Genomic DNA, 271,174 nt, shown 5'->3' with positions numbered 1-271,174 from the left:
GATAGAGATCACAATTTCCTGCCCTTAACTCCTCTCAGATACACCCTACCTGAGTTTGTCATCGAACTTCACATCTTTTTTTTCTCTGTCTCTTAACAAAACAAACAAAGCAGATTTTTTAAAAGAAAGAATAGAAGGGGATAGAAGGAAGGAAGGAAGGAAGGAAGGAAGGAAGGAAGGAAGGAAGGAAGAAAGGGAGGAAGAAAGAGAGGGAGTGAGTGAGTGAGGGAGGAAGGAAGGAAGGAAGGAAGGAAGGAAGGAAGGAAGGAAAGAAGGAAGGAAGGAAGGAAGGAAGGAAGGAAGGAAGGGAGGAAGAAAGGGAGGGAGTGAGTGAGGGAGGAAGGAAGGAAGGAAGAAAGGAAAGAAGGAAGGAAGGAAGGAAGGAAGGAAGGAAGGAAGGAAGGAAGGAAGGAAGGAAGAAAGGGAGGAAGAAAGGGAGGGAGGGAGGGAGGAAGGAAAGAAGGAAGGAAGGGAGGAAGGAAGGAAGGAAGGAAGGAAGGAAGGAAGGAAGGGAGAAGGAAGGAAGGAAGAAGGAAGAAGGAAGAAGGAAGAAGGAAGAGAAAACACATACAAAACCCATGAAAATAAAAAACTAGAAACCATAATATACAATCAAAAGACCAGTAAAACTAAAAAAAAAAAATGTTCAAACAAGCAATATTAAACAAGTCTATAAAATTACCATTGGGTTTGTTTTGTGTTGGTCATCTACTGCTGGCTGTGGGCCTATGCTTAAGTAAGATTAGCATACCAGAGAGACTCCATCAGAAAACTAAATTTCCTTTACAACCAGATGCCAACTTGATATTTCTTCTTAATTAGATATGAAGCTCACGTCCACTTCCCACTCTAAGCACTGAGACCCCATCTGGCTTAATCCCTGAAGCCCTGTGCCACTATTGTACCAGTTATATCTTTCAGGGATAGTGAAGATTACAGAGTTTGTACCTGGGTTACCTTTCTATTCTGGTAGTGTACAGAGTATCTTCCAGTACCATGAACACTAGTCAGTAGGTGAATGTTCTAGTTAGTCACCAACTTAACTCCTCATATTTAATGCAATATGTTACATTTTCCTTAGGAATAGGGCCTTACTGTAAGTTTGTGAGCAGCAAACAATAACCTTGGCAATAGTCTGAGATATCTGGGGCTTTTGTTGGGCCCCCTTTGGCCAATGACTCAACTAGATGCTACACATTCCTGGCACTAGAAGTTTCATTTGCAGCAAAGGATATCTAGTTGAGGTATTGTCTTTTCCATTATTTCATGAGTTCATTTAGATCTCATTGTTACATGTATATATTTTAAGATGCTTTTACAGTAGTGGGTTTACAAATGACCCCTCAAGTGGCCCTTTCCATATTCCCTCTAATATCTCTTTTCCATCTGTGCAGACTAGGCACATTCTTTCCCACTCAGGCCAAACAAAGCAGCCCAGTTACAGGAACAAGATCCATAGGCAGGCAACAGATTTAGGAAAAGGCCCTTGTTCCAGCTGTTGGGGTACCCACATGAAGACAGAGCTGCACATCTGCTAAATATGTTCAGGGTTCCCTAGGTCCCATATATATTATTTTATTGGTGATTCAGTCTCTGAGAGCCCACAAGATTCTAGGTTAGTTGATTCTGTTTGTTTTCCTGTGAAGTTCCTTTCCTCTCTGGATCCCCCATTTACATCTCTGTTTATAAAAATATTGATCTGTAATTTTCTTTCTTGGTTGGGGCTTTGTATGATTTAGGATCAAAGTAATTATGACCTCAAAAAAAGAATTAGGTAATGAAACATTCCCTCTGTTTCTATTTTTTAGAATAACTTGAGAAGTATTCTGATTAATTTTTCTTAGTTTTTCTGATAGGATTCTACACTGAGTCCATCTGGCCCTGACTTTTTTGTTTGTTTGCTTTTTGTTTGTTTGTTTGTTTGGTTGGTTGGTTGGTTTTTTTGAGTCAGGGTTTCTCAGTAGCCCTGGCTGTCTGTGAACTCAATTTGTAGACCAGGCTGGCCTCAAACTCAGAAATCTGCCTGCCTCTGCCTCCCAAGTGCTGGGACTAAAGACGAGCGCCCCCATGCTCGGCTTGTTTGTTTTGTTTTTGACTGGGAGTTTTCTACTTAAATCTTCTACTTAAATGCTTATTTGACCATGATGATTTAACTTTGGCTTGTCATATATATCAATAAATTAATTCATTTTTTAAAATTTTTTTTGTTTGGTGGAGTTCAGATTTTTTTTTTAAGGTATGCCCTTAAGGTTCTCTGACTTTCCTCAGTGTCTGTTGTGATGCCCCTATTTTCACCTATATATTTTTTCTCTCCATCTTTTAGTTAATTTAGCTGAGACTTTATCAATCTTATTGATTTTCTCAAAAGACTGACTTCTCTTTAAATTGAATCTTTGTAATTCTTTTATTTTTTTATTGATATTAGCCCTACATTTGATTATTTCTTCACCTCTACTTTGAGCATTATTTCTTCTTTCTGTTCTATAGCTTTCAGGTGCACCACCAAGTTGTTACTATGAAATCTCTCTCTCTCTCTCTCGTGTGTGTGTGTGTGTGTGTGTGTGTGTGTGTGTGTGTACATGTAGGTAGGTAGGTAGGTAGGTAGGTAGATAGATAGGAGTATGGCCTTGTGATGATTTTTTTTTGTTGATGTTGTTGTTGTTAGATTTAACATTTTCTTTGACGGAGATATCCATTTCTTCTACCTTTTCTTCAAAGCCTGAGATTCTTTCTTCCAGGTATTGTACTCTGTTGGTGAGACTTAACTCTGAGATTTTTGTTTGATTCATCAATTTCTTATTTCCAGTTTTATTTCAGAGAAAGTTGTCTTGAGCAGAGAGCTATCTGGAAAACTGTCACAAGCAGAATATTGAAAATATTCTCTGTGCCTTTGCCTTGAGTTTCTTCTTCTTCCTCTATTCCTAATATCTGTAGATTTGGTATTTTTATAATGCGGCTTTTCAAGAACAAGTCTCAGCTTGGAGAGTGGCTCCTGAGAGAAGGGCTGTCTAGGGATGGCAAAACAGAGGACTTGAAGCTAAATCGTGGGTTACAAGCTGATGGCCTATTTTCAACAAAATCATAGAAGAATTTTTTTGCAAAAATAAAGCAAGAGGTACCTATCAAAGTACAAGAAACATTTAGAATATCAATCCTGAACAATTAGGTACCAAACTCAAGGACAACCCAGTTCCTAACGGAAACACTACTTTAGCTAAAACTTCATATCATATTGTGACAAGGGCTGCAAGTTAACAGTGGTGACTCCATTTTGGTACCTTAAATGATCTTTGTCTTGCTGAGTAAAGTATCATACAGAGGTGTGGTTTTCTGCAAATAGATTGCAGTTGAATGAAGAATATGTTTTGAGAGAGAGATGAAAGGGTTAGGAGAGACCTAGTTTTATATCAGGAGTTGGAGTCTCTAATAAATGGAATTGAGGTAAGAGAAGGGGTACCTGCAAACAGGTTACAACAGGACTAAGGATGAGAATGGGGAGTTCATCATGACAAACAGGAAGGATAATGTGAATTATCTACCTGAGTCCTAGAACAATGTCACAACTGGGGTCCCAGGTAGAGAATGTTGTTAGATATTAGCTGTAACTGTACCCAATTAATCTACTCATTTGATCAGACAGCGGAGGTGCATTCCTTACTACCCACCCCAATGTTCTGGGTTCCCAAACAAAAGACACATACACTCAGGTTTTATAATTTGATATCCCTAAACCAGCTCAATGGCCATTTCAGAACCTTCACATGGCTAATCCACCCCCTCCAAAATTCCTATTTATTGTCTTTGCTGTCCTAGATCCAGACATACATCTCTCTTGGATCAAGATCCCCGGCTCTTGTATGGCAGCTATGCTCTCTGTCCTGTACCTCTCAGGTGTGGTGTCTCTCCTCTCCTTCTGGCATAGTGGATCTCTCTCTTTCTACTCGTTCTTCCTTGGTCTCTTGCCTGGGAAGCTTTATTTACTAATCAAAACCAACTGGGGGCAGGTTTCCCTCAGTATTTTGGGAACCCAGATTAACATAATACAAGCATCATTAGACCAAACCCACAACAATTAGCAGCTGACACAAGTGATAGAAACGAGCTAACAAGCAGGTCTTAGAGTATCCAAATGAATGGGCAAAGCTAGGTCCACACCAAGTTTCCAGACAAATCCATTTAATCGGTTTTTAGATCTTAAAAGTATGTTACTAAGAAATTGTTACCATTTTCAGGTGACTTACCTAAGGCTCCACTCCTGACATCTTCTATTTAGTCAAGGCAGGATTCAAATCCAACCTTAATATGTGCTATCCACCTATGACAGTGTAGACCTCTTCCCTCCACTCAATGAGCTTCACAGCAGTTAGGAAACCTCCTGAATTTTGTTGATAAACAACCATAGTAGGTGTTTCTTTCTTCTATAATACTCTCAAGGTCAACAATGTAAATTGAGAAAATAAATTATTTCCTATGATAACATTCCCTCTTCAGTGTCTCCCTGTTTCAAAGAGCTCAAGCAAAACTTGGGGAATCTGAGTAAGCTCATCCTACTGTATTAATGTCAGTGTCCTAGGGTGACATTGTCATAGGTCTTGTAAATTGTCAGCATTTGGGGGGAACCTGGGTAAATAGTTTGTGGAATGCCTCTGGATTATTCATTACATCAGCAAGTGAATTACAAGTATCTCAACGACAAAAGGAGAAGGGAGCAACATAACTTTATTTTTTTTTTCCATTTTTTATTAGGTATTTAGCTCATTTACATTTCCAATGCTATACCAAAAGTCCCCCTTACCCACCCACCCCCACTCCCCTACCCACCCACTCCCCCCCTTTGGCCCTGGCTTTCCCCTGTACCGGGACACACAAAGTCTGCGTGTCCAATGGGCCTCTCTTTCCAGTGATGGCCGACTAGGCCATCTTTTGATACATATGCAGCTAGAGTCAAGAGCTCAGGGGTACTGGTTAGTTCATAATGTTGTTCCACCTATAGGGTTGAAGATCCCTTTAGCTCCTTGGGTACTTTCTCTAGCTCCTCCATTGGGAGCCCTGTGATCCATCCATTAGCTGACTGTGAGCATCCACTTCTGTGTTTGCTAGGCCCCGGCATAGTCTCACAAGAGACAGCTACATCTGGGTCCTTTCAGTAAAATCTTGCTAGTGTATGCAATGGTGTCAGCATTTGGAAGCTGATTATGGGGTGGATCCCTGGATATGGCAGTCTCTACATGGTCCATCCTTTCATCTCAGCTCCATACTTTGTTTCTGTAACTCCTTCCATGGGTGTTTTGTTCCCACTTCTAAGGAGGGGCATAGTGTCCACACTTCAGTCTTCATTTTTCTTGAGTTTCATGTGTTTAGGAAATTGTATCTTATATCGTGGGTATCCTAGGTTTTGGGCTAGTATCCACTTATCAGTGAGTACATATTGTGTGAGTTCCTTTGTGATTGTGTTACCTCACTCAGGATGATGCTCTCCAGGTCCATCCATTTGGCTAGGAATTTCATAAATTCATTCTTTTTAATAGCTGAGTAGTACTCCATTGTGTAGATGTACCACATTTTCTGTATCCATTCCTCTGTTGAGGGGCATCTGGGTTCTTTCCAGTTTCTGGCTATTATAAATAAGGCTGCTATGAACATAGTGGAGCATGTGTCCTTCTTACCAGTTGGGGCTTCTTCTGGATATATGCCCAGGAGAGGTATTGCTGGATCCTCCGGTAGTACTATGTCCAATTTTCTGAGGAACCGCCAGACTGATTTCCAGAGTGGTTGTACAAGCCTGCAATCCCACCAACAATGGAGGAGTGTTCCTCTTTCTCCACATCCTCGCCAGCATCTGCTGTCACCTGAATTTTTGATCTTAGCCATTCTCACTGGTGTGAGGTGGAATCTCAGGGTTGTTTTGATTTGCATTTCCCTGATGATTAAGGATGTTGAACATTTTTTCAGGTGCTTCTCTGCCATTCGGTATTCCTCAGGTGAGAATTCTTTGTTCAGTTCTGAGCCCCATTTTTTAAGGGGGTTATTTGATTTTCTGAGGTCCACCTTCTTGAGTTCTTTATATATGTTGGATATCAGTCCCCTATCTGATTTAGGATAGGTAAAGATCCTTTCCCAGTCTGTTGGTGGTCTTTTTGTCTTATAGACAGTGTCTTTTGCCTTGCAGAAACTTTGGAGTTTCATTAGGTCCCATTTGTCAATTCTCGATCTTACAGCACAAGCCATTGCTGTTCTGTTCAGGAATTTTTCCCCTGTGCCCATATCTTCAAGGCTTTTCCCCACTTTCTCCTCTATAAGTTTCAGTGTCTCTGGTTTTATGTGAAGTTCCTTGATCCACTTAGATTTGACCTTAGTACAAGGAGATAAGTATGGATCGATTCGCTTTAATGGTCCTTTGGTACCATCCCCGTGCCTCTGCCAGATGGCTCCTGCCAAGAGCTGGGGTGAAGGTTGAGTCACCTTTTCAGCAAAACCAGAAGGACATTAACTTGGGCTCAGAAGCCTAGCAATCACTTTGCTTTCTCCTGACAAAAATTGATTCTTTTGCAGACTTATATAAAACAGCATGGGCATCACTAAACCTTGCAGTGCCCTCTACAACCTTTTGGGAAAGCAGAATTGTTCAAACTCCTTCTAGAAAATTAGGTAATACTTGGTTATAGGAAGAAAATGAAAATGATATATAAACTTTTAACACATAAAGGTTGACTTTCTCATCTTCTTACCAGAGGCTTAGTTTACTTGGACCTGGTTTAGTCTCTTCCTACAGATACATACATGGCTACAAAGCTGTACATGTTACATGCTAAATAACTGCTTCTTCTATCTAAACACAAGAAGTATAAAGCTAATGTGACTACATTCTAATCTTTGGATCGTTGAATAATATAATTCGGATTATATTCTCTCTCTATCTTTCTTCCTCTCTCTCTATGTCTCTCTGTAAAATTATATTATTCTCTGTTGACCCCAACACAGAGGGTTCTCTGTATCTTTCTGCTAAATTTCTATTCTAGTAATTCCTGATTCTACTTTATCAACATTACTTCATGTGGTTTTCCTACTTTCAACTGGATATCTTTTAATTACATCGTTCCTAGTGCTAGAGATGTTTTGATAACAAAATTTACTGTGCAGAACCAAACACATAAAAGGACTCTAATATTTTTAACACTTAACCTAAGTTTAAAGTATTGCATTTCAAGAAGGCTATTTAGCAATTTGGTCATCCCATTTTTATGATAAAATATGTCACTAAATAATATAAACCCATGGTTTATAACACAAAATATTAATTTATATGTAAAATGGAAGAGATGAGTAAAACATTTAGTGAATGAAATCATTAAATGATAGCACATTAATTATTATCTATAATGAGCACATATTATTGGATTAAAAACAATTTTAAAGAATATAGGAGCTGAAGAGATGACCCAATGGTTAAGAGTACTTGTTCTTGTAGATAACTTAAATTTAGATCCCAGTGCCCAAATTGGGTGGTGCCTAGCCATCTGTAACTCCAGATCCCGGGTTTCTGACATGCTCTTCTGGACCCCTATGGAACCTATATTTACAGGCACAAGCTCATGCACAGATATGGAGACAACATATGCATATAAAATAATAAGCCATCTTTAAATGAAATTGGCATTTGTACTAGAGGCATTGTCACTGGAATTACTTTAAAAAACAACAACAACAAAAACAACAACAACATGATATGGCTTAAGTTAGCATCAAACTCATTGTATAGTGAAGGAAGACCTTAAACTTCTGATTCTCCTGCCTCTAATACCGGATTAATGTGATTAAAGTTATGTATCATCATGCCTAGTTTATGAAATATTGATGATCCAATCCAAAACATTCTGTGTGCTAGGCAAGTATTCTACCAAATGAGTCACAATGCAATCACCAAGGGTTATGAAGAGGTTAAAATAAGTGACACTATGATATAGGTGATGATTGCATCTGTATTGGTACAATAAAGGCAGTTCTTTATTTACAAATGTATGATCATTTAAAATTATGTAAACATACACAATTTTTCAATACAATAAGAGATTTTTAAATGCGATAGTGAGTTTAAATGAGATAAATGAGTTTTGACCTGTATAATTGACCTAAACAGCACACACCATGAAAATGGAAACTGTTTAGTAAGTGATGGCTGGCTGAAAAGGCCCAAGGGCAACAAGGGCTGAGTTTTAGAAAGAGAAGGTCATTGTTGAAGTCAGCTTTAGCAGAAGAGTAAATATAATTCAGACATTCATTTGATTTCATGTAATGCAGAGCATGGCACTTTGGTCTTGTGTTTAGTGTATGGCATTCACTGTCTGTTATTTGTCCAAAATGGGTCTTTGTGAACAGAAGTTGGAAAGAACTGTCTATGTGTCTAGGATTCTGACCCAACATCTACCATAGGAATATATTCTCTAAACAAAGTCTCTAACCTGGTCTCATGACCAGTTTCAAACAACATAAAAACACTTTGTTGGTGACATTGTTTATAACAGCAAAATATAAGAAATAACCCCCATCTATGAAAGAATAAGTCATTGTGAACATAGATTTCAGAGAGCACTAATAATGGGGCATGGATTGCTGCACAGTCATATGACTTAAAGTAAGAAAGTAAAACAGCATGAGAAAAGCATACTACCTTTTTTTTGTGGAAATGGAGATGTGGGTTGTGAATTGGCTCTGCAGGTAAAGACTATGGAGCCTGACAATTTGTAATAGTCTTTAGTTCAATTCCCAGGACCTACATAATTGAAGAATACTGACACCTTAAATTGTAATCTGATATCTATAGGTGCACCGTGGCATGTGCATACACATATACAAAATAATAAATAAATGTAATTTCCTAAAATTAAAAATAGAATATATGTACATATATGCACAGCATATTAGTTTATTTTAGAGAAAAGGAATGCAAAAGGATGAAGTATAAGCTAATAGCATGTATGTTTGCAGGTCAGTGGAAAACACAGGGTATATTTAAGAATAATGTATCACAGAACACATCTTTTTATATATAAACTAGAAGTAAAGATGAAAAAACTCAGACTAAATTTACAACAAACAAATTAATAAATCAACTATACATTAAATACATATACCGGAAAAATACAAGCACCTTTGAGCAGAGATCTCTGTCCTCTCAATTCTGGGTCTATAGATCAAAATCATTACAAAAGAAAATTCCATGAACTTCATTAAAGAGCCCCAGCTTGTTGGTAATACCCCTTGTGTACTGATTCAGAAATCATTTTTGTTTTCAGGGAGAGGAAATGAGATATCTTTACTTGAGTGTGATGGGGAAGCAGAAATCTTGCCATGGAGAACAAAGACGCAAACATAGAATGAGGAACAGAGATGAAGAACTCTGCTACTTAGTGAAAACTGGAAATTACTTGTCCATTTGTAAATTTCAAAACTGTTTCTCAGTTTTGCCCACTGTAAGGAAGGATGTGCTCTGCCAGCTCAGCCGCCTGCTCTCAAACCACCCTTGATTGTTTCTGGATACTTCTCGAAAAGCAAGGCTCCTTGCAGAAAATGCTCGTTGCAGTGTTGGGTGGAGAAACTAAAGAGCCAGAAATAGATGCAAGGTCCTGCAGATACCCTTGCCACTCTATGACACCCTCTCTCTGGGTTCCTCTGGGCCACGCCTGTGCTTGTCCTGCTGAAGCTCTAGTCTTTCCCCATCCTGCTGAATCCCTGAACCCTAGTTCCCTTGTCTTGTACACTACCATTTTCTAAAGCTGATGAAATACTAAACATCAGACTTAAAAACTTCATTTTCTGTGTCACCTCATCCCTTAGGCATGGTCTCACTTTCTACAGCAGGCATCAAAACAACCAGCAGTGTTGGCAGACAAACTATATTCACACCTTTTACCCTGAAAAGGAAGTAAAGCATGCAATATACAAATGTCTCAAAACACATTCTAGACCCTCTCGGTATATATCCATAACTCTCACATTAGAAACTCCACAGCTCCCAACCCTGGGTTATTTATTCTCAGAAACAATCATTCTACAATCTCTTAACTATTCTTCTTTTTCTGTGTTTTTGAATTAATATGCTCATTCTGATATTCTCTTACACGCATTCACGACCGGCCAGGAAAGACGCAACAAACCGGAATCTTCTGCGGCAAAGCTTTATTGCTTACATCTTCAGGAGCCAGAGCGCAAGAGCGCAAGAGTGCAAGAGAGCAAGAGCAAGAGAGAGCAAGAAAGCAAGAAAAAGAACAAGAACAAGAAAGCAAGAGAAAAAACAAGAAAGCAAGAGAGAGAAAAAGAATGGCAAAACCCCGTCCCTTTTAAGGAGAATTATCCTCCGCCTAGGACGTATTACTCCCTGATTGGCTGCAGCCCATCGGCCCAGTTGTCATCACGAGAAAGGCAGAACACATGGCGGGAAAACTGCCCCTGCACGTGTGCAGATTATGTTTACCACTTAGAACACAGCTGTCAGCGCCATCTTGTAATGGCAAATGTGAGGGCGGCTTCCCACAATATTCTTTGATTTACCTACTCTTTTTCTATCACTAGCAAGGCATAATAGTATAGGACTGTAATTTCAGCATTTTAGAGACTAAAATAGAAACACTTGGAGATCTAGGCTAGTCTTGGCTACATGGTTAGAGCCTTTTCTAAAACAAAACAAAACAAAAAAATAACAACAACAATGTAAGTGAAACATTATTAGGGTTGACATCATTATGACTCTACAAATGCTGACAATTTCTTTCTTGAACAATTTCATTAGCCATGTGCCAACCTACCTCTTACCAAAAACGAAAATGAGTTATTTGCTACAATCCACTATAATCTTTATTTTTTTAAGCTTTAGTAGTTGAGTACTATCTCTAGAATGATTGGTCCTCCTGCTGGAGACAATGATTGTGGAATTCCCTAAAATTTGTCCAGGATGCCATAGTATCTGTACAAAGTGCTCTAAGGCACTGAGGCTTGAGTGTAGCTGGCATGTTTGTCCTAACTTCCAGTTGTTAGGTGGATCATAGGAGAAAGAGCCCTGGACTTTCACAATCATCCCTCTCTCTTGAAAGAAAAGAGTTTACCACATATTATACAGTAACATTAACACTATTGATTTTCCTTTTGGGGAGCCCTAATGGTATAGTAAATATCATTGAAACTCCCTTAAGTTTAGTGACCTATAGGACAAAAGTGGGCCAATAATTGGGATCTCTTGAAGAAGTGAGGGTGGAAAAAGATTGTTGAGTGTCCAGAAGTTTGATATAACCAGACATGCTCAGTTGTGTTATAGTTTTCACAAGATCAGTGAATCTCAGAATGTAAGATTATAGTCTATTAAGATTTGAACAGAGGTTGGGATTGTAGCTCAATTGTAGAGTGCTTACTGAGGGTGCACGAGGTCCTTAATTTTACCCCCAGCACTGAAACAAATGCAGAAATATTTTAGGAGAGGAGACACACCTGACTTATAACAATATATTTAATCTTATTTTCAATTCAACCATGTGTCCCCTTGTTACTACTTGACTCCCATAACTCCTTATAAAATACCATGAATGGAAAAATTGAAAACATTCTCCAGATTTCATGGAGAGACTGTGTGAGCTCTTACATATTATGCAGTTACTGGTTGCCAGAATCGGAGACTGGAAATGTTAGCTGGAGCAAACAATAGCTCAGGGGTAAAGAGGAAATTGTAGTGCTGATGCTATTCTGAGAGGGATTGCCAGAACACAGAGGAAACCTGGATTACTCTAGAGATGGGGCTAGTCAGACATAAGGGATCTAAGAAGTCAAACCCAGGGGAGGCAGACGGATAGTGGGGAAGATGAAGCAGTTAGAAACAAGAGAAATTGTTTGCAAGCAGATCATGGCCTTCCCCCAGAGGTAATGAGTGAAGTCAAAGAGGGGATGTGACGTCTTGGGGGAAGTACACAGAGGAACAAGAGCTGAAGAACAGTGGCAGCAGTAGTCTAGGGTAACATGAATCAAACCTTCAGCCCAAAACTTCTAAAGACTTCATGATGGTTCAGAAGTCAATTCCAGTTCTCAGAATTGAGAATTAACTCATTGTAGCTTGGAAGGAAAAGTGGAACATTAGATTTTGTTAGAATTGGTGTTGGTTCAGTAACAACCAGTAAGTATTAGTATTGCCTTTAATATAGAGCACAACCAAGATATACCGTAGAAGATCTAGAGGATGAATAATAAAAGTTTGTTTATTCTAAAATGATATAAAATTATGATTATCAATACATACATGTATATATCACAACATACCTCACATGAGCACACACACATATATGAAGGGTCTTATAAAATAAAATAAAGTAAGCTAAGACAAGGTAATTGGTGACCGTTTTGTCAGCATACTTGGAACTATAATTCCCCTGGTATGAAGTGAAAGTTAACTTGATCTATCTTCTTATCCTCTCAGGGTACACAGGAAACAAAACTTCACTTTCATCGGATTGTAGAGCAATGACTCACTATTTAAATTTTCAGGAAGAAGGTGGGTGGTTAAATGTTTGGCACTGAATGTTAAAGTAGCTTGAGGATGAATTTTAGTCAGAAATACCCTGTTTTACAGGGCATTCACACCAGGGATGTATGGTACAAGGTTTGATGCCAGGGAACGAGGCCTAAATAAAGGAATCCTGAGATGAGATGAGAAAAGCCTTACTGTAAGGCAGGTGGGGCTGGCTTCTGCAGAGGAACATATGGTAGCACCTAGGGTGCTAGAGTCCAAACAATGAGGGGGATTGAATGTGGCATGTGGTATTAAACAATTAATTTGAAATTTGAGTGACTTTTGCTTAATCTTGTTCTGTCACTTCACATCTCTTTTCTAAGCTCTGATAAATGTTTGTGGTGGTGGTGGTGGAGGTGGTGGTGGTAGTGGTGGTGTGAGTGTGTGTGTGTGTGTGTGTGTGTGTGTGTGTGTGTGTGTGTGTGTTTCTCAATATGTTTTGTTCAATGGAAAGGTACACTTTCTCTTGACATAAACACTGAGCACAAAACTCACAAATTCCTAAACCCATCCATGTAAAACCTCTTTCTTGTCTTTTCTTCTCCTCTTTGAAATTTGAGGATCCCTTTGGGATTTACATGCTTTCAAACCTTCCGTGTCATGTGTCTGAATTTAATAAGAATTAGCCTATTTTTAATTTGAACTTAATCTGATTTATGCTCCTTTTCTAATTTCAGATGGAACTACAGTGTAACCATGGACCAAGCTAGATTTAGCATGACCCTAGATATCAGTACTGTTTTCAAGCAGGGTTCTTAGCTCTTGAAATTCTAGTGAAGTAGACTTAATTGTCTTATGCATTGAACTATCAAAACACATTGCTACTAGCTTAGTATGCCATCTGGCAAATAAGTATGTTTGTAAATGGTTTTTCCCATATGACTTAATCACTTTTATGTAGGTCTTTTAGATTTACATTACAATGTGAATTTTAGAATCATACAAATATTCCACCCAATATCTCCTGAAATTCATGCTATTTTACAAAATAAAATCTATCTATTTCATTCTAATAGCTGTAGATCTCTTATTATAGCACCAACTTAAAAGACTAAAGTCAATAGTCTTATCATATATGGGTAAAACTCAAGGGATGCTCCACTCCCATCCCAATTCTTCCCAAGTTATGAAGCTATAAAACAAAAATTCTATGTTTCTAAAATACAGTGGTGAGATAGGTATAGCATAGCCATTGTCCTTAGAAAAGGGAAAAATAAGAGGAAACAAAGTGTTCTAACTATTCCCTAAGTAAAACCAAACCTCACATTAAATCTTAAGGCTTAAGGGAAATATTTGATTATGAGATCTATTTTCTAGATTAACTTAGGTAGAAATTTGGTCTCACCCTAATGGTTTCTCTGTTCAATACCATCCCTCATGCCTTATAGTCTCATGCACACAGGTCATTCATGCTGGAACTACAGTGACTACAGTCCTACCTCCATCTCTACGATGAAAGGTCTGTCATGCTCACAGATTAGCAGGAACAATCTTATGAAAACAATTTCATTAACAAAGCATTCTAATTTTCTATCATTGGAAGATCCTCTCCTGACCCCACGTCCCTCTGTGGTTATTCTATTGGAAGAGGAAATAAAATGTAATGTTCTTAGGAGAGTCAGATGAGGAAGGAGTTTGGGAAGACAGGGTAAAGAAGGGAATATAGGAAGGGAAAGTTAACAGTAAAGGCCTTTCAAAAAGCCATATGGAAACCTATTAATGTAGAAGCCCCTAAAATATATACATATATAAAAGGAATTTAAATGGAGTCACCATATAATAGGGAAAACAATACCCAAAGTAATTACAACAGTGTTGGGAATGGGCTACATTTTACTGAGTCAGTGAGCAAAAGGTCTCCATAAACATCACATAATATTTCCAAGGATATTCATCACTTTACCTGGTGGCAAGGCCCGATTGCTGAAGACATTTATTTGCTCATGTCATTGAACATAAGAGACTGAACTTGTGCCAAAGCCTTACACACACTGACTAGAGCTCCTGGTGTCAGAAATTGCTTTGCATACTACCAGAGAAGAAAGTAATCATAAATATTACTCAGCTACAAGTCCTGTGACCTAAAAGAGACTCTAAGATATACTAGTATAATAGTGGAATAAATGTTATGAAATTAATCAACCACTTTAAAAAAATAGATTTAAGGTCCAGTCCATACGATGGAACCCATAACTGATAGTACTATAGTGGTCAAGAACCTGTATAGGTCATGGATCCTAGAGTAAAACCTACTACTATTATTCTGCTAAGGAATATAACAAAATAATTCCAAATGATACTCTTTCTATACCCACACAAATTTTATACCATCAGTGCATTTCTCAGCCCTCATAAGAGATGTGACTTTTCATAGTAGATAGTGATTGACAGAGACTGACTACTGGACAATTTACAGAGTGAGGGACTTTAGAGCATTGTCTTAGTCAGTGTTTCTATTCCTGGACAAAACATCATGACCAAGAAGCAAGTTGGGGAGGAAAGGGTTTATTCAGCTTACACTTCCACATTGCTATCCATCACCAAAAGAAGTCAGGAATGGAACTCAAGCAGGTCAGGAAGCAGGAGCTGATGAGGAGGCCATGGAGGGGTGTTCCTTACTGGCTTGCTTTTCCCTGGCTTGCTCAGCCTGCTCACTTATAGAACCAAGACTACCAGCCCAGAGATGGCACCACCCACAAGGGGACCACCCCCTTGATCACTAATTGAGAAAACGCCTTGCAGCTGAATCTCATGGAGGCATTTTCCTAACTGAAGCTCCTTTCTCTGTGATAACTCCAGCCTGTGTCAAGTTGACACAAAACTAGCCAGTACAGAGCACTAAGCTTGAAATGAAGTGTCTTTATCAAACCTCTCTTCTCAAGACTTGAGGGTTTATGCAAATGAGAAAGTGGGAAATGATCCAGAGGTGGTGAACAACTCCAAGGAAACAGAGTCTTCCACATACAATAGGATTGACATATATTAACTGCCAGAGACTAAGACAACATGGATAGGACCTATACACATTTAAACCAGATAAAATCCCAGCACAGAGTAGTGTAACTAGAAAGCCATATCCTTAATTAGAAGATATTTCTAATTGATACTTTCTGGGAGAGAGGAAATCAGAATTCGCCAATGGAGTATCACTGGATATATCAGCCAAATCATAGGGAGATCCCAAACTCAGGAATAGTTGACTAAAACAAAGATGAATTCCATGGCTTGTGTGATTTTTTTTGTTTTGTTTTGGTGATTTTTTTTTGACTTATTGGATTTTCATTTCTGTCTTTTGATTATTGTTTTTGTTTTTTATTTAAGAAAGAGAGAACGAACATGAAGTTGGGAGGGTAGACAGGTGAGAAGGATCTGGGAAGAGTTAAGGGAGGGGGAAATGTGATTGAAATATATTAGATAAAATTTTTTAAAAAGTGGCTTACAGAACCACACATTACTCATTAAATTTCCAATATGTTTCATGAAACTAGTAAAGTAATTCTAAAATTCATATGGGTGAAATAGTCAATTCAATCTTAGGCAGAGAAGGTATGATACCACATCTCAAATTCTGATACAAAGCTACAAAGCATGATTCTGGCATACAAAACACAATCAATCAATCAAACAAACAAACAGACAGACAGACAAAAAATCCAGATATATATAACAATGTAATAGAATAGAGGTCCTAGGAATAAATCTATACTTCCATATCAACCTAAACCTAATGTTTTAACAAAGGTATTAAGAATATAAATAGTTTAGAAATGAAGGCATAAATTCTGTCATAATTTTTCAAACTTTTTTTTTTTTTTTTTTGGTTTTTTGAGACAGGGTTTCTCTGTGTAGCCCTGACTGTCCTGGCACTCACTTTGTAGACCAGACTGGCCTCGAACTCAGAAATCCGCCTGCCTCTGCATTCTCAAGTGCTGGGATTAAAGGCATACACCACCATGCCTGGCTTTAAACTTCTTTTAACAGACATTTGACCCACTAATTTGGAGGCCTTTATTTTTATGCAGATTTAAAGACAAAAATTTCCTGCAACATAAATGTGAGAATTCTCACCTCTGCTCTATCCCACAGGTATTATGGGTATACTTTCTTATCAGCATTCAGTAATTTCCATTGTGGTTTCTGCTTTAACTTTGGGGTAATTTAGAAATGTATTCACTTTCAAATATATTAACATACTTCATCTTTTTTTATTACTTATAACTGAATTACAAAATGCAAAGAATTCTTGTAATACACAAACTTGCTAGAGACCAAGCAGACATGGGCCATAGAGAAGTCTGTTTTCCCTAAATTTTGATAGCAAACCTTCACCAAATTTTGTAGCTCAAGGTTATCAGTTGTGATATTCAGGTTTTACACATTCCTTTTTATGTATTTCCACCTTGATGTGTAAGTTGTAAATACTTCATTCTTTCCTCAAACTTGGGAGGGTGAGATAGGAGGGCACCAGTTCAAGGCCATATTAAGCTATAGTGCGAGACTTACCTAAAAAAATAAAGTAGTGATAAAATGACTCCAAACAATACTCTGCTATACTCATGGACCATTGCCTTATTCAGCCATCATTAAAGAAGCTTCCTCCTGCAGCCGATGGGAACAAAATCAGAGACCCATTGCCAGACATACTGTAGGGGAAAAGACTTTGGAACACACTGCTCTAGATGAAATGTCTCCATAAAATCCCTTTGCCCCTGAGCTCAGAGAACCCTGTAGAAAGGCAACAGAAGGAATGTATAAGCCAGGGCTGGAGAGGTGGCTCAGTGGTTAAGAGCACTAACTGCTCTTTTAGAGGTCCTGAGTTCAATTCCTAGCAACCACATAGTGGCTCACAACCATCTGTAATGGGGTCTAAGAACATCTTCTGGTGTGTCTAAAACAGTGTACTCAGATACATAAAATAAATAAATAATTTTTTAAAAAGAATGTACAAGCCAGAGAGAATGGAGGACACTAGGAGAATAAGTCTATCTGAATCAAATGAGCAAATTTGTTATGAGCTAACAGAGACTGAAGCAGCAAGCACGAGTTTGCACCAGGTCCTCTCAAATAAGTAGCTCCCATTTTAGTATTTTTATGGGACTCCTGAGTGTTTGAATGAGTGGGTCTGATTCTTCTGACCTCTCTTGTACTCTTTTTCTTCTGTATGTTTGTGTTGTCCAACTTCAGTGTGATGTTTTTGTTTTGTTTTATTTTGTTGTACTGATTTTTTATGCCTTGGAAGCTTATTCTGTTCTTATGAGACACAGAAAGGGAGTGGATCTGGGTGGGAGGGGAAGAGAATGGACTGAAAACAGAAGAGGGAGCAGAATATATAATCAGGATGTACTGTATGAGAAAAAAAAATCTATTTTCAATAATAGGGTAAAAATCAATCAAACAACAAACAAACAAACACCAGAATTCAAGAATAAATCTACTGCAGTGATGGTCGACTTAGCAATTTATTCTAGAAACTCCAGAACAAATTTAGCTTTGTCTACTTCAAAGTTATAAAATGTCTAAACTTTTGAAATCATCACATCTTCTTGGTAAATTTCAAAAGATTCATCTTTTGTAATTGCAGTAGTCTTTTTCATTTCTATGTAATTTTTAACCCTAAAGGCAATTTTCCCTACATGAATATCAGTTCACAATGAAAATTTCTATTTGGGTTTTCATCTTCTTTCTTGTTACTCTTCATAACTTACATATTTTATTTTTCTTTATTTATTTTATATTTTATTAATTTTAGAGATTTGTATATGTGTATCTTCATAATGTTCACCTTTTATTCTTCCTCTCAATTTCTCACAAATATACACCCTTTTCCCCCAGTTCAAGTCCTTTTTGATTTCACAGCAGCAGATTGATGCTCTGCTCTTAAAATCTTTCTGACCCACCATTAATGATACCTGTTATGCTGGCAGGCAGAAGCCTAGAATAACTGTCCACTGAGAGGCTCTACCTAGCAGTCAATGGAAAGAGATGCAGAGATTCACACTCAAATATTAAATAGAGCTCAGGTAGTCTTACAGAAGAGTTGAGAGAAGAATTGAAGGACCTGAAGCGGACAGGGTCTCCACAGGAAGCCCAACATAGTCAACTAACCTGGACCATTGTGGGTTCTCAGAGACTGAATCACCCACCAAAGAGTGAAGACCTAATACTGCAGTGACTTCTATGTGGGAGTGGGAGATAGTTAACATGGGTGGGTGACACCCAGAGGGGCCTTCCCCTTCTCTTTTGAGATGGGGATGGTATAATGGGGGGAGAACTTGCATGAGGAGGTACTGAGAGGAGGAGTCTGATATTGGGATATAAAGTGAATAAATAAATAAATTTTTAAAATGCAATTATGAAATTCTTAGAGAGAGATAGGAGAAAACCAAATACTACTGTTTTGCTAAAGGAATGCAGGAATGAACTGACTCCTAAAGACATTCTGCTTGCTATACTTGTAGAATAGTGTCTTGTTCAGCCATCACCAGAGAAGCTGCCTCCCGCAGCAAATGGATACAAATACAGAGTCCCACAGCAGTACAATGTACAAAGAGCAAGAGACCTTGGGATGCTCAGTCCTAAATGTGTTGTGTGTATCATATCTGTCCTCTTGGAGGTCTCAGGAAACCCTGTGGAAGAAGAGGTAGAAATAGCCAGATGGAATGGAGAACACCAAGGAAGCAGTCTTCTAAACACAGTAGGACCAATGCATATATGAACTCACAGAAACTGAGGCAGCTTATGTAAGGCCTGAACAGGTCTGGCCTAGATGTGGTCCCAGTGCTGAATGGGAATATAGACACAAACTGCCATTTCTCACCCAAAAGTGTTCTCCATATGATAATAGCTTGTGCATTTTTTTCAAAGTTTCTTCCAACTAGGTCTCACTAGGATACAAACCACTCTTAAGGCTAGACCTCATGCTCAGCAGTAGATAGAGAATACAAAATAAATTTTTAAACATTGAAAAACTTCCAGTCCTTTCTTCCATGTTGTGACTTAAGGCTCAAGAGCAGAGGTTATATGGCAAACATTTTAACTGGGGACATGTACTAACTACACAGACCACTGATCTCTGTGGTTGGATCATTTGAGGTTTTCTCTAATTTTCACTTTTCTGTCTACTGAGAAAAAAGAAGCTTCTCTGATGAGGGATGATAACATGTCTGTGAGTAGAAAGATAAATTTCAGAATGCAGATCACACTGGTTTAGGAAACAGACAGTGCTAGATTCTCTTCCAGTTTCCATGCCTTCGCCTACCACAGAAAGTTGGCTAAGTTTACAGTGACGGGCATGAATTGTCTCCCATTAAGAGGGTCTAAAGTCCAATTCAAAGGTTCTTGTGGATAAGTTGCACCTTTGCACTTATCAGACTATCTTGCCATCCTTTTCATAGTTGTGATTTGTTAACATCACAGCTCGATAAGTCTCTTTATTCCTTTTCTATGATGATAGAGAGAGGCCGTATGGGTTTTTTTCCCCCAAAACTATGAGGAATAGCCCTCAGTGAGGAGGTCTCCATGCCACATCCATATATATTCCTCCAATTCCTGCATCTGAAATGTATCGTGTGCTCAGCAAGAGAGTTGTCTTAGGGTTATACTCCTGTGAACAGATACCATGATCAAGAACAACATTTAATTGGGTCTGGCTTACAGGTTCAGAGGTTCAGTCTTTTATTATCAAGGTGGGAGCATGGCAGCATTCAGGCAGACATGGAGCTACAGGAGTTGAGAGTTCCTGCTCTTTTTCTGAAGGCAGCTAGCTGAAGACTGGCTTCCAGGCAGCTAAGACAGGGAATTAAAGTTCACACCCACAGTGACACACCTACTCCAACAAGGCTATATCTTCTAAAAGTGCCACTACCTAGGCCAAGCATAAACAAAACATCACAAAAGTCTTACCTTGTTTGCTGAAAGGCACTAAGGGCAATGGCAATAGACTATATTTTTTGGAAGATCTCTTGTACTCCCCTGACCAACAACATCAGAGGAAGTTTCCCATGCTTGTGATTAGGACTTTTATCTGTTTATTTAAACCCTGGAGACCATGCATATTTTTATACATTTAGTTCAGTCTTTTGAACTTCATCATTGTTAATGAGTTTAAGCCATTTGCTTTTAATTAAATGTTCAATTTGTTTCTGTCATTGTTCTACTGATTTTTGTTTTGTTTTGTTTTGTTTTGTTTTGTTTTTTAATTTGTACCCGTTCCTTCTAAAGCCAAAATCTACATTCCGAACCTTAAAAACAACATAACATTTTCACACAGCTTTTGTGTTTTCCTCATTAATGTCTATGTTTCTATTATATAGTTAATTCTTTAGTTCCTTGTTGAACTATAATGATATGAATAGTATTTATGCATATATCTGTTATATTACCTCTATTGAGACATACAATATAGATCAAATTTTTAAAAAGCACATGCTATTTTGTGTCCTTTTCAGTAAACAGCCACTTACAGGTTATAGCGATTATGATCTCTATCACCAAAGACCAATAATGACAATCATCATTATTTTAAAAGTGCAATAATTGGTATGAACTCTTTTTGTCTTGGGCTTCTTTTATTTTTTTTTTATTATATTCACCTTAACTTTTCTGCCAGACCTCTCCTAGATTTAACTGATCTACTTCCCTACCTTAAGTCCTATAACTCAATGATTCCAACTGTGTATGAAGGCACCTACCAGATAGAGCATGGTTGACTTACCTGAGGCCATACCCTAAAATAAAACTGACACTCTATCCGCTAGAAGCTATCAACTGTCAACAGCTTCTCAGTTAAGGATGGGGTCTCCTGAATTTCTTCCTCTCCAAACTAGAAAGTTGACAAGCTTAATCTTGTATAGACAAACACAACTGCTCTTATTTCATAGATGCATCTGTTCTGTCCAGAGGAACCTATTTCAGTCCACTCTTCCCTGTCTTCTGGCTCTTCCCACATCCTCTTGCTTGACTGTTACCGAGTCTTGGAGAAGATGTGTAATACACATGTCCCATTTATGGCTAAGCACTGCCCTGATCTATGATCTCCCTACCATGGGTTCTTGGGCAGATTTATAAAAAAGAAGTATATTATTTCTCTGGATGGATATTAAGTCAACAAGAACTCAACTGGTTACTCCCATAACATTCATTCAACTATTGTACACATGAGCATATCTCACTACACCAGTTATTGCATTTCATAAGGTTTACTGGTAGGTAAGACTTTTAATGATTTTCTTCCAGTAGCCTAAATAGCATCTTTCTATATTATGAAAGATAGCCAGAAGGAAGAAAACTTCTTGGTCAGAATCAACTTGATTTCTCTATGTCCAGTGACCAATAAATTAAGTTTCCCTATTCTTCTATTGTAAGAAAGTGTCTTATTCAATTGCAGTAACTTAACTTCTACTTTAAAAAAATAATTTTATACATCAGCACAAAAAATAATGGATTTTATTACAGTAATTTTCATACATGTATTATTATAGTTTGGTCTGGGCTCAGTCAGAGATTCAACAGTCTGACCATGAATAAATTTTAGTAAAGAAGAAGCTTTATTTGGATGCTTCTGCTGGATACTCATGGTACCAGGACTATGCCACAGAGAACTCTCAAGATGTATCCCTGAAATATATTAGTCTGGGGATTATAAAGCCAAAACTCAGAAGTATTTCCTTCCTTCATACAATTAGGGGAGAACACACATCCTGATGCACTTCCTGCCTATTTTGTGATCAGTCACACATCCCACCTATATGCAGTCAAACACACATGCTGCTTACATGCAGTCGGGGGCAAGCAAGCTTGTTTAGAGTAGCAAAACCACATGGTTTGTTACTGTTGTAAACAATAGTCTTGTTGAAATTGTACAGGACCAAGCAGTGACAAAAATAACCCCAGCACTCCGGGAAGCTATCGGTCATTGGATAAGTGGGACTTACATGTTAGAGGCATTTTTGTTTTGTAATTCTCTTAAGCACAGTAATTTCAAACTTAAACATAATGTTCACCATCACACACTAAATCACCAACCTCCCCATTGACCTCTTCCCTTCCCTTGCCAGTTCACTTCTCTCCTTCAGACAGTATACACTTCTGTTTTCATAATACATGTAGTCCATTATCCTCTCTTCCCCTTCTTTGACCTCTTCTTCCCCTCTCAAAATCCTCTTTCAGTTTTGTTCACACACACACACACACACACACACACACACACACAGAGAGAGAGAGAGAGAGAGAGAGAGAGAGAGAGAGAGAGAGAGAGAGAGAGCGCCTACATGGAAGTCTAAAGACTCTGTAGAAATAAAAGGATATTTTAAAACTGCAAGAAGGAAGGGAAGAAGAAAGAGAGAGAGAGAAAGAGAGAGAGAGAGAAAGAGAGAGAGAGGGAGGGAGGAAGGAAGGAAGGAAGGAAGGAAGAAAGAAAGAAAGGAAGGAAGGAAGGAAGGAAGGAAGGAAGGAAGGAAGGAAGGAAGGAAGGAAGAGAAAGATATTGTTCCATAAAATAGGAAAGCAACCCTATCAGACTCAATATATAAAGCTAGCATTACTCTAATGCCAATATGACATAAAAAACTTAAAAAAAACAACAATAGGCCAATTTATGTAATAAGTATCCACACAAAAATTCTCAAACAAATTCTGTATACCAAATTCAACATGCAAATGATGTACATCATAGCTACATTTAGACTTCATTCCAGGGATGCAAGGTTTGAGTAACATATGCAAATAACTAAGGTAAACACATAAATAGTTTTAAGGACAGAAAATATATGATAGTCTCAAATGATGCAGAAAAAATGTACATTCTTGCAAACAATTAATCCTCATGTTCACTAGTGAGTTTTGCTTTTCCAAGTATAATCAAATACAGTGATTCAAATCCTGGTAAGTGCAAAGCCAAAGCAAGGAGAGCGAAGAAATGATTCAGTGGACTAAAGCTTGTTACCTGAGGAAGGTAAGGAGAGCACAGAAATTACTTCCAAAGAAATACCTCCTCCTTGAGTTAAGGAAAAGGAGAAATTTTATCTGGAGAATCTGTATCTATTCATAAAGAAAAGAATATTAAAAAAAGGCCTATTTAGGAGCATACACAATCAAGAAGTATATTAATGAACATGCTTAGTTTTAAAATACAGTTGAAGTGTTGAGGATGCAGCTTAGGGATAGGGGACTTGCCTAGCATGCTCAAGGTTCAATCTGAAAAAAATAACAGTTACAAAAGGAAATATGTCTGACAAATATTTTCTATTCTTAGCTCAAGGCTATGGACTGCATTCTCAAAAGGTTCAAAGTGACAGAAAAGAAGAATTTTAGGAATGTCCAGCTTATATCATAAAGAAGGAGAAAGAGATGCCTCTGGCCATGTTCATGTTATGACAAGAAGATGGGTGACAGAATGCCTCTGGGCATGCTCAGGTTGTATTGTACAGATGCCAATAGAAACACTTGGGGCATGTTCAGCTTGTGTCACAGTATGGCTGACAGGATCCCCTCTGGGCATGTTCATCTTGACTCATAAAGTTCTAGCTTTAAAATTATATATACATAACTATATATATATATATATATATATATATATAGAGAGAGAGAGAGAGAGAGAGAGAGAGAGAGAGTCTGAAGTGGCATCAACATGGGAGTTTGGGGGTGTTTTCCTTGATAAGAAGCTAATAAAATTGGTTTGGAATCTGTAGTCATCAAATATACATGCTTGAATTTGTGTTTCCCTGGGGGCAAGCCTGATCTACCCAAAGAAACACTGTGGTTCTTAATCTGTGCCTCAGTTTCTCATAAGGATTAATACGTCTTTTGAATGAAACTTTAAAGGAGGTATCAAGAGTCCCAGTAGTTTAGAATCTTATTCCTCACCAGCCCCAGAAATTTCAAATCATTAAAGAATACACAGCCAATGTCATTTTTGCTGCACCTGCCAGTTTCGAGTTAGACAGTCGAGTTAGAGTTTTCCCTCTGGGTTCAACCTCAAATTGAGTATAAAAGTCTCAGTATCTTCCTTCTTCCAGCTGGAGCTGTGCGTTATCAGTTCCTGCCAAGGAATAAGCCTGAGAGTTTTAAAGTAATGCAATTATAGACAGTATTCCCCACTGTGGGGTTTTAGAAACAATGTGCATTGGTGTTTATTAAATTGAGCTAATAAATATTCCTTCAGCCTTTAACACTTTTTTTCTAGTTCTATGACATGCATCTTGTTCAAGTGCAGGCTCTGAGAGTTTTGCTGTCATGTGTGAACACTATGAAGTGAGAGGCTGGAAAGACACTGATCGGATTCAGTCTAAGTGACACACTGGGTGACGCACTGCAGCAGTTGCAGCTTATGCAACTTTCAGAATTTGCTGCTTTATTTTCCAAAAGCTGACACCGATAGTGACTCCTAAACAGGGTATCCCTACTATGATTCTTAGTAATACAAGGGATCCTGGAAGGATGGAGGCCACTTTCTTGTCGATACTGCTTTTATTTTCGCACTGTAACCAGCAGGTCGACTTCGTTGTTTTCTTTACAGAATTAAAAATTCTAAAAATTGATTTCAACTATCACAGATTTTTCTGTATCATGATTAGCTTTACTATGTTTTTCATACTCATTGAGGGAGACACACTCCTTGTATCTGCTTTGTCATGGTGTCACAAGAAGCACCTGCTCCCAAGTTTATCAAGGTGAGTGGGAGCAGTGACTATATACAAATCAGCACGACACATTGTCAAAAAAACCTAAATGATCTCAAAATTAAACAAATACTCGCAGTAGTGGTGTAAACTCAGTGGAGAACTTTCTCTCAGCTGGGATGCTGAGACAGCTTCCTGGGAAAGGTGACATTTCACTTGGGCTTTTATACTATGTGGAAATAGAAGGTGTAGGTAGGTGGGAGAACACTGTCGGGGGGAAAGTTGAATTAAACTGCAAAGGTCAGAGCATCTGAAAAGAGCACTGAGGTAAAAAGTTTGGTCCCATTAACAGGGGGCCAGCAAGCAGTATCCCATTTTAAAATAAAACCCTTAAAATTTGAAGAAGCCTGGGAATGTGATAGGGATTATGTTTCTAACTGTCACAGAGAAGGAGCTTGCTAAGCCTGCAGAGAGTTTCTTCCAGTAAAACACATAGCCAAGAAAGACAACATGTGAGTACAGTTTGCGAGTGGGACTCTTAAGCTACCCCTCCAGTAGAAGCCTTCTTCTGGCTCTCACTACAAGAAAACTTTATGTCTTTCTGAGTCATTTGCAATACTTAAACACTTGTTATTGCAGTTTTAGAATTAGGTAAAATATTAATGACAAACACAGAAACCAAATAACTTTGTATAAGAACTATGTTAATGCTTTACAATGAGTTGCTAACAAGAAATAACATATACTGGACGTGAAAGAAATGGAAGAATACCTAGAAACAAATGGTAAAACAAAAACGAGACATAACAAAACAGTCAATATGGGTGCCGGAGAGATGATGGCTCAGCAGTTATGAGCACTTGCTGCTCTTCCAGAGAAGCAGAGTTGAGCTCCTAGAACCCGTACCAGCGTCACAACTGCCTGCAACTCTAACTCCAGTGCTTATTTTTGGCATCTGTGCAGGGATGCAGATACACACACAAAGCAACATAAACATATCCAGAAACAACAAAAATCTAAAAGTGGTTAGTTTTGCTCGTTTAACAAGTACATTGGTAGTTTTCCATTCTCAAAACCTAAAACTGGATGTTCTCCAGATAGATTAAGCATGCCTTTGACAAAAACTGGAGAATAGGTAAACATTTACACGATACAAATAAAATATTGGAGGTGGCTATTATTAAATTTCTTAAACCATTTCAATTTAATTGGTTATCTAATTTTAAATTGCTGTCTTTTGGAACATCAGGAGTATGTTCAGCCTGACTGCTCTGTCTTCCTGGCCTCACTTCTCCACAATAGGCAGGAAGATACTGATAGCTTCCATTCACTTAGACTCCATCCAGGGTACTGAAGAGAAGCAGTCTTCACACTGAAATTCAACTTGCTTTCTTATCTCATACTAATATCTTTATTTTGTGCATGCAATTAGAACTAATCCTAAAGTCTTGATGCACATAAAACAGTTCAGTAAAGTGGCTAACCTTTTTTACCTCTTTGGAGAGAATAATGCTTCTACCCATAATAATGTCACATTTTTCTCTTAGAAGAAGTTAGAACATTTCTATATGGGGAAGAGACTGGTGGTGGCCTAAGCAAACTTTCATTTCTTGAATAACAAAGATGTATTTTCCTAGACAAGGCCCTGAACTTGGACTACAGTTCTTAGCCTCCCTTGCAAGAGTGGGTGCATGCTATGTTTAGTTCAAGAAGTGAATGCAAATGTGCAAGTTGTTCAACTCAGGAAATTGTGTCTGAAAAGATACCGGACAACTGGAGATGATTTTTTCTGGCCTTTGTTTTTTCCTGATGCTCATGAATCAACTTACTGGAGGTAGCATGCACTAATGAGACAGCAGAAAGATGGATACCGTGCATGAGTACAGCCAGCTGTGGCCTCATTGCCTATTTGGATCTAGAACGTAGAAAATAGTAAGCTCCCTTTGCCCTGGACATGAAAGAAAGAGGGAGAAGGGAGGGGAAAAGGAGGAAAGAAAAGGTAGGAGACCAAACCTTCCTCTTTCACTGTAAAGCTTAAAGCCATTATTATTTGGATCTTTTATTATTGTTTTGTTTTTCTTAGCAGGTATAGAAAGTGACTTAAAACAGGCATTATATCCAACACAGATTCTGGAAAGTCAACCTTTAACATTTTTAACTGTGTGTAATGTGCACATGAGTGCAGGTGCTTACATTGGTCAGATAACCTGAAGCTGAAGTTACAGATGGCTGTGAGCTGCTTAGTATTGGCTCCTGAGGACTGAACTTGGGTCCTCTGGAAGAACAGCCAGTGTTCTTAACCACTGAACCATCTCTTCAGCACCACAATCAATCTTTATGAACATTTAAACAATTAAAATAATAAATTTCCATCTTATTACTTGATGCATTCCATGTTAAGCCAAAGGAAGAATGTTCTAATAAAGAACTGAGAGAAAAAAAATTCAGAATTCACAGTGAGCTGCCATGAGTCTGCCCCAGGATGCTTACATCAGTCTGACCCAGGATGCTTGCCCATTGTTGAGCAGATCAATCTATACAACACTGACCAAAAACAGGTAAAGGTGGTACTGAAAAAAAAGGGAATCTATAAAAACACATGTTTTTATGCAAAATTAAAGAGACATTTATTAGATATGACCATACGGTGTTCTGTGAAACATTAAACAAGATTTTATTTTCTGAAACAGATTTCAATGCAGACGGAGAAAATGAGATGCAAAGATATGTGTTGAGCACACTGAAAACAGGATCACACTGAGCTCCTTCTGTGTACTGCAGCCAGGGCTCAGGATTCCTGGGGACTTGGCAGTCTTCTACAGTGTGAACTTCATGCCCTGCAGATTGTTACGCAGCCCCCACGAGACCTACTGCTTACGTTGTGTAAGGAAGTTTCAAAGTATGAACCTACAAAGAATAAGTCTCAGTTCATCATTTCCTTAATTCGCAGACACAATGCATTAGTGCCATTCATTTCCCTAACTCATTGGATTACAGCAAGTCACATTCTTGGAGCTCAGATTTTTTGACTTGTAAGGTAATGCTTTGTGTTTTTCAATTTTCCACTTTACAAGGTAATTTTTTTTTAATGTAGAGTTTCACCACATGATGTGTAGAGAGTTAAATGTACCAAATTGCCAGAATCTGCCTGGCTTTAGGGGAATGAGCTGAGGTGGGATACAGTGTCAGATGAAGGTGAAAAGACAGATGATCTCCATCCTTGTAACTTTCTCTAACTACTGGAGAATACTATCAGTTGATGGTTTCTGGAGAGTTAACACGCTCTTTTACTTATTCTGTGGGTGAAATTTTCCAGCTTCTTTTCTCTCTATCTCTCTGTGTTTTACTTTCACCTTATAAATCTCTGTGCTTTATTAAATGCTGTATCTTTATATACTCTACTATTGTTATATGCTTCATTAAAGTGCTGAAAACTTAACTCTTTTTTTTTTTTTTTGCTGAGTAATTATTTCTTTTTTTTTTCCATTTTTTATTAGGTATTTAACTCATTTACATTTCCAATGCTATACCAAAAGTCCCCCATATCCACCCACCCCCACTCCCCTGCCCACCCACTCCCCCTTTTTGGCCCTGGTGTTCCCCTGTACTGGGGCATATAAAGTTTGCAAGTCCAATGGGCCTCTATTTCCAGTGATGGCCGACTAGGCCATCTTTTGATATATATGCAGCTAGAGTCAAGAGCTCCGGGGTACTGGTTAGTTCATAATGTTGTTCCACCTATAGGGTTGCAGATCCCTTTAGCTCCTTGGCTACTTTCTCTAGCTCCTCCATTGGGAGCCCTATGATCCATCCATTAGCTGACTGTGAGCATCCACTTCTGTGTTTGCTAGGCTCCGGCATAGTCTCACAAGAGACAGCTACATCTGGGTCCTTTCAATAAAATCTTGCTAGTGTATGCAATGGTGTCAGCGTTTGGATGCTGATTATGGGGTGGATCCCTGGATATGGCAGTCTCTACATGGTCCATCCTTTCATCTCAGCTCCAAACTTTGGCTCTGTAACTCCTTCCATGGGTGTTTTGTTCCCAAATCTAAGGAGGGGCATAGTGTCCACACTTCAGTCTTCATTCTTCTTGAGTTTCATGTGTTTAACAAATTTTATCTTATATCTTGGGTATCCTAGGTTTGGGGCTAATATCCACTTATCAGTGAATACATATTGTGTGAGTTTCTTTGTGAATGTGTTACCTCACTCAGGATGATGCCCTCCAGGTCCATCCATTTGGCTAGGAACTTCATAAATTCATTCTTTTTAATAGCTGAGTAGTACTCCATTGTGTAGATGTACCACATTTTCTGTATCCATTCCTCTGTTGAGGGGCATCTAGGTTCTTTCCAGCTTCTGGCTATTATAAATAAGGCTGCTATGAACATAGTGGAGCATGTGTCCTTACCTGTTGGGGCATCTTCTGGATATATGCCCAGGAGTGGTATTGCTGGATCCTCCGGTAGTACTATGTCCAGTTTTCTGAGGAACCGCCAGACTGATTTCCAGAGTGGTTGTACAAGCCTGCACTCCCACCAACAATGGAGGAGTGTTCCTCTTTCTCCACATCCACGCCAGCATCTGCTGTCACCTGAATTTTTGATCTTAGCCATTCTGACTGGTGTGAGGTGGAATCTCAGGGTTGTTTTGATTTGCATTTCCCTGATGATTAAGGATGTTGAACATTTTTTCAAGTGCTTCTCTGCCATTCGGTATTCCTCAGGTGAGAATTCTTTGTTCATATCTGAGCCCCATTTTTTAATGGGGTTATTTGATTTTCTGAAGTCCACCTTCTTGAGTTCTTTATATATGTTGGATATTAGTCCCCTATCTGATTTAGGATAGGTAAAGATCCTTTCCCAATCTGTTGGTGGTCTTTTTGTCTTATTGACGGTGTCTTTTGCCTTGCAGAAACTTTGGAGTTTCATTAGGTCCCATTTGTCAATTCTCGATCTTAAAGCACAAGCCATTGCTGTTCTGTTCAGGAATTTTTCCCCTGTGCCCATATCTTCAAGGCTTTTCCCCACTTTCTCCTCTATAAGTTTCAGTGTCTCTGGTTTTATGTGAAGTTCCTTGATCCACTTAGATTTGACCTTAGTACAAGGAGATAAGTATGGATCGATTCGCATTCTTCTACACGATAACAACCAGTTGTGCCAGCACCAATTGTTGAAAATGCTGTCTTTCTTCCACTGGATGGTTTTAGCTCCCTTGTCGAAGATCAAGTAACCATAGGTGTGTGGGTTCATTTCTGGGTCTTCAATTCTATTCCATTGGTCTACTTGTCTGTCTCTATACCAGTACCATGCAGTTTTTATCACAATTGCTCTGTAGTAAAGCTTTAGGTCTGGCATGGTGATTCCGCCAGAAGTTCTTTTATCCTTGAGAAGACTTTTTGCTATCCTAGGTTTTTTGTTATTCCAGACAAATTTGCAAATTGCTCCTTCCAATTCGTTGAAGAATTGAGTTGGAATTTTGATGGGGATTGCATTGAATCTGTAGATTGCTTTTGGCAAGATAGCCATTTTTACAATGTTGATCCTGCCAATCCATGAGCATGGGAGATCTTTCCATCTTCTGAGATCTTCCTTAATTTCTTTCTTCAGAGATTTGAAGTTTTTATCATACAGATCTTTCACTTCCTTAGTTAGAGTCACGCCAAGATATTTTATATTATTTGTGACTATTGAGAAGGGTGTTGTTTCCCTAATTTCTTTCTCAGCCTGTTTATTCTTTGTATAGAGAAAGGCCATTGACTTGTTTGTGTTTATTTTATATCCAGCTACTTCACCGAAGCTGTTTATCAGGTTTAGGAGTTCTCTGGTAGAATTTTTAGGGTCACTTATATATACTATCATATCATCTGCAAAAAGTGATATTTTGACTTCCTCTTTTCCAATTTGTATCCCCTTGATCTCCTTTTGTTGTCGAATTGCTCTGGCTAATACTTCAAGTACTATGTTGAAAAGGTAGGGAGAAAGTGGGCAGCCTTGTCTAGTCCCTGATTTTAGTGGGATTGCTTCCAGCTTCTCTCCATTTACTTTGATGTTGGCTACTGGTTTGCTGTAGATTGCTTTTATCATGTTTAGGTATGGGCCTTGAATTCCTGATCTTTCCAAAACTTTTATCATGAATGGGTGTTGGATCTTGTCAAATGCTTTTTCTGCATCTAACGAGATGATCATGTGGTTTTTGTCTTTGAGTTTGTTTATATAATGGATTACATTGATGGATTTTCGTATATTAAACCATCCCTGCATCCCTGGAATAAAACCTACTTGGTCAGGATGGATGATTGCTTTAATGTGTTCTTGGATTCGGTTAGCGAGAATTTTATTGAGGATTTTTGCATCGATATTCATAAGAGAAATTGGTCTGAAGTTCTCTATCTTTGTTGGATCTTTCTGTGGTTTAGGTATCAGAGTAATAGTGGCTTCATAAAATGAGTTGGGTAGAGTACCTTCTACTTCTATTTTGTGAAATAGTTTGTGCAGAATTGGAATTAGATCTTCTTTGAAGGTCTGATAGAACTCTGCACTAAACCCATCTGGTCCTGGGCTTTTTTTGGTTGGGAGACTATTAATAACTGCTTCTATTTCTTTAGGTGATATGGGACTGTTTAGATGGTCAACTTGATCCTGATTCAACTTTGGTACCTGGTATCTGTCCAGAAATTTGTCCATTTCGTCCAGGTTTTCCAGTTTTGTTGAGTATAGCCTTTTGTAGAAGGATCTGATGGTGTTTTGGATTTCTTCAGGATCTGTTGTTATGTCTCCCTTTTCATTTCTGATTTTGTTAATTAGGATTTTGTCCCTGTGCCCTTTAGTGAGTCTAGCTAAGGGTTTATCTATCTTGTTGATTTTCTCAAAGAACCAACTCCTCCTTTGGTTAATTCTTTGAATATTTCTTCTTGTTTCCACTTGGTTGATTTCACCCCTGAGTTTGATTATTTCCTCCCGTCTACTCCTCTTGGGTGAATTTGCTTCCTTTTTTTCTAGGGCTTTTAGATGTGTTGTCAAGCTGCTAGTATGTGCTGTCTCCTGTTTCTTCTTGGAGGCACTCAGAGCTATGAGTTTCCCTCTTAGAAATGCTTTCATTGTGTCCCATAGGTTTGGGTACGTTGTGGCTTCATTTTCATTAAACTCTAAAAAGTCTTTAATTTCTTTCTTTATTCCTTCCTTGACCAAGGTATCATTGAGAAGAGTGTTATTCAGTTTCCACGTGAATGTTGGCTTTCCATTATTTATGTTGTTATTGAAGATCAGTCTTAGGCCATGGTGGTCTGATAGGATACATGGGACAATTTCAATATTTTTGTATCTATTGAGGCCTGTTTTGTGACCAATTATATGGTCAATTTTGGAGAAGGTCCCGTGAGGTGCTGAGAAGAAGGTATATCCTTTTGTTTTAGGATAAAATGTTCTGTAGATATCTGTCAGGTCCATTTGTTTCATAACTTCTGTTAGTTTCACTGTGTCCCTGTTTAGTTTCTGTTTCCATGATCTGTCCTTTGAAGAAAGTGGTGTGTTGAAGTCTCCCACTATTATTGTGTGAGGTGCAATGTATGCTTTGAGCTTTACTAAAGTGTCTCTAATGAATGTGGCTGCCCTTGCATTTGGTGCGTAGATATTCAGAATTGAGAGTTCCTCTTGGAGGATTTTACCTTTGATGAGTATGAAGTGTCCCTCCTTGTCTTTTTTGATAACTTTGGGTTGGAAGTCGATTTTATCCGATATTAAAATGGCTACTCCAGCTTGTTTCTTCAGTCCATTTGCTTGAAAAATTGTTTTCCAGCCTTTCACTCTGAGGTAGTGTCTGTCTTTTTCTCTGAGATGGGTTTCCTGTAAGCAGCAGAATGTTGGGTCCTGTTTGTGTAGCCAGTCTGTTAGTCTATGTCTTTTTATTGGGGAATTGAGTCCATTGATATTAAGAGATATTAAGGAAAAGTAATTGTTGCTTCCTTTTATTTTTGTTGTTAGAGTTGGCATTCTGTTCTTGTGGCTGTCTTCTTTTTGGTTTGTTGAATGATTACTTTCTTAGTTGTTCTAGGGCGTGATTTCTGTCCTTGTATTGCTTCTTTTCTGTTATTATCCTTTGAAGGGCTGGATTCGTGGAAAGATATTGTGTGAATTTGGTTTTGTCGTGGAATACTTTGGTTTCTCCATCTATGGTAATTGAGAGTTTGGCCGGGTATAGTAGGCTGGGCTGGCATTTGTGTTCTCTTAGTGTCTGTATAACATCTGTCCAGGCTCTTCTGGCTTTCATAGTCTCTGGTGAAAAGTCTGGTGTAATTCTGATAGGCCTTCCTTTATATGTTACTTGACCTTTCTCCCTTACTGCTTTTAATATTCTATCTTTATTTAGTGCATTTGTTGTTCTGATTATTATGTGTCGGGAGGAATTTCTTTTCTGGTCCAGTCTATTTGGAGTTCTGTAGGCTTCTTGTATGATCATGGGCATCTCTTTTTTTATGTTTGGGAAGTTTTCTTCTATTATTTTGTTGAAGATATTAGCTGGCCCTTTAAGTTGAAAATCTTCATTCTCATCAATTCCTATTATCCGTAGGTTTGGTCTTCTCATTGTGTCCTGGATTACCTGGATGTTTTGAGTTAGGATCCTTTTGCATTTTGTATTTTCTTTGACTGTTGTGTCGATGTTCTCTATGGAATCTTCTGCACCTGAGATTCTCTCTTCCATTTCTTGTATTCTGTTGCTGATGCTCGCATCTATGGTTCCAGATCTCTTTCCTAGGGTTTCTATCTCCAGCGTTGCCTCGCTTTGGGTTTTCTTTATTGTGTCTACTTCCCCTTTTAGTTCTAGTATGGTTTTGTTCATTTCCATCACCTGTTTGGATGTGTTTTCCTGTTTTTCTTTAATGATTTCTACTTGTTTGGCTGTGTTTTCCTGCTTTTCTTTAAGGGCCTGTAACTCTTTAGCAGTGCTCTCCTGTAATTCTTTAAGTGACTTATGAAAGTCCTTCTTGATGTCCTCCATCATCATCATGAGAAATGTTTTTAAATCTGGGTCTAGATTTTCGGTTGTGTTGGGGTGCCCAGGACTAGGTGGGGTGGGAGTGCTGCGTTCTGATGATGGTGAGTGGTCTTGATTTCTGTTAGTAGGATTCTTACGTTTGCCTTTCGCCATCTGGTAATCTCTGAAGCTAGCTGTTTTAGTTGTCACTGTTAAGAGCTTGTTCTTCAGGTGACTCTGTTAGCCTCTATGAGCAGACCTGGAGGGTAGCACTCTCCTTAGTTTCAGTGGGCAGAGTATTCTCTGCAGGCAAGCTCTCTTCTTGCAAGGCAGGTACCCAGATATCTGGTGTTCGAACCAGACTCCTGGCAGAAGTTGTGTTCCACTCACCAGAGGTCTCAGGGTCCCGTGGGGAGTCCCGTGTGGGCCCTTGCGGGTGTTGGGCAAGACTCTGCTGGCAAGGTAGCCCGGGGCTCGAGTCTTGAGTCGAGCGGAAGGGACTTGTGCCCCAGATCAGGCCCGGGTAGCCTGCTTCCCTATGTACTGCAGTCTCAAGTTCCGCGCAATTGGATTGGGGCAGGCGCTGTGTTCCACTCACCAGAGGTCTCAGGGTCCCGTGGGGAGTCCCGTGTGGGCCCTTGCGGGTGTTGGGCAAGACTCTGCTGGCAAGGAAGCCCGGGGCTCGAGTCGAGCGGAAGGGACTTGTGCCCCAGATCAGGCCCGGGTAGCCTGCTTCCCTATGTACCGCAGTCTCAAGTTCCGCGCGATTGGATTGGGGCAGGCGCTGTGTTCCACTCACCAGAGGTCTTAGGGTCCCGTGGGGAGTCCTGTGTGGGCCCTTGCGGGTGTTGGGCAAGACTCTGCTGGCAAGGTAGCCCGGGGCTCGAGTCTCGAGTCGAGCGGAAGGGACTTGTGCCCCAGATCAGGCCCGGGTAGCCTGCTTCCCTATGTACCGCAGTCTCAAGTTCCGCGCGATTGGATTGGGGCAGGCGCTGTGTTCCACTCACCAGAGGTCTTAGGGTCCCGTGGGGAGTCCTGTGTGGGCCCTTGCGGGTGTTGGGCAAGACTCTGCTGGCAAGGTAGCCCGGGGCTCGAGTCTCGAGTCGAGCGGAAGGGACTTGTGCCCCAGATCAGGCCCGGGTAGCCTGCTTCCCTATGTACCGCAGTCTCAAGTTTCGCGCGATTGGATTGGAGCAGGCGCTGTGTTCCACTCACCAGAGGTCTTATGATCCCGTGGGGAGTCCCGTGTGGGCCCTTGCGGGTGTTGGGCAAGACTCTGCTGGCAAGGTAGCCCGGGGCTCGAGTCTCGAGTCGAGCGGAAGGGACTTGTGCCCCAGATCAGGCCCGGGTAGCCTGCTTCCCTATGTACTGCAGTCTCAAGTTCCGCGCGATTGGATTGGGGCAGACGCTGTGTTCCACTCACCAGAGGTCTCAGGGTCCCGTGGGGAGTCCCGTGTGGGCCCTTGCGGGTGTTGGGCAAGACTCTGCTGGCAAGGTAGCCCGGGGCTCGAGTCTTGAGTCGAGCGGAAGGGCAAACTTAACTCTTTATCATTGTTCTGTGCTTCATTAAGTGCTGAAACTTAACAGTTCTGTGCTAAAAACTTAACTCTTTCTTATTTGTATTTAAATAAGTGCTAATATCTGGTGATTAATACATGCTGTTGAACAGCAGGTGTACTGGCTGGTTTTGTGTGTCAACTTGACACAAACTGGAGTTATCACAGAAAAAGGAGCTTCAGTTGAGAAAATGCCTCCATGAGATCCAGCTGTAAGGCATTTTCTCAATTAGTGATCAAAGGAGGAGGATCCCTTGGGGGTCATACCATCCCTGGGCTAATAGTTCTGGGTTCTATAAGAAAGTAAGCTGAGCAAGCCAGGGGAAGCAAGCCAGTAAGTAACATCCCTCCATTGCCTCTGCATCAGTTCCTGCTTCCTGACCTGCTTGAGTTCCAGTCCTGACTTCCTTTGGTGATGAACAGCAATGTGGAAGTGTAAGCTGAATAAACCCTTTCCTCCATAACTTGCTTCTTGGTCATGATGTTTGTGCAGAAACCTTAACTAAGACAGCAGGGAATTAAGTAAAAGGATTTATTGTTAGTAGTCTCTCTTCTCTGGCCAGCCAGAAGCACTTCAGTGGCCAGGCTGGTTAACTCTTTTTGAACGAGAGAAAAAGGAAAAGATCTCTCTCTCTCTCTCTCTCCCTCTCTCTCTCTCTCTCTCTCTCTCTCTCTCACACACACACACACACACACACACACACACACATTGGGTGAAGTGGAAAATGGCTGCATCACTACATTTGGATAGATGGATGGATGGGTGGATGGATGGATGGGTGGATATGGATGAGTGGTACAGGGACCCCCCAAGCCAAACCATCATCTTTATTTCTTTTCTCTCAGCATTTTATAGACAAGAGTTCTTAGAAAATTACCTAATAGATAAATTGTTACACAAAATAGGAGTTATAAAAGGATGTTGGTCCTAAGTTCAAAGCAGTGTTTCATTCTATATGCTCATTATACGTTCAAAGCAACAGGTTTTATATGGCCTTGCCTTATCATAGTGCACACCTGTGGCTCCATCCTTGGACCTGAATGCTTTTCCTTGGAACACAAAGCCTTTTTGTGTTTTGTGTTTGTTCCAAGCCCATACCTCTTAGTGTAATATGAAGATTCATTGTATGCTCTTATTATGCAGCCTTTACTTACTATTATGAGTGGACATACTATATTCTTGATTTTAACCTGTTTACATCTTTCCAGCAAAACAACTATTACCATCTATTAAAGCTTTGTTCCTAAGATTATTTGAATCAAATCAGGAACTCTATAAAATCAGTAATTCATCTAAACGGTATTAATTCATGAAAGTTCATCTTTATGTTGGTCTGCAGGAAATCTGCAGAGTGGGATAATGCCCAGGACTCCTCAGGCTATGTAAGAGTCACAGGAAAGGCAAATAAGCTGCAAGAAGCCAATGTGAGATGAAGTCACTCAGGAACTTCCCTCCCAGAACTCACTCATCTTAGGCCATGAAAAAAAGGTGGGCTACCTCAAGGAAGGCTACCTGCTAGCCTTAGCCTTTCCTAAAGGGCTCCTGACACCATTATGTATATTCATTGTCTATGTACAGTGTCAGGCAAGATAGGTTCTCATTATTTGCTTAATATTCAATGTCTATCCTAGGACTGTGGACATGAGCTTTCTCCAGTAACTGCCCATCACAGCCTAACTAGTGGAACTCCTTGGGAAGAAAGTCACAATTCTTCCTCGTTCCAAAGAGACACAGCACACTAAAGTGTGTGGAAAGTCAATCAATGAATCAAAAAGAAAATGATAATTTTCTTGAAGAGAGCTTTTTGTTCTACAGAAAAGTAGTAGTTATTCACAAGATCCAAGTACAAATCCTTTTCAATTGCAGAAGAGGTAGGTAAAGCAGTAGTGCAGCTTGGGGGTTAGGAAACAAAACAGAACTTAATGGTGCTGGTAGGTATCTTGGCTCCATTCTTCCCCATTAACCAACAGTGGGCAAATTATTACTCTTGAGCCTCCGTTTATTCACCACTCTGGTCATTTGAATGAGAATGAGCTCATATATTTAAATGATTGGTACCACGTTTGTAGGAGGATTAGAAGGCTTTGTTGGAGGTATGTCCCTAGGTGTGGGCTTTGAGGTTTCAAAACCCCAGTCAAGGTCCAGTCTCAGAGTCAGTCCTCCCTCCCCCTGCCTCTTACTTGCAGATGAGATGGCTCTCAGGCACTGCTACAATGCCTGCATCCCTACTGCCTGTGCTACCTACCATAAAGGCAGAGAACTCAGCTTCTGAAATTATAAGCAAGTCTGCAATTAAATGCTTTCTTTTCCAAGTTGTCTTGGTCATGGTGTCTTTTCACAGCTGATAGAAAAGTAGTGAAGACAGCCCTTAACATAAAGATAACAAGGTTTTGTTTTGTTTTGTTATAGGAAGATTGATCAAATAGTAAAAGTTCAGTGCTTGGGGACATATGAATAACTTCCTTAAGTGGAAGTTATAACAAAATCCATCTCATACACCACGAAGAATTTAAAAGAAATAAAATGATAGGAAATATATGTCAGGGTAAAAGAGAAAAATTCCCAAGATTCCTGCTTTTAAAATTGTTTGTGTGATGTGATTTAGAATTACCATGAGAATAAAACACTGGGTGTTATCCATGAGGGAGTCCAGACTGCGCTATTTGAGGAGGGAAGACCTATCACTCTAGAAAATAATTCTATAGGCTGGGGGTCATGAATGGAATAAAATCTAAGCGAAAATCTGAGCAGCAGCATCCATCTTGTTCTGTCTGGTGACAGTGGTTATGATAAAGCCAGCGGCCACAGGCTCCTACCACCATGTCTTCTCTACCATGGGCCTTTGACATGTGAACCAACATAAACCCTTCATTAAGTAACCTTTGTCCAGGTATTTGGCATAGCAAAGGAAAAGTTACTAGTACAGTAGCATTCTTCTAATTTCAAATTAACCTATTAAGAAATTTCCGAGTTTCCTAGACTTTTCAGACCTCTACACAATAATTCTAACACAGTACAAATTTATTATTTAAGTATTTAACAGTAATTTGTGGTTGTCCTTCTGGTTTAAATGTTTCACACATATGATACCAGCAACTCAGGAGGCAGGAAAACTGCAAGTGTGATACAAGGAATTTAGCAAGACTTTGTCTTAACAGATGACTAAGTAATGAGCACATAAAATACATAATGATCATCCATGGATTACTGATTGGAGTGATATACTGAGATCACTTAACAAGTGATTTTCTTACTAAGCAAAAGATAATTAGAAAATTTCTTGAAATACTTTGGAAAATAAGAGTATATAACTATATATAGGTAGCTATATGGGTGTGCAGTTGTTAGTTCTGTTAGAAACAATTTTGTCTCCTAATTTTAAGCAGTGTTAAGCTCCCAAACAAGTGCTGAGCGCATGCTGAGGATCTGTTATCCTAAAAGATGTTTTTGGTGGTGGTGTTTTCCTCCTTTCTAATAATAACATAGACTTTCCAGGCTGAACATCCCTAATTTGAAAACAGAAAGCTTTTGAAAGACTGCTCAAAAAGATTAAGTAAGGTTTTAGAGCATGTGAAATTCTGTTGAATATCTCTAATAATTCTCACATATCACAAATTTGTTTTGATATTTGACTTATTTTGTAACTATCCTTCTGGCTCAATTATTCAAATAACTTCAGATTTCAGAGAATTTTGGGTTGCAAGATTTCTAACTTACAGAAAAATTACTGCTTTAAATTGTCCTTTGACATTCACATGAGTGTTGTGGTATACATGCATATGTACACAAAGTAAAAGAAAAAAATGTAAAAGTAAATATTTAAAATCCACTAAACTTCATCTTACTTAGGAGTTGTATCAGTTAGGTTTGGTGATACAATCTAAAACACAGCATTCAGGAACCTGAGGCAAGAGAACTATGAGTTAAGGTCAGTCCAGACCCTTAATTAAATGAGTAAAACTAATTAATTAAAAAGGTTATAGTGTTCTACTGAACTAGTCTAGGATCTATATAGTCACTAGTATATGCTTAAACTCATTATTATACATTCAGCCTTTCTAGACTTGGAAAAATGAAAACTATAAATGATCTTTAAATCACATAGAAAGAAGTTAACGACACTAAAAATTTTACAAGGATATTTACACAAAATTTACACTAAAACCAAGGATATTTACACAACTGTACTTCAGCCTCATATATCCTTTGGATAATACACAAGTATAAAAGTCAGGATTTGTATGGACAGGAGCAGATTCCATGGGTGGGTTTGGGGGAGGGTGGAAAAAAGTAACCAAGACAAAATTCCTTCTTTTTGTGTCCAACTGATGAAGAGTCTGCAAGCATATTCAATACTGGTTAGCTTTCTGGACACTAGAAGGTGCTATGCAGGCTCCTGTAGTAGAAAAGTAACCAGAAATCTGACCTACTCAGCTTTAGTGATGTTTAAGGCTTGCTTATTTATAATAAAAGTTCTGTCTTTTATCCAAAAAAAATGAATGATCAAAGGCAGGGTAGAAACCCCATATTGGGATTAAAATTATACAAACAATCAAAGAAACCACATGGTGGAACTTGTGGCTCTAGCTATATATCTAGCAGAGGATGGCCTAGTCAGTCATCAATGGGAAGAGAGGCCCTAGGTCCAGTGAAGGCTCTTTGCCCCAGTATAGAGGAATGCCAGGACCAGGAATGGGAGTGGGTAGGTTGGGGAACAGGGGGAGGAGGGAGAGAATAGGAGATTTTTGGAGGGGAAACTAGGAAAGGGGATAGAAATGTTAATAGAGAAAATATCTTTAAAAAAAAAAAAGAGCCATAGGTTAGGAAAGACTGGGACAAAACAGTGTCATCTAGACATGCCTGGAACATTGTACTCATGGCAGCTGTGCTCATCTGTACAAGATCAATCCAGTCAACAGTCTAGAATGGATGGGGCATGGGGACACAGTCTTCCATGACTAGCTGAGGAACTGGTCTATTAAAAAGTGATGGCTCCTAGGGCCGTTAGAATCATCTTTATTTAGAGGTATGGCCTTTTGTAGATTGGCCATACTCCTAACTTCATAGTGATGTGTTTATGAGTAACACTAATTAGACTTAATTGGTTATTTTTTAAAAAAGGTGTATGAAATTAGTTAGGATGGGGATAGGGTATGGAGAGAGTCTAGACAGAATTGCAGGAGTGGGGGACAAAAATAGATCAAGCTACATTGCATACATGCATGAAATTCTCAAAGGATAAAATACACTTTTAAAAATATAGTTTCTAAAAATATTATTTATTAAATAACTATGAAATAGATATTTTTACAAAATACATTGCATAGAAAAGTATAAAAATGTTTATATTGTCAGAATTCTGTCTTTGCAGCATCTTGGGTCAGCGAGTCTTCACTTCTGGAAGACTGCCAGGAACAAACAGCCTGAGAAGTCACCAGTTCTACTCCTTTCAGTTTGGCGGCTGCTGTCTCACAGGGAAGGCAGGCACTGATACTGCAGAGTTAGCATTATTCAGGGAGCAGCTGCTATACAAAGCTGATCCAGATCTCCTGTGGACGGCGGTCAGGTTTGGAGTAGAGTATTTCATGGGTCAGGAATAGTTAAGCAGTTGTACTAGATTTTCAAGGCATTTCAAATAGTAGGAATTCAGAGGGTTTTCTTCTGAGTTTGAGAGAGCTGATACAGGAAATAAGAGTTATAAATATCACTTTATGAAACAATGCAATACATATGAGCAGATATTCCTACATGAAGTTACGGAAAAAATTTATTATCAAGCTATTTATGCTCTTGATATACTGGAATTATAAAAATTATAAAAAATATTTTACATTTATAAAATTAAAATGTTACAAATTTCCATTCATTTCTTTTCAATGGTTTATCTAAAGCACATTTAAAAACACATCTCTATAATTCACATAAATTAGCTAAAATCCATAATGAATACCATGTTTCTTACATACCATCCCTCTAAAATCATAAATTTTAACATAATCCAATCCTCCATATCCCCCTGAAATGCAAGATAACATCTGGAAACACATGGAAGATTTTTCCTCTTCAGAAACAAACACTAACAAAGCACAGATCTACCACAGTGCAAGAAAGACATGCTTTGCTATCTAGAGATAAAAGTGTTTGGAGCATAATGTTCATTGAAAACTGGCTCCCTTAAAACAACTGACATGCTCTGAAAAAGAAACCCCCAAATCATGAATGCAGATTACAAGAAACCTGACTTCAGGGCAATCAAATCTGGGCCTGGAAGACTGTAGCTTCCTAATGTTAAATCAATCTTTTCTCTTCAAGGTCAATTCTAATTGGGCCCAATTCTTATCACCTAAGAACTATAAGAACTAAGAATACTAAACAGAGTAGCAGATGCTAGCAAAAACAAGAACAAAACAAACAAACAAACAAACAAACAAAAAACCCCAACAACAACAACTTACTTCTCTTTGCTATGGAATATGCTTCATCTACTTTTCTTTTTATTGATGGATTTTTCAAAGTTGCTTTTGCCTGGAAAAGGTAAGACAATCTGTTAGATTTATTCCCAAAAATTAAGGATGAAGATAATGCAGTACTGACTGCCCATTATTAGCTATAGAGTTAAACAGAATAATAGTAAAAATACCATAATACAAACAGTTACACTGCAGTTCAGCCTATCGTGTCAAGCACACTGCACCTTCTGAAGCTTCCCCTCTGTTCACTCTTATTCTTTCTCCCCTAACCCATGTGAGAAGGATGGCAGCTCCTTGGCCCAGGGTGAGGAGGAGCCAAACAGGCATGGGTGGCTACCTCACATATGTTATTTCAGGAAGTCTGTGAGGCCTAGTACTGTCTGTCATTTGGCTACTGGGTTACCACCAGATACTCCTGCACATTTCACTTAGCAATGAAATGTTTGCAATAAAAGAAGACCACAGGCCAGAGAAAGAGTGGCCACAGTATCTTCTTGCTCATATTTGCTCTGTGCAGCCTTTATGCTTCAATCTTAAAAAGACTGAGCAAATTGTAAAATTAAGTGGTGATATATACACGTGAAAGGCAAGTCAGATGCACAGATGAAACTACTAATCATGCTTCCATCAAGATGCATAACTCCTGGACACATCTGTACAAACAAATAATTTTACTAAAATTAAAATGAACTGGCAAATTTAATAGAAAATAATAGGGAAATTCACTTCAACAGAGGTAACTCTGGGTCCAATCCTGGTTAAATAATTAAATGAAAAGACTATTAACTTAAATATTGATCATATGAATTAACAAAGAGAACTTGGGTCTATGACTTCATCTGTATCTTTGATTCCTCTGATAATTTGGATGCATTCTAAAAACCTTAATTATTTAACTGCTCGAACACCCCTCCCTCCATTTCACCAATGATTTTAAAAACCAACCTTTTGGTAATTGTAAGTTAGAGCCCAAAGTGAAGCTGCTCCAATCCTCTGGGCAGTTTGATTCTCACTTTCTAAACAGGCAGCCAGAAGAGTAACAACTTTTTCTACAATCAAGCACACCATAAAAGAAAAGATCAGTTCCACATACTTCACTGCATTTTTATCGTGGACTGGTCCCATGATGATAAACAAAATAACTGCTCTCTTAGAATAAAAACACAAGTTGCTACCCTCAAACAATCTCCTCTATGACTTGAGGCATGTGAACGGGTATCTCAGAACAAATTGTTTTCACACCAGGTATAGATGATTGGGATGTCAATTCTCTTTAAATTTTCTGGTCTAAGTTCAACACAGGCTTATTCACTGAGAGACAATAATACAAAAGTAAGCATATTGTGAATTATATTAAGTTATTCTCTTATAGCTCCAATTTGCACATGTACAAAACAGAGTGTTACAGAATCATAATCACCACCATACAAACATACTATAGCATGAGAATCTTGTATTTTTATATCAAAAGAAAATTTGACTTGATGGCATTTTAATATATAAAAATGTCCCTTTTTGCAATGCCTCCAGAAGAGAGAAATAAAGAATTACCAATTATTTATATCAGTCTGATCATTTTAAGTGAAGATTCAGAGGCGTCTACTTCAAAGGCAATTGTTAGGATGCATCAAACAATATTAAAACTTACCTTTATTATTTTCACATATCATTAAATTTCACATGTAACATTTGTATAATTTTTAAAACGTTGTGTTTTTAAAGGTAAAAACACCCGCTTCAACAAATTAGTTATATGTTAACCACTCAGGGGATCTAGCTGAACTAGTACTGCTCAAGGAAAGATTCGATCCCTAAGAATCAGACCCTCAGCTGGCCTTGACAGTAAAAAGAATGAATCTGACCACCTGCATGTTCTTAAATATCCAGTGGGAAAGTATAATAAGTTAAATAATTGACAATGGTATAAAACAAACAATGGGTCAGACATTACATACGGGGCAATGACATGCTGGGTGGTTAATAATCACAGCAACTCCAGGTGTAATTAAACTAAAGAACTCACATGCTTTTCCTAACGGGGAACATCCTATCAACTTATATATTTTTGATAATCCTGCTATTTCTCTTTCACACAAGTTCCATAAGAATACACTAAGGCCACATTGAAACCACCATCCCATTGGCCAACAGTTCTAAAACTGAATCTCTGGACCTTCACCATAAAAATAAATGGGTTAAATATATAACAACCTTGGTAATGATGCTATTAATGTCCTGAGCTTGAGTGTATGAAACTGCTGTCGTAATTTTATCTACTCCCAGTCAGAGCTGATTCACACTCAGAGGGTTCTGAAATAGTCTAACTTAATCTACCTAGATCCCATAAATACCCTCAAATGCCTGAAGGTCAGCAAGAGTGAAAATTCTAAACCCATCTATGGCCCAATGGCAACTAGAAGCAGTTAGACTGACTTGATGTTCATCTCTTAGATGATTAGTGTAATATCATAAGAAGAGAGCTAGAATATAGCAGCAGGCTAAGAGACCACAGAGAGAGGACTCTGCCATCACAACATTCCCTTCATATTTTCTGATACCAAAAACTGCTTCAAGATCTCTTGGAATGAAGATGCTGACATTGCCCAGCAGGGCAATGTACAAGTACAAGAACTGTTGCACTCTCTTCTCTACCTGCCTATAGAAAGTCAGTATTTGCCATGACCACGCCATTTGAAAAGCCCTTCCACTTTGGTTATTAATTTACTGAAACCACATTAATTAGTGGTTCCAGTAATTATTATTCCAGAACTAAAGCCTAGATTCCTGCCAGACACACGACTACAGAACCTGGATAATTATCCTTTGACTTCATTTAACTCCCTCAGCTTGTGACTGCCCAGCACGTTTTTCCCCAAATAAATGCCTGCGCTTAAAGTGCTAAAGGGGGTATGTGTCTCATTAATGGTATGTATTCAAATCAAAGTGCCAGTACATTATTGGGACTCGATAAATACTACCTGGATGAAAGTTCAACAACTTAACATTTTGTATAAATCATATTTTAGTTTGAATAAAAAATGTCCCCCACAGACTCAAGTATTTTCACACTTTGTCCCCAGTTGGCAGTACAGTTAGAGAAGGTTGTGGAGCCTTTAAGAGGTAGAGCCTTGCGGTCTAGAGAAAGTATGCTAAGGAAAGCAAGCTTTGAGGTTTTATAGCCTAGCCCTACTTCCTGCCTCCCCTATGTGGGGATAGAACATGACCACTATATTTTCTGACTATCAGGTGAGTTTCACACTTCTGTTGTCATACTTTCTCTAAGCATGATAGAGTCTATCCCTGAGATTGTATGTCAAAAGAAGCCCTTTCTTCTCTAACTTGGCTTCCGTCAGGATATTCTATTACAGCAACAGAAAAGTAACTAATTTAAGTGATTGGATTGGAAGGAATTTTGCCAGTAAAAGGAAAGAAAAAGTCCCATCGAGTGAATTCAGATGTGTGTGTTGGTATGACAAAGAGGTGTGTAGGTAAGGGGCAATCATGTTCTGCTCACACTGCCCCCTCTAGCCTGAACCCAGTTCCCCTTGGTTTTCCTATAAAATAGACTATCCAAAATTAGTCTATAATAGAAATCAAATGTAATTTGGCATATGGATTTTGGGTGGCTATATAGAATGAGGGTAATTTCATTTGTTCCAACAGAGGATCATCAAGTAATTTTATATCCCAAACATTTGGATAACAACCCTTATGATTTCTGTACGTTTATATCTTAAAACTTCTTTAATAAGTAATTATCACTTATTATTTTAATAAACCACATTTATAGGCTAAATAATGTGTTGTCTCTCTGCAAATCAAGTGAGTAAAATATTTTAAGACATCATTTTATCATGAAATAAAACGTGCATACCAAAAAAAGCACACAAGGCATTTTACATTCAAGTAGTATGAATTCTAATTAAAGAACAGGGACAGATAATAGGAAACTATAAATGATTATAAATCTAGGAGTTTTAAATACCTTAAGTGGCTTAAAAGTAAATCAACAACAGTGAAATATAAACACCAAGAATTCAAAACATGCTTTAACCAAGGTTTGTTTTTCAAGAAAGCTTGGGGATTAATTCAGTTAAATGAACATATCCTGCATGGGGTGTGAAACAACTTAAGTATAGTACTATCAGGTTAAAACCTACAGGATAGAAATTAGGATGCAGTTTCATTCATCAACTCATGACTGAATGACAATTACAAATTAACTGTGGATATTAAAGCTCGAGAAAAGAAACCAATGTAAGTATTTTGTGAGAATCAATTAGTCACAGATTGGTTAAATCATTAGTGCCTCATGCAACCCCTATCAGACAAGCTTCTTGATGTGGCTGTGGCCTTGCTCTATATTGCTTTCTTGTGTTGAGATATGTTGCTTGAAAGAACCTGTGGCTAGAAAGGTCCTAGGTCCTACAGGAGAATCTACTATGAATATTCGCTAAATAGATGTAGTATTAAATTAACTTCTAGGAAGTTTTCATTGAATCCATATATTAATGCATCTCTTAAACCTTATCTGAGAAGTTTCCATTTATAGTAGATGGTGATTAACAGACAACCACAAAGGATCAAGACACAGAAAAGAAGACTGTGGAATATTAAGCCCTAAATGAAACATCCTTACTATATCACTTTTCCTAAGGCTTAAGAATCACTGAGGAAGAAGGGGCAAAAAGTTTGTTAGAGTCAGAGGTAGTGGATAACTACAGGAAACTGTTTTCCAGACACAACAGGGCAAGTGGACCACTTTTGTTGTCACAGCATGCACAAGGTCTGAACACACAAACCAGACTATCATGTACTGAAGAGGTGGGCTTGGAATCTACCTACCCCTCAAGACGCTACTGGCATTAATAGCTGATATGAGAGAGAGTCAGTTTTCTTTAAGAGTGTAGTCCCTGGTGAGTGGGGTGTAGTCACCATCCTATGTGGAGCAAAGCTCTTAACACTGCCACTTCAATCAGGAACAAAACAAGGATTTCTATTCTCACCCATCATGTACAGCATACTATTAAAAGTCTTAGGTATAACACTAAGACAAGTAAAGGAGATAAAGGGGATACAAATAGGAAAGGAACCACACTCTAATGATGATTACACACTGAAGAGTATGCAGGTAGCACTGATTGGATTCAGGGATTGAAGGTGGAGTGGGGAGGGGGAGAACTTGGGTGGGTAGGGCATGAGAGGTGATGGGGTGTGGATGATCAAAACACATTGTATGAAATTCTCTAAGATGAAATAGAAAAAGAAGAAAGAAAGAAAACAGAAAGGCAGAGAGTTGAACTACAGAAACAAAAGATGAAATTCTTCAGTTTGTAGTCTCTTTGTTAAGACAGCCCATGATGACTGCTATTGGTTGTCAACTTGAGACACTGGGAAGAAGGAACCTCAATTGAGGAAATGCCTCTATCAGATTGGCCTATGCTCTTTTGTTGGGAGGATGAGGCAGGGCATTTTCTTGATTATTAAAAATGGAGTTTGGCCCATCCCACTGTGGATAGAGCAATCCCCTAGGCAGTTGGTCCTGAACTGTATGAGGAAGCTAGGTGACCAAGAGTAGGCAGCAAGCAGGTGAGTAGAATTCTTCTGATTTTTTTGCTTCAAGAGTCTTGGCATTTCTTCTTGACTGTAAGATTGAAACAAACCTTTCCTTGCTCACAAAAGAAACAGCCATAACCCCTTAGCCATTTCCTCCTCATCATCTAGGAGTTTATAAAACCATTAGCTTGTCTCGGGGTACTTGTTATATCACGTAACACTCATGTTTCCAATCCTTTCTGATCTTTCTACCTCTCTATTGCATTCTGAATAATATTTTGCTAATCTATTTTCTAGTTCCTAAATTATCTCTTTTGCTACACCTTCATTGTATATTGTTAATGACAGACATCCATATTAATTTAAATATAGGCTATTAAGGTTCTAAAATAATAATGTCCAATAGAAAATTCTGAAATGACAGAAATATTATATATATGTATATTACATATATATATATATTACACACATATGTATACATATATGTATATATACACACATATATATAAAATCTAGAAATTATAATTATTTGCAGTCTGGGTAGAGAAGTTGATATCTGTTCCTCTGCTTATTCTTACTCAGATCATTACATTTTTCCAGTGTACTTGAATAACTGTTCTAGTTAGTGTTCTGAAAAGATATTTGTGGAGTTCCCTATGGTCCAGCACAAACTTGTCCTTCATCCAGAAGAGAAATTTTGCTTCTGGTAAGATTTTTGATCGCCATTAACCAACCAAGGATCACATCAAGAACATGTATCCAAGCATGAAAAGTCTGGGAGGGGCAGCCCATGGTACCCATCTGTATCTCCACTTATCTTTTTCTGTTCTTTATTCATCCAAATGAAGGCTGGGGAAGTACTTTTACTCTGATCTACTTTTCTCCTTCAAGAATGGGTTATTGAAGCCTCAGCTTCATGCACAAAGGACAGACAGTAAGAGTCTCACCTGAAGGTCATTAATTATTCTTTTTTTCTTTGATGTTCTAGACAAAAGCTAAGCAATAATATTGGCAAATTTCCTTCAAGCAAGGAGCTGTCCACCTAGATACAAGCTTTCAATCAAAATTGGCCTGTAAGTTTCCCACTACCTTTCCTTTAACACTTTGATGTGAATTTTTATGTCATTTATTCAGTATGTTTTTACAAAAGACATTCACCCTGAACATTACCTAAAACAGGGAAGGCAGTGGATGTTTTTAGCACCCAGGTCAGACTCAATGCACAATCCACCCTAACCGTATATACCACATGCCCGATGCTACTGATTAGAGGCATGCAGCCTGCCTTAGTAAGTTCTGTCACTTAGCTGACTCTTCCAAAGTCTGTTTAGCTCACCATGTGGAAAGCCTGTGACAGGTCTTCACAGCTTTACATAGAGCTTGTACAGCTGCTGGCTCTTACCTGACCTCTGCCTAGAAAGCCCACTGAGGTCAAGAGTGAGAGAGCTGGAGAAATGACTTCTCTCCAACTGTGTCCATCTGCTTAGTACTGATGAGGGAGAGAAAACATTGCTGATTATAGGGAAATCCATAACAAAAATCCAGAGATCTAGAAGTGGAAAGTGTAGACTTCCTCAGTTCTCCAAAAGTTTTTGCTTTTCCTGACTCAACAGTTATAAGCAGGGGATTTAAAAAAATCACTTACTATGAGAATGGGGAATAAACAATAACAGATGCTATTGAGCTGCTTCCACAAACCAGGACTGTCAGCAGATGATCTGTATGCATCTTATCAGCTCAACTGGGGCTTATTATTATCCTCATTTTACAGATGTGAGGAACAAACCAGATGCAATAGAAGAGGAATGAACGATAAGCACTGATATACATCTCCCAGTGGTAGGAAGCATTGTCAACAGAGGAATGGTGGAAGACTGGGTACAAATCCAGTCAGTTCAGGTGAGTTTGAAGATGGTTCAACTTGAACAATTTCTGCATAACCTTTTCAGCAATTCTATACCTACTATCAGAAAAATAGAAGCACTACTTTATGCATACAAAACATGTGCACAGTGTCATTTCTATTCACTTGGAAAGCTTGGGATGGTAAAGTCTCTGAGAAAAATTAAGTGTAAAATATAAAAGGAGTGTAGGATTAATGTCTTAAAACTATCTACCATATACTAGCAATGTGGCTAGGTACTTCCTGTCTTCATAAACTCATTTTTATCAAAACAAAGTATATTGTGCTAGAGAATTCAGTTTCAGAGAAACTTTGTAAAGTGAGGGCATTCATTTCAAGACCAGATAGATGAGTCCACCTCCTTTTTTTTTTTCCTTTTCTCCCTTTTCCTATATCAAAATAGGGTGTGTCTTATACAATTCTACATGAATGTACACCTATCTTAATGGTAGCTGTGGTTTCAGAAACAGATCCCTCCGATTCGTTTCATTCCTTGCCCCACTTTGACTCCTTTTGAATTCTTGTCTCCAGTTATACATTTCTGAGAATGAAGCCTGTACAGCTTATTTCCCTATCTGGTTGCGGCCTCCATCTCTGCCTGTCAGGATTTCTCACAATTACTAAATGTTTATAGAGTGCTTACTAGTGACTGACACAGCTCTAGATGCTACACACACACACACACACACACACACACACACACACAGGTTTCTTGACTCTAAATAGCTTATGTCCCAATATATAGGACATAGAAATAAAAGTCATACACATAAAAAATCATTGTATATCAAATAATGATCATGCTAAGGAGAAAGGCAGATTGGGGAAGGGGACTAGTATAGGATGGAAGAGATGAAGCACAGGGTGAGGGTAGGGATTACAACTGGGGCATCTGTTCTAGAAAGTTTCATTTACTCAAAGACAGAGAAGAAATGATGGGAAGCTAGAGTAACAATAGATCAAGAAGAGACACAGAGAAGTAGAGGGTGAGATTGAGAGCACCACTGCCTACTGCAGCTCTTTCCCAGGTACCTCCTGCACCCAGTATGTCCACTGAGTGACAGTTGCTGATCAACCTTAGAGGCTAGGTTCATGCTTGAATACCTACACTCCAACCCCCACAGAGTCCTTGCCTCCCACAGACAAAGGAGGTGGGAAATTATAGAGCTACTTTGTGTTTCAATCTGATTAGAACTGTGTACACATCACAACGTGTATGAAATGAGTCCACAAGGTGACAACTTACCATTAGCCAGGATTTTAGGCTTATTAGCAGGACTGAAGCAAATGTTATGAAAGATCAGCAGAGGCATGTGAGGGCTGCTCTTGTGCTTGTACTTGCTCATCTCTATGAGTAAGTCTAAGCAGCCATCTAGCCTCAGGATCATTTGCTGTCCATCTTCTCCAAATGACATATTCAGGAGCAACTTCAACCACAGAATGGCCACAGTGCTGAGATGTTGGTTTCCTCCTTTAGGCAATGTCAGGGACAAGAAGTGCTGTAGAAAGTTGCTCTGTGGGTAAACACAGAATAGTATTTTTCTTTTCAGGGGCTTTTCATTATTTGCCTAGTCCCTTGGTGACCAATTAAGAAGCATTTGATATCCTTCTCCCAGATTTTAATTTCTCTTTCTTCCAAATACTTTGTCTACACAACTTCCAAGTATTAATAAATACAAAGGTAAGAACAAAATAGTGCTTAAATTTTAATTCCTGTTATTTTTTTCTGATGATGGATAAAATAAACTACAGTCAACTCAATTATTTAGGGTTGATAATTCAGAGTTGGCCTCCTGAGTTCCCTTTCTCATCTGCCTTCTAGCAATTTTGCTACTCATTAAAGATATCCTGTGGGAGGAAAGAAACAAAACTCAAATCCACTCTGTACAGGAGTTAACAACTCTGGTAGGAGTGAAGGTGTTTCCTATCATTATAGCTACAGGTGTTTTCTTCATAAATTTATGAACATACTTTTACATTCATTTTACTCTATATTTTATCATTACAGAAAAAAATTCATGGCTATATGGCATTCTATTAAACTTAGAGACGAGGAAACTCTATTATTTGAACTGCAGAAGTCATTTTAACCTTCAAATAAAGCCAATTCCTCAAACTAGCATCAATAATGTAACTCTATGATAGTATCTATATACTGAGCACATGCAAACAAAATATAACCCAATAATCTCAAACAAAGGCTTAGGGTGACCTATAGAAGCTTTGGTCATTGGTATATTTAAGGAGCAGAATGCATCACTTGCATGATAGCCCTGTACAGAATGACTCCTATTCGGTATTGATAATCTACACTAGGTTATCTGTTGAGTTCTCCTGGGCAGAAACAAGGATGCTGGATTTAATTCATATAATTAATTTTAATATGTCTATATAGAGAACTGTGAGGATAATAATAGAATGAGCTACTGCTAGCATATTTCCCAAACAGCAAAACTACTCTAAACCAAGTGTTGCATGCCTCTCAAAACTTCCCTGTGTCTCATCTTAGCACAAAGGATGCTTTTTTAAACAGTTCCTCACCTTTCCCATTTAGACACATCATATTAAAAGCTCAGAGCTGACAAGTGTTCCAAAACATGTACCTGGCGTTTGAAAATGTATCATGCTATGGGCTTTTCTTCACTGTGGGTTCTAAAGATGGTTTGAAACAATTTTATACTGTGGTTAGAGTGTGTTGAGAAAGATACGAGACATTTTAAAGTTATACAATAGTGCTACTGCATTTTTTCATGGCCATTGGTAAGTGAAGAGAGGCACAACTGGAAGGCTTTAGGCTGATTATTACTTAACACAGCAATGGAAGTCTCTAGAATTTCCTAATTAAAACAGACTTGATTTATGTTCCCTAAAAATGGATTATATTCATATTATATCACAATGTTCTTTTTTCCCCTCCAACATAATATTTTTATTGATTATTTGGGAATTTCACATCATGCACCCTGATTACATTCACTTCACAGACCTCCCAGGTCTGCACCTCAACCCTTGTGACCCTTTTCCCCCCAAAAAAGAGGGAAAAAGTTCAATTTGTGTTGCCTATATACTCACTGGAACATGGTCAAACCCCAGTGGCCAGCCCCTTATAAAAAACTGAGTCCTTCTCTGCCAGAAGTCATTAATTGTGGAAAGCTATACTTTAGCATTCTTATCATAATTTAAAAAAAAAAGATTTATTTATCATTATACACTGTAGCTGACTTCAGATGCACCAGAAGAGGGCACCAGATCTCATTAGGGGTGGTTGTGAGCCACCATGTGGTTGCTGGGATTTGAACTCAAGACCTTTGGAAGAGCAGTCAGTGATCTTACCTGCTGAGCCATCTCTCCATCCCCTTATCATAATTTTTAAGAGTTCTCTTTGATGGCTTTCTATCTAAGCTGTTTCTATTTTGAGGAAGATCAGGTGGGGTGAGGTGAGGATAGGGGTTGTCACATAGATGTCCATGTACCTCTTTCTCAACTGTCACTTTGCAATCACTGATACCTCTACAAAAGTATCTCCCTTGCTCTATACTGTCAGTGGGAGGGTAGATCAAGGACTTCCACATGGTTTCTGGCGACAGCACAGACCACAGACATCTACATGGTCTCCAGCATCAGCATATGCCATGGATCTCGGCATGGTTTCCAGTGGCAATACAGACCATGGACATCAACATGACCCTCTGCAGCAGCATGGGCCACAGATACTATCATAGCTTTCAGTGGCAGCACAGGCTAAGGCCATCAACATTGCCTCTGGGGCAACCTGAGCCATGATCACGAATATGGTCTCCAGTAGTAACATGGCTTCAGGTGGCAGCACAGACCATGAACATCTACATGGCCTTTGGTGGTAACAGGGGACATAGACATGAATATGGCCTCAGGTGAGACACTATAGGCCATTCACATCAGTATGGCCTCTGACAGCAATGGACACTAATATGGCCTCCTGCAGTATCACAGACTATAGATGTCCATCTGGCTTCCAGTGGTAGCACAGATCTTGGCCATTCACATACCCTCTAATGGCAGCCCAGACCATAGGCATCCATATTGACCTCAGGCTCCAACACAAATATCAACAGGGAAGCACAGACCATAGAGGTTTTTTGAGGAGGTTCAATTCTGAAAATGGACAGTTCTTCAACACAGATATCCACGTTGCTCAGAACCATGGTGAATATGCAATAGGACAGTATTTTCAGGGACTGAGTCTGCGCAAGCTCCAGGTTGTTGCTCAATACCCCCTCCCCTCTGTTGGCCCTACTCAGCAATGACATGTTCCCTATCCACTGCAGCCCTATAGTCAACATCATTCACTTACTGCTCTGAGACTGCAATGTGTCACACAGTACACTTTTTGCCCAAATAGCTTTACATACAAATATTCATAGCAACAAATTATTGTTCTGGTTCAAGGACTCTGGTTTCTGAAACACCATAAATACTGAACCATCACTGAGACTTGTCTCAATGGATATCCTGCTGTTGCAGATTCTGGGTGGTGTTTCGGGTAGGCGGGGCAGCTCCATGCTGGGGGCCAGCCAGTGGGGACAAGCTTAGTACATGACATGTTTCTTTGGGAGTTCCAGCCAGCTGCTCACTGTTCTTTTAGCCAGTTGTTTTGCTTTTATGCTGCAGTGCTTCTGGTCGCCCAGCAGGTCAAGCAGCACAGTCTGCAGCTACTGCAGCTCAATGCTGGAGGCTGGACAGATCTAGGGCCAACCCTATTCAATGGGAGCTCCAAGTCACCTCACATCATTCCATGGCTCCTCAGGCATGATCTTTGTGCTTGCAGCCTGATGGCTAATATGTGAAGGGTATAGATTCATCATTCTCTGCTATACAGCTCTGTTTGACCCTCTTTCTTTCCAATCTCCTAAATCCACTTTTTAAAAGCATTGTCCCACAGGCTTGCCTTTTTTTATTCTCTCTCTCTCTCTCTCTCTCTCTCTCTCTCTCTCTCTCTCTCTCTCTCTCTCCCTCTCTCTCTCTCTCTCTCTCTCTCTGTTGGTCTGGAGATACTACAGGCTTTGCAGGCCCCTTTTCCAACCCTACAGCACCCTTCAGGTCTCTCAGACCAGAATTTAAACAGAGTTTTTGCTGTGTTAGAAGTATTTTTGTTTAATAATAATAATAATAAAAAGTAATACTGAAATTTAAGGAAAATAAGTCTCCATCTCAAAGTCACATGCCAAACATGAGATTGGCACTTATAACTCTGGATGTTCCAACTCTACACCCCATCAACATGTTCTACAAGGGAGTGGTGGTAGAAAGTAGAATATTGGCCAGTACTATGGTCTCACATGTATATACCTCTAATTTTGAAGAAGGCAATCCCATGTATTTAGCTCAAGATGAGATCTTTTGGAAGTGATGTGTGTGTGTGTGTGTGTGTGTGTGTGTTAGGGTTAGGGTTAATATTCACATGAACACATATGTATGACTTATAGAAATATCAGCATGTACATGAAAAAACTATCTTGCTGTATGCTAGTAAATAAACAATTGAACTGGCTGTATGAGGGAGAGGCAGATCTCTGATTGTGGTGTTTGTCAAGTTTCATGGTATGAATGTTCCCTCCATGGCTGATTTCAAGATAACATCAACTGGCTTGAGAAATTTCTAAAAAATATAATGAGGACATTCATGAGTCAGAGTGAGCAGGGTGCAATTTCTTATAGAAAATATTTCCCTAATAAGACCAATCATCCAACTTCCTTAGAATAAGAGACATTAGCATTTTTTGGTGATTATATTCCAACTATCTTTTGAGGTTCAGAAACATGAAAGACAGAGGGGGACACTGAATTCCTATGAATCCTGTCTGACCTCCAAGCAGAAGAAACAGAAGCATTGAAATCAGTGTCACAAGAAAGTAACAGATGGGGCTGGAGTGATGGCTCAGTGGCTAAGAGCACTGATTGTTCTTCCGAAGGTCCTGAGTTCAAATCCCAACAACCACATGGTGGCTTATAACCATCCGTAATGAGATCTGATGCCCTCTTCTGGTGCATCTGAAGATAGCTACAGTGTACTTAAATATAATTATAACTAAATCTTTTGTTTAAAAAGTAACAGATAATCTGATGATATTTAAATATTAAAAGATATTCCCAAGTAGGGATTCTGTTCATATATAACCATAAAGATGCTCTACTCCTACATATTTGTACCAGAATTTGTCTCACTCACACCCCTTCTTTATACACTCAGTTAAAATTAGTGATAAAAAGTGAAGTTTTAGAACTGCACATCCAGAGACCTCATAAGTGGCATACTATGCCATTAAGATGTAAAAATATAACTGGGGCAAAGGAACTTTTGTTTCATACAACTTTCTGTCACAATAATAAATGGAAATTGGTTTGACTAGTCTACTTACAGATCAAATATATTATTTGTATAACACCAATGTTTTTCTAAAATCACCACTTTTTAGTTAAAACTGCTACAGAGATAATTAAAAGGACACGGACTAATAAAAAACTCCTTCTGCTTCAATTTTAGTGCCTCCCAAACTGGATTTAAGCAATTAGCCTCTTAAATCTTTTACAAACCTTTAAAATAAAATGTCTTGGAATCACAAGAAAGCAGTCCTAGAACCAAAAGGATTTCTAAAATTTGACTGACAGGATTATTTTGCAAATAACTCTTTTATGGCACATAGGAGAGGCTAAGTACTTACCTTTTGAATTACTCCCTTGCAGTCATGAGATAAGGCCAAGTTTGAAAGAAACATAAAAACCAACTGCTGAATGGTGGTGTTCTCTGCAGGCATCTGAGAAGCCAGTTTCAGGATACACAGTATCAGGGAGCTACTGGGGGTGCCTCTGTGTGCAGTTTGAATACACTGTCCATAATTTGACCAACAAAGGGAACTGCAGCCTTCAAAAGAAACAGCCTGTCACCGAGTCGCCTCTGTTCTGCTGCTTAGTTTTTAAAACACAAAGTAGTAAGCGTATCTGTCAGTCACCTATGAACTACAAGTGAGCACTGAGACCTAATGCTGATGTGTACACTCAACCCAACAGACTGACTGAGCTCACTCAGGGGCCAATTATCTCAGTGGAGCATTAAAATGCCAACTTATTTTTGTTGTTGTTGTTTTGTTTTTTAAAGAAAGAATTAGATGAGCATAATGGGTTTTTAAAAATAGTTTATAAAGAAGGTTTGGAAATAAAAGCCTGTGTGGAAGTATAGAATTTTAGCAATGAAAGGTAACTGGGACAGCTCAAACACCATTTTCCATAGTACCCAGGTAAAGATAAAGAGCTCAGAAAGCCTGATCATGGGATTTCAAGGTCACAGAGCTCATAGGCAGCAGGAGCTAGCAGTGGTATCTATGGCTTTCCAGAGTTCAATGTATTCTGAATAAATCAGATAACCATATGAGATTTATTAGGGGATTAAAACAAAACAAAACAAACATGAAAGAGTTAGAAATGTATTTTGGTGACCACATTGTAATCTAAATCCAAAGCAGAATTACTTTGTGAAAGTTCATGCAAACAGAACAGCTTGTATAGTCATATCAGAACTGAACAGTCTGTGAAATAAACTCATTTGTGATAAGTACAAGAGAAAATATGGTAACCTTCCCTGTATTCTTAACTTTATAACTATATTCGAACATCAATGTGTTCATTAAATGATATATTTTTGCTTAGAAACACATCAAATAGAAAAACAGTATGTCTGCCTTAGGTTGGTGATACCCTAACCACTTCTACTATTCTCATACGTTTTAAGGATGCATATAGTACAAATTAGTTAAAATTTTGTTTTATATGAAAGTATGTACTGTTGCTTCACATTAAGCAACTCAAGTTTTGTCCCTCCAACTTTTCTAGGTGCACAGGATGAAAGCTACTATAAGGGAGGACCACACTCGACTCTACATTTCAGAGACAGGCTATGCTGGGTTAGCCACCCTGCAGGGAGGGTTGAGATAGAAGGCACATTGAGAAGAGACTGTCCAAGAAAGGGACAGAGAAAGCAGTAACAGAAGGAAGAGAGGACAATTCTGATTCACAACTAGACACAGAATGGCATTTCATAAGCTTCACTCTGTTACATGCAGGGGACTTTCTAAGTAGGCTAGTGAAGCAGACAGCCTAAGGTACCAAACTATTCAAAGAAGCCATCACAGAACAAAGCTGTGACGAGAAGAGCTCATACTTGACTTCATCTCCCATCCCTTCCCTATGCACCCTTTGGTATGTGGACATTTCTGTTGCTATGCCAAAGGAAGTCACGCATACTTGCTGACTGGTCAAAATTATACATCTGACCATGTAGTTACTAAACAGCTAACACACTTATTATTTCACCCCTTGATGTTTGCATTTCACCTTCTAAATCAGTGACTTTACACCTCTTCTCTTCTTATACTCATCTACCCTTATGCTTTCCTCATAGTCTTATCAGTTTCATTACGACTCACAATGCATGGCCCTTAATAGGTTGTCAAAACAACTTCCATGTGAATGAATACAATTATATCAACTTTCACAAAACCAATAGTATCTTGAACTGACTTTCATCATACCTGTCTCCTGTTCTAGAATCTATTAAAAACCTAATCTTCACTTGCTTTTTCATCAATTTTCACCTTTTGGATGGTCCCTCTGAATGCAGTTTCCCACAACCATATAAAATCAAGCCAATCTATTTCCTGAACTATCTAATAACTTTCCCAGGTCAACAAATATATTCTTAAATGGTCTGTAGCTTTAAGACCCATAAGAAACTTCGCCTTTGACTAACACATACATAATAAGGAAAAATACATCAACATACATATTTTCTAGTTCAGTATAGTATCACATAAAACTATTATTTTAATTTATCATCAAAAACAACACTGGACTCTAGTTACCAGCTGGAAAATTTGCAGTATAGACACAAAGCAACTGCAAGGCAATTTGCATCAATGAATCTTCCATCAAAAGCCAAGGCCAGAGAGAGTGCAATACAGGCACAAGACGTGCTTCAAGAGCTGCCACCTGTTTTGCAAAAGAAATAAGACCAGCCATTAGTTTGGACATGTGGAAATGTAATCTTAGGTTTAAATAACCCCCAAAGTTGTCATCCACATAAGGTAATAGTTTAATTCATCTTTGCTAAGTGTAAGGAAGAACTTCTCAGTTCACTGGTGCTTCATGTTGGGCAGCCTGGATCAGGAGACTGCCCAGTCTCTTGAAGGGTGGCTAGGATATATTAGAGAAAAGCCATAGAGAAGTTTCTATAACATGCAGAAAAGTGATTATCTCTTAGCCATAAATGAACTCTAAAATGCCTCAAACAAGGTCCAGAGACAGAGATTTGTATTCAAGAAAATACTCGTATCAATTCTGCCTTTTTCTTTTTTTAATCTAAAAATTGATTTCAATTATCACAGATTTCTCTGCATCATGATTAGTTTTACTATGTTTTTCATACTCATTGAGGGAGATACACTCCTTGTATCTGCTTTTTCACGGTGTCACAAGAAGCACCTGTTCCCAAGTTTATCACAGGTCAGTGGGAGCAGTGACTATATACAAATCAGCATGACACATTGGCACTCCTCTTCTCAGAAATGAATACATCTATCTGCACCTCTAAAACGTGGCTCTCCCTTCTCCTCAGGATTTTGATCTTTCCATTAGTTCTTTTTTCCCCTCTATCTTTATTAACTAGTCCTTAGCATGTTCATTTCTCTGAGTACAGTAAGTTTCCACAGTAGGAGAGCCAAATGTACTCATGTCATGCAATGATCAAGCTATAGACAGAATGCTCACTGCTGTCATTAACACTTCTTACATTTCACAGCCAGCTCCCTTCAGTTTGTTTTCTGTTCTGATGATTTAGACCACTCCAACCTTCGTGACTCCTAAACTCTCCAGCACTGGGGCATTTACTGCAGGTTTCTCTGTCTTCACTTCCTTCCTTCTGTCTTATGTCTATTCTTCTCTAGACTCCTCTGTTTTGCAGCCTTCTCTTATATGTGTTCTAAATATATGATCAAACCTATTATGACATACTGTCTTAGAAAATTTCAAGTAGAATCCTGAGTACAAATACTAATAATACACTCCTACTATTCCCAGCACGCATAACTCCTCAAGCTCATACACACTTGGCTACACGCAGTTCTCCACCTGGATGGATCAAAGACTTACACAGCACACACATGGGAAGCCTGAGCATCAAGTCCTTCATCACTGCATATGCTCTATCGTAATTCCTATATTAGTAAGCAGCTTGAGTCTGGAAGTCATTCTACACTTTTCTTCTGGCCTAACTCTTCAGATTTACTTCTTATATACCATCTTTACATTTCTCCTTGCCCAGGATAAGGCTTCATCATGTTTTGCCTGGAATATCTTAAATTGGGGACTTGCTTACAGTTTCAGAGGATTAGTCCATGATTATCATGGTAGGAAGCAATCAAGCATGTACTGGAGCAGTAGCTGAGAGCTTTACATCTTCATCTGCAGACAGCAGGCACGGAGACTGGGCCTGCTGTCAGTTTTGAAAACCTCAAACCTCTTCCCAGTGACACACTTTCTCTAACAAGGTCACAACTACTCCAACGAGGCCATACACACTAATTCTTCCAATCCTTCTCAAACAATTCCACTCTGGGGTGACTAAGCATTCAAACATACTCATCCATAAATATAGAGAGAAGTTACAGGGGTCTTACTCATTCTAATCACCACATATGTATAAACAAATACTTAAAAAAAATAATTGTTACATGCATTTCACTTAATGTAGCTTATGTAATTCATGTTTATCAAATTTTTCCAAATTAATGACAAATAAGAGCACAAAGTAAAAAAGTTTAAAAACAAAAGACATTTCTACAATTTATCTTTGTCTCATCAATTTTTTATAATAAAGCTAATTCCTCAAAAGTGAGGTCATTCCACTTTGAGCAACTTCATGAGTTCAGAAGATTCTTTGTCACACAATAGTACCATCGTGATGGCTTAAATGGACAGAACCAATACTTACAAAGAAAGCAAGATAACTCAGTGACTTTCAAAGAGTACTGTGCAAAGGCTATAGATGACAGCAGATATGAAAGGTAGGGCTTCCTTTAGGTGGCATGATCATGCTGAGCAAAACAGTATCTATTCTGAAGCAGGATGCATGCTTATCTTCTTTCTTTATAATTATAAATACTGTCACTTTCTCCCTGAGAATAATCAGTTTTGACAAACATCTTTGAAAACCTCCACTTCCTAAGACATACACAGCCATCTAGTAAAACAAACAAACAAACAAACAAACAAACAAACAAAAACCATCTAAATACCTAACAATATAGAATGAAGGGGTAGTTCAAGAAGTTACATTTCAATCATGAAGTGCAAGTTTTGATATACATAGGAATGTCATTAGTGTTGAAGGACAGCATGATTAAAGTCATCCAGCTCTGAGAATTAACTCTTGGCTGAAGAAACAATCAACTATACATCTTTAACAACTGAATTCAGAAGGTCCATTTCCTTCCTGGACTACTTCATATAAATCTTAGCCACTCACTACTTGAACTGCTATCAGCAGTCTGAGGCTCTCTACTTACTTTACATTCTTCATTTTGATAAAGGCAGTTTCTTAGGAGCTGCATGGTGATGCTTAATTCTTTAATGAAGCCATCCTCCTGTATAGACACAGAGAAGTTGAAAAGCATGAATGCAGTTCCCTGAGAAACAGTAATTCCCTCCTTTGGGGTCACTGTACACTGCAGCTGTGCTGTTATCATGTCCAACTATCATCACTTTGAGAATTCTGACAAGGTATGGTGACCATATATCAAGAAACACATGCACCACAAAAAAAAAGCTATTGCTGTCCCATCAGGCATGGAGGAATTCTGATATATAACAGCCTCCATGTTATGTCTCAATCAAGGCAGGCAGGTACTGACTGGTTTCCCATCATATCAGGCCCTTGCTGACTTTCACAGTGATGACTATGGCTTTTGGCTAGGCAGAAAAATAAGAAGCAGAAAAAGAAGCTGCCAAACATGGATTCTGTTATCATTTAAGAGTTAACCTAATAAATAAGGCTTTGTCTTTTTTTTTCTTTTTAAAGATTTAAATTTACTTTTAATTTACATGCATATATTTATATAACATCTTGTCTCATACATATATATATATGCATGCATTTACATATATATACATATGTACATACATATATACATACATTATGTGGGTATGTTCATGTGAACGAATGCAGTCCCTACAATGACCAGAAGAGAACATTGTATCCTTTGAAAGTTAACTTATGGTCCTCTGAAAAAGTACTATGTGCTTTTAAAATGAGCCAGTGTGTGTGTGTGTATTTAATAAGTGGAATATTTATTTGTATATTTAAATATTCACATGTACTCATGAAATGAGGTGTAAATGTTACTGGTCACAATTATGGCAAGGCCACAGGTAATATATATTTATTATGTTATATTGTGTTTACAAAAAGGTAAGATTTATATACACAATCAAGCAATTAACTGCTAGAACAAACATCTGGGAATCATGAAAGAAAATATACAGAATGTGAGGGGGAAAATCTTGCCTCATCAATTGTAGGATTTTGTCACTATGTTGTTATAAGTGTTTATTCATGAGATAATAAATTTAAAATGTATGAACTGTCCAAACACAAATAAATTACAGTTGTTACAGATTTCATCCCTTGAAAACTTAACACTTTTATTCATATATTTCATTGTATAAAATATTTCAGCAATATATTATGTGAATGTACATATTTCTAACTGTGCATAAGAGGAATGAATAACATGTAAATCTCACTTAAGGATTTTCAAATGAGAATTGACCTCAATAATATACCTGCCTCTATTTGTCATGTAAGTCAAACACTGATTTCAACCTTGTGCTCATTGTAGACATGAGAGCAATGGAGACCTGGTCTCTCTATCCCTCTTCCCTTACAGGAGAATTCAGACCTTGAAGTCACCTTTTTTTTCAGTACTGCTTTCCCAGGTCTCAGCAAATCTAAGTTCAGTTGTGCATTGATGTGCTTCATCTGCTCCATACAGTTTTCTATGAGATCAGCTGAAAGAAAAAGGCTGCAACTGTCAAGGGGCCATTCTGTTCCTGAAGACATTAAGGCTGCAAATACTCAACACACTGAAAACCCATTCAACTATACAATGAAAGAGGGATGGTTAAAGGGGCAAAAGAACACAGGATCAGAGGCCCCTTCCTTGTTTTCCTTTCTTAGTGAGACTTTCCAAGTCTACTGTATTTCACAGTTTACATGCTTTATTTTAGCAGCAAATAATTAGTTGAGTAGATTTTTTTTTAATTACTTTCTTTCACCTCTCAGACTTGTATTCACTGATGTACAGAAGGGAAATCATGACCCTATAGTATGAAATTTTACATAAAAATACTACTTATTTGATATTGTAGTCTTCACTATACTATAAAAACTATGCTTGTGTGTTAGGTGTGTAAAATATGCTTGTATATACTAGTTAATTATGAAGCTAAATAATAGGTTACAGCTTGAAATTTCTTTATACATGCATATATGTGTGTGTATATGTGTGTGTACACACACACACACACACACACACACACACATATTCTCTGGTGTAATAATCATTACATGCAAATAGAAACACAATCTACAAGTATCATCTTTGTATTGTTGACTGACTGATGTTTTAGAGTTGGGGATCCAACCCAGAGTCCTGTGCTTCCTAGGCACTATATTCCCAGCTTATTCTTTTTTTTTTTTTTTTTTTTTTGCAATGAATGTGGGGCTAGACAGACTGCTAACCACATAACTAATATAAAACTCTTGCAGAGAATATGAGCTCAGTTCCTAATACCCATGTTAAGCACCTCACAACAGCCTGTAACTCCAGGTTAAGGATCTAGTGACCTTTTCTATCCTCCACAAGCAAGGCTACCCACATGTCCATACAAACACATAGACATACACACATACACATAATTAAAAATAAAATAAATCTTAAAAATAAAATTTAAAAGTAATGACTTCAGTACTATTACATTGGAAAAAAACTGTTTAAATGTCATTGAAATTTTGCTATAATTTCTTTACATTTTAGTAAAAATAAACAAGCAGTAGAAAATATAATTAGCAAAATGTCAATAAACAATTGATGGTGATGCTCACATCTCAAAGCATGCCTCTGCGCTCTTCTGCTAACAGCCAGAAGTGACAACAGGGCATTTGCAGCAACTCTTTTCAGGACATCTTTGGGGGATATTCCTTCATAGCACTATAGAAAAGTCAGACAAAACTGCTTAGAAGAAAAATTCAATCTGTAGTAAAACTGCTATGAACCAAGACATGTTTTGATAAGAGGCACATTAAGTATTGTGTGAAACAACAACAAAAACTAAAAACAAAAATCCCTATAATTTAATAAATTATTACAATCTATGAACATTCTGCAGAGAAAAGCCTAAATAGGATATTATCCATATGGAAGAAAATTAAATTATTCTCAAAGTCCCTCTAGTGGGGTGGGGTATAAATTAATGCACAGCAAGAAAGTAGAGAGAAACCAAGGGGTAGGGGGACAGTGAATTCTAGAGTAGGAACTATTAGGACACAAGTTCAATGAAGAAGAAAATGGATAAAACAGGAATAAGAGGCAATGCAGAGGGAGAAGGAGGAGGGATGAATAACACTAAAGATATTTGAAAATGACATAGAATCATATTAGTTTATGCTTACCTAAAATTATATATAGTAAATATGCATATGTATATATATAAACATAGAGTTTAAATGGAGTTATGACACAGAATAACGATGGTATCATAGACTCACTAAAGAAAACCCCCAGTACCAATCAAAAGAAATTGTGCTTGAGTTGTAAGTCAGTGGATTCTGCAAGACCCGTAACATAATATGGGCTATGCTGTGGTCCTTCATTGCCCCCCAGAATTTGAAGGTAAGACCTTATTGCACTTCAGTCACAGTACTTGCAGGAAATAGGATGGACCTGACCTGGAAGTCTCCTCCCTAAGAACTTTCTCTCATTTGTGCACCAATGTGCTGTGCAAATTGCTAAGAGAGAAAACAGTTCTACTGTAGCCAGACTTTTTCGACTTTGTGGGTTCTTCTTTCTTCCACCTTCTCCACCCCTTTATTCTACCCTTTCAACCCCCTAATACTAGATGGAAGAGAAAAAAAGGATAGAGGGGAAAGAGGGTGATGTTATTGTTAGACTACTTCCTGCTGATTAGGGATGTCAAGTTCCTAGGAGCAAGATTGATTTTCACCCTCAGTATATCTAATTTTTTTCTTACTGATTCTTCTTTGCACATGACTACTTAACAAACTACAACCAACAGCAAACAACCAATAACCCACCCCACCTCTCAGGCCCTAGCATTTATATACATTCTGAAAAGTCCCCAGAATTCCAAGTATCACACAACAGCAGAAACTATCTGCATCTGGCAAAACCATGCCCCTGCTAGAGCATGAGGCAAATCATAGCTCCTGTGAACAATCATATCCCATATGCCACACCTGGGATTAAAATGAAAACATATTCCTATAGTATTTCTGTGTTTGTTAAGGAAACCAAAATTCTCAGCACACCTATAACTAGCTGTGACTCCAAGAAACACAACATTGGCTAGGCTAGAAAGATACCTACAGTGCTTTTATCTTGGAGGGAATAATTGTGCTTTTATCTTGGCGGTAGCCAACATTGTCTAATTGGACTTGAGGCACTCAAAAGAAGGGAAATGCATGCCTGATATTATAAACCCGGCCAGTTACTTGTTGTTGGAGAGATCATAGATTCAAGATGATAACCTCCTATTCTCATTTTTCTAAACCAATATAAATTCTAACTGTACTGCAAATGCATATCCTCATACCCACAAATAAGTGTAGCTTTCACCTCTTATTAAAGGAGAATAAGGTGTAGAATATTACAGAAATCTACTAATGGTCACTAGGGAGTGGGGAACTGAGAAGGGGGCAGTGAGCAGGATGTAAAGTGAAAATAATAATAATAATGACAATTTACTTTTAAAATAAAAGTATACATATGTACACACACATATGTAAATATACATCTATACACGTACACACATATATGTGGAATTAGCCTATAGTAGGGGCAACAATGATGCTACTAGACACTACAAACTAGCAAATAAAGTCTAATGCCAGGAATGTATTTTCTCATTTGGAGCTGTTGGTCAGTAAAATGAAGACAACACATACTCATGTCATCTGGAAGCTTCATCACTACTGACTTGTTTTCACAGTGCTTAAGTGTGGGATGATCATCAGTCTTGCTGAGCTGTGAATCTTGTGATCTACAATGACCTACAACACAGTAGATATACCCACTGATCCAATAGTGCTATGAATATCGTAGGAAAAACTAAACCACTTTGTTTTTTGGATTTGGCATCAGTGCAGCATTGAGTTTTTAAGATTTATCTATTTTATGTGCATGTGTGTACAATGTACAAATGTAAACCACATGCATCTAAGAACCTGTGGAGGCCAATCAGAAAAGGGCATTGGATCCCCTGGAATAGGAGTTACAGGTAGTTATGAGCCACAATGTGGGTGCTGGGAGCCAAACCCAGGTTCTTTGTAAGAGCAAAAAAGTGCTCTTTACCCGCGAAGCCATTTCTCCATCCTAGCATTTATTTCTTCACTGGGAAAACCTGAGAGGATGGATGTAAGGAAGTATCTATAAGAAAGCTCTGGTTTTGAGAGGAGACCAAGCTTTGACAGATGCAGACAGACACCTGCAGACAGATGACAAAACATAGGAGACTCTCTGCCAGGGTTCTTAGTGATACTGAGAAAACAACCAGATTTCGTAAGACAGAGGGGAAAAAAATTACCCCAAGGAGCTCTATAAATTTTCCATGCATCCTTTAGCTGGAGCAGAGAGTGTCTCCTGTCTTCTTGCTGTTGCCTTTAATTAAATTTCTGGTAGTATACAATGGGATGGGGTTGATCGTAACATTTCCACACATATTATTACACCCTATTACTCTTCCCTCTCTTCTTGCTGGCCCTCTTCTATGTAGAAGCAGCCCTTTGACTTTATGACATAAAATTCTATCTCCTCATTTCCCTCTCAGTTTTGTCTGTCTACCAGACTTCTCTGCATTGCAACACAGTCAAGACCGATGCTAAAAATATATAAGTAGTCATGCCATAAATACCTTCTTAAGGACAATATTCACAAACCAAGGCAAGAGAGAAATCTCCAAGTTGAAAGCAACAAAGGGACAGACCACAAGTAAGACAGCACAACCATGTGCATCACATCTAACTGATTTGCAAATCTCTCATCAGAATTCTATCAATTTTCCATGTTTCAGACAGAAGATAAAAGTCACAAAATGGTATTAAAGGCACCCCTAACCATCTCTGGGTCTCCTATGTCTTAGGCTTGCTTGAACTCCCAATTCTCTTGCCTCTATGTCCTGAGTGCTGGAATTTCGGTATGTATCACCTTAACCAGTGTATGTGGTTTTGTACATAGAACCTAGAAACTCACACATGTTTATGCAAGCACTCTACCAACCAAGCTATATAATACAGAAAGCTCATGCCCCATTCTGTAATGTCACATGCTCAAATTTCTGAGAGAGGAAGATTATAATTTTAAGGTTAGCTTACATTACAGGGTGAGTTCAAGGCAGGCCTGAGCAACTTAAAATTTATGTCAAAATCAAAGGTAAAACAAGGATCTGAGGATACAGCTTAGGAATAGAGTGTCTGTCTAGCATGAAAGAAGTCCCAGATTCAATCTCCAATCACACACACATACACACATACATACATACATACATACATACATACATACACACACACACACACACACACACACATACACACACACACACACACACACACACACACACACACACACAGACAAGGACACATAGACACACACATACAGACAAACATACAAAAACACATACACACTCAGACATACACACTCATACAAACACACACTGACACAGGCACACACAGATACACATACATATACACAGAAGCAGATACAGAATGCTAGTAATACTACTAATTGTAAAAGAAATATTTGTTATATACTATATAGTTTTGTACTGTATGCTTACTTAATCAAAATGAACATTGATTCCTTAGTAAAATGGTTGAAAAACATTTAAATTGATGAATACTGAAAGGGAATTCATTTAAAGATACATAAAGTCTAAAAAAAAAAAAAAGTCAAGAAATCACACACCTGAAGAATTGTTTCATTAAGTCGCTCTGAAGAGCTAAGGCTTCCCTGAGTTCCATCAAGAAGTAAGGCCACTGTTGGGGCCTGGCCCTCATTTGTTTTGTCCTTGTCCTGGACACGCCTCTTTTCTTCCTCAGCCAAGAGAACAGACAGGAACTGGAGGCTGGCAATAGTCAGGGCAGGGCACTTGAATGAGAGGCCCACACATCTACACAGTGTATCTACAAGGAGAATGATTTCAAACATAAATGTTTGACAACTTCTTCAAAATTAAAGAGGAAATTAATCAGATTGGTTTTAATAGTTAAATTTATAGCATTCTTATTTTTATTTTATTTTAATTAATTATTATTATTATTTTTTTGGTGTTTTCGAGACAGGGTTTCTCTGTGTAGCCCTGGCTGTCCTGGAACTCACTCTGTAGACCAGGCTGGCCTCGAACTCAGAGATCCACCTGCCTCTGCCTCCCAAGTGCTGGGATTAAAGGTGTGCACCACCACCACCCAGCTTATTTTTATTTTTAATGATGCAAAGCTATCAATATATACATGAATAAGAAAAACGTTTTAAAGTCAGTATTAAGGCAACATAGTAAGTTAAGAAATCTACTTAAGCTTTCATTATATGAGTTTTTCAGTATGTATACATGGGGACAGTATGTGGATAACTACTTTGAGCTAACATTTAAAGTTTTAAGAATTTTTAACCTCTGAAATTTTACTTTGGTACTATGAAAATATTAGCTTGACTTTGGAGGTATGGTTGAGGTATGGCTCAGCACTTGTCTAGCATGTATACAGCCCATATAGAAACCTATTTTATATGCTTCCTAAAAATATATTTTAAAAATAATTAAATAAAATTAAAATTAAAAAGACTAATAAATACTATATATACATATATGTAAAGTCCTGCTATGTTAAAAGTTTATGAGAAGACTATAAAAAATCAAAACGTACTTATTTAAAATAGTCCGTTGCTTATTTTAATGAGAAATAGAAAATATAAAAATAACCACATTTACACATTGGAGTACTACTCCTCAGCTATTAAAAAGAATGAATTTATGAAATTCCTAGGCAAATGGATGGACCTGGAGGGCATCATCTTGAGTGAGGTAACCCAATCACAAAGGAACTCACACAATATGTACTCACCAATAAGTGGATATTAGCCCAGAAACTTAGGATACCCAAGATATAAGATACAGTTTGCTAAACGCATGAAACTCAAGAAGAACAAAGACCAACGTGTGGACACTTTGCCCCTTCTTAGAATTGGGAACAAAACACCCATGGAAGGAGTTACAGAGACAAAGTTTGGAGCTGTGACAAAAGGATGGACCATCTAGAGACTGCCATATCTGGGGATCCATCCCATAATTAGCTTCCAAACACTGACACCATTGCACACACTAGCAAGATTTTGCTGAAAGGACCCAGATATAGCTCTCTCTTGTGAGACTATACCGGGGCCTAGCAAACACATAAGTGGATGCTCATAGTCAGCTAGTGGATGGATCACAGGGCCCCCAATGGAGGAGCTAGAGAAAGTTCCCAAGGAGCTAAAGGGATATGCAACCCTATAGGTGGAACAACATTATGAACTAACCAGTACCCCGGAGCTCTTGACTCTAGCTGCATATGTATCAAAAGATGGCCTAGTCAGCCATCATTGGAAAGAGAGGCCCGTTGGACTTGCAAACTTTATATGCCCCAGTACAAGGGAATGCCAGGGCCAAAAAGTGGGAGTGGGTGGGTAGGGGAGTTGGGGGAGGGTATGGGGGACTTTTGGGATAGCATTGGAAATGTAAATGAGGAAAATACCTAATAAAAATATATAAAAAAATAATCACATTATTGGTATTTCTGGGCTATAAAAAATGTCTTGAGAAATGATAATATTTAAAAATTTCCCATCTTGTTATTTCTTGCATTTGAGATTCCATGTATCCACATCTAACACAGAATGCAGATGTAGCAAAAAAAAAGTGACTGACTTTTTTGGGAACAAATATAAATCTAATTGTTTTATAATCTTTATATTTTTTCATGAAAAAAAAACAGACTTTTCTTACTTGGCTTTTGGCATACTGAAATTTATTGCAGCTTTTCAAACCTGCATATTTGGGGAAAGGAGGCTGATCAGGAGTACTGCAAACTCTCAAGTCAAGTACCCTGCAGCTATTTCCTACGCCATGCCTTAACAACCTGGAGAATTGACACATTTAGCTGACAATAAAGATTGTCTTACTTTTATTAGGTGAGACACCCCAATCCTTTGAAAGTATTCTTACCAGTCACTGCCTCCCAATGCTTGGCAAGAGCTGAGGTAAGAGGAACAAGGGAGACAGCACCAGCTTTCCTCAGTAGTGTGGCCAGAAGGTCAAATAAATGCGTCCATGTGCGGTAAAAAGCCAACACTAACTGTACATCTATAAATTAATCAAAATGCTACAAGTTATTAACAAGAAGAGAACCTTCAAACATTCAGAACTTACCATTACACTTTATTGCGTCCACACAGTAAGAGGTATATACACATGCCAAAAAGAAAAGCAATAAAAAAGGATCTAATTCAGCAAAGAGTGCCACATGACAATCCATCACCGAGGAAATCCAGGACAGGAACACAGACAGGGCAGGAACCAAGAGGCAGGGGCTGATGCAGAGGCCATGGAAGAGTGCTGCTTATGGTTTAATCCTTACAGCTCATTCAGACTGCTTCCCTGTAGCATCCAGGACTCCCTGCACATGAACAGCACAGCCCACAATGGACTGGCCCTCCACTGGCCAATCTGATAGGGGTGTTCTCTGACTGAGGTTTCTCTTCCCAAAGACTCCACCCTGCATCAAGCTGACATAAAAACTAGCCTGCACAACTATCCAAGTCACTACAATTAACTTCTTTTATCTACTGATTCTTAAAAGTATGTCCCTCCACTCTTCTACAAAGTCTGAAAGCAATGATTTCATTAAAATATATTCAACAATCAGAAAGTATAATACAATAAATAAAAGCTACAATTTCAGAACTGCACAGTAGGTATATTATAAAACATGACAGTGGCTACTTCTGTTAAACAAACTTTCCCCTTATTTTCATTATTCCCTCTAGCAGTTTGTGCAGAGATGAAAAGGAAAGCACAATGTGCTAAGGTCAAGGCAGAAGAGAAATAAAACTTTCTTTGAAGAGCCAAACAGAGAATTACCCCACAAAGAAAACTACACTACAAAGCAGACTGAGCAATGCTGCCTGTGTGGACCCCTTGCTAGAGAATTTAACCTCCCACAGTGAGGGTGTTCTGTAGATGGAAGTTGGATAATGCTGGCTATCTTGGGGAGTCTCTCTGGCCATACCACTGCAGTTTTGTGACCTTTCATCAAACTTCATGAACATAAACAAGGGACACTGTCCAGGTATTCCTCAGCACCAATGAGGTGCTTGGAGAGAGCACCTTCCAGGGATTCAGGTCACAACCTGTCCCAGTACTTCTCAGCTGTCTTGTTCCTAAACCCACTGAGAAGCATTTTAGATGTTTTCTCATTGCCAGTGCCAAAGATATGCTGTGTACTCATATACTACATGCATATTTGCATTACCATTTTAAAATACTACCGATAATCTACTCTTTTTATTCAATATGATATTTTATCTTTCTTAAGTCAGTATAATGAGATGGGGCCACCCACCTATCTCAAAAATATTATTCCAGAATTGCTCCTGTCTAAAGGAAATACAGAGACAAAGAGTGAGGCAGAGTCTAAAGGAAAGGCCATCCAGAGACTGTCCTACCTGGAGATCCATCCCATATGCAGCCAACAAACCCAGACACTGTTGCTGATGCCAAGAAGTGCTTGCTGACAGGAGCCTGGTATAGCTGTCTCCTGAGAGGCTATGCCAGAGCCTAGCAAATACAGAAGCGAATGCTCACAGCCAACCATTGGACTGAGCACTGGATCCCCAGTGGAGGAGTTAGAGAAAAGGGCTGAAGGAATTTGCAGCCCCATAAAAAGAACAACAATATCTACCAACCAGACCCCACAGAGCTCCGAGGGACTAAACCACCAATCAAAGAGTACACATTGAGGGACCCATGGCTCCAGCCACATATGTAGCAGAGATGGCCTTGTTGGGCATCAATGGGAGGGGAGGCTGTTGGTCCTGTGAAGGCTTGATGCCCCAGCGTGGGAAAATGCGAGGGGAGTGAGGTGGAAGTAGATGGGTGGGTGGGGGAGCACCATCATTGAAGCAGAGGGGAAGAAGGGATGGGATAGGGGGTTTGCAGAGGGGAAACTGGGAAAGGGGATAACATTTGAAATGTAAATAAATAAAATATCCAATTAAAAATAGATAGTATTAAATCTGAATACTAACAGCTTTTAAATTTATCTTCCGAGTTAAATATTTTAGCATTCCTATTTTTAAAATTCTTTATTGGTTATTTTATTTATTTATATTTCAAGTGTTATCCCCTCTTCCCAGTTTCCCCTCCGTAAACCCCCATCCTATCCCTCTTTACCCTGCTTCTATGAGGGTGCTCCACCACCAACCTACCCACTCACACCTCACTGCCCTAGCATTCCCCTACACTGGGGCATCAATCCTTCACAGGACCAACAACCTCCCCTCCCACTGATGCCAGATAAGGCCCCTTCAGCTCCTTCACTCCTTCCCCTAACTCCTCCATTGAGGTCCATGTGCTCAGTTCTATGATTGGCTGCAAACATCAACATCTATATTGGTCAGGATCTGACAGAGCCTCTCAGGAGACAGCTGTATCATGCTTCTGTCAGCAAGCACTTCTTGGCATCAGCAACAATGTCTGGGTTTGGTGGCTGTATGTGGGATGATCCCCATGTGGGATAGCCTTTCCTTAAGACTCTGCTCCACTCTTTGTTCCTGTATTTCCTTTAGACAGGAGCAATACTGGGTTAAAATTCTGGAGATGGGTGGGTAGCTCCATCCCTCAACCAGGGGGCCATATCCAGGGATCCATCCCATAATCAGCTTCCAAACGCTGACACCACTGCATACACTAGCAAAACTTAGTTTTTAATAAAACAATTTAAGAATACTTTCCTTAATGAACATTTGTACTTTTGCAAGATTAAAAAAAATACCTAGCTGTTAAATATACCTTCAGATACGATAATTTTGTCTTAGAGTACTGTCTGTAAGTAATCACAAGATTTAAAAAATTCTTATATAATAAAATGTAGAGGAGGAATAATAAAAAAAATCTACAAGGCCACAAGAACAGTCACACCTCCTGTTGTCAAGTCACTACTAGATTAAGTGACTCACCATCTACATCATAGTTCTGTAAAACTAATGTTGTAGTGCCTTGTACATCCATGAACTCAGTGTCAGTGTTGGTCAAGTAATATCTACAAACCCAACATAAGAAATTACTAAAATAAAAAGAATTTATGGGATAGAATTGAGCTCTGTTAGACCACACATCACAGTAATATCTACCTCATGCCCTTCTCACAAGATTAATCTTTATTATTGTTGCGATGATCTAACCTACTAAGCTTCATTAAATTACTGCTAACCTGAAGAGAATTCCTAAGCAGAAAAATCTTGCAACTCAAACACAAAAGTAATTTTTACATGGACATAAGCAATGCTGTGGACTGGCATTGTTTAGGACCACAGCATCTTTCACTTTCACACCTCAAAGGCAACACAAATCCACACAATTCAAAAGATCTTAAGAAATGTTCATATTATATGCTGAACTGGCTCATACCTTTAGCTGCCATTTGGCCTTAGTCACACACATAAAAATAGTACTCCAAGCTCACTGCAGACTGTAACATGTATTTCAGCTGAAAGATGGAGGAGATTTCTGGCTCATTTTTTTGTATGATTCATCTGCCCTAAGTTTCTCCTGGAGCCATTTCAGATCATTCCAAGTATAAAACACATGATCAAAACCTCCCCAAATACTGAGAACAGAGGGGATAAAACAAAATATAAACTTTGGACACAGGACCTAGACACTCTGTGTTGGAACTGACCTGAAAGTCTTCTCTCTGAGGACTATAGTTCATGGTAGTAGATGGCATCGTTCTGGCTTCCAAAGGAGGGAAGCAACTAAGAGTCCTAATTAGATAACATAACATGTTTATGATCTATAACAATGACTAGCATGGCACAATAACCCTAAGGTTGCAGGAGTGGCACCTATACCCTGGTGGTAACCAACTGCTCTCTAATGTATTTCCTCCACAAGAAAAAAATGATGCCTAGTACTCTAAGCCTAGCCAACTATACAGGGATAGCAAAGTCATGGATCTCATAGAAAACCTACAAATGCTAGTGTACTAATACAGAACAATTCCTAACCACACCCTAATATTTGATATTATACTCACAGATAAGTATAGGTCTCAACCCTCCTCAAAAAAGTCTCTTTGCAAGAGATGATAATCAGTATAGAAAACCACAACCATCAAAATTAATAGATCAAAAGATTGTGTGGAGCCCAGTCCTAACTGGTACATTGACCATACAACACCTACCCCTAAGGCTCAGGGATCACTGCAGAAGAACAAGACTGAAAGATTGTAAGCAGGAAGTTTACTATAAGATTTGATCTCTCAGAAATGTCAGAGAAGCGGGGTGTGGTGGCGCACGCCTTTAATCCCAGCACTCAGGAGGCAGAGGCAAGCGGATTTCTGAGTTTGAGGCCAGCCTGGTCTACAAAGTGAGTTCCAGGACAGCCAGGGCTATACTGGGAAACCCTGTCTCGAAAAACAAAAAAAACAGAAAACAAACAAAAAAAAAGAAATGTCAGAGAAGCGGCAACCATGAAGCCTCACAACTGCCTAAATAAGAGCTGAACAGGATGATACTAATAGACATGCTACCACTGAAGGGGAAAATTTCATGAGGCCTCAAAGGATTAAAAGCAAATAAGGAATTTTGATAGTGGAAGAAACCTTAAACTGGTAATCCAATACCAAATGGTCTACCTAAAATCATATAAAGATAAGTGACATTATATAGACTGAGGTGTGTGTGTGTGTGTGTGTGTGTGTGTGTGTGTGTGTGTTAAATAATTCAAGAAATAGAAGCCATGAATTTAAGAGAGTAGGGGATGGACACAAGGGAAGAGTTGGAGGGGAAACGGGAAGTAAAGAAATGATGTGATTACATTTAACTTTTTCCCTTTTTTATTTATTCTTCTTCTGCCATGTTTTACATCTTGACCACAGTTTTTCCTTCCCTCCTATCTTCCCATTCTCTCTGCACCACCTCCCATTTCCTCTAGATCTGCTTCTCTTCTGGTTCCCATGGGAAAAGAGCAGGCTTCCCAGGGACATCACCCAAACATGGCATAATAAGCTACAATAAGACTAGGCACATACCCTTATATCAAGGCAACCTAGTAGGAGAAAAAGGGTCCCCAAATCAGGTAAAGAGTCTCAGAAAGCCCCTGCTGCCACTATTAAGAGTCCCACAAGAAAACCAAGCAACACACTCATAACATGTATGCAGAGGACCTAGGTCAGACCTATATAGGCTTCTTGATTAGATTCAGTCTCTGAGTCCTTATGAACCCTGGTTAGTTGGTTCTGTGGGCCATGTTCTTGGGGCGTCCTTGACCCCTCTGGGCCCTACAATCCTTCCTCTCCATCTTCAGCAGGATTTCCCAAACTCTACCTAATGTTTTGCTGTGGGTCTCTTCATCTGCTCCTATCAGTTGCTAGATTAAGCCTCTCTGACGAGGATTATGCTAGGCTCTGTCTACTAGTAGAGCTGAATGATTATGAATTATTTCATTGTTTTTTTTTTCTTAAGTGAATCTTAGGTCTCTGGGCTATCCAGCCTCTGGTTCCTGGCTTTCCATACATGATGAGCTCCCTTCATGGCATGGAGCTCAAGTTGGACCAGACATTGTTTGGCAACTCCTACAAGTTCTGTGCCACATTTACCCCAGCTCATCTTGCCAGCAGGAAAATTGTAGATTGAAGGTTTTGTTGCTGGTTTGGTGTCCCAATCACTCTACTGGAAGGTTTGCCTAGATATAGAAGATGGCTGGTTCAAGCTCCATATCCCCATTAGTAGAAGCTTTTATCACTCTTGTAAATTTCAGGGAGTTTCCAATACACTAGCTGTTTCCCTGGCCCCCAAATTGCTGCCCATTGTAGTATCTCACCCAGTACTCTTTCCCTCAATCCCTGAGCATGGCTCAGTGGTTAAGAACTGACTGTTCTTCCTAAGGTTCTGGGTTCAGCTCCAAGTACCTACACGGCAGCTAACAGCCATCTGCTACTTCTGTTTTAGAGGATCCGTTAACCTCCTTGGGCAACAGGCATTCATGTAGTGTAGATATACATGCAGAAAAAAACACTCACACAGATAATTACATTTTAATTTAAACAAACAAACAAATAAACTTACCTAATACATCTTTGGGACACACAATGAGAACTCGGATGACATTAGTGATAAGAGGTTTCAAGAGCTCATCTTGTGTCACAAGTTTAGGCTCTACCAACAGACAGGACTTCAAGAGCTGGGACAAAGAGGATAGGTATTCCAAGAAAAAGGAAGCCTATATGTAAAAAGAGATAAAATATGGTAACTAAGTAGATCTCATAAAAAAAAAACCTATCTCAGTGGCATCATAGTGTTTTACTTTTCCATGTGATATATGAAATAATTTCTTTATAAAATATATTCAGTAAGGTACTAAAAAAACACTCATCATAAAATATGTGCTACAAACTTAATATGCAACAGGCAAAACATAGTTTCCAATATTATAAGCATAACAGTAATGGTCACACTAGCACTATCAAGTATACCAGAAGAAGCAACACAATATTTTCAAAGCTGATTTCTATTTAAAGAAAATCTTTATATTTTTAAAGAGGGTAAGTTGTGAAACCAATATCCCAGAAGCAGCACATAGGGTATTTAAAGCCAAAATAACCCAGTTTGCAAAGAAGGATCTGATTATGAAAATATCCTCAAAATGCAAAAGTATGGGGAAATTACATCAAGCCTAATAGTCTAGGTATTGTTACCAATAAAATGTATTTTTGCTTTTAGTTATCCTTCAGTACAAAAATAATATTCTATAGCTCTAGTAGAATTCTGCACTAAAGCCATCTGGTTCAGGGCTTTTTTTTTTTTTTTTTTTTTTTTTTTTTGGTTGGGATGTTTTTAATGACTTCTACTTCCTCAGGGAATATGGGCCTGTTCAGATAATTTACCAGCTCTTGATTTAATTTGGTGTGTGGTTATCTGTCTAGATTTTCCAGTTTATTGAGTATTAGCTTTTGTAGTAGGATCTGATTTTGTTTTGAATTTCCTCAGTTTCTGTCCTGTCTCCCATCTCATTTCTGATTTGGTTAATTTGGATACTGTCTCTGAACCCTTGTTGATTTTCCCAAAGAACCAGCTTTTGGTTTTCTTGATTCTTTTTGTATCATTCTCTGTTTTCTATTTGCTGATTTAGGCTCTGAGTTTGACTATTTCCTGCAGTCTATTCCTCTTGGGTATATTTGCTTCCTTTTGTTCTAGAGGCCTCAGGTGTGCTGTTAAGTTGCTAGTGTAGGATCTCTCCAATTTCTTTACCGGGGCACTGAGTGTTATAAATTTTCCTCTTAGTACTACTTTCATTGTGTCCTATATGTTTGAGTATGCTGTGTCACCATTTTCATAGAATTCCAGGAAGTCTTTAATTTCTTTATTTCTTCCCTGACCAAGTTATCATTGAGTAGAGAGTTGTTCAGTTTCCATGAGTATGTGGATTTTTCTGTTGTTTTTGTTGTTATTGAAGTCTAGCCTTAGTCTGTGGTAATCTCATAGGATGCATGGGATTATTTCAATTTTCTTATATCAGTTGAGGCCTGTTTTGTGGTCAATTTTGGAGGTGGTACTATGAGATCCTGAGGAGAAGGTATATTCTTTTGTAAAATCTTTGTACTCTCTTCATCCTCTGCTCTATTAAAGCTATATAAAGTTTAATCTCTGGATATTAGAAATATCATTATAAATAATCCAGTGAGAAACAGGAGAGAAAAGCTATTTTTTGTAAATTAACCATTTAAGGTTAAATATTGATATTCTATGTATAACAATCTTTTTACAAAAAACAACAACAACAAAAAACAAAACCTTCTAATCACACCCTCCAACATACTTTGCCTGTAGCTGACTAACCTGACTGCCAAGCTCTATACCATGCTCTGCCTCAGACATCACTATCTGTTTTCCTTTCCAGCTCATGTCTCTGCCCTATTCTGACCTTCTGACCACTCTATAGCACCTGCTCGCCCCCTCCCAACATACCCTTTTATCCAATGTCACTCATTTTTTTCCATACCATCTGTCACTATCTAGTAACATATTTCACATTTTATCAATGCTTCAATATGCCTCTTACATCTAATCCATTGATTCCTTATAGTTACAGATGTTTGCTTTGTATCAACAGAAACAAGAACAGAATCTGGTAAATACTAGAGAATATTCTGGATTCTTTTACAAGCAATTAATCTATGTAAGGTAGGGAGCACAGTGGATGAGAGTGTACTCTGGAACCAACTTACATAATCAACTCTCCTTGCCCTGTTCTGTACTGTGTGAGATCCCTCAGCCTCTGTTTCCTTTGTGAATGATGGACCTAATGGTACCCCATGTTACTTTATGCATACATTTATTCAGAGAAGGACCCATACATGTTTTTACTGCTAACATGGCACTACACTGTACATTCAAGGCATGACTGCAGGCAAGGTTCTGCCCCCACTACTAATTTTCTTTCAAGCATTTTTCCCCATACAATTCTGGATTCCTTGCTGTTTCCTGGATAGACTAACTACACTGTAATCCTAGAGGCCTTGACAAGTCTACAGGACCATCTTTCACACTTCAGATCAAATATCATGATTGGAAAAGTTTTCCCTGGTCACTCTAAGTACAACAGACCTCTGCCTCAATTTCTGATTCTGTCTGTTGCTGTATCTTTTGTTTTGAAATTACACACACACACACACACACACACACTCCTTAGACATATATGTATTTGTTATCTAATTTCCAAATATAAATGTTTCAATGACTTAGGAGAGATTCTAAAACAGAGGTTATTCAGTAAAGATTTGTCAATTGTATCAACAAAAAGTAAAGAGAAGGTATATCTTGTGAATAACTAAATTCAAATAAAAAATACTGCATAGAAAGAAAATATGCTTCGACAATGGCATGCAGAGTACTTCCAAGATGTTCTAGAGGCCATCTAGAGGCAACACAGGACACTTCTCATTCCACTCATCACCCCTCAACCACCCAAAGCACATGGCCTGTTAAAATTTGGTCTTTAAGTAGAATTGCTAGTAGCAACAACTATACTGGAATTTGCTGAGCATATTTTACATATGGAACCTAAACATAGGAAAAAAACCCTAAATGTAGTGAATAAATATTAAGTTTTGGTTATATACATATATTAAAGACAGGCAGTTGTGGCACACGCCTTTAATCCCAGTACTCTAGGGGTAGGGGCAGGGGCAGGGGCAGGGACAGGGGCAGAGGCAGAGGAAGGGGCAGAGGAAGGGGCAGGTGGATCTCTTTGAGTTCAAGGCCAGCCTGGTCTACACAGAGAAACCTGTCAAAAAAGAAAGAAAGAAAGAAAGAAAGAAAGAAAGAAAGAAAGGAAGGAAGGAAGGAAGGAAGGAAGGAAGGAAGGAAGGAAGAAAGAAAGGAAGAAAGAAAGAAAGAAAGAAAGAAAGAAAGAAAGAAAGAAAGAAAGAAAGAAAGAAAGAAAGAAAGACAAACATACATGCTAGTCTAACAAGTTTAACCTAGGTAAAAATAAAGACATATCAGACACATCCTAAAATCATAGTAGTAAGTGGGTTATACCAGTATCCCTTTATAAAATAATACTCCAAGAAATTAAACATTTAGTAGTGATTAATGATGGAATTAGGGAAAATATCCACTATTCTCCAATCCCAGTCTCTCTTACTAATTTTAAGTAACCTAGTTTAAAAGGTACATAACACCACACATATACTGAGAGATTTCCATCTTTTTCTTGTGGGTAGATCTCCTTAGCAGAATTTGCTGTTTGGCCCTTAAGGCAGAGGCCCCCTGACACATGTGAGAGGCAGATCCAAGATGCTTACCTGAGCCTGAATATGTTCAACAGCAGATGGTAAAGGCAGTGGGGTCTTGAGTTCTTGGATGCACATTTCTATGAGGGAAGCATCCACCGTGCTGTCAAGGATAAAGGGCACCCCATAGACAGTTACTGTGTTTCTTATTAAAGACAAAACACCACAATATTAAGTTTCCATATAACCCTGAATATAAATAGAGAGAAAGAGCTTTTCCAGGTAAAGAATATTTAAGGTTTCTCAGAGTATTTCAGAAAACAGGAATATACTGTTAGATAAGTGTGACAAACAAAGAATCCTAAAAAGTTAAGTTGTCACAGTTAGCATCAGTTGTTAATTTGATACACCTGAACAGAAGAAGTCACAATTCAGGAATTGCCTCCTCCTCATTGTCCTGAGGGTATGTCTGTGGAGCATACTCATTTATTTATTTATTTACTTACTTACTTACTTTGATATTTTCTTTATTTATATTTCAAATGTTATCCCCTTTCCTGCTTTCCCCTCTGAAAGCCCTCTACCCCCTCCCCTTGCTCACCAATGACCCTTCTGCTAATTGATGTGAGTGGGCCTAGCCCCATGTGGGAGGGACTAACCCTGGACAAATGGATCTAGGTGGAATAAGGGAACTGAACAAGCTAGAGGGGCACACCAGTAAGCAGCACTCCTCCATGGTCACTGCTTCAGTCCTGGCCCCAGGTTCCCACCTCAGCTTAGATCAGCTTCTCTTGACGATGATGATGATGATGGAAACCTGTAAACCAAATAAGCCCTTTCCTCCTCTAAGTTGCTTTTGGTTAGTGTTTTATCCAAGCAACAGAAAACCTAGGACAGAAATGAAGGGTTTTGGTTTTTTTCCAGTAGAAAGAAAAGGCAGTATGATTTAGCAAGGAGAAAAAAGATATTTCAGACAGCACTGTTCAAAAGTAAGAAGAGAGAATGGCAGAGAAATAAACATATGCATATATTTAAAAGAAGGTGGGCATGCTAGGAGAAAGTAGCTAGGAAGAACGAGATGTCACATTCAGCACAACATGGAGTATCTGCACCCTAGCCTTCCACACGCTCACCCCTTTAAGCTGCGGTCAGCAATACCCTGTACAGGACAAAACAACACCAGGCAAGGAATAAGCTGTAATCTTAGATGGGCCTGAACACGACAGCTAAGGCTTTGCTGCTATTCAAAAACCATCATCAGAAGCTCGTTAATATTAGGAAAATGAAAAACTAAGGGTAGAAGAACGAATGAAAATATACTGTTAGGCACATACACCTTATGTTTATGCCCTTATCTCTTACCTACAGAGGAGTTCTATGAGATGAGCTTGTTGAAAAGCATTTGCAGCATCTCTTGGAGTAACTGCCAAGAGGTTGTCTAAAAGGCTACAGACTGCTGACAGCAGAGACGGAGTAACAAACACATACTGCCTGTTCAGGGAAGTAGACAGCAATGAGTCACGAGGTCGCACTGGTCTCATTTCACGTTGACCTGTTATGTACAAAGAACATAAAAAATTATTCCATCTATCAGGTCGTTATGAACAAAATTTACAAGTTCTTATAACACAAAAAACCTAAAGATGATGAGGTAGGGGTTGGTTAACTCTCCTAACTGCATTGCTTACCTCATCCTTGAGGCTAGGGAGATTTACTGATCTTACACCGAACCCCCATCCCTCACTCCTGTGCGTGTACATGTGCACATACAGAAGTACCCAGCATGCAATTCCACCTATATACACGCATGCAGCATGCATATGTCTTGAGAATGGGTAATAAGAGCCAACATTAGAACACAATTTTTTTTTACTTAAATTCTAGGTAGCAGAATGTTTCCAACTTCCAAATACTGTTGAGTTTTAGAAAAGCAGTAAAGAATAGTGAACTGTACATTCTTCAACACCTCCAATGGGAGCTCATGTAATATCAGAACTATGTTGGTAGTGCAGCATGCACACAATCATAACAGAGTGAGTTGAGCAGTAAACAGGACTTGGAGCAATGCTGGTCACTAGGTGAGGGCCAGTAGATACCCGTTGACTTCTGAGAGAACTTGATTGACAAGAACTGTGGACTATAAAGGACTGTGCACCTTTCCAAGTTGAAGCAAATGTGCCTCAACACTTTTTATTACTATCAGTTCTTGTTCTTTTGCAAAAACATTTTGAATTAATTCCCACTTAAGAAAAAGAATGAGTACAAAGAATTCTGAGCTAAATATTTTACATAGCTATCTGCCTGCCATGGAACCTTTCACTTTATGAATTGTTTGTATCTGCTTCCTTAATAATATCTGAAAATGGAGTCATAGTCTTTAATGACTACAAAACTATTAGAAAAGTCAGGGAATTAACACAGATGGAAGGATAGTATCTAACTACAGACCATTTCTAAATTGTCAATTATCCTACAAATATCCTAGAGCACAAAGAAAAGTGAATCTATTTGGAACATTATTTTACATTTATTTAACGTTTCTGTTCTTTAAATTGGAAGAACTTTGGTCTTGCTCTGCCTTTCCTGATCATGACAATATTATGGAGAACCTTTCTGAGGTTTCTTAACTATCAGATTCTTAGTGCATCTTATCAGTGGGATATCACTTCTACCTCCCCCGATGGAAATATTAGCTTTAACTATTTAACTAAGGCGGTACTGTACTATGGTTAGAATATGAATAGCTTACACAGGCTAATGTTATAAAGCACCAAGGCCAACAGATGGCGCTAATTTCAGAGGTTCTGGAAACTTTATGAGGTAGGACCTACTTAAGGGAAGCAGGTCACTGACAAGGGATAAGGGAGGTTCCTGGAGATATCCTGTCTATGGCTTCTCCCTATTTCCCTTTCTCTTCACTGTCTGTCATGCTGTGACCTGCTTCTGCCACTCAGTTCACTTTGATGTGCTGATGGAGTCCTATGACTGTGAGGTCTAATGGAGTCCTATGACTGAGCTGATCTCAACTTTCCTCTGTTTACATTGCTCTTTCAGAGAACTGGCCTGCAGTGGCACAAATGTTACTGAGACAGGTGATGCCTACTAGGTTCCTCATCTGTAAAACTATATTTTTCTTTTATGCTAAAATGGCTACCAAATGGTAATTCTCCAACACTATCATTTTTTTTATTTTAGTTGACTTTCTAGCAGATGAAAGAACATTTCCTTCTGACCATTTATTTTCCTATAATCCAAACATTCTTAACTTGTGTACCACATTTTTTTTAATTATCCCAGGAATATTCTTTTCTATAGTAATCCTATAGTTTTCCTATGTGTTCAATTATCCTCTGTTGGTCCAAGCTCAAGTTATTCTTTCATATCTCATGCCCTGAAAACAAGCATTTGTCTACAGTTCTGATTCTGTGGAAAGGAGAATGAGTTTCAGAAACAAAGAACTGAGTGTAAGTGTGTGTGTGTGTGTGTTGTTGTTGTTGTTGTTGTTGTTTTGAAACTAGAAATGTCTGTGTATCTATGAATCAACTAAAAAGTTCATAGTGACAGCTCCAATTCTAATCTAATTTTACAAGGTCCATTAATTACCTTTAGTCCTTTTATATTTCACTGACAAACAAAAATAACCCTTGCACAGTCATTGTCTACTTGCTCATTTGCTCAGTAGTATGTATATTTGAAGACATTTTAGGATTGCTAGTTGCAAAAGATAAACTAGCATTATGACTTGAATGTTTGCCTGTAGTTTTCTTTGCTTGCCATTAATTCTGAGGGTGAAAGTTCATGAATTACTTACTAGATGAACTTGTTTGTATTCCAAATTACTTTCACATTTTGTCAGTTTAATTTTTCTTTTTTTCTTTTTCTTTGTAGCACATCATCTTAGTCAGGGTTTCTATTCCTGCACAAACATCATGACCAAGAAGCAAGTTGGGGAGGAAAGGGTTTATTCAGCTTACATTTTCACATTGCTGTTCATCACTGAAGGAAGTCAGGACTGGAACTCAAGCAGATCAGGAAGCAGGAGCTGATGCAGAGGCCATGGAGGGATGTTACTTACTGGCTTGCTTCCCCTGGCTTGCTCAGCCTGCTCTCTTATAGAACCAAGACTTCCAGCCCAGAGATGGCACCACCCACAAGGGGCCTTTCCCCCTTGATCACTAATTGAGAAAATGCCTTGCAGCTGGATCTTGTGGAGGCATTTCCCCAACTAAAGGTCCTTTCTCTGTGATAACCCCAGCCTGTGTCAAGTTGACACAAAACTAGCCAGTACACACATGAAACATAAACTACGGTTATAAAGTCTAACTAAGCCAAGAAGCATATGCAAAATGACAGTCACTACATCAACTATGGAGCCGCTGTACCTCATTCTTGTCCTCCTGTATTTCCTCTCTGAAACCTACTCACTCAAGAATCTATGCTTCCTGTTTTCTTTTATAACAATGAAGACATATATGCATTTTTAACTTCCCTCCTTTATTATTTTATTGCTTTCATGTTTGTTTTCTGACTGTATGTCTGTGTACCATACACACACCTGGTGCCTGCAGGTGACAGAGGAGGGCGCCAGAACCCAAGGAACTAGAATTACAGAGGTTGTAAGCTGCTACTTGGGTACTGGAAATCAAATCCAGGTCCCTCTAATACTCTTAACCATTGGGTCATCTCTCAAAAAGTAGAAATCTACAAGTACTATATACTGTGAAGTATATACTTTTAGTGTATTGTGTGACGTATTGTGGGGCAGTGGACCATGCCACCTGACAGAAAATCCAGAGGATTCAGTAACCCCAGCAATTCTCATAATTAAGAAAACTAGATGTTAAAATCTACTCCTGACCAGGTTTCTGTTCTGGAAAATGTGACAACATCCTATTGAAAGGTCTGTGACAATCAGTCACATAGAGACCAACACCTGAAGTCCTTGTACATTCAGATGAGACGTTAATCTCAGAGCAACCCAATAGAAAGTATTGGCTTCTAGATCCCAACCAAGCCCCAAATGTTTATAAGGTCCTAGGCACAAGGGGAAAAGTGCATAAGGTATTTCAGCAAAGACAGTTTGAGAGCGCCTGTCTTAGTGAGCTGCAGCACTCCAGGGAAGAGTTTTCTCCAGCTGTGTATGTAGCAGAGGATGGATGGCCTTATCTGGCATCCATGGGAGGGGAGGCCCTTGGTCCTATAAAGGCTTGACACCCCTGTGTAGGGGAATGCTAGGGTGATGAGGCAGGGAGTGTGTAGGTAGGTGGGAGAGCACCTTCATAGAAGCAGGGGAGGGGGAGGGAATGGGGGGCTGGAGGGGATTGGGAAAGGGGATAACATTTGAAATGTAAATATATAAAATATCTAATTAAATATGGGGGAAAAAAAAAGCTTTCAGTGCTGGACCTCCAACCAGCCAAGTACAAGAGCTTCACCACAGCCACTTCCTGTTCAGTGGCCCTTACCTTGATCTCTAGCTGCCCACTGTGTCTCATCACCTGCCACAACCTTGCTCTGGCTTCCCCTTGGAGAGCTGTAACAACCTGATCTTTCTGGCCATGTCTGAGCCCAGAGAGACCTTTTGCTAGTGCATGCCAGGCAAAGGATTCCCTGCTGGCTGTGCCCTGGTAAAACCAGCAAAGTATGTGTGGGAATTATATACACATGTGGAGGCCATAGTATAAATTGAGTGTTCCCCTTTTTATCGTTTTCCATCTTATGTTCTGAAACAGAATCAGTTAGTCTCAGTCTTTCTCCCTCTCCCTCCCCCTCCCCCTCTCCTTCTCCCTCCCCCTCTCCTTCTCCCTCCCCCTCTCTCTCCCCCTCTCCCTCTCCCTCTCTCTCTCTGAACACAAACCTCACCAAGGCATGTGTCATAACAACCAACTTTCCACAGGGATGCTAGAGGACTACAAAGCAAACACTTCGCCCACTGAACTGTCTTCCTAACCCAGCTGGATGTTTTCTTTACTTATTGATATTTTGGGGGAATTTTTATGTACCAATTTGAAGATACTTGATTTTTCAATAGCTGAATAGTTCATTATGTAGATATTAATTTGAAAGCACCCTCCTGCTTATGGGAATCTGGGTATTTGATATATTTCCTAATTGCAAATAATATTTCACTAAATAATCATGTGCATATGTACTTTCATGCTTTTAGAGATGAGTTATGTGAAAATTGCTATCTGTAAGATAAATGCATTTATAGATTCATTAGATACTGCCAAGTTCCCTTCCAAAAATGTTACACTAATTGCATTCCCTCTTACAATTTATAAAAGTGTTGTTTTCCATAGCCTCACCAAGAGGATGCACTGCCAGTGCTTTTTAATAGCTGGCAATTTAATTTAATAGCTTAGAAAGAAGGCCACGTGTAGCACTAATTTGTATGCATCTGATAACATGGGCTCATCATGTCTTTGTGAATGTTTGCCTTGTGTCTCTTCACTTTTACACATTGTCAGTCCTTTTCCTTCTTAAGGATTAAGCGTGTTATATGCTGATACAGCATTTCCTGTAAGCTATGCTGCAAATAGTTATGTTACTTTGTCAAGCAATCTCTTCACTTTATGGTCTTTTCTGCTGCATACGTCGTTTTATTGTTATTGTTGTAAATGTAAAATGTGTCCTTTTTATTGAATTTTGACTTCGACATGAGATTAGAAAGTCTCCTATGTAGTTTTATAAGCATCCATTCATGTGTTCTTCTAGTATTCATATAATTTCACTTTAGAACCCAGATGATTCTCTGTAAGATGAGCTCTTGTGTCTAATGGCTAGCCAGTTTTCACCACTATCTATCAAAAGACCCATGGCTTATCCAGAGATCTGAGGTGACACTTTAATCATTATGGATACATTCTCAATTCTATTTATCTTTCATTGCTGGTAATAAAACAGATTCAATATCATTTCTCAGTATGTTATTACATCCAAGTAGGACTTGTATCCTTTTATAGTATTTCCCTGGCTACTTCTGTACATTCATTTTTTTATTTTGTTTTGTTTTGTTTTAATTGTGAATACAATTTTTTTCACAACAAAGAAATTTGATGCTATTTTGACTGGACACTGTTTAATTTGCAGATTAACTTACAGAGATTAACATTTTACATATTTTCAATACCTAGGTATTCTATCTAAAAATAATGGACTTTTAAATATTTGCTCACATCTATTTTGTAGGTTTGGAGAATATTAAAGTTAAATTATGAAAAATAATTGAGGTTTTCTTCTATAAATATTGCAGAAGCTGGTGAGATGGCTCAGCAGGTATAGGTTGTTGCCAAACCTAACTTTGATCCCTGTGACTTTTTTACTATTTATAATTGTCTAAAGATTTGTAAGCACACAACATAGTGGCTTGATTAAGTATATTCTTATAATTAAACTTTTTTATTAACTAACATAAATTACTAGAAATGAAGGTGGAGCCCTGTTTGTGAAATTATTAGGACAAATATGTAACGAAATTCAATGAAGCAAACTTTTTTTCTAGGAATATCTTCTATACATCAGTATTAACATTTAACTTCTTTTAGGAAAATATTGCTTCTTTTGAGTCAGACATTTAGGGTTACCAAATAAGGTTGACATATTCTCTAGAATTAAAAGATGAGTTGTAAACTTCAATATAACTACAACTTAAAGTAGAGTTGGTTGTGATCTAAATACAAAAAGTAAAACACACTGGATTTATAAAACTTCATTGGAGGGAGTAAAGGATTGTAATGAAAATTCCTCTGTGTGTGTCTAGCATGAACATGGCCCTAGGTTTAGTCCTACCTGCAGGAATATAAATAAAAATATATTGCAGGTTGCTCATATGAATTTCTAGTAACAAAACACCCATAGATTTTGTTTCAAATGACTGCACAGCCTTACAGAATCCATGTCAACTACAATCTCTTCACATCCAAGCTACCTACTATTACGCTTTCCCAAAAGAGGGTTAAAAAGTGTAGTGATATGCAATACTTGTTTACTGATATACTAAGTATTGTTCAACTAATAAGGAGCCATGTGATGATCAGACATTATTATTATTATTATATTTATATTTATTTACAATAAGCCATTGCTCCCCCCTCACAGTTCCTCATTCCATTCCATCTCCCCTGTTTCTGAAAGGATGCTCCCTCCACAAAAGAAATCCCCTGTCCCTGGGGCCTCAATTCTCTGGAGGATTAGGCACATCTTCTCCCACTGAGGCCAGACCAGCCAATCCTCCACTATATATAGCAGGGGCCTCTGACCAGTTCCTATATGCTTCCTGGTTGGTGGTTCAGTGTCTGGGAGCTCCCAGGAGTCCAGGTAAACATATTTTTTTTCTAAACAACTTCCCTAAAGAATCAACTGTTTATTTAAATTATTTATTTTTTATAGTATGTAAATGTGGGAGTGCAGTTGCCCTGTGAGGTCCCCTGAAGCTGGAATTGCAGCTAGTAATGAGCAGCTCAGCATGGGAGTTGAGAAACTAACTTGGTCCCTCTGCAAGAGCAGCAGCACTCTTATCTGCTGAGCCATCTTTCTCTCTAGCCTCTCACACTTTCAGATAGTCAAATTCCATTTATTACCTCACAGCATTTGTTTTGTCAGTTTCTGATTATTCTAGATTATTCTACCATGTCTATGCTTTGTTTGATTAGAAATTTGCTCTCCAGATTTTAACTTTATAAGTTGTCTGAACTGCCTCTCTTTTTCTTCCCCCCTCCCATATTCAGCTCTCTTTCCATCTTTTATTAAAGCAGAATATCTTTCTAAAAGAAAATAACTTAAGTGGGCTCAGGAGGTGGAGCAATGGGTAACTTACTTGATATGCAAGCATGGAGACTAGAATTCTGATGCTCATCACCCATGTAAAAGCTGGGTATGGCAACAAACATTTGCAGTCATAGTCCTGGGAGGTCAGAGACAGGTAGATCACTGGCCAACCAGTGAGCTCCAGATTCAGTAAGCAACCTTGTCTCAAAAAACAGGATGGAGAGGGGAGCTGGGCACATAACCTCATCCCAGACTTGGAGCAAATGGCAGCTGTTAGCTGCTGAAAGAGAGACAGTTTTCGCTAAGATTGTAGCTGCTGATGAGATAAGCATGTTATGTAAAGAAAAAAATACAAAAAATGTTTGGCTTGCACATTTTATCTTTTAAAGTACCATAGGGGTAAATGCTTTTAATCCTAGCACTTGAGAAGCCGAGGTAAGCAGATAGACCACTATGAGTTCAAGAGCAGCCTAGTTTACAAAGGAAGTTCAAGATAGCCAGGGCTGCACAGTGAGACCCTGCCTCAACAATATAAGGGAAGACAAAGTTTTGGGGATAGGAAAGAGGGGGTAGATCTGGAAAGAGTTGAGAGAATGAGGTGAGTATGCTCAAAACAAATACAAAACTCAAAATCCTCAAAGAACTAATAAAGTATAAGCAAGGCCTTTGGCACTGTGGGGAATTCAGAGAAACACTCTGTACAGATTATTCCCTGATGGTAGGATGCAGTGTTTGGCTATCTCCAAAGAAAGAAAGGAAATTGTGCTCAATGCTCCTAAAAGAGAAAAATGAAAGATGCTCAGAAACCTTAACCCATGGAACCCAAGCAGACACGATTAAGAGTAGCATGTAGCTCATATAGGACACACAAAGAACAACACCTGTCCATCCATGCTAAGGGTATTTAGAAGTTTTCTATGAAACATTCATGAGGAAGTAAATTCCAGTCACACTGGTTTTATCTAAAAGTAATGATGGAATCAAGTTCCAAAGGCCTTTGGAAATCATAGTTTTACAATTTTCTGTGCTGCTAAAAAGTTAAAGGGAAGATAATAGGAAAAGACTCATAATGTCAACCTCTGGGCTATACATACACATTTACACAGAAAAGAAGGAAGGGAGGGAGGGAAGGAGGAAAGGACGAAGGGAAGAAAGAGAAAGAGAGAGACAGGGAAAGGGAAAACTATAAAAATAAATAAAAACCTTCACACACACATAAAAATACCTTGCGTCACAAACTGGTCAAGGGCAGTTTCAGGAAGAAGTGTTGACGGCAGCAGGGGCTGAATCTCAGAACTGACCACCGAGGCAGCCACCTGTGAACCAGGTAGGTTCTCATTAATGTTGTACCATGGAAAAGGAAACAAACAGCAGGTATGCAGAATATTCTTAAGGAAGCAGGTTTTAAATAAATTTTGCCAGCTAACATAACTACAAATACTTTAAATCTTGAGTTTAGTTAGTTTTCCAATACTGACATTTTCTCTGACATCTTACAGGAACCGTTACAATGTCCATAAATCACTAAGTCAAAAGAGCCAAGTTTTGATTTGAAGCCCAGTTAGGATTTAAGTTTCTAATATAAGCTGAAGGGACTCTGGCCAGCTGAGGATGGCGAATATGGTTCTGGTAGGTCTTGTTCTTCTCTTCCATTCCCTCGCCTTGCTACAAACTACTAGATTACATTCCTAAAGCTAGCCACCAAATCTATTCTCTTGTTTGGCCACATCATCTTCCTGAGGCTGACTACCAAGGTCCAGCTACAAAGTATTGAAATCCAGCAATCAAATGCCCCCTTTGGATCACCTAAATAATACGCCCAATTAAAATTAAGCACCGAATCTTAACATGGCAGTCCTTTGTCAACAAGAACAAATATTCCTGCCCCTCTCCCTTGTTTCCTTCTCTTTCTACACCCTCTATTTCTTGTCTTTGTCTCTTATTCCCTGACCTGTCCCTCTGGGGAAAATATATCTACATTGTGCTCAGAACTTGGTCTGGGGCACCGGAAGCCAATACTTTTCCTTTCATAAGCAACTTAGGGCTCTCATTGCCCAAATCATGAAATGTTTACAATACATACTTATTTGTGTAAAATGTATTGGTTTTGAGATTTTTACATTTACTTTAGATGTATATGTTAGGTATATGAGTGTTTTGCCACCACGTATGTATGTTTACCATCTCTGTGCCTAGTGTACATGGAGGAGAGAAGGTGGCCCCTAGAACCACTGTAAGTGTTGGAGAGATAGATAACTCAGAATTTAAAAGCTCTTGCTGTTGTTCCAGAGGACGCACGTCCAATTTCCAGCACCCAAGTGTGGCTGCTCACAACCTCTGCATCACAACCATTCCCAGGAGACCTGATGCCCTATTATAAATAAAAACTGCAGATACCAGACATACGTGTGACCAGGCTTACACACAAGCAAAAAACAAAAAGAACAAACAAACATAAAACCCCACACATAAAATAAATTGGGAAAAAAGCTTGCGGATCTAGAATTTAAATTAAAAATCAGTATATTAAGAGATTTTTCTCTATTTTACCTCATATCAGAAGAAAAAACACTTTATGTAAAAAATAAGCCTTCCAAAATGCTGACACTGTGTTTCAGAATACAACATTTTTAAAAACATCAAACCTAACAGAATTGCTGTAGAAAGCAAACATAAACGTACCCAGAGGTTTGTAGATGAGGCTATGACCCTCTAAAATTGAATGCACGTAGGCTATTGTGTTTGGTACTTCTTATGTGGAAAATACCCTCTCTGGGAAGGTAAGATATTTCTTTCTCTGTGAAAAGGCACAAAGAATCCACATGGGGTGAGGCCCTGTGTCAGTGTGTGCACATGATACAGGACATCAACAGCACTGATAAACTAGTATTATTGCTGACACGATGCTACAAGGTCACATCTGTACACTAGCTATTCTTGTTTCTACCATATTGTACCTTTGACTTAAAGTGATAACATAAAATAAATACTAAGATTATATTCATTTGTAGTTTCTGGTAATAAAGAGAATATGAACTTGAAGAAATTCACATCAATTAAATCTATGTATTCTTAATAAACCTCTATTTGAACAAAAGACATTATCTTTCAACTTAGGCAAATAATAATGGTTCCGATATTAGTAAGAAAATTTCTAAAGTCAAAAACACATAGCTTAAGCATAAATATCCACCTAAATTAATGGTTCTTCCAAATAAATCACTCATAGACAAGCATTAAATCTCTTCTCTTGTATTAAATTTAAATAATAGGAAAATAGTCTAACACTTGATTATTTTACAAACACACTTGTCTAGATGACAATTGGGAAGTATGTAAAAAAAATTCATGTCAAAGCAATCAGAATGATTTTTATGTTTCTAGGAAAAAGCAATCAAACACCATGACTAATACCATAACCTAGGCAGTAGCCGAATAATAAATACATCTGTCTCCTATAACAAGCTCCTCTTGCTATTTAAAAAAAAAAAAAAAAAAAAAAAAAAGTAAAGGAGACAAGAAAGATTAGGGAAACCCAAGCTTAAAGATTAGTTATATTATGCCTCATATAGTTGAGGAATCAAAGGGCGTCTTTGCATGGTAATATGCCTCAAAAATTAAGTATGGGTGACCAACATTTCCAATGGTCTTTTTATACATTCTTTTCAATATAACATAGAAGTATACTCCTTTTTTAATGAGCCAAACCAAACATATATTAAACTGAACTGTTCTACTTCCATGAAAAAAAATCTTTGTAAGACACATGTAACAGATATCTAGTTATATTTAATAAATAAATGCTGTTATATTTAATAAATGCTGATTTAATTAATGCTGATATAAAAATTTGCTCCTTTTCACTGGAAGTAAGTGTTTTGGCATCTAAATATTTTAGCTGTTGCACAGTGCTGGTCCTGTTCCTCAAGACAAGGGATTTACTTGTATTTTTTTCTTGCCCAGGACACTGATTATTCTATCTGCACTATAGACAACATACAAGCTCAACTCTTATAAAACTTGAAAAAAAACCACACATACAAAGAAAGAAAAGACTCAATATAATAGATGGTATTGCTACATTTGTAAAGTGGCTCTGCCAGCACAGGCTGGACAAGCCCAGTGGCAACACTTACTCAGGATCCAAATCAAAGAGCATCCTACACTTAGCAAAGACAAAAATGGAAAAGCCAAACAACATACAGACAAAGAGATCTTTTCTTGACTCTGAGCAAGAAACAAAAACAGATACAAAAAGCCAGATTTACATTCCCTCACCTTGTTGTCTCAGTTTATATAACTTCTATATTCTAGATAATACTAGTCAATTCTAGCCATTAAAGAAAGTATTAGTTGATCTGAGTACAATTGTCTTTGCATTACAATAGTAAAGACTAGTAAATAAATTCTTTAGATTTTTCTCTTTAGGACAAAGACATGTCATGTTAGCCATGGTTAAGAAAAACAGACAACTAAACAATTACAGAACTTAGAATGAATTAAAACAAAATTCCAATACTTCAGTTTGGAATCTTCCGTCTCCAAAAGCCAGAAATAAAATAGTATTAGTAGTAGTGGTGATAGTAGTATTAACAACAACAACAATAACAACAACGAGTTGACAGTAGAAGTCTTAATAAAATACTAGCCTTCTGAAAACATATAGATGATTTGAACAGGGCTATATTTTAAAACTAATTTTTGTTGAAGATGGTATAAATGTCTTAGTAGATAGAATGCAAGAGTTGGAAGAGAGGGAAAAGGGTTGCAAATGATATCATTTAGGAAAGATATGGCCATTGTAATCACCAACTGATAGCAGATAACACGTTTGCAGGGGTCTGCATAAGAGTGGGACCATCAACAGTCAGGCACTTGGGGGTCTTAACCTTCACTACTCACTACTTGCTACTGATAAATTTAAGAAGATGGGAGTCACTGCCTTCAGTTATATGCCCACTGGTGACCCCTTAATTAAAGTCACAGCTGGCCCTGGTTAAATTATAAGAGTCATGCAATAAAACCAGTCATGATTCTGGGAAAGGGACTGGTAGGAAGGAAGAGAGATTGATTAGGATATGAGGCAGAAAAGAGAGGGCAAGGAGTGAGAGCATCAAAAAGCTTTATATGCACATACGAAAGTGTTACACAAACCTAACAAAGTAATTTTATTATTATTAATAGTTATATAACATTTAACATATCATTATCCTTTTTGAAACTTCAAATATTTCAGTAGCATATTTTTGTATCTTATTTTTTATTACTAGCATATATATGTATGAGTGTGGTATGCACATGCCATGGAAACTATGTGGAGAACAGAGGACAGCTCTTGAGAGTTGGTTTTCTCCTTCTACCGTGAGAACCAAAGATCAAAGCTCAGGTCATTAAACTTGCATAGTGAATGCTGATAGTTTCTGAGCCATCCTGCTTGCCCACTCTATAACAACTAACTATGAAGAAGTTAAGGACTGTTATGTTCACAGAGATCTCTATAATTCAGATATTACATGTCCTCTGAGGCCCATGTATTGAAGCTTGGTTCTCAGTCCACAGTGCCACAGGGAAGGGATTGGGGAACCTTTAGGAGGTGGAGCTTGCTGGAGAACTTTAGATCACTGGACATACCCTAGAAGAATATATGAGATTTGTACTCCTTTCTGCATCTTTCTCTGTATATAGGATACCATAAGATGAACAGGCTTCTTCTATCACCTACTACACACACTGTAATGTATTGTGCAATCAGAGGCCCAAAGCAACAGGGCAGAGACTGTGGACTACAACTTTGCAAACAATTAGGCAAAGCAAGCCTGTCTTCCTCTTAGGTTGGTTCCCCCCACCCCAAGTATTTTGCAACATGAATACAAAACTAAGGAGCACAAGAGTATTTTTGTTTAAATAAGGATTACAGTAAATATATTCTTGGAAAATCTATTGCTGTAAGCTGTAAGGTTTATATGTTAATATAAAGCAAAAATATAAATTTAAATTTTCTTTCTGTACCAAAATCTTCCTACAAATGATAAATATAAATTGCATAACACAAAACAGATAACACAAAAAATTATTATTTACTTGTTACCTCTAAGAAACAAAGAATTAAAGAGTTTAAGGCTGGTCTTATAGGCTGAATCTCTAATTTCCTCCCAACACTTCTATACTAAAAGCTTTTCTACCAATGCAGCCCTTCAGAGGTAAGACCTTCGAGAAGCAATTATTTCTCAAGAGCTCTGACTGTATCGATGGATAAACACATTGAAAATTTCATAGTTTAATTAATTATTGGTAGGTTGAAGGGAACGTTTATGGGTTATGGTCTTGTTACAGGAAGTAGATGGAGGTGACTTTGGAGGGAACATTTAACCCCAGTTCCTGCTTTGTAACTATCTTTTGTTAGCTGTATACCATTAACATGTCTGCTCTACCACCACATGGCTCCCTGTATGATGTTCTGCATCACTAAGAATGCACCTAGAAAATATGAAGCCACATAACCATGTGCCCAAAGCTCTGAAACTGTGAATTTCAATACATCTTTTCTACCTGAGTTCATTTTCTTAGGCATTTAGTCACAGAACTAAAAATTTACTAGCATAGCTATTCTACAGTCTTCTAAAAACAGGATCACTTGAGAAAACTTACTTTTAAGTATAACTGATGCTGTCCTTCCACTGATTTTACTGTGAAACAACTAATACAATTCATCTTAGCAATAAATTTTATCATTTCTCTTGCTGAACTAAAGATACCTAGTATCTCTACATTTAAGCTTGGAAAGTATGACATCTAGTGGGAGCAGTGTAATTATCCTATTTTCCACATAAAGGTCTAGTTTAGCACTAAAAACAACTCCTATCTTTTGAAACAATAGGGGGTGTAATATAGGAGATAAATTTTATTAATGTCTATATAATTTGTTATAACATACATATTATATATTTAAACTTCTAAAGACAGAGGTACCAAACCTTTGCTTTCCTAATAGGTTCTATAATAGTTATTAATAAAGTATACTTGAAAAATTAATGTGTTAATTTAAAAGAAGTGCTTTTGGCATACTTATGCAAAAGCCACCTATGCAAGAATGAGGACATGTAAATACACAAAAATTTCACATACTGTAGAAAAGCCCCTCATACAGGTATTCAGAGAAATGTGTTTGAAATTATCAGTGTCAATTGGAACGACCTGAATACATACACTTTCTCATTCTGCTTTGCCATTTTTCAAAATTTCAGGACAATTAATGACTTTTAATTATATAGCATAGGTTTTCATCTACAATTAATGAAAATATTTTAACATGATTCTATTCTTGATTCAATCAGAAAAGGTAAGAAAGAAGAGCTGAAGACTCTCAACTGAAAGAATGTATGTAGTTATGACTGCAGCCAGGCAATCCTAGTTGAAATTCCAACCTTGCCTCTTAGAGTACTGTTATCACAGTTACTTAACTTTAGAATGACACACTTATGTGGGAAAGCAAGAGTGTCTACCACATGTGAATAATTGAACATATTAAACAGAACATTTTAAGTAAATGCAGAGCAGAAGTCTCAGAATATACTTTCAAAAAACCATTATAGTCCTAACCTTAAATTTACATCCAATATTTTATCACTACTATGCAAATTCAAACTTATTTAGAGACTCAAAATGAAACACTATATGTTCTTTTAAATTACCATTGTTTCTGAGGTGGAAAGAGAGCTTGGCTCATGATCCTGAGTAGATGTCCCAGAAGGGGCCCTCCAAAACTTGAATGAGTCGTCTAAACCTGTGACAACAGAGAACAGTTAATATGGCATTCCCCCAGGCTCTCCAACAATCATCAGAATACATACTTCTTAAGCAAAGAAACATAAACTAAAGAATGATATTTTTCACAGTGTTTGAGAATTGCTCAGAGGTTGTTGGTGCATTTCCTCCAGAGCACCTACCCTAGGGATTCTAACAGCCTACATCAGAGTAAAACCATGAATGCACACTTCTAACAAACACCCAGAATACATCAGTGCAGACGGGCTCAAAAGCCATGTTAGGAATGACAGTGACTCATAAAATCAAAACACCTGAACAACTCACTTTTCTAATAGAGACAGTTATTTATAAGGTTCAAAAGTTTCATTAAAAAGTTTCAACTCCCCTAAGAAGGGGATAAGAATGTTAATTATAAATTTAAATAATTATAAATACACATTTAATAAAAATAGCATTTTATTTTATTTTATTTTTTATTTATATTTTTTTTGGTTTTTCGAGACAAGGTTTCTCTGTATAGCCCTGGCTCTCCTGGAACTCACTCTGTTGACCAGGTGGCCTCGAACTCAGAAATCTGCCTGCCTCTGCCTCCCATGAAGTGGGATTAAAGGCGTGTGCCACCACTGCCTGGCCAGCTTACTGTTTATAATATATATGCATAAAGACATAAACAAATCTTATTTATAATTACATGCACATACATACTCATTAGATAGGGAATAATGTCATATATCTGATGTTTTTTTATTTTTTATTGAACTTTTTCTGTGTTAGATTAAGATTCTAAAACATTATATCTAAATATTAATTTTAAAATTAAAGCAATGTATACTAAATGAGTATTCATTTTTATAAAATCTAAAAAGTATTAATATATAAAACTTAGAAAATGAGAATATCTATAAGAGAAGTAAAAAGGTTTCAGCAAGATGTTCTAATAAATTTAAGACATATCAAAAATATATACTTTTTTAGACTTTAGCCAAATAAATTAGAAGACTTAGATAGAAAAGATCTCATTCATATGAAAAGTAAAGGAAAAAACCTAAAGAGTGCCAAGGAATGGATGTCCTAAAAATGTTTATGATTGTACTACAGAAAAAAAGCTATAAACTTTACTGAAGGCCATAAAATAAGTTATGAAACATTAAGAAGATGTCAACCATGGCTTCCATGAAGAATTTATAACACAGAATAATGTTCAGGCAATGTTTAGAGAAACAAACTAAAAAGAAAATGTGCATAAAACATGAAACAAACATCGTATAGGGAAAAACGATGGTAAGAAATAAATCATATCAGGGGTATTCTCTGGGATGTTTGCAGGACTAGATATAATTTTTTCTGCTGAATCTTTGACAATTTTCCAAATGTTCTTTAGTGAACACATGTGTAGATGGTATGCATGCTTATTTAAGTATTCACATGTGTGCTCTTGAATGTGGAGGTCAGAGGTTTACTTCATGTCTTCCACAGTTGCTCTTAACACTTCTATATTAAAGGAGGGTCTCTCACGGGAACACAGGACTTATCAATATGACCAGCTAGACAGCTTGCTCTGGGAATTTCAGATGTGTACACCTTGGGTGCTGAAGATCCAAACTTCAGTCATTCTATTTCTGTTTTAACGACTTAGTCATCTCCTCGCTTCTCAACATTATTTAACAGAAGTTATAATTTGTAATAATAATAAAGGTATTATACTTACCATTTAAATCACTGTATTCTGAAGTTTCAGTAAAAGCAGAAAAATTAAAATCAAAGATATATCTTCCTACATAACAATGTTTCACCATGTGAGTCAAATGTTCATAGAAACGACAGTGATATAAAAGAGCCTGAAGGGCAGGTTTTCCTGAAAGTGACAGGCCAGAATCCTCATCATGGACACAGGGGCCCTGTGTGGAAGACAGAGAAAACATACTGATTTAGACACTCATTTCTTAGAAAAAGAAAAAGAAAAAAAAAAAAAAAAAAAAAAACACTGCATCTCACTACTAAGACAAAGGTGCCCCAGGTTCTACCACAGTTCTTCTAGTATGGAACCTTAGAAAAGTAAAGAAAGTACTTTTCTTTACTGGTCTCTGCTTCTTAAATATCTGAAGTGGAAATTTCCAAAATGTTCATTTGCTGGAGCACACAGATAAAAGGATGTCTTGCGAAACTAGACACATGAATGTTTTCCTGAAGCAGAAACAGGTAAAAGGATATTTTGCTGGAGCAGACACGTGAAAGAATGTTTTCCTGGAGCAGACATAGGTGAAAGGATAAGGATATTTTGCTATAGCAGGTAAATAAAAGGGAATGTGATGAAGGAGTATAAATATGACCCACAGACAGTTGGAGAAGAAGCATTGGTTTGCTTTGCTCTACCTTACTATTCTTCACTAATGACATGTAAGTATTAGTTTGCCTTATATAGCATTATTGAGCTCCACACTGTGTTAATACCACCATTGAGAGAAATTTACCAAAGAACTTCTTTTATTAGATATTTTCTTTATTTACATTTCAAATGTTATTCCCTTTCCTAGTTTCCCCTCTGAAAATCCCCTATCCTCTCCCCTTGCTCTACAACCCACCCACTCCAGCTTCCTGGCCCAGGCATTCCCCTATACTGAGGCATAGAACCTTCACAGGACAGAGGGCCTCTCCTTCCACTGATGATCGACTAGGCCATCCTCTGCTACATATGCAGCTAGAGCCACAAGTCCCTCCATATGTTTTCTTTGATTGGTGGTTTAGTCCCAGGGAGCACTGGGGTTTCTGGTTAATTCATATTGTTGTTTCTCCTATGGGGCTGCAAACCCCTTTAGCTTCTTGGGTACTTTCTCTAGCTCCTTCATTGGGGACCCTGTGCTCTGTCTAATGGAGGACTATGAACATCCACTTCTATATTAGTCAGGCACTGGCAGAGCCTTCCAGGAGACAGCTAGATCAGGGTCCTGTGACATCCACTTCTGTATTTGTCAGGCACTAGCAGAGCCTTCCAGGAGACAGCTAGATCAGGGTCCTGTCAGCAAGCTCTTGTTGGCATCTGCAATAGTGTCTGGGTTTGGTGGTTGCTTATGGGATGGATCTCCAGGTGGGGCAGTCTCTGAATGGTCATTCCTTCAGTCTCTGCTCCACACTTTGTCTCTGTAACTCCTTCCATGGGTATTTTGTTCCCCCTTCTAAGAAGGATCAAAGTGTCCAAACTTTGGTCTTCCTTCTTCTTGAGTTTCATGTGTTTTGCAAATTGTATGCATGGTACTTGTACAGTGACAGACAGGTAGATCAATGGAATAGAATTGAAGACCCAGAAATGGAACCACAAACCTATGGTCACTTGATCTTTGACAAAGTGCTACGTCCACTCCAGTGCAGTCTGCTTGGTAGGTCTAAAAGCCTGGAAGCAGTCATAAGGCAAAGAGTTTCACGGAAACAGACTCCTGGAACCTTGGCATTCCAATAGCCCATATACTCAAACCCTGTCCCCGTGTTAGTCTGCTGCATGGATCAATGTGCTCTCTTTCAGTATTGTTTTATTATAAGTGCCTTTAAGGATTGATTTTGACATATAGCTAAACCTCCACCAGTGTTCCAATGGTTCCTAGAAAATCCTTGAAGCCTACAGTGAGCTTGGAATTCAGTAAGAATGTTACATATTCAGTAACATTCAAATTCTAGTAGAGGCAGTGAAACTAATTAGGCATTACAAAGAATAGAGCTAGAAAAGCTCAGGGCTAGTCTGCATAGTAATTACTTAGGACAATAGCCAAGTGACACCCAAACACAGGAATACACAATAGCCTAGGAAATAGATGGGTTGTTGCATGAAAGGGTTAGTGGAAGGCAATTCCCCTGGTGCAGGTTTTTTCACTAAGCCCAGAGGAATAGCATAATCAGGTATTTACTAAAGAACCCCTGGTGGTGGGTTTAACAATAGACTAGCATTGTATCAGAGCATTCACCTGGCTCCTGTGTTTAGCTGATCTTTTAAATTAAGGGTTGTTCCTATTCTCAGTGGTAAACATGGCTTGGCTCCTGCCATCTTTTTATGTATGCATTCTTTTTGTTTTGTGTAACTTGGCAGAAATGTGTTCGCCTGGTTTTCTTGTTTTTCTTCTGTATTAAAAGTCTGGTGTTCATTTGGAGAATATACATTGAGATTCAGCACACTCTCTCCAGTCCATGTCTGTCTGTCAATTCTTACTGACCCTGTTCACCTGCAACCAGAAACCCCTTTCTCACAGATAGGAGACCCAATAGAGGTTAGTCTGTGGCAACAAAGGAGCTAAAACCATCCACTGGAAAGAAGACAGCATTTTCAACAAATGGTGCTGGCTCAACTGGCGGTTAGTATGTAGAAAAATGCAAATTGTCCATTCTTATCTCCTTGTACAAAGCTCAGGTAAATGGATCAAGAATTGCACATAAAACCAGAGACACTGAAACTTAAAGAGGAGAAAGTAGGGAAGGGCCTTGCACATATGGGCTCAGGGGGAAAATTCCTGAACAGAACAGCAATGGCTTGTGCTATAAGATCAAGAATCGACAAATGGAACCTCAAAAAATTTCAAAGCTTCTGTAAGGCAAAGGACACTGTCAATAAGACAAAACGGCAACCAACAGATTGGGAAAAGACCTTTACCAATCTTAAATCTTATAGGGGGCAAATATCCAATATATATAAAGAACTCAAGAAGTTGGACTGCATTAAACCAAATAACCCTATTTAAAAATGTGAGGCTCCTGAGTGGGCAAGGAATGACAGAGAGGAGAAGAGGGGAACATGATCATGTATTATGTGGGGAAAAGGACTGAAGCCCCAATGGGCCATCAGAAAGAATGGAAAAAGACAACCTCAGGAGGTAGGAGGTGGGGGGACTCTCCAGAATGTACCAGAAACCTGGGAGGTATGAGACTCTCAGGTCTCAAAGGGAGAGACCTTAGATGAAATACCCTACAGTGGGGAGAGGGAACTTGTAGAGCTCACCTCCAGCAGAAGGACAGAGCATCAAGTAAGGGATGGGGTTGCCATCTCACAGTCAAAAACTCTGACCCATAATTGTTCCTGTCTGAAAGAACTGCAGGGACAAAAATGGAGAAGAGCCTAAGGAAAAGGAGATCCAGCAACAGACCCAAAGTGGGACCCAGCTCAAGGGGAGGCCCCAAGGTCTGACACTATTACTGAGGCTATAGAGCACTCACAAAAAGGGACCTATCATGACTGCCCTATGAAAGACCCAACAAGGAGCTAAAAGTCAGACACAGATATTTGTACCCAATGAATGGACAGAAACTGCTGAACCCTGTGGTTGAATTAGGGGAAAGATGGAAGAGGCTAAGGAAGAGGGTGACCCTTTAGGAGGACCAGCAGTCTCAATTAACCTGGACCCCTGATATCTCTCAGACACTGGACAACCAACCAGACAGCATATACCAGCTGATATGAGGCCCCCAACACGTACACAGCAGAGGACTGCTGGGTCTGGGTTCAGTCAGAGAAAAAACACCTAACCTTCAAGAGACTGGAGGCCCCAGGGAGTGGTTATGTCTGGGGGAGGGGGAGGATGTGGAATAGTCAGAAGGTGGATCGTGAATGGGATAAAATCTGGAGTGTAAAAAAAAAGATTAAATAACATTTAATATAAAAATAAAGTACATGTGCCAATTCAAAGCCCTATTACAAATATAGAAAGCAAAATGAGAACAAGTGTAATATCTTCATAAACTAGTAATAACCTAGCATATTAAAGCACATGAAAACGCCTATACATTAAATATGATATGTTTTTCAAGGGAAGAATAACCTATCATTACAAAAATTATGCATAAGCCTCAAATAGAATACATAAGACATTGCAAAATGCCTGTCTTCCCCTAAATCATGTCATTAGCTCCACATCATTTAATTTGATCAACTGCATATTCCCAACATGTAGGCACTAAACAAATGTCATATGCATAAACAAAAACCCAAAAAACCAACAACAGAAAACCAGATGATCAATCTCTTCAGATTTCTAAGTCTAAGGTTAATTATAACATTATAAACATTGCAGAGGCTGACATGCTGGTCTTCAAAATCAGCCAACATCCAGGACTAACAACCTAGTCAGGCTGTGGGAAGCTAGTTTACAAGCACTGCTTGGCTGAGAACTACAATACAATTTTCAGCAGTTTGACACAGAGGGTGACAGCCTTGATAATGTGTGTGGATAAAGGTGAGCCTCTATAAACATCATTTTATAAGACATAACCCACATTTGAAAGAGCTACAGTATGTGAAGATTACTGTAACAAGAGCTGAATTCTCATACCCAAGAGGAGGCTGGCTCCCTACCCAGTAACAGAAGGTGTGAGTGTCTACTGGAGGCCAGGGGATGTAGTATGTGCCTATGCTTTCTATCTGTTCCTCCTTTTCAAGTTCATTCCATATCCATACAAACCAAGTGGGATATTATGATACAAAACAAGATTTCACTTACCATGAATGCATGTTGAATGCTTTGCACACTACTAAATCAGAAAGGCTAAAGCAATGCCAATCTACTCTCCAGTGGAAACTGGGAGACCAGTATTTCAAAACATAAACCCAAGCACTGGCATAGCCTCACAAGCAACAGCTATATCAGGGTCCTTTCAGCAAAATCTTGCTGGGGTATGTAATAGTGTCTGCATTTGATGGCTGATTATGGAATGGATCAGAAGTGGATGCTCACAGTCAGCTATTGGATGGAACACAGGGCCCCCAATAGAGGAGCTAGAGAAAGTACCCAAGGAGCTGAGGGGGTCTGCAACCCTATAGGTGGAACAACAATATGAACTAACCAGTACCCCCAGAGCTCGTGTCTCTAGCTGCATATGTAGCAGAAGATGGCCTAGTCGGCCATCATTGGGAAGAGAGGCTCCTTGGTCTTGCAAACTTTATATGCCCCAGTACAGGGGAATGCCAGGGCCAAGAAGTGGGAGTGGGTGGGTAGGGAAGCAAGGCTGGGGGAGGATATAGGGGAATTTCGAGATAGCATTTGAAATGTAAATGAAGAAAATACCTAGTAAAAAGTTGTAAAGAAAAAAAAAAAAAAACATAAACCCTATCCGTGGTAGAGCACTTGCTGCCTAGCATAAGCAAGGCCTTGGTTCAAACCCCAGAGCCATAAGGAAAGAAAATAAAAATAATAATAAACTATGGCCCTAGCCTTCTGAAACAAACCTTCTATGTAAGAAGATAAATTTTAATAGTAAGAAATAAGGCAATGGGTTGGAGATGGCTCAGTGGTTAAGAGCACTGACTGCTCTTCCAGAGGTCCTGTGTTCAAATTCCAGCAACCACATGGTGGCTCACAACAATCTGTAATGAGATCTGATGGCCTCTTCTGGTGTGTCTGAGGACAGCTACAGTGTACTTATATGTGATAAATAAATAAATCTTTAAAAAAAAAAAGAAATGAGGCAATGCAGTAAAATAAATATGTGGTAATGAACTTAATTTAATGGTTAAAAAAAACAAAATACTGGTGTCTTTCAGAGAAGATTAAAGACTACAGTGTTTAGTAAAAATAATTGTTGAACTATTTTTCGGGGATGCCAAGGGATGACTCAGAGGTAACAGCACCTACTATGAAAGCCTGATGCCCTGAGCTCCATCCTGGACCTCAGAGAAGAGGAAGGAAAAACAGACTTCACAGAGATGCCTTTTGACCTCTCAACCAGCATGGTGGTGCACACATATAGATAGATGGACAGTCAGTCAGACAGACACACACAGCACACACACAGACACACATTTAAACACACACTCACAGACACATACAGAGACATAGAGATGTACACACACATACACACACACTGCTAATGAGGCTAGAAATGAATTAGGGCACCAGCATTGCTAACTTGGATTGTATAGCAAGTGACACACTGAAATCTGCCTTTCCAAGCTCAGCTTGACTCAGTAACTATTAGTGTATATCCTGATGCAAATTTAAAAATAAACAGAGGATACTGGGAAGTACTATATAAAACTATTATAAGCATAAATCATGGGGATGAAGATAAAATGATAAAAAATACATCTTATGCCTACAATGAGCCTACTTTCATAATCTCCAAATTATCTACTTAAATGTTAACTATTTAGTGATTTGATATTCACTATTTTTAAAAACCTAATAAAAAGAAAAGGAGATAAATCAAGATCCAAATTGTACAGTAACTCATGAAAAGAAAAAAGAAATTTAATATGATTACATTTCAAATACAACCAACTTTATTTATTTTAAATTATAGAGCCAATTTAATAATGTGTACAAGAAAGAGACTCTGTAATATTATTGACTATGTTGCTTCACCAAGCTATTTCAAATCTTTGTGATAAAACTTATTAGGAAAATAGTTCACAACTCCAACAATTATATCAGCTAATAGACCCAAAGCTTCTATAAGAGTACCTAGAATATATCATGCGAAGCATTACTAATTCTAAAAGTACTAACCACTAGAAAAACAAAAAAAGGTTTCTTACTTATTTTGTAATGCTTTATCAGGCTGGGTGTGGTGGCATATGCCTTTAATCCCAGCCCTGGGAGACAGAGAAAGGGATATCTCTATTGAGTTTGAGGTCAACCTGATGTATGTCATGAGTTCCATGCTGTCCAAGGCTATAGAGTGAGATACTGTCTCAAATAAAAACAAAAACAAAAACAAATAAATAAAAATAAAATGCCTGTTAGAGGCTGGAGAAATAAAGATTTTATTAGCAGCTCAATGATTACGAATACTTTTCACTGTTACAGAGGACCTGGGTTTGATTCACTGCACCTACATGGTGACTTATAGCCATCTGTAAGTCCAGTTCCAAGTGCTCTGGCATCTTCCCCTTACCTTTATAGGTTCCAGGCACAAATATGATTCACACACATACATGAAGGCAAAACATTCATACACATGACATAAATAAATGTAAATTTTTTAATTAAAATTTATTGTGTGTATATATGGTCTGTGTGTAATGGGGGTTATACATGTGCCACGTGTACCATATGTATGGAGGTTAGAGAATAACTTTACAATTCAGCTCCCTCCTTCCACCTTTGCTGGGCCACCATTTTACATTTCAGGATAACGTTTAACTCAAGAGCAAGCAGCAAACAACTGCTACCCTCTAGTTAAGAAGTACTTGCTGCCATACACAGTTTTTTAAGTAATAAAGCTTAGCATATTATTTATACATATTCTGCTGTTTAATTTAAAAGCTAAGTCATTTACAATAACAATGCTATTGTATGTGCTTGTCATGTTATACTGTTTAAGGAGAAACACATACATATACATATATATACACATATATATGTATATATATGTGTGTATATATGTATACAATTGTTCTGTACAATTACTTTTTCTTGAATATTTTTGGCTCCTGGCTCCTGGTTGCTTAAATCCACAAACATGAAATCCTTAGACGCAAAGGGCTAGTTGCACACATATGCTGAAAATTTAAAATTAATATAAAGATCTGCTAGATTGATAACTATACCTACCTGCCAAGTATAATCCTTTATAATTTCTGAAGGCATTGGAATTACAAGGAGATTCTGAAGAATAAATGCAGCCTGAAAATTAAAAACACAAAATGTCAATGCTGCCATCTTGCTGTCATCTCAGAAATAACCGATTGTTGTAATTAAATAACAATGTACAAGCTGAGATACTCACAAGGTTTCATACTCTGCATTTCTTCTAGGTGATAACTGAATTAGGTGATGACCAAACCATGCAGTTATTCCATAAGAAAATATAGTTTTACCATTTCAAAATTTAATTTTAGACAAAAGATGACTAGTATAAGACATTCTAGAAGCATTTAAGAAATACACATAGTCTTCAAATTCCTATGTAGGGTTACAACAGAGATAGCAAACATGTGCCTTCTCCCTCAACTTCCTCTTCTTTCATACAAAGGTTCCTAATAAAGTTAAGGTATAAATGTCCAACTTTACCTATCAGAATATAAGATGACAGAATGAAATAATCATAGAAATATAAGAACTGATTTTCATTCAATGGAAGATTTGCTATAATCATGCTAAGAGAATAACAAGAATGTGAAAAGTTCTAAGAGTAGAGTTTCTATCCATCTTCACTGGAAGTCAACTTAAAAAGTTTAAAATTATCAAATCAAGAAAAATCCTTAAGTGTAAAAATCTCCCCTTGAAACTATGACAGCAACTAATAAAAAAAAAAAAAAAAAAAAAAAAAACAGGTCTTATGCATTACCCACTGGGTAATGGAGGGCCAGGAACTGCTGATGTCTTCAGGAACCTATGAGAACTATTTGCTTGTCATTTTAAAAACTACTAGTATAAGTCATCACCTGACAGAAGCAGCAATAAAACAACAACAAAAAGCCAATTTGAACTGACAAGATGGCTCAATGGGTAGAGGCCCTTGTGGGTAGAACTGATGGCCCAACTTTGGTCTCTAGAACCCACAAGAAGGTGAAAGAAAACTGACTCTAGGGACTTGCCCTTTGACCGTCACAGGCACACATATGTACATAAGTAAATGACATAAATAATTTTAAAACACAAATTAATAAAAAATTTTAAAAAACACAAATTAAGTTAGTGTTTATTTTCTTCTCAAGTATCATTGACATATACTGTGAGATATTATCTTGAAAATACCTTATGATTGTTAAGGGTCTAAAACATTAAATGTTATGTTGAGGTAAAAACCAATTTTTGTGAATTATTTTGTGATGGGAAAGAAAAGTTCACATTAAAATATATAATTTCTCTGACAGTAAGATGGTTCATCTAGTAAAGGCACTGGCTGCCAAGGTTGTATTCTATCCCCAGAACCCACAAGAAGGAAGGAACTCTGACTCTCCTAAGTTGTCTTCTGACCTCCAGAGCAGAACATGTACACAAGCATATGTACACATATACAGAATTAATTAATTAATTTTAATACAAAATTTAAAATATTCTGCCTTAATTTTCTCAGAATAAAGGACTTGAATTTTTACTGTAAATCAGTTTTCATTTTAATTTTTTGCAAGCAAAATAAATAATGTTTTTTGCTCAGTCCACTCTGCTGAAGAGCAAGTCAAATGAGGCTTATAGGCACTCTTGTAAAAGAGTTCTGTGACAATAAAGAGGATGGGAAGGTGGATTTGGCGGCTAAAACAGACATACCTCCCGGCGCACCAGACTGCATTCTGATTGATCCAGAAGAATGTTCACCACGGTTCCCCAGAGCCCACCAGAAATATTCTGACAACTGTTTGCCAAGGCCACACAGCCAGCTTCAATAGTAGTCAGTGCTGATCCCAACCCCAGTGAAGTGAATCTCACCTGTCACATAAAGACAGAGATATCAAATCCAAAGATACTCTTTCCTACCATGAGGTTGTCCTTCTGGTACAAAAGAACTATGAGAACTGCACAAATATGGCATTGGTTTTACATTCTATATACTAAATGACACTCAGAAACAGTGTCCTACATGACTATGAAAATGGCATTGGCTTTACAATCCTACACACTAAAGGACACTAAGAAGTGTCCTACATGTCTGTGGGTATGTCATTAGCTTTTAAAAAATTCCTATCAGGGTTGGGAGTAAAGAAAAGTCATTGACTTGAAAAATAAGTACACAATAATCATATATTACATGAGGTTAGCCTAGATAGCTAGAAGCAAGCATTAAAGCAATTATAATTCACAAGGTTTTTTAAGGAAAAGCATTTGAACATGATTTCTATTTATTCCACATTCTTAAAATATATATTTGCTCTGTTTTTTAAGTTAGCAGTATTTTTCCAAATAAATAGTTTTAACTTTGTAATAATTCATTTCAAAACTATATAGATGAATTACATTTCCTTATAGGGCATGTAGTACTTTCTCAAGTTATTTTAACAGAAAAAAAATGTTTCAAAAAACCTTAAGCTGGTACAGTACTGCTGGCCATAGCATAACTGCTATTTAAGTTAACAGTTTGCTGCATTTCTGAATTTTGAGTCAAAAATACATTTTTAGTGAGAATTACAGAATAAAAATAACATAGTCTTAAAATAGTCAAAGTTGAAGTGTACCTTCTAAGTTCAGATCAAACAATACTTCTATAAACCAAGAGTTTTAATAAGATCCGCCATTTCTTACTCAGCATCATTGGCTAAATAATGTAAATTATGTATAAAAATGGCACTTAAATATTACTAGGTTTTTAACATGAAGTGGGGTGGCTCCTTAAAAAGAGAGAGAGAAAGAGAGAGACACACACACACACACACACACACACAGAGAGAGAGAGAGAGAGAGAGAGAGAGAGCAAGAGAGCTTTCACCAAGTGCCTGCAACAAGAAGAGGAAACATGAACACTGAACACGTAATGAGAAGTTAGCCATACACAGTGGGAAGGAAGTCTCCCAATATCCAACTGTTTGACCTTGAACTGCTGCCTCCAGAAACATGAGCAAACCATTTTGTGGCATTTATTATGGCAACCTGAGAACATTAATATAAGTTTTTTTTTTATTTCTCCTTAGAAGAACTATACTGAAACAAATACCCAATGACATAGAAGTTAACTTTTGAACTATACAAGTTAGAGTCTGAAAGGCTCCAGGTTCATACCAAGAAGAGGAGCTGGAAGGATGACTCTGCAGTGATATCAGAAAGTAATGAGTACGTGGTAGAAGGATGATCCTTAAAAGAAGGTACTCTGATTTACACAAGTAACCATCAAAACCCTGTGTATTAAATGTGTAGTTCCCAGTCCATGCAATCATCGACAGACAGTAGAACCTTTAAGGATGGGCAGTTGGAAGTCTTTTAACCATATTATGGCATGCCCACAAAAGGAATCCTGAGACCCTGGCCCTCTACCTTCTCTCTCTCTCTGCAGCTCAGCCTCCAGAAGGCAAGCAGGTGTGTTACTCCATGAGCTCCCACCAAGACACTGCTATAACCAAAAGTGACGAGAGTGAAACTTTCAAAACTAAGCCAAAATAAACCTTGACCTTTTTTTAAGTAGTTTCACTCTGGCACTTGCTATAATAAGATAAAGCTGCTTTATCCAAATAAAAGTAAAAGTGGTCAAACTGTGTTCAAGTGTTAAGTTTTTGTGAGCAATGAAATTATACACATAGTTGAAAATATATCTAAGCAAAGTGCTGAGTGTATTAATTCCTCCTGAGTTGTTATAGCAAAATGCAAAAGAAGTGTGATTTGAATAAGGAATTAAAGATACATTTGTAAGGGGGGCAATTATGTATGATTAAGAAAATTATAGGTTATCTATGTACAAAATGAGAACTCTTGTTTTGGAAAGGCCAGAGGTATGGCTGAATAACTGTTTCATGAAGAGATTATGAGTGATGTTTAGACATTTTAGCAGTAGCCAGAATGAAGATGAAAATGGATCAGCAAAGACAGTGCTAGTGTGGAATGGTAGAGAACAAGAAAGTGAACCACAATGACTGGGAGACTGTGGGGCTTAGATTCCATAGGCAGTGTGTAGTACTCTTCAAGAACAATAGCTCCAAATATAATTCAGAAATCTTTAGGTGAGCCACTCCTACCCTAGCATGAAGGCTGTGCTGCCTTTCTAGTTTCACTGGGCCAGTATGGCCCAGTCCAGTCAGTACCTCAGGGACTACGGTGCTATCCTTAACAACAGCAAGAGGCCAGGCTGCCCACTAAGTTGCAGAAAGCTGGGGCCTGAGCATATTCCTCCAGAGGGCCTAAAATGCACAGTATCAAGACAAAGGGCTCAAGTCTTCAGTGCTAATGGAATTTTGCTTCCCCAGCATGTACACTTGCTCTGGAACCTCACTTCTTCCATTCTTACTACTCCCTTTGAGACTAGAATGTGTACCCTACAACTATTCTATAATCGCAGAGACATATATCTGTGTTTCATAGCATTCTAGGTGAGAACAAATTATTTCCTTGGGATGAAATGCATGAATTCTCATCTATTCTTGATTTAGATAATATTCACACAAGACTTTGGACTTCAGAGTTTAAAGTTGATATTGCCGTGAGTTAAGTTTTGTTTTTTAAATCTATTTACAGAGACTAATGTACTTACTTAAGAAGGATATGAATTGTAATGGAACAGAGTTGGAAAGCTAAATTGAAAGATGACCCTCCAGTCTCGGTGAAAGCTTTAGTTCCCAATATTTGGAAATAAGGCTTCCTCAAGATAATTAGAATGAAATGAACTCTTAACGATAACATCGTTCCCACAACCAAACTGGTGACTGCTGACACATGTACAGTTAAAAGCCCTATGGATATTCTGCAAAAAGACAAGTATCTATAAGTAAAAATCAGGGCCCTCTCTCTCCAGAGCCTGACTATGCTGGTACACAGACCTTATACTTCCAGTCAACAAAACTGTAATGCAAGAAATTCTTATGGCAATAACTCTGTCAACAATGCTTCTTTACGGTTGCCTGAGGAAATATAACAGCTAAATAAAACAAGCTTTATCAATTACAATAACCCTCAATATTACATAAGTAATTCTGTTTTGTTGCTTTTCAATTTAGATATAATATACTTGGCATTCCTCCATACTGACCTCTGGGTCTCTATCAACCCATAAGGGAATTAGCCAGGCCAATCCTTGCTGAGTAGGGGCATGTTCTTCACTGTGACTACCCAAAGGCAAGAACCAAAGCGGCATCCACTCCTAGAATGAAAACCAAGAACACAGTACTTAAAGTAAATTTAGACAGCCTCCTCTACCACTCAGGCCTCCTCTACCACTGAGCCATCTCTCCAGCACTCAACACCCATTAAATAACTCTTATCGTCTTGTACCAAGTCAAAAATAACATTTTCATGTAGCAAGCTCATAGGTTTAAAACACAGCACAGTTTCTTTTCAATCAACAGTTCAGATGATGGCAACTTATCGTCTGAACTTGTCATCTATCCGTCAGTTTTTCTTACCGAGCCTGGTGCCTGGACTATCATCTCATGGGATAAGTGAAGTAAGCAAAGACCTGTGCTCTTTGTAACGCCTTTCCCCATGAAGGACATAGCATTTCCTCCCCGTTCAACATAAAAGGAAGTAATGACCTAGAAAGCAAATAGAAGCAATTTTATAGTGGATTTCTTAAGGGTGTATAATAGTAAGTATCTTTCGCTTATCTTATCAAATATTAGCTGCATAAATTTTTAAAAATCCTGTAAATTCATTTAATAGTGACTAAAGTGGTAAATTTTACCCTAGTTAAAAAAAATGTTTTTAAATTTTTCAACTTTGGAATTTGTTCAATGTCTATTTAGAACCTTCTTACAACTTTTTTAATACTTAAAGTATGAATATAATATTGTTAAGTACTGTAGCTTTTTTTTTGTTTGTTTGTTTGAGACAGGGTTTCTCTGTATAGCCCTGGCTGTCCTGGAACTCACTCTGTAGACCAGGCTGGCCTCGAACTCAGAAATCCGCTTGCCTCTGCCTCCCGAGAGCTGGGATTAAAGGCATGCGCCACCATGCCCAGCTTGCTGTAGCATTTTTAATCTAATTTTTTTAAGTGTGTAGTTGAAAAATATACATAAAATTACTAGCTCTATAAAATGCATTGCCTACCAGGGTTATGCTAAACTGTGTTAAATGTAAAGAGACTGCATTTACTTCTGAGAGAGCTTGCATTGCTACTGCTCACTTGAGTAATGCTTATTATTTCAAAGGTGGTCTTTAGGTAATTTCTTTCTCACACACTGGAGAGGTTTGACCCTTCTCCAACAGTAACAACACAGAAGCATTTCTCTTGTGAAGAGATACCCTTAACTAAGCAACTACATCAGAGGAGTCCTGATGCCTGATTTAGAAAACTCTTTCAATTATGTGGCAATATCCTTGAACCATTTCTGTATGAATAGTACATTGTTTCCAAGCAGGGGCTTGGTAACCAACTGTGAAGTGATTACAAAATAATCTTTATAGATTATTAACTTAAAATATAAAAATTCAGTAAGACAAACATTATTTTTAGTTATAATATTTCTTTTTAAAAAGATGCCATGTTTAGGCCCAATACCTCTGAATAAAATTTCTGTTGTGTGTCCAAACAAACAATACTACTTGTTTTTGGAACTAACACTACTGTAAGTGTTGGCATTGACTAAGGCCTCACTGCTGTCTTTCATAGTAAACCTCCATATGGGCTGCTTCAAATCATCTCCCTTGGGGTTCTTTTAGGGTTTCTTTTATTTGTTTCTTCAACTCATGAATCAAAGGAAATTATATATAACAATTATTATATATATATGTTTGTATATATAACATGTATATGTGTGTCTATAAATTATATATATGATTATATGTAAAATTATAAATATAATTTTAATTAGATATATAATTGAACATATATTTATATATAAGCATATATATATAACCATATAACATATACTTTTTAAAAATAACCTGCTGATATAAAACTAAGGGGCTTTGACCAAAAATAAAATGTTTTATAAACAGATAATTTAAAAATTATCTCTTAAAAAACAAGACTAGGAAGGAGTTAAAAACTGTGACCAACTATTTCATAGGCTCAACTAATCTTCCAAAATGTAGGCTTATATGATATTTTTCACAATTAAAAACTTAAATTTTAGGTGACTACACTAAAAATTAAAATCCTGGGTGATCAAATCCTTACCATTTTCTTTTTACCATCTTTGCAATAATATTATTTTTAGATCATAATACCTGATAATAACTTTGGAATTATTTATCAGATCTCTGGAATTAAAGATCATGTAGGTGATTTTAAATATCAAATTTTATCTACAATATCAATATATATCAATATATATCAATATATCAATAAATATCAATGTTTATCTACATATCATAATTAGTTGTATATAGCTGAAAATAATATACTATTGCAAAAAGCAAATATCAGATCTGCTGTATAGAAACAATAGGACTTCATGTTGGAAGAGCAGTTCTTTCAAAGAAGGGATCATCTTCAGTTACAAGCATTAAGCAAATCAGTGGGACCAACAATACCTCTTGACATATCAACTCATTTAAACTTTACTTTCTCCTTAATATTTTAAGTTTGAACAGTATACACTAAAGAGACCCATTCCTTAATTAACTGAACAGAAATTCCTAGATTAAATGTAACACAGCTATAATTTCTAACAAAATGTGACTTTTTGACATTAACCACCTGTAATTGAATATAAAGACATACATTTTCCATTACTTTTAATGAAGCATTAAACAAACAACTATTTATTCCAAATCGGTACTTATTAATCAAATTTTTCATAACTATGGAATATTAGAAAATAGGTAATATTTTTGTCTATTCCTTGGTCAATAAACTTGCCAACATTTACTATTTCAAGATAACTAAACTTGAATGAAGTTACTGCCTTCTGACTTTAGAATTAACTTATACTTTATTCATTATCATGAATACCTAATTTTAATTTCTAGAATTTGAAGGACAGTTGTGATCAAAATCTTATGTAATCTTACAAATAAAAGTGTATCTGACAATTTCAAAATATAAACAGAAAAATATTTAGCTTCACTTCAAATTGTAGTTCCTCATGTAACATAGATCTGAATATAAATTTTTTTAAGAGATATACAGTGGTGCTGAAGAGATGTCTCAGTGGTCAGGAAAGAGTGATACTCTTCCAGAGTACTCAAATTAAATTCCCAGCACCCACATCAGGCAATTCCTATAACTCAACTCTAGAGAATCTTTCATCTTCTCTGGACTCCTACACATATTAACATGCATACACACATACCAAAACGGGGGCAACATTTAAGATATAAATAAGTAAAACAATTAATTTTTTAAAATAATAAAAATAAATAAATAAATAAATTTGAGCAGATATGTATCATAAAAATTACTTTTTTTGTAAGTCACACTATAGTTAATACTGTATATTAGGTGCCTGTAGGTTGAATTGTATTTTAAATCCATTAGTGAAGTTAACTTTTAAACAACAATTATAACCAACTCTTTGGCTAATATACAAAAACATCACATATTTTTGATTACAAACACCTTGTAGCATGGAGTAATTAATGAGTAAACTTATAGTATATCTTTCTTGGTATATATAATTAAGAAAAAGTATACTTTTTTGAAGAGGCTACAGCAAAATTTATACTGAATTTCATAATGCTTCTAAAAAATTTTGCACTTTTAATACTTTTTTAAAAACAGAACAAAGTTTTAGGAGTAAATGCAGATCAAAATCATTTGTTAAGCATACAGATATAGGCACCAGGAGTGGAAATGGTCCAAATGGACCATTATCATAAACTAATGATGAGACATGTACAACAAAGGAAATACAATATATCTGAAAGATTATATATTGAATAACAGTGACATCTGTAAGCTTCTATAGGTAAATGTCAACCTACATACAGGCTAGCAAACAATACTTAGCACATAGCTGTGAGAAAGAAAAGGCTCATTAAAAGAAACAACTAAGATATAGACTCTATGCAGAGATTGGCATCCATAAAAGACAGAAACTGCCAAATAGTCCTTGCTGGAAAGCTTTATTGAATGAGCAGTCAATAATAACAGAAAATGCAAAATGCAAAAGAAAAGAAAAGAAATCAGAAGAAAAGGACACAAAGTAGACAGGTGGAGAGGTGGGAAGAACTAGGGAGAGAGAAACCAAGATGAAAATAACTTGTATAAAATCCTAAAGAATAAAAAAAATTGAAAGCATTTTATGCTTTCAAAATAAAACACATATAGCTATAAAAATAAGAAAAGAAAAATAGGCTTAGAAGTTCATAACCAACTTCAAATAGTGAACATACATGAGAATTAATCTGACAGTTCCGTGAAGATGTTTTCAAATTGCAGAGCTATCTCAGACAATTCTGCTATGACTTCCATCAGCTAGGCATAATGCAAGACTGCTAGTACCCTACAGTAAAGCTGTTCTCTGAAAACTTTGTACAACCATATCTCAGTTCAACTAATTACATCACGTTGGAAATACTTTGAGCTGAATGATAATTGTAGAAGACAATTAAGGCCATGATTCTAATCTACTAAGAGACAAAGGGGCTTACTTAAGAACATCCTGTCTAAAAGAAATGTAGGGACAAAGATGGAGCAGAGACTAAAGGAATGGTCAATCAATGACTGGCCCAATTTGAGAACCATTCCATGGGCAAGCACCAATCCCTGATACTATTAATGATACTCTATTATGCTTGCTGATAGGAGCCTAGCATAATTGTCTTCTGAGAGGCCCCATCCAGCAGTTGACAGAAACAGATGCAAATCCCTGCAGCCGAACATTGGATGGAGGTCAGGGACTCTTAAGGAAGAGTTGGAGGATGGATTGAAGGCCCTGAAGGGGATATGGACTCTACCAGAAGACCAACAAAGCAAATTAACCTTGATCCTTGGGGGCTCCCAGAGACTGAACCGCCAACCAAAAAGGAGCAAGCATGGGCTAGACGGAGGACTCCAGCACTTATGTAGCAGATGTGCAGCTCAGACTTCATATGATCCCCCAACAATTGGAGCTGGGGGGAGGAGTTGAGGACCTGTCCCTAAAGGTGTGGTCTGACTGTGGAATACATTCCCCAACAGGGCAGCCTTGTCTGGCATCAGTGAAAGAAGGCAGGCCTAACCCTGCAGAGACTTGTATCATGGTTGGGGGATACCTACGGGGAGGCTTCCACACTCTCCGAGGAGAAGGGGAGGGAGTGAGGGAGAGACTCTGGAAGGAAAACACTGGGAGGGGAGGTTTGGGAGTGGGGCAGTGAATGTAAATAAGTAAATAAAATAAGAGAAGAAAAGTAGATATTAGTGAAGTTTGTATCTAATAACATTGGTAAAGCTGTACACTTTTTATAAATGCATTTTTCTATATAAGCAAAAGTTAATAGGGAAAAGCAGGACAGAGAATCAAAGATGAAAGTTGACTCCTTTTAACAGTAACAAATATCAGCACTGGTGAGATGATGTAAAAAAAAATAGAGAAAGGATAATTAATTGTAATACAGTAGCAACTATAGATGCAGTAGACGTTTTAGAGATGAAGAATTTTTAGATAATGATTTGAACTAAATTTTTAATTTTTGAAAAATATAACTTACTAAAACACAAAATAGTCTAATTATAGATCTACTAAAAACTCAATGCATTATAATATTCCCAAATAGAAGATTCCAGCATGAATGACTTCATGAACAAAATCTATTAATAAGTGAAGAATTAAAGGCATTTGCTTAGAAACTGGAAACAGGTTAATGAGTACAGAGTCAATGAATAAACATTATTTCCACAAATCAACAAGAATGAGAAAAAATTTTTATATATATATAACATCTACATTTTAATCAAAAGGCAATAATTTCATAGTAATGGTATCAAAATTAGGTCTCTACCTAGCAATATTTTAAAAAAAATAAATGCAATTCATTGTTGTAGTATGTAGATTACTATAAAAAAATTAACCTCCACCTAAAAGCAACAAAAGAATAAATTTCCTATGGATATTGTTGAAACAATAAAACAAATAATTCCATTTGTACATTTTTTAAAGTCAGAAAAATTTTTGTATGCAGACAGAAGATAGAATTATAAAAATACCAAAAATGAAAAAGAAAATTATATCAAGCCATTTTACTGGCTGATTTTGTGTGTCAAGTTGACACAAGCTGGAGTTATCACAGAGAAAGGAGCCTCCCTTGAGGAAATGCCTCCATGAGATCCAGCTATAAGGCATTTTCTCAATTAGTGATGAAGGGAGGGAGGGCCCATCCCATTGTGGGTGGTGCCATCCCTGGGCTGGTAGTCCTGGGTTCTATAAGAAAGCAAGCTGAGCAAGCCAAGGGAAGCAAGCCAGTAAGGAACATCCCTCCATGGCCTCTGCATCAGCTCCTGCTTCCAGACCTGCTTGAGTTCCAGTCCTGACTTCCTTTGGTGATGAACAGCAATGTGAAAGTATAAGCTGAATAAACCCTCCTCCCCAACTTGCTTTTTGGTCATGATGTTTGTGCAGAAATAGAAACCCTGACTAAGACAGCCATCAAAATCCTTCAGGAATGTTATCAAGTGAAACATGATTGACAACATGCCAGAGTTGTCAGCTAGGTTCTATTTCAAGATTTGAGGGCAATCATGTGGGTGTTTTATGTAATAACACACGGGGCTATTGTTTAATTTTGTGTAATTTCTGAACATGTGTTATATTACATAATTTAAATTTGAACAAGGCTGATGAGATGATTCAGCACATAAAGGTGCTTGCTACCATGCCTGATGAACATAGTTTAATCTTAGGACTCACATGTAATAAGGAGAGAAAAGATTGCTTGCTCTGAGTTGTCCTCTGGTAGTCACACCTGTGTCACAGCACAAACAACCCCATCCCTTCCTTTCCCAACACACAGAAAAGTAAAAATAAAATGTTAGCAGGCTAAATGAAATAAATGAAAAAACCACTTCCATAAAGAGACTTAGGATAAGTCTTAATTTTTCTTCAAAATGTAACTATGTATACATGACTGCACATATTTGTTTAAAAAATTAAAACACTGTAACATTATCAGTTATATGTATACTGTATTACAATCTACCTTAAATATAACAGTATTTGATATTTGTTTTTGCCATTAAAATAAAAATGACAGATAAACAGTAGCTAGGTGTTAGAACTGTCATTCTCACTTACCTCCAGGAGACCGGACAAGTACTTCCCACAAATCTCAAGTGGCTTTGAAAGAGGAGAGTGTGCACTCCACCCAGGGAAGGCAGTGAGGTGAGCCATCCCTGCTAAGGTCCTCTCCAATGAAGGTAAGCCATAGAAATGGGGAGCATCTGTGACTCTGAGGCACTGGAGTAGCTTCAGAGACAGCTGTGTTTGGAAAACGTAAAACAGTTCCAAGCATTTCCTATTTGTGGAAAAAAGAGGAAAACCACAACAGTAAGTGTTCAGATACTCTCTTAGCAGCTGAGGAGGATGTTTAATGGTGCAATTAGAAGTATGAGTTAGAAAAGATGATAGAAAATATTTGTTCTCAACATAAGATTTTTCAAGGAAAGCATAGAAAAATTATCAATAAAGGTAAGTCAAGAAAAAAATAAGCAACAAATACATTGTAACATTGAAAATGCATTAAAGTACATAGTGGCATTACCACCCTGTAATGAAGCAGATAGCCGAAATTAAAAAGTACATATTTCAAGTAACTTTAACTTGACTATTTTAATACTATACTTAAATCACTATTATGAAAGTTCTCCTGTAATTAAAATTCACCTTTACCCCCCAAAAATCTAAACATATACGCAAAACAGTCATAAAAAATTTATTTTACTAAAGAAAGAATTTCTAAAATACCTAGACATAAATTCAGATATGTAATTCATAAATATCCTACATATCAAAATACTGAATAAAGCCAGAAATTTTTTACTACTGCTGATTATAGGATTCTAAACCGGATAACTTTGACTGCATCACTATTTATTCCATGAGATATAGGTCTTCTAAAATCATTATTTTACATATTTCCCACTGGCTACTGGTTAAAGCATTTTAGAAGCACAAAAAAACTTCCACTAACTCCAAAAGTTATTTATACAAGTTCACTTCCTTAAGGTCAACAACAAAGCAATCTAATACAACTTAAAATGTTTCTACCTTTTTTTTTTTTTTTCAAACATTCAAACCTCTTTCCCTTCCTCCTCCCCCTTCCCTCCCACATAACCACTACTCTGGTAGTCCTTGGTGACTAGCAGTATAATATCTACTGTTTTTCTCCAATGAGAACAAGTTTGCCACAAGGAATTTTTATTTCATCTTCCTAAGACATGATTATGCTTATTGCAACTTTATGTACTTTCCTTATTCCTAGTTGCTTTTTATGGCTATAAAGGTTAAACCCAACAGTATAACTAATAATGTTCACATGAAGAAAAAAGGAATACAGTGAAAAATGAAGTGTTCTCATAGATACTTCTTTTGTTAAAGACCCATTTACACTTAAAGTGATTATTTTCAAATAATAATTTTTTCAGTAATAGATTCCTCATAGTGGAGTAACTTCATTCTGGTAGTGTGTTCTTTGCCAATACTTATCTCATTGGAGAAAACAGTAGATGTGATATTGCTATTCACAGGTAATCATCTGAACTACCAAGAGTTGTAGTTATGTGGGAGGCAAGGGGAGGAGGAAGAGAAGGTTTGACTTAAAGGAAAAAAAAGGAACATTTTAAATTGTATTAGATTGCTTTGTGGTAGGCCTGTGAACTTATATAAATAACTTTTGCCTTTAGTGTAAATTCTTTGTGTCGCTAATTTTTAAACAAAATAGTGTTCAGTCTGTATTTGTGACTATGTATCACTTGCTCCCTTTCTTAAGCTGACTAGACCTTTTCCAAGTGGTGACTCTGAGCCTAAAGGAGTACGTACAGATATCTAGGCCTGTCTGGTATGGTTGCACATTCTTTATGCACATTTGTTCTGCTTCTTCCAGCACTCTTTATTGCTGTACTTCTCAATATAAATATATGACATTGCATTTAAAAGAAATAAATGTACTTTGAAGATTCATTTAGAAAAACAGAAAGAGAAGAACATTTAGGCAAGAGTTCTTCCCTCTGATGAAGATGGATAAGAAGTGGAGTAAAAGATACATGAGACTAAAAGCTCAAAAGGAAAGGCAGGGATCTGAGATGACTCTGAAGATAAATCAGCTACAAAGCAATCAATAAGTAGAAAGAGGAAGAAAGTAAAAAAAAATCACAAATAATGTCTATTTTAAACAAGAAATTCTAATACAACAAATGAGTCAAAGAAGTCACAGGGGAAATCAAAGAGTACTTACAGACAAGCAAGTAAGATAATCTACATGGAACGTAATTCTTAGAAATATGTAAACCATAAAAGACTCATAAAGAAGAAATAGAAATATCCATCAAAATTTTAATGACATTCTTCACAGACGTAGAAAAACAACAGAACTCCACATAAAACCAGAGACACTGAAACTCATAGAGGAGAAAGTGGGGAAGAGCCTCGAAGATATGGGCAATATGGAAATAAGTTTGGCGGTTCCTCAGAAAATTGGGCATAGTACTACCCAAGATCCATCAATACCACTCTTGGGCATATACCCAGAAGATGCTCCAACTTGTAATAAAGACACATACTCCACTATATTCATAGCAGCCTTATTTATAATAGCCAGAAGCTGGAAAGAACCCAGATGTCCCTCAACCGGGGAATGGATACAGAAAATGTGGTACATTTACATAATGGAGTACTACTCAGCTATTAAAAACAATGAATTTATAAGATTCTTGGGCAAATGGATGGATCTGGAGGATATCATCCTGAGTGAGGTAACACAATCACAAAAGAACACACATGATTTACACTCACTGATAACTGGATATTAGCCCAGAAACTCAGAATACCCAGGATACAATTTGCAAAACACATGAAACTCAAGAAGAAAGAAGACCAAAATATGGATACTTCCATACTTCTTAAAAGGTAGAACAAAATACCCATGGAAGGAGTTACAGAGACAAAGTGTGGAGCAGAGACTGAAGGAATGACCATCCAGAGGTTGCCCCACCTGGGGATCAATCCCATAAACAACCACCAAACCCAGACACTATTGCGAAGCTAACAAGATTTTGCTGACAGGAGCCTGATATAGCTGTCTCCTGAGAGGCTATGCAGGTGTCTGGCAAATAAAGAAGTGGATGCTTAAAGATGCTTAAAGTCATCCATTGGACGAAGCACAGGGTCCCCAATGAAGGAGCTAGAGAAAGTGCCCAAGGAGCTGAAGGGGATGCAGCCCCATAGGAGGAACAACAATATGAAGTAACCAGTACCCCCAGAACTCCTAGGACTAAACCACTAATCAAAGAAAACACATAGTGGGACTCCTGTCTCTAGCTGCATATGTAGCAGAGAATGGCCTAGTCGGTCATCAATGGGAGAAGAGGCCCTTGGTCCTGTGAAAGTTCTATGCCCCAGTATAGGGGAATGCCAGGGCCCAGAAGTGGGAGTGGGTAGGTTGTGGAGCAGGGGGAGTGTCTTAGTCAGGGTATCTATTCCTGCACAAACATCATGACCAAGACAATCTTGCATGACAAGCTTGCAATCCCACCAACAATGGAGGAATGTTCCTCTTTCTCCACATCCTCGCCAGCATCTGCTGTCACCTGAATTTTTGATCTTAGCCATTCTGACTGGAGTGAAGTGGAATCTCAGGGTTGTTTTGATTTGCATTTCCCTGATGATTAAGGATGTTGAACATTTTTTCAGGTGCTTCTCAGCCATTCGGTATTCCTCAGATGAGAATTCTTTGTTTAGCTCTGAGCCCCAGTTTTTAATGGGGTTATTTGATTTTCTGGAGTCCACCTTCTTGAGTTCTTTATATATATTGGATATTAGTCCCCTATCTGATTTAGGATAGGTAAAGATCCTTTCCCTATCTGTTGGTGGCCTTTTGTCTTATTGACAGTGTCTTTTTGCCTTGCAGAAACTTTGCAATTTTATGACATCCTATTTGTTGATTCTTGATCTTACAGCACAAGCCATTGCTGTTCTAGTCAAGAATTTTTCCTCTGTAACCATATCTTCGAGGCTTTTCCCTACTTTCTCCTCTATAAGTTTCAGTGTCTCTGGTTTTATGTGGAGTTCCTTACTCCACTTAGATTTGACCTTAGTACAAGGAGATAGGAATGGATCAATTCGCATTCTTCTACATGATAACCACCAGTTGTGCCAGCACCATTTGTTGAAAATGCTGTCTTCTTTCCACTGGATGGTTTTAGCTCCCTTGTCGAAGATCAAGTGACCATAGGTGTGTGGGTTCATTTCTGGGTCTTCAATTCTATTCCATTGGTCTACTTGTCTGTCACTATACTAGTACCATGCAGTTTTTATCACAATTGCTCTGTAGTACAGCTTTAGGTCAGGCACAGTGATTCCACCAGAGGTTCTTTTATCCTTGAGAAGAGTTTTTGCTATCCTAGGTTTTTGTTATTCCAGATGAATCTGCTGATTGCCCTTTCTAATTCGTTAAAAAATTGAGTTGGAATTTTGATAGGGATTGTATTGAATCTGTAGATTGCTTTTGGCAAGATAGCCATTTTTACTATATTGATCCTGCCAATCCATGAGCATGGGAGATCTTTCCACCTTCAGAGATCTTCTTTAATTTCTTTCTTCAGAGACTTGAAGTTCTTATCATACAGATCTTTCACTTCCTTAGAGTCAAGCCAAGGTATTTTATATTATTTGTGACTATTGAGAAGGGTGTTGTTTCCCTAATTTCTTTCTCAGCCTGTTTATCCTTTGTGTGCAGAAAGGCCATTGATTTGTTTGAGTTAATTTTATATCCAGCTACTTCAACAAACTCAAAGACAAAAAACACATGATCATCTAGTTAGATGCGGAGAAAGCATTTGACAAAATACAAAACCCATTCATGAAAATAAGGATATTCTTAAGACTGTCTTCAAGCTGTGAAAGAGATAGAATTTCTTTTTACTGTGTCATATTAAATTGAATTAGACAAACTCAACTGTTACAGAACTATTTGTTTCTTGGTAAGGAGAAAAACCACATCAAAAGTCCTTTGTGTTGACCATAGTGTGAAATAAGTTCTCTGTGTTGACCATAGTATGAGAACAGAGGAAAATGTTTTATTTGTTCTCCAACACATATACATTCATGTTTATAGTGTATTAAAGAATATATAAAAAAAAATGACAACCAGGCTCTACTAGAAACACAAACCGATTGAATCTACCTGATGAATAGTTTTTAACCTCTTAATTTAAATAACTAGGAAGCCAACCTTTAAAAATTGAGGAAAAGTATGCTTTATATAAACATACACAAATAGTAAACAAGAAAAATGGTACCTGTCAGAGACTGTCATAAAAACCAGTAACAAGGAATTGAGAAGACTGATCAGTTCTTTCTGGAGTTGCTGTCTGACAGCAGTCCGGACGTCATCTGTTTCTTCTCCTGCATGTGAATCTGTCAGAACCAGCAGGTCTAGTAGTGGACTTGGATTCTAAAAACATAAGCATTTTTAAAATATACTTATTCCTCATATGAAGTTTTTTTGTTGTGTTATTATCTAACTAGTAAAACTGCTAGCCCTGGGCTTTAACTGTATTCATAAAGACACTCTAAATTCAACACAGTCTTAATATATTATGTTCACAAGAACAAAGTGTATCCATTACAAAGAACTGAAGGAAACGGAGGTACAAGAAATCTCGAAGGGAAGCACATGCAGCTCCATACTCTTGTCACTGTCTCTGTCACTAAATATATAAACAGAATTTAATCGTGCATTTCACACTAAACTGACACTAAGTGAAAGACCCACTACTCAACACTTCCTTACTCTGATTACCATTTTTCTTTACTCCATGTTTTGGTATCTGACTGTTCCTTGTGCATAAGGACTTACAGCCAATACTATGTATGGCTACTCAATGATTTATGGTTTCCTTGAGCTGAAATAAAGAATGTGTACATGTCTGATCATGATTCATATAAAAACTGTAAGTCATGAAATTACTAAGACAATACATTGTTATAGTTTTAAATCTTTTGATATATTGCTATATTGCCCTTACCCTGCCTCCCCTAAAAGTACTGATGTATATGACTAAGTAGGATATAAAAGTGTAAAAGTATATAAGTCAAAGTTGAGAATTATTACTGCTGTAATATTTGGCAATATGATAGATTAAGAAGTGAATCATTCTTCTACTTTGTAAAATATGTCCTGTTTACCAACTAAAAAACTGTACCTGGAGTTATTTGAAAGGATTATTTCTAACAATACTAAGAGTAGAAAGCATTATAAGGTGTTAGCAAGCACTGCAAGACATATATACATGGTGGTGTCATCTTGGTGTCAGAGACTATGCTAAAGAGGAAAATGACAAGATTCAATTTAACTTTCTGAGCAACTACAAGATCTCTGTTTTCACATCTGTCTTACAGAAGGGATATCAAAAGCGAAACAGGGCAAGCAGAGCAAGAGGCACCATCCTTCAAACCTAATTAACACTCCATTCTTAGCACTGTGTCACATCACTAGTGCATGTAATAGCAGAGAAAGTAATCAAGTCGAAATTTAGCTATTGCTCTTATAAAATCCTTCATGTAAAAGAATTCAACTTAAAAAATGCCTACATTGTACTTAGTGAAAAAACTGAAGACAATCATCAAATCATTTATATTATAGAGTATGCTGAGAATACGTTAATCAGACATGGAAGTCTAAAATCAATTATCAGTGGAAACTTTGGGAAAGAACTGAAGAGGGCTGTCATGGTTTTAATTCACATTACTAGGTTTTATATCTAAGCAGTACTTTTGTCAAGCTTTTTATTTATATTGAGCAAAAAATATACCTGGGACAATTAAAATTATCTAAAATACAGCTACAAATTCATTTTTCTCCTATGAATAAAAGAATCAAATCAGGACATACACTTATGTTATTTTTTTTTAAATCAATATAGTTTCAATAGCATCAAAAGCCCAAAGGGTAAGACAGTTATATGCCAACTGACTACCATAAGTAGTGATAGAATGAACAAACTATTCACACTAAGATTCTCAAATGTCTGTACTTCACAATCAGGAAACAAGTAAAAAATTAATGTATACAAGTAAAAATTATACAGAACTGATATACAAGTAAAAATTAAACAGAAACCACTCGTTGCTGTATGGCTACTAGGTATTTATCTAAAAGTAAGACTTGCCCAAAGACTCTCAATCCTAATGCTGAGACTTTTCTCCCTTTGCATCTTCAGTGCACATGTTGACATTCAGATCTAGTGAACTGTAACTAAAGCACAAGACAAGCACTAGAGGGAGCCGGGAGGATGGCTGTGCTAATGTGTCCTGATCATAAATATTCAATCTCTCACAACTCAAACTTCTGTCTTTTCATATTGGTATTCAATCTTCATTTGAAACTACTGGAGCCTTCATTCCGTCACTGCTGGCCTCAAAAAAGCCAAATATTTGTACAGTGATGGCTCACTTTCTTTGTTCACCACAGTCATCACGTCTGTGACTGCAGGCTGTGCAATGCTTCCAGTAACCTATGGCACCAGGGCATGTTACAGGAAAGTCAACAACAACAAAAAGGTAGTTCTGACTAGCCTCCTCAAAAGAACGAAAAATGTGATTTTTCAAAGTAAATTCCTTCCCAAACCAAAAATTTGAAATCTTTTAATATACTTACATGCCTAAGAAGTAATTCCAGAATCCAGTTTAAAAGTTCAATTGATGGGTTTTTTCTTTGTTCCTTTATTAACTTATTCAAAAAATGTATGATATCTATTAGCAGTTTCTCATCTTCAGTGCAAGCAGGAAGTACTTGTAAAAACCTACATTTTAGAAAAAGACAGTAAACATGGTTCCTAGCTCTTCAAAATGCAAACATCATCACTGTTTACTACTATGTACAGTCAACACAAGCACACTATTTTCTAAGATAAGAGTCTAGATGCTGTGAGATGCACAGATTTGCCCCCATAACCCCAACATAGTGGAGAAAATATGTGATGGTGAAAGAGAATGAAGTGACAACTAAGTCACCAAGAGAAAAATGCAAAAAAAAAATCTACACTTGCCTACCATGTACAAAGCTCTAGGTTTACCCAAAATAAAACAACTTCAGAAAAAATGCTAAAGGGGATGCCAGAGCCAAAAACATTCCCTCTACCTGTGTTATTTTCAAGGTGGCAGTATCAGGCTTCATTAATATGAATTGTGACTTTAAATCCAAGTCTGACAAATTAAGAAAATCAGGGTGCAAAAATAAGGGAGGGGAGGGGGAAGGGAAGGACACCCAATCTTTGCAAAGAAGTTACTAGATTTTGTAACAGGCTGAAAGAGGCTCAGGAAGAATCACTTCTTAAGTTCAGAATTACAGGAGCCAAAGCAACTAAGATTTTTAAACAAACATTGGTGAAAAAGAGCTAAAAGTTATTAGACAAGGAAATTTCTGTAGGGGCAGGGGATCCTGGAAAATCATTTTTTAAAGGCAATTGGCAAGAGAGATGAGATTCAACATTGGAAATGTTTTATATAAAATACCCACAGGAGCTTTATCAAATTGTTGCTGGAGTAGCAGTTACAGGAACTGGGTCATACATCATTCACTACCCATGGGCCTTTTGGCAGTTTTAAAAACATTTCTAAAACCTCAATACCTTCATTTTTAAAATGAGAAAATTCAGACAAAGATATGGTTCAACAGTGTTCTGGCTCCTAAACCAAAATTTGCAGTTGCAGTTATTCAAGTCCTTTCTACAGCGCAGCATTGTATTTACATATAACTTATGCATATCCTCTCACAATCATTAAATTGCCACATTACTTTGACACCCAACTCAATGTAAATATCACCATATAGTTGTTATACCGTATTGTTTAGGAAACAATGACATAAAAAACATCTTTTCCTCACAGGTGCTTCTTTGCAGGGAATTAATTATATATATACGTATATATTTGCACTATGTGAGTGCAGGCGCCCAAGGAGGATTGATGAGGGAATGGAATCTCCAGAAACTGAAATTACAGGCAATTCTGAGCCACCCAATGTGGTTGCTGGGAAATAAGGATGGTTATTTGCATGAGAAGCAAGTCTCTTACCCACTGAACCATCTGACCAGCCAATTTTGTTTTTATTACTTTCAATCTATAGTTGGTTTAATGCATAGATGTAGCAGATGCATACCTATGGAACACACATACACAATTCTGTCCATGTATGTGGAAAATGACACCTTAAAAAATGTGACACTCACACAGTTTCTACTACTATTCAGTTTGAATTGCCCTGGAGGCTTCCACTGATACAAACTTATTAGAGAGCCTTTGCTTCAATGTGCTATAGCATGCAAATATAGTTTTAATGTGCAGTAGAAAACCTAATACATACAATTACATCAAGATATATTAATGGGTTTTGTTTTTTGGGTTGTTTTTGTTTTGGTTTTGGTTTTTTGGTTTTTTGAGACAGGGTTTCTCTGTGTAGCCCTGGATGTCCTAGAACTCACTCTGTAGACCAGGCTGGCCTCGAACTCAGAGATCCGCCTACCTCTGCCTCCCAAGTGTTGGGATTAAAGGCTTGTCACCACTGCCCGGCATATTAATGGCTTTTGCTCTTTAATTTTTTTGAAATAGAATATATCAAGATAATATAAACTGCAAAATTTGCACATACTTTAGTTGGCATGTATAAAGGAGTAGTCTGATAAAACAGAGTACTAATGTGCTGTGTTGGCTGATTTACATAGTATAATATCCTCACTGTGGCCAATTTCTAGCTATAATTTACTAGGGAGCTGTGGAAAATTATATCATTAGCACATGATACAACAGTGTTTCCATAAAAGATCCATTATAAATAACCTCAAGAGCAGAGACAATAGTAAAATGTAAAGCAATTTAAAAGTGACAATTTTCATGTTTGCTGCTTTTATTTTTCATGTAATTTAACTCATAAATTAACAATATATAAAATTACACCACATAATAATTTTATGGAATTAATTGGAAAAATGCATAAATCATGACAGCACCATCTCACAAGCTGGTTCAGCATAGCACTGGAGAGGCTTAGTTTTACTACAACTCTTAACAATGAACTAAAGAATTTCAAATTCACAAACTCATATGACCTAACATTTTGAAAATTATATGCTGTGCCTATTCAGAAAGTTACACATTTACACTACTCAGGGGAAAATAAAATGAAAAATTGCTTGCAAGGAAGGCTTCTCAGTCTTGTTTCAAATGGAGCCATCTGCTGCCAGTTCAACATCTGAAATTTACAAGGTAGAATCTTTCCAATAACTATCAAAAGACAGCCACTTGGCCATTAACTTCATGAAATTTGAACAGAAAGAAAACTCAAATCATTTATTTGAGAAGAAAACATAGGCAAACAAAAACAGCCAGTAGCAGGTGTACCAAATCTATTTGTCAATCTACTATGGCTCCATTCGTTTAAAATATGGACAGGAATAAACATTCAGCGTGCTTCAGCCATGTTGCATCCTTATTATAAAAAAGTTTCTTCAGACATGCTAGAACTGAGGTCAAGTTTTTCTTTTGTTATTATTTTTCACAGATAGCAGACTATCCTGAAGTTTAGTTTTACTTTCTGTATAAAGCATTTCTCTCATGATAGCAACTGCACAAATATACACTCTTCTCTACAAAGGTTTGAAGATGATCCTAAACAAATTCAAATCAAGTCACTCAAACTGGCGGCCTTAAGTTTATACTCACCTGTTCAGCACAGTGTGCCAAGCCAAGGATTTTAAAGTAACGCCACATGGACCAATATCATCCTTCAAAGACAGTTTGTCATTCAAAAGATAAAAACTCATCCTGGTGATAGCAGCCCTCACATCCCTGTGGCCTCCAGCCTGAATGATGGACTGAAGGCAGTCCTTCAACCCACTATCCGTGTATGTGATCTTCAGTGCAAGGATATCTTCTGTGGACAGCTGCAGTGTATCTAAAAATCTAGGCATAAAAACAAAACGATAAACCCACACTTATTTCTATAAATAAGCCTCTTAAAAATTCTGTTTGGCTTCATATGCTTTTCAATACGGGTTAACTTACAGTTACAAAATACTAACATATAAATCTATCAACAGCATAGTTTTACATTAGCATCCCAACTATAGTACCAACTTTCCCTTCTTATCAATGACACACTAAAAAATTCTTACTCATGGGAGCCAATTAGCACATCTAGAAGTAAGAATATTCTTGGGTACACATTGAGCTTTACTCTTTCCAAGTGATTTACAACTATTAACTGAATAAACACTATAAAGTTTCTAAGACAGCATAGAATACAGCTTTTTTCTAGCTTAAATTGATTTATATAATTCTTAATAAGCACAGATCTAAAACAATAGTGAAGATGCAATCTTAAATTAGAATCAGTTGATAATATCAAGTTAAAAAAGCTTTTAATCTAAAGAACTTCTGAAGTCCAATTAATTCCATGTAATTCATCTGTGATTTTATCTTAATGTAACTACTTACTCCTGAATTTTAGCTTCAGAGGTCATTTGTTTCAATAGATTATCACTCCCATGATACCATGCCAGGTTCCAAGCTATTCTCAGCATATCTGACACCGGCTTCAGGGTCAAACATTCAGTAGGTAATGGCAAAACTATTGAGTAAGGACTCACAGCATGGTGGCCAGTCACATGAACTGGTAGATGATACCTAAAGAAAATGAATTTAAATAGTCACAAACTTTAAATTAGTAAATAGAACACAAATAATGAACTAGAAAAGGGTGAGCTACTTTTGTGACTTCCCTACTTAACAATGTTAAATTTATCACATTTTATGTAATATTTTAATTAGTTTGTCACTCTCCTCCACATTCCAAAATACTGTACTACACTTTCCTATGAATTGCTACATTCACTACATGAGGGTTGTAGCAGGAGATAGCCAGTGTTCCCTGAAACCAGGAACATGATTATAGTATATTGAGCATTAAAGGTTGTTGACTAAAACAAGAATGCTGACTTTTTTTGACAAAAGTTTGAAACCACCATTTCTTTACTCATGTCGGGTACTGCAATGGCATCCACTGTACAGATAGACATAATAAAGCTCTCAAGGGAGCTACAGAATTACCTATAATCAAAGTTACTAAGTGACTGCACTCCATGCAAGGTTTTCCTTTAACAGTGTGATCAATAAACTCAAGATTCCACAAGTATTTGTAGACACATGAAGAAACTCAATAGTGATGTCTCTTAAATGAACCCAAGATAATTTAACAGTGGTGATTAGCAAGACAGTCCCAGCTCATATGCTACATATTAAGTATAATTTTAACAATGTAACATATTCCAACAGGCTGGGGCTAGTTCAGTGATCAAATTCTTATCCAGGATTAAGGAAGCCAGAGCTCATTAAGGAAAAAAAAAATCAAAAAACTAAAACCACAAATCTCTAATTTACATATTAATGACCAATATTTTTCCATTAATTTATTTGTTTACTCACCTTACATCCCAATGGAAGCACTACCCTCTCCTCCCAGATCCCCTCTCACATGGCTCCTCCCCCTATATCCCTTACTCTTCATTAATGACTAATGATATACAAGTAATTTTAGCATTTAGTTTATAAGAACACATTTTCTTTTTTACTTTCTCTATACCAATGGAGAGACAATACTATAATTTCATTTCCAAATCATATTATAATTTAATATGTAAAGCTACCTTTAACAGCTTTTAATATTTTAATAGCAATCTAAACAGTCTAATAGCAATTTTCCACTGATAACTACCAAGTTGAGGGTGGCGAGCAATCTCATTGGTTAAAAGCACTTGCCAATCTTGCAGAATTGGTAAATTCTAAGCTAGGTTTCCAACACCTACATCAGGCAAATCACAATAGCCTATAGCTACATATCTAGGAAATCTGATGCCTTTTGCTGGCATGCATTCTCACATGCGCACGCTCTTGCTCCCTCATGCGCGCGCGCGCGCACACACACACACACAAATACAAATAAGTTTGTTTGTTTTTTTAAGACAAAAAACTATTTTCTTTTTAAACCAATAGCTACTGCTGGCCTAGAGGAGCTTTGACTATACTGTGCCAGAAAGCAACCAATCACTGATTCATGAGGCCATGTCAAAAAAGACACAAGAGCATTAAAGAATAAAGATAATGGATGATATTCTTTATTTTAACAAGTGAACCACCCAAGCTGGGTGGGGTGGGGTGGCACAATCCTCTTTGTCTAAGCACTTAGGAACTGAGTCAAGAGGATCATGAGTGTAAGGCCAGTCAGGACTCTGTCAAACATATGAACAAACAAAAGGATAAAAAAGGAGAGGGATGTTATTAATAAACTTAAAAAAAAACAACAAGCCTAAGGAAATCATTTTACAGAAAGTATCATCGATGGATGCAAAACTCTTAGAAAAAAACATTACACTATAGGACAGTCACAAACCTAAATGCAACCTTTTCACAGGAGAAAAAGCACCCCTCACACTGAAAACCAGCATCACTACCACAAGTTAAATAATCATGATTGGCATCAAGGGTCTTATAGAGTAGATAATAATGGAGAATGTAACAATGATAACAATGAAGAAAGGAGGAATGGAGAGAAGTTCTATAAAAAAATCATTCAAATAATTTCTACTAACTGCTATGAACAAAAAGCAATGTTGATCAGAATAATTTTCTATAAAAACTGTTTGAAGAGGGACAAGGAGAGGAGCAAAATTTAGAATGTAAATAAATTTTAAAAAAATGCACTTTGTATATAATCTTCAAAAGGCAGCAAAAATAAGCTATGCTAACAGAAATAAAAGCAGTATCACATTTTGGAGTAGTAAACAGTAATGAAGAAGTATGTAAGGAGTTTCTGACCCAGAAGTAACCGCCATTATCTTTATCTGCATAGGATTTCCTAGTGTTTACTGAGGAAGAAATGCAATGGTTGTGTAAAATTTCATGTATATCCTATAAAGAAAGATGACACATATTTTCAAGTTCTATATGGACATAAAATCAAATTCAACACATGGTCTTGATTATATCCTTTATTTTTTAAATAGTGAAAAGTTATTTATAAAACTTATGGTTGAAAATAGAGATTATATGTAGAGAAAGGAAAACATCGAACAATGACTCAAGGCTGAAAGGACACTGACATAAAGCTTTCATGTAAATTTGCAGGAAATTGAAGTGAAAGGTGATTAGAGGGAGCTGTACTCATGGACCCTTCAAAGAATCCCACTGAGGAAATTCTGGAAGTCCTGCCAATGAAGAGACTTGAAACAATATAGACAGTGACTGTCTCTACATGGTCCATCCTTTCATCTCAGCTCCAAACTTTGTCTCTGTAACTCCTTCCATGGGTGTTTTGTTCCCAATTCTAAGGAGGGGCATATCCAGGGATCCACCCCATAATCAGCATCCAAACGCTGACACCATTGCATACACTAGCAAGATTTTATTGAAAGGACCCAGATGTAGCTGTCTCTTGTGAAACTATGCCGGGGCCTAGCAAACACAGAAGTGGATGCTCACAGTCAGCTAATGGATGGATCACAGGGCTCCCAATGGAGGAGCTAGAGAAAGTAGCCAAGGAGCTAAAGGGATCTGCAACCCTATAGGTGGAACAACATTATGAACTAACCAGTACCCCGGAGCTCTTGACTCTAGCTGCATATATATCAAAAGATGGCCTAGTCGGCCATCACTGGAAAGAGAGGCCCGTTGGACTTGCAAACTTTATATGCCCCAGTACAGGGGAACGCCAGGGCCAAAAAGGGGGAGTGGGTGGGCAGGGGAGTGGGGGTGGGTGGGTATGGGGGACTTTTGGTATAGCATTGGAAATGTAAATGAGCTAATAAAAAATGGAAAAAATAAAAAAAAAATCTTGTTGCACATAAGTCTCAACAGGCAAGTTATATTATTTATTAGGATATACTACTACAAATTTAACAACTAGACAAAGACCATGAATAATTTTATGTAAATAATTACTCATTGAGAATACCTTCGGAGAATTCTGTACCACCTTGGAGAAATGTAAGAGTGAATGACAATGCTCACCTCTGTGAGATTTGAGAAGAAAAGAGGGATTTACTAAAAGAAGGAAGGGAAGGAAAGAACTTGAAAGAAAATAAGAGCTTCAGATTTGTTAAGCAAAAAAAGTTACACCTGAGTGTTTTAGAATGTTTTGTGTATTTGGTTTTTTTGCACAACTAAGGAATTTTGCACTGGCTGTTCAAACTTTGTGAGTAACCCTTTGGCTGTTTGTCCACTGGAAATATTTTTTTCCATAGTCCTTATGGTTCCTTCCTTTCTCATGTACTTGGAAGTAACTTTCTAATAACATTTCTTTGTTTATATTTATGTACACATTTTACTTATGGAATTGTGCGATATTTAAGTTGTTGTATGGTTTCTATCTTGGGTGTGAGAGTGAGGGGACATGGGAAGAGGCTCTAAGTATCTCACCCTAAGACACAGTGGGACAAACCATGATAACTACTTAGAAAGTTTACTGATCAGTAAAGGATTCTGTGGTATTACTGATCCGAAGTAATTATCAAATATCTATGACTTGTTTTATAATTTCTTCCATTGATTATATATATAGAAAGTTCAATTTTCTTCCCGCTACTAAACATTCTTTAAAAAAAAAAAAAAGCAACAAATTCTATTGCTACTTTAATGTATTATCCTTCAGTGTTTTCAATTTAATTTTTCTTGATTTATTGGTGGATATGATTGTTGATTATTATATGCATAAAGAACTTAATTTCCTCTGAATTAAAAAAAAATATAGACAGTGACTTCCCCTTCATGGAACAACAGTTTATTACTCATATAAATTAGACAAATTCTTTACCTTCTAAAGACTGAAACCGGCAAACTGAAGACTGATGACAAAGAAGGCTTATCAGAAAGAGTATCAGACCTATAAAAAGGCAAAATGAAAACTGAGTAGGCCAAAGTTCTGTGAAGTACAGCTCACTCCATTCTTAAACAGTGCATTTGAGATTATAACTAAGTAAAACATTCCATATAGTCAAGTGCTTGCTGCCACCTGAATTGAAAGTAAATTGTATTTTTGTTTGTAGTTTCATATAATAAGCACTCATTAACAAAGTGAACTCAAAAAACAAAAACAAACAAACAAACAAACAAACAAACAAAAAACCAAAGTGAACTCTATGACCTCTCCTACTGATGCTTCTTAAGGTCACATTAATCAGATGCTATCATTCTAAATGGTTTCTACTCTTTTAAATAATAATTTTTAAAGCACACAAAGATGAAAATATGCACTAAAAACAAATCCAAGACAAAAATCACTATAATAATTTTTTTTAATTTTATATTTAGTTATGCTCAAAAAAGTAACTCAGGGTGACTTTTTGAACCCATGGGTTTTTGTTTTGTTTTTTTGTTTTGTTTTTGCTTTTTCAAGACAGGGTTTCTCTATATAGTCCTGGCTGTCCTGGAACTCACTCTGTAGATCAGGCTGACCTCGAACTCAGAAATCTGTCTGCCTCTGCCTCCCAAGTGCTGGGATTAAAGGCATGTGCCACCACTGTCTGGCTTGAATCCATGGGTTTTTAAGTATCCCTTAGTCAAACAGAAGAGCATAACACATATGTATGGCATGGAAACAACTCAGTGCATTGCTGTAGGAGTGCATCACACCTTAAATAATTCAGGGTAAAAACACACTAATAAAAATCCTTATATCTCACCATGTATCCATTCTTGATACTTCATCGAACAATAGAAGACAAAACAATGCCCCGACTTCAGCCACCACAGTACAATCTTCATGAAATATCAAGGAAACTGAGGGGAAAAGGGAATGCAATTTCATAAAATATTCAGCTTTAAAATGTCTTAACTTAAAAAAAAAAGAAATATAGCAATAGCCCAGAAAAACTTATATATATAAAACACAGTCACTCAAGCTACCAAATGTGTGAGAATTACCAGGAAGGAATATAAAACAGTTCAACAGTCTATATAGGTAATGTGCATATCTAAAACACTCCCAGAAAATGCTGACAGTACAGTCCAGAGCCACAGATACAAACTTGTCCACTAAACACTGTCCAGCTGCAGGTCATCTCAGCAAGGAGATCCAGGTGAAGGGATGCTTTGTCAAGTTACATAATTCTAGCTGAAGTTTTCTCACTAGAGAGCCTTTATAATTTTGGATTTTTAAAATTTTTTTTTGTGGTTAGGTATTTATTTCATTTACATTTCCAATGCTATCCCAAAAGTCCCCCACACGCTCCCCCACCCACTCACCCACTGTTTTAGTCAGGGTTTCTATTCCTGCACAAACATCATGACCAAGAAGCAAGTTGGGGAGGAAAGGGTTTATTCGGCTTACACTTCCATACTGCTGTTCATCACCAAGGAAGTCAGGACTGGAACTCAAGCAGGTCAGAAAGCAGGAGCCGATGCAGAGGCCATGGAGGGATGTTCTTTACTGGCTTGCCTCACCTGGCTTGCTCAGCCTGCTTTCTTATAGAACAAAGACTACCGGCCCTGAGATGGTCCCACCCACAAGGGGCCTTTCCCCCTTGATCACTAATTGAGAAAATGCCTTACAGTTGCATCTCATGGAGGCATTTCCTCAACTGAAGCTCCTTTCTCTGTGATAACTCCAGCTGTGTCAAGTTGACACAAAACTAGCCAGTACAATTGACCCCTTGTCAACTTGACACACAAAAACATCACTAGTAAGCCTCAACCCTTACAATCTTATTCATCCCCATTCTAAATAACTTTAAAAGTCCCACAGTCTTTACATATTCTTAAATTTTCAATCTCTTTAAAATATCCATCTCTTTTAAAATTCAAAGTCTTTTTACAATTAAAAGTCTCTTAACTGTGGGCTCCACTAAAACAAATTCTTCCTTCAAGAGGGAAAATATCAGGGCACAGTCACAATCAAAAGCAAAAGTCAATCTCCAACCGTCCAATGTCTGGGATCCAACTCACGATCTTCTGGGCTCCTCCAAGGGCTTGGGTCACTTCTCCAGCCAGGCCCTTTGTAGCACACACATCATCCTCTAGGCACCAGATGCCTGTACTCCACTGCTGCTGCTGCTCTTGGTGGTCATCTCATGGTACTGGCATCTTCAAAACACTGCATGACCCCTTCAGTCCTGGGCCTTCAATTGCAACTGAAGCTGCACCTTCACCAATGGCCTTCCATGGCCTCTCACAGTGCCGAGCCTCAGCTGCTTTGCGTGACCCCTTCATGCCTTCAAAACCAGTACCACCTGGGTGACCCTTACATATTACCAAGTCCTGCTGCAGAAGGAGTACAACCTTGGCTATCTCTGGAACACAGCCTCTTTGTGCTTTCAGAAAACACTTCCCAGAAGTTGTCACCTCAATGATGCTGGTCTCTTCTTAATCACCGCTAATTTCTTAGCTCCAGCTAACCAGCATCAATAGTCCCAGTAATGCAAAGGTTTTGCTTTAGTAGTTCTGGTATCTTGTTAATCACAACTGATTCTTCAGTCCCAGCTAACCAGAACCACAGAATAATCAAACTCCAAAATAGCAATGGCCCTGAAAAGAGTCTTTAATTTTCCCTCTGAAACTTCACAAGCCAGGCCTCCATCTTCTGCACTGTTCTCAACATTATCTTCCAAGCTCCTACACAACATCTGACAGAGCTCTTAACAACAAATGGATCTTCAAGACCAAAGTTCCAAAGTCCTTCCAAAGTCCTCCCCAAAACATGGTCAGGTTGTCACAGGAATACCCCACTATGCTGGTACCAATTTGTTTTAGTTAGGGTTTCTATTCCTGCACAAACATCATGACCAAGAAGCAAGTTGGGGAGGAAAGGGTTTATTCGGCTTACACTTCCATACTGCTGTTCATCACCAAGGAAGTCAGGACTGGAACTCAAGCAGGTCAAAAAGCAGGAGCCGATGCAGAGGCCATGGAGGGATGTTCTTTACTGGCTTGCCTCACCTGGCTTGCTCAGCCTGCTTTCTTATAGAACCAAGACTACCAGCCCTGAGATGGTCCCACCCACAAGGGGCCTTTCCCCCTTGATCACTAATTGAGAAAATGCCTTACAGTTGCATCTCATGGAAGCATTTCCTCAACTGAAGCTCCTTTCTCTGTGATAACTCCAGCTGTGTCAAGTTGACACAAAACTAGCCAGTACACCCACCCACCCACTCCCACTTCTTGGCCCTGGCGTTCCCCTGTACTGAGGCATAAAAAGTTTGCATGACCAATGGGCCTCTCTTTCCACTGATGGCCAACTAGGCCATCTTATGATACATATGCAGCTAGAGACATGAGCTCTGGGGAATACTGGGTAGTTCATATTGTTGTTCCACCTATAGGGTTGCAGATCCCTTTAGCTCCTTGGTTACTTTCTCTAGCTCATCCATTGGGGGCCCTGTGATCCATCCAATAGCTGACTGTGAGCATCCACTTCTGCGTTTGCTTGGACCCAGCATAGTCTCACAAGAGACAGCTCTATCTGGGTCCTTTCAGCAAAATCTTGCTAGTGTATGCAATGGTGTCAGCGTTTGGAAGCTGCTTATGGGATGGATCCCCAGATATGGCAGTCTCTAGATGGTCTATCCTTTTGTCTCAGCTCCAAAAAATGTCTCTGTAACTCCTTCCATGGGTGTTTTGTTCCCAATTCTAAGAAGAGGCAAAGTGTCCACACTTTGGTCTTCGTTCTTCTTGATTTTCATGTGTTTTGCAAATTGTATCTTATATCTTGGGTATTCTAAGTTTCTGGGCTAATATCCACTTATCAGTGAGTACATATCATTTGAGTTCCTTTGTGATTGGGTTACCTCACTCAGGATGATGCCCTCCAGGTCCAACCATTTGTCTAGGAATTTCATAAATTCATTCTTTTTAGTAGCTGAGTAGTACTCCATTGTGTAAATGTACCACATTTTTTGTATCCATTCCTCTGTTGAGGGGCATCTGGGTTCTTTCCAGCTTCTGGCTATTATAAATAAGGCTGCTATGAACACAGTGGAGCATGTGTCCTTCTTACTGGTTGGAACATCTTCTGAATATATGCCCAGGAGAGGTATTACGGGATCCTCCGGTACTACTATGTCCAATTTTCTGAGGAACCACCAGACTGATTTCCAGAGTGGTTGTACAAGCTTGCAATCCCACCAACAATGGAGGAGTGTTCCTCTTTCTCCACATCCTCGCCAGCATCTGCTGTCACCTGAATTTTTGATCTTAGCCATTCTGACTAGAGTGAGGTGGAATCTCAGGGTTGTTTTGATTTGCATTTCCCTGATGATTAAGGATGTTGAACATTTTTTCAGGTGCTTCTCAGCCATTCGGTATTCCTCAGGTGAGAATTCTTTGGATCTTAACAGCAAACATGGTCCTAGATCTCAGACTTAATGCTAAAAGTTGTGCTTCTGCTCTGTTATTCTGTCTTTTCTCATGAGGAGAAGATGTGGGTAAAAACATCATCTAAATTAGCAGGTAAATCACACTAGCTCCACCACATACTAGTTCATAAGGCTAGTCCTTTAACTCATCTACTTCTACACACTTTCATTGTTTGAAAACTAAGAAATCCTAAACAAATTGGAATAGTAGATGTACCATCACACAGGCATGATACAAATACAGAAGATACACATTTATAGAAGCACAAACAAGAAATCTGTATTTTAAAAATATATTTTTCTAAATTATACAAAAAGATAAGTATGTAATTAGTATGACTAAAAGTACAATCTTAAAAGTAAGGAAATAAGAATCATATGAAAATGAACTACTGCTAAAATGACATTTCCCCTCAGTAGAGACAGAATGGTTTAGAGTATATAAATAGTAAAAATTTTCTGAAATTACAACTGGCTATGGTATGGAGTTAAAACGTATTTGGATCCTTACCTTAAATTTTATCTCCATTAAAATATTTAAGCTTATTGGAGTCTTTAAATATAATACAATTTCATTTCTTGTTATATTTTTAAATAGTTTAAAAACCAGTGATGTGGTATAAGGATTCTTTATATATACTCAGTTTTCATTTCTCCCCCATCCACTCTTTACCCTACACCCCTGTGCGATATCTGCTTAAACCTTTAGTTTTCACCCCACTCCAAGCCAGTTCCCTAACCCGCTCTTTTACCTTTTACTCAGATAGCAAAAGTTCACCCATATTTTAGTTTGGTTATCTTCTCCTCAACAGCCTCATTTTCCAATCCCCATTACTCTACAACCTATTTGAACTATTATTTTTATCTACAAGAAAATTTTTAAATGATACACCCCCAGCCATAGCAGATCTGAGAAGAAACTGGCCCAACGAACTTAACCATATACCAGAGTAAAGGAAGCAGTTCTAATGACAGTGCACGCATAAGATGATAGATGATTTTTGACAATATAAAATCCCCATAGAAGGAACAACAACATGAACTAACCAGTAGCCCCAGAGCTTCCTGGGGCTAAACCACTAATCAAAGAAAACACATGGTGAGACTCATGGCTCTAGCTGCATATGTATCTGAGGATGGCCTAGTCAATCATCAATGGGAGGAGAGACCCTTGGTCTTGTGAAGGTTCTATGCCCCAGTATAGGGGAATGCCAGGACCAGGAAACAGGAGTGGGTGAGTTGGGGAGCAGGGCTCGAAGGGGGAGCAGATAGGGGATTTTTGGAGAGGAAAATAGGAAAGGAGATAACATTTGAAATTTAAACAAAGAAAATATTTAATAAAAATATCTTTAAAAAATTTGAAACAATATCCAGTAAAATGGCAAATAGATACTGTAAAACGACAATACAATATTCTTCTTTAGGAATAGTAAAAAAACAAACAAAAAAACAAAAACAAAAACAGAGGTGATGAAACCTATAGAGTTTTATCTTGTATAGCTCTATACTGTCTGGAATTTTGCAGTGGGGTAATATAATTTGTCATCATTTAAAGAAAGAAACAGATAAAGAGTTTAGAGTTCTTCTCCTGCCTCTACTACATATCTGGTTTTATGAATATGCCAAAGCTTCCAAGTGCCTGTGAGATCTCGACTTCCTCCCTCTCTAATGGCAAAATGAATACTTCCTTGTAGGGGATGTGGGAGTGAACCTGATAGAGGAAAAAGTGGGATGGAGAACAAAGCACCACAGGCTCCTGTCACTCCTCCAGGTCAGAGCCCTGATCTGATATAAATGGTACCTGACCTAAGATGGCTCCCAGCACACTGGTGAATCAGAACAAAGGAGCAGAGGTCAGGGAGATGGCTACTTCCCCTCTTCAAGGAATGGGAATCTCCCCAGGTGACTGACCCCCTCCCCTAGAGTGGGCAAGTGAATCACACTAAGCTGAAAAAACTGTATATAAGTTTATTGTACTGACAATGAAGCTAGATCTGCAGCCTGATGCTGATCTTGGCCTAACCCTAACCCTAACCCTAACCCTAACCCTAACCCTAACCCTAACCCTGAGTATAAATCCCAGGAATCTTCATGCTCTCTGCCTCTATTCCTCCTTCCCCACCCCACTCCATCTCCGATCCTATTCTGTCCCCACACTATTTAACCTAGATTCTATTCCTGTAATACAGTATAAGATTCTGTCATAGCAAGTTTATAATTCAAAACAGATCTTTGCAAGATTATTTAATCATTAAAGCCTGTCAATCAATTTTCCATGCTAGGACAGAATAATCTCTAAAATACAAGTTCCCATTAAATGATCTCACATAGCTTCTCTCTGCTCTTCAGCTTACCAGATCTTGCATGAGCTGCCCTCCTTACATCATCCTTTCATTTCCCCTTCATTTACGCTCCTTCAAATTCCACTGTTCCTAACAAGCTAACGTGTGGAACATTATCTTCCATTATCAGTAAGTCAGTCATGTCTGTCTGTACTCCCATGCAATGCTCAAATCCCAGCTTAGATACCATGTTTCCTAGAGCATCATCTAATACTTCCCTAACACTAATACATTCAGCATTTCCTCGGGTGCCTCTGGAATCCCACTTCAGGTGTTATTATGCTGTATTTTTAATTATTTATCAACCTCTTTGACTCTCTGACAGTCCATTTGCCATGCTTATAACTCTAATAAAAGGGCCTACCACTGCACCGAGAATATAATATGTGCTTCATAAATGCTTACAGAGGCATAGTTTCATGGCAGAGTAGCTGGTTAAAAATGAAAATTTCCCTATATATACATAACAGAGAACAATTGCTAAAAATGATATAGCATGTGTTGCCATGGAAAGTACTTTTGAAAGCTAGGGGTGTGGCTCACTGGTGCAGCACTTGTCTAGTGCACACAAAACTTCCGCTTAATTCTAAACATCATCCCTTACATGCAAAAGTGCTTTAGTATCTGCTAGATACTCATAAGTGCAGTATTTGAATAATTTTACAATATGAGCAAATGGGAGACTAGATGAAATTAAAAGACGTTAATAAGATAATTATTAGTGTGAATAAAAAATTGGAAGCTAGACACTGTGGAACACACCTATAATGCCAGCATTCAGAAGACAGAGACAAGCTGATCACTTCAAGTTCAAGACTACCTTATAGTAAGTTCTAGCCAAGAACGGCTACACAGATACCCTGTCTGAAAAAAAAAAATTGAAAAAGAAAGCAACAAATGAAAAATGGATAAATGCTTTACAAAAGAAAATATGAAATCAGAAGTCTATACTTGCTATTCCTTCAGGTGATCCCTACATAAAGATCTACTACAAAATCTCACAGTCCACTATTAATTTTATGACCTTAAACATGAAGAGTTTGGGGTTTTTTTTTTTTTGTTTTTTTTTTAACCTGGTTTAGACTTTCACAAATGTTTCTTAAACTGTGTCCTACTCATTTTGTAAGCAGATTACCACTGAGGGAAAAATGCTAAAATAAAATTATTTCATGTTATATATTCTAATATAAATCTCATTTATCTCACCAATGCCTAACCGGTCACAAAATAAAAATATTTGACCAAAATGCCTCTTTAGAATAATTAAAAGCAATGAGGAGGTGAAGATATAGGAAGCACAGTGCTTGTAGATCCAGCCTTGGGTGGGAACCTGACTTGACTGGGCAGAACTAAGGCAGCCTCTGCTGGATCTGGGGCAGCAGCACAGACAGAATCTAAGGGACTTGTGCCCTCTGCTTGCCTGCGGTAAGAGTCCTTTCCATAATGCACTCATCCTATGTTCTGTTCCTCTAGAAAACCCTGCCTCATACAAAAATACCAAAATCTATATTAAAAGCAAATGATAAGAAAGAGGATAAATCATTATTTTTCTATCTAAATATCATTAAAATCCAATCAAACCTGGATTGATTTTTTAAAAAGCACATATTTAAAATTGTTCTTAAAATTATGAACATAAACAGATGCTCAGAGTAAGTCACTCAGTGTGATAGAGTTGAGTCTCCAATCTCAATCCCAGTCTGATCTCATAGGCAAATGCCAAACAAAGGTGCAAGTGAAAACAAAGATAGGACAGAGATACTAAGGAAAAGGAAGAAAAAGCAGTTGGCCTTGCTCTTCACAGACAATGCTTGCCATATAAGTAGTAAACTGCATATTAACAAGTAGGTGCAGAAACCAATCCAAGCTCACTCAGCATTTCTCAGCTGCTGCCTACTAGGCAACAACAGTAGAAGGGATATTTACACACACACATTAAGTGCTTTTCAAGAGTACTTTTTCAGTTTAATAAGCAGCTACATTTGACTACAATGGGAAGTCACTTTTAACTCTGGTTAGAGGATGAACACATAAGGCTACATATGGAGTCGTTCAACACTATTTACTCACCTCTGAGTAATAGGGTCAAGAGAGAGGCCTGCTGTGACAAGGAAACACGGATAACCGGGTCAGCGTACAAAACCTTCCTCAGGAGTGTGAGGCATGGCTGAATCAAGCATTCTATAACCTGCCAGCAAGAAACGAGATAAAATATACCACATTATCTAAGTTTAAACTGCTTTCTCATTAAATTATATGAAACTAAAATGAAAAGATGTTAAATATTATGTCTTTTTTTTTCTTTTTTTTTGAATTTTTTTTATTAGGTATTTTCCTCATTTACATTCCAATGCTATCCCAAAAGTCCCCCATACTCTCCACCCGACTCCCCTACCCACCCACTCCCACTTCTTGGCCCTGGCATTCCCCTGTACTGAGGCATAAAAAGTTTGCATGACCAATGGGCCTCTCTTTCCACTGATGGCCGACTAGGCTATCTTCTGATACATACGCAGCTAGAGACATGAGCTCTGGGGTATACTGGGTAGTTCATATTGTTGTTCCACCTATAGGGTTGCAGATCCCTTTAGCTCCTTGGCTACTTTCTCTAGCTCCTCCATTGGGGGCCCTGTGATCCATCCAATAGCTGACTGTGAGCATCTACTTCTGTGTTTGCTAGGCCCCGGCATAGTCTCACAAGAGATAGCTATATCAGGGTCCTTTCAGCAAAATCTTGCTAGTGTATGCAATGATATCAGTGTTTGGAGGCTGATTATGGGATGGATCCCCGGATATGGCAGTCTCTAGATGGTCCATCCTTTTGTCTCAGCTCCAAACTTTGTCTCTGTAACTCCTTCCATGGGTGTTTTGTTCCCAATTCTAAGAAGGGGCAAAGTGTCCACACTTTGAGTTCTCGAGTTTCATGTGTTTTGCAAATTGTATCTTATATCTTGGGTATTCTAAGTTTCTGGGCTAATATCCACTTATCAGTGAGTACATATCATTTGAGTTCCTTTGTGATTGGGTTACCTCACTCAGGATGATGCCCTCCAGGTCCATCCATTTGCCTAGAAATTTCATAAATTCATTCTTTTTAATAGCTGAGTAGTACTCCATTGTGATCTTAAAGAGTCAAATATTATGTTTTAAAGAGTTAAATATTATGTTCTAAAGAGTTTCTTTAAACATTGGGCTGGAGAGATGGCTCAGTGGTTAAGGAGCACTGTCTCTTCTTGCAGAGGAACCAAGTTCAGTTCGTAGCACCCATAGGGTGGCTCTCCACTGTGTATAACCCCACTTCTAGGGAATCCAGTGCCCTCTTCTGGCCTTCATAGGCACCAGGCATGCACATGATGCACAGACATACATTCAGGAAACCTTTATACCCATAAATGAATGATTATTTTAATTTTTAAAAATTACTTAAAAATAAAAGCAACATTAAATAGACTTCTGGTTATAAAACTAAGCTTAATTCTCCTTTACAAACCTTATCTAGAAATAAAAAAATATAATAAAAATAAAAAAGAAACAAATAAGTGGGTATCCCTTTTGAGACTAAAAATCCAAGTATTCTTTCTAAATTCAGTTCCAAACAAATTAAATCAACCTACTGGGCTGGAGACATGGCACAGTGGGGAAATTACTTGCTTTGCAAGCAGAAGAACCTGAATATGATCCCAAGCATCCATGAACAATCTCAGTGTAGTAAACCAGAACTTGGTGGATGAAGACAGATGGATTCTGGGAACTCCTAAGCAGCTAGCCCCACAAAAACCCTGAGTTAATTACAGGTTCAATGAAAAGCCCTACCTCAAAAATAATATAAAGAGGGAAAGAAAAAGATATCCAATTTCACTTTCTGGCCACCACATATCTATGCACAGGCAAGTACACCTGCATGCACATACCACAGAACACATGCATACACAAACACACACATGCACAAACACACCCCACAGAGGCATGAAGAAATAAACTCATTTTACAAAAAAGTTATCCTATAATAAATTCCAAATTTTATTGTCTTACCTCACCATCTTGACCCACAAATTCATTTAAATGTCCAATAATCTTCTCAACTAAGCATAACTTTTTCACCACTGTATGCATTTTAATATCTACAGGCAAAACAGTATTAAAAATTAACTAAGTGTTTTGTACCTTAAAAAACATTCTGAATATATGAGACAGTTATGCACACAAATTTCTAGCTACTATAAATAGGGTATACCTAAGGCTGAAATTAGAAGACAAAGTATTTTTATGAATCTGTACACTGTGAAAACATGTAAGTTACATGCAAATCTGCCATCTATTCCCATGATGAAGAGGCAGAGGGAGAGAGGAAAGTGTTGGGAAAGGGGAGGGGGAGAGGAATGGGGTTGGGGAAGGCAGGGTCAGGTGTGCAAAGAGACCCAGAGGGCCAGGGAAATGAATGGAAATCTGCAGCTACCAGGGGTGGGGGACTGGGGGGAATCTTTAGGAAGCCCCAGAGACCTGAGATGGGGGGAGGCTGCCAGAAGTTAATGCAGATGAAATTAGTCAAGATGCCTAACAGTAGGAACATGAAACCTGAAGATGACACCTCTTGAAACGAGGAAGGACCCTCAGTGGAGGGATAAGGACACCAACCCACCAACAAAACTTTAGACCCCAAATTTATCCTATTTAAAAGAAATGCAGGGACAAAGTTGGAGCAGAGACTGAAGGAATAGCCAACCATTAACCAGCCCAATTTAAGACCCATCCCACAGCAAAGTACCAAGCCCTGACATTATTAATGATACTGTTATGCTTGCAGACAGGAGCCTAGCATGATTATCCTTTAAGAGGCTCCATCTACCAGCTGACTGAAACAGATGCAGATACCCATAGCCAAATATTAGATGGAGGTCGGGAACTCTTATGAAATAGTTGGGAAAAGGATTGAAGGTCCTGGAGAGGAAGAGAACCCCACAGGAAGACCAACAAAGTCAATTAACCTGCACCTGAGAGGTCTCAGAGACTGAGCCACCAACCAAAGAGCATACACAGGATGAACTGAGGTCCCTGGCACATAGGTAGCAGAAGTGCAGCTCAGTCTCCATGTGTGCCTCCCAACAACTGGAGCACTTTGGAGATGGGGGAGTAGGTGGGTGGTGTTATTGCTAAAGCTTTAGCCTGACTGAGGTATCCGTTCCAACAGGGCTGCCTTGTCTGGCAGTCAGTCAAAGAGGATGCAACTACCCTGGCAAAGACTTAATGCACCAAGGTGGGAGGATACCCCGCAGGACCCCACCCTCTAAGAAGAGAATGGGAGAGAGATGGGTGGAGGGTCTCTGTAAGGCAAAGAAGAGGAAAGTGCTTAATATAAATATAATATGTATAAATGTATAAATAAGTAAATAAAATTTTAAAAATTAAATTAAAAAATAAAACTATAAAAACTAACAAACAGAGGATCCTTCTGGTTTCCATCTGTGCCTGGAGCTGTCTCTGTGCCACAGCTCTTCATACCCAAATCCAGTCAGGTGAGAGCTGGTCTCCCAGGAGTGCTGACACAGGCTGACAGGAAGAACAAGCCACAATCAGAGACAGCAAGACCAGCTAACAACACAGATGAGAGGCAAGTGCAAGAATATAATCAACATAAACCAAGGCTACATGGCATCATCAGAACCCAGTCATCCTACTACAGCAAGCCATGGATACCCCAACACACCAGAAAAGCAAAACTCTGATTTAAAATCACATCTCATGATGATAGAGGCCTTTAAGAAGGACTTTAACTCCCTTAATGAAATAAAGGAGAGCACAGGTAAACAGTTAGAAGCCCTTAAAGAAGAAACACAAAATGCCTTAAAGAAGTACAGGAAAACACAACCAAACAGGTGAAGAAATTAAACAAAACCATCTGGATCTAAAAATGGAAATAGAAATAATAAAGAAATCACAAAGAGAAACAACCCTGGAGATAGAAAACCTAGGAAAGAGATCAGGAGTCATAGATGCAAGCATCATCAACAAGATATACAAGAGAATGAAGAGAGAATCCCAGGTGCAGAAGATAACATAGAAAACATTGACAAAACAGTCAAAGATAATGCAAAAATGCAAAAGCCCCAGTGTAGAGGAATGCTAGGGTGGTGAGGAGGTAGTGGGTGGGTGGGTGGAGGAGCACCCTTATAGAAGCAGGGTATAGGAGGATGAGACAGGGGGTTTGCAGAGAGAAAACCATGAAAGGGGATAACATTTGAAATGTAAACAAATAGAATATCAAATTTTAAAAAACTAACAAACATAAAAATTATTTTAAATATTAATTAGAACTAGTACTTTAAAATGCAAATGAATTATTTTAATTCTACATGGTAAATTTTTTATATATAATTTTTTTATTTCTTCTCTTTTCCAAATAGTTTACTTCAAAATAGTTAGAAGTCTCCACTAATATATAGATATGGGTTGAACATGAACATCAGTCTACTAATAAATGATTTTCATTCTCAAGTTATTAACAGGAAATATAAAAAGAAATCTTTAATGAACTATATATTTCTGGAAAATGTAAGCATATATTCAAATATTGGAATGTGTAGAGAAAATTTTAAGAATTTTGTACACACACAAACACAGATGTACACACAGATGTTACTAGAGCCAGAAACACTAGATTTGTGACAAATATTGGCAAATAATTTACATGCAAATTTTCTCCTCTATTATCACTAATAAAAATCACAGGCATCTTCATACTATGATTATAACTATCATTATAACTAGCTTTATTGCTAGTCTTTAAAAAGTGAATTTCCAGTAACCACAATATAGGGTATTTTCAAACTCTACTTTCAAAATGTTAGTAATATTGAAATAATACCCTAAAAAAAGTTCAATTTTTAACCAAAAGTATCTATTCATTCATGCAATAGCCCTAGAAGCAGGGCTACAGACAGGCCAGGCTGGACTGAACTTATCCTGTGGCTAAGGATGACCTTGAACTCTGGATCCTCAGGTCTCCAAGACCTAAGAACTGGGATAACAGGTGTGTACCACCATACCCAGCTCCTTCTTTCCAGATTTTTGAGGTACGGTCTCTTTATACCCAGGCTGGTCACAGAATCACTCTGCCTCAGCCTTCTGAGACTTGTGATCATGGGTGTCACGCCAAGCTTCCACATTTTTAGAGCCTATTTTCTACATTCTATATTACTGTCATTAAAACCACAGACAGGACACTGAACAGGGTTACATGAAATTCAGAGCAATGTCCCAGTGTTACTATTGTTGTGATAAAACATCACGAACAAAAGTAAGTTGGGGAGGAAAAGCTTTATTTGGCTTATCCTTCTACACTGTAGTTCAACAGTGAAGGAAGCCAGGACAGGAATTCAAACAAGATAGGAACCTGGAGGCAAGAGCTGACTATGGAGGGTTACTGCTTTCTCGATTGCTCCTTATAGCTTGATCAGTCTGCTTTCTCATAAAATCCAGGACTATCAGGCAAGAGATGGCACTCTTTACAGTGGGCTGGGCCCTCACACATCAAGTAATTAAGAAAATGTCCTACAGCCAGATTATATGAAGGTATTTTCTCAACTGAGGTTCTTTCCTCACAGATGACTTTAGCTTGTGTCAAACTGACATAAAACTAGTCACCACATGCAATGTTTCTCCAAGATGATCATTTCTTATCTTTTGGCTATATACCCAATGATGACCTAGCTAGATACTATAGCAGTCCAGTTTTGAAGTCTTTGAGGAGCTTGCATACTGTTTTCCATAAGGGCTACACTACCCTATCAGTAGCATAAAAGGTGGAGACTGAGCTCCTGTTTTGCCCCCAACCTTGCCAGTAGGTATTTTGTTTTGTTTTTGTTTGTTTGTTTGTTTGTTTTTCTCTTTGTGATAGCAGACATTCTAACTAGTATGTGTTTTTGATTTATACTCCTATAATATTTAGTGGTGAGAAATATGTTTTCCTATACCTGTGGCCACCTACATGCCTTTATTTATAGTGTCTACTTGGGTATTTAGACAATATTTTAGCTGGATTATGTCTCAATCAAGAAAATAAAAAATGAAATAAAAAAAAACAGAAATATGCTGATTATGCATTTTCAAACTATCCTCTCATCCCAGAGTCCAATAATCTCAGGGTAACTGTGGAATACTTACCAGATGTCTTTTCAGTATATAAATGAAAATTAGCTTTTCTTTTTTTTCAGAAACATTAAAGTGCATATCAAAGATGAGGAAAAATTAAATACAAACAAATACTGGAAGCCTATATAGTAGTAATAGTACAAACAAAGCAAACAGTATTTTTCTCTAGTTTATTTTTAAACCACACACATACTCTTTTTAAACAATGGGCCATACATATACATGATTACAATGCACATTTTTTTATTTTATGTGTATGGGTGTTTTGTCTGAATGAATGAATATATATATATATATATATATATATATATATGTCTCAATCAATATATATATACTGTATACCAACAGTCAGTGCCCTGAGAACACAAAAGGCATTAGATCCACAGGATTAGATCTGGATTTATGGATGTTTGGGCTGGGAACCTAACCCAGGTGCTCTGCAAGAACAGTAAGTGTTCTTAAACACTGAGTCATCTCTCTAGCCCACAATGATTTCTTTTCAGTCTTACCCAAAAGTACTGTTTGACTCACTTCTCTGAGCAACATGTACAAATAAAAATTACCATATACCAATAAATTTTAAATATATATGAAACTTTACACTCATAATTTTATTAATATTTTATAGTATATTTGATAATTTGATTATGCCCCCAAATGGCATTCTATAGATCAAAGAAGACCTCAGAAGACAGAAAGATCTCCAATGCTCATGGACTGGTAGGATTAACATTGTGAAAATGGCCATTTTACCAAAAGCAATCCACAGATTCAATGCAATCCCCATCAAAATTCCAATACAATTCTCTACAGACGTGGAAAGAACAATTCTCAACTTCATATGGAAACACATTGACAAGCAAGCAAACTTTTTGTGAAAAACTGAGTAGTAAATATCACATGTAAGGTCTATCACACATTCTTGAATCTTGGTTTTAACAATTCCAAACATAAAAAGGCACTCATATCTTCAAGGTTAAAATAAGTCAGAGGCTAGAGCTGGCCTATGAACAGCCATCTGATAACCAAGACTACTAAACAGCAATCTCAAATCCAAGGTGAGCAACAATCACTGTCAAAAAACAAAACAAAACAAAACAAGACAAGACAGAACAGAACAGAACAGAACAGAACAGAACAGAACAGAACAGAACAAAATCCTCATTACCTTGCATTATCACAGCTAGTTGCTCTGCAGCTGACTTTCTTAAAACAAGATCAACATCGTCTGAGGTGAATATGTCACACACCTTTTTAACAGTCTCCAACTGAAAAATAAATATACTTTCACGTTTCCAAATCCAATAAAATTTTATAGTTCATGCCATAAAAACAAAAGCCTGCAGTCAAGTTACTTAAATAAGCATTTATATGTAAATTTGTAACAGTGATGTGTTACTTAATAGAGAAACTTAAAAAGAAACAACTATGACGTCCAAATAAGTTTCTCTTTTTAATGAACATTATTGCTAAAGATTATAGGCTATTCATAATCGTTGAAATATCATAGAAAACTCCTAGGTTTCCTAGCATCTCTATGCTATACCAGACTAACCTAAGAAAAGCAACTCATACCCATGACTCAAAAAAATTTTCTCTCGCTCCTGCAAACCCCATGGTCCTCTTTTTTAACCATCTCTGCCACTGGACACAAATTCAATAGTTTTACCAGCCAGATTGGCTTATTTCAAAGACAGAGTGTGAGATAGCAAGGACAGCAATATAAACAGAACAAAAGCAACATTGTTTCTTGGACCCTCTGCTAAATTCTATTCAGTGGTGGTTAATCTCAGCTGTCAACTTGACACACCGAAGAATAGGAAACTTCATTTGAGGAATTGCATCCATCAGATTTGTCTATAGGAAAGTCTATGGAGCATTTTCTTAATTGCTAATTGATGCTTGATGGCCCAGGCTACTGTGAGTGGTATATGTCTAGGAAGGTGGGCCTGAACTGTATAAGAAAAAATATCTGAACTTGACCCTGGGGGCCAACTAATAACCAATGTTTATCCATGATTTCTGCTTTAAGTTACTGATGATATACTAATCTGTAAGATGAAATAAGCTCTTTCCTCTCTAACACAAACACACACAGAAAAATCTTATATATTTTAAGAAATTAACTGAAAAACTAAACAACAGGGCTGGAGAAATAATTCAGAGATTAAGAGCATATACTACTCTTCCAAAGGACCTGAGTTCAAACTCCAGCATCCATATCAAGTGGCTTACAGCCATCTGTAAATCCAGCTCCAAGGACTCCAATGCCCTCTTCTGCCTTCAACTGGGCATTGTAGTCATAAGTATATATACATACATATTCATAGTTTTTATTAGAAAAATAAATTAAAATTCATCACAAAACTTGTCACTATATTCAAGTGTAGTGCATTTCAGATAATCCGGGAATAACTTATATTTCCAGCACATACACTCAGTTAAAGAAGGTATAATCCCTGGAAGACAGCAGGCACTCAAGTGATACCTGCCAAGTAAACAAACACATTCAGAAGCCAGGTCAATACAGAATGCATGAAACTAGCCCCAAATTAGTCATCTCCCTTCCTATGCACACACAACCTGGAAAACACCACATAAAATACATGCTACATAAATATGTCAAATTACCACACAGTAATAAACTCAAAAGTTAAAATTACCTTAATAACTAGTTCTCTTCTGTCATCCAACTTAAGGTCAATAGGTTTTTTCACAATAAACAGATTAGTAACTCTGGAGAGAACGCCAGCATCTATGAACGGGCGCTTTTTATCAGCCCCTTCTTCACTGGTAAGATGAAATGCTAAAAGTTTTAATGCTAGTGAACGAACCCTAAAAACAGAAGATATTTAAGTCAATATTTTATATTATGTAAATATCTATAAGCAGGCTTAGAATTATACATAATTATCATATAAATATATATATATAGCCATTACTAATATTTTCCTGTTTCTACTAAAAACTTTCATATAGACCTATTTTCATAGAGACAATATTGTTTTATGAAATAACATCAGAAACTCAGAATAATTAATAAGAACAATTGGGTAGACTCACAGAGACTAAAAAAACACAGTCAACTTCACAGGTTAATCTCCATGTCAGATCTGTGGCCCCTAACTTATGGCCCACGGATGTAAGAAAGGATCTATTAAACACAAGAGTTTGAGTTGTCCCTGCATCATAGTGATAAAGCCAGTCTAAAAATAAACCTGCGAGACATGGTGATTTGAAGAATGATTCCCATAGGCTCATATATTTGAGTGCATGGCCTACATTTGGTGGCAGTGTTTGGGGATTCTTGAAGTTAAACTAAATGCATTTTATATGGATACAAAGCGTATAGGGGCCATCGAGTAGAATGTGGTGGTTTAAATGGTTATGACCCCCAAAGATTAATGAATACTTGGTCTGTAACAGGCGGAACTATTTGGGAAAGATTAGGAGGTGTGGTCTTGTTAGAGGAGTTGTGTCACTGGGAGTGACATATTACCCTCACCCCACCTAGCCTCATAGTTGTAGATCACATGTAAACTCTCATCTGCCTCTTTAGGACAACTGCCTGTCTACTGCCAGACTCAACACCAAAATCATCATGGTTTCTAACCTCTGGAATCATGAATGCCAAATTAAATGCTTTCTTTTATAAGTTGCCTCAGTCATGGTGTATTGCCATACTTAGAGAAAAGTAACTAAGAAAGAAGAGAAAGAAAGGAAGGAAAGAAAGGTTTATACATTTACCTAATGCTGTTGCTTGTTCCTTTCTTCTAAAGCTAAGATATCTATGCAGAAGCTGGGATTGTGGGAGAGTTTCAAAGCTCCACAAAAAAGCCAGAGATGAGAAAAATAAACCATGATTTTACATATGTTCCTTTATAATATATAAACTTGCTATGTTTTTAGGTTTAGTATTGGCTGCCAGAATCCAATTATCCTAATATTTATCTACTTTTTCAATTATACTTATATACTCTGTAATGATATAAAATTAATCAGTAGACAGGGTTCCCAGCTTCACTGAGTTTATAGATGGGATAATATAGAATTAACCAATGAAGAAAATGACTAAGTTAAACTATGGTGAGTTCTTACTCAGAAAGAGTTCAGACCTTGTTCATGGATCTGTTGAGTCTTTGCTTACTAGAGATCTTGGGCCCTGTGATGTTTCTTAATCTTCACTGTCAACTTGCCTAAATTTAGAATCACCACAGAAACATCTCTAGCATGTTTATGAAGGTATGTCCAAAAAAGGTTTTACTAAGGTGGGAAGGCCCCCAGCCTAACTGTGAATGGTATCATCCCATGAGCTGTGGATATGGATGTGATAAAAAGAAATTAAGCTAAGCATTCTTCTGTCTCTCCTTGCTGACTACATATGTGGTCAGCTGCTCCAAGCTCCTGATGTCATACATACCTCCCCCTCTATAAAACTGAGACTGTAACCTTAAGCTGTGAGGCAAAAATAGTTGCTTTTGTTAGGTATTCTATCAGAGCATAAACAAAAATAACTAACACAATCTACGTAAGAAAATAACAAATATACTTGTATGTTGCCTCATCAGATGCAGGTGCTGGTTAAGAGAAAGAGTACAGTACTAAAACAATAAATGCTAGTGCTTCCCAGGGACTGGCATACTCGAAGAAGCCAGTCCCCGAGGAGAATTCCGTTCATTCATTTAGTGCTTTATTCCACATACTTCTTTACCATCTGGGGAAAACAAAATTATCTATTCTCAAGAAAATGTCTGTGACTAGACAAGGGGTCAGAGTTTAAAAGCACACAGGGCACAGGTTAAGAGTTCCATAGGACACAGTTTGATTCCAGCACTCAAGCCAGGCAGCTCACAACTGCCTTTAACTCCAGCTCTAAAGGGATCCAGTATCTCTCTGGACTCCATGGGCACCAACCAATAGATAAATAAATGTATATACCCCTCATTAAAAATGAATAAAATAGTTTTTATAGATTTCTCAGGCTAGAGAAATGGCTCAACAGGTAAGAGCACTTGCTGTTCTTACAGAGGACTGGTGTTCACTTGCTAGAATCCACACAGTGACTCACAACCATCCTAACTCCAGTACCAAGGGATCTGACTAACACCAGGCACAGGTGAGGTACAGAGAAATATGTACAGACAAAACACCCATACATATAAAATAAAAATATATAAAAATTTTAAAATAAATTAGTTAAATCAAAAAGACTGTTCCTCCTATATTCTTGAATTCTCTTCATCACTACTTGACTTTAAACTTTCCTCTTCTCAGTGAGGCGAAATGTATCCACTGTTAACTACATAAAGGAACAGTGTTCCACTGAATAAGAGGGGAAGAAAAAGATGATATTCACACCAATGATGGTCAAGAAAAGGGCTCCTTTTAGCTTTCACAAGTAACATCACAAACTAAATAAGATTAAAGCACCCCAGGAAAGCATCTTAGAACTTTGCACGCTCACTTTTACACATGGATTGGTTCTCCAGCAAAATGACACGAAGCCACCTTCCTTCCGGTCTTTAGTTCTGTTTCAGATTCATGTATTTACTACATTCTCCTAGGATGCTTCCATTATTTTTTTTTTAATTCAAAAGATTACATTGTACTCACGAAGGTTTTTTTACTAGCAAAAGCCGTAGCACAGACTTCAGCCGGGCAGTGCAGGGGAGAGCGCCTTCTCCTGCCTCAGAGCTCACTTTGCTTAGAAGGAGAATGCAGTTGCCTAAGGGATCTTCTGTATCAGCGTAGCCCTAAGAATTGTTTTGTAAGAGAAATTATCATTTAGCTTCACTCATATTAAGTTTTCAACCTGAAAAATAATAGTAACTATACAGGCATGTCATGCCAATTCATTAATTCCTTTCAAGTCAATTGAATAACAGAGCCTCTTTTGAAAATAGCATACATGAGATTAGGAGCTGAAATAAAACTGAATTAAAAGTAAAATAAAATTTAAAATATTTTAAGGAAAATATGCTGATATGTCTGTCTTCCAAGATCTGAGCAGTAGCACCTCCATACTTGAGACAGTTGACAGTTCTTTAGCCCTCTTCAAACAGAACAAAGGAGAGCTATAGGAACTCCATATGGAAAACTGCACCAGTGAGCTTCAAGGGCTAAAACCTGTGTCCATTGGAAACACATAACCATCATCCATAGGAAGCTGTAGTCTGTGTCCAGTGAATTACAGCTATTTCTTCTACATAATTTTTATATCAAGTAACACAATGCAATGTAGATCACATAACAGTGAGGGTAGAGAACGTTTCTGAAGCTCATTCTCAGATGTCATAAAAGCTTTAACTGAGAACTTGACACAACCTGGAGTCATCAGAGAAGAAAGCCTGAATCAAAGGACCACATAGACCACATTTGCCTGTGGGTGTGTGTGTGGGGATCGTCTCGATTGTTAACTGATGCAGGAGGGCCCAGTCCACTGTGGGTAGCACTAGCCCTACACAGCTGAGTCTGAGCATGAGCTACCCAGAGTGAGCCACACAGCTGCAGCCCTACATGGTTTCTGCTTGAGTTCCTGCCCTGGCTTATCCTTGATGTTGGGCTGGAACCTGGAAGTGTTAGCCATAACCCTTCCCTCCCTTAAGTTGCTTTCAGTCATGATGCTTGTTATAGCAACAAAATAAAACTGGAAAGGAAAATGTGGAAGGGAAAGATAGATAAAAGCCATTTTTCTTCATGGCACTTGGCAAGAGCTTTCCCTACACTCTGATCCTTTCTTTCAAGTGGCCGGGCTGCAGATTATTCCTTTCTTGGGCAAACCACCTGAACCTTAAGAACCCCAATGATATTTTTCACACCCGAGTATCTTATCACACATTAACACACTTAAATAGGATTGTATTTAATACATACAAAACAATTACATTTTTGAATGTGAACTTTTGACCATGGAAACAATATATTTTATAGTAATTTGACAGTTGTTCAGTTTCTAAAGATAAAGATAATTATGTACTTAGAACCAAACAAATAAACCTGGGACTAGAGATATGGTTCAGCTGTAATGAATACTTCCCACTGAAGTTCCTAGCACTCACATCAGGCAGCTCATAACGAACTATCACTTTAATTCCAGGTGATCTGGCACCTCTTTCCAGTCTCCATGCATACCCACACATACATGGCATACACTCATACAAACACACATATACACATAAATAAAATTAATTAAAATAAATAAGTTTGTGGGTTCTAGCTCTCTACCTTTCCATCCAAGGGAAATGGAATCCTAAACTTTCCTCATTCAATGCCAAAAAGGACTGCTTAAGAAAGTCTTGTACTTACAAGCTCATTATTCAAACTTTACTCTAATTAAATACATGCACAAATAGAATTCATGAGGCAAGCTAATTATGCAATGTCTGTTTAACAAGGACTACTGGCTTTGACTCAAAGTCTTTACAAAAGGTTGAACTATATTTTGCACAGTCAATACTTTCTGACCTCCCACCCCGCTATGTAAAGCATACACAGGCAAATTCGCTATCCCTGTTTAACCTTCTGCCAGGAACAAGATAGCCACACACTTCCTGCTCACTTATCCCCAGTGCCTTCACAGTGCCACTTCATTTTTCTCACGATATGACAGTTCTGCTGTTTGCATTCTTTTAAATCACAGACAGACAGCCAAAGATAAATGGCATCATAAAAAATGAATTGCACAGAGTACCTGTAGCACTGGAATGACAGGAGCGAGAGATTCGATAAACTTGTTCCAGGTCAGAGCTGTCATCATCAATCGTCCCTGAAGCAGATACAGCAGAATGGCCTTGGCAGCAGCATTCACCTGCTCAACAAGAGACACAGCCAAGCTATGAGATGTCCCACCAGGTCCCCTCACAGACCTGTTTATAAAATCTGAAAAGGTGAAAAATCAACTTCTCTTTCTTAAAGTGTTCCTCTCTCCATATATCATCAATGTTCTGGTACTAATGAATTTGCTCCCTTACTAATTTCTATTACTTTACCCCCATCAATAAATCTGAAATAACAACTATTCTGTAGCTCCCTACATATAAAAGATAACCATAAGTAAAATGTTGATCTGATTTGATGAGATCAAGCGCATTCTGTATTTTGATTCACTCATCTTCTTTAACATCTTTTTATATAAATAATAATAGAACTGAACGAATACACCAACTGCACATGTTCCTTGTTCTCACCAAGCTGTTCAATTTTATTAGAGCATTTCTTTGACTTGGTAGAGTAATCTTTTGTTCATATTTTTAAACATATTATACCTCATTTTTGGATTCTTGAATACCAAATGCAGAGATTTCATACAGAACTTTTGGATGAAGCAGAAAATGAATTCCACTACAAAGTGAAGACACAGGTTTAGTGACATTTTGGACACCTAAACATTCCTGTAAAATAATACAAATATTTTGAAATTAGTAAACAGTATTTCTAAGAGTACTCTTTCTTCTGTTTGTAATTTGTTTCCACTGTTAGTTTTCACATCATTAAAAGGTTATTTATCTAGTAAGATTTTTCTACCCAACTGTTCAAGTCTATATGGGCTATGTAATGTTCAATGAGTAGTCTTCAGAAATAAAAAACACAATCATAACTTTCAAAGTCAACAGATATAAAAGACATGACAAAACGCTAAAACTCTAACCTAATGTGTGACTTGATTTACTGAAGCTTGAGAAGGAAAAACAAAATTCAAATTAAAAAAAAAAAAAAGGAAGGAAGGAAAGAAAAGGAGAGAGGGAAGGAAGGCGAGAGTGGTGTGTAGTGAGAATATGTGAAGCATACAAAAGAAAGAAACATAAACCCTTTCTCAATTATAAGGGAAAATGTTTTCCTAGAACCTGTTCAATGTGAGAGAGAAAAATAGTGATCAGAAATATTAAGAGTATGTAAATCCAATAAGTGGAAGCACACGGAATACTGAGTCACAAACCTAAACTCAATTTCTTTTATACTGCAAATTACTCTCTTCTTACAACTAGCAACAATTCACAGGTCAAAATACATACATGTGATCTCACAGACTTATATGCATATAATTTTTTTAACTATTAACTTAATGCTACAAATAAGTACTCCAAACTCTTGAGAGCTAAGGCTTCAATCTTAATGAAGAAAAATAGCTGTCACTTCCTTAAGACACACACAATTCTGAGCTTCCATTTATTCATCCATAAATGTAATAATTCCTTCTATAAGCCTTCTATGGCCATCTCCTAAATGGTACTACCCAAATTACAGCTTTAAAAATCATCTCAGATGGCCATAGTGCCATCTGAGCACCATGGATTAAAAATCCTAACACTCAGAATTGACAACCGTGGTTTGGTAAAAAAGGAGATTCAACCTAAATTCATCATTAAGCAAAAGGAAGTAAATCCCAACTTAAAACAGTAAAGATGAATTAACTAAATAGATCTCACATGCTTCAGAAAAACCAAACATTGGGCAAAAAAAAAAAAAAATATATATATATATATATATATATATATATATAATATGAAACTATACTTTATGCAGACAAACCAAGCAATAATACGTTTTATTTACAAAGGCATGAGTCTCCAGTAAACATATATTCTACATGGACGGAAAGAGTCACCTACAGCAAGAGTAGCTGAGATAGATGTCTGTCACTGCGGTATTTTTATTGTTGTGAAAACAGATCAGAAGTAAGAATGGCAGAACACAAACACTTGACACACCCAAACAGACTCACTGAAGTTGTTAGATTTATAGTGCAACCTTCCCAGAGCTGACTAATGACTACCATCTATTTATGGAATACAGTTCTTAGAGCTAACACAAAAATAGCAGAAGAAAAATTCCACCTTTACAATCTCCAGGCAGCACTGGTAAGTCTCCACCTTCACCTGTGGCAATGGGTGAGACAGCATATGGAGAAACACCTTCTGACTCTCTCCCTGGAGTAATGGACTAGCCTGTGCAGATTTCCAGCTGGAAAAAAGGAAAAACGGCCAAGACAGACGAGGTCAGCAAGTTACTAAGCAAAGGACTACAAAGCATGTTGGAAAAGATCCCCTCCTACTCTAGTTCCTTTGAATGACATCTATCTTGAATAAACTAGACTGGCATGAACTCAGGCAAAAAGAAATAATTCTCTCCAAAGGGATAGAGAAAAAAATTATACAAAAAGAAAGCATCCTTAAAAACTCACTCTTGCAGCCAGGCATGGTGACACATGCCTCCAAGTCCAGCACTCAGGGAACAGGGGTAGGCGTATCACTAAGTTCCACCCTCGACATAGGAAGTTCCAGGCTAGCCAAAGCTGCATAGTGAGAACTCATTCAAAAAATAATAAATAAGTAAAATTGTTATTAAAAAATAATCCAGTGAAATGGCTCCATGGATAGAGGTACTTGTTACACAAATCTGATGACCTGAGTTCAACTCCCAGGTCCTCCTACAGACGGAGTGAATCTACTCCCCAAAACAGTCCTCCTGGCTTCACACACCGTGGTATGTGCACTCATATTACACAGACATGCATATTAGTAAAAAAGTAAATAAAACTAAAACTCAAAAGTTAGTTTGTCATATTATGGAATTTATTATAGGAATCTGTCCCAATATCTTAATATAAAATAACTAGTGCATAATGCTTTCTAAAAATCCACTTAAGAAAATTAATAATTTTATAAAACTTATAAAAAGAAATCTTAAACTTAGGTAATTATTTCTGTCAACTTTAATTTTTGGTTTTTTTTGTTTTTTGTTTTTTTTTTTTGAGATTGGGTCTTACTAGGCAGTGAGTGCTGACTTTAAGTACTAGTGAGTCTCCTGCTTCTGTTTCCTGAGCACTAGGCCTGTAAGTGTGAATCAGCACGTCTGACTATTAATAACTAATAACTAAGTAAGTAGTTGACAAACACGGCTACAAATGCACACAAATCCAGGAACTACTCATTTTTACTATGGGCATGACACTGTTAAATTGCCTCTGGGACAAAGTTTGGAGCTAGGACAAAAGGATGGACCATCCAGAGACTGCCCCACCCGGGGGTCCATCCCATAATCAGTCACCAAACGCAGACACTATTGCATATGCCAGCAAGATTTAGCTGATATAGCTGTCTCATATGAGGCTTTGCCAGTGCCTGGCATATACAGAAGTGGATGCTCACAGTCATCTATAGGATGGAACTCCAGGCCCCCATTGGAGGAGCTAGAGAAAGTACCCAAGAGCTGAAGGGGTCTGCAAACGTATAGGTGGAACAACAATATGAACTAACCAGTACCCACAGAGCTCGTGTCTCTAGCTGCATATGTAGCATTTGGAAGAGAGGCCCCTTGGTCTAGCAAACTTTATACGCCCCAGTACAAGGGAAAGCCAGGGCCAAGACGTAGGAGTGAGTGGGTAGGGGAGCAGAGCAGGGGGAGGGTATAGGGGACTTTTGGGATAGCATTGGAAATGTGAATGAAGAAAATATCTAATAAAAAAAAATAAAAGAAAAAAAAGAAAAAAAATTACCTCTGGAATAAAGCAGCTAACTAGTTTAATGCAGCTAGCTATACAATTTAATGAACTAATACAATTTAATAGTGAGACCCATAAAGTGATTTAAATTAAAATAGAAAATGTGTAAGGTATGTTCCATTTATATATATTTTTATTACGTATTTTTATTTTTTGTACATTGGTGTTTTGACTGCATAGGTCTGTGTGAGGGTGTCAGATCCCCTGGAATAGGAGTTACAGGTAGTTGTGTGCTGTCTTGTGGGTTCTAGAAATTGAACCTGGGTCCTCTGGAAGAGCACCAGTGCTCTTAATCACTGAGCCATCTCTCCAGCCCCTAGCTTCATTTATATTACTCCTAAGTTTACACACCCATGTTCATGCTTATTACTCCAAAGTTTGTACATACATGCTCCACATCCAATGCCCACACATGGACACACACTGCCCTATATTAATATTGTCAACACTTAAAAAGGAAATATTACATCTTTGAACAGATGCAGATGATTTCCTTTATTAGGGGAGAATGCTGATGATAGGAAAAGCTACGCAAGGCTTGGTCTGCCAGCTCCACTAATTCTAGAAGATTCTTTTCTCCCTGCAATAAAAAAGAAAAAGGATAGGAAATATAAAATTCATATTGGATAAAATTCTCATAGTTAACTAAGTACTTTCAGGAAATTAAACCATTCAGAGACCCTGTTCACATTTGTTTAAGTCCACTTTCTAACAAATCAATCTAAAAATATCAACCCAGAAGGCAGTGTGGGGGAAATCCTAGTGAAATGTCACCTAAGACTGTCCCTTATTTGGGTTTCCTTTGCTCACCTGTGACTTCTGTGACTAAAAGATTGGTGTATTTTGATACCTACCATCCTAACAAGCTCTTGAAACAAGAAGGCATCTATATATGCACAGTCAAAAGACTCCAGAATGCACAAAAAATTATAAATATTATACTTAAAGATGCAATTTAAAATTATAAAAGAAGAAACTGGAAGCCAGTGGCATCAAGAAGTGACAAAAGCATTGGCCAGGCCAAGTAGCTCAGGCCTTCATCCCAGGTACTGAGGAAGGTCAAGGGGGGGGGGGTCAAGTATAAGGCCCACCAGGACTACAAACTAAACTCAAGTCAACAAAAGGGCTGGAGGCTTAGTTCAGCTTTAGCAGTGAAGTGCTTACCTAACAAGTAAGAGGCCTGAGCTTCTATCCTCAGCATGGGGGAATGTGTTAACAGAGCAAATTGAAAAAGAAAACATGTATAGTGAATAAAGAAAAATTATAAACATGAAGTTCAGCGATACTTCAAAAGAAAATAAGAATTGTGTGCTTACTCTTCAGGGCCCATTTTGATATTCTCAGACGCTACATATACCTCTACTCAAGGCATTGCCATCTCTGGAACCCATCTCTGGGATCCACTAGCCTTTCAGTATAATATGTTATATTTCAATAGTAAGTTTAAATGAGATAAATGGTAATAATTACTGCTTCAATACTATCTCTCAAGATACCCACTATCTTACAAATCATAACTCAAGACTGTAATTAACAGCTACAAAATATCAGATTCTTCATGAAGACATGTAGTAAATGTCATAAAAGATTAAAACAAAATTTTATCTACGAGTCTCTAAGTATGCATTAACATACCTCTCATAATTCTGATTAATCAGTCATCACTCAGTTCCCAAAATGTAAGACATTGATACAAGTACTTGCTCTTATGTGGAAGACAGAAGAGTTATGTTTCGAAAACGGCTAATTCTATGAGAATACACTATTCAGAACCCTAATGTCTCTGTGTTACCTTTGTACAAATTATATCTCTATTTTAATCAGACTAGAGACTACTCCAGTCAAAATGTATGATATTTTTATCACATATCAACAACCAATTCACTTGTTGTATATCTATCAGTTGGAACTCTGTAAGTTAGATTTTCTAAACACTTCAGGAAAAAGATTTAAGAGATTATTTTTAAAATATTTTACCTCTTTCCCCACATCAGATAGGAAGTTACAGGTGCATTCAATTGAATAAACAGCCTCTGCAGTTCGCTTATAAATGCTGTAATTTTCAGAATCCAGCTGTTCCAAATAAGCCACAACTGTGTCATGAATCTCTGGATATTCCAAAGAAATAGGCATGTCCAAGGAGACAAAAAATAATGCTGCTGACATGGACTCTGGCAAAAACTCACTCGCCTTGATGAAGAAAAAAAATATTAAGTTAATATTTTCTAATATTTGTTTAAAAAAAAAACAAACTGTATACTATAATGTTAGTTGAGCCTATCTTATTAATTCTCTATCAAAAATCTATGGATTTTTTTCACAAGAAAGTTGTATTTTCCATCACATCAACATATCATGTTTTCTTCAATTCAATTTCTCTCTGCCCAAAATGTCTCAAGTCCAAATATGGCCTCCTTGTCCCAGTCTGGGAGATTGGTTACTTTTGTCCTCTTATACCCAGAATTACACCACTTCTATGAAGTAAAGAATGAAGCCAACACACTCCTGAGGACAGAAACTTTTTCTCTGACATATATAAGCATGCAATGCAGGGATTAATAACTACACATGAAACAGTATAACACTAATTCAATTCCAACTTAATTTATTTGAGCAGAAATTGATTTGTGTTCTCCTTTTAAGATGGAATTCAACATAACATTTCCAATCATTTCAGAAAACTTACAGAAGGCAGACCTATTCTATTGTTTTACATTAAAATATATTTTATAATCAAAGTCAATGAATCTAAAACTAGAACTAATTCTAATTATTATAGTTCCCTGGTAAGATTCTACATATTAATTAAAAAATAAAATGTAGTTTAGTCAAAGTTAAAGAAAATCATTCAACAGGCTTAATAGTATGACTGAAATATTGTCTTTATTTCTGAAAGTAATGACTTATTTCATTGACATCCTATTTTAACAATAATCATCAACTGCCTGAAAGTCTAATATTAAGATATAAATCAGTTAAGCAATAATGCCCTTAAAAGAGTTGCCAGTAAAGATCAAAAAAGATAAAGAAATCAAATTTTAAGTTAAAACCACTGAAAAACTAAGACATGTAAAAGAGCAGCTATTAGAAAGTCATGAGACCCTCACTGTTAGTAATTTTCTTATTGAAAAAGAAAGAGGGATTAGAAATGTAAATGAGCTAAATACCTAATAAAAAATGGAAAAAAAAAGAAAAAGAAAGAGGAAAAACTATATATCTGCTCACCTACAAATCATTCAACAAATATTAACTGAACCTCCCCTCTGCAGCTCTGTGTGCCAGGCACTATACCAGATCCTGAGGACACAGCAGAAAGCAAAACAAAATCTCTGCTTCATTGGAAGCTGACATTCCACTAAAGAAGGAAGAAAGTAAATACTACATTCACAAGATGTCAGATGTGGCTAGAAGTACTAATAAAAAAATAAATCAGGATAAGAAAGATAAAGAAACATTATATGGCATGGATAACGGAAGTGCTACTACTTTAAAACAATAAAGTATCTCTGTAAGGTGACATCAGAGTTTCCTAGTTTACATTCTATTGCTGTGATAAACACCATGATGAAATCTAATTTAGGAAGGAATGGGTTTGTTTGGCTTACCAGTTATATTCATCACCAAAGAAAACCCAGACAGGAACTCAAGGCAAGAACCTGAAGGCAGGAACTGAAGCAGAAACCAACAAGAAATCTTACTTAATAGCTCGATTTCTGCGCCTTGCTCAGTTTCATTCCTTTACACCTCAGGACCACCTGCCCAAAGATAGCATGGTCCACTTACTAGGCTCTCCCACACAATTATCTGTCAAGAAAATGCCACCTCAGACTTGCCCATAGGCCACTCTGATGGAGGCAGTTCTTCAATGAAGGCTTCCTCTTACATGATGCTCCTATACAATAAATGACCTGATGCAGAGCCTGGCCCAAGTAGGGATAGAATGACATGGTGACATAGCTCCTACCCCTGAGAGGGCACAATGTGAGCCTCCACGAGTGTCCATGGCTGCTGTGGGAGTAAGGATTGTTTATATAATAATGTTCATATTTTCACATTCCTCTGAGGTAATGTCCTCCCTGTTCATGTTAATGAATCCATGCTCACAGCCATCCATTGGACTGAGCACAGGGTCCCTAATGGAGAAGCTAGAAAAAGGACCCAAGGAGCTGACGGGGTTTGTAGACCCATAGGAGGAACAACAATATGAACCAACCAATACCCCCCCAGAACTCCCAGGGACTAAACACCAACCAAAGGGTACACATGGAAGGACCCCTGTCTCCAACCACATATGTAACAGAGGATGGACTTGTGGGACATCACTGGGAGAAGAGGCCCTTGGTCTTATGAAGGCTTGATGCCCCAGTGTAGGGGAATGCCAGAACAGTGAAGCAGGAGAGGGTGGGTTAGTGAGGGAGGAGGGATGGGATAGGGGAATTTTCGGAGGGGAAATGAGGAAAGGGGATAAAATTTGCAATGTACGTAATGAAAACATCTAATCAAAAATCAAAAATAAATAAATAAATGAGAATGTAATGAATAGGAAGTTTGCAATGGCAAAACAGTCTCCAGAAATGCTCTAAATAAAAGAATCATGGAACAAATGTAATCATCTAAAACTTAATGGGAGAACCAATGTTTTACAAAAATAATTATTATTATAGGACGTAAACTGAAAGTCAATAATATCAATGCAACAGTCAAAAACCTACCACCAACCAAAGAGCAAGCACAGGATGGACCTAGACACCCTACACATATGTAACAGGGACTGTTCCTGAATCTGTTGCCTGGCTGCCTGCAGATCCCATTCCCCTAACTGGGACGATTTGTACCTTATACTGCAGTAAATTGATGTGGTGGGTTGGAGGGTATAGTGTATAAGTAGGTGAAGAAAGGAATTGGAGGAAAAACTGTGTGAGGGTGGTACTGAAGGGGAGAGGGGTCCTGATACTGGGATGTAAAGTAAAATAAATAAAATTAATTAAAAATAAAGAAAATAAGGGAAACCTGGAATAAATAACTGAATTGGTATATAAATAAAAAAAAATGGGCTTTTGGTCTGCAGGAAATGAGCTAGCAAAAAAAGATAGCAGTTCTCTTTTAGATTTTTATTCTCTACAGAACTGTCTAGAGATTTCTGGAGAGCAACACAGCTTTTCAAGAACTATTTCTTAACAGGATTTCTGACTTGGTCATAAGATCCAATAATTTTTTATAGCAGCTTTCCTGACTTGGTCAGAAAAGCCATAAGCTATCTTATCTATATAGCTTTTAGAATTTTAACTAGCAGAGAGAACTGTCTCTACCAGAGAGTTTTTAGAATAGCAAGAAAAAGCTGTCTAGAGCAGAGCAGAACACATTGGGGGGGGGGGGCAGAGAGAGAAAGAGAGAGAGAGCAAGCAGAGTCTGAAAAGCCACCTCAGCAGAACCTAGGCTGCCAGCTTGGACCCACAATTTGACTTCAAGTCATTCTTTTTGCTGTTCCTAGACACCATCTCCAAGCTGAGACTGGTCCTTGATAACCTGGACCAGTCAGGAAACATGGATATCCAGAAGGAAAGCAGTCACAAAAAAAAAAAGAAAAGAAAAAGAAAAAGAAAAAGAAAAAGAAAAAGAAAAAGAAAAAGAAAAAGAAAGAAAGAAAGAAAGAAAGAAAAAAAGGAGGGTGGGGAGAGGGGGAGAGAGACAGAGACAGAGACAGAGACAGAGAGAGAGAGAGAGAGAGAGAGAGAGAGAGAGAGAGAGAGAGAGAAGCTCCAAATAGGTCATTATAAATAGTGCTGAGGGATGGAAATAGGGAAAGAAGAATCAGATCAATTAAGACTTTGATCTTTCTTAAGGATTTGCTCACAGATAGAAGCCCTTGGCAGAATACAAGCAAGCATTAGTCTGACTAGTCTGCAGAGAATACAGAGTAAAACAAAGGTAAAAAGAGAGAGATTAAGGAAGAGTTCACTGCAATTACACAGACCAAACAGGACATTGGGTTCAACTCAGGTACTTAACACTGGAGAAACTATACTTAAGGACTAGAACCTTTTACGTAAAAAATTAACATGTGGAAAATGAAGATACTATTTACTAAAATAACAAAGACTATGGGGAGAAAACACTTATGAAGCAAAGAATTAGGTCTGAGGTAGAGAGTTAGAGATACCACTATCCAAATGAAGGTACTGAAATGGAACACTAGAGATATACAACATATATTTGACATGAAACATGATACATGTGAATGCCTTGCCTGTAAACATACAACCTGGGATCATAAGCAAATAAATCATATTTAAAGATCACATAAAGAGAGGTATTTCATGAGGTCAGTCTTCTACATTTGAAAGACTAAGGAAAATAAAACAAGTAAAGGAGACTTGGACACACAGTACTGAAATAATATAACCTAGAGGGTCTAACTCCATGGTAACTACAATTTAGTGTTAGGGTTTGAAATCACTGAAGGAAGACCCCAGACTCAAATAGTATGCAAAAAAAAAAAAAAAAGCGTTTAATCTGCAGAAATAACCAGCATGCAGGGATCACCACCACTTCAAAATGGTGACCTAGACAAAGACACTAATGGGACTCCTATTAAATCCTTTCTGATGTCAAAAACTGCAATGAGAATTCTGCCAGTCTTCAAGTGTCACTAGTTAATTACTTCTGAGATAGCAAGCAGCCATCTATAACCTAGAGCACATTCCAAAAGGTTGTAAAAACCATTAGCCAAAGGTCATAAAAACGGAACTAAGGATTTACTATAGGTGCAAGGACAGAAGATAAAATATTGACTAGGTTTATCTATACAAAATTTCAAGGATAACTTAGTTGTGGTCTTTAACTCACCATGAACCTGTACTGCCAGTAACAAATGATGAATGTTTAGCCAGATAATTACTCTTAGTAGATACGCATGTAGACATCCTCTGTTGTAAACCTTTTATCCAATTTATGACCTGAATTTATGTGCAAACTTGTGGTATAATTTTTACCATGTGGTCATGCCCTCTGAAAGATGTATAAGTGCTGAGAACAAAGAGCAGAGACAGGCCTCCCTCCCTTTCTCTTCCCAGGACTTCAACCAAGAAGTGAGCAGTTCCTGCAGAGATTAGCCCGTTCTAAGATAAGATTATCTCCCATTCATGTGGCTATCATTAGGCTGTTCCACAAGTGGGGAATTTTATTGTCTTGTTCCAGGACTTTGGGATCTGCTGCTGGAGCAAATGGTTTATGGTCTAGTTTCTGAGTAGAAACAAAATGGGATGAAAAGGCCCCTTCATTGGTTTGAAAGGTCAATGCCTAACTCTAGTGAGAAAAATAACTGGGTTTGAATTCAGCATTAAGCAGAGAACAGAGTATCTAGTACTTGATAAATATTCATTTCCTTCCTTTCCCCTTTTCCCTCAAAGAAGAATTTGACATTTTCACTATGCATATTTGTATCTGAAACTCTATTATATCAACAACTCAAAACATTATTCTAAGATCCTAAATTTAATTCTTGCATGGCACAGTATTATCTAAGAATTTGATAGAAAGGAGGCCTCTGGGTTGGGAATTTAACTCAATAGTAGAGTGTTTGCTAGCAAGCACAAGGCCCTTTGTCTCCAGCAATAGAAGGTGTCAAGGACAAGAAATTCATCTCCTTGGGCCCTACCCTGATGAATCAGAATATGGAAGATAGGATTATCAAGATCTCTAGGAGATCTGTTTTCACACTACAAAATGCACTGATCTGAATCATTCAGTCAGCACCAACAATAATAGACCTTACATACATCATTAAACACCAGAGACTTGGAGTATGAAGTCCTCCTTGCTTTTACTTCTGCATGCAAGTATATTCTTAGAATACACTTGGATCTTGGGTTCTGCTTCTTCTGGTTCAGGCTAGTATTTTCAACTCTTCCCCTACACCTCCTAAATATTTACCCAAGTAAAATAAGCTTCATTTTATTTCTCAATCAGTTCACTACCAATCAAAAGTATTTTCATGAGATTACTAACATTTTAACCAAATATGAATACTCTACAAAGTTATTTTCAATCAAAAATCAAAAAACAAAAAAAAACAATCAATTGCAAAGGAAAACCCCTTGAACATGGCTCACATTGCCTTCCAATTGTTGATGTCTCCTCACAGGCAGAGGGCGGCAAAACCTCACATTTCAACACAATGGAGAAAAGAGCAGTGGAAGAGTATTTCTGTTAAGATGCCATTTTAAAATACTTCATTAATTGAAGCAAATATAACCAAGTAGCCTATAAATACATTAACCACAATTTCCTACAATGCCTAAAACTGATCTACTAAATGTACTACTAAAAAGTTACAGATACTGATTTATCTTCAGAAAAAAAGAACAATGAAAAATTATCTTTGTTCAAAGTTAACAAAACAACAAAAGAACACTGGACATATTATACACACACTATACATACACACAGTCTACAAACATACATGCACAAGTTTTCAGTTCAGGTGATAGATCTTGTCTAGAAACATTAATCTGAGGAAAGTAGACAAGTAGATGGCTTTAAGAATCACAAATAGTTATATTTGTGAGATAGATAGATGATATTTCATATAGATTTGTGATAGTTCATGAGGGCCAAGGTCAGTCCCTAGGATTCTACATTTTAATTTTTCACAATGCAAAATGTATGTTTTAAGTTTAAAACTTAATTTTCTCCAAAATGTCCTCGCAATACATTGCAGCTCTTAAATATCAATAGAAAATAGAATTGAGACTATATTCTCCACAAAATTCTAGAAATAAAACTAAAGATGGTTAATAACTAAGGGTAATAAAAGAGCACAGAAAGTAGTTCTCTACTGTAGATCTGTTAAGATCTCTCCTATGCCTTCTGTGGTGATACAATTTTCTAAGAATGTCTCTTGACTCCAAAGAAACTAAACTTTTAGAGATTTTGCCATCAAGTGCATGATGTGCCTTGAGAAAATTTAAGACTGCATACTCAACATGCCGTCCTACTCAGCCTGTTTAAGTTTAACCTGCTTTGAACAAGTATAACCAACCTTACTATGCCCTGCACTTTTCATGCAATCAGCTTGTACAAGGTAAGCTAAATGAGTTTTAGTCTTAAATTACATACTTTTGCATTCTCCTGACCCAGAATGGTGTGTGTGTGTGTGTGTGTTTGTTTATGCACGTGCATATGTACACTATGATAATCATTTGATGAAAGCAACCAATATGTTGAAATGTAGCCTTAAAATAAATATTCATTATAGGTATTAGAAATAACCTGTGTTTATTGATAACAACTGTTTGCAGTGTCAAGTGCTATTCGGGGTCAGTAACTTATTCTCTTGTAATAAATTCTTATTCCTTTCTGATATTGTTTATTTTACTGTTCAATAAATAAAGAAAAAAGCCTTTTATAGAATAATCATGACAAACATCAGACATAGACACACACATGCACAAATGCAGACATCTGACACAGACACAGGCACAACTCACAGGCAAAAGGTACCGGCACACACAACAGAGAGGTGACAGATAATAGGCCAGTAACTACAAATCACAAACAGGCAGAGGACACAATGGAGAGTTCAAATTTAGACTCACTCGGGAACACTAATCCAAGAGGATGCTGCTTTTTTTTCATTTCCAAATGGAATATTGATACATACTGGTTGCCCACTAAGAATATCTTTAATGCATAACTGATACACTCTCATTTAAGTAGGCCAACTGATTTAATAATAACTACACTATAGAATACCTGTACATGAATGATGTGTGACATTTTACCATTAACAGTCAAATTTAGAGAAATATTTTAAATGGCCTAATTAAGCTATCATTACTGAATTAGTGCATAATTTCAGAAGTAGTGTTTAGCCATAAATAGAAGAAATACTAGCTCTAGGTACAACCAGTGTAGAGGAATTTTAATCCATCAACATGGCTGCTCTGGCAAAGGATCACATCCAAAGACCTAGGACTATGTGATCAAGCTGGAATAAAAACATACTCTCGGTACATAAATTTAAGATAAAATTCTCACCAAATTGCTCTGCTTGGCCTCAAACTGAATCTCTCAATTTATTTGAATCTTTTGGCTCCTTCTTATTCTGTGGCTTCAACTGCCTCTGCTGACCTGCATTGAATGTTGTGAACTCACAAATGGACTCAACAACTCCACTGCACTTGCAGAAGGAAGAAGGCCATGTTTGAAAGTGACATCTAATTGAGGGACAGAATTAGAGGAAGATTTGACAGAATGAGTCACAGATAGGATACGCCCAACTTTCAAAAAGACAGCACAGGAAAGAGAAGGTATTTAAGAGCAGCAGCAGGAGAGAGAAAGAGGGGGTGAGGGGGGTAGCTGGGAGACAGTGCAGTGAGTGCAATGCAGTGCAGTGGAGTTGAGTTCATTTGTGAGTTCATGACATTCAGTGCAGGTCAGCAGAGGCAGTTGAAGCCAGAAAATAAGAAGGAACCAAAAGATTCAAATAAATTAAGAGATTCAGTTTGAGGCCAAGCAGAGCAATTCAATGAGAAGCAAAGAAAAACACAGATTGAAATAGTCAGCTTAGTTTAAGCCAGAAGAGTTGAGTTGAACCACTCAGCTAGAGTTCAGAAAGAACTAGAAAAGGTGAGCTTATTCAGCAGTAAGCCTCTGAAAGGACAATTATCCTGGAGAATAAAAGCAACATTTATATTTCATTTTTCAACTTCTCAAAAGTACTTTTTTTTAACAATTTTCCCACATAAGATCACAATTATATTTTGCATGTCCAATTCTTCTCACCTATTAGCCAGTAAAAATGATAAAACTTGCAGAACTGCAAGATATTTTTAATATACCTATAATAAAATTATGCTTTAAATGCTCATTTTGATCCAGTATTGCAATACAGACATGATCTAAACTATGAGTAAATACTTGGCATAGTATTACTCCCTAAAACTTAAAAAAAAAATATCCTCAACTTAATTTCCAGAAGAAATCCTTTATAAATTATGGAACATTTTTATGGTAAAATATTAGTATCCATTAAAATTTATGAAATACCAAATTAAGTAAAAAATGTGTATTAGATAATAATAAATCATAAAAACACATTTTTGTAGATAATCTCAATTTGATTATGAAAAAACTCAAGCTAATTTGAAGTCATAAATAAATTGCTACTCTTCTTTGTATATTAAAGTGTTCTCTAAGAGCTTATTTTATATTCCAAATTTTAAAAAAAACTTTAAAAAGAAAGGATTGGGTAAAATAGCAAAGTAGATTTCACAAAAGCACTAAAAACTAGACCAGAAGAATAATATCAAGGGTAGAAAAGTAGCTTTGTAAAGAAATATGTCAATCACGTAAAGAACTTTCAAAAGACATAAAAAAAAATACTAAAACTTGAACACACATAATTAGCTCAAACCATCAATATAGCTTAGACACTAAAACAAACATCCAAGTATCAAATATTAACCATACAAGTTAACTGGATGTTTTTAAGATTTTATTTTTACTCATGTGTGTTTGTGTGTGCAAACATAAGTGCACACACACATGTGGGTACCCATAGAGTCATATCCCTTTGAGTTGAAGTTATAGATGCTTGTGAGTTGCCCAACATGGGAGCTGGGAAGCCAACTCAACTCTGCTATAAAAGAAGTAAGCATTTTTAAGCCCTGAGTCATCTTTCTAACTTCTAAATATCAGGATACTTCATACTACCTGTCTTAGTCAGGGTTTTTATTCCTGCACAAACATCATGACCAAGAAGCAAGTTGGGGAGGAAAGGGTTTATTCAGCTTATATGTCCACATTGCTGTTGATCACCAAAGGAAGTCAGGACTGGAATTCACACAGGGCAGGAAGAGGGGCTGATACAGAGGCCATGGAGGGATGTTCTTTACTGGCTTGCTTCTACTGGCTTGCTCAGCCTGCTCTCTTATAGAACCCAAGATTACCAGCCCAGTGATGGTCCCACCCACAAGGGGCCCTCCCCCCCTTGATCACTAATTGAGAAAATGCCTTCCAGCTGGATCTCTTGGAAGCATTTTCCCAACTGAAGCTCTTTTCTCTGTGATAACTCCAGCCTGTGTCAAGTTGACACAAAACTAGCCAGTACACTACCAAACATACAATTTTTTAAAATTCTTTTGGTAAGCTGATAAAATAAAATACCAGCTAATTATACTGCTGATAAAAGGTGGAAATGAAAGAAAATCTTCAAGATATATGTGTGACCAAAATAAATAAATAAATAAATAAATAAATACATCACTGAAGGTATCAAGGTATATAGCATGCAACTGAAAGTACAGCATGTGTAAAAAATAGAACATTACTAAAAGACCAACTTGATCAACACCTGCATGCTAAGGCACTGCTTGCCTGTTTTGAAATGTCAAGCAAGAGAAAATAGATGACACTTAGCAAATGCTAACCAGGATATAATTTCCGAAAGGCTGAATACTGTGTTTTACATATGCCAAGGAATTGGGGAAATAAGGGTAAGTAACAAACTCTATCTATCTGTAAAGAAACAGTAGATGACCTTGCCAGGAATAAGCATCAAGAGCTATGCTCCTTGCTTGCAGAGATGAGAACATGGGTGTATCTGTAATGACATCCATTCAATTTAAAGGTCTAACAATTATATAGTTTATGCATATGTGTATGTCTGTGTCTATATACATGAGGTATTTAAAAGGCCTGCTGCATGCTTAGTAGAAGTAAAACTGATAAGGCAAAAGGAATTAGAATCAAAGACATGACCACTGACTGCCCTTCACGTAAACCCAAACTTATTAAAGAAATGAAACCAGGGGCTGGCAAGATGGCTCAATGGGTATGAGCACTGACTGCTCTTCCAAAGGTTCTGAGTTCAAATCCCAGCAACCACATGGTGGCTCACAACCACCCGTAATGAGATCTGACGGCCTCTTCTGGTGTGTCTGAAGACAGCTACAGTGTACTTACATATAATAAATAAATAAATCTTTTAAAAAAAAAAAGAAATGAAGCCAGGAGGTGAAGACATGGCTCACTGGTCCAGAGCACTTGTTCTTGCAGAGGACCAAGGCTCATTTCCTAGTACCTGAACAGCTCATAACTATATGTACCTCCTACTTCAGGGAATCTGATATCCTCTGCTGACCTCCATGGGTACCAGATACACACACATGGTGCTCATATATACATACAGATAAAACACTCACACCTAAAACAAATTAAAATTTTTTAATGAAATCACACAAGTCAAGAATGTAAATACATATATTAGATAATAGTAAGCTTTAGAAGAGATTAAGTTCTATGAGACAAGTTCTAATTCAGTCCTATATCCAGTTTCTAATACTACTAGCCAACTACTATGAATGAATTAATTATTGATTAGGTAAACAAATGAAGAAATATACATATGACTGTAGAAAGCTCAAATAGATTTAACATATGCAAAAGTAAAAATTCATTTCTATCAAATGATTTGCCAAAATTGTTCAAGGTGCTACATCTCTCTTAAATTTACTACACTGTGGGGAACAGGGAAGACATGAGTAAATAAGGGGATGAAATCCTGAAGGAATGTCTATTGTTGACAGGGGCACAGACCCATGAGAATGGCAGTCTTCCCAGCCAGGCTCAGAGAACTAGCAAAACCTTCTTCAGTTCCAAGTAAGCATATTTAGGAAAGATTGACTATTGTGCAGGAAATAGCAAACACAGCTTCCTCTCAGATGACTACAGGCTAAGACTGCATCCCCACAGAGAGACATCACACCCAGACCAGCTAAACAACCCTCCTTTTTCAGCTATATACAATAAACATGCCTCCTCACATTGAGTTTCCAAGTGGCTCTTGGTGTCATGTCTCCAGCTTATCTATACATGTAGCTGTCCTATCTTCATTCCTTTATCACCCCAACAGGTTTCCAGGATGGATTTGTGCAGGTCAGAGAGAAGAATGTAAAGAAAGAGAAAGAAGGAGGATGGTAGAAGCAGAGAAAGGAAGTGCATGTCTAAGTGCTAGGAGTAAAATATGGAACAGGCAGAAGCAAGAAAGAAGCAGCTCTATTTGTACTTTAGACTCTGAACGAGTTTTTGCTGGCAGTGTTCTCCTTATGAGCGAGCTGTCCAAATGGGTTATATTCATCTCCCAAACTATCAGGCTTCTTTAGGGATTTCAGAATTCCACGAATTTGAGTTTGGTGTAGTGAAACACTTTGTAGTCACTGTTGCTCTTCCTACACTGAAATAGTCCCTGGGCTTCCAGCTAACCTACCAAGATCTATGTTTAGGACTTCCTTTCCCAGGTACAGAAGTAGTCAGAGGCAGTGGGCTCTCTTGTGCTCAGGCTTGATCTCTGGCAACAGCAAGCTACTCTTGACCTTGAGATAAAGCAGGACAACCCAGCCAATCTCCTCCCCACCCTAGGCCCTTGTCTTTGAGGCTAGGATCAGAGGAGGCATATGCCTCCAGGCTGGGAACTACCTCAGGAAACAGTGCTGGTCTTTCCTCTTGGTGGACAAAGCCAGCAGCAGCTGTTAGTAGTAGGGCTCTTGCAAGCAGCCCTGAGAAGGGGCCTGCTGGAAGGGAAGGATCTAGTATCTAGCAAGATAATCAATCACCCAGGCCAGAGGCCTGGTTTGAGATCACACAGAAGTGCCACTGAACCAGAAGTCAAGCTGCATCAAAAGCATTTAAGAAGCAAAAAAGAGGGAGTTGTGAGAAATGGAGGAAGCCTTGGGCAAATGTGTGAGGGGCAGATAACTTCCTGAATATTTATTATTGACAGGAGCGGAGCCATGTCTAGGACCCCAGTGCCTCAACTACACTGAGACTGGCAAAGCCTTTTCCAGGGGAAACTCAAAGAGAACTTGCAAAGCCTTCCTCTGATCTGGTGCAATGTATCCAGAACTTATCAAGCATGGTTTCCTCTTCCAGTATGACTACAACCTGAGATTGCTCCCTTACAGAGACTGTGGTGATAGGAATGAGAATGGTCCCCAGAAGCTCATATACTTATAGATCCAGGTTGGTGGACTGTTTAGGAAAGATAAGAAGGTGTGGCCTTGTAGAAGGAAGTGTGCCTCTGGGGGTGGGGTGCAAAGATTTCAAAATGCCATGCCAAGTCAAATTCAGTCTGTCTATCTCTCCATCTATCTATCTGTCTCTGTTTCTCTGTTTGTCTCTGTCTCTCTGACTGCTGCTGGTGGATCAGATATAAGCTCTCAGCTACTTCTCCATTGCCATGCCTGCCTGCTGCCATACTCTCTACCATAACAGTCATTGACTCCCCCTCTGAAACTGTAAGCAAGCCCCAGATTAACTGCTTTCTTGTTTAAGCTGCCTTGGTCATGATGTCTCTTCACAACTATAGAACAGTAACTAAGACAAAGACCTCCAATCAAGATTAGCTATATCTACCTCCTTGTTCAGCTGTATACAATAAACCTACCTCCTTGATACAAATGTATAAAATAAATACACTTAGTTTATTGGTTGCTGCAGTCATGGTGTGTCTACATCACAGCAAATGGCCTAAATGACTACAGCTTTTCTATACATCAGTCTGTGTCCTGGTTCTTCACTCTCTCTTCACACTAGTCAGGTTTCCAAGGTCAAGCCTTGCAGGACGCAGTGCTATTCCATATACATTTTGAAAACATTCTAAAGCAAACACACCTTTACACCATTAAATAGCCACTTACTTAAATCTTTCAGTAAATTTTAAGCACCCAGCCTGCTCTCCCTTACCTTTTCAACAGGGAGAAGAAGTTGCAACAGTCGAACTGTGAACAGTGAGATGCTGACAAAGGCCATTCTGTGGTGCACGAGTACAGCCTCGGCTTGCTCCATGCTAAAACTGGTTTTACGGTAGCACATGGTTTCTCCAAGGGACCCCAACACTTGGAGCAGTTTCTCTTTCTGAAAGCATTCAAACAAGACAAAACTAAACAAAACAATCAATTCTGCATGTAAATATACAAGTGTCATTGAGAACAAATACTACCATTAACAAACCGACACGAAAATTTACTCCTCGAAGCAAAAACAGCCAACATCTTGTGATAACAGAACGTGCAAAGGAACAGAAGGTGCATTGACATTGTATAGGGAAGCCACCAGAATTTAATGAGAAATCCTAACCAAGAATATCAAAAACAATAAAACACAAAAGTTCAGAGGGTTATAAATTCCTCCCAGTTTCCACTACCTAATTCTCCAAATTGGAGCAAAGATACATGTGGACCTTGCTTCAAATGTGTACCAAGCTTAGTATGTGCTAAATACAATGGCAAATATAATGGGGTAGAGGAAGTAATTTAATAGAAATATTCTTAAACGATCCAAATGTTTATTAAATAATAAAACAGAAACCAACTAACCAAAAAAAAAAATTGTAAAATTATGTCAACTTTCTTCTCAGGTAGTAAGGTTGTTTAAAAAAGAAATATTTTACCATTATAAATTTCCATGTAACTTACCACTTAACCAGGAAACTGTATCTTTTATACTGAAAATTAAATGTAAGATATAAAAGAATGATATAAAGCATACAGAAACTGACTTGTCAAGTCATGACAATATAGACCAAAATGTATTCTAGGTATGCTGACATGCTCTCCAAACTACCTGGTTCTTAGAAGAATAGCTTCCATCAGATAGTACAGCAGAACAATGACAGCTCACTTTGGCGGTCTCACCCCAACACAGGACACATAAACACAGCTATGGAAAACCTGCAGACTAAGAACACTGGCCACTCAATGCTAAGTGCTTGGTAACTTGGAAGCAGTGAGTCATGAGACCAAAAAGGATGCTTCTCAGTGAGCTACAGCGACAGCAGCAACACACAGAGCAAAACGGAACAAAATAAAGGACAAGAGGAGCTGGGAGTCATCCAAAGAAAGGCCCAGCTCCCGGATCCTTGACCTGATGGCCATGTGTACAGGAAAAAATGAGGATCTCATTTTATATGCAAAGTAGAATGGGGTACTCCAAGAAAATAGAACTTGGCAAGTGCTTATCAATAAATTTCATTTTAACAACAGTAATATTTTTTCTCTTTACTTCAAGTGACTAAAAGTAGTCACTTTTAGGGGAAGATTCATTATGCTGTGCTTAACAAAACTGAGTTAAGAATGTTAGATATGACTGAACTATTTAGATCTAGAAATATGAGTATATATCCTCAAGTACTTCATTTCTAAGTAATAATATATTGTGTTACTTATTTAATATATTAACAGCATTCCATCTTTTATCTTAATGCTTGTCAAAGTAGGAACATAAATTTCAGTTTTCTTGCTTCTTTTAATTTAACACTGAAGAAAATAGCTTTTACCAAGGAGGTATTTATTTGTAAGTAAATTATATGTAATTTCAAGCACTGATAGTTGACCTAGCATTTCTTATGAACCAATTGGTACTTATATAACAGATTTAACCTTTACAGTTAAAAATTTTTTTTTCTTTGAGTCACAAAAGATCAGCAGCCAAGAGTAAAAAGTGAATGACTAACTTTCTCAGATAAATGTTCTGGCCAAGAATTTTCGAGTTAATTTAAGACACAACTGATAATCTATTCCTCACATTTCTAAGGATAAAATCACTTGCTGAAAACCTTCAATATGTGAGGGAGAAAAATCTCCTTTTTAAAAAAAGTACTATGAAGGAGTATAACTTTAAAGAAAAAATAAAATGAAGAATAATTTTATCAGAGACTAGGGATATAACTCAGTTGGTTGTATTATTGTTCAGCATACAGGAAACTCTAAATTTAGTGCCTTGGCAAGGTGGACCATGCCTGTGATCTCAGCATGTGGAAAGTGGAGGCAAGGGAAGCAGAGGTTCAAGATCACCTCTGGCTACACAGGAAACTGGAGACAGCCTGGGATATACAGGAGTCTGTCTCAAAAACATAAAACAAATAAACAAGAACTACTATCACAAATTGAAGGACTTGAAAACATATTATACCTATTGTATGTCATTTATTTATCTTTTCAATATACATGTATCACTAAAAAGATAACACCGTAGGTATTTGCATACATAGTACTATTATAGTTAGAAACCTAATGACCTCCAAAGTCTAAATGTTAAACCTTGGTATCCAGGGTGAAGCTATCATGAAGTAGAGCCCAGTGGAATATCCTTAGGTCACTGGAAGCTCTCATTTGAAGAGGACTGAAGTACTTTAGCTTCTTCTCCTTTCTTTGTGCTTCTTGACTATGAAGCATGCAGACTGACATCATACATAGACCCCCACTGTTATCCACCACTGAGTCCACTTAGTATTAAACTGTAAGATCCAACACCCTGAGTAAACAACACCTCTTCCCTTAACAAGTTCATTGTCTTGAATATTCATTATAGTATCAAGTAGATATTATGCACAAATATTGATTATGTAAATATCTACATTGTCTTTATTTTAGTTGTGTTTTTATGATCTGACTTTTATTCCTAAGGATTATATCAGCCATTCCCTAACAGCCAAAACAAATCTTAATTAAATATAGACAGACATAATCACAGTAACAAAGAAAATTTAGTAACTACAAGTTATCACATGGGCTGTGGGCACAGTTCAGTAGAAAGAACATACCCAGCACATGCAAGGCTCTGGGCTTGATCCCCAACACTTACAAAACACTAAACAAATTATCCTAAAAGCAGTAAGTTATCTCTAAAGCGATATATATTTTATATGACTAATAAATTATAATACTTCCCTAACAAGATAGTCAAAAGGGAAGCAAAGAGTACAGATATTACTAATTGACATTAACAAGAGATAATATCACTCTTTCAAGAAAAATGTTTATCAGATGATTTCAAACTAAAAGATCTAAGTGACAACAGAATTATGCTACATTGAAATGTCGAAAGATTTATAGTTTGCAATTACATACAGATACACTGAGGGATCTTAGATGAAATGCCCCACATTGGGAAGAGGGAACTTGTAGAGCCTATCTCCAATAGAAAGACAGGGCATCAAGTGAGGGATGGGTTGCCATCCACAGTCACAACTCTGACCTATAATTGTTCCTGTCTGAAAGAATTACAGGGATGGAAATGGAGAGGAGTCTGAGGAAAAGAAGGTCTAGCGACAGGCCCAAAGTGGGATCCAGCTCAAGGGGCGGTTCCAAGACCTGACACTATTACTGAGGCTATGGAACACTCATGACTGCCCTCCAAAAGACCCAACAAGCAGCTGAAAGAGTCAGATGCAGATATTTGCACCCAACCAGTGGACAGAACCAGCTGACCCCTGTTGTTGAATTAGGAAAGACTGATAAAAGCTGAGGAGAAAGGTGATCCTATAGCAGGACCAACAGTCTCAATTAATCTGGACCCCCGAGATCTCTCAAACACTGGACCACCAAACAGACAGCATACACCAGCTGATATGAGACCCCCAACACACATACAGTAGAGGACTTCCAGGTCTGTGTTCATTCAGAGATGATGCACCTAACCCTCAAGAGACTGGAGGCCCCAGGGAGTTTTGAGGTGAGGTGGGGTGAGGGGTAGGGACATCCACGAGGAAACAGGGGGGTGGGAAGGAGGTATGGAATGTGGAACAGTCAGAGGGTGGATGTGGGGAAGGGGGTAATAAAATATGGAGTGTAAAAATTAAATTAATTTAAAAAATAAAAAATAAAAATTATATATATATATATATACATATATATATGAAAAAAAACATTTATCCATACAAAATTACTCTAAGAGAGATCCAGCATCTATACTGTAGACAGCTGTACAACTAAAACTCTGATAATTTCCAGATACATCAGTCGCTTAAACATCATAATTTAAAGCCTCTATATTGGGTCATAAAATATTATTAGTCATTTCTTTCTAAGAAATAACTTAAAAGCTGCACAAATTAAGGAAAAAATAGTAGTGGAGAATTGGCAGTACAAAACTGTCATGTCAGGGGAAAGAAAAACAAGAAATGAAGTCCTTACTGTGCCTGCAAGCAATTCCTATGAAGAAAGCATAAACACAGGGGCCCGTGGCATCTAACAATCATGATGGTTTAAGAAGATGGAGATGATGTGGAAACTACAAACATAAATACAAACTACATAAATGTGAGACAAATCTAACCAGTCAGATTTAACAGAGAATACCATGGTGCAGATAGGCCAACAGAGATTCAAGCCTCAACCAGTGGAAGTCATCAGAAGTCACTGGAGACATCCAATAGGAACACCAGAAGGGCCACAGCTCACCCAGGAGTAGAGTCTAGACCTCTGTAAGGAGGACACTCTAACAATATGGGTTTTTGTGTTTGTTTGTTTGTTTGGTTGGTTGGTTGGTTGGTTGGTTGGTTTGGTTTTTGGTTTTTGGTTTTTTTTGGTTTTTGGTTTTTGGTTTTTGGTTTTTATTTTTGGTTTTTGGTTTTTGGTTTTTGGTTTTGGTTTTGGTTTTGGTTGTTTGTTTTTTTCAATCTTGGTATTATTGGCACCTTCAGCTAAAAAATGTATTTCTTAATTAGAGCTGTTCTGGCTTTTATCTACTAGATGTTAGTACCACAACAGTTATGATACATAAAAATGTCTCTAGATAATGCCATATGCCCACTGGAAGGCAAAACTGTTCCACTTTAAAACCAGTGTTTAAAAACCTTTCTAGCAAAATTTAAATAGGCCCCAAAGAAGTGAGTCTCCTCTGATAATACCTTTGCCACTTGTTAGAACAGATTCTAATTGTACAAGCACAAATGCATTAAAAATCAAGACACACAATGTAGTATCCAGCCAGGCATAGGATGCATACTCATAATCTCAACACTAGGGAGACTGAAGCAGGAAATCTTGTGGTGGAGGCCAACCTAGAATATCTACCAAGACAATGTCTCAAGCATAAAACTAAACAGATAAATGAATAACTTCTATTTAAAAAAATGATCATCTCTATAAGACATTGAAAAGGCTAGGACAAAATCTAAAATCTGTTCAAGAAAAAAAAATCAAATTAAGGACTATTGAAAACTTCCTCTCAACTTTATATAAGGGCGCTTAACAAAACTGGAGAGCTCAAATTATCTAATCCTTCAGACTGACTACACTTCTCCACAGGAGGAAGAACAAGGCTAACAGCATGTCCACTCTCATTGTACACCATGTTCAAGCCAGAACAATGGGCAATAACAATAAGTTAGAGGATATCTAAATTGACAAAACAGAAATAAACCTGTCTTTATTCATAACACTGTTTATTTACAAATAGCATGATTCCATAGAGAGAAGATCCTAAAGAAATTACTAAAACCAAAACAATGGATGGAAAAACCTCTGAGAACGACATTAATGTAAAAGGTTTCATGGACAGAAATACAAGTTAGATTTTGATGAATTATAATTTTACTCTTTTTAAAAAAATAACCTGAGCCAGTATAACTGTTTCTTGAAATTGTAAGGGCAAAAGGAGAATTCCTTCAACTAACATTAAAGAATATATCAACTGTATGTCTTAAGGTTTAAATTTACTCTAACTAAAAAACAAACAAACAAAAAGATTGGGAAACACTGTGCTGGTATAGCTATTATCAAGCTAACATACATATGCAAACAACTCGAGTTAATCATTTTCTTCTTGGTATGAACTAATAATTTCTTTGAGCAAAAGCACAAGAAAATTTTAAAATTAAAACACAGCAAATATAAACCCATGAATTAGATATCACAGTATTTTATAGAAGCAGGGGTATCATGACAGCTATCATACCCATTGGCCTTTTACTGATCTAGACCTGTCTCTATTAGTGTAAACCAAACCACTAAGGAAAAGATTCACTCAGATATGCATACAACATGTATTCTGTCATAAAGTAAAACCTACTATACCCTAAAGAAGATAATGACTCTCACCACATTGATAGCAAAAAGGCTGTTATCATCCCAGATTTCTGATGAAATTGCTTGTCCAATGAGCAGCATGTCCTCTGCAAGCAGTTCCAGAACTCTTATTATCATTTCTCTGCTGCCTAGACATAAAAATGGGAGAAGCACAAGGGAAAACAAAGTTACTTGATTTTCAGTTAATTAGCTGGACCCTCTAGCTAGGCATGTTTCCAAATTCTTATTTCCCCATCCTTGGTGTTTTTAAACTGCTAACAGAGATGAATAAGGAAGTTACAATCTCACTGTAACAGACCAAATGTGCTCATAAGTGTCAAAGTTACTTGAAAGTAGAAATTACTAAAAAGAGTCTGGAGAGATGGTTCAGTGATTAAGAGCACTGTCTGCCCTCTTCTGGTATGTCTGAAGACAGCTACAGTGTACTCATATAAATAAATCTTTTTTAAAAAAGAAAGAAAGAGAGAGAGAGAGAGAGAGAGAGAGAGAGAGAGAGAGAGAGAGAGAGAGAAGAGAAGAGAAGAGAAGAGAAGAGAAGAGAAGAGAAGAGAAGAGAAGAGAAGAGAAGAGAAGAGAAGAGACTAAAAATACCTGAAACAGATTTAAGCAATTTCAAATTAAGAGACCATCCATGTTATATACTATATGGAACAAAACAAGCAAGTTTAGAGAACACATTCTGTTTTGTTTTGTTTTGTTTTGTTTTTAATTGGATATTTTCTTTATTTACATTTCAAATGTTATCCCCTTCCCCCACTTCTATGAGGGTGTTCCTCTACCCACCCACCCACTCCCACCTCCCCACCCTCGATTCCCCTACAATGGGGCATCTATCGAGCCTTCATAGGACCAAGGACACCTCCTTCCATTGATGCACGACAAAGCCATTTTCTGCTACATATGCAGCTGGAACCTAGTGCACTCTTTTGTTGATGGCTTAGTCCCTGGGAGTTCTGGGGGGTCTGGTTGGTTGATACTGTTGTTCTTCCTATGGGGTTATAAACCCCTTCAACTCGTCCAGTCCCTTTTCTAACTCCTCTGTTAGGGACCTGAGCTCAATCCAATGGTTGGCTGCTAACATCTGTCTCTGTGGGAGACAACCATATCAGGCTCCTCTAGTCACTTCTCTCTAGTACAAGAAGCATTAACCTTTGTCATAGAGTCACACATACATAAGAGTCACATGAGAAAGTAATACTATACCACAGTAACTAAAAGAATAAATGTCCATCCACAGTACTGTATACTGAAGAAATTATAAAAAATCGCATCCAATGCTGAGAGTGTAACTAAGCTGTTAGAAGGCTTGCCTAGCTTGCTTGAGGCCCTAAGTTCCATTTCCAGATGGCCTACACCAGATATGGTAAGGCACACTTCTGATCTTATTACTCAAGAGGTGAAGGCAAAAAGATTAGAAGCTTAAAGTCATCTTGAGCTGTTTAGTAAGTTTAAGACCAGACTGAGACACCTGAGACTGTCTAAACAAACAAACAAACAAACAAACAAACAGCCACTATCCACAAACATTCCAAAAGATGGTGCACTATACACACATGGTGGTACAGCACTGGGTTACATGACATGTTCTTGGCCAATTACCAGACCATCTCAAAAGAACAAAACTAACACTCCCCTAAAAGAAACGTAATCTCCTTTCTCTGCTGAGATAGAAAACAAAAGCATTGTCCAAAACTCTGAAAAGCTAACTTTCAAATAAGACTGATCTGTCTTATATCTTAAAGGTTAATTTCTAATGAATTATTAGTAAAACAAACTCCTGAATCACAGGAATCTACATTTATTTTTTCATTAGAACAGCTGGAGCAAGCTCTCTCTACATCTCTTACAATACTGAACAATTACAAATTATGCAATAATTTACTGTGAAAGGGCAAGGGAACATTTAGAAATTTTTATGTACAAGATATAACTTTATAATTATCAATCTGACTTTTTACAGCAAATTAAAGAAAGGTTAAATGCAAACTCATTAAGACTAAAACTGTTCTTCCTAATATACCAGACAAATAAACAGAACCGCCTGATGATGCAAAGTGCCACTCTTGTGTCACATAACACCATCAGCATGTGAAAGCATGCACACTCACGTGCCTGGAAGCCATGACCCCACTGGGAGGAGGAAGGGGAGAGGGTAGAAGATATAAATGCTTCCCAAATTATACCTTTGCTCTATTTTTCTCTCCATCCCCTTCAAGAAGACAAAAACCAAGACAAAACAAAACAAAACAAAAAAATTAAACATTCAACTATTAATATGGGATTTTTGATAAATAAACTAACAAAGGCAAAACTCACTTCATCAAATATCTTGACAAGTTTATCAACTGCTGAGAGATGTAGTTTTAGGGGTGAGTGCTTGCCTAGAAAACATGAACACCTGCTTCAATACCCAAAATTGAGGAGGAAAGTATAAACTTACAGAATACAAACCATTATTGCTTCCAACACTTTGCTTACATTGAAAAATGTTGGAGCATGGACTCCAAGTTTAGCGCTTTTGGTCAGGTCCCTGCTGTTGGCTATCTTGACAACAAGTCAGAAAATCATTTTAAACCCTAGTTCCCTCCTTTGAAACATGACAACACTAACCTCGACTGCTGAAGGAGAAAAATGGGTTGTTGACAAACAGAAAAAAATGCTCGTGAAATCAAGTAGCAATGGCTGAGCAGGCTGGGAACTCCACACGGGGCTCCATCCCTAGACTCTGACAGAAACCAGCCACACTGTAACTGTGTCTACCATGCTTTAGGAAAAGAATACTTAGCACATACGAGTAAAATGTGACCCAGAACACGTAGGGGTTGCTTTAGAGAAAAATATATTGTAATAAAGGTTAGAAATCTAGGTAGGGGGATTGGTTATCATTTCCTGCCTTATAAGATATGAATATGGCTAGAGAGATAGCTCAGAAGTTAAGAGCAATTGCTGCTCTTGAAAAGGACCCAAGTTGTTCAGTTCCCAGCACCCACATAGTGATTCATAACCCTCTGTTACTCATTCAAGGGGATATGATGCCCTTTTCTGGTCCCTATGAGGACTAAACACACATGGTGCACACATACCAATGTACAACAGTCAAACACTCATACACATAATATCAATAAATCTTTTTAAGAAGACATGAGTGTAAGGTATGAGCAACAGAGAGTACCTCAAACTGTGACTGACAAGCAAAAGTGAATTTTTTTGCTGGTCTTAAATGTATTTTTTTAACTTTTTCTACCTAAATTTTTAGCTGGTGTTCATATTTAAAATACTGAAGAAGCCCATGACAACAAATGAATGGAAGAAGATACTCTATTTGAATATCAGCATGGCACCACATTTATTGAAGTAAAAAGGGGAGGTGGCTTGCTAATTTCTAAGGAAAGATAAGTAAAAATAGATGCTAGAAGCCTTACTACAAAAGAAAGCACATAAAACAAACACAAACTGTGTCAGAAATGGAATTCCCGACACAGCTAACCTGTTCTCAGCAGAGGAGCTGCTGCCTCCAGGGTGGAGATGCAGAACTGAGGAAGACTAAGCTGTTGGAACTGCAGCTCCAGTGTGTCCTCTGCTTCCAGCTCCGGCAGATCCACGGGTGCCACGTCCAAAGGAGAATGCACAGATATCCTAGAGTTCACATGCGTGTGACTACTACTTCCACTGGAAAGTAAAAAAGAAAGATCTTGAGTAAGAAGGCAACTCAAACAGCAGACTTGCTGTTACCTGCTGCACAGCAGAGCTCACACTATTTATCGTTCTGACTTATGTAAGAAGTCTGACAAGTTGGACAAAATTCCATACAGAGAACCTCAGATGATACATGAAGGAGCTAAAGGTGCAGCTCAATGGCACTGCCCTTACCCAGCATGTACTAGGCTACAGACTGCAACACCACAAAAGAAAAACAGAAAAATGGAACATGAAGCAAAACATGCATTCATTTAGTCCTTGCTTTTCACATTGATGACTTTGAAACATGAAAATTTCTATAGCAGAAAACAGGAGCAGGAATAACCCACTGACTTCTTTAAAAAAAAAAAAAAAAAGCAGGCTCACAGCAAAGCACTGATGGGAGCAAATCATAAGGATAAAACTAAACAGTTTATGCAGTTGCTGCTGAGGGCTTCTATGATTCTCAACCAATGTTCTAAGTAAGCCAATATGAGCCTCAGAAAGATACCATAAGAAGTGGGTTACTTACCAGGACATTCAACATCATATGATTTTGAAAATTCTTTCTCCATTAAAAGATTCTTACTCTGGGTCCTCAAAATTCTGACTTATGTTTTGGACAGATACAGCTGAATCAATGAGACATGCTTTGTAAACATTCAAAGCTGCCCAGATTTTATGCCTAATTCCTTATTTATTAGCTTCAAGATTCTAAGCATCCCAAAATAGGGATTTCTTTCAATGACTGACAGACCCTGCAAGGAAGCTGTTCATACACGAAGAACAAAATAGTAAAGCATGCTTTATAGCAAGGTAAAAGAAAACCTGTACGTCACCAGCCAACTACACAAGAGCACTGTGCTCTCCTGCCATAGGCAACCCCTACTCTACCCTTAGCAATAGTCATAGTTTCAACCCCTTGAAAATGCAGGCTTTGCTGCAAGTAATAGCAACAATAGCAATGCCTATCCTATTGTAAAACTGTCTGACGGTGACTGAGAAAATCAAGAATGTAAAGCATGTTGTCCTAACACCATGCTCATGACCATGCTAAATATGCGTGAGCTTCTGGGTCAGCAGAAACAACAACCAAGCCAAAACATCGCTTCCTAATTGAACACTGCTTAGGATGACATGCAAGAAAAGGCTACTGTGTTACAATATTTATTACCTTAGGATAGGCTAACATAGATCTAATGTCATCCCTTCAAGAAAACATGACATATGAAAAATCTGTATTCACATAGATAAATGATGTTTGCCCCTTGAAATAGTTCCCATTTAAACAATATTCATTTCCATATACACAGGACTTTAAATTATGATTAGGCTTACAAAAAATATGTATAAAAATACCATTTTAACAATATAATTCAGCAATTATAATAATTGAGAGACAGCTCAGTGGATTAAGGCACTTACCATTAGAGCCAGATAACCTGAGTTAACCCCAAAAGCGAGTGTAAAGGGTGAAGGAGAGAACCAAATCCACAAAGTTATCCTCTGACATCCACACCTGCAGCATGGCATGTTAGACACTATCCCAAGTCCCCCTCCCACATATTATTTTTTTAATGTAATGTTCTATCTATAGCTGAAAAATAACTTAGTGGAACAAAGAAATAGAAAGGAATAGAGAATACAGATTGATTGCAGGATAGTGAATTGGGGTGACATGGTTTAGTTAAACACACATAAAGAGAAAGAGTCGGAGACTGAGAGGGAGCATGTGAATGTGTACTAAAAGCAGAGTTTCAAGGTAATATTTGTTAGCCTGTAGATCATAATAACAAAACTGTGAAAGTTACTGGTTTAAACAGGCCTATACATAGGGCAACAATCCAAGAGACAACAGGGGGATCAATTCTCTCCTCATAAAATGCACACAGACACAGGAGCCAATCACCTGGAAGACACTGCATCCCAGTCCTGACCATCTCCTCGGGGTCGCTGGCCTGTGCGCCCAACCACAGAAGGCCGAGAGCTACTGCTTCCCGGGGATGGGTTTGGGGAATGGTAAGGACCTCTTGCTTCATGACAGTAAGACAAAGAAGAATTCTGGGAGACTGTGTCTGGAGAAATAAAGAAATATAATTACCCCTGATAGAAGCAGACTTCTGATAATGTGGATTAATTATATCTACCAGACTTTTAGCAAAAATTAACAAGAGACAGAATGATTCTGCAGGGAAAAAAATCAAAGTGTAAAATCACACTTTCTACCAAATATCCACACAGCATATTCCTGACCTGATTTTAAGAAGTTCTGGGTAGTGACAGTTAAGACTGTGAAACAGAACAACACTGGGTAAGTCTCCCCAGCTGTGAACTCTCAAAGCACTCCTGCTTTGAACCACATGCAAACATTATTACAACATGAAACATCAATCTAAATATGAGATAAAACCATAAATATTCTTCCCAGTCAGTAACAGAAAATCCTCACGGCAATTGATTCTTATATACGGAAACCAAAACATAAACAACAAAAGAAAATAAATAAACCTGACTTTATCACATATAAAACTTTTGTGCATCAAAATATATTATAAGAAAGCATAAAGCAAAATACAGAGTGGCAAAATATTTGCAAAATATGTATTTAGTAAGGGTTTAATATTTTGAATACGTTAATAGCTCCTAAAAGTCAACAGTAAACAAAGAACCAGGTGAAAAATGGGCAAAGGTTTTAATAGCCATTTCTCCTAAGTAGACACACAAATAACAACAAGAACACACAAAAATTCAGTAATGAGTTCATTATCCATTGTTAGTGTCTGGAGATGCAAATCAAAAGGAGAATGATAAGCCTCTTAGAACCTGTGAAATGTTATGATGAAGAATGAGAGGAAGCACACATGAGTAACTGCAATGTGCAGAAGTTTTATGCATTGCTAGTAGACAGGTAAAATGCTGTAGCTACCAACAAGGGGGCTTGAAGACCTTCCAAAGCTAAAGAAAGAACTAGCATATGATCTTTAGTTCATTCTTGCATATACAAAAGACTCAAATATACACATGTAAGACACTGTTCACTGATGCATGATTCAAGGTATAGGCAACATAAACATCCCTCAAGAGATAAATAAATAAAAACAATCTGGCACATACATACAATGGAAAATTATTCAGCTATAGGAAGAAATAAAATACAGACACATGGTATAAGGAAGGCATAGCTTCAAACTATTACAAAGAAAATAAGCCAGAAACAAAAATGGCAAATTTTGTATGATCTCATATGTATCTAGAATGGACAAAATTCACAATAAAATTAGATTAGTGCTCATCAGTAGGTGAAGAAAAAGAAGAAATGGGGATTTATTACTTAATTCCTCTCTTCAGAATAACAAAAACTGTCTATAGAGAGCTGTAAACCAGCTCACATTACACTCTTTTTAAAAGCCACAATTATATTTTATGTTATAAGTGCTCATGTAGCCTGGTGTGCTGGTTTACACCTTTAATCCTAGCATTAGGAAGGCAGAAACAGGAGGATCTCTGTGAGCTCGAGGCCAGCCTGACCTACATGAGTTCCAGGACAGGCAGAGCTTCCTTATGTACATTTGTTGAGAAGACACATGATGGTGAAAGTAGCACTTCATTTCACATGTGTATTTACAGACAGCTATAGGTAATGAAAAAGACATGATAGATAACTGACAGACTTTACCAGGGGAAAAAATTAACACCACACACTTCTCATTGTACTTCACAAACTAAGAAATGCTTAAAAAGATCTATGTCTTAGTTAGGGTTTCATTGCTATGAAGAGACCCCATGCTCTAGGCAACTCTTATAAAACATTTAACTGGGGCTGGTTTACAGTTTCAGAGGTTCACTCTATTATCATCATGGGAGGAAGCATGACAGCATGCAGGCAGACATGGTGCTTGAGGAACCCAGAGTTCTATGTCTTAATGTGAAGGCAGTCAGAAGAAGACTGTCTTCTGCAGGCAGCCAGGAGGAAACTAAAATTCCACACTGGAATTCTAGTGGAGCTTAAGCCTAGGAGACCTCAAAGGCCACCAACACAGAGACACAACCCCTTCAACAAGGCCATACCTACCCCAACGAGGCCACACCTCCTAATAATACCACTTCCCATGGGCCAAGAGTATTCAGTATTCAATCCACCACAATCTACATACCTGTATAACCTCTCTTATCTTACCTCACCTCCTTGCACCTGACTCAAGACACCCTGCTCTCCCAGGCCATGTTTGCCTTGCTCAAGCACATCACCCACTTGGTGCCTTGGGCTCTGACTCCTCCTAAACACTCTTCATGCAACTCTCTTCAATAGGAATGCAACTATTCATCTAAAGAAAGTGGCATTCTCTTCTGTCATGTCACCTTTTGATTTCTTTAGAGCACTTCTTCTCAGAAACAACCCTGATTTTAACTGTCCACCTAAAGTATAAGCCCACAGAACAGAGTTGCTTGGTCAGTGTTACCTACCCAGAGGCTAGTCTATCAGCTGTTGTATAATAGGAGATAAAGAAGTCCTAGAACTCTTTCTATGCTAAAACAGTGGGCACAGCTCTCTGGGATCATTTGCAGAAAGCCCATTAATAATATTAACGAGAGCCCATAGCCTCTAATTCTATGGTAATTGCAACATAAAATACAAATACTCAAGTATCAGAGTTTGAGTGAAGCCCCCAAGTAAAAAGGGACTGAAAAACAGGATAACAAATGACTAGAGTTTTGTATTTACTTTCAAGGCATGGTATACAAGCACAGAGAAATCATGTTGTAGAGACTATTCTGCCTAGGTCAACCTGTATCCCATCTGTCCACCAGGGGGCATTTTTCCTCTGAAAAGCCTGTGGCTGCTAGCACATCTGCATATGCTACATCTCAAAAAGGATAAACAAGGCTTTGGTAAAATACAAATCACTGTTTTTCAAGCAAAAGAATGTTTTTATGCATTAAAATTCCCTAAGTCCCACATGAACTGTAACAGTCTGAATCCTAGTCCCCAGGCCCATAATGATTGAGAATCTGGGGATAAACAGAAAAGCACTCTGGAAATGTCTAAGCAAGTAAATCCAGCACCGAGAAGCTTCAGAAAAATGGGACTTCTGCTATAGTCATCCTTAAGGTGAAGAGCCAGAAGTCTCAGAGGGGAGACACAACAGAAAAGGAAAGGAGACTGTTGAAGGGAGAGCAGCCAGCTTGCTCTTACTCAGAGCACCCAGGACAGGCGGCTCACGTGTGTCTGTAACTTCAGCACTGGAGGATCCAACACCAGGCTTCCTCAGGTACCTGCACTGATGTGCACATATCCATAACAGACACACAGCTACAGATTATTAAAAATAATAGAAATTAATCTTTAAAAATAATTCTTCAGCCGGGCAGTGGTGGTGCACGCCTTTAATCCCAGCACTTGGGAGGCAGAGGCAGGCGGATTTCTGAGTTCCAGGCCATCCTGGTCTACAGAGTGAATTCCAGGACAGCCAGAGCTACACAGAGAAACCCTGTCTTGAAAAATCACCAAAAAAATAAATAAATAAATAAATAATAATAATAATAATTGAAACCACCTGCAAAAGAGCATATTCCGTTTTCTGAGAAAATTCCAGAAAATTATGAACAACAAATGCCCTGACCTCCTATAGTTAGCACTTCACTGATCTTTCCTGACCTAGTTTATCCTGAAAACCCATAAACTACTTTATAAACTCATTTAGGAAAGAAAAGTTCTTCAGATAAAAAACAAAGCATACTAAAACATTTTTATCTAAGATTTTATTAAATCCTTTAAGCAATGTAACTTCAAAAGCTACCAACATCACATATATAGCCTTTGTTAAGACTGTGAAAGAAAATCTCTTTAAGCTGGCATTCACCTTTAGATGTCAACTACTGTCCTTCAGTGTGTGCCTCTCTGTTAGTGGCCACACCTAATTCTTTATGAGACTGGTTTTCTAAGTAATTCAAACTTTGCTTTATTTAAAAAAAAAAAAAGCAAAAACAAAATGGGATCATGGTGGTTCTCTCATTTGCCTAGCTTCTATTCAAGAGTCAATGACATCTTAGGAGTGGGGATGTGTATTGTGAAAGGCAAAGAATACATAGTCAACTTCCAAGTGAGGTGGACATTTCTCAGAAAAAGATAAAGAATATTGCTATCTGGTGAAGAGATAAGCAAAGTACCTTGTCTACTGGAGAAAAAGTTGGGGTCTCTGTAAAAGTTGAGTCTGTTTCTTAAGCTTGTGCACAGCTGCTGCAAACAGGACACTGACTGTAATGCTAGACGATGCTTCCCATCTCCTCCGAAGGCCAGCTTCACCAGACACAAAAGGCCCTGAGGTGGGAGAGTGAAAGTGGTTATAGAAACAGAGAGCTCAGCTCCACAGAACACTGTAGCCAGGCATGGTGGTCAGGAGGCAGCAGTCTGGTCTACATAGCAAGCTCCAGAGCATATATATCAAGACCTACATTTTTAAAAATTAATGTTTTTAGAACTACATACAAAAACAAAAACCAAAAAAATAAAAATGGATGTGGTATGCAAGTAAAGAAAGGTGAATAAGCAAATAAAAAGATTGTAAATTTTCACAAAACATGAGAAACTGGGGTCAGAGGGACAAGACTCTTGCACACAAGCCTGACACTCCGAGTTTGACACCCTGGATTCATATAAAATAAAAGGGGGGAATCACCTTCACAAAGTTGTTTAATGACATGAACACAGACAAATACACATCATGAGCACTCAACATGATAATAATTAAATATATTTTATTCAAAAAAAAGAAAAAATGTTTGAAAAAAGATACTGGCAAAAATTACAGCAAAATCCAACAATGTCTAAAGGTGATAAAATTAAACAAGTCAAGGTGGCACCTCATGCCTGCTGCAGTACCAACTACCCAGATATTCAGTACACTTGAGCCCATGTGAGTCTGACACAAACCTAGGCAACACAACCAAACATCATCTCAGTGACATTTAAAAGCTAACTAGGTCTGGTGCAATGGCTCACAAGTTAAGAGCATGTGTTGCTCTTGCAGAGAACCTGGGTTCAATTCCCATGACCCACATGGAAGCTCACAACTATCAGGGTTAAGGTTCGAGGGAACCTGATGCCCACTTTTGACCTCCATAGGCCCCAGGGGCACACAGCACATGGGGTAGACATACATGCAGACAAAACACTCATACACATACAATAAAAAGTAAATAAGTACAAATAATAAAACAGCTGACTGAAGCAGTCAGTATCTTCCATCTGGAAGGAAAGTGGTTCTCACTAAGGACACCACTACACAGCACACAGAGTCACAGCTCACTGAATCACACACAGCAAGTCCTCTGCACCTCACACATCTGAAGCACTTTACGGGCTTCAGTAATAAACAGCTCTTTTGTTTCCATTTGCCATCTATGATGGAAGGCACCCACACTGCAGATCACTGGGGTCCATTTAGCCTGACTGAGAACAGAGAACCCTCAGGTATTACGAGATGCTTCGGGTATGTTACAATCCCCACTTGGATCTCTCCCTATTGCAGAGAAAGAGACTGCATAAAAGGAAAGGGTAATCAATATTGATCTTGATAATGTATTTCTTCAGCATTATTCTCTTTATTATACAGTATACTAAACATAAAGGTTATTGCTGCCCATTCTTCCAAAGCTTACTCTCTCTTAGAGTAAATGGAGCTGGTGAGATGGCTCAGTGGATAAAGACACATGCCATGCAACCTGGAAACCTAAGCTTAATCCTCAGAACCCACATCAAGGTGGAAGGAGAGAATCAATGCTATAAAGTGACCCTCTGACCTCCACACCCTGATATAGAAACTTAAAACTTTAAATTTAAAGAAGAAATCCAAAAAAATGAGAATTTGAGATAGACAGACTTGACAGAAAGTACTAAATAGACTACTGTCCACTAAAAGAATGGTAACTATCCAGATAAGTTAGAGAGAAGGCAGTTTAAGTAACTCAATACTTCATTTTTAAAATTAAAATTAATACAAGTTTTCTCCCCAAGACTCTTATTCTGCCATGCACTTCACTAATTTGTAATAAGATAAAATGTTGTTGTAAAGCCTAAAACTTACAGAAGATGCTTACCTGAACAATCTTTGGCCTCTGAAGAAAAATCTCAGCAGGAAAGTCTTGCATGATCACGTCCTTCAGAAGCTCACAGGTGTTCCAGATCAGAGTGTGGTTACTACTTCTCAAAGAGCTAAGACAACAGAGCTACATGTCAGAAAGAATACATGTCCACCTGCCTGTGTAACCTACAGGCATAACGTCTCTGTTAATGCCTTAAGCCCCACCAGAGGCATCACTTGTCCCTGGATATGTCCTCCTATCTTTTCCTAGGCAACTCTGAGGAGGTACTTCTATATACCCACATTTTTAAATTAGTTACTGCTTTGCATCCTCCACTAGACCATACTCTGGAACAAAAACTACATCACATTAACCGCTGACTGTGAAGACTATCACAACTCTACCAAATGGGACTGGTAAGTCAAATACAATTTTCTAATTAAAAGGAAAAGAAATGATAGCCTGTATAGTAGTAATTTCTGGGAATTCGATTCTCCAGTCATCTTCCCTATTCTAGATGTCCTTTCATCCCAAACCCTTAGCTTCCTCTTTCCTAAGGATGCAGCAACTGTATACAATCAACCTCGAGAACTCAGACTTATTCTACTGATTTCTTAGGTACTGACTCACAATTAATAATTCACCCTCGAACCATTCTAAGGAGGGCAGGACCTCTTTAAAACTTTGCCTAAAATAATGATGTAAGCATTACCAGTAATCTCCTGTATTTTGCCTTTCAAATTTGATTTTCATCTAAACTCATACCTTATAAAAAGAGACAATTCAGTTATTATGACTTCAATTAAATTACACCAAGTAAATATGAATATGAAAAACACCATTTTGGGGCTGGAAAGATGGCTCAGAGGTTAAGAGCACTGGCTGCTCTTCCAGAGTTCCTGAATTCAATTCCCTGCAATTACATGGCGGTTCATAACTATCTATGACCAGATATGGTACCTTCTTCTGGCATGCAGGCATACATGCGGGCAGAACTCTTATACATAATAAATTCATGCATACACACATATATAAACCACTATCTGGGACTGAAGAGATAGCTCAGTAGTCAAGAGCACATGCTGCTCTTACAGAGGGCCCAATTTCAGTTCCCTGCACCCACATTAATCAGCTCACAACCACCTGTTAAATCCTGCTCCAGGGGACTGAATGCCATCTTATGGACTTCTCTGGCACATGCACAAACCCACACACAGACACAGTAAGTTAATTAAAACGACAAATAAAATTTTTTCTTTTAAAAAATTTTAAGGGTTTCACAATCTTACCCTGGCTAAACTCAGACTCATAGAGATCTACCTGACTCTGCCTCAAGAGTCCCAGCATTAAAAGTATGTGCCACTATATATAGTCCATCCTAAAAATAAGCCTTAAAAAATAAAAAAACAACAAAACAGACTCTGCAAACTTTTATAAATCAGCCCCTCTCCTTTTATAAATCCTCCTAACTTAAAATCAATACACACTAGAGAAGACTGGTGCAGGCATCTCCAACCTTCTTAACACTGTTAAGTTTTCCTCCTCATGGAGCCCATGTTTTAAAGTATATTCGACCAAACAGAGTATATGTAGGTTTCCCACTGCTCTTCATGAAGGGCACCAGAAATACTCAATCAGACAGTGTACACAATTAGAGATAACATGTCATGAAAGACTGTGTAAGCTTCCAACCACAGAAGACTCTGAGTGTGACCCAGGTGCACAGAACATGCTTATCATCACAGCAAATGTTAGGGGGAAGATGGAGGGAAGAGCAGCAGGAGTTCAAGGTTATCCTTGGCTACATGATACCCTAGTAAGCTTGAGGCCAGCCTGGGCTACCTGATACCCAATCTAGGGAAAAAATGGGCATGTAAATAGCTCAAAGATAAAGACTTGCAACAATTTTACTCAAAAATCACATTGCAGAACGTGTTAGCTTCTCCAGAAGAAAACATACAGATAACTATCAGATTCCACTGTTACAAGGAACCAAAAAGACCTGTAATACATCAGCTCTGTACCTTTCATTGGAAGAGAGAACATGTCTGTCTGTTGTGGTCAGGGGTAGCCAAGGAAACACAGAGAACCTCAGCCACTTCACAGCCTGGTTTCCTGTTAAAGGAACAGCAAAACTTAACAATCAAATATGATGGTGTGAAAATAATATGCGTCAAACGGTTTGTGAACATGAACTCATTATCATTACACTCCTTTCTGTTCCAGACAGAGAAAGTATAGCATTTAAAGCGCTTTTAGATGCTTCCTGTTCCCTTATGTTGTTATTCCACCTTTAAGTTGCCATGAAAGCTTTTTAAAAGCAGAGGATTCTAAATTAAGTTTATTTTGATTCTTGATATCAGCAGACACTCTCTTTAGCACATCCTTTCATCTCAACTATAACATGTAATACAATATTAACTTGTGCAATTTTTAACTATTCCCTGTAACCTTGGACAAACTTTTCAACTTTTGTCAGTGTCTTAGTTGGTAAAATAGGGACACTAGGATTTAAGTCTGTGTGGTCAAGTTTTATGCTATACTAACTGTATTTGAGCCACTGTAGTCAGGTGATGGTAGTGCCCCTACCCCATTGGATAATACCAAATCTCACTGTGGTTTGGTAAGTATTCATTCACTCCTTTGAAGAATCCACATTGGATGCCTAATATATTTTTAGCATTGTTTCAAATACTGAGAAAGAGGGGCTGTCACAACTTATTACACTAGGTAGGAGACAAACAGTAAACATATATATAAAATCTGCTAGGAAGGAACGTAAAGAGAAGGTCAATCAGAAAGTTTTCTGACAGAGGAGGCGCTAAGAACACAATCAGACACAGTACAACCAGTCATGTTTTGGTTACTTTTGGCCAACATGAAACAAGCTAGTTATCTGGGGGTTAAGTAACAATTGAGGAAATATCTCCATCAAACTGTCTGTAGGGCATCTTATTGATTAATCACTGATGTGGGAGAGCCCAGACCCTAGAAGGTAGTACTGGGTGGTATAGGAAAATAGTCTGAGAAAGCCATGAAGAACAAGCCAATAACAAGCATTCCTCTAAAGTCTTTGCTTCAGTTCCTGCCTTGAGTTTCTGCCCTGACTTCTTTCATGGTAGCTTATAAGCTATAAGATGAAATGAGCCCTTTCCTCCCAATCAAAAACATCACTTTTGTCATGATGTTTATCACAGCAATAAAAAACAAACTAATATACTACAAACAATCATCCGGAAGGTCTCTATAACAAGAGCAGAAACCATACATAGGCCACACACATGCACACACACACACACACACACACACACACACACACACACTGGCTGAGCCAGTGTGGATCTTTTTATTTACCAGCCAAACATTTCCCTATGTATACACACCCGCTGGCCCTGGTGGTACTTCCATCTGCTGGAAATTACTTTTGTCTTGGGGAAAATATCCTGTTAAGACTTCAGGTTGTTGTGACAATTCTGAAAAGAAAATACGTTAATTGCTATGTTATTAATTCACCTACTAAAACAAGAATTATCCATCTTAAAGTGTGTTATTTTCTCTCACTCTTTCAATGATTATTAAAACTAAATAAATAATAAAAATTTAAAAAGCAATCAAGCTAATTCTCTGACTATTGTATTTTCCAAAACAAGGAAGGAAAAAAAAAAGACTGTTTAGCCAAGTTCCAAGAAAGGTGCTTTTTCCTCTCTTTCACTGTAAGATAAATACAGTTACTACTTAGATTGAAAATATCCGAATATGATGAGTCTGCTAAAAGTATCAAATGATGACTGCCCCCCCACCCCCGTGTTTCTTAGTCTATCTCCCTTCACTTTCCTACTCAAATTTATAGCTCCCACTTTTGCTTTAGTTCTCACTGAATATGCTTAGGAAAAGATTGTCAAAAAAAAGGGACATGGGTTGGCAAGGTGGCTCAGCTGGTAAAGGAACTTCCCACCAAGCCTGACAGTCTGGGACTTACACTGGTGGAAGAGAGAACTGACTCCCACAAGTGTCCTCTGTCCTCAAGTTATGTCAAGGCTGACATTCATCCACATGCAGACATCCATATACAGATACGTATACACACACACAAACATAAGAGGTTACCAATTTGATCAGTGTGGTAACTGGAAGAACACAGTGCAGGAACTTCTGAAGGAAGAATGAAAAGTCCATCGAGAATGCCATCAATCTCAGCCTGTATTACTGGCTCCACATTTGGACGGAGCTTAGATAAAAACTCTACTGCACCAAGGTCAATCAAGTGTTGGACGGCTGGAGAATACTACAGTAAAAGAAATATTCTTGAGAATAGCCATGAACATGGAAATCTCTAAACTTCATTTTACCACAATCAAAACATAGCAATCTTAGTGTAACAAATATTTCATGTTTTGGAAAACAAACTGCATTGCTGTGCTCTAAACAACTTCCATGAATCAAATATAAAGGAAAACAAACTTAAGAGAGAGCTATACTCTAGAGAAAGACAGGACTCTGAGCATTAAAAATAAACACTACCAATTCTTCTTTTACTTTTAAATGTTTTATTGCTAATATAGTCACCTTAGAAAATGGGTTCCATTATGGCACTTTCACACATACTCATCATTGTACTTTGTCTTTCCATCACAAGCACATATGCTCGAGCACACACACACAGGCTGGCCCCTGTCTCATAGGATCTCTTCTACTTCCATGCCTTTCTTTTATATATAAGGTAAGTTACTTTTCTCTACTGACACTTTATCTTAGTCTCCTTACTGTTATCAAAATGCCAAAGTCATTAAAATTCCCCCCTGATGATAATGACTTAAAGAGACGGAACTCATATTGACATTTGACATTGGTCCTTAAAATTAAATTACTCTTAATGTAGGTATAGGAACAGAAAACATTATTTTTCATGAAATAGTATTATATTCACTTTACTTAGACGTACTTAAAGTGCTCCTTTTAATGCTGGAAACGTCTAATTTAAACATGAAATATCAGGAAAATGAAGAAAAATGGGAGGCAAATAATCAAAAAAAAAAAAAAAAAAAAAATCCAGAACTTAGTAGTTCTACTTCAAGGTACAGTACAACGTGAGATAAGCTATTATAACAAATGACGATCAATGCCTACCCAGATGAATTAAAATTCAACACCTTTGGGTGTCTTCAAAAATGTTAATGCCAAGTATTTCAATAAATACTATAGTTAACTTAGACCATAGTTGTTTTATTTCAAAACGACGTTACCTTAACCAATCTGCTTAACAAGTTCAGAACCTCCTCTTTCATTGGGACAGATGGGAAATTGAACCATTCGAGCAAATGGAGAAAAAGCAACCTTTCCTGAATCAAGTCAGCATAGCAGATCAAGTTGTGCTCAATCTTGCACAGGATACTTTTGAGGGCGCGTTCCCTGATCTCCGCCAGCTGATGGCCTGTCAGAAAAGTTGGCACAAAGTAATTTTATCTCACGATTCTGAAAAGACGACCCACTCATAACTTACTCTGAATGTGCGCGAATCCCTCCCATCCCCCTGGAGAGAAAGCAGGATGAAACTAAGCCTCAGGTGCGCTAGATGTGGCCGAGCATAGTGTGAGCAAGGTCAGCGGACAACTCTGGACAAGCAGGGACTCGGAGCGGTGACCTGCGCGACCCGGCCTCCGGAACCCAGCACCACCAAGCCAAGACCCGAGGGCTCTTCTGACCCTGGGCAACATCGACAGTTACCGAGCTTCCTGATGAGCCCCGCCAGAACCATCTCTCCGCCACAATCAGTCGCCGCCGGAGAATTAAACTGTCGCGCCACAGAATCCGTTCATAATTAATATCCTCCGGAAACTCGGCCGAAACAAACAGAGGTTCCACGATGTTTAAGCTATCCACCCCTTGAGTAGAGAGCATTAGGTGAAATGTTCCCAATGCTTCCGTCACCACACAAGCTTACGACATCTCTATGTTTCTACGGCTCATTCCTTAACCTCAATCTCCATCCTAAAAAGCCTAAGGAATAAAGGAGTCAAGAAGAGGTAGAACCATCTTCCGCCCAAGTGCATGTCGGGAGTTGTAGTCCTGGCTCAGGCCCGCTGCCTACAGAATTTCCGTACACGCCCCTTCGCTCCTTGGTACTGAGTTCCTGCTTTCAGACGCGGGCTGTGAAGCGGGCTCTTAGGACCTGGCAACAGCCCAAGGCTCTGGGTGGGATTTATTCCGATCGTGCCAATCTGAATGTTTAGCTTCTAGAGCTTGGGTTTTGTTTTGTGTAGTTGATCTTCCCACTCTCTTCCTGATTATTAAATGATTCAAGCTGTAAAATGTAACTGCAAAGTTCAGCGCCTAGGATACCTGACCTCAAGCAGAAGCAAGAATGTGTGTGTGTGTGTGTGTGTGTGTGTGGGGGGGGGGGGGGGGGGGGGTGCGAAGGGAGAAACAAGAGAAAAGAGAAAAGAAGAAAAAAGGAACGGGAAGATTCTATTCGAATGCTTTCCAAGTGCATTTTCCATGCTTTTCTTACATATGCTGTAATCAATCTCAACGAAAAGAAATAGCAAACGATAGTTAAGAGTGACGACCAAGTTAAATTTACAAAATTATTTACATTTTAAGGAACATTTTATTGTAATCTTTTCGATTTCCTAGGAAGGGAGGGGATGTCAAAATAGATATCAAAATAGATAACTCATTCTTTTCTTGCAAGAGAAGAAATTTAAAATTCAGAGAAGTACCTATCCAAAGTTACACCAAATACTAAGACTAAAGAACTAGTTTTCTGTTTCTTGTCTCATTGGAACAGTACTGCTTTTATCTGTGTGTGTGTGTGTGTGTGTGTGGTGTGTGTGTGTGTGTGTGTGTGTGTGTGTGTGTGTGTGTGTGTTCACGTGCACAGGCGTGTGTGTTTGTGTTTTAGATAAACAAGTGAAATATGAGTTGAATCTTGGATAAATAGAAATGTACTAAGTCCCAAAAGCGGGATAAGGAAATATCTATAACAAAGAGTATTGGAGGAAATGTGGCAGAAACAAGAAAGTGAGAAATGAGACCAGTTTTCTTGGGAAAAAGAAAAGGATAGAAAGGTTGCTGCTAGTTTCTAAATATTTTCTATTTGGCCTTCTGATCTTTCCTCCCAGCCCTTTCAGCCCCACAGCAGCTGACCAGTACTTATGAAAACACAATATCTTCTCATTCTTGACCCTCTGGCTCCAGGCAAAAACATAGTTGTGTGTTTAAACAAGTCTCCACTTGGCTCTGCCTAAACAGCTTACTTGGCCAAAATTTAAGTGTAGCTACCTTCTTCCACCTCTGCACCTCATAAATAATTTGCCAAACACACCCAAAGTAGAAACTATGAAGGACATTACATAACTTCAAAACTGAGCAGTCAACTCAAGCACAAAACATATAGTTGTGGATTAGAACTCCTCATGACCATATGCAGAAATAATGGGAATAACTTGTCAGTGGTATTTCTAAAAGCCAGTCTTGGATGACCAGTGACTAGTTACTCAGTGGATAAAAGGTAATAATCCTGTAGGGAAAATATCAACATAAGCATGATGCCTTACCTCGATTTGGGAGGTATGACTATAAAAAGGTCTGTTTGTTGCACTTTTAACCAATATGAACATTTTACTTTTTTAAATGTTGTGATTGTCGAGTTTACATGGGTTTAAAAAAAATTATCCCGTCTCCAAAATGGTTAGAAGCAAATACATTCTGTATTTTAGTTTTTTTGATTGATTGATTGGTTGGTTGGTTGATTGATTGATTGTTTTTTGGAACATTTATCTACACAATAATGAGTTAGTTTGTGTATGGAGGCAAAGCCTAGTGAGAAATTTTATTTCATATGTACTTTCTGAGAATAGTCTAAAGGTAATTTTATACATTTTCGTGTGTGATTTGTGTGATATTTGTGTGTAATGTGTATATGAGTGATGTGCTTGTGTAATGTGTGTGGTATGTGTGAGTGTGATGTACATATGATGTGAGAGAGAGAGAGAAAGAGAGAGAGAGAGAGTATGCATGGTTTGGTATATGAATAGGTTTCAGAGGCATTGCATCTCCTGGAGCAGGAGATGTTGAGCTGCCTGCTGTTGGTGCTAGGATAAGAACTCAGATGCTTGGAAAGAGCAGTAAGCACTCTTAGCCACAGAGCCAACTCTTCAGCCCTTTTACAGCACTTTTATACATGAAATCAGTTTGAGGTGTTCAACTCTTCACAATAACTGTGCAGCATCTGTACCCCAAATTTCAGATATTGGAGAATTTGGGATTTCTGATTTTTGAAATAAGAATATTCATCCTGAGTGGCTTTTATAATCAGGCAAAAGCATTAAGTAATCTTTACTGCATTCAAAACAAAGAAACTCATCTAAAATGTGATTATTGTTTATATTGTATTATCTAAGTATTGTTCTGACAATCCTCCCTCAAAAAAAAATCAATCTTCAGTTTCTTAGTTCTACTGTTTAAAAAGCACACACCCATAGTAAAAATCCTTTCTATTCACTATTGTGGCTGTAGTCATGAGTATACCTGGCTTCAGAAAAGGCTCATTTCCAATGTTTTCTGGCATTTAAAAAAAAAAAAAGGTAAGGCTGAACATTACTAAGATCAGTGAAATCAATCAGTGACAACTCTGTCATCATATCTCAAAGATGATCAGAGATGTTATGGTCATCCACGGCCCTTAACTGTCTTCCAGTGGGTTGCCAAAAGGACTGACAAAGGTATCTTGGCAAGGAAACAGATATGGTCAAAGTTTGAATGTCAGAGAAGTTAACTTGGTTCAGGCAGGTGGGAATTCCACACAGGCAGTAGAGGGATACTGTGACTCTAGAATATCTTATTTATGAGCTGGCAGGGATGCTTCTGATCACTCTGGATGGAAATATGAAGTCGGTAAAAGATAGTTGCCTCTGCCTCGCTGCTGGTGGTTCTTGACCCTTAAGTTTCAAGGACTTCAAAAACAGGGCTGCATATAATTTCACAGTCATTTATTTGTGCAGCCACAGTCAGGCACCACTTTCAGTGAAAGAAAATGAATGCATTCTCTCCTCGTTTCTTCATATGGATAACATTATTGGCTTCAGGAGAATATCTTTTCCCAACCTCCAGCAATTAATTGGAATCTTAATGTATTTATGAAAACAACATATAAAAAAAGAACAAACAATAAAGATTCCTAAACAGAAGAGGCTCAGACCAACAATTGTGTGGAAGTTTTATTCATTATCTCCTGGCAAACCTATGTTCTGTGTGACTTTCAAAAAGTTACCCAAATGCCATCTTATGTTATTTAAGAATAAAGGTCACAGTTTATTAATACCGATCGCTAAGAAGAAAAAAATGGTTGAAGCCTGAGGTTCCATTCCCCACTTATGAATTATCCAACTCAAGCACCATAACTTCATTCCATTAATTCACACAATATTTAATTTTTTAAAGCATCATAAAATTCTAACTTATCCTCCCAATACGAAAATAGAAAGCTGATAAATATTTTATGCCATTTTAAAGTGGAAAGATCAGAACAAAAGATGATTACATCTCCAGGAGCAAAGCCTTGTGTGTTTGAGTCTTGCTTCCACTGTACAGTGAGTGCACACATTTCTCAATTATATAAATCAGAAATAAATACACTCATAATTAACTGGCTATCTGAACTAATGCACAAAAACAATTCTTTGGGAAAGAATTTTTTTAAACAAAGAGTATAACTAGAGATCTACAATAAAGGTATAAGTCATCCTCCCTTGTACTGTGTGGAGAACTGTCCAGTATGTCCCACAGAACAAACTATTAAATTCTTAGTAGAAATACCAGCTCTAAATATTTATGATTGTGGGCTAAGAATTGTTTTTCAAAAAAATTCCTTGTGTTTATGAGGATACTACCATGAAAACGAATACCCAGTCCACAGAACATGAGTAAATATTTGCAAATTATACATCACGTAGAGATATATTGTCCTAGATTTATTTTTAAAAACTTTTAAACACAACAATAAATTTAACTTAACAAAAATTCAATTTAAAAACTTCTAAGGATCAGAAGAGACTCTTTCCCAAGAAGACAAGTAAATGACCAACAAATGCATGGGAAGGCACCCAATATGAATCAACAAGACAGAAATATACTATAGCTGCATTAGAAAATGGGGAGGCATAGTATTACTGGTGAGCATTTGGAGAAACTAGCAACATCAGACATTCATTTTAGAAATATGAAGTAGTGGAGGGTTATGGAAAGCAGTCAAAAATGTAAACAGAATTGTCACACAGCCTAGAAATTCTACTCCTGAATATACACAAGCCCTCCTTGTCTTACACTCCAAAATAATTCATGTATCCTAAATCTCACATTGTTATTAGAAGTAGGATGAAATATCATACTGTCCTGCTTCATCCCACCCAAGATGTTAGGCACCTTTTTGTCTACAGTTGCAGACCATGTACTTAGTAGCTGCCTTGGTTACCAGATAAACTATTGTATTAAAAATATTGTAACCCTTTGAGAAGGCCTCCTAGGAGGCACATAGAGCTGTAGGGTGGGACACCATGGCTCCTTGACCACTGACCTTGGTGGTGCATGCTCGGTGTTTGTGTGTGTGTGTGTGTGTGTGTGTGTGTGTGTGTGTGTGTGTTCAGACTCAGGTCATCAGGCTTGGCAGTCGCTCCCTTCCCCTGATGATCCTTCTTGACATGAGTCACTTACAAATACTAATCCACTCCCATGGGTTTGACTTTCATGATCTCACTAGCTCTCAAAAGGCTCACCTCCAAATTGCCATTACATGAGGATTGGGGCTTTAACATATGAATTTGGCGTAGGAAGCAAGCCGGCATGAAAAAGAGAAAAAAATGTCTAGATGTTTCTCAGAAGATGATATACAAATAACAAATAAGCACACGGGAAGATCTTATTATCATACATGACTAGTCATTTAAAAAATGTGTATCTAAGCCACAATAAATATGTGGAGAAAGAGCCCAATGGCACTGTGCCTGCTTGTGTAAAGCCTATATTGGCTCCCTAGTGCTACAGTATGTCAGCATTTTACACCATTCAAAGCCAATCATCAAAGTAAACACAAAATAACAAGTTTTAGCAATGATGTCGAGAAATTGGAAAATATGTGTTCTTCCAAAAGGAATGGAAAATGGTGTAGCCACTATGGAAAGAAGTATGGCTACCTTTCAAAAGTACAAACATATAATTATCATTTGGTTTAACATTATCACTTCTGGGTATATACTGAAAAGAACTGAAGGCAATAATTCAAACAGATACTTGCAAACCTTTGTTCTCAGCACTATTTTTCAAATAGCAGAGAGTGGTAGAAATGCAATTCTCCATTGGCAGATGAATGGGTAAACAAATGTGGCCCATATGTATAATGAAACACTATTCAATCTTAAAATTGAATTCTGGCAGTGCTACATAATGTCAACAAACCTTTACTATATTGGGATAGCAAAACTAGGCCTCTCACAAAATAATGAGTTCTGTGGTTCTGGTGAGATCAGGAGATAGAAACTGGTGAAGCAGTTTAGGACAAAAACCTCAAAAGATTCTTGTCTTTGGCCAGAAATAGAAAATGTACTTGGTTCTGTCCTGTCTTGAAGCCAAAAGGCCAGAAGGGGCCTCTAGTTTAGTTCTGGATTCTTTCATTGTTCCCAAATGAACTTTAGTGCTTAGAAGCCATATATGTCTATATGCTGTGACTGAAACTGAGAGGTACCTGGGTTAAACATCTCCTCATACTTCAACCCAGTTTCTGTTCTAAGACCTATAAAAGCCCCTTGAAAAGAAATCCAGTAGTCCCCCATTTGCTGAGAGCCACTCTAGCTACACAGCAACTCTGTTTTCCTTCTTTCTCTTAACCCTCCCACCTAAAACCCTATAATAAAACCCTTATCTCAAGTGAGTTTCCTGTGTCCATGAAATTCATTCTTAAAATTTCCATTGGCTTAGTGGAAGCCACTGACTTGGCAGAAGTTTCATCTGACCAGGGGCGTCTGGCTTCTTAAGTGAAATCCCACCAAGGCTTAGAAGTCTGCTCACACTCAGTGACCATCCCCTCCCTCCATTTCATCTCTACTTCTAGTCTGTGAAGATTTTAAAATAGTAACTTCATAGAGACAGAAGACAGAATTTATGCAGGCTAGACATACAGGAAAGTTAAGAAGGCATGGGGGAAAAAATCGAGCCTCTTGGCCCAGATTTGTCTTACATTTTAGTGGCTGACAAGCATAAATGGCAGCACAGATAGAAAACAAAAATATGTTGCTATGAAGAACACCTGCATAGAGACAGTGCTCCTTTTCTGAACAGTATCTCAAGCAAGAGAATGAAAGCAGCTCACAAGTCATGCTTAATTCCAAAGCATATATGACACTCAACCTTAACCATCATCAGTGCTTGCCTTGTCCACAGACTTCAACAATGCACTTTTTTAAAAGTCTAATAATTTAATTTCCTTTTCAAAACCTATTTTATTTTTATGTGTATGAGTATTTTGCCTGCACGCATGTCTGCACACCACCTGCATGTACACTTGCCCACAAAGGTCACAAGAGGGTTTTGTATCACCTAGACGTGGAGTTACAGATGGCTGTGACCCATCACATGGGTACTGGAAATTAAACCCATATCCTCTGGAAGAACAGCCATTGCCCTTAACCAATGAGCAATCAATTTCATTTTCAAAAGAACATCCTTTAAGATGTAGTTAGAAAGTGATTCAGTGGTAAAGAAAACAGTAGGGCCTCCTGTATCAAGACCTGTTTTACAGCCTAAAAAGAAGACCAGCCCTTAAGCTAAAATATGACCGTTAATTATTGGGATGGTTAATATTGGTTGGTGTACTGGCTAGTTTTGTGTCAACTTGACACAGGCTGGAGTTATCACAGAGAAAGGAGCTTCAGGAGGGGAAATGCCTCCACGAGGTCCAGCTATAAGGCATTTTCTCAATTAGTGATCAAGGGGGGAGGTCCCCTTGTGGGTGGTGCCATCTCTGGGCTGGTAGTCCTGGGTTCTATAAGAGAGCAGGCTGAGCAAGACAGGGGAAGCTAGCCTGTAAAGACCATCCCTCCATGGACTCTGCATCAGCTCCTGTTTCATGACCTGCTTGAGTTCCAGTCCTGACTTCCTTGGTGATGAATAGCAGTATGGAAGTGTAAGCTGAATAAACCCTTTCCTCCCCAACTGCTTCTTGGTCATGATGTTTGTGCAGGAATAGAAACCCTGACTAAGACAGTTGGTTTCACAGAATCCAAAATTACGTAGTAGATAATTACCTGAACATGCTTGTATGAAATGATCAATATTAGGTTCATTCTGGACATTCCTGTGGATAATTATTTGTATTAGGTTAGCTTCTGAGGGTGCCTGTCAGTAGGTCTGTGTCTTGTGTTGCTTATGGATGGCACCATTGCAAGGGCTGGGATCCTAGACAATAAGAAAGAAGTGTGTGAGCTGTGCACAAGCAGTTATCTCTTATTCCTGACTGGGAACACAATGTCACCAGCTGCATATTCAATCTCCTCTCACCATGATTCCCTGGTAGGAACCAGGAACCTGCAACAGAAACCCTCCATTCACGTGAGTAACAGTTTCAGTATTTAAATTTTGTACAATTAAAGAATTCCAGAAATAAGTAGTGGTCATACATAACAATGATATGTTTGTACATGTTGTAATGATGCTGAACTATGTTGTCATTCCCTTGCAATGTCAGAAACATATACAAACACTTATATGATTTTCTGTGATGTCAGAATTTATTAAAAATAAATTCACAAGGTATGGTGCTTTCATTAGAAGCCAGATAGTCCCAATTTCCTTGATGACCTTGGCCAAATAACACAATGTAGCAGTGAATAGTTAATATGCTTTGGCTCTTGCCCAAGAGCTCTGAATTCATGAATGAAACACACACACACACACACACACACACACACACACACACACACGCTACAGCTAATTTTGATATGCCTTGACTAGCTCAATGGTTGGGTACTTCTAAACTTCCCCACTGATAGCACACACTCCCCTCCAGTATTCCTGAGTTAACATCTTTTAAAAATCTGTATTTTGCCAGGCAGTGGTGGCACACGCCTTTAATCCCATCATTTGGGAGGCAGAGGCAGGCGGATTTCTGAGTTCGAGGCCAGCCTGGTCTACAAAGTAAGTTTCCGGACAGCCAGAAATACACAGAGAAACCCTGTCTCAAAAAAACAAAAAAAAACAGAAAAACAAAAAAAATCTGTATTTCATCTCTGCTACCCCAGACATAAGTGAGGGAGGGGCCCATAGGGCCACTTTCCTAAAATCTTACATGTATGTGGGCCTTTAAGTCTGTTCTTGTTCTTCCATCATGGCAATTCTCCTCTCTCCTCCTCAGTCCCTTGCCCGAGCAATCTAAATGCCCTGTCTCAGTCTCCCTGCCTAGCCATTGGCTGTTTGGCAATTCTTTATTACCAATCGAAGCCAGCTGGGGGTCAGGGACCCTCAGCATCTGCAAGCTTGACTATTAACAGTTAAATTAAGACAAAGCATTATAAACTAATCCACAACAATGCATTTATTTGAATAATAATTACATATACCACAGATCACACAGTAAATACATATATGTATATATGTATCTATATATGTATATACGTAGGATACAGGATGGCAATGGAGAATTTAAGAGGCAAGGGGATTTGAGATGCTTTGGATAGACCTAGAAGGACAATGCTGAGAAGCTGATAGAAAATAAATAGACTCCCTGGAGATGAGATAACAAAGCAGATGGAGTCTCTTCAGAGGCACTTCATCTGCGTTGCAGAGTCCAGCTGCAAAGGCAAAGAGTCTAGAACCATCCAGATGGATGGATAAACAGGAAGATGGACAAATTATAGGTGTAAGTGATCAAACAAGAGGACCAATTAAGTAGGCCATGTCAACAGTCAAGAATGGAACTAGAGCTGAAATGAAGTTCCTAAGACATTCAGTCCTCTGCTTGACAGTCTTTTGACTCGAATGCCTGATATACATCCTGGGTGGTCAGATGAAGGAGCCATCAATATCATTATGCTAGATGTTAACCTCTTTATAGGGTTCAGGGGGGGATTTACATACCCTTTCCTTGGTCTAATATGTCTGGTAAGTTCTCAGGGTTGGTTTTCTTTATATGATTTTAATAAGCTCATGAGTTCCTATAAGCCCAGTTCATCCCAACAAATGTATAATGTAGGAGCTTCCTACACCCAAGAATAAGCCATTATGTATCAGTCTGGGCTGCATGAGAATTACCATACAAACGGTTTCCTTTATGTATTGATGCAGGTGCAGTGTCATTCCTCATCCTAAAAATGGAGTCTGTTGGGGATGATAATACCTGGAAAACCTCAAGTTTATACAATTAGAGTAACTTAGGGCAGGACACAGCCCTATCTCAAAATGTGTACTTTGAAGGGCAAAGTTTATCTTATATCCAGTATACTAAAAGTTTGAAAGTCAATGGAAGGAGAAAAACAAGTTTCCAAAGCAGGGAAAATGGCTGGTTACTTCCTACAATGTCTTATTACAATTCTGTGATTTTGCCCAAGATAACCCTTTATGACTAACTATTGGGAAAGGGAACATTTGACACTTCACTGAAATGGGGCTTGAGAGAGGCATAAGTGCTGAGGACATTCTCAATCAGGTCAAGAGCCTCAAGAGGATGCTCGGAATATGAGGCTTCAAAGTGAATTGAGAGGTTGCACTTACTTTATTTTTTTAACCCAATAGACTTGGATCTCCAGCATGCCAGTCAGACCCTGACTTGTTTATAGTTCATGAATGTTTTCAGAATTGCACTTTTCTAAAGAGGGAGTCCAAGGCTTTTAAGAGACTCACATAGCATTTTATCCACCTGCCAAAAATAAATAAATCTAGTCTGCTCTGTTCTTTTTCACAGGAAGAAACTGAGATGTGAAGAAATGCTGCTTCCAGCCCAAGATCACAGAGTTAGCAACAGTAGGTTCTGCTTCCATTTTTCAAGAAAGTATTTTGGGTTTCAGGTGACTTCCCCCATGGGAATCTTTCCATTTTTCAGAGAGAATTGCTGGAACCAGCTGTCCTTGGAACAAAGAAGTGGATTGAAAGCACCCCTGCCTGTGCTGGTCCTGCCTTTCATGATTACAAGAGGAACTCTTTCATGAAGAGGGGAGAGAAGTGCCTGGAATAGAAACAAAAGAAGAATACAGGAGCTGCTTCTGGGGACAGTGGAGTGGAGTCACAGACCTAACTCTGGACGTCCTTGTATCTAAGGACTCCCCTGGGATGGTAGGAGGAACTAGATGTATTGTATTCATATCACAGTACAATCTAGATTCAGGGCTGGGCACAGCATGATCTGCCTTAAAAGGAGAGAATGAAGAAAATAGAGAGCGATTCACAGCAGGACCTTTCCAGAACAAAAGACAAGGAAGAAATTTGGGCTGAGCACAACAAATAGAAAGACCAACCAGCAGTCTGATAATGCAGGAAGCAGGCCAAGAAATTTAAGCCCTTTCCTTGGTGAGAACTACTGTGTTTCAGTAATCAGATCCTTTCCCAGGAAAGCAGGTGCTTTGTGGACAACTGGTCCTAATGAACACACATCAGTAGGCTTGGCAGAAAACCTTACAATGCCAAACCACAGAATAGTTAAATCAAATAGGCAAGGGCCACCATGATTGAATAAATGAAGGCACACTGCCCAGAAACATTGCAGGTTTTTGTAAGGTCTCAAAACATTATGCCAAATGATACAATACTCAAAAGAAGTGTTAGCTAAATTAGCAGATTAGAATTATTCACTAATTAAATTGATCTTCTAACCGAAAGCAATGCTTGGTAGCAAAGAGTCTGTTCCAGATACCTAGGGAGCAATGGCACCAGCCAGATCAGACACACCCTGAGTGAATCTTCTCCACAGAGTTAGTCCAAAAGAGTGGGTTATGATTTTTGTAAATGTGAAACATACCATCATGTGAAACAATCAACTTATTTTCACACACAACCTCCTCAAAAAACAAAACCAACCAACCAAACAACAACAACACCACCACCAACAACAAAACAACTTTCATCCTAAAGGGAATAAGAGATAGTTTACTCTAAAGTGAAATTTAAGTGACTCTGGCCAGAGAACACAGATTAAAATTACCCTAAATTCCATGTTCCGGTGTGGAAGCAGTTTCGTAGTTTTACAAGACAAAGAAAGTCATCAATTAAGGCAATTTAAAATGCATCAGTGGATATATGAGAGAGCTTGTTACAACTAGACATCGGAGTTTTACTACAAGCCTCAGGTGCTCTCTGATAGCTTCTTGTGTTTAGGGCTGGTAGAAGCTAGTGACCTGCTAAATTAATAGATTCCAAGACTGTTTTTAATGTGTTATTCACAGCATATTAGTTCCAATAGAGGTAGGCAAGAAATGGCTGCTGGGAGGGGCATGGGAAAGTTAGGCCAGTATGAGATAGTTAGCCTCTGGACCCGCAACATTCTAACCTCTCTATTTCACTGAGTTCTAATCAGTAGATCAGCCTTTGTAGATTCAGTGTCCTTCCTGGAATTCTAAACCAATATTGGCAATAACTAAAAACCTACCACCTTTCAGGTACTGTGGAGAGCAAATGCAGAAAAGTATGGTTTGTTTTAAGCTTTGGCCCAAGAAATGAACAGTTAAAAGGTTATGGAGGCAGGAGAGAAAGAAAAATTAAGGAGACATGGGGAAAGAATCCCTCACCCTAAGATCTATTTACTGCAGGCTGGAAGTCAAGAAAAAAATCAATTCAACCAATGAAACCAAGTTTGCCTACACTAATTTCCCAGTGGCATCTCAAACAATGGTGTTCAAAACAGAAAATTCGCTATTTATCATGAGCATGCTATGGCAAATGCATGAGTGGACACATTTATCTTTCCACAATGTCAGGATTTATAGAATAACAATAAATTCACAAGCTACATATGTCAGTTTCACTGGCAGGAGTTTGCCAACTATACTGATTTCCTTTGATAACTGACTGAGCAAACACAGGCTCTTTTATCCTAATCTTAACTACGAACATTAGCTCTCAGATTGCACATCACACACCACAGAGAAAACAGATCTATATCTGCATCTATTCATGTTGGCTACAGAATGAACATTTAAGGGTTAAGGAGGAGATAACAGGGGGTCAAGGAGTTCTGAAGAGGCCTCACTGAAAGGCAGACAGGAGATTGGTGCAAATACAGAGTGTTCCAACAAGTACTTAGATAAAATGTGAACAAGCCCAACTGAAGGCATTGGTCAGAGTCAAGCCCAGCCTCAGTGTCTGGGATAAGCTAAGCCTCAGGAACAAGTAGAACTGCAGAAGCAAAGTACACAACTGTGGAGGCCATAGAGGCAAATGGGCAGACTCACAGACAGATAAATGGGAATTCAAGTAAGCTATCTCCACAGTGAGGACTAAGCTGAGATGAAGCTGGTTGAAATTCTCTGCCTGTTTATCCCTTGGTTCACACGCCAATTGGTGAGATACCAGGGTGGCAGGGGCCATTACAGTCACACCATTTGATGTTCTTTGTATGGGACCAAGTGAGGGTGTTGCATCTATGCCTTGGTCTGTTGTGTTAAATAAGTTCTCAGAGTTGGTTTTCTGTAGCCAGCCTTTTTAGGCTACTTTATTGGGTACTTTTATCTTCTACCCTTCGTCAACCTTATTCTACCCTAATGCTTTCCACCCCCCACCCCCCAACAGTAGGTACGAGAGAAAGAAGTTTAGAGGGGGAAAAGTGCATAAATTCAAGAATCCGGCAATCCAGCTATCCAGCAATAACAAAAGCAGTGAACCCAACAGCAGGAACCACCAGCAGCAGGAAGAGCAGTAGCCACCCCAAATCCCACACCTGGGATTAAAAGAAAAACATAATCACATAACATAACTTGGTTTTAAAAGAAGCCAAAATTTATCTACTCTTTGGCTGTGGGTCTCTACATTTATTTCCATCGGCTGTTGGTTGGAGCCTCTAAGAGTACAGTTATGCGAGGACCTGTCTGCAAGCATAATAGAGTACCATTAATAATATCAGGGATTGGTTCTTGACCATGGGATGGGTCTCAATTTGGGCCAGTCGTTGGTTGACCATTCCCTCCCTCTCTGATTGACTCTGCAGATCTTATAGGCGGGACACATTTCCAGTTGAAAGTTTTATGGATGCATTGGTGTCCTTATGCCTCCACTGGGAGTCCTGACTGGCTGCAAGAAGTGGCCAATTCAGGATCCTTATTCCCCACTGGTAAGCATCCTCACTTGATGTTTCTACTTGTTAAGCTTCTTAAGTTCTGTGGGTTGTACCCTAGATATTGTATACTTTTTGGCTAATATCCTCTTCTTAGTGAGTACATACCATGTGTATCCTTTCGGATCTGGGCTACCTCACTCAGGATGATATTTTCTAGTTCCATCCATTTGCCTACAAAACTCATGATATCCTCATTCTTAATAGCTGATAGTAGTATTCCATCTGTAATATACTACATTCCAGTAGTATAAATGAACCACATTTTCTATCTTGGTGTAACTCTTACAAAGCAAATGAAGGAATTGATAAATGGGACCTCATGAAACTGAAAAGCTTTTGTAAGGCAAAAGACATAGTCAATAAGACAAAACAGTAACCTGCCGCACCAACTCCAGTAGGATCTGTGTGACAAGTTCCACATACTGAGGCAGTAGAGTTCAAAAGAAGGAGGTCTCCTGGAACCGGTTGTGGAACTCTTGGTCAGAGAAAAATTATGGAGCCATAGTTCTCTTGGCAACTTATCTGTTTTATGTTTTCTATTCCTTTTCCTATATATGAGATGTTCCTGATAGCCTAGGTTAAGATCTTAAGTGAGTATTATGGATACAAAACCGTTCCTTGAAATGGAGTCACTAAACATGACCTCATCTCTGGGAAAACCAGTGTTTCACTTTATAAATCATGTATAAGATAGTATTAATAAATATAAACTCTCCCAACAATAATATTTATATGGGTGCATGTGTATCATTGGAAATAGGTTTTGGTATATTGCTTAAGAAAGTTGGTGGGAGTGCAAAGTGGTACAAGCACTCTGGAAATCAATCTGGTGGTTCCTCAGAAAATTGGACTTGAAGATCCAGCTATACCACTCTTGAGCATATACCCAAAAGATGCACCACCATACCACAGAGACATGTGCTCCACTATGTTCATAGCAGTCTTATTTGTAATAGCCAGAAGCTAGAAACAACCCAGATGTTCCTCAAATGAAGAACGGATACAGAAAGTTTTTGAAATATTTTTAAAAGGTAAGAAAACAAAAGTTCCAGATTCATAATGTGATGGTGTCCTTACTTTTACATCAAAACTATCTTCCTGTGGTCTTATATTTAACTTTAGCAATAAGTTGCAATGTTATGTCCTGTATAACTGAAATCACATAATAATCTATGTGTTGCATATTATTGATTATAGCAAAAAGTAAAATATTTGGGAATAAAACTTAATGAAAGAACTTCAGAAGTTACATATTTGAAATCACAAAATATAACATGAAGAAATTTGAGAGATCTAAATCCATGACATCTTGATGTTTTGCTTGGTAAATTAGAAAACTTTATATAATTCATATGGGAATGCTCCTAAATTTATCTGCATATACAAAACACAAGGTTATATCAACCTTCAGAAATAGACAAGAATAATATTAGGGTCCACATGAAATGCCATAGAATCATACCAGCCAAATACATTTTGAAAACAAATTTAAATGAAACCTACTTTACAGTTTCACAATCTATTATTAATCTGTGCTAAACAGAAAAATAAGGAAAATATGGTGCTGCTATAAGAAAGTAACCAGAACAGGTCAATGGAATCGTACTAAGAGCCTGAAACTCACGTTAAGATAAACAACAACTTGGATTCAACCACCTTTGAGGGAACTTTCCCATGACTGGTCTCTTCATCAGATAGGTTTCCTTTGTTCGTTGGTTTGGTGTTTTGAGATGGAGTCTCTGAATGCAGCTCAGGCTGGCTTGAATTCATGTCAGTCCTCCTGAATAACCTTCTTGTAAACTGAGATGTATCCCACTAAGCCTGGCCCTACTTTTAGCTATATAACATTTTTAAGAAAATATGATCTTTTATAAAGTTTTGGCCCTATTATTTGAGTGTTTTTCATAAGTGAACCATTTGATCCTTTTCTTTCTAATATGTCTGTTGTGGTTGGGTATAGAATTCCCATGTTATTTTAGAGACATCTTAATATAAAGGTTAGATAACCAGGTCTAAAAACTATCAGCACAAAAAATACTTTTAAAAGGGAATGCCCAACACCAAAGATTTAATTATGATGAGCATAATGTTGATCCTCTTTGAGAACTAAAGTGAAATTCAGAGGAGGGAATTCCATGGAGTTGAAGCCCAGACTCTGAAAAGGGTACTTGTCCAGTAGGGCCAGAATCTGGACTTCTGAATGCTGGCCGAGGCTACTGTCTCCTGTGTAACTGTGGATTGAGTCCATGCTTCTGTGATTAGAAACCAGAAAACTGGAGTCCATTCATTCTGCCCATTGTTTACTATTGCTCAAGTGAAGTAGTGCTTGGGTAATTAATATTCACAACAGGAGGAGCAGATGGGAAGTCCACAGGAGATCTCTCTTCTTCCTTGAGGCCACCATCCAAACCTTTCTAAAGAGAGAACCAACGTGGTAAAGCAGAATGCAGTTCATAGATTCCTGGTCCCTACATTACTAACACCAATGCAAACTATGGGTCGGAGCTAGAGACAGTGGGTTAGCTTCTGGCACAACAGACCATAAAACAGAGTTACACAATCTGAATGTTTTTACTGAATCAAAGCTGTTTTATTTCCATGTGGAAAAAACAAGTATTCAAATGTAGGTGATAACAAAAAAAGAGCTCTTGCATGGGATAAGGTGCCTCTTTTCTTAAATAAGGAACCTGCTCTGAATATCCAGTTAATGATCAATGTCTTATTCTTCAAATGTGCATTATAGTTCATGGTTATACTTAAGTGAAGTTTGTGGTTCTTAGAAATCTATTAAAGATGACTCTCCATTGCTGTATAGATTTTTATCTCTGTTCCATAGGAAATACAATTTACTTGTAAATTCTTTACTCAACTCTTTTCCCTGCTATGACCTGTAACTGACAGTGACCTCCATTCAAGACATGATTATTCACATTCTATTTGATCATTTCTGATTTTAAATACCAAGGAAATAATACCAGTATCATTAATCACAGACATATAGCTTGAATTTTTATGTAAATAGAAATTAAAGACAATATTGAAGTTGTAATATATCATCAAAAACATGCAATATTAATGAAACTCAATAGAATGTTTGACTTGTAACATAGCATAAGCATAAAAGTTTTTGTATCACCTGATTAGTGAGAACACAGAATTGGGAAATACCTGCTATTCATTGAAGTAACATCTCACCTCTTTTAATTTTAATGAGTTTTATATCGTATTTTAAAAGCACACTAAAGTTACTGTAGTATGACAATGACTAATTATCTATCCTAAGTTGCTACAAAATATCATCAAAGTAGAACTAGAGAAATGGCTGAGTGCTGAAGATCACTGACTACTCTTGCTGCTCCTGCAGGGGACACTGGTTCAGTTCTCAGCACCTACGTGGTAGCTCACAACCATCTTTAACTGCCTTCTTTCTGGCCTTTATGGACATCATGCATGCAACACACATACCCCTCCACCTCCTATACACACATAAATAATAAATAAATAAATAAATAAATAAATAAATAATTGAGTCTAAGTGAACAAGAATTATTTTTACCAAGGCATGAGAAATCTATAAATGAACTACAGTCACTAAGAATGCAGCTTGTGTGTGTGTGTGTGTGTGTGTGTGCTTCAGGCAAACTCAGGACCTCATGAATACTAGTGGTAGAACACATAACTAAGCAACATTCCCATCTTTGAGTATAATTTTAACAATGATGTTAAAGAGTAGAAGCATCATAGTTTGAATCAGAAATGTCCCTCACAATCTCCTATCTTAAATCCTGGGTCCCCAGCTGGTAGAGCCATATGAGAAAGTAGTGGAAATTTTTGGAGCTGATTTACCCTACTAGAGAAGCAGGTCTAGGGCATGATGTGGATCTGGTCCCTCCCATTCTGTCATTCTATCAGGTTCCTATAGCTCTGCTATGCTTCTATGTAGTTCCTGTCTATGATGAGATGAGCATCCTTCTCAACTACATACTTCCTCTGCCATGATGTTCAGCTTTGCCTCAGACCCAGTGAACTGATATAAAAGTTACAAGTATTAGAGTCAGCTAACCACTGACTGAAACCTTAGAAGTCACTTCCTGTCACAGTGCTGACAAGTCTCACTAATGCAGGAGGACTGTGGTGGTTTGGATGAGAATGACCCCCATCGGCTTGTATGTTGGAATGGTTGGTTCCCAATTGATGGAACCGTGTATCATTAGATGTGGGGTTTTAAGTTCAAAAATTAATGTCATTTCAGTTGGCTCTCTCTCTATTGCTGTGAATTAGACACAAGCTCTCAGCTACTGCTCCAGCACCTGCCTGCCTGCTATCATGTTCCTTACCATAATGTTCATGAACTCATTCTCTGAAACTGTAGACCTCCTGACTTGGTTAGGGTTTTATTGCTGTGAAGAAACATCATTTCCATAGAAACTCTTATAAAGGAAAACATTTAATTGGGACCATCTTACAGTTTCACAGGTTTAGTCCATTACTGTTATGGTAAGAAGCATGGTGGCCTGCAGACAGACAGACATGGTACTGGAGAAGAAGGTGAGAGTTCTACATCTTAATCTACAGGCAGAAGGAGGCTGTGTGTCACACTGGATGTAGCTTGAGCATAGGAGACCTTAAAACCTGCCTCCACAATAGCATACTTTCTCCAACAAGGCCATACCTACTCCAACAAGGTCACAGCTCCTAATAGAGCCACTCCCTATGTGCCAAACATTCAAACACATGAGTCTATGGGAGCCATTCCTATTCAAATCACTCCCTATTCTTCTTAAATGCTTTGTTCTTTAAGGTGCTTTGGGCATGGGTGTTTTGTCGTAGCAATAAAAAGTAACTAAGACTAGAATTTCTTTGTTATATGGATGTACAAATATGTCCATATTTCAACTATTTTATATGTTAGCAGTAATAACTGCATTTATAAATCTATCCATTAAGACATTTATATTAATTTTTTAGCTGATAGGCTCAGTAGTGGGTTTCATTATAACATTCTCAAATGTTATATTCTCAAAGTACAGTATGTCATTGTACTTTGTTCTTATTTTTTCCCAGTTATCCCCATCCATCCTTCTTTTCCTGCCTGAAGATCTTGTTTGTTCCTTCTTTCAAATAGCACCCCACTCTGCTCTTCTGTCTTATTCCCTGTTCCCTTCCTTCGAATTCTCTTTGTAATTGTATGTTTTTCTTTCTTCCCATCTCTAGTGTGCTCTCTCTTGTTCTTGTTCTATCTCATGAATATTTGAATCTAGATCCCTCATTTGAGAGAAAAGAGACTTTTTTTTCTTTCTGAGCTGAGTCTGGTTTATTTTACTTGGCATAATAATTTCTACTTCCACTTATTTTCATGCAGATGTCATAAATCTTGGTTAAATAAAAGTCTATGGCATACATGTACTCTATTTTCTTTATTCACTCATCTATTGATACACACTTAAGCTAATTTTATAAATTGGCCATTGTGAATACAGCCATGATAATTACAGATGTGCATGTGTGTCTGATGTGGAAGATTCTGCTTTCTTTGAAGACTTGGTTGTGTCATGTGATGTTTTCCTGGAAGCTGTCTTATGAGAGGTCACATGATATTTTTACAGAAGCTGTCTTGTGAGAGGATGTTTTGCTGATGCAGACACTTGAGAGGACATGTCATGTTTGGAAAGAGTATACACAGACAATAAGAGGTCACTCTTGCATTGCTACTCCTTGCAATGCTTCACTCGTCTTCACTTGTCCTGACTTCAGGTAAAGAAACACACCAAAGAACTTCTTGTAGCATTCCAGCTGCTTCTTGCTGCTTTCTCTGATTCAAGCTGATTCAGCAGAGCCTTGTGGTTTCTGCTGGATCAAGCTGCTGCTACTGATTGGTGTTTGGTGTTTGCTATTATGCTGGACTGCTGATATCCTGACAATGAAGACTGAAATTGCCCCAAAGAACTACTTCTAAACAGGTCCTTCTGTTTTCTATTAACCTTCTTTCTCTCCTACCTCTAGTAGGTGGGCTAGATGGAAGGTTGAAGCATTAAAGAACTCTGATTAATGTAGGTTTTGAAAACCTAAACCTACATGTCTCTGTAGTAGTGCAGTGACTTAGATTCTTTAGGGAATATTCCTGGGAGTGATACAGCTGGGCCACATGGTAATTTTATTTGTTTGTTTGTTTGTTTGTGATTTTCTTCTCTTTCTTTCTTTAACTTTAAAAAAAACTTCAGATTTATTTCCATCTTATTTGCACTAATTTACATCCACAACCACCAATATACAAGTGTTGCTTTCCCACCTGAGTCTTTACCAACATTTGTTGTTACTAGTTTCCTTAATGATAGAAATTCTGAACGGGATGATATGAACACCACAGCTTTGAGTTACATTCTTCTGTTTGTAAGCATTGTTGAATCTGGAATCAACTAAGATATGTGCCTCTGGGTGTTTCTGAAAGTATTTCCTGGAATAATTAACTGAGGGTTAGGGGAAAACCAGTCTCTAGAGTGGGCAGTACCTTCCCATGGCAGATTCAGGTATAACAAGGTCCAAGGGAGAGGTAGCGCTGCTTCTTTGCCTGCCTTTCTTTGTTTTCTGCTGGTAAATGTGACTACCCCAGTGTTGCCAGAGCTGCCATCACTAACATTAGAGAACAACATTTTTGTCTTTCAAATATGAGCTAAAGTCCACAAGTCCCCTAGTCCTTCAGCACCAGACTGAGGCTTGCTGAGGCTGGTATGTATAAACTTGAAAGGTGGCCTAGAGCAATGCAGATGATGGAGGTCTGGTTTGTGAAGCTTCAGAGTAAAGCATAGATGCTATCTTGGTTATTTATGTTATGCTTTCTATTAAAAATATGTTATCTTCTTGTTATCTGAGATTTTAAAAATTAGCTCTGATTAACAAGAGACCAGCACTACTAAAAACCAGGCAAAACCTTTGCTTACTGGGACAAATCAATGCTGCTTAGCTGGATTGAACAATTGGCTGTGATTAAGAAGATACTGGACTCATGGAAGAGAGATTTTCTGGGAAGTGTTTCCTTGGGGTCAGCACACAGAAGTTGTAGTCCAGAGAGGTAAGGGAAAAGCTTCATGTCAAGCTGGCAGCCAACGTGGCAATGTATACTAGTTTTGGTGGCAAGGAAGCTCCATGAGTGAAGGGGTTATGGAGAGAAGGTGAGATTTGGCACCATGTTGAATGGGGAGAGTTCTTGAAGGGAGACCAGGATAGGCCTGTGGTACCATCCTCAGTTTCAGTGGAGACTGAAGAATGCTGGCGATGCCAGGATTGAGGAATGACAACCAAGAACAGAGGTCTGGCTTAATAGAGGTCTGGCTTACAAAGCAGGAGATGGAAGTGGAATTGAAATGAGCCTAGAAAACAAATGGTACGTGCTGTGGATGGCTGGAGAAGTGAATGGAGCAACACAAGCTTCTGGAACCCAGAAGATGCCTCCATCAGATTGGGAAAACTCTGCAGAGACATTTTCTTGATTCATGATTGGTATAGGACGGCCCAACACAATGTGGAGGGTGGTGCTACCTTTGGGCAGGTGGTTTGGGTGGTATAAAATAGCTGACTACCTAACTTATTGGGAGCAAGTCAATAATCCAAGCTACTTCATGATTTTCATTCAGTTCCTACCTGTATGTTCTTGCTTGAGCTCCTCCCTTGAGCACTCTTAATTATGGATTTAATGTGAAGAGTATAATAAAATAAACCCTCTCTTCCTCAAGTTGTTTTAGGTAACAGTGTTTATCACAGCAATATAGAACAAACTATGACATATGTAAGCCAATCTAGTGGTGTAGTTTGAGATCAGATATAACAATAATGTTGAACTTTTTCTTGGAATTGCATTGGATATTTGGAGGTTTATATGCTTACAAATGAATTTTATGATTTTTTCTCTTTCTATGGATACAGTCATGGGATTTAATTGAATCTGTATAAATTGTTTTTCATAGTTTAGCCAGTTTTACAATAAGAATTCTGCCAATCCATGAAGATCAGAAACCTTCACTTCTTCTACATCTTTTCAAGAGGTAGGTATTTTAGTTCGGGTTTCTATTGCTGCAATGAAACACCATGATGAAAAAGCAAATTAGGAGGAAATGGTTTATTTGGCTTATGCTCCCACATAGTGGTCTATCAAATGAAGGAAACTAGAACAGGGTCTCTAACCTGGAGATAGGAGCCGACGCAGAGGCCACAGAGAGGTACTGGCTTGTTCATCATTGCTCAGCCTGCTTTCTTGTAGAACCCAGGATCACCAATCCAGGGATGGTAACATCCACAATGGGCTGAGCCCTCCTTTATTAACCACTAACTGACAAAATGCCTTATACCTGGATCTCATGGAGGCATTTTCTCCATTGTGGTTCCCTCCTTTCAAATAACTCTAGCCTGTATCAAGTTGACATTAAATTCCAGAGTAGATTAAGGGAACAGAAGAAATGTCTCAGTAGCTAAGAGAACTTACTGCTCTTGCAGACATCTTGAGTTAAGTTCCCAGTATCCCTATCAGTTGGTTTATAACTAACTATAACTCCAGCACCAGGAAATCTTACACTTCCTGTGGTGGAAGAATAGCACCATAGACTCATATGTTTGAATACTTGGTTCCCACTTGGTCCCACTTGGTGGAATTGTTTGGGAAGAATTGGGAGGTATAGCCTTGTTGATGGAAATGTGTGACTGGTGATACAATTTTAGGCCTCAACTACCACTTGTCATTACAAGTGCCCTCTCTGCCTCCTGCTCATGAATTACAATATGAGATCTTTCTGCCACCATGCCTCTACTCAACCACCACAGAATCTACCAATCTGAAATCATAAGCTCACTTAAGTGTTTTCTTTTCTAAGATTCTTTGGTCCTGGTATTTTGCCACATGTGTATCATGTAAAGCAGAGGGCTTCAGTATGGAATTTCTACCAAAGCACTCAATATACCTTGACTCTATTCACCCACTCTATTACCTTTTACATTTATTATTTTATTTTTTATTTGTATGTGTGTGAATATACATATGTATAAGCACCTATGGATCCTGGAAGAAGGTGTATTTGTTATTTTTCTATTGCTTTTACAAAATAACATGACCAATTAAACTTACAAATAGAAATATTTAACTGGTCACATGGTTAGAGTCCATGATGCAGTGTTTCTAAATATTATTTTTTAAATTTTGAATTGTTGAACATAAGTATGCAAAACTCACAGAGGGCTCACTATCCTTCTTTTACAATTAGAATTGGCATTTGATATTTTAATGTCCAATTTTTTCAGCTTCCGTAACTGTGATGAAAAATGTGTAGATAAAATATATACGATGCAGTGGTGGAGCATCAGTATGTTAAAATTATGGAATGATTACTAAGTTCATAAAAGTAGTCATTGAAGGTTAAAGGAATGGCATGGTGACAGAGAACTTGCCTAGCGTAACTGAAAGACATATATCTGGGCTTGATTCCTAGCACCACATTTTAAAAACTAATTTAAAATTACTTATTTTTCATAATAGCTATAGCTTGCAGTGAATAACACATTCCAAATACGTCTTTTAATCTTTCATTTAATCTTCATGATGCCATGAGGAGCCTGCTATTAACTCCCATTTGTACAAGAGGGGAATTTAGAAGTCAGACACCATTCGTGATCACACTATTAATACATGGCAGTATCACTCTTTCCATTGAGGCATCTAGGAGCTAGTTTTCCTTGGAGTTTTGTTTCTCCATAATACCAAGGTGCATTATACAGAGTTCAAACTGTAAAAAACTGCAGCCTGCTAGGAGCAACAAAATGTTCAGTTCAAAACTCACGAAGATGCAATTGAGTGACAACCAAAATAACTCCTGACTTTCCATCTGCCAATCTTAGAGCCCAGGAGAACTCCCTTCACTCTATCTGGGAAAGTGTTAAGGTGTGCACCTCAGCTCATCATCTGTTTTTCCATTAGGTCTCTTCTATCTTCACAAACTCCCAAGGTAGCTTAAGTCCTGAGTCCAATTTCCCCTTCAGCCACCAACTTAATCTCTGTCAAGTATCCAGCTGTTCTATTAGATCGAGGTTATTTTTAACTCATGAAATGAACTCATTCTAGAAAATCCTCTTTGCCAACTATTATGCCCTATAGAAAGGAGGAACAAATGAAGGAAGCAATGTATATTCCAGTAAAAATGGGAGACAAGGTGCTATTAAATTTACTTTAGATTTGGCCTGGGAATCAAGATGTTTCAGAAAAATCCAGTCTAGTCTATGAGAACCAGTCACCAAAATAAAAAAATAGAGAGAGAGAGAAATCTGAGATTGAACAGAATGCCAGTAATTATGGACTTACAGGCAGAAGCATCGCTGGGGTGGCAGCAAACAGAAGAATTCCCGTGCCTAAGGCAGAAATAAGGCAGTTGCACGCCAAGCTAAACAAAGGTGTACCATGGCCAACAAGAAAGGACTTGGACATTCTCAAACACTGTTAACATGTCAGGTAAGAAATAGTCCAGGCATGGCACAGAATGCTCTGCTGACTATCTTAATAACTGTGTTTACCCTAATAAGTTTGAAGTGGGTGCCAGGATCACCTGGTAGAGACAAATGAAGTTACAATGAAATGGCTGTTGTGCCATGAAGTTGGACTCCTACACAAGTTGGGAGTATGCATGATGTGTAATATACATGATGACAGATGCCAGAGAGAAGGAAGTACCACACACAGTGCATGGATACTACTCATCTACTTTTGATCAGAAGCCTGCTGTTCTGTGGGAAACCCAGAACAGAGATACCATGTTCAACTCTCTTTTTATCACCCACTACCACAGACACACCCTTCTAATAATTACGACTATCTTTATACATATATAGACTGTTGTGGATTAAATAACAGAAATTTATTTCTTGCAGTTTTGAAGACCAGAAGTCTGTAATCAGGGTTTCGATCGATTCAGTTTCTAATGGAGATTGTCTTGTAGACAGGTACCTTCTCTATGTTTTCTCACATAACAAAAAAATGAGCTCTCTGGTATCCCTTATGAAGATGTTAATGGCTATAAAATAATACGAATTATGCTTATTCTCATCTAGCTTCAAATGAATGAGACTCAAACTTTGATTTATGTATCAAGCTCTGTGCAATTACTTGGGGATGACCCCTAACCTAATTCTCTAATGCTAGACCGGCTACTTCCCCAACTGTGCTTCTCCAGATACTTGCTATTTGAATCTTCCTGGCTTATTTCTGCTCCAGCAGTCTGGTGTCCTGGGGAGTTCATGGTGTCCCAGCATGTGCTGCTGGTCCACCTGACTCATGAAGAAATCCTGTTCTCTCATCCTGTCTTCTCATCTTCTGCACTCCCCCCACCTCCTTTTCCTTTCCCCTTTGTTATGTCTACCTGTGCCTCCACCCCTAACCTGGTAACTCAAACTCTAGCTGTTTCTATTCTCCCCAGTAATTGGTCATAGCCATTTTTATTTAGCCAATAGTTTTAAACTGGGGAGTAAGGCTTGCATAACAACGGTTGGTCTATATGGGGATTTGCTCATCTTGGGGCAGCCAGATCTTGGTGTACAGATTTTAGCATATGAATATAAGAAGCACCAGAACAACCCCCAACAAATGACCTGAGATCAAGAGGCCAATATCATGTCCTCATAAAACCTGAATTGTCCAAATACAGCTACAGTTGGTGGTTAGGGTAGGGCTTCAACATCTGGATTTCATATGGGACATACTTCTGGGCATAGCAGAAAGCCCACGGATAAGTTAATTACTTCTAATCAGTGCAGCTGAAAGATATTTAAAAACTAGTTGTGAGCCAGGTGTGGTAGCACACGCCTTTAATCCCAGCACTCCGGAGGCAGAGGCAGGCAGATTTCTGAGTTCGAGGCCAGCCTGGTCTACAAAGTGAGTTCCAGGACAGCCAGGACTATACAGAGAAACCCTGTCTCGAAAACAAACAAACAAACAAACAAACAAACAAACTAGTTGTGAGTATCAATGCACATAGAGGGTTGGTGTTGAAGACTTCTAAGAGAATAAAACCCTAAAGCTTTAGAACTAAAAGCCATTGGAAAATTTCTAATCCAATTTTTTATTGGTGGTGGTGGTGGTGTTTTTGATTTGGTTTGGTTTGGTTTATATGAAAAGAAATTGAGATCCACCAAAAAGATCATAAAGTTGGTGTCAGAAATAAGACTGAAAATCAGACCTTTCACTCTCATACTTAACAGTACTTACAAATTTAGTTCAGAGGGAAGCAGGCTACCCGGGCCTGATCTGGGGCACAAGTCCCTTCCACTGGACTCGAGACTCGAGCCCCGGGCTACCTTGCCAGCAGAGTCTTGCCCAACACCCGCAAGGGTCCACACGGGACTCCCCACGGGACCCTAAGACCTCTGGTGAGTGGATCACAGTGCCTGCCCCAATCCAATCGCGCGGAACTTGAGACTGCGGTACATAGGGAAGCAGGCTACCAGGGCCTGATCTGGGGCACAAGTCCCTTCCGCTCGACTCGTGACTCGAGCCCCGGGCTACCTTGCCAGCAGAGTCTTGCCCAACACCCGCAAGGGTCCACACAGGACTCCCCACGGGACCCTAAGACCTCTGGTGAGTGGATCACAGTGCCTGCCCCAATCCAATCGCGCGGAACTTGAGACTGCGGTACATAGGGAAGCAGGCTACCCGGGCTTGATCTGGGGCACAAACCCCTTCCACTCCACTCGAGCCCCGGCTACCTTGCCAGCTGAGTCGCCTGACACCCACAAGGGCCCACACAGGATTCCACACGTGATCCTAAGACCTCTAGTGAGTGGAACACAACTTCTGCCAGGAGTCTGGTTCGAACACCAGATATCTGGGTACCTGCCTTGCAAGAAGAGAGCTTGCCTGCAGAGAATACTCTGCCCACTGAAACTAAGGAGAGTGCTACCCTCCAGGTCTGCTCATAGAGGCTAACAGAGTCACCTGAAGAACAAGCTCTTAACAGTGACAACTAAAACAGCTAGCTTCAGAGATTACCAGATGGCGAAAGGCAAACGTAAGAATCCTACTAACAGAAATCAAGACCACTCACCATCATCAGAACGCAGCACTCCCACCCCACCTAGTCCTGGGCACCCCAACACAACCGAAAATCTAGACCCAGATTTAAAAACATTTCTCATGATGATGATAGAGGACATCAAGAAGGACTTTCATAAGTCACTTAAAGATTTACAGGAGAGCACTGCTAAAGAGTTACAGGCTCTTAAAGAAAAGCAGGAAAACACAGCCAAACAGGTGATGGAAATGAACAAAACCATACTAGAACTAAAAGGGGAAGTAGACACAATAAAGAAAACCCAAAGTGAGGCAACGCTGGAGATAGAAACCCTAGGAAAGAGATCTGGAACCATAGATGCGAGCATCAGCAACAGAATACAAGAAATGGAAGAGAGAATCTCAGGTGCAGAAGATTCCATAGAGAACATCGACACAACAGTCAAAGAAAATACAAAATGCAAAAGGATCCTAACTCAAAACATCCAGGTAATCCAGGACACAATGAGAAGACCAAACCTACGGATAATAGGAATTGATGAGAATGAAGATTTTCAACTTAAAGGGCCAGCTAATATCTTCAACAAAATAATAGAAGAAAACTTCCCAAACATAAAAAAAGAGATGCCCATGATCATACAAGAAGCATACAGAACTCCAAATAGACTGGACCAGAAAAGAAATTCCTCCCGAAACATAATAATCAGAACAACAAATGCACTAAATAAAGATAGAATATTAAAAGCAGTAAGGGAGAAAGGTCAAGTAACATATAAAGGAAGGCCTATCAGAATTACACCAGACTTTTCACCAGAGACTATGAAAGCCAGAAGAGCCTGGACAGATATTATACAGACACTAAGAGAACACAAATGCCAGCCCAGGCTACTATACCCGGCCAAACTCTCAATTACCATAGATGGAGAAACCAAAGTATTCCACGACAAAACCAAGTTCACACAATATCTTTCCACGAATCCAGCCCTTCAAAGGATAATAACAGAAAAGAAGCAATACAAGGACGGAAATCACGCCCTAGAACAACCAAGAAAGTAATCATTCAACAAACCAAAAAGAAGACAGCCACAAGAACAGAATGCCAACTCTAACAACAAAAATAAAAGGGAGCAACAATTACTTTTCCTTAATATCTCTTAATATCAATGGACTCAATTCCCCAATAAAAAGACATAGACTAACAGACTGGCTACACAAACAGGACCCAACATTCTGCTGCTTACAGGAAACCCATCTCAGGGAAAAAGACAGACACTACCTCAGAGTGAAAGGCTGGAAAACAATTTTCCAAGCAAATGGACTGAAGAAACAAGCTGGAGTAGCCATTTTAATATCGGATAAAATCGACTTCCAACCCAAAGTTATCAAAAAAGACAAGGAGGGACACTTCATACTCATCAAAGGTAAAATCCTCCAAGAGGAACTCTCAATTCTGAATATCTACGCACCAAATGCAAGGGCAGCCACATTCATTAGAGACACTTTAGTAAAGCTCAAAGCATACATTGCACCTCACACAATAATAGTGGGAGACTTCAACACACCACTTTCTTCAAAGGACAGATCGTGGAAACAGAAACTAAACAGGGACACAGTGAAACTAACAGAAGTTATGAAACAAATGGACCTGACAGATATCTACAGAACATTTTATCCTAAAACAAAAGGATATACCTTCTTCTCAGCACCTCACGGGACCTTCTCCAAAATTGACCATATAATTGGTCACAAAACAGGCCTCAATAGATACAAAAATATTGAAATTGTCCCATGTATCCTATCAGACCACCATGGCCTAAGACTGATCTTCAATAACAACATAAATAATGGAAAGCCAACATTCACGTGGAAACTGAATAACACTCTTCTCAATGATACCTTGGTCAAGGAAGGAATAAAGAAAGAAATTAAAGACTTTTTAGAGTTTAATGAAAATGAAGCCACAACGTACCCAAACCTATGGGACACAATGAAAGCATTTCTAAGAGGGAAACTCATAGCGCTGAGTGCCTCCAAGAAGAAACGGGAGACAGCACATACTAGCAGCTTGACAACACATCTAAAAGCCCTAGAAAAAAAGGAAGCAAATTCACCCAAGAGGAGTAGACGGCAGGAAATAATCAAACTCAGGGGTGAAATCAACCAAGTGGAAACAAGAAGAACTATTCAAAGAATTAACCAAACGAGGAGTTGGTTCTTTGAGAAAATCAACAAGATAGATAAACCCTTAGCTAGACTCACTAAAGGGCACAGGGACAAAATCCTAATTAACAAAATCAGAAATGAAAAGGGAGACATAACAACAGATCCTGAAGAAATCCAAAACACCATCAGATCCTTCTACAAAAGGCTATACTCAACAAAACTGGAAAACCTGGACGAAATGGACAAATTTCTGGACAGATACCAGGTACCAAAGTTGAATCAGGATCAAGTTGACCATCTAAACAGTCCCATATCACCTAAAGAAATAGAAGCAGTTATTAATAGTCTCCCAACCAAAAAAAGCCCAGGACCAGATGGGTTTAGTGCAGAGTTCTATCAGACCTTCAAAGAAGATCTAATTCCAATTCTGCACAAACTATTTCACAAAATAGAAGTAGAAGGTACTCTACCCAACTCATTTTATGAAGCCACTCTTACTCTGATACCTAAACCACAGAAAGATCCAACAAAGATAGAGAACTTCAGACCAATTTCTCTTATGAATATCGATGCAAAAATCCTCAATAAAATTCTCGCTAACCGAATCCAAGAACACATTAAAGCAATCATCCATCCTGACCAAGTAGGTTTTATTCCAGGGATGCAGGGATGGTTTAATATACGAAAATCCATCAATGTAATCCATTATATAAACAAACTCAAAGACAAAAACCACATGATCATCTCGTTAGATGCAGAAAAAGCATTTGACAAGATCCAACACCCATTCATGATAAAAGTTTTGGAAAGATCAGGAATTCAAGGCCCATACCTAAACATGATAAAAGCAATCTACAGCAAACCAGTAGCCAACATCAAAGTAAATGGAGAGAAGCTGGAAGCAATCCCACTAAAATCAGGGACTAGACAAGGCTGCCCACTTTCTCCCTACCTTTTCAACATAGTACTTGAAGTATTAGCCAGAGCAATTCGACAACAAAAGGAGATCAAGGGGATACAAATTGGAAAAGAGGAAGTCAAAATATCACTTTTTGCAGATGATATGATAGTATATATAAGTGACCCTAAAAATTCTACCAGAGAACTCCTAAACCTGATAAACAGCTTCGGTGAAGTAGCTGGATATAAAATAAACTCAAACAAGTCAATGGCCTTTCTCTATACAAAGAATAAACAGGCTGAGAAAGAAATTAGGGAAACAACACCCTTCTCAATAGTCACAAATAATATAAAATATCTTGGCGTGACTCTAACTAAGGAGGTGAAAGATCTGTATGATAAAAACTTCAAATCTCTGAAGAAAGAAATTAAAGAAGATCTCAGAAGATGGAAAGATCTCCCATGCTCATGGATTGGCAGGATCAACATTGTAAAAATGGCTATCTTGCCAAAAGCAATCTACAGATTCAATGCAATCCCCATCAAAATTCCAACTCAATTCTTCAACGAATTGGAAGGAGCAATTTGCAAATTTGTCTGGAATAACAAAAAACCTAGAATAGCAAAAAGTCTTCTCAAGGATAAAAGAACTTCTGGCGGAATCACCATGCCAGACCTAAAGCTTTACTACAGAGAAATTGTGATAAAAACTGCATGGTACTGGTATAGAGACAGACAAGTAGACCAATGGAATAGAATTGAAGATCCAGAAATGAACCCACACACCTATGGTCACTTGATCTTCGACAAGGGAGCTAAAACCATCCAGTGGAAGAAAGACAGCATTTTCAACAATTGGTGCTGGCACAACTGGTTGTTATCGTGTAGAAGAATGCGAATCGATCCATACTTATCTCCTTGTACTAAGGTCAAATCTAAGTGGATCAAGGAACTTCACATAAAACCAGAGACACTGAAACTTATAGAGGAGAAAGTGGGGAAAAGCCTTGAAGATATGGGCACAGGGGAAAAATTCCTGAACAGAACAACAATGGCTTGTGCTGTAAGATCGAGAATCGACAAATGGGACCTAATGAAACTCCAAAGTTTCTGCAAGGCAAAAGACACCGTCAATAAGACAAAAAGACCACCAACAGATTGGGAAAGGATCTTTACCTATCCTAAATCAGATAGGGGACTAATATCCAACATATATAAAGAACTCAAGAAGGTGGACTTCAGAAAATCAAATAACCCCATTAAAAAATGGGGCTCAGAACTGAACAAAGAATTCTCACCTGAGGAATACCGAATGGCAGAGAAGCACTTGAAAAAATGTTCAACATCCTTAATCATCAGGGAAATGCAAATCAAAACAACCCTGAGATTCCACCTCACACCAGTCAGAATGGCTAAGATCAAAAATTCAGGTGACAGCAGATGCTGGCGAGGATGTGGAGAAAGAGGAACACTCCTCCATTGTTGGTGGGAGTGCAGGCTTGTACAACCACTCTGGAAATCAGTCTGGCGGTTCCTCAGAAAACTGGACATAGTACTACCAGAGGATCCAGCAATACCTCTCCTGGGCATATATCCAGAAGAAGCCCCAACAGGTAAGAAGGACACATGCTCCACTATGTTCATAGCAGCCTTATTTATAATAGCCAGAAGCTGGAAAGAACCTAGATGCCCCTCAACAGAGGAATGGATACAGAAAATCTGGTACATCTACACAATGGAGTACTACTCAGCTATTAAAAAGAATGAATTTATGAACTTCCTAGCCAAATGGATGGACCTGGAGGGCATCATCCTGAGTGAGGTAACACATTCACAAAGAAACTCACACAATATGTATTCACTGATAAGTGGATATTAGCCCCAAACCTAGGATACCCAAGATATAAGATATAATTTGCTAAACACATGAAACTCAAGGAGAATGAAGACTGAAGTGTGGACACTATGCCCCTCCTTAGATTTGGGAACAAAACACCCATGGAAGGAGTTACAGAGACGGAGTTTGGAGCTGAGATGAAAGGATGGACCATGTAGAGACTGCCATAGCCAGGGATCCACCCCATAATCAGCATCCAAACGCTGACACCATTGCATACACTAGCAAGATTTTATTGAAAGGACGCAGATGTAGCTGTCTCTTGTGAGACTATGCCGGGGCCCAGCAAACACAGAAGTGGATGCTCACAGTCAGCTAATGGATGGATCATAGGGCTCCCAATGGAGGAGCTAGAGAAAGTAGCCAAGGAGCTAAAGGGATCTGCAACCCTATAGGTGGAACAACATTATGAGCTAACCAGTACCCCGGAGCTCTTGACTCTAGCTGCATATATATCAAAAGATGGCCTAGTCGGCCATCACTGGAAAGAGAGGCCCATTGGACTTGCAAACTTTATATGCCCCAGTACAGGGGAATACCAGGGCCAAAAAGGGGGAGTGGGTGGGCAGGGGAGTGGGGGTGGGTGGATATGGGGGACTTTTGGTATAGCATTGGAAATGTAAATGAGTTAAATACCTAATAAAAAATGGAAAAAAAAAATAAATAAATAAATAAAAAAAAACAAATTTAGTTCATTGATGTTGTGTATGGGAGATGTTGTTTTTGTTGTTGTTGTCGTTGGTGTGCAGCCTATTATATAAGATGTGTGTGTTTAATTTTCTCATTTGATACTCCCCACCAATGATGCACAGCTGTCAGTCCACTCCTTTCCCATGAAAGATTATCTAACCACAGTCATGTAGTAGTTACTTTCGTCCTTGATGTGACCCGACAGAAGCAACTTTAAGGAAGAGCAATTATTTTGCCACAAAATTTAAAATGGTGTACAGTTCAACATGGTGGAAAACATGGAAGCTGGAGCACGGAGCAGCTAGTCTCATCCTGTCTGCACTCTGAAAGAAGAGAAAAGATGTATTCTTGCGTAGCTTGCCTTCTCTTTTTAATTCAGTCTCTGATCCCATAGGATCGTGCCACCTACGTTTGAGGCAAATTCCTCTTCAATTAAACTTTTCTGAAAATCATTCATGGACACTCCCAGAGATGCATTTCCTGGGTGATTTCAAATCTCTTCAATTTGACAATCAAAACTAATTAACATAGCCATCATGTGCCAAATTCATCATTGTTCTTTTAATTAAAATCAGTGCTGGTCTAATGGGGAAATCAACTGCTAAAACAAAAGGATCATAAATATCCTGATTTGTGGTGGTCATATCTTTCCTTAAATGTAGGTCACCTGAAGAGAGATCTCTAGTAATGTTTATCAAGATCCTAAAACAGTTTTCATACTTTTACCATACAAGATAGGAAACGAGGAGAAGGGGGAAAATTTTTACTTCTCTCTTAGAGTCTTGGTCTGAGAATTAACCTGAGAGAAACTATATTAGCCGAACACAATCATGCAAATGAATGTAATTTTTATGAGCCTCATAAGGAAGTTAAGGTGCAAGGAAGCATAGTCAAATGCTCTTCCTCAATTATGTGAAGTTATAAATCGTGAAGCCGTAAAGTGAAAAGAGTTAGAATACTAGAGTTAGTGACTAACAAGATAAAAGTTGCCTTCACCTGGTTTAATATCCCATCTTTGACAGAAATGTTGCTTCTTCCTGGATTTGAATGGGTAGCTGCCATGGGAGAGTTTAATCTCCAACTCTCAAGAAGAAAGAGCTGAAAGGGAATTTCCCATACTTAACTTTTCAAAATGCCTTTAGCTCAGAACACGCAGTGCTGATTCTCTACGTCCATGGATGTGACCAAACACATAAGAAACACAGCATCTACACTGCAGTCAAGGCTGAATCCAGTGAAATTGCATTTTAAACCTCTCTCATATTTCTTTTCTTGTTGTTTTGGGTTTTTTGTTTTGTTTTGTTTTGTTTTTTCAAGATAGGGTTTCTCTGTGCAGCCCTGGATATCCTGGAACTCACTCTGTTGAGCAGGCTGGCCTCGCACTCAAGGAATCTGCCTGCCTCTGCATTCTGAGGGCTGGGATTAAAGGTGTGCACCACTGCCCTGCTGCCTTTCTCATATTTCTATGTAGAAAATAATCCAATAGTAAAAGGTACCAATAAAAGTGTTGGCTTGGGGCTGAATTCCCAGTAGTTGCTTTGTGGCTGACTCCCAGTCTTTATTCTGCTCAAGCCATGGGCAGATAGATGGGTAATTTCCTTCTGTTCTTCTGGCCCATTCTCTTGCTTTCTTTATGGTCTCAAAAGCCCATGGAATATTTTTAGATTAAAAAAAAAGTTTCTGTTGGTTCAGAATGTGTTAAAGGCAGTGTGGTACCAAATCTATAAGACTATCTTGGATAAAATGATTCTTGAGATCCCATCTCCCATGGTGATTTTGAAATCAGAAAAAATAAGTAAATAAAAAGAAACATAACTTGAGGGAATAGTGTGTTTTGTTCTGAGTCCATGTTCATCAAGCTTTATTGTTTCTAGGATGTAGAAGACTGAGTGTTATGTCAGAAGGGTACTTGGTAGAGCAAAGCAGTTACCTGATGGTGGATGGGAAGCAAAGACCAGAAGATCTTATCTGGCTTTCTTCTAATTTTGTTAGAAGCTTTTAGATGTCACATCCCATTTACAGAACTGTCTCTGGAAAATACCTTCACAGACACACCAAGAATCATGATTTATTAAACTTCTAGGTGTCTCTCAACCCTAATTTGTTAGATTAAATATCACCAACCTGGTGTCTAAGTATTATATTTTAGGATGACATTCCCTGAGATATTTTTGCATGTGGGTTATTATTATGTTTTATTTATTTATTTTTACTTTATAATACAACCACCAAACCGAGACACTATTGCATATGCCAGCAAGATTTTGCTGACAGGACCCTGATATAGCTTTCTCTTGTGAGGCTATGCCAGTGCCTGGCAAATACAGAAGTGGATGCTCACAGTCATCTATTGGATGGAACACAGAGCCTCTAATGAAGGAGCTAGAGAAAGTACCCAACGAGCTAAAGGGGTCTGCAACCCTATAGGAGAAACAACAATATGAACTAACCAGTACCCCCAGAGCTGTGTCTTTAGTTGCATATGTAGCAGCAGATGGCCTAGTTGGCCATCAATGGGAGGAGAGGCCCTTGGTCTTGTGAAGATCATATGACCCAGTACAAGGGAATGCCAGGGCCAGGAAGCAAGAGTGGGTAGGTTGGGGAGCAGGGCACGGGGAGGGTATAGGGGGCTTTGGGGATAACATTTGAAATGTAAATGAAGAAAATATCTAATAATAAAAATAAATAAATAAAACTTTAGCCAACCATAAAAAAAAGAAAAAAAAAAAGGTTTATTCAGCTCCTTGCTTTACAGAACAGGAGTTTGTTTGAGAGAAGTGCACATCATCACATCACATCATGGTGAGGCTCACATGGATCTCTCCAGGGTTGCATATTCTGAGTTCTGAGTATCTAAGGTGTTAATGGCAAAAATTCTCTCATCATCTTCCCTAGAAAACATTTACAGACTAAAAACATGTGTATTTCTAACTACTCAATGGTTTTTTTCTATTCAAAAGCACATTTACTTCTTTTTTTTCCTTGTAGCCTTTCTATTTTTTTTTATTTATTAGGTATTTTCTTCATTTACATTTCCAATGCTATCCCAAAAGTCCCCCATGCCCCCCCCCCACTCCCCTACCCACCCATTCTTACTTCTTGGCCCTGGCATTCCCCTGTACTATGTAACTTCCAGAAAGGAAAATTAATGTCTATAACATAAATCAGAAGAAAAGAACAAATCAAAACAGTTCTGTTGAAAACATACCTGCATACCTAATTTTCAATTGATACAGTTGGTCTTCACAGAAAATATATTCAGAATATTATTGGGGACCAAACCTTATGGCCAGCAGTCAGTACCATCTTTGCAGGCACTGGGTCAAGACTTCCATAGTCTGACTTTGTGGTTTATTCTTCTTACACATTTAAGCATAGTAAAACTTTGGAAAGTGGTTTCTACACAGCAATTGTCACAGCAAAGCTTAGGCACAGCTTTCTAGTTTTGCACAGAAACTCCCTAGCAAGGTAGGAAAGCTCCTGTGGCTTTTACAGTAAGAATTGGTTACACTGGCTGATAAACAGAGCTCAGAGCTAGGGCCTAGAGAAAGGATCAGTGGTGAGCATAAAGATAGATTCTATTGATGGAGGATGCAAAGCACACCAGGGACACTTTCATAGACATAGACAAGGGATTAGACCCTAAACAATACTCAGGATACTGGGGAGATTCAGGTTGAGGCTGACTCCTAATAGAAGAGCAAAAGATGACCAGATTGTTTGACCACTTTCACTGGCATTACAGGAGGCTGGTGTCATTCATTGTGTTACTTTGAAGAGAATAGGTCTTTGTGGTTTACACTAAGCTGTGCTTCCGATAGAATATGATACATGCAACTCTAATTTCCACTGTAAAACAATCCATTCTCATTTTGTTAAATAAATGCCAACCATGTAAACTATTAGAAGCTTCTGAATTTCTCAAAGATTTTTTGAAAAGTAAGTTTATCAACTATGTCCTTTGATAAGACAAAATGGCAACCTACAGATTGGGAAAAAAATCTTCACTAACTCCACATCTGATACAGGGCTAATATCCAAAATATATAAATAACTCAAGAAATTAACTATCAGAAAACCAAACAATCCAATCAAAAGATGGGGTATATATGCCCCTCCTTAGAAGTGGGAACAAAACACCCATGGAAGGAGTTACAGAAACAAAGTTTGGAGCTGAGATGAAAGGATGGACCATGTAGAGACTGCCATATCCAGGGATCCACCCCATAATCAGCATCCAAACGCTGACACCATTGCATATACTAGCAAGATTTTATCGAAAGGACCCAGATGTAGCTGTCTCTTGTGAGACTATGCCGGGGCCTAGCAAACACAGAAGTGGATGCTCACAGTCAGCTAATGGATGGATCACAGGGCTCCCAATGGAGGAGCTAGAGAAAGTACCCAAGGAGCTAAAGGGATCTGCAACCCTATAGGTGGAACAACATTATGAACTAACCAGTACCCCTGAGCTCTTGACTCTAGCTGCATATGTATCAAAAGATGGCCTAGTCGGCCATCACTGGAAAGAGAGGCCCATTGGACATGCAGACTTTGTGTGCCCCGGTACAGGGGAACGCCAGGGCCAAAGGGGGGGAGTGGGTGGGTAGGGGAGTGGGGGTGGGTGGGTAAGGGGGACTTTTGGTATAGCATTGGAAATGTAAATGAGCTAAATACCTAATAAAAAATGGAAAAAAAAAAAAAAAAAAAAAAAAAAAAAAAGATGGGGTATAGAACTAAACCGAGAATTCACAACTGAAGAAGCTCCAATGTCTGAGAAGCACCTAAAAAATGTTCAAAGTCCTTAGTGATCAGAGCAAAGCAAATCAAAGCAACCCTGAGATTCCACCTTACACCAATCAGAATGACTAAGATCAAAACCTCAGGTTACAACTCATGTCAGAGAGGATGTGGAGAAAGAGGAACACTCCTCCATTACTAGTGGGATTGCAAACTGGCACAACCACTCTGGAAATCAATCTGGAGGTTCCTCAGAAAATTGGATATAGATCTACCTGAAGACACAGCTATACCACTCTTGGGAATATACCCAAAAAATGCCCCACCTTGCCACAGGGGCACGTGTTCTACTATGTTCATAGTGGCCTTATTTGTGATAGCAAGAAGCTGGAAACAACCTAGATGTCCCACTACAAAAGAATGAATACAGAAAATGTGGTTCATTTATACAATGGAATACTACTCAGCTATTAAGAACGAGGATATTCTGAGTTTTGCAGGCAAATGGATGGAACTAGAAAATATCATCCTGAGTGAGGTAACTCAGACTCAAAAGGACATGCATGGTATGTACTCACTAATAAGTGGATACTAGCAAAAACAAACAAGCAAACAAACAAAAACAAAAAATAACAACAACCACAATAACAACAACAAAAGTACAGAATACCCAAGATATAGTCCACAGAACTCAAAAAGCTCAACAAGCTGAAGTGCCCAAGTGAGGATGCCTCAGTTCCACTTGGGAGAGAGAAGAAAGCAATCACAAATGGTGAGGAAGGGAGGTACCTGGAAGGGAAAGTAGACAAGGGGGGGGGGAGTGGGGGAGTGAGGAGAACGTGATCTGATATTGGGTGAGGGAAAAGGACTGAAGCCCTGAGGGCCAGCAGAAAGAATGGAGACAGGCAACCTCAGGAAATAGGAGGTTGGGGGCACCCTTCCAGAATGCACCAGAGACCTGGGAGGTGAGAGACTCCCAGGACTCAAAGGGAGGGCCTTAGATGAAATGCCCTACATTGGGAAGATGGAACTTGTAGAGCCTACCTCCAGTAGAGAGACGGGGCATCAAGTGAGGGATGGGTTGCCATCCACAGTCACAACTCTGACCCATAATTGTTCCTGTCTGAAATAATTACAGAGATGGAAATGGAGAGGAGCCTGAGGAAAAGAAGGTCCAGTGACTGGCTCAAAGTGGCATTCATCTCAAGGGGAGGTCCCAAGGCCTGGCACTATTATTACTGAGGCTATGAAGCACTCACAAAAAGGGATGTATCATGACTGCCCTCCAAAAGACCCAACAAACAGCTGAAAGAGTCAGGGACAGATATTTGCATCCAACCAATGGACAGAAGCAGCTGACTCCTGTTGTTGAATTAGGGAAGGCTGAAAGAAGCTGAGAAGGGTGATCCTGTAGCAGGACTAGCAGTCTCAATTAATCTGGACCCCCGAGATCTCTCTGGTCACTGGACCACCAAACAGACAGCATACACCAGCTGATATGAAGTCCCAAACACACATACAGTAGAGGACTTCCAGGTCTGTGTTCATTCAGAGTTGATGCACCTAACCCTCAAGAGACTGGAGGAGGCCCCAGGGAGTTTAGAGGTCAGGTGTGGTGGGGGTTAGGGGCATCCACATGGAGACGGGGTGGGGTGGGGAGGAGGTGTGAGATGTGGAGCAGTCCAGAGGGTGGATGGGGGAGTGGGAAATGGAATATGGAATGTAACAAATAAATTAAAATTTAAATTAAATTTAAAAAATATATGTAAAAGAAGAAATATTGCATAAAAATAAAATATTGGAAAAACAACAAAAAAGTAAGCTTATGAAAATTTTATTACTTTCAATACAGTGATTAACTTATTGCTTTTCTTACAATTATTCTATTTTAGACTTTTTTAAGAAATACATGAATTATTTTCCAAAAGAAAAATGACCTTAGGATTTACAAAACTCTGAGGAAATGTGCTTTGAAAGCACATCAGTTCTTTCTGAGGCACACCTTTGTGATCTTCTCAGTGTCATTCATGAAAGAGCTGAAGACTCTACTTCTAAGTCAGTCCCTGGCCTGCCGTGTCGGGATTCTCAGATTTCCATGGTCTAGTCACATCTCCTCCAAAGAATACTGAGGTCATGAACAAACCTTATTCTTAATTGAGAAGTCTCCTCTCAAAACATCATCACATTCTATTGCAATTACATATTTTAGAAGGAAAATGGTCATTCCCCCTTAACTTTCCATGGGTCTATCCATTTTGTTAAACTAGGTTTGGAGGGCTGGAGTGACGGCTCAACAGATAAAGCTGGTGAGCAAGTTGAACAACCGGAGTGTGACTCCATTTCTCACACCATAGAGAGATCAGTTCTTTCACACACTATGACATGCACCACCCCTGCATAAATAAATGAATATATAAATAAACGTAATGAAATTTTAAAAATAAACTAGGTTTTTCACTTGGATGTTCTTAGTGGGGTGAGCAGATTATACTGTGCTACAGTATTTATTCAACTGCACATCACCTATATCAATCGAAATTATAAGTCTTTTGTTATAGCAAACTAAATTGGTAGTGTATGTTGGTTTGCATTCATTTATTAAGGACATAAGTCCTCCTCAGTCTTTGTGTGAGGAGAGATCTATGAGGAAGAATATCATGAGTTATCCTGTTGGGTAAAGATTGGTGGAGTGGCTAGCAATGCAGTGTCAGCCCCTGAGACAGGATACTGAATCTAGAAGCCAGTGATTCTAAGAATAGTACATGACAAGAGACACACTCTCCACTGTCCATCTAGCCTGTGGATATTTTTGTGTGATCACATGATGTTTGAAGCCGATGAAGCCAGTGTGTGACCACAGGGAAGTAGGAGGAGGTGACATATGTGCTTAGAGGAGGGCAAACCATAAAGATAAAATCTTCACTGATATAATTGAGCTTCTAATTTGAGAGTTCACTGATTGCTATAAGTTTCTGAATGATAGTCTGTTATTTTCAAATAAAAGTATCATGACTGATGCTTGAGGCATACAGCAACTAGGTGGTTGAATTAATTTGGGAATTAATTGCCAAAATGCTCAGTGCCCAATTTAGCATTCTCATTACAATGTTCTGGTCTTAGCTCTGATAAATAATTACACTAATATTAAAGAGATTATTGGTTGAGGGGTTTCTTATATCAACCCCATCTAGAGAGGCATATACCAAGAGACTTCATTCACTATGTAGATACCTAGAAGTAGATATAGTTTTTACTTTCTCCAATGTGCTAGATATCCCATTAGTCACATAAATTCTCCTATGGAACCACACAGAAATGTTTTTTTTATCCCAGATAAAAAAGACTTTAACACCTCAAAGAAAGTTTTTTGTTAAAGTCAAATGTGAAGAACCAATGATTTTATTTGGAGTTACTTATGGGTGATTCAAAAGCAATTACACATAGGAAGTCTCTTAAGCAACTTACAGGAAGACACACCACTGAAAAACCACACCCATAACATGGATAGCTGAAGAAAAATTGCAGCATTGAAAATGCTCACTGGACTAATAAGACAGATACACTCCCAAAAGCTCCTGAGTCCCAGTCCCCTGTTTACTTTATAAAACCTCTTGAAAGGAAGGGGCCTGATAATATTCTCCTGAGCCTCTTTCTCCTTCCATGAGGGAATAATGAGCCAGACCTCTTGTGGGTCTCCTGTGGGTAATCACAAAGTGCTCTGATTCTATAAAGCAATGATGTTTTGTGACAACTATTCCTGGTGACATGTTAACAAATGTTTACTTACCCTAGATAAGAAACTGACAACAGACCACATTAATGATTGCATCAAACTCCAATTTAATGAACCAATGAATTTTATTTTGAGTTAGTTACAGGAATATGGGAGAGTGGTTAGTAAACAGAAACAAAAATGATTCAAGGATAGCTGCATCACCAAAACTTACTCTAGCATGAGTAACAGTTTACAAAAGCTAAAAACCCAGAGTTCACCGTACAGCAACTCAACAGGATGGAGTTGGTCTGAACCTCTTCTAAGCAGCTCAGCTGGTCTTTGTTTCTTCTAAGGAGTTCAGCTGATCTCTGGTTCTTCTAAGCAGCTGGACTTGCCCGAGAGTGACTCTCAACAGTCTTTATTCAATTCATTGCTTATATACTTTGGGGGAGAGGCCTAGTGAATCTGCTCAGTTTCAGGGACTTCCTGAAGCTATTTGAGTTGTTTGTTTCCTTTCTTGGTAAGCTTCTCTGGATAATGGAATGTTGTTCTCACAGGAAACTGCTGTGGAACCTATGGTCATATCCAATCTGAAGGAAACAGGAACACAGCACCTCAAACTACTTCTGTTGCTCAAACAGATAAACTGAGTACCTGGAGTGCTGTGACAGCTCCACTCCTTCTAGAGAAAAGAAAAGGCTTAGGTGCTGCACTCCACTGAAAGGCAGCCTCATCATGCTAATGGATAACTCATCTTTCTAGCATCTGCAGCCTTCTTACTAGGATCATCTTTGCCTTTGACTGCTGGGAATCCTGGGAAGCCCTCACATTTGGCTGACACACCTGCCATTTGCACAGTGTAGATGGACTGTGATTCTGGGTCCCTCATCAAGAATGAATTTCAGTCAATCCTGACAACTATGCTGGCCAGTATTAAAGAATTTGAATTTAATCTAAATGGATAAAAATCCACTGCACTCACCTTATTTATAATAGCCAGAAGCTGGAAAGAACCCAGATGCCCTTCAACAGAGGAATGGATACAAAAAATGTGGTACATTTACACAATGGAGTACTACTCAGCTATTAAAAAGAATGACTTTATGAAATTCCTAGGCAAATGGTTGGACCTGGAGGGCATCATCCTGAGTGAGGTAACACAATCACAAAAGAACTCAAATGATATGTACTCACTGATAAGTGGATATTAGCCCAGAAACGTAGTATACCCGAGATATAAGAGACAATTTGTAAAACACATGAAACTGAAGAAAAACGAAGGCCAAAGTGTGGACACTTTGCCCCATCTTAGAATTGGAAACAATCACCCATGGAAGGAGTTACAGAGACAAAGTTTGGAGCTGAGACAAAAGGATGGACCATCTAGAGACTGCCATATCCAGGGATCCATCCCATAATTAGCCTCCAAACGATGACACCATTGCATACACTAGCAAGCATTGGCTGAAAGGATCCTGATATAGCTGTCTCTTGTGAGACTAGGCCGGGGCCTAGCAAACACATAAGTGGATGCTCACAGTCAGCTATTGGATGGATCACAGGGCCCCCAATGGAGGAGCTAGAGAAAGTATCCAAGGAGCTAAAGAGATCTGCAACCCTGTAGGTGCAACAACATTATGAACTAACCAGTACCCCGGAGCTCTTGACTCTAGCTGCATATGTATCAAAAGATGGCCTAGTAGGCCATCACTGGAAAGAGAGGCCCATTGGACTTGCAAACTTAATATGCCCCAGTACAGGGGAACGCCAGGGCCAAAAAGTGGGAATGGGGGGAGGGTATGGGGGACTTTTGGGATAGCATTGGAAATGTAATTGAGGAAAATACGTAATAAAAAAATATTTTTAAAAAATCCACTGCACTCAAACAGGAAACCTAGCACAGAATTAGCTTGTCCCCAGTGTTGTGTATTTTTCCCAAATCTTTTTTCTCCAAATGGCTCAATCTGTGATTTCTTGCAAAGGAAGAAACAAAGCTGTCAATTTAACACAGCAACAAATGCTAGTCTTGTAGTATCAGTGTTATATGACCTGGACAAACTGATTTCACGTGTGTCTGTCATATTCCCCAATGAATCTAAGTGGGTTTGAAAGTACAAGGAGAAAAAGAAAACCAAAGCACAGAAACATTTGCTTTCTTCTTAACAAAAAGTCAAGGTGGAGTTGGAGAGACAGATTGGTGGGTAATGTGCTTGCCAAACAAGCATGAGTACTTGAATTTAGAATACTGGTCTCCATATGAAACATCAGGCCCTAAAGTCTGTGCCTGTCATTTCAGTGCTGAGAGATGGAGACAGCAGAGCCTAGAGGTTTGATCACCAGCCAGTTTAGCTGGTCAATGAGTTCAGATTCACTGAACTACCCTCCATCGGGTGGAGAGCCTTGAAAAAGATATTCAATACCTACTGCTACCTTCCACAAACAATGTACACATGTGCACCCACACTGACTCACACACACAAAGACATAGTCTCATTTACCTATGATCTCAGCACTTTGCAGGTTGAGACAAGATGACTTGAATGTGAAGAAAGTCTAGGATATAATGTGAGACACTGTCTCAAAAAATCAAGTATGTGGAAAAGTTGTCTAAAACAAAACAGGAAAAATATACCCATAGTAATTTTAAAAGACATGGTTTTATGCAAAACAAGCAGCCAATATGCAAACACTGGAGAAACTCCTCATTTCCCTAGTTGTATGGAGTTGTATGCATTTGCCTCAGTTGCAGAGAACTGCATTCTAGGGCAGCATGTCTTGCTTTGGTTGTGTGTGAGTAACAATAACCTTCAGGGGGAATTCACAAAGCAGTGAAGGGAAAGCAGGGCTGTATGTAGAGGGAGAGGCTCCAAGGTGTTAAGCAGAGTGGGGATTTACCTGAATACTGGGAGAGCACAACTGTGTATACACCAGGCAAACTGCCTGCTCTCTAGGTAAAAGAACTGCTCACTGTATATATAGCACCTCCAATGAAACCAAAGAAAAAGAGGAAGAACTCTGCACATTTAGTTTTAAATCATTGTGTTTGACTATCTTAAGTTTAAATTATTCCAAGTTGCCTCCCCCCAACCCCACCATTTACTTCATAGGAAACAAATTGAATCTGAATTTTTAAAAATCTCTTTTTAAAAAGTAATCTATTCTCTTTGTCTCTCTCTGTCTCTGTCTCTCTGTCTCTGTTTGTCTCTCTCTCTCCACCTCCACCCCATGTGTGTGTGTGTGTGTGTGTGTGTGTGTGTGTGTGTGTGTGTGTGTAGGCATGTGTAGGTCAGTTAACCATCTCCTGTGCCCCCTTTTAAAGGCAAGGTCTCTCATTGGACCTGGAGCTGTTCTAACAGGCTAGGCTGGTTAACATTTGGGATTCGCAAGGGTCTTCCTCCTATACTTCCCTATCTAGAGCTGGGGTTATAAGCACATGCCACCAGGCTTCTTGTGTGGGTAATTGGGTACTGGGTATCAAACTCAGGATGCATGGCAAGTACATTACCAACACCAACGGAGTTGTTTCTACACCCAACCAGATAAAAAATCTCTTTGCAAGTTACATTTTGTAAATGAATGAGCTATTTGGCAAAGCATAGTTTATATTTGAATGTTTTTAGCTGTTTCTTTCCATTTTCTTCAGCTGCCCCTCTTGAGGATAAACAAGGAATTGTTCTTCATTCACTACAGCTTCATTTAAATTGCTTAAACAAACAAACAGAAAAGCACATCATAACTCCATGATTAGATTTTATAACACGGAAAAAGTGATCTAGCATCCGGAATGCTTTTCCAAGGTGTGTCCTTGTTAGTAAAGAGCAGCTGGGGTGTGTCAGAGCAGGCAGTCAGCTTGAAGTTACAGGCTTCTGAAAACAGGAGGTCAAAGGACACAGAGGGAAGCTCACCCAGTGCTGCTGCTGCTGCTGCTGCTGCTGTGGGCCTTCTGACTGGAACCAGAAACAAAGGTACTGAGAACTTGTAGGTAACTCTTTTCAACACGTTCTCCCCTCCAACTCACAACAATGGTTTATTGTTTATCTCGGAAGGTAGGACAGTGCCACACTAAACTAAAGTGTGGCTTTAAGGAATATGGAACTCCATATAACCCAAGTGCTAAGAACTGTGTGGAGACTGATAATGAACAGGGAATGGTAGCAAATGATATCATTTGCTAATTTGAGCTCTACAGGGAAGTTGGATGTCGTCTGGCTTATCATCCTAAGATAAACTGCCCACTTTGCTTTTTTGTCCCAAAAATGCCAGGCAGGAGTTAAAATGGTGGTTATGAATAAAATACTTGGCATTCTATTTCCTGTTTACAGAATATTATTTTTTACAAGTATAATTATAGTGGTGCATAAAGGTGCATAAAGCATGATTTCCCTTCCCTTCACTCTGGCAAATTATAAAAGTAAAAAAACAAAATAAACAATCAAAATTACTTTGGAATTTATGAAATGTTTTTGAGGGGGAAGTGCCCCTTTTTTGTAGCAATGGAAACTTTTTAGTGAATGGAAACAGGACACTTGGAAACACTGGACTATATTTTTATTTGATGGAAAAATACTTTCAAACATATTGCACTTTGTGTATAGAAAATTTGGTTTGTGGGAAAATATAACTAGTTTTCAGAGTTAGACATAAAGTTTAGTTTATTTACATAAATATTCAGACATGTTTATGTTATCAAAGCAATGATGAAAAAAAAAATCAGCCCAAGCTTACCTTCATGTAACACCCACTTTGCTACAGTTCCATCAATAAGCCTTCTTCTGGTTTTAATTCTAACATTCTGATGAATGACAAGGACAACTCATGGCTAGCAGTTGCAGTTCTAACAGGGCATCAAAATTACATTCAGAATTGTTTTATGCAAATGATATACAAAATTATACATGCTCACTGAAGGAAAGGTAAAACTTAGAAATTTAGGGTCCATTGTTACTTTTTTCTCTCCACAAGCCATTTCCTAGATATCAACAGTCTAAGGAATCTATCCAGACATTGTAATAGCAATACAAATAATCAAACAATATGTCAACAACTAAGTGTAATGATTGCCTAAGACTGGTTTTTGTTGTTGTTATTGTTGTTGATATAACAAATATCTTAGTGTAGGTTATTTATAAAGAAAAGCAGTTCAGTTCGGGAGACCAAAAGTCCAAGCTTGAGCCAAACTACCTGACTTCTGGTGAAGGCCTTGCAGGGCAGAAAGGCAGCAGGGAAAGGCACTGAGTGTAAAGAGAAAGAACACAAGAGCTGACATTGCTTTAGGACACCACACTGTCATAGTAATTTATCTAGGACTACAGAGTGAGAACTCACTGTCAGGAGATAGCTCATAGGAGATCTGTTCATAAGCTCCCAACATTCCTGGGTGGCCTCACCTCCCAGCACTGACACAGTAAAGAACTAAGTCTCAGCCTGAGTTTTGGGAAGACTCAAGCTTTTCAAACAATCACTGTGGCCTAATTGGCTTCTGATTTCACAACATTGACAAACTGGGTAAAAAGAGAAGATTGGTTTTATAGACAGAAAAAGAAAGGAAGGAAAGAAGGAAGGGAGGGATGGAGGAGGAGGAAGGGAGAGAAGAAGGAAGGAAGAAAGGAAGGAAGGAAGGAAGGAAGGAAGGAAGGAAGGAAGGAAGGAAGGAAGGAAGGAAGGAAAGAAGGAAAAAAGGCAGGCAGGAAGGAAGAAAGGAAGGAAAGAGAGTGTGGGGAAAAGAGAAGAAAAGAAAAGGAACAGAAAAAAGAAAGGAACTAAAGAAGTAGAAACTGAACAAAATTCAATTGAAAGTTTCATGGTTTCTACAGCACCAAAGCAAAGCCAGGGTGACTGTACCTCTTGGGACTGATGTTGTGAATCTTCTGTCTTACAGAAAACTGATCCATTTTTAGGTTTGGTAAGATTTGAGGGCTGTGTGTATGTGATGTGCATATATATCACTCCTGTGCATTTGGAGGCCATAGATTGTCATGGGATGTCTTCTTCTACTGCTCTCTACCTTATTTTTTGAGACAGAGTCTCTTATCTAATCTGAACTTCACTCACTGATGCCCCTATATCACGTAGCCAGGGAGCTCCAAGGAACAACCTATTTAAAGTGATCCAAACCCAGGTACTGGTGCTATGGCAGTCACTTTACTAACTGAGCCACCTGCCTTGCTCCTCTACTCGGTTTCTTTTTTGTTGCTCACATAACATGGTGGCCCCATTCTGAGTTGGACTGGTATATTCTCCTCCCTGCACTAAAACAAACAAACAAACAAACAAAAGAATAACTGAACATCTTCATGATTGACAGTGTGTCAATCATTCTGATTTGGTCTGGCTTCTTCAGATCTGGTATAGGACCACATTCCAAATAATCTGCCTTTTATAAATTTCTTGTAACAAAGGGTAGAGAAGGAATGGGGAAACAAAATACATGCACGGTATCTTAAGTTCTGTAACTCAGGCTCTTATTTCACTATTACATAACTTTAAAAGCAATAGCTTTTGTTTCCCCCACTTGATCTGTGGCAAAGTCATTGAATAAAATGGAACTAGAGGGGTCTGAAGTAGAGATTTCTGGGGCAGTCAAAACCTTATCAACCACAATCTTGGCAGGAAACAGATGGCACCTTTTCCACAACACAGAAAAGAAGGGACAACTGACGGTCTTTGTTATCAACAGTGTCACCAGTTTCAGCCCTAACTACAGGCAAACACGTGTCTCTTTGTGAGAAAGCTGACCATCCCCCAAAAGAAAACAAAGTTCAAGACATTCTGTGTCATGCTGTCCCTGCATGATCCTCACAAGACTGCAGCACTGCTCCCAAACACAGCTTTTCAATCAGCCTTCCAGGACTCTGGTTAAAAATAGGAATAGCTCATGAAAGATCGCTGAGCTCTGAGGAAATCCAGACACGAAAGAGCCAAACAGAAGCAGAAGAAAGAGGCTGTCAGGGGTAAAACAAAACAAAACAAAACAAAACAAAACAAAACAAAACAAAAAACTCAAGATGGCACTGTGTGTGTGTGTGTGTGTGTGTGTGTGTGTGTGTAAAAACATATACACATATAGAGAGAGACTGTATTAGTACTTTCATAGTTATACGATAAGGTTTTCAATATGAGATGAGTGATGTTATTTTTCCACTGGTGAAATGAGCCAATTCAAGCAAGATTAAAGTACATAAAGGCAGATTTATTGGGAAGCCACTCTCAGTATAAGAACAAAAAGAAGAGACAAATGCTCTTTACCTGGGGTTCCAGCTTCTGGAAAATCTATTATGAAATCCAAAACAATTCTACCCGATGTGCTAGGAGACAGGAATCTTATCTCAGAAGGCCAGGTGAATTATCTAGACACCAAATTTGTTAAGTTTGAAGTTTAAAATGTTACTTTAAGATGTCTTTGTTTGCTTGTTTGTTTTTGAGATAGAGCCTTACTCTGTCATGGGGGAAGGAGGTATATGTGGAGGGGTGAGATCTCCATCTTCTCCTGCTCAGGGCTGGAATCACCTATGCACCTCATTTTATTTGCCATAAGACTATGAGTTGAGAATACTCCAGCTTCTCTTTTTTTTTTTCCCCCTGATGAATAAGATACTGTCTCTATTCCGGTTCCTTATGTAAATTATCTCATTAACAGGACCAAGCCCCTTAGGAGAAGAAGAGGAGAAAAGGAGGGAAGCAGAATGCTTCTCCCTGGGAATGTAGGATGGGAAGACTAATTTGTAAAGGAATTCCTAAGGACTTCACTTTCTCAAAACATAAAAGTTATCAGGAGCCAGGTTCTCTGAGTGTTCTCTGAAGTTATGCCTTGATTATGTATGTCTGTTGTATCTATTGATAAACAGCATGCATACACATTTTAATGATTTTTTTCAATATTGCTATATATGTGTATATATATATAATTCTATATTATTTTAAATACCTGCTTCTCTTTCTAAAACACACATTTTCTTTCAAATTTGTGATAATGTAGCCCATTGTAAATATTTTGTATATTGACCCTTCTAACAATATTCTCAGGGGTGGGGGTATTGTTAGACAGTAGAAAATTCACTCATTAACTTTCTCTCCTTCCCCTCATCTACATTCATCATCACACCAGTGAACACAGTGGAACTATCCTAAGCATTACAATCTGAAGAGCTTTCCTGTTGTCAGCCAGAGCAGTAACAAACAAATGGTTGCAAACAGTTGGCTTTTGCAAGCTTTCTACTGCAAGATGCACACAGCTCTTAAGACAAAGAGCCAATGACACAGGGATGTAACTGACCTCCTGAGTAATCTTCCTTTGATTTTTTTTTTTTTTCTGCTTCACAGCATGCTGCTTCCTGGAAGTTTAGGGTCTCTCTCCATTCCAATTTGCTTTCTTTTGCCATGATAAACACCATGATCAAAAGAAACTTGAGAAGGAGTTTATTTCACTTTACATTTCCAGGTGATAGACCATGATTGAGGGAAGTCAGGATAAGCAAGAACTGGAACAGAAACCATAGAGGAAGAGTGTTTCCTATCTCACTCGCTCTGGCTGGTGCTAGGCCAACTTTCTTTATGCAACCCAAGATCGCATGCCCAGAGGTAACACACCTCACTGGGCTGGACCCTCCCACAACCATCTACAATCAAGACAATTCTTCACAGACTTGGCTAAAGACCAGTCTGATTCAAGTAATCTGAGACTCCCTCTTTGAGTTCACCTTTGGTTGTATAAGTTGCCATGGCAGTAGCATGAAACACTGACAACACATTAGATCACCCAGAAAGGCCTTTTGGACTATTCACCCTCATGTAGGCTGACACATTGGGATCTCCTAGAGCCCAGACTGCAACAGGAACACCACATTGGTGACTGGAAGAGATAGGTATTTTTTGTTCTAACTTTGGTTCTGATACATGTTAACACTATGACCATAGATAGTGTTCTTAATGAAATGTGTGGCTAATACTATGATCCTCAGAATCCAGTCCATCAGAGTGTCCCTTCTGCTCTGACACTTACAAGTGTGTGACCTTGTAAATAAAAACTCATTCTAAGTCTGAAGTCTATAAATGTTGCTTTCTGGATAAGAAAGATTTTTACAGATATTGTTAATGTGAGTTTTGAGAGGGTTATGTTTTCCTGTCTGGCTTAATCCACGCCACACACATGGAAGGGAGGCAGGAGGATTAGTATGAGCAGAAGCATGTATGCGATGCACAGTGGAGGTTAGAGGAGAGCATTGGGTCCTGTGGATCTGGAGATACAGATATCTCTTGGAGCTGCCATGTTGCTGCTGAGAATTGAAGTTCCTATGGAAGGGCAGCCTGGTGCTTGTAATTGCTGAGCCATCTCTCCAGCCCTACAGGAAACATTTGTAAAACATTCTAGAAAAGGGGGAAACTTTTATTAAGAGTACAATTATGTAGTTTAAACTTTGTATATTTGTATGTATGCATGTATGTACGTATGGTTGTGTGGTTGTCTGACTGAAGAAATAAAAATATGGGATACAAAGTTAAATTTCAGAAACAATTTACATATATGTGTACATACAAAATTTAGGACATTCTTAAATTAAAAATGTAATTATTCATTTAAAATCCAGATTTAATGGATTCCTTTATATTTCTCCTATCACTTTTAATTGTATGGATATTTGATAATGCCAGTTAGTACATAAATACTCTCTAGTTTTTATTTTAGTGTGTTTATGAAAATCACATTAGAAAGAAGAACTGTAAAATAAAGATAATGTTAATCTTACTAAATGTAAGGTGCACTTAACTAGAAATCACCATTTGTATTATCAGATACCATCGAAAGTATGCTCATCAATTAAATTGCAAATGGAGGCTATTTTTTCTGATGAATATACTTCAGAGATGGACGAAACCCATGAATAACTGATTAATGGTTTTCTTAAAAGTGGGTTTTAATGAGGCTGTTGGGTAAGTAACTCAGTTAAATCTGAAGAAGGAAAGAGACAAATGGTGGTATAATTATAAGATGCTGTACGGATTGTACAACAGCAACACATCTCCTTAGGGTAATCTGCAGCACAGGGCTATTCTAGGAAGTATTGGGGCACATGTAATCATATTATATGCTTCCTTCTCTTCCTAACCATCAATTTTGTCCAGCTGAAATCTAGTTAAGTGGATTTCCAGAGCTCCCTTGGGGATAAAGAAAGGTCACAAAGAGGCAGAGGGGGAATCGTTTCCTCTTTCTCTTCAGAAATTTGGAGAGTAAGTATAGAGTGAATGTGTGCATGTGTGCTTTGTTTTCTTGTGCATTTCTCCTTCAGCGGGCTCCTCTGAGACAAATAACTGATGTCATAATGGCCCCCGGGCATTTGATGCATGCCATTAAGAAACTGTAACTGTGGCCAGCTGTGATTTATAACTGAAGGTGTCAGAGCTACAATAGCATAAATCTTAGAGCATTGGAGATCACTTGTTAGGTACTTTAAAATAATAGGCATAGCTTGGTGATCACTGATCTTTCTTGGGATTTTTCTATCTAGCTGGTCATGATTTGCCTTTGTCTTGTAGCCTTTTGATGTCTACTAATTTGACTCTCTGGTCTGGAGTGTAGCAGGTGCATGAAATGTGTAGTGACAGCCCTTAGTCTACACTGTGACTTTTGAACCCAACCATACTCACCTAGCCTTACATTTACCATCAGCCATATTGAAATGTTAGAGATGGTCCTTATTCCCAGTTTTTCATTAACATTCTTTATAAATGTTAATTTTGATCTGAGACTAATGTAAATCCACTACATGAAATTCCTGTTCTTAGTAAATACATGAGAATCAAACAACTTGCCTTATAATTTTGATAGATGGCTGCTTTTGTTTTCAAGCCCCATCCCAAAATAAGTTTATGTTTAAATGGCTGTCGATTGATGTAAATAAAACGCACTCTATCACTGAAAGGGTATGAATTGACGACAAACCACAATACAGAAAAGCAAAGTCCCACCTGTGGTTCTAGCTGTAGTAGCATCAGAGGTGACAGACAGCGGTCACTCTTTGTTAAAGCCAAAGGAAGGAGGAACCAGGCTTCTGTAACAGATGCCACATAATGCATTTTTCTTGAGTGAGACTTTCTCTCTTTTATTATTAATCACAATACATTCTTTCAAATCTTAAAAGTATTTTGATTAAACTGAAAGCAAGAGTTTCTTTGACATCATTCCATCTGAAGGGAGGGGACCAAGAAGATACTTGAATATTGAATATTATTCTAGGAGATAACACCAGCAGGCAGAAAGATTTCCTGTGCATCCCTTGGAGCTAATATTTTATACAAACATGTTCAAAGATGGTTTGTTAAACCAATTGTTTTTGAAAGAATTTGCTTATCTGCTCATTTTGGAACCAAATTTATCATCCCCTAGAATACATTTTATCTGTTTTTTTTTCTTAGGTTGGATATTAATCCACACCTATTCCATCATTTCAACTATGGAGTGTAGTAGGCTTCAATGTCAGCTGTGACTTTAAATTTATCTCAATTAGTCTACTTCTCTGTCAGTACTGGAGTGTATGAATATGTGTGCGTGCGTGTGTGCGCGTGTGTGTGTGTGTGTGTGTGTGTGTGTGTGTGTGTGTGTGTGTGTGATTGTGTGTGTGTGATATAAACAAAGAATATAACTATAATACACAATTTATATGGATATTTCAAATAGGAGTAGACCACAATTTAAACTGGAAATGTCATTAACAATCATCTCCTTTCCAAATCCTTTCACTCAACTTTTAAGGTTAATTTTATCTAGTTTTTCAATTACTCCTTGCTAAATTTTTTAAACAAATTTAAAAGAATAGTGTGATAGATATTCCATACGCTGCAAATACCACATTTCCCCTCAGTTTCTGTATAAATAAGTCTGCTAAAAGTGAAGGGCATTCTCCCTGGACGATCATATCAGTAACATACCCAGAAAAATACATAATTACCTATCTTCATTCAATACCCAATATCCTTGTGGGTTTCTCTAATTTTATGCAGATTTTGGTAACTGGTTTTCTTTTCCAATCAATTGTAGCTATTTGTTTTAGTAGTAATTCTGAATCAATCCTGTGTGCAGAAAATACTATGTGCGCACCACTGTGTTCAGATATTAAAAACTCAAAGAGGAGGCATTCACTAAACATTTCCAACTATTTTAAGTTCTCATGTACTTTTTACCATATCCTATCAAGAGGAACTTCATGTAGGATTATTAGATCATCTCACAGGAAGCAGAAATAGCAAGATCACAGTGCTGCTTCCAAATGTCAGACCAGCAAGTACAGCAAGCTTGCCATAATTCTCTGATATGTTGTCCTTGGAAGTATATACACAGATGTACCAAAGAGCCACAATGGGCAGATTTAAGCTCATAGTCACACAACCAGCCCTTTTTAAACTTAGAGAGTCACACAATAACACAAAAAGATATGAATAGGGAAGGGGCTGTAAGGAAATAAGGTAGGGGTTGAGTGAGGTGGTAGGGAGCTAGGAGAGGCTATAATAACCACGATGGCTTATTTCATTTATAAAATGGTCAAAAAAGTTTGATAAAAGTTACTTAAAAATAAAATGAACAAAAATTACCAAGTATGCACAATTTTGAAATCAAAATCCTAAGGCTTCTAGGAAAGATTAGAGGCACAGAGTATAAATGTCACTAAAAATTGTTTTCAAGCAGAACAAGGCTCATAAAAATGGGAACACCAAACGGAAGCAATACAGAAACATAACATAAGCACCACAGTCTCACTGAGAAGACCTGAGGTTTGTTCAGAGAAGGGGCAATAGAACAATGGTTCTTGTGGACTCAGTCTTGCATAGCCAGGGGCAAAGTTGATGGGATGTCCTAGTTTTCCCTAAATATTAATCCCAGTAGAACCAAGCTGTGGTCTCAGAACAAGCCATATCAATTAGCAATGGCAGAATGTGAGCCCTGGGTAAGACTTCAACACCCCATGGCTACCTCATTTCTCATCATGACCCCAAACCCTGCTTGGGAAAATAAGTTCTCTTCCTTAGCTTCCTATATACTTTTTAATGCTGAGATTGCAGACATTCACCACCACAGCCAGCTTCCGATCACGTATTGTTGGTTTTGGCATCCATTGGCTATCTTGACTGTGGCTCTCAAATACCATCTACCCCTGTGCAATGAACATTGATCTACACAGCTGGGCTTTCTCTTTCTAGACAGAAGGCATCTTATTGATGCCCTTTGGACAGCAGGAGAATTTCATCTCAGACATTTAGAGGCCATGATTTTGGATCCCTTCAGTCTTCTTTTACTATTTTGTATATGTCAGACTTCAAAATTCTTTTACCATTCTAGTCACTCTCTTTTGAATAAGGTCAAATCTCTTTTTCCAAATAAGTCCTGTTTGAATAGATGTACATGATGGCTTTACCTACCCTGCACATCACATTTGGAGATGTGCAGCTTATGGGTAGCATAGCTTTGCTAATGAATCACATATTAATATCTACCTACAATTTCACTAAATTCCCTCACTGGTGATGTGAACTTATTCACACTGAAAAATAAGGGTAGAAAGCGCATGGGTCATGACATACTCATGCATATATATCAGGTATTCATAATTCCAAAGGAAACCCTTTTTTATTTGTTTGCTTTTTATTACTTTGAGACAGTTTTTGTGTGTAGCTCTGGCTGTTCTGGAACTTGCTTTGTAGACTAGTCTACAAAGAGATCTTCCTGCCTCTGCCCCCCAAGTTTGATTAAAGGTGTGTGTCACCACCACCCAGAAAGAAAGGTTTATTTAGGTTATAAAACATTGTGTTAATTTTTGTTTATTTAAACAAACCCTAATTATTTTAAAGACTTGGTCCATTTTTTAATGTTCAACTCAAGCCTGGTTTTAGTATGAATTAATCTTAGTTTGTAAAATACTGAGTGTGAAGCTCCTTAAATAACATTTCAGTGTTGCTGGCTTTAAGTTATGTCTTATAGGCCTGTAAAACTAGCTGAGCAGAGAAAGAGAGGAATTTGGTAACATGATCCACCAAAGGGATCAGTCAGTCATTTCATGGCAGACAATCCCAAGAATGGATTGAGCTCTGTTAAGACTCACCCAGCAGTTCTGTTCTGGAGTGAAAATTCATGAAGTGGAGCCCACATAGGTTTACTTCATAAAATTAACATCCAAGTGAGAAAATCCAGACGACTATATTCGTACAAACTTTGAGCACTTAGGAAGCATTTCTACTATTATATTTGAATAGATCTATAACCATCCCAGCTTTGTCCTTGAGTTTGTTGGGAAAATCAGTATATACTACAATTCCCAAAGGTTTCATGTCAATTGGGGTGCTGAGACTCTGCATAGTAAGGTATGTGGTTAGAGCCCAGATGACATAAAAATATGCACTTACTCATGCATTGATTGGCACTTTTTTTTCTGAACACTTTGATAACCATCTAAAGGGCTAATAGTCATACTAAAGGTTATCAGAATTGGAAAGTGACTATATAGGTAATTTTAATATAGGGCAGAATGCTAGGCATTTAATCAAAGAAAAATAATATTCTTAATATTATCACAACATTTGGAAGGGTAATTTCAATGGTACCAAGTAGAGAATATTGGAGTCAACGTCTATTAATTCAAAGGCTAACAGTAAAATCTCTATTTTTTTAAAAAACAAAAAAAGGATAATTTAATTGCAGTGTTTTTCTGGAGAGGAAATAAGCTCTCAATTTTTATTTATTTAATAATTCTACTAACAGTTCTGTGTCTAAATAATGAATTAGTAATTTTCACCTTCTGTTGTAATATTGATTTTTTTCTGAAATATCCAATTATTATTTCATAAAGCAAGAAATAAAATTCATGAAGCAAATTATTCCTTCCCTTTTCTCTATAGTGAAAACAAACCAGAAATTGAAGTGTTCTACTTTTCTGTTATTTTTTTTTAAATCCGAGTGATTACTGTGTCTTTTAGATCTAGATTATACAATAGTGTTATCATTTATCATGCTAGCCTATATGTTAGGGGGTTATAGAATATATGTCATACACACTAAATCAATGTATTAGCAGTAAACAATACAAAATATTTTTTTTCTTGAAAGCTTAATGCTAATTTCAGATGACCTTCCTGTGAAATTATGTTTTCTCTTTCCCCCACCCTCATCCTATCTAAACAAATTGTAGTTTCAGGGTTAGCCATGGCTCAGAAAATTGCTCCCATATTTCTTTGCTTGTTAGTAGGAGGCTACCAAGGGTTATAGCATTAGTGGAAAAACACTGTCCAGGGTTTGTTCCAATTATGTTAAAAATAAACATCTTCTAATGAAAATGAACACTGTGCTAATATGTATATTTGATTTAGAAAATTATTTTCAAAATCAGAAGAAAATCTTGGCTTAGTTCCTGTAATAGTCTAACAGTGCATGTCCACTATCACACAGACTGACATGTCCCACTGAGGATGGCACTTAATTAATTAAGGTAATGCACACTCTGCTAATGTCAGTGCTCTTGCTTATCTCTTGGGAAGAAGTTCACAAAGGGCATCAATTCAAATATTAATGGCTACACTAAGCAGTATTTTACAGGCTTTTAAAGCATAGTTGTTTTCCAAATATTTTTTCTACTGAATACATTTTTATCCACTTTTTACCTTTTATACATGTTTCAAGTAAACAAAATATCTTATGATTCTTTCATATGTTGATCATATTTAATTCAGTTACCTTTATGAATATAAAGTTTTCTCAACATAAAATTTGGAAACAATTAATAAAATTACAAAGCAAAGGCATTTACAGAAAATAAAATATTGGTACTTCCCCCTCCCCCCCGAATGTCAGTATCTAATACTATACCACATTTTCTATTCAATATAAATATCAAATAATGAATATACCCTAATTCAGAGTCTTTAATTTTAGTAAGTTCCAAAATATGAAAGATAAATTGAAATGTATCCACTTATAGAATGAGAAAATGTATGACTAGTACCCCCTACACACACAGATGTGGATGACATTGTAGTGAGTTTCAAAAAACATACATGAAGAGAATATGAAAATTGTTCCTATGATTAAATAAATTATGTCATAATCAGAAACGAGTTCATAGTGTCAGGAGTGTCATGGGGTGTAACAGGACCCCATGCTCTTGGAACTCAGCTTGGCTTAGCTTGTATCTTCTATCCAAAGAAATATATGTGATTATACCAGAGATCTTCTCTACCATCTCAGCAGTAGGGTTGATTGTCTATGTAATTAAGAAATGTAGGATACAGGTGACATGGAGCAGGCACAGCAGGCACTGGGTCAGAATTGCTATTGACTCTTCGACATTCAGAGGAATAGTGTTGCCACAGCCTTGGGGTCACTTATGGAGAACAGTTACATAGAGCATATAAGGAGGTAAAGAAGCACCTGGACTATCCCATTTCTGTACAGGACATGATGTGTCCCAAGGAGAAAGAGCACACGATAGACTGGGTGGAGAAGCATGTGGTGCGGGGCAGTTATGGACAGCAGGAAAAGGAAATCAGTGTGAGGTGCAGCTGCTCTCAGACTAAGCACCATTGGACTGAGCATGGGGTCCCCAATGGAAGAGTTAGAGAAGGGCCTGAAGGAACTGAAGGGGTTTGCAACCCATAGGAAGAACAACAGTATTAACCAACCAGACCCCACCCCAGAGCTTCCTGGGACTAAACCACCAATCAAAGAAAACACATGGTGGGACTCATGGCTCTAGCCGCATGTGTAGCAGAGGATGGCCTAGTTGGACATCAGTGAGAGCAGAGACCCCTGGGTGCTGTGAAGGCTCAATGCCCCAGTATAGGGGAATGCCAGGGTGGGGTGGTAGGAGTAGGTGGTTGGGTAGGGGAACACTCATAGAAGCAGGGGGAGGCGGGATGGGATAGGGAGTTTCTGGGGGGAATGGAGGGAACAGGAAAGGGGATAACATTTAAAATGTAATTAAAGAAAATATTAAAAAATAAAAATAAAAAGAACATCTAAAGCTGCTCACTAAGAAGGCTCAAGGTCACCCAGTTATACAAATATATCTGTCTCATCTGAGATGGCCAAAGAGAGCTTACTTAAGTGGGAACTATTTTGTGTGAAGTACTCTTCGTATACACAAATCTGCTGTGTGGCTAAGGATGACCTTGTGACCCTCTTGTGTCTACCTCCAGAGTGCTGAAATTATGAGCATGAACTAATATGCCCAGTTTACATGACACTGGGAATGGAACACAGGTCTCTTAAGTTGTACCATCTAAGCAACATTCCCACCCTGAAACGTCTTGACATGGCAAGGGTGACTTGGCAGTTGCTTTTAGACATGCCCCTGGAACAGCCTATGGGCCAAGGTGATAATCTCTATTCAAATATATTCCTGTCTGGTTCCTAGCCTTCTACTCAAGTGACAAACCGTCTCTTGGCATGCCTAAAACTTAATCTATTGCCCTAAACCAACCTTCAGTAAAGATTAAACACTCCCCAGGCATCTGTTAGGAATAAAATGTTTATCTGGCTGCTACTCAAATCTCAGCAACTCAGGTGAGAGTTACTGTTTTTCATGACAGCTTGCCAGCAGTCCAGCGAGGCTGTCCTTTCGAAGAACTAAGTAATTGGTCTGCAATTGTTTGCTCTACAGTCCCCCACAGAATATATTTTTAAACACAATTGAACCTGAAAATCATGAATGACAGAAATCTGAATCACACTGATGTTTCCTTAATAGCTCCCTAGGTCTCTCTCTGTTGTTGTTGCTTTGTCTTATCAAGCTAAGTCCTTTTATTCATAAACAGCAATATTTTAAAGAGGGAATTTGCTAGAAGATTACTCCAAGAGATCTCTGACAAAATTTTTCACTGGCCATTATTAACAGATGGTAATTTGCTAGTATAATGGTTGTGTGTGTGTATGCCATGAAAATATAGGATGCAATCAGCACTGATAGCCAATTATTTATTTATTTATTTATTTATTTATTTATTTATTTATATAATGAAAAATATGTTTGACCAAGTGCTTTTTTTAAGTGGCTACACAGTATATTGTATTTGCACCTGATTTGAAGTCGTATTTTATCACCATCACAATTATTGGTAGGTATTGAAGAGCAAATAACTGAAAAGAAGTTTCTTGGTGGCTTTCAATATTTTATTTATATATAGTGATCATTATTAATATAAAGCATGGTAGTGGACACTAATCCATAATCTAACCAATCAGTAATCTAACTACCATATTGTCATTCCACCTTGTCTTGATCATAACCTTTATGAATAAGAGAACAGTGGAAACTGGTCACTTTTTTTTTTTTGACACAGCAAGGGATTATACTGTTGAAAAGAAAGAGAAACTAGAAGACTATATTAGAATAAGAATATGGGTGTGTGTGTGTGTGGTTTCTTTTTATGAAGATATAGAATTTGGAAACTAATTAGTTAATATATTTTAAACATTCACAGGTGAATATTGAATGTTTTTAAAACCGTAGTACTTACTTTATTGAGTTGTTTAAATTAAAGATCAAATCATTACAAGTTAAATTTGAATAAACAGGGTATTACTGGAGAAGAGAGATTAATCTGAGTAAGATTCGAGGAGTGAAGAAAATATTATAAGAAACCTCCAATTATTACTATCAGTTTTTGTCTTAGTTATCCTTTCTCTGTAACAAAACACACCCAACAAAGGGCCTGTGTGATGCCTCCTGATAAAAATACTTGTCACACAAACCTAAGGACTTGAACTGGAGCCCTGGAACTGAAGATAGAAGGGAGATGACTCCCAAATGTTGTCCTCTGACTTCCACGTGTGCCCCACCCTTCCATAAGAACAACAACAACAACAATAATATATTTTAAAAGAAATACCTGTCAGAAGCAACCTGAAGGTAACAAGATTGCCTTTGGATCATAGTTGCAGAAAGATGCATCATCAGATCTTAGAAGAATGGAAGGTTTGGTGGGAGGAGGCTGGCTGCTCACATTGCACACATACTCAGGAAGCAGAGGGGAATAGGGCTAGACTATAAAGCTTCAGGGACTTTTCCCCAGTGACTCTCTTCTGAAATGTACCACAGCCTTCCAAACAATATCACCAACTGGAGAACCACTGTTTTAACTTGTAGGCTATGGAGGACATTTCATATTCACACTGTGGTATACCCTGAGTCCACGGGAAACCCATATGAGCCCAAGAATTGCGAAGTCCGCTGCAACTTGCAAAGGAGTCTTTTATTCTTTCAAGTTCAAACTCAGATCACATGCCCCACACTCACAGGGTGAATGCTGACAAGTGATGCCCGAGTCCAGAAAGCACCGGGTTTATATACAGTATAGTTAGGAATCCCCTGAATGTTCATGGAAAATGGGAGTGGAGGGCTGTAATCTTTTGGTGGGACGAAACTGAAGCTGGGAGGGGAATTAATGGGTGTCTGTTGTGGGGATATCAGGGACTAATTTTATGGTGGGTCATAACTGTCTGTGACCTCTGATTACCTTTTCTCCATGATTTAAACTCAGGGGCCCTAATCTCCTTAAAGTTTGTTAATTCTTTTAGGTCTCAAGGACAGGCACCTGGAGAGTTCGGCCATTTATCATGAAGAGTGCTGGCTTTTGGAGACATAGAAGTGGGAAGGATGTCTTACACTAGCGTTTGGCTCTTCAGGATGTCTCCATTCAGGGAGAGTTTTGTGGGTAGTGCTATTCTAACAGTATGCTGGGTTCCCACCTGGAGGGGGAGGTGGCCCAGGGCTTGCTGCAGGAGGACACAGCACAGAAACCAGCTGTCTGCATATCGCACTTGCTGAGGGCTGGAAGGAGGATGGGAGCTTCTGTGGGGGAAATCACAGAGGCAAACTGTCTGTACACAACACTGAAGTCTCTCTGGTGAGACTTTTAAGAAACGGGACAATTATCTGCAGAGAGCACAGTAATTCGGGGGTTACAACAACTGCAACAGTCTATTTTTTTTTAAATAAGGTCAAATAATATTCAAAGGTTTCACAGCAAAAATAATAACTGCTGTTCATTTTTGCTGTGAACTTAGCACTAATTACTATGGTTTTTATATTATTTGTATCCTTCAGAGGTTCACATGTTGCAAGTTTGATCTCTGGTATGTTGGTGTGGAACTGCTAGAACTTTTAAGAGGTAGAGCCTCCTGACACTGGAAGTTAGATCATTTGGGTTGCCACTCTCAGAAAGAATTAAGCTATGCATTTTAAGACCCTTGTTAGTTCCCATGAAAACAACTTTTTAAAGAAAGAACAAGTCTAGACTCTGACTCATCCTGGTTTCAGTCTCATTATGTAATCTCTCCCGTCATTGTGGTATCATCTGGCCTAAGATCCTCATCCCAGGTGTCCAGCTTCCCAACATAGGAGGAAATCTACTCGTTGTTTCTGTAAAGCACTTTGCCTAAAATTTAGTGACAACATTAGAAAAAAATATTAAGACACCAAGTTAAAGAATAAACTAAAGTTTTGAGAAGTAGGTAATATTAAGATAAAATGTTACAAGTAGGCAAACACCAGCACCTACTGGTTGCTTAAAATTTCTACTTATTTTCAATTCCCTCCCCTTCTTTGAGTGGTAGGGGAAGAGCTAACACCAGCATACACATGAACATTGTCAGTTTTAGCTACATGATCTGGGCAGGTTATTTAACTTCTTTGTGACTTAATCTTCATCTATAAAGTTAAGTGCATTAATTAACCAATACTATACCATAAATCACTCCAAAATGTAGTGGTTATACTAATTACTTCCCTTGTCATTGTGACCCACTATCTAACTGAAACAACTTTAAGGAGGAATGATTTATTTTGGTTTATGGTTCTTGAGCCACACTCCCTTATGTCCAGGAATTGGTGGTGGTGGCTTGTGCCACAGCATGAGAAGCTTGGAGCACAGCTGGTTCATTCACATCACAGCCTCTGACAGGAAGCTGAGGACCAGATGGGAAACAGGGCTAGCCTATAAACGTCAATGCTTGCACCCATTACCCTACCTCAGTCAACTAGGCTCCATGTCTAAAAGTGCAACTCTAAATAGTGCCACCAGCCAAATTCTAAGTGTTCAAATGCATGAGCTTGCAGAAAACATTTCTCATTCAGGCCATAAAGAGGATTAAAAAATAAGTATTCATCATTTCTCAGCTTTTTTGAGTAACAAATGCAGAAGTAACTTTGCCAGACATCAGTGTCTCCTTATTTGGCTTTTTGGTTTAACTCAGGTCTTTAATTAAATGGATGGTGGCATTCTACCTTAAAAAGAGGAATTTGCTTTGCTCAGTATCCACCACATACTGAAACACCTTTGTAGACACACCCCGAATTTTTGTACCACCTGTCACAGTCAAATTAACATATGCCATTAATGATCATAATCACCTTCCGTGAGTCCAAGAAAGTGTGCCTATGCCTTCCCAGTGCCTAACATAAGCAGAAGTCTATATACGTGGTGAATGGGGGGAAAAGCTTGATTTTCAACTTTATCATTAATATATTTATTTGTTCTCAAAAGAAAATAGTTGGTGTGTGGTACTAGAGAATTACTATATGCTTGCTCCTATTAAGAAAGAAATAATACTTTCTAAGACTGTCTCATTGAAACAATTCACAGATACAAATTCTTTCACTCCTAAAAGCTATCTCTAAGAAGATCCTCAGGCTTCTTATGCAAGTTAAAAATAATTCTCTTGTTACTTTTAGATTAAAAAAAGTTTTCATCCACCATCATATCAAATGCAGTGTGCTACAAAAGTAGCGTAGTGGGGAGAGCACCCTACTGGCATACCAAAGATCCCAGATAATGTCTTCAGCCCTGCTCTAAAATGGGGTAGTGGAAACACACATACCTGCCAACCCTACATTAGATATGGTCTCAGAGCAACCAAACAATGTTAGATCTGTCTTCCTTTGGTGGGACAGAAACATGGTTCAGCTGTTAAAGGTGCATTGCCATTCCTGCAGAAGACCAAAGTTCAATTCCCAGCACCCATAGTGGATAGCTCACAGCTACAGGTTTGGAGGGCAAGGCTTAGCTAAGCTTCTTGACCATTCTCTTCACCAATTTATGTCACTGTTTTAAGCTAGTTCTCTGATGTGTACCAACAGACAAGAAAAGGCACAGCTAATAAGCACCAAGTTCTTACTCATCCTCTGACACTAGGTGCCAGGTTCCCCATGCTGAATTTTCTTTGTTTCTTTCTTTGTTTCGTTCTTTGTTTGTCTCTGTCTCTCTCTCTCTCTCTCTCTCTCTCTCCATCTCTCTTTCTCTCCTTCCTTCCTTTCTTCCTTTGTCTCTTTCTCTCTTTTCTTCTCTTCCTTCTTTTCTTCCTCTTCCTTCCCACTTCTTTCCTTCCTGGGTTTGGGTTCTTTTTGTTTTGTTTTGGTTTGGTTTGGTTTTGGTTTTTCGAGACAGGGTTTCTCTGTATAGCCCTGGCTGTCCTGGAACTCACTTTGTAGACCAGGCTGGCCTCAAACTAAGAAATCCGCCTGCCTCTGCCTCCCGAGTGCTGGGATAAAAGGTGTGCGCCACTACGCCCGGCTGGTTTGGGTCTTTTTAATGGAAAGCTTCTGTTAGCTTCGGAGTTACCCACCCCATCAATGCTGGATTCTCTAGCCTACAATTCTATTCAGAATGTGTTTCTACCAAAAGACCCATAGGTTGTTATGTCCTTGTCTTTTTCAGACAGACATCAATCTGCTGCCCTGCTTGTCCTAACAAACCAAAAGTCTGATCCAGACTTAGGAGTAGACTTTATACTTAAAGATTACTGCCAGTGAACAGAGAGGGCCTACTGCATTATTGGAGAGGAACTGTTACTGCAGACTAAGGCAGTCTGATAGGAGGCTTTGTTTCACTCAAGCAGCACGGATAGTCCAGGGTCTCTGTCTGGTTTTCTTAAATCACCTCATAACTTGGTTTAAATGAGGAAGCAAACTCTTTTTCTACATCAGTGAAAGATGGCATATGTGCCCTGAAGCTAAGCAGTTGAACTAGCTCAGGCAGAAAAGGTTTTTGAAGCACCCCTTTGCAAATCTGGCTGGGACTATCTAGAACTTAATGCAAAGGTACTTAGCACCTATTGTTCCTAGCCTTAGCCAAAACGCTGAGCCAAGAGGACATTAAATGGGTCTTGGCAGGGAAAGTCCCTAAGTGGAAACCCTGTTGCTTTTCTCTCAGAGAGTTTTTTCTGAGCTCAAGACTTTTGGCCATCTGGGATAAAGATGTGACTCAGGATAGGAAATATACACATGTTGTTTCAAAGGCATTTTAATTATTACAAGACAGAAAGACTCGAATGACTAATGTTTCTGTTAGAAAAGGGAATGGCAACTGTGGGCTCAGCAAAAGAGCTGACGTGAAATTACCTGTCATCCATGAGCTTTATTCGGAGCGAGGATCTCATGCCCATGGGAACTGTAGTTGAACTTTGAGGTAGGAGAAGATTAAAAGGGGCAGTCTACCATATCCTAGACAGTGTGTTGAGGCCTTCAGGGGAAAGATTGGCTTCCATTTAAAACTTGGAAAGGAGCATCATTAAGAGAGATAGTTTAAAGTAAAGGAGAGATAGCCTCTACCACAGGATGAACGAAACCAAAAGAGGGCCTTTAGAGCAATCCCCCAGACAACGGAAAAAATCTGACTTTTCTATCCTTGCAGGGGTAATGGGAAATTCCATTCCATGGGATTTATTTCCACATAGCACAGAGTATGGAAGAGCTAGGCAGCATAAATCAGTAGTTATTGGGCCACAGTACAACATGGCTTCTTAACTCTCTATCCTACAGAGTCAGGGAGGCACAGCCTGATCTTCTCAGAGTGATCAGCACCTTAAAAACCCATGAGCTACTGCTTCTATTTAACATAGATCATATACTTCTGACATAAGTTTGTTGTTAATGGGAGAAGTAAGATGTGGTCTTTAGGATATGCTCTCAGTCTCAGTGCTTTAATAACCCTTGATGGAGCCCTGGACCTCACTATTTATATTCCATACATTTGCTTGGGGATGTACACCAAGTGATAGTGAAGCAGAAAAGAAAGACTTGGAAAACTAAGGGGACATAAATAAGGGGACACAGGAAGGAAAATGAGCCCCTCACACTGTAGTCTGGTTGAAGACTTTTGCCAAATTAGAGCTAAAAATTCCAGCAAAATTAACATGTTACCTATATACAGACAGTATTCCTTTCTTTCTTTCTTTCTTTCTTTCTTCCTTCCTTCCTTCCTTCCTTCCTTCCTTTCTTTCTTTCTTTCTTTCTTTCTTCCTTCCTTCCTTCCTTCCTTCCTTCCTTCCTTCCTTCCTTCCTTTCTTTCTTTCTTTCTTTCTTTCTTTCTTTCTTTCTTTCTTTTTTTGTCACTTTGTAGACTTAACTGGCCTTGAACTCAGAGACCTGCCTGCCACCATTACCTGGTGGTATTCTTATTGTATAGGAATTTCAAATAAGAATTTTTTAAATTGCTGCACAAGTATGAGGACCTGAGTTTGGACTCCCCAGCACACACACTAAAGCAGGCACAATAGCATAAATCTATAACGTCTATGCTGTGGATGGAAACTGGGAGGCAGAGACAGGCAGAATTCACTGGCTAGTTAGTGTGAACTGATAAGCTCTAAAGTTCAGTGGAAGACCCTGACTCAAAAATAATGTAGAAAGGAATTAAGAAAGACATTCAACATCAACCTCTGACCCTCATACACATGTTCATATATGTACAGATCTACACACACACACACACACATACACACACACATACACACACACACACACACACACACACACACACACAGAGAGAGAGAGAGAGAGAGAGAGAGAGAGAGAGAGAGAGACTACAAATGACTAAATGTGGCTTTTCTCCTCTCCTCTCTCTGCTATAAAAACTTACTTTTCTAGGAATATCACGAGAATGTCAAAGTAAACAAGATATCTTAAACTCCCTCGTGTGACCTTTGTGATCCATGTCTTTACCTTGATCAGGTTGTAATCCTGTCCAAAGCACCTAAAGAACCATCCTATGATCTCATTTACTAAGAAGAGGTGGGGTAAAAAGAAAAAAAGGTTAGTTACAACATGTTGAGATACAACTTTAGAATCTACAAAGAAATATGTGTATATATACGTATGTATATATATATATATATTTACATATATATGAGTATTTTTGTAGTTTATACACACACATGTACACTATTGCTGAATCACTTGAGTATGACACTCTTGAGAAATGCACACTGTCACTTGGGTGGACACCATCTTTTTTTCTTGATCCCGAACTTAAAATCTTTCATCTTATTCAACCCCAACTCTGCTTCAAAATGGCAGTTCCAAAATTCTTTTTTATAGCAAAGAATCCCAGCTCTGTCTGAGTGGAGGTCTCTGTAACAAACTCTCAGGGCTGCTGCAGGCAGTAGTATGGAGCTGTATCTCTAGCCTGTAGTCTTCTGAGGCTGACAACATGCTATCACATTATTTCAAAGCCCTTCCTCTTACAGTGATGTTTAGATAATCCTAGGTTCCAATCAGATGAGGGCTTTTCCATTATCTGTTGTTTAGCTTCATTCAGAAGAGTCTGAATATAAAATCACAAAAGAACTACTCCAATATAAGTGTCTGTACTGCCGGGTATCAGACTGTGTTACATGTAAATAAAAAGGGTGGTTGCTCTGGAGGTAACTGGAATGACTCAAATTCAGAAAAGCCATCTTCTTTTTTCTACTTTTCTAAAAGTAGCACACAACTTTGCAAAACAAGATAAAAGAGGTACTTCTGCTCTTTCTACCAGAGAGAACAAAGGTTATCCCTGAAGACTGTTTGGAATTCTGTGAGCCTAGGGATGGGTCCACAGTTAGTCTGCATTGATAATGACTAACCAGCCTTGTTTGCCTTCCCCCTTTGCCATTCACACAGTAGTTTCCCATTGCCTCATCACTTTTCTAACACTTCATGCTTATTTGTTGAAGATCCCAAACTGAGACAAAATGGACAAACAGGGAAAATGTAAGGGATATGGGAAGGGGAAGAATTCCCTTACTCCAGAAACTAATGGACATATTCTGCCAACATAGGGTCAAGAATTCCACTACAATTAATAAAATTGGTGTAAAGATTCTCTAGACAATATTCCCCTTGTTCAGAGCATTCCACATAAAAATATTGAAAAGAAATGAAGTGTGCTTGTGATCTAACCATAAATGATCTTCAAACAAGTCGTAGTCCTTTCTTTCCCAAGTGGAAGCCTAGAATTTTCCAAGACTCTACAAATCGGACTACAAGCTTCATTTACACTAATATGTCTTAGCTTCTATGTGCAAAGCTTGTGACCTCTGGTTAACCCTACTATTCATCTCTGGAATAACCCACAGTAACCATCTGAGATGTAACTTTAGAAGTATCCAGATTGTGTATTTGGCAACTGTAAGGGTAGTAAGACATTTTTAAACCAACTCCTGAAAGTTATTCTACTACCACATTTCTGTTATGGCAAGTACACACACACATGTATATGTATGTATACGCAAACAAATAAATGAACAAATACAATAAAAATATCTGCTTAATAAATTCAAGATCTACTTCATACTGATTCATCTTGAATTTTTTTTTCTATGACCTGCACCTGACTAAAGGTCTCTGACAAGAACTCAAAGTGCTGCAGCTCTTCCTAAGGCCCATATCCACTGCCATTGCTAACATCACAAAAGCAACCTCACTTCTTGGGCATCTCCCATTATATATGAAATATACATCTTAAGAAGTTCATTTGCCTTTTGTGGATCTGTCTTTTGTTACAGGGACCCATTCTATATAAAAGGCAAGAAGAACATATGAGAATTGAATAAAAAGTTATATTTCTTTCCCTACATCACCCTAGGAGTTTGTAACTTTGAATTAATACCCTATGGAAAAATAAACTGAGAAAACATTTAGTTACAAACAAAATTCCTGTCCTTCACTAAACTTTATGTGGGGCTCTCAAGGCTCCAATAGTTGCAAGCCCAGTGTGCCTCAGCCACAGCATTCCTGGCAAGTCAGTTTGTGTAGAATCCATCCTTTATATCCAACCACTTTTGATAGCACATCAGTTTCTTCAGCTTCCTCTGTCTCTGCTCTGTCCTCTAGGTGATCCTTGGTCTCCTTTGCCTGCCTTCAACAAGGAGCCAGTCCTGTTAGCTTTGTTAGAATCCCAACTGCCCTTGAAGTTTCCTCTTAGTAATTTTACATCCACTGCTCACAGATGCTCTGCACCTGGGTATCCCCAATGACTTAGCAAATACCATATGTTTGGAACAGAGCCCACACTGTGTTCCCTTCCTGAATAAAATCCACTAATCATTTGCTAATTATCTGACTGTTTGTGCACCTTCTAAATTTATGTGGAAATCCTTATAATATTGGCAAATGAAGTGTTGGGGAGCTTATTAGACTGTGAAGGGGCTCTCTTGAGTAGAATTAGTGCCCTGATAAAGGAGACTCTGGGAATTACTTAGTCTTTACTGGGAAGATAAACCGGGAAAGGGATTCTAAGCAACATACACTTACTGGAATCTTAATCATGGATATCTACAACTGTGAGAAGTTAATGTTTGTTGCTTATGAGACATTTTGTTATAACTGTCCAAACATACTGATACAGCTTGAGCTACAGTTGATTTCTGGCTTTCTTTAATATTAGGAATTAGGATTTTGTTGTTTGTTTGTTTGTTTGTTTGTTTTTGTTTTTGTTTTTAAAATGGAGTGTCACTATTTTCAAAGCCTGGCCCTGAACTCCTTCTGGGCTCAAGCAAATCTTCTGCTTCAGTCTTGTAAAGTGTATGGGTAAGAATTAGGTTATTAAATTATGCTTAACCTTGAAAATATATTCCTTCTAATCTAAAGTCTTTCTCATTTGCCAGAAGCTGGAGATTGTGAGACTTTAAACATGCCTTGAAATTAAATAACGAAAATATATCTCACTTACAACCATGTATTATAAAGTTTGTTAAAAAGTGACTAAATTATAAGCAACTCAAAAGTTTGGCAAACTTGATGACAGTTACTTAATTAGTTACATATATGATGATCTACAATGAATTACTCACAGATTCTCACTCACAAGTTGACAATACTTTTTCTAAGCACATCTGGGAATTTTGTAAATAGAAATAATAAAAACACTATAAAGCAAATTTACTGTCAGTCTTTTCTTTTCTACTATGCAATTGGTGTCACTCAAAGCTAGAATTTTCATTTTTATGTCTTATAAAACAAATGCACTGACATCATTAAATCATTCACTTTTCCAACAATGGATTCTTATCCTGCCTCACACATAATGTACTAGCAAGTGCTAAAGCAACAGATCACATTATCTCTGTCTTTCCTGTCTGCTGTCCGGTCTCTACCCTCAAATAAACCACAGAAACCAGACTCTGTTCTCATGGTGAGTTATAGAAACTGGAATCTCCCTTCCTCAGATTAAGCCATAAAACCTGAAAAGATTATTTTACCCCTTCTCCTTGATTCTGCAAAGACTTCCATTCCAGAGAGATAACTTAGAAATGCTGCCACACAGAAAGACCAAGAAGGGCATGAAGAACAGATATTTCTTCTAGTTTTCTTCATGTCATTTCATTACCCTTACCTCAGTTTCTTTTGCCTTGTCACGTTTCTGAATATACAATTCTGTATATTCTCAATCATACTGCAGTACAGAAAACGTTTTGCTTTGGGTTTGAGTCTATATCTCCGAAGTGTCCCATGCCACACAAAACCTTGATTAAATAAGTATGTTAGGATTTTTGTTTTTGCTTATTTACCAGATATTTTGTATAGGAATGCCATCCAGAAATTTTATCATATGTGAAGGAAATGTCCCCCATCCTCTATTTAGCCATGTTCCTCTGATGTTCCTCTTTCGTAATTTATATGCACTGACCTCACTCTTTGACTACAAATCTCACTCTTTCTATGTTTGGAATGGAGCTCAGTTCTGTGATAAGGTCTCTTTTCTTCTATCTCTAGAGTTCCTGAATAAAAATACCCTTTTGTGACTTTGTTGTACAATTTCGGTTTTCTTCAACACTGTAATGAGCTTCCATTTTTTGACTGGCTCTATCTAATGAATGTTGAGGCTCAGAAATCATTACCCCAAAGTCTGACATCTTCAAATGACAAACATTTCAAAATAAAGAAGCACCAAGGTTTATCTGGTCATACCCACTCCATCTCTACCTACATCTTCTCTTTTTCTTTTCAAAACACAGGCATTTTACTGTACTTAAAGAAATGGAGAAGCTAGAGAAAGCACCCAAGGAGCTGAAGGGGTCTGCAACCCTATAGGTGGAACAACAATATGAACTTACCAGTACCCCCAGAGCTCGTGTCTCTAGCTGTATATGTAGCAGAAGATGGCCTAGTCTGTCATCACTGGGAAGAGAGGCCCCTTGGCATTGCAAACTTTATATGACCCAGTACAGGGGGATGCCAGGGCCAAGAAGTGGGAGTGGGTATAGGGAACTTTCGGGATAGCATTTGAAATGTGAAATGTATATAAAAAATATCTAATAAAAAATAAATAATAATAAAAAAAGAAAAAAGAAAATGAGGAGCCTTGGGTTTTTTCACTCATGTGGTCAATGGGGGTCTTATAGTATATCCTGATCATCTCAATTTTTGTTTTGTTATATATATATATACATATATATGTATATATATATATACACATATATATATACATATATACACACACACACACACACATATATTTTACTGCTTTAGATTTTTTGTATTTTTTTATTTTTGTATTATTTTATACATTTTTATATTTTTACTTATGTTATGCACAAATGTGAGTATCTGTTTATGAGTGTAGGTACTCATGGACTCTGGAAGATGATGTTAGATCTTCTGGATCTGGACCTATAGGCAGTTGTGAGCAGCCTGAACCAAGTCTTCTCTCAGAACAGAATGCACTCTTAACTGCTGAACCATTGCTCTAGCCCCTCTTTGCTATAAACCTAGCAAACACAGAAGTGGATGCTCACAGTCAGTTATTGGATGGATCACAGGACTCCCAATGGAGGAGCTAGAGAAAGTACCCAAGGAGCTAAAGGGATCTGCAACCCTATAGGTGGAACATTATGAACTAACCAGTACCCCAGAGCTCTTGACTCTAGCTGCATATGTATCAGAAGATGGCCTAGTCAGCCATCACTGGAAAGAGAGGCCCTTTGGACACGCAAACTGTATATGCCCCAGTACAGGGGAACGCCAGGGCCAAAAAAAATGGGAATGAGTGGGTAGGGAAGTGGGGGGGAGGGTATGGGGGACTTTTGGGATAGCATTGGAAATGTAATTGAGGAAAATATGTAATAAAAAAAAAGAAAGAAAGAAAGAAAACAAAGCAAAACGATCTGTCAAGCTCATATGTATGAGGTTGCTAACTCAGTCCTTAATAGCCAAAGTCATAATTATATACCAGGAATAGAATAGATAGGGACTTTGAATTTGGGTTTGACTGCAGAGTCTGCATGTGAAATCTGTATTTTACAGTGACTAATAGAATGAGCACTCA

At 38.1% G+C, this 271,174-nt stretch overlaps 1 protein-coding gene and 1 non-coding gene across 8 annotated transcripts; both read right to left on the bottom strand.

Moving 5' to 3' along the window:
• Positions 1-40,957: 40,957 nt before the first annotated feature.
• Positions 40,958-200,236, bottom strand: Rttn (rotatin). 7 transcript variants are annotated; one of them, XM_030250463.1, is made up of 50 exons: positions 199,894-200,221; positions 199,413-199,600; positions 198,277-198,454; positions 197,553-197,642; positions 196,194-196,284; positions 194,185-194,299; positions 192,256-192,406; positions 187,997-188,162; positions 185,897-186,078; positions 184,726-184,790; positions 182,422-182,537; positions 176,285-176,455; positions 162,518-162,730; positions 161,008-161,120; positions 158,874-159,000; positions 157,305-157,430; positions 156,731-156,847; positions 154,654-154,793; positions 151,704-151,875; positions 150,209-150,308; positions 144,925-145,013; positions 142,963-143,080; positions 134,885-134,981; positions 134,017-134,085; positions 129,648-129,836; positions 128,874-129,113; positions 125,812-125,956; positions 123,452-123,606; positions 118,233-118,452; positions 111,483-111,611; positions 111,110-111,220; positions 107,713-107,871; positions 106,054-106,125; positions 98,238-98,427; positions 96,454-96,545; positions 89,988-90,078; positions 81,356-81,545; positions 80,066-80,156; positions 76,326-76,479; positions 70,204-70,341; positions 67,911-68,128; positions 63,818-63,923; positions 62,624-62,721; positions 61,221-61,298; positions 58,521-58,647; positions 56,328-56,527; positions 50,873-51,140; positions 43,113-43,216; positions 42,153-42,222; positions 40,958-41,373 (listed from the first exon to the last, which is right to left on the bottom strand). In XM_030250463.1, exons 11-50 carry the CDS (start codon positions 182,524-182,526, stop codon positions 41,288-41,290), a joined length of 5,478 nt encoding a protein of 1,825 aa, XP_030106323.1. In that variant the 5' UTR covers positions 182,527-182,537; positions 184,726-184,790; positions 185,897-186,078; positions 187,997-188,162; positions 192,256-192,406; positions 194,185-194,299; positions 196,194-196,284; positions 197,553-197,642; positions 198,277-198,454; positions 199,413-199,600; positions 199,894-200,221; the 3' UTR covers positions 40,958-41,287. The 7 variants fall into 7 exon arrangements, 3 of the variants coding, with proteins under 3 accessions (XP_030106323.1, NP_780751.2, XP_011245382.1); NM_175542.3 differs by lacking the exon at positions 184,726-184,790 and having other exon boundaries at positions 199,894-200,182; XR_386368.3 differs by lacking the exons at positions 40,958-41,373; positions 184,726-184,790 and having other exon boundaries at positions 42,195-42,222; positions 62,613-62,721; positions 199,894-200,236.
• Positions 199,862-199,942, bottom strand: Mir6359 (microRNA 6359). The gene has a single exon (NR_105777.1). It is a non-coding gene; the product is annotated as a microRNA 6359 (primary transcript).
• Positions 200,237-271,174: the final 70,938 nt, after the last annotated feature.

This window comes from Mus musculus, chromosome 18 (genome assembly GCF_000001635.26).
Source record: "Mus musculus strain C57BL/6J chromosome 18, GRCm38.p6 C57BL/6J".
NCBI classification, from domain to species: domain Eukaryota; kingdom Metazoa; phylum Chordata; class Mammalia; order Rodentia; family Muridae; genus Mus; species Mus musculus.
The sequence above is the reverse complement of the archived record's forward strand: the minus strand, read 5'-3'. Positions and strand labels throughout refer to the sequence as shown.

Coding starts and splice junctions, on each gene's coding strand:
- Rttn (NM_175542.3), bottom strand. CDS start 199,924: ATGGTTCTGGCGGGGCTCATCAGGAAGCTCG. Junction 42,223..43,112: donor TAACTTACAATTACCAAAAG/GTTGGTTTTTAA, acceptor TACCTTTTCCAG/GCAAAAGCAACTTTGAAAAA. Junction 41,374..42,152: donor ATATTCCATAGCAAAGAGAA/GTAAGTTGTTGT, acceptor TTCCTGTATCAG/CTCTCTCAAACTCAGAAGAA.